Source organism: Rana temporaria, chromosome 7 (assembly GCF_905171775.1).
Source record: "Rana temporaria chromosome 7, aRanTem1.1, whole genome shotgun sequence".
NCBI lineage: Eukaryota > Metazoa > Chordata > Amphibia > Anura > Ranidae > Rana > Rana temporaria.
In genome coordinates this window covers 100637714-100926071 of record NC_053495.1, presented here as the reverse complement: position 1 = coordinate 100926071, position 288358 = coordinate 100637714, and the positions used below count along the sequence as shown (strand labels likewise).

The window sequence follows — 288358 nt, the reverse complement described above, 5'->3', positions numbered from 1 at the left end:
AGAGGCAAGTACCGTATCCTCAGAGTATTTGCGCCCGACGTTGCGCCGGCACAACATAAATTCCTAGGCGTAAGGCGGCGTAATTGAAAGTAGGAAGGAAGTGGGCGTGTTCCATTGAAATGAGCCGTGACCCCATGCAAATGAAGGGCCGAACGGACGGCGCATGCGCCGTGACGCTGACTATGTTCAGCGCCTCTCTGCGCATGCTCAGAACTAGGCCCAGCGTAATCAGTGAGATATGAACTAGGCCCGGCGTAATTAGTGAGATACGCCCAGGGCATAAATACGCCCAGACATGCGCCTGTCCAGTGCAAAAGTACATCCGTTTGTTTCCCCCCCCCTGAAGCAAGGTACTTTTGTTCTTTTCTTTGTAGCTGTTTGATTTAGAGCCATGTCTGCTCCAGCAGCTCAGAAGAAGAGAAATCTAAATTTTACCACACAGGAGAAGGCGATCATTATCAGGGCCATGGCCGAGTATGATACATTTCTTCATGGAGCATAGAGTGCAAATACCACCCAGGCCAGGAGGAGGGTTATCCTGGCACTGATTGCTGCAGATGTCAATGCGTTGGGGAGTGAGGTCAGATCCCCCAATGACATAAAAAAAAAAAAATGACCTGCGGCGCCTGGTCAAAGGTAAGCTGGCCAGGATGAGCACTCATGCCAGGGGCACTGGAGGGGGACCAGCAACTACCGAGATGCTCACTGCTGAGGAGCAGGTGGTTGCCCAGTGCCTCCACAGGCATCAAGTGGATGGAGTGGAGGGCTTTGACTTCATTGCGGATGCCTTGAGGACAGGTAAGTGTGTTTTATCTCCTATCTGGTGTGTAGCATGTGTGGGGTGGAAGGGAACATGTGACAAGTGTGTGGATCCTCCAACATGTGAATGTTTTGTGTCATCCACAGATGTGCAGGAGGGTGCTGGGCCATCTGGTCAGTCCACACCATCCCCCGGACATCAGGCTGAGTCAGACCACCTGGCAAGCCAGGAGTCCTCTGTGGAAGGGAGTGGCCACACCTCTCCTCAGAAGGTGGTTGAGGAGGAGGAGGTGATGAGTGGGAATGAGGTGAGGCTCCATTTGGAGGAGTCTTCCCCTATGGCTGGCACCAGTCAGCTCTCCATCAGGGGTAGCCCCTCCCGATCCTCCTCCAACAGGGCTTCCCCCCCAAGGGTCTCCCCTTCTCCAAGGCCCCAAGCCACTTCAGGACCCAGGAAGGTGGCTAGGGGGTGTCAGATGTTCTCCCTGAACACCTCAGGAGGGACCAGGCCTGCCAGACCCGCCATATGGGTGAGGTTGCCATTAGTATGGACCACATGGCCCAAAGCATGGCCTCCGTGAAGGAAGCTGTGGAGGAGTTGGGCTGCAATTCCTCAGCTGTGGTCACCTGCCTGGCTGATCTGCAGGCCACCACAGCAGGCCTGGGTGAGGAGTTCCACGCCCTGACAAAGGCTGTCAGGGACAACACGGCAGCCATCCAGGCGGGGGTGCGGCTGCAGGCGGACACCAATGCGGTCCTCACCCGAATCGCCCTGGCGTTGGAGGGCAGACCGCCAGGCATGGAGAGACCAGGGGATGCTCCTCCTCCTGGTCCCCCCCCCATCAGTCTTCCATGAGAGGCAGCACGTTAATATTTTTAGGATTTTTTTCTGTTCGACTTAGGTTATGAGTGTTTTATGTTTATTTTTGGAATATACTCACTCACTGCAGGCTACAGTGTGACTGGTGTTTGAATGTGGGGGTGACATTCCTGCCGGAAAAGGGGTGTCACCCTTGGTCGTCGGGGAGAAGTGATCCCCAGGACCAGGGAGAAGTGATCCCCAGGTCCGTGTGAATGGTGTATGAATGTACAACAACATAATTGGAGCCTTGTCGTGGCGTTGCTGCTCCCAAGTCCTGAATGGTGGACTTGGGCTAATCCAATGTGATGTGGATGTGGGGTGTGTGCTAGGGACCACAGTAGTGTGCATGCATGCATTCTCCTTGTCCATGATGAATGTGTGTGTTTAGCGTAGCCCGCGTCGGGCGCACGTACGTTCGTGGATCGCCGTATCTCCCTCATTTGCATATTTGAATAGCAAAACAATGGTGCGTCCAGCGTATATTTGCGCCCACGATGCGTCGGCGCAGAAAAATTACGTTGGGCGGAAAAAACTATTTTTCAGGCGTATCTCGTTTTGTGGATACAGCGCATAGTTACACTGGTGTATATATACACTTACGCCGCGCATCTCGAGATACGCCGGCGTAAGTGCTTTGTGGATCAGCCTCTATCTATCTATCTATCTATCTATCTATCTATCTATCTATCTATCTATCTATCTATCTATCTATCTATCTATCTATCTATCCTTACACAGTAAGTAGGTGTTTGAACTTTATCATTATTTGTACCTGCACAGGGGTCCTTTAATGAATAGTTCTATTATGGATAGACCTCCAATCCACAGGTGCCAAGTTGACACTATGGAAAGCTCATTTAATGCCAGAAACATTGACACATGTGGATCACAGTGTAATTCAAATTCAACACTTGCAGCATGCTTGATAAATGGCTTCCACAGTCTTGTTCTCATCTGACATTTTTTTGAAAGTTATTATTCACACTGTATTTCATTTTAGTTTATTTATAATTTGCCCAAAATGTTCACAAAAGGAGAAAAACTAGTTTGGTTGTTGCTGTTGCTCAGCTCTAGTCCTAAACTCCTGAATATAGGTAAAGATTTTGAAATCTAATTAAAGGGACTATTTATCATTTGAAGGGAAAACAACTATAAAATTCACAACTAGATGACAATCTTATTTAAAATTATTTGATTTATCATTTTAAATAAGAAAAATAGTATGCTGCATGATAAATATGAATGTTTTACTTTAGCAAGATTTTAAAATGAATCTAGTAGAAAAACAAAAACAGTCTACTTGTCACAAAGTGTCCTTTCAAATGAGCTTGTGTAATGATAGACTAAATAAATATGGGGTAATTAGTTGCTCAATTTTTGTAAGCCTATGCAACGTGTTTCTTTTGCTCATCTTCTCTAAAACTTCCAGAGACGATTAATACAAGCAGAAATAGACTGAAGGGATTTGTAAAACCAAACAGCACTTCAGTAGAGGACATATTGTTGTGAAATAAATTGAAAATGATTTGCCTCATTCCCATTATAAAAGGACAACTGCACCTTTGTTTTAAAAATCAATACTGTAATGAGCCTAACACAGTTATTAAATAAGGAATAAAAATACTATACTTTTTTCCACAATAATTTGTTTCTATTGTCTTCTTAACCTAACCTAATGCCTTGCTAAAATCAACCAAAATACTACCGGAAGTGGCCGTTTACATCGCTAACCAACCATGCAATCTACTGTGGGAGAACGAGTGCACAGGAAGTACTCTACAAGTCTCAACACTCAGTGCAGCTGAGGAAACTCATCCCCATTCTTGCAATATACGTTTCAAACAATGATTTGTCCCTGTCCTTGTGCCTTTCTGTTTAGTAAATCAATCCCATTGCCAAGTTGGTTAGTTGCCTAATTGGTTATTTTAAAAATGCATCAAAATATATGTTAATAAAGGGGAAATTCAGTTTATATCTGCTAAGGAAGTCCTGTACCTGGGACGATACGCGTTTGGGGGGTTCGCAGTGATGTCAGGACAGCCACCCACCTGGTTTTATTTCTTGTATGCTTCCACTCCATGCACTAGGACATAGTGCTATGTTTGTGAGTAATTTTACAATAAATTTGTGTTGCTTTTTTCTATATGGAGAGCACTATGGGTCAGATTCACAAAGCACTTACGCCAACGTATATCAAGTTACACCGACGTAAGTGCAAATGTGCGCCGTTGTATCTGCGCGCAAGACCCACAAACAGAGATGCGCCTAAAAATAAGCTTCACCCTGCCGACGTAACTTGCTTACGCCGGCCTAGAGTGGGCGCACATTTAGGCTGGGCGCATAGTGCCGCTCCCATTGATTAGCTATTCAAACATGCAAATGAGGTAAATACGGCGATTCACGAACCTGCATGCGCCCGACGCATGCTACGTGAGGTGCGCGTAAGTTGTACGTCCGGCGTAAAGTTATGCCCCATAAAGGAGGTGCAACCTAGCAGCAGACATGCAAAGGTCTGCACCAAGGAACACAAGCCAGCGCATTTTACGTTGGACGTGTGTCTGGCTGGGCGTAGGTTACATTCACGGCGTACGCAGTGATCCGGCGTATCTTAGGCAGTTGTTCCGATGTGGTTGTGAGCAGGCGCAGGGGGATGCGTCCACGTTACGGCGCATGTGCAGTTCGTTATAAGTACTTGTCTGGCACTCGGCCCATCATTTGAATGGGGCCACGCCTCATTTGCATGGGTCACGCCCACCTACGCCGGCCTGTGCCTTTGATACCCACGCCACACTGGCGCAACGTTGGGAGCACTGGCTTTCTGAATTCCATGCTTGCCTCTCTGCGCTGCGTCGGCGTAGCGTACATGGGTTACTCTACGGCGGCGTAATGTGCACCATGCTCTCTGTGGATCTGGGCCTTTGTGTTTTCTTTTTACCCTTTCCATGATTACACTTCATTTGTGAGCATTGTTTGGAGGCCATCCATCGTCTGGGGACTTCGATTCCATGTGAATATTTGATCTTACCATTACCCCTGTGCAAGGGAAAAGCACGATTGACCTGCTGTTCACTCAAAGGTCCATACGTTCAGGTGAGCGGTTTGCACTTCTGGTGGAGGAGAGACATTTGTTTGGATTTATGGTGATTGATTTCAGCACTCCATTCACTATCCAAGGTATCCTGCTTCCTTTGTGGTTCTTCTGCTGTGCTTTGGACTGATATATTTCATTCATTTTTATTGCATTTATTTATTTATTTTTGAGCGCTGCACTGCTCTTTTTACATATCCCATTGTTTAACATAATGCAAAATCCATATTACCACCAGCTGCTTTTTCCTCTGTTGAAGCCATCACCAAAATGCCCAGGTGTTGGCTGATGTTGGAAAAAAGTGCAGTGACATCATGCCTGTAGAGGCAGGGCCAGCGCTAGCGCAAGGCAACATGGGCACTTGCCTTACGGCGCTTGCCAGCACCGCCAGGGCGAAAAATTAGCCCACCGATCGTAGAGTGTGTCTGTGTGGGCTGCCACTGCGGGTGGCGCTGACCTGTGCAGTGAGTCACTCTGTCAGACAGTCTCAGTGTGTGACAGACAGTCTCACTGTCTATGTCGTCCTTGGCTACACGGCACGGTGCCTACGTCCTACGTCAGTGAGTGACGTAAGTGGCCCCGCCCCTGGTTCCCCTGCCCGCTCAGCTCAGCCGCAAATAGGGGAGGAGCGAGGGCTGCAGGAGGCGGAGCAACGGATGGACCGGATCCGCACCAGCAGGCAGTGCAGCCTGCGGCATCATCCTGGAGGCGACGGTGACGGCAACCTGTTGAGGGACTCGGGATGGAAGCCGCCCGGTGCACAGATTGGTCAGAAACAGGTAAGGGGGACCAACCTGTTTTAAAGTTTCCTGTAAAAAAAATGGCACACTGTACTGCTGGGATTTGTAGTCCTCTGTAACTGCTGGTATTCTGCATTGCGTTTTATATAATGTATTGGTGGGATTTGTTGTTCCTCTATAGCTGCTGGTATTCTCCATTGCGTTGTATAATGTATTATTACTGGGATTTGTAGTTCCTCTATAACTGGTGTGTGTGGATCAAGTCCAATTGCGACAAAACGTTGGGAGGCGGCGTGCTGACGTCACCGCGTACCTTTCACCCGATACGGGCTGTGATTCCAAAGCTGGCCGGCTTTTATGTGCTCGTTTTTATCTACTTCATGTAAGTGTGTTTGCATTTACTTTCTCTATTAAACATAAGGATTTTACACTATGTGAGCCTTTGTTTTCTTGCATACCTGTGGATGTTCCTATGGGAAGTTTCTGGCTTAGTGAGGACTTACTCTGATAAGGATTCCAATGCTGTGGCTGCCTATGTGATATCATTCCAGTACCTCTTATCATGCTGTGTGAGATCTCTTATAATCTGGAGATCAATTCCATCCGGTAAGAGGCCCTTTTTAACCTTGGTGGAGGATCTTTCCTTTAAAGCACTTTTCTTGTGGATTTCGTTGGTGCACCTGGGAGATTACGTTTATGAATTTGCCTGTGTGGCGGGACTATCTACATTGATTTGAACTTTTTTCACCATTCACTGTTACTTTTAGCGCGATCTCCTTCCCTTTTCATTTGTCTTTGTGTAGTATAACACTTTTGATTGCAGCTTCACCTATTTTTGCTAAAATAAGCACAATATTTTCTTTGTATGATCATTTATGAGGGTAAAGCGCACTTCTACAATAACTCCAAGAAAGCTATGGCCTGGCTCAATGATTGATACAGAGTTCTTAATGAATAAAGAGGAGGAGACAATATCCTCACATGTAGTGAACATGTGGATACTTGATAGTCTGATAGGGTGCCACGTCCTAATATATATGAGAAGAGGGGAAAAACTAGGGGCAAGTTTTTTATGGACTTTTCAGGCACAGTATGCTGGTAAGAATACAGTCGTACAAAGAGGAATTCTCTAAAATTAAATTTAATTGAACATGAAAATACAGTTCATATGTTAAAAACTTGACGTTCCAAAAGGAACTAACTAACAAACTAGCTAGACATTGCAACAGGCCTCCAAAACGTGACAGGAAATAGTCAGATAATAATCAAAACAAAAATAGTAGTATGGCGTTTCAAGAAATATTTCATATGATTTTTGAAACGCCATACTATTTTTGTTTTGAATATTATCTGACTATTTCCTGTCACGTTTTGGAGGCCTCTTGCAATGTCTAGCTAGTTTGTTAGTCAGTTCCTTTTGGAACGTCAAGTTTTTAACATATGAACTGTATTTTCATGTTCAATTAAATTTAATTTTAGAGAATTCCTCTTTGTACGATACAGAGTTCTTCCTAAGCACAGGGCTGCCTAATATCTGTGGTCCTAGGCCCCTGCATTCTCCTCTATGTTTGCCTTGAACTGATTATGGATATGTCCATCCTTCCATTTTGGAGAACTCGTTTACCTTGACTGCACTGTCTGATATGGATTTTCATGAAGGTATGGTACGCCTCCCTGCAATAGGCCTGAAATCTATTACCCTGACACCTTTAATCCTAATAGACTTAGTGTTACATAGTATGCGGCCACGTTGCTGAAGAGGTCCTCCCAGGTAATCACCCTGTCAGTGCCATCTCGTAGTCCCGTGAGTACCTAAAAGAGAACCAGTGTTGCCAGGTATCGTGGAAGCTCTCGGCCGATCCCCTGTCCTGAGCCAGGGTATCTTCCATCTCACAGACCTCAGTGACTCTGTGGAGCCAGTCTGAGATGGTCGGAACCTTTGCTGAGTTCCAGTGTAGGGGTATTAGGGATTTGGCTGCGTTTAAGAGGTGTATTGTCAGGGACTTCTTATATCGTGTCAGCGAGAAGGAGGACAAGTGTAGTAAGCTGCAGGCGGCGTTTAAGACTAGTTTGGTTTCTGTAATTTGTTTAATTAGGCGATGTGTCTTTTCCCAGAAGGCAGAGATCGAGGGGCAGCTCCACCAGATGTGGAGTAATGTGCCTCTCTCCGTCTGGCATCTCCAGCATGTGTCTGGCCTCTGCGGGTTCCATTTATGGAGCCTGTCTGGGGTGTGATACCAACGCGTTAGGAGCTTGTAACTCGTTTCTTGGAGTTTGGTGCTGATTGAGCATTTGTGTGCGAGGGTGCAGGCATGCCTCCACTGTTTCCCTGAGATTTCCATCCCGAGGTCCTCCGCCCACCTTTCCCTGTGTCCAGTCGTCTCCGCATCTCCAGTATGCTGTAGCCAGTAGTATGTCACTGAGGTAGTCTTGTCTAGGGGGGACTGCGAGCTGCAGACAGACTCCAGGTCAGTCAGAGGTCTAATGAGGTCTCGTGTGTCCCCGAGTTTGCTGAAGTAGCTGCGGAGTTGAAAGTAGGTCCACAATTTCATATTGGGGAGGTTGTGTTCGGACTTAAGAGCTGACCAGTCTCTGAGTTTGTCCCCCACAAAACACTCGCCTGCTAACAAAGGGGCATTCGTGGGAGCCCTCCTGAGAGTCGGATTACACATGCCCGGGACAAAGTCGGGGCTGTCCGCCAAGGGCGTAAGGGGGCCAGGTGAGGTGGAGATCTCCCTCCGTCCTGCGAGAGTGTGAAAAACTTCTAATGTAGCACCTGTGACGGGGTGCCTACGTAGAGATCGGGGGTATGCATTTCTTGCAATCCACGGGGAAAATTTAAGGGGGATCGGACAGAGCTCTGTTTCCAAAGCTACCCAGGCCTTCGTAGACCCATGGCAGTGCCAGTCAATGATCCTGGCAAGGTGTGTCGCAGCGTGGTATTTTTTAAAGTCAGGGAGACCCAGCCCGCCCAACTCTTTAGGTTTCATCAGGGTGGTCAATTTAATTCTGGGTTTCTTACGGTTCCATAGAAATCTGAGCAGGAGTGCATTTAGGGAAGTGAAGAATCGGCGAGGAATCTGAACCGGTAGGGTACGCATTAGGTAGAGAAACCGCGGGAGTATAACCATTTTAATAATGGATGCCCGGCCAAACCAGGAAAAGTTTCCTTTGTCCCACTGGGTAAGGTCCTGTTCACAGTTTTTAAGGAGGGGTGGGAAGTTTCTTTCAAAAGTGTCTCAAAGTCGAGGTGTAAGCCATGTTCCCAGATATTTAAGGGCCCCTGGGTCCCAGCGGAATGAGGAGTGGGCTTTGGTCATCTCTAACAGTCTATCCGGTAATGAGATATTTAGTGCCTCTGATTTTGTGTAGTTGATTTTCAGGTTTGACACATAGCCATAGTGTGAAAATTCTTTCAGTAGATTGGGAAGTGCAATGTGTGGGCCTGTTAAGAAAAAAAGGAGGTCATCGGCGTACGCCGCTACCTTGAACTCGTTCTCCCCAATCCTGAATCCCGTCACCGCATCATTAAGTTTCACTGTCCTAATAAAGGGTTTGAGTGACAGGATGAACAGCAAGGGTGATAGCGGACATCCCTGTTTTGTGCCGTTTTTTATCTTTACTTTTTTTGAGAGGGTGCCGTTGATTCGCAGTTGTGCCGACGGGTCTTGGTACAGTGCTGCTATCCACGACAGCATGTGCGGCCCCAAGCCCACCCTTACGCACACCGCCATCATAAAATCCCAGGCCACCCGATCGAAGGCCTTCTCCGCGTCAGTGGACAGGAGAAGGCCCTCGATTTTCCGATCCCTCGCCGCCTGTATGAGCAGAAGTGCCTTGGTGACATTATCCTTGGCCTCTCGACCAGGCATGAAGCCCACCTGTTCCAATCCTATCAGCCCTGGAAGGAGTGGTCTCAGTCTTGTGGCCAGGATTTTCGCAAATAATTTTACGTCCAAATTCAGTAAGGAGATAGGGCGGTAACTCGCACAGTCTGCGGGATCCTTGCCTGACTATGGAATAACCGTAATGTGCGCGGATAAAAAATCTGGGGTGACCTGTCTATGTGAGGACAACGAGTTCAAGGCGTCTCTAAGTGGTCCAGTGAGTTGACTGGAAAAAGTCTTAAAGTATATAGCCGAGTATCCATCCGGGCCTGGGCTTTTCCCGGATTTCAGCTGTTTGATGGCCTGAGTAATTTCCAGGGCCGTGATCGGCTCCTCAAGTAGGGACGTGTCAGTGTTTGAAAGGACAGGGAGGCCACTGTTTGTGATGTAATCATGAATGATCTGCGTCCTGTCTCCAGTCATGTGTTGTTGTCTGTGTTGCGGGGGGAGGGAATAGAGCTTGGAATAAAAGCTGTGGAAATGATCTGCGATCGCGTCTGTCGTCACGTCAAAGCCCCCATCTGCTCTTTTGATTTTTTTGATGTGGTTAGCCGACGAAATCTCGCGTAAGGCCCTTGCTAGGAACCTGCCTGCTTTATTCCCCGATTCGTAATACAGTTTCTTCTTAAAAAATAGCATGCGCTTAGCCGTGGAGTCCAGTAAATGTTGCAGTTCTCGCCGCGCTTCAAGTAACCGCGTTGCGGAATCAGTGGAGAGGGATTGTTTATGTAACGTTTCTAATGTGTTGATTTGGTTAGTTAGCTTTTGGATTACAGCCTCCCTTTCCCGTTTCCGACGTGAGCCCAGTCCCATCAGAATTCCCCTCATGGAGCATTTATGGGCCTCCCACACAGAGAGTGGGTCCGATTCCGGGGTCGCATTGAGTCTGAAGAACTCCGTCAGGCTGTCAGTCAGGGTAGGTAGTGCCGAAGGGTCTGTCAGGAGAGAGGCATTGAGCCTCCAGGATGGCTGCCTTCGTGTGGGGTTCGCTAGGTCCATGGAAATTGCTGTGGGCGCGTGGTCCGAAAAGGACTGGATGCCTATGTGGGCCCCTGTCACCCTCCCAAGGTCTCGTTGAGACACAAGGATATAATCTAGTCTCGCGTATCTAGAGTGTGGGGTGGAGAAGTGCGTAAAGTCCCTACCGTCCGGGTGGAGGAAGCGCCACGTATCCGTTAGTTGTAGGGATTGGAGTAGTAGTTTGATGGCTTTGAGTATTCTATAGGAAATACATGTCTTCCCATTGGAGGTGTCCGCTAGGGGGTTCAGTGGTACGTTGAAGTCACCCCCCAGTATTATACAACCCTTGGCGAAGCCACGGAGCTCACGAACCACAGCCTGACAGAATGACTTATGTGCCCTGTTAGGGAAGTATACATTTGCAAGAGTTAGTGGGGTCTCCCCATACGTTCCTCTTATAAAGAGGAATCTACCCCCTGGGTCACTCAACTGTTCTAAGACCTCAAACGGAGCCTCCCTACTCACCAAGATAGTCAACCCCTTTTGACCTGGAGTCATTGTTTGTTGCATGGAATGCCTTGGGGAAATATGTACTGGAGAGCCTGTGAATGTGATGGGTCTTGAAGTGAGTCTCTTGCAAAAAAGCAAAATGGGGCCTACCTTTTTTAAGTTCCCTTAGTAGGGAGGTGCGGCGTTCGGGGATGTTGAGACCCCTCATGTTGTGGGAGATCACGAGGGGGGTGCTACTCAATGAGGAGTAGGCCATGGTGGAGAGTTCAAACGTAGGAGGTGGCGGGGACCTGGGACTCGACCTGTGAGGACACAACAAAGGTAGTTATTCAGCAACGCGACCGCAGCAAGCAGTAAGATGACAGGGGATAAGCAGGCGTTAGCACCAAGTCCAGAGGGTGTTGGTAGGGGTGGGGACGGGGTTGGGGAACCAATTAGGGAGGAAGAGGGTAAGAAGATTAGCGGAAGAGAGAAAAGGAAAACGTGGAAGAAAATGGAGCAATAGGAATATAGGAGGTGGATCTCCCCCCGGGGGCAAAAATGGATGCCCCCAGCGGAGAGCCTCACCTACACAAAGTGGTGCACCCGGTGTCTTAGAGGACACGGAGTGCCTGTGGGGTATAAGGGAGGCGACGGCAGCTAAGCCACAACCCCTCAATACCTCTGTTTAGTGTAAAATTAGTAACACAAGGTATAATAAAACCAACAGGGTAAAGTACACGCACAGCCCTACTGGCTGGATGTTGAAAGGAAGCAAAATTAAAGTTTTACACCCGACCAGGATAAAAACAAAAAAATAAGATAGCGGGCAACTAGTGAGATTAAGGTAATTAAATTAAAGTAAAGTAAAGGGCCCATTCAGAGTGAGCACGTATAAGCAAACAGCAAACTCTAAACTGTATGCTATAAGCTGCATGCTATATGCTATAAACCATATAAACCATATATCCCCCTCCACAATTCCCCCACCCCCAAAGCGAAGTATCGAGGTACATGTCAAAGGAACAGCCTATATGCTAGTATACTTGACCCTGCCAGTATGTCAGTCCATTAGAGAGGATCTTTCGATTCCTAAAAGGAGAGAATAAGTGTAAGGTCATCAGGTGGCGATTAGCAAAATAGTCCTCGGGCAGTGTCTGCCGTGTGCCACTCATAGAGGCCTTAATAAGCTGCGTTCATAAGCAGGGACAATGAGCCTCGTCCAGGGCAGGGGATAAGCTGGTGATGAAAAAAAAAAGAGAAGGGGGGGATCATCCTCCGTGTGCATACAAAGTTCGCCAACCAAGTTTTGTTGTCAGGAAGCTGTAAGTATTCCGTGAGTTGACTTATGGCATCAGGCAGGGTGACCTAGGCTGGGATACGTCTGCAGGGAAGTATCGGATCAGGTTCCACGGTTCTCGAGTGAGGCAACCTTTAATCCAGGAGGGAGTGTCAGCGGGGTTTGGGAACTGGGGGAAGGGGATGGGGGAACGGGCTCACTCAGTACTCATGGGGCTTAAGAAATAAAGTCACTCACCCCCGAATTCTCTTAGGGCCTCAGCGTGGCGATTCGGAGTGCCAGCTTTCGATCCTCCTCCTCGGCTATGTTTAGCCTTTTTTGCGAGCCTCTTGTCCAGTGTGGATTGCGGGGATTCAGGAGGGCTACGATCAGGGAGGGGGTGCAGGAACTCTGAGTACCAATCAGGCAGAGCAGTCGGGCCGAGGCCCAGAGCTTCACAGAACTCAGGTAGGTCCGCAGGTACTCTGAGGGCGTGTTGGTGGCCATTGAGGGTCACATTCAGGGCGAAAGGAAAGCGCCAGGTGTACCTGATGTCCTTATCCCTCAGTTTGTCCAGAAGAGGCCTTAGCGCTCTCCTATTGTAACGCTATTGGCGTTATGTTGAGCAAAACGAGCGCAGCCTCACCTGTTACAGAGAGCTGCGCTCATCTCCCTGTCTCTGCAACGTCACTCCCTGTGCGCCGCGGCTTGCGTTCCACGCTGGAACGCGGAAGCGCGCCCCAGCGAGTTTCCTGGTTTCCCGCGTCGCACGGGCTATTTAAACGTGCAGCGATGACGGCAGGGTGTTCCGCTATTTTGTTGGACCCCTGCCGTCACCTGGGACCTTCTGCCTCACGCCACGATCTGCTGCCAAGCACCCCTGATGCCTCTGAAGCTCAGTTTATGAGCCTCATTACCGGATCCTCACCACCTTACAGGAACTGGACTTCCCCCTTGCTACAGCGCTCCCAGCAAATCCTGCAAACTTCAGGAATTCCCTGCAAACAGCATCTCCATTACTCAGAGTCCATACACCTACTCCAGGATTCAATCCAATCTTCTACAAATGCAGATTGCAACAGAACCGCAAGTATTCCTATATGAGCATAACATTACTAAGTTAATTCCTGCAGTACTCATCTATAGACTGTGTGCTTATTAACCCTTATGCTGCATACTTGTGACACTAACTCTAACAACAGGATACCTTTAACATTGCTGCTGCTTCTCTTGCTATTGCAAACCATAGACATTGCTGCTGCTTCTCTTGCTATTGCAAACCATAGACATTGCTGCTGTTTTTCTTACTATTGCAGACCATAGACCTTTCTATTGCTTCCACACACACATATGATAGCTTATGCAGTAATAAGCTTTGTTATACATTGTGATTCTCATATAGAGGTTGTGATGAATAAAACCCTAAACTCTTTGATCATATAAAAGAGTGAAGTAGTGGTTATATCTGAGAAACCTCCGCATTTGAGATCCTACTTCAATCAAATTAATCGCAGGAGTTTTACATAATAGCGGAACCTAAAATGGATCCAGCGGAGATTGCAAACCACTTAGTGGGACTGTCACAACGTGTGGACACACTTACTGTTAATCTGAATGACCTGCGCTTAGAAAATGAGGCCCTTAGGGATCAAAATTTTACTCAAGCCAGGGAACGCCCGGAACCTAAAGTCTGTCACCTTCATTGACGGATCCGAATCCTCCTTCGGTCCAGTACTGTCTCAAACTGCCCCATTATTAGTTACTTGTGATAATACACATATGGAGAATTTGGTGTTTGACATCATCCCATCACCCTTATTCCCAGTCGTTCTAGGGTTACCATGGTTACACATCCATCAACCAACCTTTCATTGGTCCAAAACTTCACTTTGTTTAGATTCCCCCTACTGTAAAAACATGTGCTATCCCACACATAACTCTCTTTTAAATAATGTAAACGCTGATGGGGTTCCGTCTTATTTAATGGACTTCTCTGATGTCTTCAGCAAAATCAATGCCGAGACACTTCCACCCAATAGAATTTATGATTGTCCTATTGACCTGATTCCAGAAGCTCCTATTCCCACTGCAAGAATTTACCCACTATCACAGCCTGAACTGGGTTATCTTAAGGAATACCTGGATGATAATCTTAGAAAGGGGTTCATTAGACCCTCTACCTCCCCAGCTAGTGCTGCAATATTTTTTGTTAAAAAAAAGGACGGATCTCTTAGACCCGTAATCGACTATCGTTCACTGAATAATATTACGATAAAAAATCGTTACCCATTGCCACTAATTCCAGAACTAATAGAAAGACTGCAAACCTCCAAAATTTTCACCAAGCTAGATCTCAGGGGTGCTTACAATTTAATCAGAATACGTCCAGGCGACGAGTGGAAAACTGCCTTTAAAACCCGTTACGGGTTATTCGAGTGCTTAGTAATGCCGTTTGGCTTGTCAAATGCACCTGCAACCTTTCAACGTTTTATTAATGACATTTTCCGAGATTTACTGGACGTTTGTGTTGTAGTCTATCTGGACGATATTTTAATTTATTCTGACACCTTTGAAGAACATACTAAGCATGTCAGATGGGTTTTAGGCAGGCTCAGAACACATTGCCTCTACGTTAAACTCGAAAAATGTGTCTTTAGTCAGACCAGTGTTTCTTTCCTTGGGTACCAAATCACCCCGGAAGGAATACAGATGGATGATTCAAAGGTTGATTGTATTCTCTCCTGGCCAGTTCCCCAATCTAGGAAGGCCTTGCAGCGCTTCCTTGGCTTTTCAAATTATTACCGTAAATTCATCAAAAACTTCTCGCAGATTGTGAAGCCTCTGAATGCTTTAACAAGTAAAAATGCACCTTTCAAATGGACAAATGAGGCACAAGTAGCGTTTGAGACACTCAAACAATCCTATACTACAGCTCCAATCCTCCAGCTACCTAACCCCTCATTCTTCTTCATTTTAGAAGTTGATGCATCACATTTCGCATTAGGCGCGGTACTCTCGCAACAACAAAATGTGTCTGAACCTTTACATCCAGTGGCTTTTTATTCCAGAACCTTAACCAGTGCAGAAAGGAATTACCCAATTGGAGAAAAAGAACTCCTAGCAATTAGAGATGCTCTGGCCAATTGGAGACACCTTCTTGAAGGGTCCACTCACCCAATCACCATTTTGACAGATCATCGAAATTTGCAACACCTAAAGGCCTGCAAGACCTTGTCTGCCCGTCAGGTGAGATGGAGCTTGTTCTTTGATCGATTTGATTTCCAGATCTCCTATAGACCAGGCACGCAAAACTTAAAAGCAGACTCCTTATCCCGCATGAATGAGGATCGCTTTACCGAGTTACCACCTCATTCTATCATTCCTGATAACCGATTCATAGGAATAACTACTTCTTTTAAACAGTTACTCTCTCAATCCATATCCACAGATGCTTCTGAACTTCCTAATGGTGTTACGAAACAACCAGATGGATTATACACCTATAAAGAGAAATTATATGTTCCTCCTGATTTACGGTTATTGTTACTTAAACAATTACATGATTCTCCTTTGGCTGGTCATCCCGGAATCACCAAGACAATACATCTTGTTAAAAGACACTATTGGTGGCCCCATTTAACTAAAATGGTTCAAGAATATGTCTCTTCCTGCGAGATTTGTGCTAGCAACAAACCTTCTAGGCAACCACCTTTTGGTCTTCTTACCTCCATTCCAATACCCAACAGACCATGGGAGGTTGTATCAATGGACTTTATAGTTGAGCTTCCCCGATCGAATGGGGCTAATACCATCATGGTCACTGTAGACCTATTCACTAAAATGGCACACTTTGTTCCCTTAAAAAATCTTCCAACCTCACTAGAGACAGCAACAGCCTTCATAAACAATGTTCTAAAACTACATGGGTTACCTGCTCAGATTATTTCTGATCGAGGATCTCAATTCGTTTCCAAGTTTTGGAAGGCTTTATGTAAGACATTAAAAATTGATCATAGGATGTCCACTGCGTATCACCCCCAAACGAATGGGCAGACAGAGCGCATTAATCAGATCTTAGAGCAATATTTGCGCTGTTACTGCACTCACCTCCAGGATGACTGGTTTCAACTGCTTCCCCATGCAGAATTTGCATACAATAATTCAACCAGTTCTTCGTCACTATTCTCACCATTTTTTGCCAACTATGGGTTTCACCCAAACAGTTTACCAACTTCATTCCTTTCTAACGAAGTACCTGCAGTTGACGATTATCTCACCACTCTAAAAAACACAATTCCAATCATACGGTCGAACCTAGAAGCTGCGCAAACACGACAAAAACGTAATTATGACCTTCATAGATCAGTACCTCCTTCTTACAACGTTGGTGATCTAGTTTGGCTTTCTACCAGAAATCTACGTCTAAATTTACCATCGAAAAAGTTGGGTCGTCAGTTCATAGGTCCATATCCTATCTCTCAAGTGATTAACCCTAATGCAGTAAAACTACATTTACCCCTTGATTGGAAGATACATCCAGTTTTTCATGTCTCTCTCATTAAACCGTATGTACCCAATCCATTTCCCAATAGGACTGCACGACCTCCTCCACCAGTTGAAATTCTGGGTGAAACAGAATATGAAGTAGAAAAGATTCTGGACTCTAGAAAAAGAGGTTCTGACACCCAATATTTAATACGTTGGAAAGGGTACTCCCAACTTGAAGATTCTTGGGAAAATTCTTCTAACATTCATGCTCCTCGTCTAATTAGACAATTCCATCAGAGATACCCCACTCGTCCTTCACCTATTACTGGAACTGGTGGTGCCCCATTGAGGAGGGGAGTATGTAACGCTATTGGCGTTATGTTGAGCAAAACGAGCGCAGCCTCACCTGTTACAGAGAGCTGCGCTCATCTCCCTGTCTCTGCAACGTCACTCCCTGTGCGCCGCGGCTTGCGTTCCACGCTGGAACGCGGAAGCGCGCCCCAGCGAGTTTCCTGGTTTCCCGCGTCGCACGGGCTATTTAAACGTGCAGCGATGACGGCAGGGTGTTCCGCTATTTTGTTGGACCCCTGCCGTCACCTGGGACCTTCTGCCTCACGCCACGATCTGCTGCCAAGCACCCCTGATGCCTCTGAAGCTCAGTTTATGAGCCTCATTACCGGATCCTCACCACCTTACAGGAACTGGACTTCCCCCTTGCTACAGCGCTCCCAGCAAATCCTGCAAACTTCAGGAATTCCCTGCAAACAGCATCTCCATTACTCAGAGTCCATACACCTACTCCAGGATTCAATCCAATCTTCTACAAACGCAGATTGCAACAGAACCGCAAGTATTCCTATATGAGCATAACATTACTAAGTTAATTCCTGCAGTACTCATCTATAGACTGTGTGCTTATTAACCCTTATGCTGCATACTTGTGACACTAACTCTAACAACAGGATACCTTTAACATTGCTGCTGCTTCTCTTGCTATTGCAAACCATAGACATTGCTGCTGCTTCTCTTGCTATTGCAAACCATAGACATTGCTGCTGTTTTTCTTACTATTGCAGACCATAGACCTTTCTATTGCTTCCACACACACATATGATAGCTTATGCAGTAATAAGCTTTGTTATACATTGTGATTCTCATATAGAGGTTGTGATGAATAAAACCCTAAACTCTTTGATCATATAAAAGAGTGAAGTAGTGGTTATATCTGAGAAACCTCCGCATTTGAGATCCTACTTCAATCAAATTAATCGCAGGAGTTTTACACCTATTTCTCAAAGTAATGGGGGACAGGTCCTGGAAGAGCAGGATGTTGGCTCCATTAAAAACGAGGTGGTCATTCCTCCGGGCCTTGCGCATAATGTCCTCCTTGAGCCCAAAACTTTCAAGACAACATATTATATCCCTCGGCGGGGCAGTATCAGGGCCTCTAGGCCTGAGAGCCCTGTGTGCCCTCACAAAGGTGATCTCTGTATCTTCCTGCCGTTCTAGGAGGGTATTGAAGACACTGCGCAGGGTAGTAACAATTTGGGCTCTGGTATCCCCCTCACCCGTATATTACACCTCCTACCTCTATTGTCGAGGTCCTCCAGGTGGCGATTCATGTCTATGAAGTGGTGTGCATGGATCGTTGTTGTCTTTTCAACTTTCTGGATAGCTCTATCCCTGCGTTTCCCAGCCGTCTCCGTGGCGGCCATCTTTTCGTTCAGCACAAGCATACTGGTCTTAAGATCAGTTATGGCCGCTGAAAATGCAGCTTTAATATCTGCCGCGATGACAGACATGTCTGCGGCTGTGAGGGGACGGTCTGCTCCGGATCTGTTTTTGGGCGAACTCTCCGAGGCCGATTGGGAGTCGTCGCTGTATTCCTCCTCGTGGCGACTCAGCGCCATCTTGGGCCCAGGCACGGCGCCGCATGGCGCCGCGGCTCGTCGCCCTTGGTTTAAAGAGTTCTTCTATGTTCTTGGCCGAATAGGACACGGAGCCGCGGCGTGGGCGAGATTGTGGGGTGGTGTGGAGTTTTTTGCCCGGCATCTGGAAGCTGGTGGTCGGGTGAAAAGCTGCCAGAGGCTGAGCGTGTTGAGGAGCTCCCTCAATGTGCGACCATTCTCGCCGCGTGCCAAGCCACGCCCCCTTTTTCTTTCTTTTCTGTGTTTCTTTTTGCACTTTTTGACTCCTATATTTTTTCTCAGGTTGCTGCCTATGGCGGACTATTCATTTTTTTTATTATTTCATTGCTGGCTCATGATGTCCTGATACCGGATCCATGCACTTTTTTTACTCATGTGCATGTATGTGCTTCAGGTGGCGCGGCCTGTCCGGTCATTTATATTGTTGTATGCATGTTACTTTGTGCTTATTTATTACTGTATGTTTTACAATGGCAAAGCACCTAAGGATAGTCTTCTGGAATACTAGAGGTCTGAATGCACCCCAGAAGAGATCCCTGGTCTTTTCAGTATAAAAAAAATGTCGCCCGCACATCATCTCCCTCCAAGAGACTTACAGGCTCTAAAACAAGGGCCCTAAAACACCCGTGGTTGCTTAAAGCCTTGTACACACGATAGGTTAACCAGAGGACAACGGTCTGAAGGACCGTTGTCCTAGGTTAACCGATGAAGCTGACTGATGGCCTGTCACGTCTACACACTATAGGTTAAATAACCGATCGTGTCAGAACGCGGTGACGTAAAACACAAAGACGTGCTGAAAAAAACAAAGTCCAATGCTTCCAAGCATGTGTCGACTTGATTCTGAGCATGCGTGGATTTTTAACCGATGGTTGTGCCTATTAACGATTGGTTTTAACCTATCAGTTACCAATCCATAGGTTAATTTTAAAGCAAGTTGTCTTTTTTTAACCTATGGTTAAATAACCTATGGGGCCCAAACACGATCGGTTTTGACTGATGAAAACGGTCCTTCAGACCGTTGTCCTCTGGTTAACCTATCGTGTGTACGAGGCCTAACTCCTATTATGCAGGGAGAATGCAGGTCAGGCATCACAAACTATTGGAGGGATAATCTGGGAAAAGTAGACCCTTCCACTGAATGGGACGCGTTAAAGACAACTCTGAGGGGCACTTTAGGTCCGTCACATCTTGCGCAAAAATAATTGGATGCTTACAGAAGAACTTGAGACGTACTTGCTGAGTCTGCTTATGCCTCTAACTCTGCCTCCGACACGAGGGAGGCATGGTTACAGAGCCGCAAGGAGTATGAATTCCGTTTGTTAGATCTCACGCAAAAACGCATGTTGCATGCCACACAAAAAACATTTTAACATGGTAATAAAGCCGGACGTCTCTTGGCATATCTGACTAGACCTGACCATTTTCCCATTTCCATCTCACATATCCTTACTGCTCAAGGTACCATCAGTGACAACCCAGGGGATATCCTAAACTCCTTTCTATGCTTTTACAAAGACATGTATACCTCTAGGATTGACTACGATGACTCCCAATTGAATGACTACTTGGCTGACATATCTCTCCCCTCCTTGTCAATGGAGGGGCGTGATGTACTGGATGCACCTATCTTGGTTAAGGAAATTGCTGCAGCCATTTCACAAATGCCTGCACATAAGAATCCGGGCTTAGACGGTTTCCCGACTGAATGGTATTCACAATTTAAAGACCTTTTGTGCCCCTTTCTTTTGCGAATCTATAACAAAGCTCTAGATGTAGGGATCTTCCCCCCAATGATGTGAGAGGCTTTGATTGTACTTCTATTAAAACCCCGTAAGAACCCACTTAAATGTGAATCTTACCGTCAAATTTCTCTTATTAATGTGGACGTTAAGATTCTGGCCAAAATATTGGCAAACTGTTTGAACACTGTAGTCACATCCTTGGTCAATAGTGACCAAAGGGGCTTTATCCCCGGCAGGTCCACCAGAATGAATATCCGCACCCTGTTTCACAACCTGCAATATCCACATGACTGTCCTCCCACTCGTGCTATTGTGTCTTTGGCACTTGCAAGGCATTCGACAGTGTGGAATGGCCATATCTGTTTTGGGTGTTTCAGATGTATGGCTTTGGCCCCCGTGTTGTAGCATGGATAAAACTCCTTTACGCCTCCCCGGTAGCTCGGGTGTGGGTCAATTCCTCTATCACTGGCCCCTTTCCGAATAACTAGGGGCACAGGACAGGGATGCCCGTTGTCGCCCCTCCTTTTTGTCCTTGCCATGGAGCCTCTTGCGGTTTGCATTTGCTCCTCCCCCTCGATTAAAGGACTTCCAATTGCTAATATAGAGGAGCGCATTTCACTTTATGCGGATGACAAATTGGTGTATCTGGCTGATACTAATAAATCACTTCAGGCCCTGTTGGTGGAGATTAATACCTTTGGAGACTATTCTGGCTTCCGGGTGAATTGGGATAAGTCTTTTCCTCCTAGACGTGGCTGAGCCTCCCCTGATTCACCCGGATTCCAAACTTCAAGTGGTATCCTCCTTTAGGTACCTTGGGTTTCTGGTGCAGACCCCTTTATCTTCATATGTCGCCAATAACTTAGATCCTCTATTGGTCCGCCTTCAGGAGCAGACCAAGCAGTGGATATATCTGCCTCTGGATCTTATGGGGAGGGCCAACATCCTCAAAATGATCTACCTACCGAGACTACTCCATATCCTTGCCAATTCCCCTTGCAAAATACCTAAATCTATTTTTAAACGCATAGATTCAATATGTACTACTTTCCTGTGGAAAGGGGGCTCCCCCAAGGTGGCACTTGAAACACTTCGGCTGCCAGCGCACTTGGCATGCCTGGCCTTTCCCAACTTCTTTCTATATTATTTGGCATCCCAGTTGGTGCACATCCACGATTAGCTGTGCCCGGTTCTGGCCAATGCCTGTACCTCCACGGAGGGAGCCATTGCATCTTCTTTGGAAACCCTACATAATATTATCTACAGAGGCCGGGTCCCCAATCGCCCCGAAACCTCCCTACTTGGCACGTCCCTTTCCTCTTTCCGTTATATTGTCACAAAAGTATCCAGGCATACCTGGCTGAAATCTCCCAACAACCCCCTGTGGTTTAACCCTAATCTGCAGGAACTATACTCCCTTCCTGATCCCAATCGCTGGTACTCCAGGGGGGTTAAATATTTATACCACCTGTACAATGCTCAGGACTAAATCTTTTTCTTAGCTACGTTTAGACTTCGATCTACCAAGATCATACCTATTTTATTACTACCAGCTCAGGCACGCTATTCGTTCCCAGTTTGGCTCCCTGGATGATGCCACTGACCTGCCCCCGTTGGAAAAACTGCTCAGACAGCCAGATCCCACTAAACTTGTCTCCACCTATTATGCAGCCCTAATGACTGACTTTAACCCCAGGTTTCACAAAGTTCAGGTAAAATGGACCTTTTTGGACATCTTCCTGGTAGATGAGGACTGGTCAGAATTTAGTGATACGTATAAAACCTATGTTAGTGCTTCCCGGGACCGCATCATACAGGTCAAAATTTTTCATCAAACCCACCTCACTCCGGCTAGGTTACACAAGATGGGTCTCCTGCCCTCGGCTGCCTGCTTCCGCAGATGTGGCCAAGAGGCCGATTTCTTACACTGCTTCTGGTCATGCCCGGTAGTCTGGGACTTCTGAGAAGAAGTGGGTGCTTTTATCTCATTGGCGCTAGGCCTCCCAAACATAATCCACCCCAAGAACTGCCTATTAGGCATTTTTGGCGAATTACACCTATCATCACATGCCAAGAGACTGCTCCGTATACACTTCTTCTATGTTAAAAAAGCTATTTTACTGTCCTGGAAGGGCGCACAGACCTCTCTGAAATCCCACTGTATAAACTTACTTTTGAACTCTGGAAACGGAACAAAACCTTCCACAAAATTTGGGGTAGATGGTTGGCTAGTCTGCTAACCCTCTCCCAGAACTGATTGTACTGCTCTTGCTTGACCATTGATGGGCAGTGCCTCAGGGATCTCTAATGTCTGGACCTCTGCTTTTGCTATATCCCGGTATTATACCTGAGCCTTTTACCACTGTGCCTACTTTATATTTTGCACTGATGTCAGTTTATTTTTCTATAGAAAAGGGAAAAAATTGTGCTACCCCTTAACCAAGTGAAAACTTAAATTAAAAAAATCACTAAATTAAGAATGTCAAAGGAACAAAATCAGTAATATATAGATATGTAACCAATAACTTATGATATCATAACAAGTGTATCACCATTAAATGAATAAATGATGACAAAAACATTGGTTGCCATTCAAATATCACATGCCAAACAATAACCATATACCAGTAGTAATGTGTTACTAAAATAAAAATTGACATCAAATTCAGTGTATACAGTATGAATACTATATTGAAAAAAAAGTTCATTTAAGGAATGGTCTGTTAGGGATATCCTGTACATGCACAAATTTGTCGACTCCACATCTTTCATTCCATTCCCGACATTATGTGAATCATATGGTATACCACAATCGGAATTATTCAGATACCTCCAAATAAAAAACATTTTTTATGCCTCTAATAACTTCTTCACCTTTGTGAAGTTTTGAAAATATTTGTAAAAAAGATCCGCATGCTAGGGGTACAATATCTGCTTTTTATTCTCAATCACTAATACAATTCAATATGGATAAACTATCATATGTCCGAAAATGGGAGGAGGATCTAGAAACTAAATTAAAAGCCTCTGATTGGAATCAAATATGGTATAACACAAAAACAGCCTCCCCAAATGTACTAGCGATGGAGGCAAATTATAAAGTGCTAACAAGATGGTACTTAGTACCGGATAGGGTAGCAAAATATGTGCAAAATTATTCTGCGCAATGTTTTAGGGGATGTTCTGATACATATCATCATATTTGGTGGTCGTGTCCGAAGGCGCTGACGTTTTGGACAGAGATTTTTAATATAGCAAGTATATTGACAAAAAAGAAAATTCCTTTAGACCTCAAAACAGCATTGCTCAACTTGAAACCTGATAATATAACACATATGCATTTTAACCACTTGACACCCGCACGCCGTCATATGACGTCCAAAACGGGGACCTGTTATCCTGGGTGGACGTCATATGACGTGATGGGCTTTGCGGGGGGGATATCTCAATGATGCCTGCACCCGGAGGCATCATTGAGATATCATTTTTTAGCGGCGGCGATCCTGCGCACCGTAAGAACGATCATAGCGGCGGTTCCGCCGCTAGATCGTTCTTACAGGCGGCGGGAGGGGACATCCCCCCCCTCCCGCCGCCATCCGGTGCTTCTCCGGGCTCTCCCGTCCCACCGGGGGCCCGGAGAGATGATCGCCGTCCGCCGGATGTTTGCCATAGAGAAGACTGGTGACCATCTGGTCACCAGTCATCTCTATGACCGTCGGAGGCCCGGACGCGATGTGATGACGTCACGCCCGGGTCCCCGTAAGTAAACAAACCGCAATTGCGGCTAGTTTGAATGAGATCTGTGAATTTTTTTCACGATCTCATTCTTTCCAGCCTGCAGGAGAGATGTGGGGTCTTATTGACCCCGCATCTCTCCTTAAAGAGGACCTGTCACACACATTCCTATTACAAGGGATGTTTACATTCCTTGTAATAGGAATAAAAGCGATTGAAAAAAAAAAGTGTAAAAAAAAGTGTAAAAAATAAAGAAATAAGTAAAATAAATAAAAAAAAATAATAATAAAAAAATTAAAATGCCCCTGTCCCCGGTAGCTCGCGCTCAGAAGCGTACGCACACGTAAGTCCCACCCACGTATGTAAACGTCGTTCAAACCACACATGTGAGGTGTCGCCGCGTGCGTTAGAGCGTGTGCAACAATTCTAGCACTAGACCTCCTCTGTAACTCTAAACTGGCAACCTGTAAAAATTTTAAAGTGTCGCCTATGGAGATTTTAAAGTAACGAAGTTTGGCGCCATTCCATGAGTGTACGCAATTTTAAAGCGTGACATGTTAGGTATCTAGTTACTCGGCGTAACCTCATCTTTCATATTTTACCAAAAAATTGGGCTAACGTTACTGTTTTGTTATTTTTTAATTTATGAAACCATTTTTTTTACAAAAAAAAGCAGTTTAAAAAATTATTGCGCAAATACGGTGCAAGATAAAAAGTTGCAATGACCGCCATTTTATTCCCTAGGGTGTCTGCTAAAAAACATATATAATGTTTGGGGGTTCTGAGTAATTTTCTAGCAAAAGAATGATGATTTGTACATGTAGGAAAGAAGTGCCAGAATAGGCCCGGGAAGGAGGTGGGTTTTAAAGCCCGGTATTGAAGTGGTTAAACAGCTATTGCAGCTCTTCACAGCAGCAAAGCAGACTTTAGCAAAGGCCTGGAAATCTCCTAATCTGATAGTGAACAAAGTGAAAGAAAGGATGAATAACTCTATGACCTATGCTAAAATGACGGCAATAGATACGGACACGATCACCAAGTTTGAGAGAATATGGAAACCTTGGATTACATATGCAATGCCAATATCCTTTAATAATGAAGTACTTATGCCATGGTAGCCTAAGCATTACAATTACCTACTGTACTTTTTAGCCAGTGGCAGTGGAACTCGGCCTAGTCCTGCAGACTCCTTTATTTAACCCCCCCTTTTTTTTTATTATTTCTTTCTGTTTTTTGATTCACTATTATATTTTCAAAACTCTCGTTATTAGCATGATATTTATTTGTACTAGACGAAATTCTAAATTAGGAATTTATTAATACAACACGTTATTGTAATGCAAGTCGCTTTATAGCTTCTTGCATATATGTTATTAACTTTTTTTTTTTCAAATATTGTATCAGTTAAATCTTCATTGGATAGTATACTCTTGTATATGCGCAAAGGAGTTTCTCCCTTATGTATTGTATTGGTTATATGTTACTTGTAATTTTACATAATAAAGATATTTTGACAAGGAAAAATAAGCAAAATGATAGTCCATAAGTGCTATGTCAATGAATGCTGTACACCCGTGCTCTGTGCCAGGATCCAAAATCTATGGAAAAACGTGTCCAAACAAAAGTGATGAATCCTCCACCAGTGAGTAATAATGGCTCCTTACCGACTTGCCATGATCCCTTATGGCAGGGGATCGTTAAGCGCATGTAACAAAGGATCTCACTCTCACTATGTAGCTCAGGCAGACTCAATCTTTGAAACAGTGGATCTCATCCAGCGAAAGTTGCAAATCACCAGGATAAGTACCCAACATGCAAAAGATAATGACACCTCCACATAGCGCATTAAAAGTCTGAAAATGTATTAGAAAAATTTTGTATTGTACTAACAACATTGCAGGAAAATAATGCCTTTAATCTGGTGTGCCGGCCGGTACACAAATTCCAGACACCCGTCCTGCTGGGGGATCGTATTGAAGCTATAGGTGACGACAGCGCACCGCCCGGGCGGAGCGGTGCGCTGTCGTCACCTCTAGCTTCAATATGATCCCCCAGCAGGAGGGGTGTCTGGAATTACATCTGCCACATCATAGAGGATAATGGAGGGTCCATATGGGTCTGCCTGAAAAACTGACAGATGGACACGATTAATCCATCTGTGAAAGAGCCTTACTGTAAACAAGCAATTCCATATGCAGAAGTCTAACCTTCTTGTAATTAGAGTGGGGTTAAACCCAAAACCAAAAATGTCATATATTGTGCCCCCATTGTGGATAAATGAGCACAGGGGCACAGCAGAATTTTCAGTCGGTGGGGAGTGTTTAACTGTTTGCCAACCATCGCACGGCTATATATGTCCGCAGCATGGAACGGACAGGCAGAAGGACGTATATATACGTCCCCATTAAGAGCGCGGCATCGTGGACACGCGCGCGGGTTGCTCAGACTCGATTGCCGCGGGGATACACGCGATTGTCTCACGGTGAGGAAGAACGGGGAGATGCTCATGTAAACAAGCAACTCCCCACTCCAATGACAGTGATCACTGCTTCCTGTAATCGAAAGCGGTGATCACTGTCTTGTCACATGTAGCCCATCCCCCCTATAGTAAGAATCACTCACTAGGGCACACTTAACCCCTACAGCGCCACCTAGTGGTTAACCCCTTCACTGCCAGTGTCATTTTCACAGTATTCAGTGCATTTTTGTTGCACTGATCGCTGTAAAAAAGTCAATGGTTACAAAAAATGTGTCAAAAGTGTCCGATGTGTCCGCCATAATGTCGCAGTCACGATAAAAATCGTTGATCGCCGCCATTACTAGTAAAAAAATAATAATAAATGCTTATTGTAATTTTACCAAAAATATGTAGAAGAATACGTATCGGCCTAAACTGAGGGAAAAAAATATATATATTTTTGGGAATATGTATATTGCATTTTATTTCAAAGGGGTCGCTCTATTTTTGTTTATAGCGCAAAAAATAAAAACGGCAGATGTAATCAAATACCACCAAAAGAAAGCTCTATTTGTGGGGGAAAAAAGACGTAAATTTTGTTTGGGATCCATGTTGCACGACCGCACAATTGTAAGTTAAAGAGATGCAGTGCCTAATCGCAAAAAGTGTCCCGGTCATTTGGCTGCATAATGGTCCAGGGTTTAAGTGGTTAATGTACTAGGTACACTAACAAAGTCTCAAGCTCACACTTAATAATCAGTCACAGCAAACAGTTTTTTTCCTTTTAAGATAAAGTTTTTACAAGAATAAATAAAAGCTGATCATTATAAGCACCGCTGTCAGTGGTAAAGGGTTTGTCTGATCCCTGTGAGGCCTCGTACACACCACAGGACATGTCCGATGAAAACGGTCCGCGGACCGTTTTCATCGGACATGTCTGCTCGGAGATTTCGGTCTGATGGCTGTACACACCATCAAACCAAAATCCCCGCGGACAGAGAACGCGGTGACGTAGACGACACCGACGTTCTCTATCGCGCGAGTTCAATGATTCCACGCATGCGTCTAATCAATTCGACGCATGCGCGTGATTTCGGTCCGCTGGTTAGACGCACTAACCAGCATGCTAAGAAACATTTGTCCGCTGGAAATCTGTCCGCTAGCCTGTACAGCCTGTACACACGATCGGATCTGTCCTCTGAAACTGGTCCGCGGACCAGTTTCAGCGGACATGTCCGGTCGTGTGTACGAGGCCTGAGGCTCCATACATCACTAGTTTTCCTGCAGATATTCTCTTCAGGTTTACCAAAACCTTGTAGTACAAGGGCCTGCCCGATTGCATACAAATTGAAACTCCTGAGGTTTGACCTCATATTAGATGGTTTTGGTAAACCTGAAGAGAAAACCTGCTGGAAAACTGATAGTGTGTATGGGGCTTAACTGATACATCTGGAAGAGAGCTTGTTCTCTTGAAAAATGATATAAATAGAAAAAAGAAAGCCTAAAAAAAAAAAAAACGATTGCAGCCATAACATCTAATCATTGGTAAGCTGCAATTTAATAAATGTTTGATTTTGCATTTAAAACGACTTTAAAGTAAACTATTTTGCACAAAGTTCAGTATTTAGACCATTTACAGTATGTATTTTTACAAGTTGATCATACATCCCCTTAATTACTGTACCTCTTCTCAAAATCATTTCAGACTGATTAAACCTAATTTAGATGTCCAATCAAACAGTCAGCACATAAGGTAGAAACTTTATTTCACTATATAGTATGCTGTCATCTGCAAACACAGGATTTGATTTTTTAAATCCAAACAAGTGTATAAACAAATAAATACAGAATTCGAGGATACACCATTTAAGACCTTAAAGAGTAAGGTCCCTTTCACACGTGCGGACCGTATGTCCGCTTTTTCATCCATCCGTTTGCGGATGAAAAAGGGACATACATTGGTCCCTATGTGATTGCGGGTGTCAGCGGATGAACTTTTCGCTGACACCCGTAATCGTCGGCCTCTGCAAAGATCTGATTTTACAGACGGAAGAAAACCCTATTTTTTGTTCCGTCTGCTGAGCGGATCGGATGAACATGGACATATGGTCTGTGTTCATCCGATCCGCCCATAGGGGAGAGCGGAGAAAAGACAGGGCGGTCCCTGCACAGTGTGCGGGGACCTCCCTTTCATCCGCCAGCTCAGCGGGGATCAACGGAGCGATCCCCGCTGAGCTTACGGAGCATACGGAGGCAGATCATTACTGATCCTCCCCATGTGAAAGAGGCCTAACACCACTTTTGTGGAGAAAAAAAAAATCCCCTCTGAGTGATCTATGTACATTGCAAGGATTTTAATAAACTTTGTTGCAAATTCCTACCTTTTGTTATTCTGAAGAAATAGCTGTTTGTCTGTGCGCCCATGACATTTTCGTTAGTGATCAGCTGCTAGACTTTCAGGGCTCTGATGAAGAAGGTTACAGGGTCTGCATCGCTTTAGATGTAATTACCCCTTTGGGAGTATCTGACCAAAACTGACATTTTTGTTGCAGAGGATGACCAAAATCTGGTTTGCATTTTAGTTCAGCCTTCTAGAAAAATCAGTAAGCCAATCACACAAGCAGGGAATGACATTGCTGGTTCCATATCTGTACCATCTATGTAAAGAATGCCTCCAGGTAGTATTGCATTGAATTTTACAGAAAATGACAGCGCTGCAGATTGAAAAGGAAAGGTAATTTTTAACCACTTCAATACCGGCCCATCGTCATATGACGTCCACAGATTCGATCTCCCATCCTGGGTGGACGTCATATGACGTACTGGGCTTTGCGGGGGGATATCTGAATGATGCCTGCAGCTAGAAGCATCATTCAGATATCCATGTCTTCAGCCGGCGATCCTGAGCACCATAAGAACGATCATAGTGGTGGTTCCGCCGCTTAATCGTTCTTAAAGGCGGCGGGAGGGGACATCCCCCCCCTCCCGCCACCATCCGGTGCTTCTCCGGGCTCTCCCGTGCCATCGGGGGCCCAGAGAAGGAATCGTCTGGCGCAGGCAGGAAGCATAGAGATGACTGGTTACCAGATGGTCACCAGTCATCTCTATGACCGTCGGAGGCCCGGGCGTGAAGTGATGACCTTATGCCCCGGTACCCGTAAGTAAACAAAGCCGCGATTGCAGCTAGTGAGCAACACTGATCATGAGTTCATGAGATAAGTGAAAAAAAAATCACCGATCTCATGCTTTCCAGCCTGGAGCAGAGATGTGGGGTCTTATTGACCTTGCATCTCTCCATAAAGAGGACGTGTCACACACATTTCCTATTACAAGGGATGTTTACATTCCTTGTAATAGGAATAAAAGTGATAAATAAAAATAAAAAAATATTCCCTAGGGTGTCTGCTAAAAAACACATATATAATGTTTGGGGGTTCTGCGTAATTTTCTAGCAAAAGAATGATGATTTGTAGGAGAGAAGTACCAAAATAGGCCCGGTATTGAGGTGTGTATAAAAGCCCTGTATTGAAGTGGTTAATAATGTAATGTTACAATATGACTTGTGTTGCAATTCTTTATATTATGTTTTGTTTTTTTTCCAATGTTTTGTTTTTCCCCATGAAAGTGCAGTTACCCTTTAAACAAACCTTCTGCATGTATGGCCTTTAAAATAGTTTGTTATCTGTTTGCCGACAAAATTATGTAAGCCTATACACCATTACTTAACATTAAAGCGGGGGTTCACCCAAAAACACATTTTTAACATTACATTCAGCCGAGTTGTCATAATGACAATCGACTGTGTTTTTTTTTTTTCCCCGTACATACTCTGCAATAATTGGATTGGAGCAAGACTAATATGGTGCCAATATTTAAAAAGGGATCAAGGTCTTCATCCAGTAAATACAAGCCTGTATGTTTCATTTCTGTATTAGAAAAGGTATTTGGGAGTTCAAAAAAAAGAACACATACAAGAGTTTTGCCAGAAAACACTTTCATAAGCAATAGCTAGCATGGATTTATGAAAGACTGAACTATTTTATTTTTATGTGAAAGTAAGAAATAAAAGGAAACACCAAAGTACTTGTTTTTTATGTGGAATTGGGCAGACAAAGGGGTGGCTGAGGGTATAATATACATGGACTTTGCTAAACCATACAGCACGTCACGAGTTGCCGAAAGAAGCCGAACGTCGGTGCGTCTCTATGCGGCGCCTGCGCACCGACGTTCGGCTTCTTTTGGCAACTGGTGACGCGCAGTATGCGACGGTCGGAAGCCTGTCAATCAATTAGGAACGCCCAGTCCCGCAGAAGACATACCTGGAAGCGGCGGTGAAAATACAGTATGTACGGAAAAAAAACAGCCGATTGTCATTAGGACAACTCGGCTGAATGTAATGTTAAAAATTTATTTTTTGGGTGAAACTCCGCTTTAACAGCATGTGGAAAACCGTGACAAATGGTTTAGCAAAGTCCATGTATATAATACCCTCAGCCACCCCTTTGTCTGCCCAATTCCACATAAAAAACAAGTACTTTGGTGTTTCATTTCTTTCTTACTTTCACATAAAAATAAAATAGTTCAGTCTTTCATAAATCCATGCTAGCTATTGCTTATGAAAGTGTTTTCTGGCAAAACTCTTGTATGTGTTCTTTTTTTGAACTCCCAAATACCTTTTCTAATACAGAAATGAAAAAAACAGGCTTGTATTTACTGGATGAAGACCTTGATCCCTTTTTAAATATTGGCACCATATTAGTCTTGCTCCAATCCTTTGGTAACAAGCCAATTATTGCAGAGCCTCTAAAGATGGAGTTGATTTACTAAAGGCAAATAGGATATGCACTTTGCAATTGATTTTACTTGCATAGTTAACAGCCCTTTTGCTTTTTGTAATTCAAACCCAAAGCACCATAATGCAAGCTATGATTAACAAACAATATATCAAATGTAAAAGAAATATCTCACAGCTGACCTTCCAGCATCAGTGAACATCCTGAACTTGTCACAGTAAAAAAAAAAAAAGGAGCCAGCAGCAGAATTTCGAACATGTAGAACAAAAGCAGCTTTTAGACAAAAGCATCAAACAAGCCAAAACCAAACAATGTAACAAATTCAACATTGAAGATTCCTCCTGTAATAAATGTGTAGCACCCTGATTTTTAGGCAGGGTTGCTCCTAAATGTACCTGCCATGTCTCATTGTTAGGGATCAGTTGAGTTCACCCTTAGTCTGAAATTGCTGAATCTATCTTGCATTACACCCACTATGCCTTACAACCCACTCTATATGGAAGGATGTCAGCAGCTCTTGGCTCTGGAGGTTCTCATTAGACTAAAGGAAGCCTGGGATCTTGTTACAGATGTAATAGATGTTTGCACCAAGATGTGGGGTCCTACAGCAAAATAAGCTTTTCTCACAGCAACTGAAGTGTACTCAGCCTAAAGCTGGCCATAGGCAGTTAGATTTTTATTTGAAAGTTTGTACAGATACTCAGAACATTTTTTCACCATACATTCTTGTAAAATGTCACTAGTATTTTGCACAAAAGGTTAAAGTCAGGTTCTTTGAGGCCTTGTACACACGACCGAACATGTCCGCTGAAACTGGTCCGTCGGACCAGTTTCTGCGGACATGTTCGGTCGTGTGTAGGGCCGACCGGACAGTTTCCCGGCCTAGCGGACAGGTTTCCATCGGACAAAAGTTTCTTAGCCTGTCCGTCGGACAAAGTGATTCGACGCATGCGTGGAAGCATTGAACTTCCTGGTGCGCGCACATCGCGGCGTCATTGTCACCACCACGTCACCGCGTATTCTGTCCGCGGGGAATTTGGTCTGATGGTGTGTACACACATCAGACCAAATGATCCCAGCGGACATGTCCAATGAAAACGGTCCCCTGCATGTGTAATTTCCTTTTCTAAACGGATATATGAAGGAGATTGTTGGGTCTCATGGTCTTCTAGCAAATCCAGCAATGTTAGCATGGGAGAACTGTTGTACTGTAATGTTGGTCAGCACCCCCTCATGGCCCCCTCATGAGAATTGTAGTCTGAAACATGAACATCAATCACAGAATTGGACATATGGACCTTTACAATACAGTTCCCATAGGACATTGAGGTGGAAGGGGAGTGATGCAACAGTTTTTACTAGACTGCACTTCTTTTTTGCAGTGTGGGAGCTGAGGTATGTACTATGGTCCTGGTGTACCACACCCATGCTGCACACCTTTACCAACCCTATACCACATTACACTGAACCACATCTGATCCACATCTACCTTGCACCTGTGCTGAGGCAATACTGTGCCTATACTATATGCAGGTTAACTGGGACAGTCATTATGTGTACCAACACTCTTAAAGGTCCCCAACTATTCATTTATAGTGGAAAAGTATAGAACCTCTGTCATGGGGAAAAAAAATCTCCAAAAGTAACACAAAGCTTATTTTTGAGTCAAGATGGCTAGAATCCTTGTAAGCTTTTAAACGTCTGTGTATCAGTTTGCTTCCTGTCTAGGGAGTCTCTTCTCACTATAACTGAAAGTGAGAAAAAATCTTTTCAAGAGAGTCCTGTCGAGCTATACAACCAGGATTCTAACCTTTCTCAATTTTATCTCGATTTTATTTTTTTAGCTGGACACTTTAATTTGCATATTTAATATATCAAGTAGGCTTAGACTGGCCATAAGCAAAATATTTTTTTGTCCCACTCGACAAATGTTTGAGATATGATATCCAATACTCTCAGCAGACTTAGGACAAAAAATAATTCTGTGTTTGACAAGACTCAATAAAACCAAGGAGATGCAGAAAGAATGGTAACAAATGTCAAATTGCAAACACTCATTTCTATTTAAAAGGGAAGTATGGGTTTGTTTTTGTTTTTTTGCTTTTTTTTTGTATTATACTTACCTAGGTGGATGCAGCATCGATCAGATGCTGCATCTGTTCCCCGCCGGCTCTAACACTGAGAACCAAGTAATAAAACACCACTGATCGCTTGGTTCTCAGAGCTCCATGAGAAGAGAGCTGGTGGCACCGGACATTGCTATAGGGGTTGCATCACCGAAGGTACATATTTTCATACTTGGTGGACGTGTCCAATAGTACAGAAATTCTGGGATAAGATTTTCAAGATGGTAAATGCGGTGACTAAATTGAGAATACTTCCAGACCCTAAATTGGCACTACTGAATTTAAAGCCCATCAATCTAACACACACGCACTTCAAGCTACTAGCACAACTCTTTACGGCAGCCAAACAAACCATAGCAAAAGCTTGGAAAACTCCAATTTTATCAACGACGGAAACAAAAAATAGAATGAATATTGCTATGACGCACGCCAAAATGGAAGCGTTAGAAACGGACACGATCGCCAACTTTGAAAAAATATGGAACCCTTGGATACAATATGCTATACCAGAAAATTTTAATAAAGGTGTAATGATGCCATGGTAGCTTTCCTATACAAAAATAACCGTTGTACATTTCATGCTTTGACGACGGATCCTAGCCCATCCCTGCAGACTTCCTTACCTGACCCCCCCCATTTTCCTTCCTTTTCTTCCCTTCTTCCTTTTCCTGATCTGATACTGCATAAGGTAGTACCCTCTTGTATCTACCGTTAACTTTGAAAAGGTAGCACATTTTAGAAATTTAAAGTTGATAGGTAGTAAGGTTACATTAAATAAGGACATATTATCTTTGATATATTATCCACTAGCCACTAGGACAAGTTGTAAGGATTACATATTTGGCTATGTTAACTACTTAAACTCTTCCTGCGGTAGTACACAGAACATGGCTAAAATATTCCCGTTTATTGTTGTTTAAGAAAGATGATACTGTTAGTCAATCTTATGTTATAATAACCACCTGATTACTGTAACGAATGTATGCTTCATGTACAATTTATGCTTGCATTTAATAAAGATATTCTTGACAAGGAGAAGAGAGCTGGTGACTGTCAGTGGCCTTCGCTGTATTGTGTACTTTGGTGTAAGGAGAGGAGGAGGAAGAGAGGAGGGGTTCCATTTTCCACTCTTCTGTTTTGGACCTCGCTTATTTCTTGATTTTATTTTTATTTTCAGGATGGAATGCAATGTAAATTGATTTTTCTTTATTTGTTTTGCTGTGTGGTTTGCATTTATGAATATGAAATAGAAAATACTTGGTGAAACAATGTGATATTGTGAAGTGATGTAAATGCAGATCTATGAAACAATAAAAATGTATTTAAAGAAAATATTTATATATATATATAAATATTTGGTTGGACATGCACTTTGGCAAAGCTTTTTTTCAGTGGGAAATCATGGGAACGCAGTTCTCGCACCTCCAGCACTGAATGTATGCAATGGCAAGGGGTGTTGGGGTGTTCTGGAGGGTCCATTGATGCTGGCTCCTGGGGAATCTAATGTTGCTGGGGGTTCTATTGTTTAGGGAGACGTCTATTGTTGCTTGGGGGGGGGGGTGGTCAATTGTTGCTGGAAGAAATCAAATGTTGAGGGAGGGATCTATTGTTGTTGGAGGGTCTAATAATGCTGTCTGCAGGGATTTATTGTTGCTGGGGTGGACTATTGTTTACGGAGGTGGCCTATTGTTGCTGGGGGGAGATAGTGGATTCCCCTTTGGTGGTGTGGTCATTTATTAATATATATGTTTTTTTATTTAAAAAAATGGCCACACTAGGATTAGTATTGAGTGGAGGAACTTTAGTCAACTGTATTTAAAGAAAGACATTAGGTTTTATACAGGTGTTTCTACTTCCTCTAGAAGTTTGTCCAGATCAATTTGGTCTATTAGGTCATCTGAACTGAATATTTTTGCTGTGCATGCTCCTTTAAGCTAGTGCATTGTTGGTTCACTTACCTTTTCCTTCAATTTCCCTTCTAAATGTCTTTTTTCTTTGTCTGAATATCTCACTTCCTGTATCTCCTCAGTAAGCTTGCCCCAATCATCCTAGCTGTTCTGGCTGGGGGTTAGTCAGCCAGAACAGTTTACTGAGGAGGAACAGGAAGTGAGAAATTCAGACAAAGAAAACAAAGAAAAAAAACATTTAGAAGGGAAATCGAAGGAAAAGGTAAGTGAACCAACAAAGCATTAGCTTAAAGGAACCTATTTAGAAAATAAAACACAAACCTTTAGAGTCGGTTCACACTAGGGCGACACGACTTCCAGCACGACTTTCAGAAGCAACTCCAACACGACTTGAGCATGAACCACAGGGCGATCTGGGGAGATTTACAACACAACTTGAAGTCGTCTCCAGGACAGGAGACATTCCAGTGGCCAATAAAACAACAGTCAGCTCTAGGGGAGGGAGGGGGAGGGAGAGGTTTGCCTGAGAAATGTATGTTATCTTCCTGGAAAGTAGCTTCAGTTAAGACAGTGATCCGACTTCTGAGGCGACTTCCATTGAAATCAATGGGTACAAATCGCCTACAAGTCAGATTGAAGTAGTACAGGAACCTTTTCTGAAGTCAGATCGCCTTGAGTCATGTGTATTAACACTGCTCCCATTCACTTCCATTGTTTTTCTCTACAGCACGACTTGGGACGACTTGAGGCGACATGAAGTCGGATGGCAAGTCGCCCCAGTGTGAACCGGCTCTTACAACCCCTTTAATATAAATTATGTCAATATTTATAAATTATTTGTTTAGCTTTTGTTTTCACAGGTCTTCTACCTTGATTATCTATTCCCTTTGGCAGCGGTGGCTTTTTTCTCTTCAGCTTCCTGGCATGGCAAGGGGAAGGAGGCTTTCCTTTTCCTCTTTCTTTATACCTCCATCATGGTTTTGGTCTCGATCACCTCCGACTACTGGGGGGGTGCTTTGTCGTGCTGGCGGCATCCAATGGCCACTTTTGGGTTGTGGTCTTGCTCTGTTGATACTGTGCATACATGTGACATCACTGTGGCATGAAGTGGCGGCAACAGGTCTTACGTCCCAGGATCTCGAGGAGGCCATGTAAAGCATATAATTGGGCATCCTATGCTTGCTGGTCTGAGGGATGTGGGGTGGTCCCCTGCACCTGACATAAATCCCCTTTGGTAATTAAGCCAACTGTTACTGTGCTATGAAATACACAATTGCAAGGGTTTCACTGTGGTGTAGATTAGCACAAGTGTTACACCTCGCTAAAATCAGACATGTGATTCAGGTAAGTGCCTAACTACCTGCATTTTATTCACTCTTTTGGTGCCTATTTCCCTCCTAATCATTTCCTCTAAATAGCTCTGTAATGACACCCCCAGTATGAAAGGTGTTAAAGTCGTTTAGGACATTTTATTCCCGAACACAAAGGCAGCTACTGAACACTCCAAGCAGCTGAACAAGAAACATATACGAATAATTCTCCCCCAAATACGAGACAGGGCTCTGTGTTGAGGGTCAAACAGGGATCAGACTTTATTGAAAATAATACAAGTCTTATATACAGTAAAAAGAGGAGGTGCTCATATTACTCTGAAAATACACCTGTGACCAGACCTAATTAACATGAGCTAATTTACTAATCCCTTTAAGCAGCCTGGTCATTATGATGATAAATCAGGATTTCACTACAGGTCAGATTTGATGTCACCGAGCTTCACACAGTAGATGACACATTATCAAGGGTTTAAACACAGGACTCCTTCATACAATTGCAGGAATAATTTGCCCAGACAACAATGGCTGAAAGAGAAGTCACACTAGACTCATTTACATTATAGAAGACAACAGACAGACAGGTGGCTGGAGGTGATGACATTAGCATCTCCTTACAGTATATATCCTGACAGTATGAACCAGTCACTCTTTCTAATATGGCATATACAGGGTTCCCAGAGTCTGTGTGTTTTGGGGGGACATAGACTTGAATCCAAAGTAACATTACTTCAAGGTGCCCAGGCATACACCTCGCAAAAAGTATTGTTCCCTTAAAATCCATGGCCAATAATCGGAAGGCAAGAGGCTAGCATTCAGTCCTCGCCAAAAGCCTCTGTCCCAGCTAGGTCTGTCACAGGCTCATACAGATTTAAAAATTTGCAATTTTCAGCTGGTGCACATACAATTTTCCAAGGGTATACAATTCATATATACACCTCAAGCTCTAAATAAGAAAAAAGTGAACATTCTTCCTTTTTGACCATGAGATCTCCCCTGGAATACTCATGTTGGCTATTTTGAAGGTACTTTATAACTCATAGAATCAAATAATGTTTTATGGGTGTTGAATTTGCAGACATGCTTATTATATATATTTGTGTGCATTGAACTTATTGGTGCATGCATTGAACCTTTCCTACTATGAAGAGTCCTCTCGTATACATAAATATTTATCTAAGGCCTCGTACAGATGAGCAAACATGTACGATGAAACCGGTCCGCCGGACCGTTTTCACCGTACATATCTGCCCGGGGATTTCTGTATGATGGCTGTACTCACCATCTGAAATCTGTACAGACGACCGAACATGTCCAACGGGCAGGATTCCAGCGGGCATGTTTTAAAACATGTTCAGAAATATTTGCCCGCTGGAAAAAGGCCCGGCGGGCAAATGTACGCTGGAATCCTGTCCGCTCGGGCCTACACACGACCGAACATGTCTGCTGACCAGTTTCAGCAGACATGTTCGGTCGTGTGTACGGGGCCTTACAGGTGACATGTCACTGCGAGACAGACAATCCATACTTGCACACACTCTTAAAGGAACCCAGCCTAATTTTCTATGGTTAGAATAATAATACCATGGAACAATGTATACCTATAACCCAGTGTATGGCCTCATAGAATGAATCACATGTTTGCTCTCAGTGTATATACTTACCTTTTTAAATGCAATTGCCTATTGCCCTCCTGCATCACATATCCACGTGGCCTCTTGCAGGCCCCAAGCAACCCATATTCAGGAGCAGACCGGGGGGGGGACAACGGGGCAATAGCTCCAGAGAAAATATTGCTGACTCTGATGCTGAGCGCTACCGAGAATTCAGAGCCACGATTGGGATAACACACAGCCATTCTCAGCATTAGGTACTACCCACACACATCGGGACTGCACTCTCCACCCCCTGTACCTCTCCCAGCAGTTTCAGCCTCTCTCCTGCAAGCTGCTGATTGAGTGGGAGGGAAAGGGATGTGCCTGACCCCCGAGACCACGCCCACCTGAAAGAGGGAGGTGTGAGCAGCTGAGCAGAGGGAGCTGAGTGACTGTGAACTTCCTGGAGGTAAGCTCAGCTAGCAGTACGTCGTGGATTCGTTTACAGGCTCCTCTATGCTGAGTCTGCTGAGTTACTGCAGCTTAGCATAGAGGAGCTGTTAGCTGACAAATGAGATTGCTCATTAAAGCATTGTGTGTGCCCCCTGGTGTGTGACCTCCTTATCCTCCCAGTGTATGCCCTCCTGACTCCCCCACCAATGTGTCCCTTTCTGACCCCCGAGTGTGTACCCTCCCAACCCCTCCCCCAGTGTATGCCCTCCTGACCTCCCCGGTGTGTGCCCTCCTGACCCCATCCTGTGCCGTCCTGACCTCGCTGGTGTGTGCTCTCTTAACCTCCCTGGTGTGTGCCCTCCTGATCCCCCCCCCAGTTCTGTAAAAGCTAGTGACTCAGATGGGATCTCCCAGTGCGGCCGCAGTATCATTCCCACCTCCTCCTGGACCCTGGATCTCTGCATTGGACAATTATGACATCCGTCATAGGAGCTGGGTTCGGGCGGTGGGAATTTTTGTACGTCACTCAGCCGCGCTGGCAGTAGATCATTCCCTGTTACCGTGGCTTGGGACCCAGGGCTTTTTTGTGGGGGGTCTTTACTGAGGGGTTGGACTGTGAAAGAGGGCTGTATGGGGGCTCAGGGCTGTGGGAAAAATCTGGACTGGGCATTTATTGGGGCTGTTGGTTGAGATTTGTACTGTGGGTATTATGGGCTTGGGGGTGAGGTTATTTGAAGATAATTCCTTTTTTATAAATTCTTTCTTTTTTACAATTTTCACATTCACATTATAATTTTCCACATTCTTATACCATCTTATTATACCAAACTAAGTATTATCATCTTATATCTTCTTATCTCCTAATTGGTCCATTAGTTGAATGTGAATTGTCTTTTCCTTCTTTGCCTCCAGCTCCTTCTTTAAAATGACCCCCGCCCTGTGTAGTGGCCTGTGCATTACACACTCCTGAGCCCTGCACTCTCTGTGTCATGCTCTTTTCATACCTGTACTATGTGCGTTATGCACTTCTGAGAGTGTACTGTATGTGTACTGTGGCTTAGACTATATTAAACCATTGTCATTTAAGCCCCTCCCACTGTTGTCATTTAAGCCCCTCCCACTGTTACTTCAGATTGGCCACACTCACAGTTTTATACAGTGTGCATTAAATGCATCAATTTATTATTTTGGCTATTTTCCTGTGTGTGTGTTTGTGTGTGTGTATCTGTGGCAGTGTTTCCAACCTACCAGATTGAAATTTACTGGCACAACACCCGTAATTTACTTGCCCAGCCACGTTTTTACTGGCATTTCACAAAAGGTACTAAATTACATTTCAGTATTTAGGCTACAAACAAGTATGCTAGGCAAATAGCAATGTCATTTAAGGTAGATATTAAGGTAAAAAAAAACATATTTTTGTTATTTTCGATATAATAAGGGCAAATTATTTAGTCACATCACCCCCTGCCTCCATCCCCCTCTGCCACCAACACCCCCTGCCTTCACCCCCCTCTGCGGTGCCACAATCTCCCGCTGCCTCCAATCTCCCCCAGGCCCCCTGCCTCCAATCACCCCCTACTGCCATCGTCCCCTGCCTCCATCCCCCTCTGCGGTGCCACCAATACCCCCTGCCTCCAATCACCCCCTGCCACTAACACCCCCTGCCTCCAATCTCCAACTATGCCACTGATTAAGCCACTGAGTATCAGTCTCTTGCCTACAGTCACAGGCTGGGGAGGACCCACAACAACCTGGGCTCAGAGGAAGGGGGAGAAAATATGTTGGCCATCAGACTGAGGACATCAAGCAGCAGAAAAAAGTACTGCGGTGGAAATCTCTGGATTGAAGCTCAATATTGCAGCAAAAGTTGAGATTGTCCTTTTATCTTTTGATGGGCTATTCATTTTTATCTTGGCTGAAGCTTTAATTATTACTCATCATGGGCTGGAAATGATTTCCTCCTGCATGTAGGATAATCATTTCTACGAATGAGCTCTTGTGTGCAGCCAGGCACACCCAATAAACAGCAAAGCACACGATGTGCTGTGGATAGTAATGGTAATTACTCGATGTACTGACTGAAGCCAGTATAGAAATGCCATCTTCCCAGCATAAATCATCTTTAGAACAAAAGTAAAAATGATTTCCCTATACAAATTTGTGTATGTGCCAGCCGCTTGCCGAGTTTCTGACCATAACTGCTTAAACAATATTGATAGGTTACATACACAATATAAAAAGACTAAAAACACAAAGCATGAAACAATTATTATTTGCATATATGATTTTATTATGGTTACTGCTCCAGAATATGCTGGTAAATGTATGACCATCCTGTTCTGTTCAAAATTGAAATCATAACCTTTCTCTATTAATTTGTATTACCTCTGCAACTTTTAAATGATAATCTGCTTTTTCATTTCCAATGAGGGTCCATTCACACTGTTCATGACCAGTGTAGTCCAGAGGTACCCAGGCTACCTCTTACTGCTATACTACTTGTACTCCGACGCCCATTTCTTACCATCCTAAAATTATGAGACCACACGTTAATTTGGAGTAAAATGGCCATAACAGCCTATTTTATTAACACAATATAAATAAATAACTCCAATATAAAATATAACAAAAATATAACATCTGTAAACAACTTGTTTAAACCCAGTCTGTTGGTCTTTGACGGCACCCCAAACTCCAACATATATACCACCAATACACTGCGGGCCTTTATATCATGATAGGCCTTTAGCCGTATAATCAGCTCTGAGACAACCCCCGTCCCGCAGTGCAACCATTACAGTATTCCATCAACCTTTCAGCTGGAATACACCAGAGGGGCACATACTACCGATGAGCCCCCCACCCCTTTCCATCACATCTGTTTACTGCCACCATCAAAGACCAACAAAAACACAGCCAATCTTCAGCTGCTATGACAACCATCTTCCAACGCTCCTGAAAGAAAGAAAATACACAAACACACACACCAACAACATATAGGGAGGGCGGGTGGTAAAACTTCCTCCTCCTTTCTCTTCCACAGCTTACTGTTTCCCTGCCTGGTCCCCCTCTCTCTTAAATAATTCAGCATTTAACCTATTAACCCTTGTGTTGTCTCCCCTAAAACACACTGTCATGCCCGGCCCTGCACTACCACTACTTTGTTTTTTCCTTTCCAGGCCTCACTCAATTAATTAACTGAAATGCACAGCTACATACAAGAAAATAGGGCAGGCTGCATTTTAAGGCCAGGCAGCATAACACATGGAACATTGTGCATTGTTTTCCATTGCAATTGTGTTCTGCTGAACTGTGTTATTTTCCAATGTACATGCATTTTGGAGCTGTGTTAGTGCCATTCACAATGACTAACACTGCACAGAATCAATGCATGTGCCCGCATGTTGTGACAACATGCTTCATCACAATGCAATTGTGTTAAAAGCTCATATGGTGTGACAGTTCATATGTGCATTGGATGGCCATTAAAGCCTAACTTTCTTGCGTTAAGTAGATAAAGCTGATTCCCAAACAAATATAGAAAATACAAATTTAATGCAGTTGTGTATTTCAATCTCCTTCAGTCTCCTCCCGTATCACTAATTTATTAACAGATATATCAGTCTGGATGTCACATCACTTCCTCAAACTTTATCCGGTGCCTACACCGCCACCGGATAAAATGGCCACTCACCAGATGGACCCAGAAATCTGCCTTTGGTTCATATGGATAACCACTCCCTCTCTCAGGTTTATCAGCAATCACTCCCAATGCTTTGGCTGTAGTCTCGTTCTATATCCACTCATGCAACATATAAAAGACTATCATGGTGTAGTATATCAAAGAATTTATTATGATTAAAACATATATAGTTATCTCACTCCCATGTAAAAGTGCCTGGGAGCCGGCACTGAGCTAATCCAGCCATAAATAGGAGTATACAAATGTCCTGGTCCCCACGTGTGATGCCTCAATGGCAATGGTCCCGCAGCCTCTATGCATTTCGCAACTTAATGCATCATCAGGAGCTTCCTGATGACGCATTAAGTTGCGAAATGCATAGAGACTGCGGCACAATTGACAGCTCGTCATGTCCAGTCTGAGTATAACGAGGCTGGGAACGCAGGCGACAAAGTGAGGCATCACACGTGCGGACCATGACATACTCGTACATTTGTATACTCCTATTTACGGCTGGATTAGCTCAGTGCGGGCTCCCAGGCACTTTTACATGTGAGTGGGATAACTATATATGTTTTAATCATAATAAATTCTTTGATATACTACACCATGATAGTCTTTTATATGTTACATGAGTGGATATAGAACGAGACTACAGACAAAGCATTGAGAGTGATTGCTGATAAACCTGAGAGATGGAGTGGTTGTCCATATGAACCAAAGGCAGATTTCTAGGTCCATCTGGTGAGTGGCCATTTTATCCGGTGACGGTGTAGGCACTATTTGCGGTGAAGGAGGAAACATAGCTGGGCATCACTGCAAGAAATTATTTATTAAGGACTTTCTTGGCACATATACATATATATTTTTTTATTTATTTTTAATTTTTTTATATATATTTTTTTTGTATATAACACATTTTTCTTGCTTTCTTGGGGCACATTCAATATGTGGATTGTAATAGTAGCATATTTTAAATATTTTTGGATTTATTTCAATTTTTTTTGATGGATTGAGAAATTCGTATGTTATAGTTTGGCACAGGGCACTGTATTGGTATTTATTGCACACTATTTGTTGATTGTTTGCACATTAATTAATAATCATAGACACGTGTATATACTTTTTTTTTTGTTATACAAATATAAGTTAGCGCAATTCACTTCACAAATACACAAACCTAAATCCAACCTTTGAGGATGCACTTTTATTGCAGCAAGACTTATTAATAAGAATATTGACACTATCTTGGCACCGGTAACACACACATTTTTTTCTAAATTGGTACTTAGTTAAAGGAGAACCCGACTCATGAATAAAAAATGTATTAAAAGAAGGGGGCCTAATATAGACATATTGAGACAATAGATTCACAGGGCAAACAGGAGAGCTACTAGAAGCAAATAGATTAACCCAGTTACCTACGCCCATTTGATCAGTTTTTGACCGACGAGATTTTTTTTTACCATTTTATCTGAAATAATAACATCAGAAGCCTGAATAAAACGAAATTCTGACACCCTAAGGGCTGCAAAAAATGTTAATGAAAACACTGCACGAAAAAGTATGGCTTCAAAATTGGAAAAACAAACCTGAGCAGTGACTGAACAAAGATCCTTTAAAATAGAGGGGGTAAGGGGTGAACGCCGATCTTTATGAAAGTTATTTTTCTTATAACCCTTTAAAGCCAAATGGACAGAAAAGAATTGCAGACAAGATGGTAGACCACGGAGTTTGTGAAAGAATGACACACCAGACAAGGTTTTTTGTACATAAGAACCATGAATAATTTTTTTCAAATACAATTTTTAGAAAGAGTAAAATCAAAGTCTCAGAAAATGAACCAGCAGGTTCTTGGATAGTATTCAAAAAAGAGAGCCACAACAACCAGGCCAATCGATATCCAACCAAGGTTGAATGCGCCACTGAGTTCTTGATATAATCAGAAATGGGTTTTAAATCAGCTCCCATAAATTTGGTGGGCATCGTATTCCTACTGGATGTGCATTCGGGCAGATCTGAAAAAATCGATCCATCAGAAAGCGACATAGAGAGTCTGCCATATCATTGTCCTTACCTGCCACATGGATCCCCTTCAACCAAATATTCATATTTAAACACTGGAAAACCATGGGGCTGATTTACCAAGCCTTTACTCCATGACTCATGGAGTAAAAGCAGGAGTAGCAGCCGTTTTGCCATTTACTAAAGAAATACGCTGCTAGTGCAGTGTATTTCCCTAGTTACTAATGTGCTCCGTGCGCCCAGGAGAGGGTGCATTGTGCACCAGTACAGACCTGGCGCACGGCACATTAAACTGTAAATTGCGGGGGTTTGGGCGGGAGTTTATTAGGGGGGGAGGTGGGGGGATGCAGGGGAAGTGAAGTGACATGTGTTTTGAAGTGTTTGGCGGGCCGAATTGAAAGGGAAAGTGTTTTTTGAAAACAGATCCCCGTACGCTTGCACAGTGCGCCTGAACCTCGGGAGGTTCATTTGCATACTGGGCATGCGCAGAGAGAAAAGTCAGGGATTCCCGTGCGCCTTGTCAGTACGCCGTGAAAATCTTGGTAAATACCAAGCGGCGTACCCGTGAATGCGCTGCGTGACGCGGCGCACGGGAATCTCCGAGCTGTTTTCAGCCCTGAAGGGGAACTCCGCGCCAAATTTCAAACTTGAAATCGGCGCGGGTCCCCCTCCAGGGCTACATTAGGCTCTTAGGCTTGGTCCGGAACGTGAGGGGTTAAACCCGCGCCGATTCGGCGCGGGGGTCCCCCCCAGATCCAAACCAAGCCCTCATCCCAAGCATGCAGTCTGGCCCGGACAGGAATGGGGGCGGGGACGAGCGAGCGGCCCCCCCCCTCCTGAGCCGTACCAGACCGCATGCCCTCAACATGGGGGAGTGTGTGCTGTGGGGGAGGGGGGCACTGCCCCCCCACCCCACAGCACTCTTGCCCCCATGTCGATAGGGACAAGAGCCTCTTCCCGACAACCCTTGCCATTGGTTGTCGGGGTATGCGGGCGGGGCTAATCGGAATCTGCGAGCTCCCTTTAATAAGGGGGCCCCCAGATGCCGGACCCCCACCCTATGTGAATGAGTATGGGGTACATCGTACCTCTACCCATTCACATGGGGGAAATGTAAAGTAAAATAAAACACCACACACAATAAAATATTTTATTAATCTGCTCCGGAGCCCCCCCTTTCTTCTTTAGCTCTCTTAGAAGGGGGGGTTTCTTCTCTCCCGATCTTCTGCCGGGACCCTGGGCTTCGGTGATTTCTGCCGGGGGAGGGCGCCATCCCTCGGTCCTCTCCGGAGCCTTCCGCCGGATGCCCCCACCCCATTTAAGCTCTTTTTCATTAGGGAGGGGCATCCGGACTTCGGGGTCTTCTGCCGGGGGATGGCGCCTATCCCCCGGTCTTTCCGGTGCCTTCCGCCAGGGTTCCGGTCTTCCTGGTCTTCTGCCGGGGGTGCGCCAACTCCCCGGTCTTTTCTCTGCTCCCTCTTCTGCCTGGCTCCCCCGCGGAGCCAGGGCTTTCTTCCGTCTTCTTTCTTCTCTCTTCCTTCTTCTGCCTGTCTCCTCCGGGAGCACAGGGCTTGTCTGCGCTGTCCTCTCCCTTCTCTTCCATTGGATGTTGACACGACGAGGTTCCGCGCTGACATGCCGTGTCAGCGCCGTGCATGGACTTATATAGGGCAATGCCACCATGTGACCTCAACCCATGTGACATCACATTCCCTGGGCATGATGGGAATGTGATGTCACATGGGTTGAGGTCACATGGTGGCATTGCCCTATATAAGTCCATGCCCACTGCTCAGACGGCATTCCAGCGCCGGACCTCGTCGTGTCAACATCGAATGGAAGAGAAGGGAGAAGACAGCGGAGACAAGCCCTGTGCTCCGCGGAGGAGACAGGCAGAAGCGGAAGGCATCGCAGAAGCCCGGAGAGTGGCGCCCTCCGGCGGAAGACACCGTACAAGCCCGGGACCCTCCCCCAAAGGCAGGAGCCTCCCTGGTGAAGGGGGTCCCGGTGAATTACGTCGCTGAAGACGGGGGTGGGGTGCCAGTGCACCCCCCCCGCAGAAACCGTCGTGGAAGCCCGGGACCCTCCCCCAAAGGCAGGAGCCTCCCTGGTGAAGGGGGTCCCGGTGAATTACGTCGCTGAAGACGGGGGTGGGGTGCCAGTGCACCCCCCCCGCAGAAACCGTCGTGGAAGCCCGGGACCCTCCCCCAAAGGCAGGAGCCTCCCTGGTGAAGGGGGTCCCGGTGAATTACGTCGCTGAAGACGGGGGTGGGGTGCCAGTGCACCCCCCCGCAGAAACCGTCGTGGAAGCCCGGGACCCTCCCCCAAAGGCAGGAGCCTCCCTGGTGAAGGGGGTCCCGGTGAATTACGTCGCTGAAGACGGGGGTGGGGTGCCAGTGCACCCCCCCCCCCGCAGAAACCGTCGTAGTAGCCCGGGACCCTCCCCCAAAGGCAGGAGCCTCACTGGTGAAGGGGGTTCCGGCAGAAGATGGCGAAGCCCGGGGCCTAATGGGGTGGTGGTGGGGGGCCCCGGCAGAAGACCCCCGGCTGACTAATAAATTAATTTATTCATGTGTGGTGTATTATTTTTTTCCATTTTTTTCCCCAGGTGAATGGGTAGGGGTACAATGTACCCCCATACTCATTCACATAGGGTGGGGGGGCCGGAATCTGGGGACCCCTTTATTAAAGGGGTCTCTCAGATTCTGATAAGCCCTCCGCCCGCATACCCCGACAACCAACGGCCAGGGTTGTCGGGAAGAGGCTCTTGTCCCTATCGACATGGGGACAAGAGTGCTTTGGGTTGGGGGGGCAGTGCCCCCCTCCCCCACAGCACACACTCCCCCATGTTGAGGGCATGTGGTCTGGTACGGCTCAGGAGGGAGGGGGGCGCTCGCTCGTCCCCACCCCCATTCCTGTCTGACCAGACTGCGTGCCTGGGATAATGGCTTGGTTTGGATCTTGGGGGGGACCCCACGCTATTTTTTTTGCGCGGGTTTAACCCCTTATGTTCCAGACCAAGCCTAAGAGCCTGGTATGCACCTGGAGGGAACCCACCTTATTTTTTTTTCGGGGGTCTGGAGTTCCCCTTCATGAACAGCGATCTGTCATTTACACATGTCAGTCCCCCCCCCCCTACAGTTAGAACACACCCAGGGAACATATTTAACCCCTCCCTCGCACCTAGTGTTAACCCCTTCCCTGCCAGTGGCATTTTTTGAGTAAGCAATGCATTTTTTACAGCACTGATCGCTAGAAAAATGCCAATGGTTCCAAAAAAGTGTTCGATGTGTCCGCCATAATGTCGCAGTACCGATAAAAATCGCTGATCGCCCCAATAACTAGTTAAAACAACAAAAAAAAAAAATTTGTAGACGCTATAACTTTTGCAAAAACCAAACACTAAACGCTATTTGCGATTTTTTGGAACCAAAAAGATGTAGAATACGTATCGCCCTAAACTGAGGGGTTTTTTAGTTTTTTCAATATATATTTTTGGGGATATTTATTATAGCAAAAAGTAAAAATAATTTTTACATATGTGGGCGGGACTTACGCAAGTCCCGCCCACATATATAAACATCGTTCAAACCACACATGTGAGGTATTGACGCGTGCGTTAGAGCGAGAGCAATACTTTTACCACTAGACCTTCTTTGTAACTATAAACTGGTAACCTGGAAAAAAAAGAAAAAGGTCGCCTATGGGGATATTCACGGAATTCATTTTGGCCCCATTGCAGGAGTGTTTCCAATAGTAAAGCGTGACATGTAAGGTATCTATTTACTCAGTGTAACATCATCTTTCACATTATCCCCAAAAATTGGGCTCACTTTTGTGTTTTGTTAATTTTTAACCACTTGAGCCCGGACCATATTTCTGGTCAATGACCGGGCAAGTTTTTGTGATTCGGCACGGCGTCGCTTTAACTGACAATTGCGCAGTCGTGCGACGTGGCTCCCAAACAAAATTGGCAACCTTTTTTTTCACACAAATAGATTATTAAATGTGCGTGTTTACTTCTGTCTTTTACACCTCCCCTTCAGGCTGGAAAGCATCAGATCAGGGGAAACAAAAAAAAAAAAGCTCTCATTCCATTGCAGCTTGGTTCCTACATGTGTGATGAACTGAGCATGCTCAAACACTTAGAAAAAAATTATCCTTTCTTTTTAAAAGGTGAAAAACACTCATTGGATGCTCATAGAGCGTGGTTTGGATTAATTGCAGGTGTGCCCAATTACAAGCTCACCCAAACTAGAGACTGCAATTTGGTCATGTGATTTCAATTGCTTCATTACTAGCACTGTTATAAAAAGCTTGGATCGATCAGTCCTCAGCTGCCCTCAGAAGGGGCAGGCTGGCAGAAATGCTGTTGCTAAACACAAATGTGGTTTGTTGCATGGGTTTTGTTTTATTTTGCCAATGGTTTTGGTTTATTTTTAAATGATGTTCACTTTGATGTATTTGTCTATGTGGCCTTATTTTATGAAAAATGTGTAAAGCTATGGTTAATTAGAATTTTGAAATGTATTTTTGTTTGTGTTTGTTTGTTTGTCTTTTTTTGCTTTCCTTGTTTTGTTGACCAATAAAAATTACTTTAAAATTGTTAAGTTTGTCTTTTGTTACTTTTTCATGCTACATATGTTGACAGCTGCAGCTGAACTAGGTTTGGACCTAACAAATTATGTGTGATTTTTGTCTAAGCTTCTTTCCTGGTGTGTAATCATGAAATGTTTGCCATGTTTATTCTCCCTGACTTTAAAGACAAAAACTGGTAAGTATTTTATTTATTCTGCAGTGGTCCTCAGCCCTCAAGTACCCCCGACAGGACATGTTTTGGGGATTTCTCTTATCAAGAATTGCTGTCCAGACTATTTTAAAGCACATGTGCAAGATGAAGGAAAACCTGCAAACATGGCCTGTGGGGGGGGTTTGCTATTGGTGGACAGGCTTGACGTGCTGATTTACAGCACTGTGCTTAAATCTAGCGCAAGGCAATCCTATTCAAATTGTGGGTGTTTGAGGGAAGCCAAGTGAGTGTTAGAACCCCTGCTTTGTGTTTTTTTATTTTTGTGTTGAGCTTTGTGTCCCTTTTCTTAAAATTGGCTTCACTTCCTGTCACACAGCTGAACAGGAAGTGAGGTTAAAACCCTACCAGTGTCATTTCTTGGGGACACCGGTCAATCTAACTAGTGTCCCCATTAAGCAAATTGCACTCCAGCACTGCTGTGTACACCCCAAATCATGGGTCTTCAAACTACGGCCCTCCAGTTGTTCAGGAACTACAATTCCCATCATGCCTAGTCATGTCTGTGAATGTCAGTGCATTACAAGGCCTCATGGGATGTGTAGTTCTACAACAGCTGGAGGGCCGTAGTTTTAGGATCCCTGCCCCAAATGATTATTTAGTTTGGGGTTTAGTAAAGGCAAAGCCACTCTGCAGTACAAGCATAGTTGCTGAAAATCAGAGAGGAAGCACTGATGGTTTTAACATCCAATCCTGTAGAAGCAAAGTTGTTTTGTTTTCTTCCTTGCTTTGCACTTGTAGGAGTGGATTTGCCTTTAGTAAATGGACCCCAAAGTCCAAGATCCCTAATAATTTGGGGTGTACACAGCAAAATGCTAGAGTGCAATTTACATAATGGGAAACTATTTAGATTGATCTCTGTGTCCACAAGAAAATATATTAGTAAGGTTTTACCCTCACTTCCTGTTTGGCTATGTGACAGGAAGTGAATGAATTAGAAAGGGTGAAGACACCTCACAAATGTTGTCACTATCAGGGGTGCAGACATCCCCAAAAAAATGAGCAGATCATACTTATTTGCAAATTAATAATTTTTTAGTTAACATTGGGTGGGGTGCTCTAACACACACATTCCTACATGTTAGCAACGCTCTATCCTGGCCTATTGGCATGGTTATATTTTCTTAGGGCTCTCAATAAAACTCTATGAAATTTGTGCTTAAACTAGAACCAGGGGCGGACTGACAACTCATGGGGCCCCTGGGCAATAGAAGATTATGGGGCCCCTCTGGCTTACAGATGACCACCACGCCAGGAGGTAGTGCAGAGGCGGGCAGCTAAAATCTTGGGATATTCACATTAAAAGCATGTCATTTTCGGACATATCAGGGACAGATCTAAAAAAAACACAGATTTTTACATACTGTCCCTGGTTTTACTGAGCCTGGCAACCCGGATGGGGCCCCCTAGTGGCATGGGGCCCTCGGGCAGTGCCCGAGTGACTCAATGGTCAGTCCGCCCCTGACAAGAACTATAATCAACAAGTTTTATTTTCTTTCATTTTGGATAGAGTGAGGGAGGGTTATAGGCCCTGTCAGTTTATTTTGTATTATCTGTGTCCAATTGGGGAGATTTGCCTTCACTTCCTGCCCCATAGCCAAACAGGAAGTGAGAGAAAAACTATGCAAATTAACCACTTCCCGCCCAGCCTATGGCCGATTTACGTCCGGGAAGTGGTTACACAATCCTGACAGGACGTCCTGCAGGATTTCATGCCGCACGCGCCTGTGGGGGCACGCAGCGCGGAGATCGGTGATGCGGGGTGTCAGTCTGACACCCTGCATCTCCGATCTCGGTAAAGAGTCTCTCACGGAGACGGAGACTCTTTACCACGTGATCAGCCGTGTCCAATCACGGCTGATCACGATGTAAACAGGAAGAGCCATCGATGGCTCTTCCTCACTCGCGTCTTACAGACGCGAGTATAGGAGAGCCGATCGGCGGCTCTCCTGACAGGGGGCGTTCGCGCTGATTGTTTATCAGCGCAGCCCCCCCTCGGATCACCACACTGGACCACCAGGGATGCCCACCCTGGACCACCAGGGTGTGCAAAAACAAAAAAAATATAGAACAAAAAAACAAAAAGCATTAAAAAATAAGAAAAAAGATGCCAATCAGTGCCCACAAATGGGCACTGACTGGGAAAAGCAGTGCCACCCCACAGTGCCCATCCATGCACAGTGCCCACCTATCAGTGCCCACCTGTGCCACCCATAAGTATCCATCAGTGCCACCCATAAGTGCCGCCCATAAGTATCCATCAGTGCCACCCATAAGTGCCGCCCATCTGTGCCGCCCATGAGTGCCCATCAGTGCCGCCTATGAGTGCCCATCAGTGCCGCCTATGAGTGCCCATCAGTGCCGCATAGCAGCGCCGCCAATCAATGCCACCTCATCTGTGCCGTCAGTACTACCTCATCGATGTCCATCAGTGCCATCTCATCGGTGCCCATCAGTGCCGCCATATCAGTGCCCGTAATTGAAAGAGAAAAACTTATTTACAAAAAAATTAACCTAAAAAAAGAAAAAGGTTTTTTTGTTTCAAAATTTGCAGTCTTTTTTTAGTTGTTGCGCAAAAAAAAAAACGCAGAGGTGATCAAATAACAACAAAAGAAAGCTCTATTTGTGGGGAAAAAAGGACGCCAATTTTGTTTGGGTACAGTGTTGTATGACCGCGCAATTGCCATTCAAAGTGCGACAGTGTTGAAAGCTGAAAATTGGCTTGGGCGGGAAGGTGCGTAAGTGCCTGGTATGGAAGTGGTTAAGGGAATCCAGTGCCCCCCCAGAACTAGTGTGTGGGTCCCCTGAAAATTACTGGGCGGGGTTATACAAAAACAGGGTGTGACCTTGACAGGAAGGGGTGGGTCATTTTTCTATTAGGAGGTGCAGATATGTAGTCAGGCCTAGGGCAGAACCAAACCTTAATATACTACTGCATATTAGGGCTTATTTAGACCGGAACCGATTTACAGCGTGTTTTTATATTGTGGGAGGAAACCCACGCAGGCACAGGGAGAACATGCAAACTCCATGCAGATGCTGTCACGGGCGGGATTCGAACCAACGACTCTTTTGCTGCTAGGTCAAAGTGCTATACACTACACCACTGTGGTGAACGAACATGATTGCAGCTGAAAGCATGAGATCTTTTTTTTTTTTTTTTCAATACCATGCTTTCCAGCCTTATTGACCCCGCCTCTCTCCATAAAGAGGACCTGTCACACACTAGTCCTATTACAAGGGATGTTTACATTCCTTGTAATAGGAAGAAAACTGATCATTTTTTTTTTATTTTTTTATTTCAGTGTAAAACATTATAAAACTAAATAAAAATAAATAAGAAAACCCCAAAAAAAAAATTTAAAGCGCCCCGTCGCGACGAGCTCGCGCACAGAAGCAAACGCATACGCGAGTAGCGCCCGCATATGAAAACAATATTCAAACCACACAAGTGAGGTATCGCCGCGATCGTTAGAGTGAGAGCAATAATTCTAGCCCTAGACCTACTCTGCAACTCAAAAAATGCAACCTGTAGAATTTTTTAAACGTCGCCTATCGAGTTTTTTAAAGGGTAAAAGTTTGACGCCATGCCACGAGCGGGCGCAATTTTTAAGCGTGACATGTTGGGTATCATTTTACTCGGCGTAACATTATCTTTCACAATATAGAAAAAAATTGGGCAAAATGTATTGTTGTCTTATTTTTTAATTCAAAAAACATTGATTTTTATCCAAAAAAAAGTGCGCTTGTAAGACCGCTGCGCAAATACGGTGTGACAAAAAGTATTGCAATGACTGCCATTTTATTCCCTAGGATGTCTGTTAAAAAAAAATATATAATGTTTGGGGGTTCTGATTAATTTTCTAGCCAAAAAATTGTGATTTTCACATGAAGGAGAGAAGTGCCAGAATTAACCCGGTGGGCAAGTGGTTAAAGTACTCATGGCTATAAAGAATAGAGTCATTGCTCATTAAAAAAAAAAAAAAAAAAAGGGGTTCCCTCCAAATTAAATTACCAGGCCCTTCAGGTCTGGAATGGATATTAAGGGGAACCCCGCCGTAAAAACCAAAAAAAAAAAAGACGTGCGGTTCCCGGCAAATATCCATTCCAGACCCTTCAGGTCTGGTGTGGATTTTAAGGGGAACTCCACCCCAAATTGAAAAAAAAAATGGCGTGGAGTCCCCCTAAAAATCCACACCAGACCCTTATCCGAGCACGTTGACCTGGCCGGCCGCAGAAAAGAGGGGGGGACAGAGTGCGGCCCCCCCCCTCTCCTGAACCGCACCAGGCCACATGCCCTCAACATGGGGAGGATGTCCCCATGTTGATGGGGACAAGGGTCTCATCCCCACAACCCTTGCCCGGTGGTTGTGGGGGTATGCGGGCGGGAGGTTTATCAGAATCTGGAAGACCCCTTTAACAAAGGGGACCCCCAGATCCTGACCCCCCCCCTGTGTGAAATGGTAATGGGGTACATTGTACCTCTACCATTTCACCCCAAAAAAATGTCAAAGTGTTAAAAATGACAGTAGCCGGTTTTTGACAAATCTTTTAATAAAATCTTCTTTTCTTCTTTCCTTCGGGCTTCTTCCGCTGCTTCTTTCTTCTAGTCCACATCTTGCCCGACGTCTTCTTCTATCTTCTCCGTCCGTCCTTCCGCCTTCTGGTCCCGCATCTTGCCCGTTGTCTTCTCCGTCCGCCTCCTCGTCCGCATCTTGGGTCTTCTGCGGTCTTCTTCTCGGTCCGCCGCCTTCTCGTCCCCTGCGTTTGAATTTGATTTGGCCGCCGTTTTCCCGCTCCTGGGACCCGCCCCCCTCTGACGCCACAAGTAAACTCCTTAGAAGGTCATGTGCGTCAGAGGGGGGCGGGGTCGCAGAGCGTCACACAGCGGGGGAATTCAATTTCAATCGCGCCGCCCGGAGAAGAAGTTCCCGCCGTGTCACACTCATGTGACCCCGCCCCCCTCTGACGCACATGACCTTCTAAGGAGTTTACTTGTGGCGTCAGAGGGGGGCGGGTCCCAGGAGCGGGAAAACGGCGGCCAAATCAAATTCAAACGCAGGGGACGAGAAGGCGGCGGACCGAGAAGAAGACCGCAGAAGACCCAAGATGCGGACGAGGAGGCGGACGGAGAAGACAACGGGCAAGATGCGGGACCAGAAGGCGGAAGGACGGACGGAGAAGATAGAAGAAGACGTCGGGCAAGATGTGGACTAGAAGAAAGAAGCAGCGGAAGAAGCCCGAAGGAAAGAAGAAAAGAAGATTTTATTAAAAGATTTGTCAAAAACCGGCTACTGTCATTTTTAACACTTTGACATTTTTTTGGGGTGAAATGGTAGAGGTACAATGTACCCCATTACCATTTCACACAGGGGGGGGGTCAGGATCTGGGGGTCCCCTTTGTTAAAGGGGTCTTCCAGATTCTGATAAACCTCCCGCCCGCATACCCCCACAACCACCGGGCAAGGGTTGTGGGGATGAGACCCTTGTCCCCATCAACATGGGGACATCCTCCCCATGTTGAGGGCATGTGGCCTGGTGCGGTTCAGGAGAGGGGGGGGGCCGCACTCTGTCCCCCCCTCTTTTCTGCGGCCGGCCAGGTCAACGTGCTCGGATAAGGGTCTGGTGTGGATTTTTAGGGGGACTCCACGCCATTTTTTTTTTCAATTTGGGGTGGAGTTCCCCTTAAAATCCACACCAGACCTGAAGGGTCTGGAATGGATATTTGCCGGGAACCGCACGTCTTTTTTTTTTTTGGTTTTTACGGCGGGGTTCCCCTTAATATCCATTCCAGACCTGAAGGGCCTGGTAATTTAATTTGGGGGAACCCCTACACATTTTTTTGTTTGTTTTATGAATGAATCCCTTTAGAATTGTCAGAGCCGACAATTCATTATAGCCGCGTGTGAATTTTTAAATGACTTTTTTCCTTCTGAATGTCACTTTGTGCAGGGGGAGTTCTAAGTGCGGGAAAAATGCGCTATTTCACATGCTGACATTACACCCCCCCTAGGTACGAAATTTAAAGGAATATTTCACTTTTATTGTTTCACTTTAAGAATTATTAATTTCACTGCTCCCGAAAAAACGGCCGTTTTAAAAAATAAAAAAAGCATTGATACATGTTCCCTGGGGCAGGACTGAGGTCCCCAAACACTTTTTAGGACAAAACTTGCAGATTAGCCTTTAAAATGAACACTTTTGATTTCTCCCATAGACTTCTATAGGGAGTTCGGCGCGGCTTTACATATTAGTTTCAATGCGCCGGCTGCTACGCTGGTTCATGCGCCGAATTAAGCCTCCACCCGGAGTACTAATTAATGCATGAACCAGCGCAGCGCACATAGCTTAGTAAATCAGGCCCCATGTGTCCTAGCAGGACAATAACAGGTGGAGATTTTGGTGTCAAACAATTTATTGCGAACATAACTCCCTTGTTATCAGTCCTAACTAGGATGCGTTTATTTCTAAAAGAATCACCCCATATTTCCAAAGCTACAATAATGGGAAATAATTCCAAAAGAACAATATTTTTCAAAAAACCTTTAGATTTCCAACTTGGATTCCATTTATCAGCACACCACTGTGATTGCCAAATAGCAGCAAAACCACAGGACCCGGCTGTGTCAGTAAACAGAAAAAAATCCTTATCTAGAATGAATTTTTCCTGCCATACAGATTTTCCATTAAAGTAAGATAAGAATTGCAACCAGACCAAAAGATCCATCCTCATATCATGGGTAACCCTAATGTGTGAAAACGGGGATTTTAAACCAGAAGTGGAAAGGTATAATCTCCTGGAAAACACCTTCCCAACTGGCATGATCCTGGATGCAAAGGCCAATAAGCCCATCATTGACTGCATCTCTTTTAAGCATACTTTTTTCTTTCGAATAATACCTAGAAGTAGGGATCTGAGCTTAATTATTTTCTCTTCAGGTAACCTAAATTCCATTAAATGTGAATCAATGGTAATACCCAAAAAATCGAGACAAGTCGAGGGCCATGCCATCTTCTCGATAGCAAGAGGAATACCGAATTGGCTACAAATGTTAAATAAGCAATCTAGTAGACGTGAACAATCAGGAGAATCAGAAGGACCTAAAAATAAAAAAAATCATCTAAATAATGAATAATACATTTTGAACCAGATACAGAACTAACAACCCATTCTAAAAAGAGGAAAAATACTCAAAATAATAAGGATAATGAACAACCCATGGGTAAACACTTACCGTATCAAAATAAAAATTACCAGCAAAGCTAAAACCTAAAGAGTTGAAACAAACCGGATTAATGGGAAGAAGGCGAAACGCAGAATTTATATCTGCTTTAGCCCCTTTACCTAAAAGTCTAAGTTTTAATAATGCATTCTCAAAAGAAGCATACGAAACTTATGAAAGATTTTAATCAATTTGGTCATTGAGAGACTGACCCTTGGGGAATGAGAGGTGACGAATTAACCTAAAATAATTTTCTTCCTTTTTAGGTACAATACCCAAAGGGGAAATTATAAAATCCTTAAAAAGGGGGGGGGGGAACTAAAAGGTCCGGCAACCCTACCCTCCAAAACCTCTTTGGAAATCTTTGCGGAAACTAGATCAGGATACTGATCAACTGATTTCAGATTGTTCACTATAGCACAACCCGACCCAGAAAAGGAAGGTAAAATAAAACCGTCCCTAAAGCCCTCCAGGAGCAACCGGCCCCCCGACTGGTCTGGAAACATTCTGAACCACTAGAGCATATCTTGATATTTCACCGGCGTGCATGCTTTTTGAAAGAGCTCCGGGTTGTTAGTTAGTTGAAGACATTCTTTTAAAACATTTGGAAATGGGGTGCGTTCCGGAACAAAATGCACATTCGTGACAATACCTGCAAGAATTGGGCCATTTACATTGACCATCGTTGAAGTTGAAACATATGATGGCGACCAGATACCAACGACTGAATCCTGAATCTGAGATGTACTTCTGGCTGAATGTAAGTCTTTTACCAATGTAGATAACATTTCAACAATAGCAGTCAAAGCAGGTGTGTTGGATAACTCACCAGCGGCCTGTGTACTTGCACCCTGAGTCTGGAAAGCAACAGCCTCCTCGGTTCCCATCAAAGGAGCTGATCCTGCATTTGAAAAGCCCACCGACCTCATACTGACCTCAAGTCGCGTTGTATGCTGCCATGGTGATTCAGCCTCACGTTGAGAACGGCGTGCATCTTGCATAGGAATATCTCCCACAGCTCCGCCTCCGCTCTCGTGCCTGCCTCTCACAGCAGCTCCAGACGTACTTTTCTTCGTTCCAGCTCGCGCCTATGTTCTTGCCGAGGTCCCCGCTGCTCTTGCCGGCGTGACGCTGCCTCCTTGAGGTGGACAAACAGATCTTCCGACCGATGCAGCTCTCGGAGGTGACGGGGAGAATCTTTAAGACAGGCCCTGCCTTCTCTTCGTTGCTGCACTCCCCTTCTCGGATGTGATGCTGCTGTTTCTCCCTCGACACAGGACTTGCTCTGGCGGCAGGATTCCTTCCTCTTCCGGGCAAGCCATGGACACCTCGATGGGAAGCTCCACCGCTGATGATCTGCGTTCCACCGCAGGGAAACCGGAGTCAACCGCAGACGTTGTAGCTCCCACCCGAGCTTCTTGACACGAAGCCCGAGGTAGGTCCAGGCATTGGCGTAAAATGAAGGATGGATGGCCGCACTCCAAACCAAACAGGTTGTCTTTATTTAAACGAACAGCAAAAACATACCAGATCACAGCAACAGAAACAGGAGGATAACCGACGTTTCGCACTGACTTAGTGCTTATTCATGGCAGCAGCCCCAGACCCCAGATGATGCAAACTATTGCGAAACGCGTCGGGACTCTGCTGCTGCCATGCGCAACCTTTTATTGATGCCCTTTGCTTTCATCAGAACTGTAAGTGTTTTTAACCGTTAATAAATTTCATTCATATTACGGTATTACACTATGCGACCTCGTTTTCTTTTATTTGCCTTGGATACGGTCTGATTTCTTGGGAGTTACCATCAAGACGTTGTCACTCCCCCTGCTCTGGTTTAAAGTGATGCTTTCAAGCCATCGTTTCCTCTGTGTATCCAGATCCGATTGATGTGGTTCCACCAACTCACATACAGTCTATATTGACCCTCCAGGCGTATGCTTATTAGGGTTCAATATTTCCGGTAAGCCTCCCCTCCCGGTGGTGGTTACTTCCTCACATATTTATCCATTTATTTTCACCGTGGTGTTCCTAATCGTCCATCATAGGAGATCATTTACTGGCGGTGTATGTTTTCAGCAACTCACTGCTTTTTTTGATAAATTACACATGGACCTTTTATTTTATTTTGTTTACATTGTTATACGATTCACTTTGTTATAACATTTCCAACATCATCATTTTCTAGCGCCACTTAATTGTTTTTGTATGTTTTCGCACTTTCTCGTTTCACTAGATTGTTTGTGGCAGCTTTTTCACTCAGATAGCGCAGATTTATACTTGTTTTTTTGTACAGTGCAGACACCCCCTTCAGTGCACCCCCGTTCAGTACCTCAGATCTTGGCGGCACATGATGCACAGCAGGTCCCCTCCCCCTGTTTACACATAAACTAAGAGGAGGGGGAGGCGGCTTCACTATGCTGTTCGGCTGTGCCTGTGTGACATCCGGGATCACACAGACAGCCCATGGCCTTGAGAGGAGGGGATGGTATGTGCACCAGTGTCACCCTGAACCCCCCGTACACCCCCTCCCCCTTGCATCCAATTCAGCAGCGATCACTGCAGAACCCGCTGCGATTGCCTAAACCCACGGCGCTGCCACTGCGGGTGTAGTGCAATCGCGAAGGGTCTAGTCCTGCAAAGGGAACGGCGTTCCTGCTGTGAAAAAAAGTGCAGGGACGCTGTTCCCACGCGTTCACGCAGGACTTGAGCCCTGGTTAAGTTTATCAGTACAAGAGATGAAACTTACATTGAATGAAGTGTCCCTTGTGTTGGTACTTGCTCTGTTTATTTTCAATCTTCTGGTGTTGCCATGGATAATACAAGCTGCTTGTACCCACCCTTACTTTCTTTCTCTGTCAATAAATGCTATACTGTTGCTTCCTGCAAAGAAAACCATTCTATTAAAGAAGGAGACTGATCTTTCATCCATCTGTCTGTCCTCCATTCTAACAAGGATTGTGGTGTCCCTCTTGGCTTTTTAAGCAGAAGTCTATGAACCACAAAAATGGCTGGACAGAATTGCAAGAACTTTACAAATAGGACAGTTCCCATATGTGTATTTAAAATTTGTATTTAAATTAGAACTATAGGCAAAACCTTTTTATTTTGTAGAAAGCAAGGGAGGGTTATAACACCTATCAGATTTTTTTTTACCATCTGTGTCCCATTGTGGATATTTCCTTTCACTTCCTGTCCCATAGCCAAACAGGAAGTGAGAGGAAAAACCTGCAAATTAAGGAAATTATTTGGGGACCCCTAGGCCCCCTAGGCTACTAGAACTAGTGTCCCCTCTATTACCTTTTGAGCGGCAACCCAAAACTTGGGATTTTCTTTTACTTTCACTTTAAATAATAATGGCAAACAGGACCTCTTGCACACTGCAGCTTGAAAAAGCTTAGTACAGTTTATTTTTTATTTTTACTGAGCTAAATTACAGCCCATTAATTGTTATGTGCCTATGCACACAGGCGCATAAACAAGAGCCGTGCATGCTTCAGTAAAAAAATATATAGAATAATCTGTATTTTTGGTCAGTAATTTACGCCTCTTGAGCGCATAAACGATCAAATGCATATTTACATATTGTGCAGAACAAAAGCATGAGAATACGTTTTCGTGCGTGTGCGTGAATTTGCGCAGAAATGCACGCAAATATATACAAAAAGATACATATGAAAAAGTAGATGCTCGAACAGGAGTATTGTGTGCAAGAGGCCTAACGGGGGGCACTGACAGCAATAAAAACTGACAGGTGTTCTACGCCCTCTGCACTAAATCTAAAATCAAAAATAATGTTTTGCCTTTACTTATACTTTAAATGTTTGCCTTAATTTTAGTTTTAACCACTTCCATACCGGGCTGTTATACACACATCCCTACCAGGCCTATTCTGGCACTTCTCTCCTACATGTACAAATCATATTTTTTTTGCTAGAAAATTACGCAGAACCCCCAAACATTATATATGTTTTTTTAGCAGACACCCTAGGGAATAAAACGACGGTCATTGAAACGTTTTATCTTGCACAGTATTTACGCAATAATTTTTCAAATGCCTTTTTTTCTTCTGCATGCGAGCTACTGGGGACAGGGGCGTTAAAAAAAAAATTGTATTTCTTTTTTTTTTTTACATATTTATTTATTTTTTTACACTTTTTATTTTATTTTATTTTTTTTATTATCACTTTTATTCCTATTACAAGGAATGTAAACATCCCTTGTAATAGGAATGTGTGTGACAGGTACTCTTTGAGGAGAGATGCTGGGTCAATAAGACCCCACATCTCTCCTCCAGGCTGGAAAAAATTCACCGATCTCATGCTTGCTGTTGCTTAGCAGCCGCAATTGCGGCTTTGTTTACTTACGGGGACCCGGGCGTGACGTCATCACATCGCGCCCGGGTCCTCCGACAGTCATAGAGATGACTGGTGACCATCTGGTCACCAGTCATCTCTACGCTTCCTGCCAGCGCCGGACGATTCGTTCTCCGGGCCCCCGATGGCACGGGAGAGCCCGGAGAAGCACCGGATGGCGGCGGGAGGGGGGGGATGTCCCCTCCCGCCGCCTGTAAGAACGATCTAGCAGTGGAACTGCCGCTATGATCATTCTTACATTGTGCAGAATCGCCGGCACAAGAGAAGGATATCTGAATGATGCCTCTAGCTGCAGGCATCATTCAGATATCCACCCGCAAAGCCCAGGACGTCATATGACGTCCACCCGGATCGTTAGAGGTCCTTTGTGGACGTCATTTTACAATGGGCTGGTATGGAAGTGGTTAAAGGGGTTGTAAAGGTCCGTTTTTTATTTTCTAAATAGGTTACTTTAAGCTAGTGCATGGTTGGTTCACTTCCCTTTTCCTTTGATTTCCCTTCTAAATGTTTTTTTTCTTTGTTTTCTTTGTCTGCATTTCTCACTTCCTCTTCCTCCTCAGTAAGGTGTTCAATAAGCTGTTCTAAATGACGCTCGGATGATGGTGGAAAGCTTACTGAGGAGAAACAGGAAGTGGAAAATTCTAACAAAGAAAAAAAACATTTAGAAGGGAAATCGAAGGAAAAGGTTAGTGAACCAACAATGCACTAGCTTAAAGGAAACTTGTTGTTTTGCTACATGCATAAGAAGTAAATGTGAACACTGTCTGGATATGTTTTATATTACAAAATATCACAAGTAAATATTTTCTTTTGAATACCAATATATCTTTAGACAGAATTCTATATACCTAAACAATTATATAATACACAGTTTTTTCATTTTAATCTTTAAAAAAAATATATATACATTTTTCATTGTTTTTATACATTTACAGTAGTTACAAAAAATGTCTTCGTATTGTTATCATCTACGCACCTATTTTTTATTTTAATTGTATCCTACCATAATCATGCTACAATCTAACAGACTGGAAATTTCAGAAATTCTTGTTAATATATATCCAAAAGCTAAAAAAAAAACAAATACACAGCTTCATCATTTTATTGTTATCCTACCATAATCATGCTACCATCTAACAGATTGGAAATTTCACATACTTTAAATTTGTTTTATAAATGAAGTACTTCAATTCCTCACACATTTACCTAGTGTACAAGCTTACTCAATGTGATTCACAATATTGCTCAATTCTAGTCACTTAGCTTAATTTTCCAGCAGTTGTGGAAAGTCAAATTTCATTAAATGAGTGGACAACACCCACTTTCCACTTCTTTTTTTTCTATGACTGGTACTGAAAAAGATGCAACATTTTCAGCACTATATAAACTTAGAATTTCTCTCCCCAACCAAATTTCCTGAACATCTCCCCTTCAAGGTGAGTGATAGAAATGTATCTGTAATTTTTACAAATCTATATGTATTTTCCTTACAAAAAAGTGTCATATCAGTGGAAAATCATACTTGCATCTCAATTATCTGGCTGTAATGGACGAAGAAAAAAGGATGATCATGAGGATTTTAGTATGTTAGGAATAACTGTCTTACATTGAATTCAACAGGACATTAAGTGTCAATATATTTGTGATAAATTGAGAATATCATTAATATTATTATTACTACTTTCAATTCATTATTTAAAAATGTATTATTATTTTATCTACCATACAGGTATAATTGCCAAGATACTTTTACCCTGGAATCGAGGATGCTTAACCCTCAGCTTTTGCTCTGTTTTACACTCTACTTCTCTGTGGTATCTGCTCAAAGTAAGATATCATTTATTTGCTAAGTTCAGGACTGCAGTAATCAATAATCAACATTGCATGTATTTATTTATTTACTTAAGTAGTGAAAAATATATTAAATGTAACATTGACTATACTGTGGAGACCTTTGAGAAAAGAGTTATAAGTATGTAATGTTAGCCATATAATACAGATGTATTCATTTAAATACCTTGCTTATTAATTGTTATAGTATCTATATATAAACCATTAGTATGTTTGGATATCAGTATCTTTAAAGGCTATAACAAATGCTAAAACATTTGTTATAATGTTATAACTGACTTGGTAAAATGTAAAACATTGATATGTTGTAAACGTATAAAACATGTTAACTATTATAGGCTTACGCTGCTGCTGGTAGGAGCAGTTGGGCGTTTTTTTCAGCTGCCCCTGAGCTTTCCTCCATGTTATCCTATCAGTACATGTACACAGGGTCGTTTATAGTCGTTTCTAGGCAGTTGAGCTTAGAAGCATTTTTTGGAAAGCAAACAAAATGCGTTCAGGAAGGATGCATTTAAAATGTTGAACACCTGTAACAGCTTGTAAACGTGTGTGACCGAGGAAACTCGTGTTTATGCGCTTTTCATTTACAGGCGTTTTGAATTTTTGACTATTTAAAAAAAAACACTTCTAAATGCAAACGTGGCTAAACGCGGCTAAACTGACATTTTTATCTGTTGGTTACTATCTGTCAAGTTAAATCATTCAGGCGAGGTTGTAATACGTCCCGTGTACACGAAGCCTTAAGCTATTCGTTAAACACAGACTCTATCACTGAACTATCCCTGGAATTCATAAAGACAGATTTTGTGAAAGTGGCTCTCATATATTCTAAAAGTGGTGAAGAATCTGCCAAATTCATATACCTGTCTAGAACTTCTGTCTGAGACAGTTTTTCTCTCTGTACACCAAAAGAGAGTTGGTCTTAATTAGCTTCACTTTTACATTTGGCGTTTTCACAATGTAAAAGTGGATTTTTGTTAGAACTACCTGAATTTGGCGCACGAGCCGATGTCAGAACCAAAAGTGTTGCAAATTCTTCATGAATTTGGTGCAAAACATTAACAAGCGGTATGAATGCCAGAAAAGTGGCGCAGAAAGTAGCTTTATTGCTTTCCCCCCCAATGTTTTCCTAAAACCCTTTAATGAGGTTAAAGGGAAACTGGTATTTCTTATGTGTCATTAACCTGTTTAGATATTTCGATATTCTGCGTTGCCAACCTTGTATTATAGGCTTCATTCATAAGGCTTTACACAACGTACCTTTATATTCAGTCATGTGACTATGTTTAAAGAAAAACTACAGTAAAAATCTTTTTTTTCTTTAAAAAAAATGAACTTAAATGTAATGAGGTGTATGCCACCTAATGGATCACTGTCCTTTCTTGACTATCTTTTGTTCATGTCAGATACACTTTGGGAGAGATTTAATAAAACTGGTGCACACAAAATCTGGTACAGCTGTGCATAGTAACCAATCAGCTTCTAACTTCAGCTTGTTCAATTAGGCTTTGACAATATAACCTGGAAGCTGATTGGTTACTATGCACAGCTGCACAAGATTCTGCATGCACCAGTTCAAGGCTCTATTCACACGTATGTGATTTGTCATGCGACTTTGGCCATCAAAGTTGCATGACAAAATGCATACCATTATTTTCAATGGCACCTGTTCAAATCACTGCGACTTAAAGTTGCAGTGACTTTGAAAAGGTGCCTGCAATACTTTGGTGCAACTTTTAATGTGACTTTGATCCATAGAATGTAAAATCGAATCAAAATGGTACCAAAAGGCGCTCCAAAGTCGCACTGGAAATCGTGTGACTTTGGAGAAGCTAATATAAAAGGAGCCATAGTAAATCGTCCCCATTGTATATTGTGAATGGTCCAGGGCAGAGGAGGGGCTTCTCTATAAGAGTGCTGTAGCTCTCTTGCTGCAGAGCTTGACAAATAGCAAAAGTTACACTCTCCAGCATAAATGAAATTGTATATAAGTCAAGAAAGGGCAGCAATCTAAGAAGTGGCATACATCTCAGTTGACTATTTGTTATCCAGAAGATTAATGAAAATTTGGACAGAAAGTAACTGTCACTCTTTTGAAAAAATGTGTTTATCCTGGAATTTCAGGTTTATGAAGTAAGTATCATGCGTATATCTAAACCCAGGAACAAATAATTAACATACTTCAGTGCCACTTACCAGTTCTTGGATGTGGTGGCTGCATTTATTTTTTTTACATTATTTGCAAATACAGAAAATAAATGTTGCCTTCTTAGCTATTTTCTTTAACTACTTAAAGACAGGAAAATGTCCCCCCTTAATGACCAGGGTTTCTTTTGGTGGTAATTGATCACTTCTGCGGTTTTTATTTTTTGCGCAATAAAAAAAAGCGTCAATTTCTAAAAAACAACTATATTTTTTACTTTTTGCTATAATAAATATCCAAAAAATGTATAAAAACAAATTTCTTCTCAAATCAGTTTTAAATACGCTTAAATTATATGTGAATTTGTAAAAGTCTATATTTCACTAGAGCCCATTTATTTCTGCATTTCAAATTTGTATATTATATAACATATCCAGCTTCAGGGTATTCAGCCTGAGCTACATATATTATATAAGTACAAAAAACTGTGCTAGAACATTTTGGTAAAAAAAAAAGGAAATAATTGTAGCCTGTAATACATAAGTTGTGCCGGTTCAATAAGCTATATTTAGTAAATGCATAAAAAATTCACAATGTTCAGTAAGAACTAATAACTAAACCAATCGTGTGCTGGTGGCAAAGGTAAGTGCAAACATAAGTCATTAGTATGTATTAGGCATGCAGGTATGTGGCAGTTTTACTAGCAGATTATATATTCAAATGTTTGTTCTTATAAATATAGACTCTAGAGTATGTCAAGTTCTTATCCACACATGGGCATTTATTTTTAAAGCATTGTGCTACAAAGCACTATGAGATACCTGCGATGGAAGCAGCCATTTTCTGCATCCAATGGCATACATTATAACTGTGGCAAAAAATATTGAAATTATTACGATTTACTGTGTTACTTGGAAATAGTGGGCAACCCAAGAGTAGGAATGAGCCGGACTGCCCTGGGTTCAATTTGAGCAAAAGAAGTTAAACTGCCAAACCCCATTGAAATCAATGGAACCAAATCTGTCAATTGCCCATTTTTTGGGCTAATAGGTCAAAAAATAGCACAGGGGTTGGCACTGCCCTGGGGAACATGTAAAAAAAATGCATTTCCTTTGGTCAGGAGCAGTGATTTTTTTTAATTTCTAAAGTGAAGGGGCACGTGTCTGTAATGTAACAATGTGCTGCAGAAGCACTGACATTTACAAAGGAAAGAAGTGTTTAAAATTGCTGGCAAATGACATTGGGCCAGATCCAGAGAGAATTACATCCGTGCAGCGTATCAGATATACGCTACGCCGCCGTACCTCACCTGGCGGAATTTCGAATCCTCAACGGTTTCGCGCCGTAAGTTACGGTGGCGTAGTGTATTTCTGGCGGCGGAATTCAAATCGGCGATTAGGGGGCGTGATTCATTTAAATGAAGCGTGTCCCCGCGCCGAATGAACTGCGCATGCGTCGTCCCGAAATTTCCCGCCGTGCATTGCGCTAAATTACGTCGTTAGGACGTCATTTTTTTAACTTAGATGTGAGTTACGTCCATCCCTATTCACGGACGACTTACGCAAAAAAAATAAAAATTTTGACGCGGGAATGACGGCCATACTTAGCAAGTCTATCTATACGCCTCAAAATACCAGCTTTAACTATACGCCGGAAAAAGCCGACTACAGACGACGTTAGAAAATGCGACGGCCGCGCGTACGTTTGTGGATCGTCGTAAATTGCTAATTTGCATACCCGACACGGAAAACGATGCAAACTCCACCCAGCGGGCGCTGAAGTATTGCATCTAAGATCCGAAGGCGTACAAAGCCGTATGCCTGTCGGATCTTACCCAGATGCCGTCGTATCTTGGTTTGAGGATTCAAACTAAAGATACAACGCGGGAAATTTGAAAGTACGCCGGCGTATCAGTAGATACGCCGGCGTACTTGCTCTGTGGATCTGCCCCATTTTATTTACAGCTTCTATGTTTAAAAATAAAAGCAGCACACAAACCCCTCCAAGGGCCTGCTAAGTATTTTGGGGAAGCTTTAGAGTTTTTTTTTTTTTTTATAGAATCTGGAAATGAATGCCATTTGCCATCAATTTAAACTATATAATATTTTCTTTTTGAGTCTAAACTGCCATGCCTCTGAAAAGCAATCCATGTTTACAGTATATTGATTTTCATAGGCATTTGCCAGGAAATGAGGAGGCATCCATCTGACAGCCCCAAAGAGAACAGCGGGCTGTGTCTGCTCCGCACCAGTGGAGCGGACAGGGACCTGTCATCCACCTGCTCAGTGGGGATCAGTGGAGCCACCCCTGCTGACTGGGTGGATCCGCTGCCAGCGTCCGCACCATGTGAAAGGGGCTTAAGAACATAGATAGCAAAATGAAACCTGACAAGGATTTTAACTTGTCCCTATTGCATTCAAAATTAAAAAAGAAAAGGTTTCTAGAGCCAGACAAATTAGAATGATACAAAAATTGACAGTAGGTATTCTGTTATTTTTCCTAGTCCCATTTTCATACAGTACACAATATTGAGTGCCTGTGAGGCAACTGCCATATCAGTGGGGACCAAGCTGTCACCAGGCAAAAGCTTGGGGGGACATTTTTGGGTGGAAGGGTGAGGGCTTTTGGGAACTTTAATCACGCTACGGTGTCTTGTTGGAAATAAATGTATTTGGACGCTCATAGCTATCAGTTTGGTGGTCCTTTTTTCCTACACATCTTGGATCTTAACTAAAACACCTTCTTCATGTTAGATAGCTGCCTAATCTGAGTCACGGTGCTCTACATCACAGGCTCCACTTTGCAATATGAGATATATTTGACTTTTGGATTAAGTACCTCCCACCAATCTCCTCAACTGCTTACTGTAATATGATATTTATATAGATACCTGTTTGAACATTTCCACTTAGAAATACAGTGTATGTAATGTAAAAGATGGTTGGCTTTGTTGTACTTTGTCAAATAATATGTTACTTTCATGTCACTTGTTAAAGGGTAAGTTCACCTTTGTACACTTTTTTTTCTAAATTCCAGCTCCCAAATGCACCAATATAGCATGCATGTACTTTTTTTGCAAAAATATCAAAAGCTTTCCATTAAATCTACAGTCACTTACTTTTCTTGTCCTAATCCACGTTTCCAGACGTTTCCATTAGTAATGTCTTCTTCCTGATCAGACTTTAGTTCATGACAAAGGAAGAATTTGACCAGCTGATCTCATTAGCACACACCCTGCATTCCCAGCTGAATGTTTTTTAACCACTTGTTTACTGGGCACATATACCCCCTTCCTGCACAGGCAAAATTTCAGCTTTCGGCACTGCATCACTTTAAATGAAAATTGCGCAGTCATGCGACGTGACTCGCAAACAAAATTGATGTCCTTTTTTCCCACAAATAGAGCTTTCTTTTGGTGGTATTTGATCACCTCTGCAGGGTTTTTTTTGCGATATAAACAAAAAAATTGCGACAATTTTGAAAAAAACACAGTATTTTTTACTTTTTGCTATAATAAATATCCCAATTTAAAAAATATATATATTTTCTCAGTTTAGGCCGATACGTATTCTTCTACATATTTTGGGAGAAAAAAACGCAATACGCGTATAGTGATTGGTTTGTGCAAAAGTTATAGAGTCTACAAAATAGGGGATAGAACTCTGACATTTTTTTTTTATTATTTTTTTTTTATTAGTAATGATCTGCGATTTTTGTCAGGACTGCATTATTATGGCGGACACATCGTACACTTTTGACACATTTTTGGGACCATTCACATTTAAACAGCGAACAGTGCTATAAATATGCACTGATTACTGTATAAATGTGACTGGCAGGGAAGGGGTTAACACTAGGGGGCAAGGAAGGGGTTAAATGTGTTCCCTACTAGTGATTCTAACTGTGAGGGAGGGGACTGACTGGGGGAGGTGACCGATCTGTGTCCCTATGTACAAGGGACACAGCATTGGTCTCCTCTCCCTGACAGGACATGGATCTCTGTGTTTACACACAGAGATCCACGTCCCTGCTCTGTCACTGCCGATCGCGGTTAACTGGAGAACATCGCGACTGCCAGGCACGTGCATCGGCATCTCAGTGATGTGCCGGGCACACGAGAATGCTGCCGGAGGACCCGAGGCCATTAAAAGACGGCCTCCAGGAATTTTAGAGCCACGTTGTGGCCGTCTTTTTACTATGGCCCGGTCTGAAGAGGTTAAATAAAATGCAATCAATAAGTGATCACCCTTCTCACTAAATGCACAATCATTTTACCTAGTGTATGGCCATCTTTAACCACTTCCATACCAGGCACTTACGCAGCTTCCCGCCCAAGCAAATTTTCAGCTTTCAGCACTGTCGCACTTTGAATGGCAATTGCGCGGTCATGCTACACTGTACCCAAACAAAATTGGCATCCTTTTTTCCCCACAAATAGAGCTTTCTTTTGGTGGTATTTGATCACCTCTGCGATTTTTTTTGTTGCGCAACAACTAAAAAAAGACTGAAAATTTGGAAAAAAAATTACGTTTTTATTTTTTTCTGTTAATTTTTTTGTAAATAAGTTTTCTCTTTCAATTATGGGCACTGATATGGCGGCACTAATGGGCACCGATGAGATGGCACTGATGGACATCGATGAGGTAGTACTGACGGGCACAGATGAGGTGGCACTGATTGGCGGCGCTGGTATGCGACACTGATGGGCACTCATAGGCGGCACTGATGGGCACACATAGGCGGCACTGATGGGCACACATAGGCGGCACTGATGGGCACACATAGGTGGCACTGATGGGCACACATAGGCGGCACTGATGGGCACACATAGGCGGCACTGATGGGCACTCATGGGCGGCAATGGGCACTCATAGGCGGCACAGATGGGCACTCATGGGTGGCACTTATGGGTGGCACTGATGGATACTTATGGGTGGCACAGATGGGCACTGATAGGTGGGCACTGGGCATGGATGGGCACTGTGGGGTGACACTGATGGACACTGTGGGGTGGCACTGATGGACACTGGGGTGGCACTGATGGACACTGTGGGGCAGCACTGATTTTGCCAGGTTGCCAGTCAGTGCCCATTTGTGGGCACTGATTGGCATCTTTTTTTGAATGCTTTTTTTTTTCTTTGACTTTTTTTTTTTTTTGCAGGTTTTTTTTTTTATTTGCCCACCCTGGTGGTCCAGGGTGGGCATCCCTGGTGGTCTAGTGTGGCGATCCGAGGGGGGGCTGCGCTGATAAACAATCAGCGCGAACCCCCCCTGTCAGGAGAGCCGCCGATCGGCTCTCCTCTACTCGCGTCTGTCAGACGCGAGTGAGGAAGAGCCATCAACGGCTCTTCCTGTTTACATCGTGATCAGCCGTGATTGGACACGGCTGATCACGTGGTAAAGAGTCTCCGCCGGAGGCTCTTTACCGAGATCGGAGATGCAGGGTGTCAGACTGACACCCCGCATCACCGATCGCCGCGATGCGCGCCCGCGCGGCATGAAATCCTGCAGGACGTTCTAGAACGTCCTGTCAGGATTTCATAACCACTTCCCGGATGTAAATCGGCTATAGGCCGGGCGGGAAGTGGTTATACAAGTAAATACTGCAGAATGGAGTGGACAGAAACATTCAGCTGTCAAGCTCCATTCACAACTCTGCATAGTGGGAACTCACATTCCCACAATTTTTTTTTTTTTTTAGCAAAGGGGGAGGCGTTTTGGAACATTTTCACTCATCACACATAGGGAAGCCCATCCACCTGAATGGGCTGCCCTACACACAGCAATCGCCCCAAAGAAGCCTCAGAACTGTTTTTTTAGTGGATCTCGATGCGTTTCTTACTGCGATTGTTGTTGCCGCACATTTCTGAAATGCAAGGTAAATGCAAGGTACAGATGTGAATAGAGCCTGATTGTTCATGTGTTACTGCACCAATTTCACTTTCAGGCCCCATTCACATCTAGCATAGTGGGAGCTCACATTTTGTGTCTTGTTTTTCCTGTGATGTGCATAGGGCAGCCTATTGATTTAAATTGGCTGCACTACATGTGGTTAATGGGACACTTCAGCATTATGTGGTTTGCATGTTTTTTATTGTGCATTTTGCAGCATTTGCCTCTCATTTTTTCAAATGGCAAAATGTGTGTTTTGTTCTGTGTTTGGTGAGCCGTGAAACAGTTAATAACACTGAAAGCGCAACTAGTAATTTTAGGTGTATAAACATGGCCGTACACTATGCAATCTGATTGTATATTGTGTATTTAGTGAGAAAGGTGATAACTGATAGATTGCATTTAATTTAATAAACATGCACCTGGGAATGGGTAGGTGGATGATGCAGAGTGTGTGCTAACGAGGTCAGCTGGTCAACTCTTTCCTGTGTGACCTAAAGTCTGATCAGGAAGAAGACATTACTAATGGAAACGTCTGGAAACGTGGATTAGGACAAGATTAGGATTAGGACAAGAAAAGTAAGTGACTGTAGTTAATGGAAAGCTTTGATATTTTTGCAAAAAAAGTACACAAATTCTATATTGGTGCATTTAGAAAAAAAAATTGAAATAATAAAAAAAAAGTGTACAAAGTTGAATTTAGCTTTTAATCTCTATAAAATGCCATTAGCTTCAGGCTGGGTTCACACTACTACACTACTTTCATCCTACTTTGCTCTGCTACATTGGTCCTACATTTATCCTACATTGGTCCTACATCCATCCTACTTTCATGAACAGGATACTACTTTGGTCCGACTTCAATGATATTCAATGGGCCTGAAGTAGGATCAATGTAGGACCAAAAGTAGTACAGGGAGCATTTTCAAAGTCGGACCGACTTGTGTAGGACCAGTTAAGACAGCTCTCAAAATGGAAACATTGATTTTTACACGTCATGCTACATGAGGCTCCCAATGTAGGACCGTTTGTCGGACAAGTGTGAACCCAGCCTCAAAGTGACCCTGCCACTATTTGAACAAGACTGAAAGGCTAATTCACACCACCTGTGTTTGGCTGACTTGGTCAGCACGGTCCCGATGCATTGACAAGGCAAAAAACGATTCATTTTCTTAAATGTCAATTACTTACTGTGTGAATAAAACAATGAGGTAGGCAGCATTTTACCACATTGCAGCAGGTGATGACACACTGCCGCATGTGGAAGATATAAAAGGTAAGTACTTAAAAAAAGCAAAACGCACTGCAATGCTAATCAAAAATGCATGTCAGCACATAAACACAGATGCTATGTGGTATGAACAGTCTCTAAAGAAAATGTCCTTGCAAAGTCAAACTATTACTTTGTTAACTGTTACTTAACTTAACTTAACTTTAACAAAGAGGCCCTCCAGATCCCGACCCCCCCTTTGTGAATTGGTAAGGGGTACATTGTACCCCTACCATTTCACAAAAAAAGTGTAATTTAAAAAAAGAAAACACACAGACACAGCTTGGGACAAGTCTTTTATAAAAAAAAAAAAAAAAAAGAGATTCCAGTGATGTAATCCAATAAATCCATCCTCGATCTCCAGCGATGTAATCCAATTCTCGTTCTCCAGCGATGGATGATTGAGCTGTCAGGCTGGTGCCGTGTCATTGGTCGGGTGCCTTCGGTGGAGGCAGGATCCTGTGCGTGTGCCTCGCTGGAGTCACGGAGAGTCACGGAGATCATCCATCGCTGGAGAACGAAAATTGGATTAAATCGCTGGAGATTGAGGATGGATTTATTGGATTACATCGCTGGAATCTCTTTTTTATTTTATTTTTTATTTTTAATAAAAGATTGTCCCAAGATGTGTCTGTGTGTTTTTTAAAAAAAATTACACTTTTTTTGTCAAATGGTAGGGGTACAATGTACCCCTTACCAATTCACATGGGGGGCGGGATCTGGAGGCCCCCTTTGTTAAAGGGGGCTTCCAGATTGCGATAAGCTCCCCGCACGCAGGCCCCTACAACCACCGGGCAAGGGTTGTGGGGATGAGGCCCTTTTCCCCATCAACATGGGGACATCCTCCCCATGTTGAGGGCATGTGGCCTGGTACGGTTCCGGAGGGGGGGTGCTCTCTCATCCCCCCTCTTTTCCTCTTTTTTCCATATTAACTTTTAAAATTAGCACTTTTGATTTTTCATGTTCGTAGCTTATAGACTTTAACAGTGTTTGCGTGTTCGAACACATTTTTTGCCTGTTCGCATGTTCTGGTGCGAACCGAACGGGGAGGTGTTCGGCTCATCCCTACACTCAGCCCACCCACACACCTGTACGCACTGAGCTCCCTTATACCTGTATGCACACAGCCCCCCATACCTGTAGGCTCTCAGCCCACCCACACACCTGTACACACTCAGCCCCCTCATACGTGCACGCACTCAGCCCACCCACAAACCTGTACGCACTCAGCCCCCTCATACCTGTATGCACTCAACCCACCCACACACCTGTACGCAATTATCCCCCTCATACCTTCACGCACTCAGCCCACCCACAAACCTGTACGCACTCAGCCCCCTCATACCTGTATGCACTCAACCCACCCACACACCTGTACGCAATTATCCCCCTCATACCTGTGCGCACTCAGCCCAACCACACACCTGTACACACTCAGCCTGTATGTACTTAGCCCACCCACACACCAGTACACACTCAGCCCCCTTATACCTGTACGCACTCAGCCCACCCACACACCTGTATGCACTCAGCCCCCTCATACCTGTATGCACTCAGCCCACCCACACACCTTTACTCACTCAGCCTCCCTCATACCTGTACGCACTCAGCCCACCCACACACCTGTAAGCACTTAGCCCCCTCATACCTGTGCACACTTAGCCCCCTCATACCTGTACGCAATCAGCCCACCAAAACACCAGTACTCACTCAGCCTCCCTCATACCTGTGCGCAGTCAGCCCACACACACACACTTGCATGCACTCAGCCCCCGTCATACCTGTACGCACTAAGCCCACCCACACACCTGTACGCACTCAGCCCCCCTCAGACCTGTACGCACTCAGCTGCCCCCTCACACCTGTACACACTCAGCTGTCCCCCCTCACACCTGTAGACACTCAGCTGCCTCCCTTTACACCTGTACACACTCAGCTGCCCCCTCACACCTGTACACACTCAGCTGTCCCCCCTCACACCTGTATACACTCGGCTGCCTGCCTCCACTAGGCCCCCCCACACACGCAAATCTGTAAACACACACATCTCTCCCCCTGTACACAAACAGCCTCCTCCCTTTACTTGTACTCCCAGCCCCCACTTGTAAGGTGGTCTTCCTTGTCCCAGGTCTTGATTCCACAAGTCTCTGTGAAAATACAGAAAAGGCAGCAACACGGGGGTCACACATACATGAAGCAGCCAAAGGTGGCAGTATAGAGCTCGATGTGAGCTCAATTGAAAGAGCAGCCGACTTGCACGAACACAGAGAGCCAGCACAGCTACAGAGATAGGGCACCTCTTGCACCGTCACTTCCTTGTTCTGGCTCTGATAGCAGGCCTTACACCCCCAATGTGTGGCACACGTGGTGTACCCCCCCCTGTAAGTACGCCACTGCCCCCAAGGAATTTCCTTAATTTGCAGGGATTTTTTCTCACTTCCTATTTGGCTATGGGACAGAAAGTAAATGTAAATCTCCACAATGGGACACAGATGACGAAAAAAATCTGACGGGTATATAACCTTCCCTTGCTCTACTTAAAATGCAAAAAAGTAGTTTTGCTTATGCAGTGCCTTGAAAAAGTATTCAAACCCCTTGAAATTGTCCACATTTTGTCATGTTACAACCAAAGACATAAATGTATTTTATTGGGATTTTATGTGATAGACCAACACAAGTTGGCACATAATTATGAAGTGGAAGGAAAATGATAAATGGTTTTTAACATTTTGTACAAATAATCTGAAAAGTGTGCCTTGCATTTGTATTCAGCCCCCTTTACTCTGATACCCCTAACTAAAATCTAGTGGAACCATTTACCCTCCGTAATTAGTAAATAGAGTCCACCTGTGTGTAATTTAATCTCAGTATAATTACAGCTGTTCTGTAAAGCCTTCAGAGGTTTGTTAGAGAACCTTAGTGAACAAACAGCATCATGAAGGCCAAGAAACACACCAGACAGGTCAGGGATAAAGTTGTGGAGAAGTTTAACCTCTTCCCGTCCATGTTATAGCCGAGTGACGGCTACAGCGCGGGCCTTAATTGCCAGGAGGGCATTAATAGACATCCTCCTATGCATGAGCTGCCTGTGCACCCCCTGCATGGCGCGCATGGCACACTCTGTTATTACAGAGTTAATGATTCCAGCCCCTTACCACAGACAATGACAGCTGATCACACAATGTAAACAGAAGATCAGTAATCAGCTCCCACTCACCCCCCCCCCCCCCCCCCGCCAGCGTAAGAGGAAAAAAAAGCTGATCACTGGCTTCTGACAGGGGGAGGCAATGCTGCTTTGAATACATTTTGAAGGCACTGTAGTTCTACTTTAATATTATGTGGATGGTAATGTAGCGCTACGTGTGAGCCAAAAAGCAATGGCTGTATACACCTGATGGGGTGTGACCATATATTGTGACACAAAGGATGTAATGGCAAAAATTGCACCACAACAAAATGTGAAATTAAAATCAATAAAGTGAACAATATAAACAACATTGTAATGTAGTGTCCATAAACAATAAAAGGATGAAGATGTCATGAGATGGTGAGGAACTTCCCAACAGAAATCTTCAAATATGAGGTGGAATACATATGCGCTTACCGCAACTGTTGGACCCAAATGTCGTACGACAGTGGATCGATCGAGCTTGGAATGTCCCACAGAGATGTCACCGGAAGTCCAGAAGGAAATGGAGTCTACCAGGTAGTCAGATGTCGTCAATCCCAGGAAAGGGCAGAAAGACCAGATGTTCATCGGCCACCGACTACTTCAATACTGAAGATCCTAGTAAACCTTGGGTATGGCAATCATAAAAGATTCTCCAAGCATCCAAACACGATCTGGTTCAGGTAAGTGTGAACCCTGGCATTTGTACTGGAAACCAACTGGAGAAGGCTCCAAAAAACCTTATCTTGCACAAATTCATGTAAAGAGAAGAAAAAAATGGGGGCTCCAATGGTGTAGGTCATAAAGAGGTTTTAATGAAAAAAACAATATACATAATAAAATATAAAAAAAGGTGATCACAATTCATAAGTATTAAAAGCAGAATGGGGAGCAAAATGCATGGCCCATGCATTTTGCTCCCCATATTGCTTTTAATACTTATGAATTGTGATCACTTTTTTTTTATTTTTTATATTTTATTATGTATATTTTTTTTCATTAAAACCTCTTTATGACCTACAGCATTGGAGCCCCCATTTTTTTTCTTCTCTTTTCATGACTTTGTGGAAGATAAGGTTTTTTTGAGCCTTCTCCAGTTGGTTTCCAGTACCCATGCCAGGGTTCTCACTTACCTGAACCAGATCGTGTTTGGATGCTTGGAGGATCTTTTATGATTGCCATACCCAAGGTTTACTAGGATCTTCAGTATTGGAGTAGTCAGTGGCCGATGAACATCTGGTCTTCCTGCCCTTTCCTGGGTTGACGACATCTGACTACCTAGGAGGTAGACTCCATTTCCTTCTGGACTTACGGTGACATCTCTGTGGGACATTCCAAGCTCGATCGATCCACTGTTGTACGACATTTGGGTCCAACAGTTGCGGTAAGCGCATATGTATTCCACCTTATATTTGAAGATTTCTGTTGGGAAGTTCCTCACCATCTCATGACATCTTCATCGTTTTATTGTTTATGGACACTACATTACATTGTTGTTTATATTGTTCACTTTATTGATTTTAATTTCACATTTTGTTGTGGTGCAATTTTTGCCATTACATCCTTTGTGTCACAATATATGGTCACACCCCATTAGGTGTATACAGCCATTACTTTTTGGCTCACACAAAGCGCTACATTATCATCCACATTTGTCTGAGTTTTGTCATATTCCTGTGTAGCTGCTTCACTCCCGTTCAGGGTTCATTCTTTGTTACACTTATTTTTGTTTTTTGGTAGCGCACATATTTTTTCCCTTTACATTGTACTTTAATATAAACCATCTTGGTATTTTTTTTAATCTAAGACAATTTTCTCAATTTTAATTATGATATAAGGACACAGACTATGTGAATGACAAGTTATGGTGGCAATTATTGTTTAATGTCCTAATATTCTGAGGGTTTTATGTACATATGATTTTTGTATGTATCTGGGTAAAATGATTACATAGCTAAGCTGCAACATAATTGCAACATAATTACATATGATTTGTGGACGAATAAAAGACGTAATAGTGTTTAATTTGACTGTAATCTGGTCCAAATTATCTGGATTTTGGCCAGGAATGAAATAGTTCAACCAGTCTTGCATCTCCTGTGTGCCATGCATGTTCAAATGACTACCAAAGTACACAGTGGTGGGGGGTTACTAAAACTGGTGCACTCAGAATCTGGTACAGCTATGCATAGTAACCAATCAGTATCAAGGTTTTATTGGCAAAGCTTATTTGAACAAACTGAAGTTGTAAACTGATTGCACAGCTACACCAGATTCTATGTGTGCCAGTTTTAGTAAATCTCCCCCAGAGTTTACACAGCCACTCTATCCCTTCTACTGCTGCTCCCTCCAAAGCTTTTACTGCAATACTTGGCTGTCAAAGCTGGCACTTCTCAGTGCTGTGGATCTGTCATTTAGTAACGGAGGTGTGACAGGTGTACATGTCCGGTCATAGGGCCAGATTCTCAGTGGATATAAGACGGCATATCTCCAGTCAAGCCGGTCGTATCTATGCGCCTGATTCTTAGAATCAGTTACGCATAGATATCTATTAGATCCGACAGGCGTAAGTCTTTTACGCCGTCGGATCGTAACTGCATATTTACGCTGGCCACTAGGGGCGTGTACGCTAATTTACGCGTCAAAATATGTAAATCAGCTAGATACGCAAATTCACGAACGTACACCCGTATAGTTACCCCTGCTATATGGTGGCGTAAGTGCGGTGTACCAATGTTAAGTATGGCCGTCGTTCCCGCGTCGAAATTTGAAAAAGTTACGTTGTTTGCGTAAGTCATCCGTGAATGGGGATGGACGTCATTTACGTTCACGTCGAAAACCAATGACGTCCTTGTGGCGTACTTTGGAGCAATGCACACTGGGAAATTCCATGAACGGCGCATGATGTCAATCACGTCAGGTCAAGCCTGATTTACATAACACACGCCCACCTCTTCACAATTTGAATTAGTCTGGCTTACGCCGGCCTATTTATGCTACGCCGCCGCAACTTTTTTTGAGAATACGGCACTTGCCTGTAAGAGTTGCGGAGGCGTAACGTAAATAGGATACGTTACGCCCGCACAAAGTTGCGCCATTCTACGTGAATCTACCCCATAGTATTTAAAAAGTATTTACATTGCTGAACGTATTTTAAATAAAAAAAAAATTCTATGGAGTGTGTGTGTGTTTACATTTATTACATTTATTTTTTGTGAGAATGAGTAATTAAGGATACTAATGTACAGTACCTGGTAGGGGGTGGATATCTGGGGGCCCTTTATTATAAAGGGGGCTTTCAGGCTCCCTTATAAGTCCCTAATAACTGTCACATCCATTCTGGGAGTACTGGATGTGAAGAAGAGGTCCTCGCCCTTCAACATCTGGACAAGTACAGCATTTTTTTAATGCAATGAATAAAAAACTGTAGTTTCTCTCCCAGCTTAAGAACCCTAGGTCACATGGGGCCAGATTCACAGAAAAAGTACGCCGGAGTATCTGCTGATACTCCGGCGTACTTTCAAATTTGCCACGTCGTATCTTTATTTGTAATTCACAAACAAAGATACGACGACTTTTGGCTAAGATCCGACAGGCGTACGGCTTTGTACGCCTTCGGATCGTAGGTGTAATTCTCCGGCGGCCGCTGGGTGGAGTTTGCGTCGTTTTCCAGCGTCGGGTATGCACATTAGCTGTTTACGACGATCCACGAAGGTACGCGCGTTCGTCGCATTCTCTTACGTCGTCGCTAGTCGGTTTTTCCCGTTGCAAACTTAAGCCTGTTATTTCATGGCTTAGATTTAGACCAGCCATGTTAAAGTATGGCCGTCGTTCCCACGTCGAATTAAATTTTTAATTTTTTTGCGTAAGACGTCCGGGAATACGAAAGTACGTTACGCACGTCGCCGTTCAAAAAACACGTCGGGGCGCCGTAATTTCGCGCAAAGCACAGCGGGAAATTTCCAAACGGAGCATGCGCAGAACGTTCGGCACGGGAACGCGCCTAATTTAAATGGTACACGCCCCATTTGAATTAGGCGGGCTTGCGCCGGACGGCTTTACGCTACGCCGCCGAAAGTTTGCACGCAAGTGCTTTGTGAATCAAGCACATACGCTGGAAACTTGCGGCGGCGTAACGTAAACGGGATACGATACGCCGCCGCAAATCTACATGAATCTGGCCCATGGTCTCTGGCTATCGGTCATTATCTCCTGTTTTCAGTCAACAGTCAAATAAATGGATTGAAAAGGCCATCACTATACACACAAATGTCCCAGGGAGAGAAAGTTAAAAAATAAACACAAGAAAAATTGTATTTCTAGCATATTACCAAACATCCTCAAGTTAAATAATTAGATGCTCAAATCATATGCTGTTTAATTTTTCATTGTGAAATTGAAAAGATAGAGTATAACATTTGGGTTGTTAGTAAAATTCTATTTTTTTTTTATTTCAGATACTTACATTTTTCACTTTTACAGTAATAGGTAATTTCTTCTGTTTAATTGTAGGTGAAGGAAGCTGTGTTGGGAGATGTGGTCAAGGGTATTTTCGTGGGGATCCATGCCATTGTGATTATACCTGCATGACTTATATGGAATGTTGTCTAGACTACAAGACAGTTTGCACAACAGGTAACCAATGAGGTTAATCAGGAACTTTACCCATAACAGTTTGATAACAATTAATGTTCTTTAACACAAGAACATAAACTCCACATTAATAATTATGCTTCCAAAATTAGTGTGTGCTATAAATTGCCTCCAGCATTGCTCCTGTTTCCTCTTGTTGGAGGCCACCATTTTGTTGAAGCCCAGAGCAGTCATTCCTTATTGGAAACTCTCCCCTTCTCCTTGGTCACAAAAACTATATGTCACATTCTTCACCTTAAATGTGTACATTTACAGCCTTGATTGTATGTTTTGGCTTAGTTAGAGAGGAATATCAGGGACATAAAAAAGGATGCTATTCCAGTAAGTTTAACTATTTTGTGTTTACCTGGCAGCAGAGTTTGTCCTGTCACCTCTCCTGCTTTTCTTTTCTTCCTCCCTAATTTGTGTTTCCTCCACACAGTCTGTGCCATTCCTATTTCTTCCTTCTTCAGCAAAAGTAAAGCCAGCGATAGATGGATCGAATATGGTTCAGCAGGGACTGCCAGAGAGAGACTCAACCTATCTATGGGCAGTTTGGTTGTACTAAAATCGATCCATCGGTCATCTTTAGTACAGCCAGCCTGCCTGATTGTTTAAATGTGATCACTGCTGATGGCTATAGCCTGCTGGTGAGGAAGGCTGCAGGCTGTAGTCTTCCAACAGAACACAATAATGTTGCTGGAGGGATTCCCCAATCCATACTGACTGTGTTGATGTGGGAATTTAGTGATTTTCTTTCCTTCTTAAATCTAAAAACTGTTTGCAGGTTGGCCTCTAGTGACTCATATTTTAGGCACAGTGCTGAAAACAGAGTGCAACTGAGCATGTGCAGAGCAGGATGAGACAGAGCATTACTGGATTTTAAACAGTATAGGCACTAAATTTTATTTCTTTACATAGCAATACCTGCAAAAGGGGCCAGCCTAAAGTGATCTATCAGGACTTAATTTTATGACGAAAGTTCCACTTTAAGAAGATAATAGCTCTCAAAATGCAACTCAGAAGCTTGGTTTATGTGCTGAGACAGCTAACGTATTTGTCAATGCAGAATATTATGTTTGCCATACACAAGGTGCATGCTGCATGGCCAACTAGCCGATGTAACAAAGATTGTTTTTTCCATATAACAATCCTTTTGTGTAAGGAGTTTATACAAAACAATAAAGCAATTTCTGGGTTATTAATTTACTTAGCAATGCAAATAATGCAAACATTAGCCATATTTACTTTTGTCTTCCAATCATTTTCAAGACAAACTCCTGTTAATGTTTTTTTTTAATTTCCCTACACTTTAGACACTTTAAATGTAAGCACCACCCAGAAAAAATATAACCTAAACTAAGGCTTTAAAAGTTCATTCCCAGTGAATATACATTCATGAGTACCAATCATTGCCTCAGAGATTACTTAAACACTGGCTACAGAAATTGTACAATTTTCACAATAAATATAATCAAAAAGTAAACAAAATAATTACCAAGAACGTTGATTTATATTGTTATTTACATACTTTCAAGTTTTATAAAGGTCCAAAAATGCTGCTTCTGGTACTGCAACTTTCAACTAAAACAGTAAAAGATCTCAAACTGATGTTTAAATGCTATTTATACATAAAGGAAATACTGATACATGCACATTTGCCATGTTTTATTGCTTTAGAAATGCTGCAAGTATATACAAATATCTGTTAACCTACTAGCTATGTTAACTCTAAAAGTTGAATAAAAAGCTGGCTTAGACTCTACTCCTCAATTATTAATATAACACATATTTGAAAAAATGCTTACTTACAAAAACAGACCCGTACCACCATATAACACATATTCAATCTAGAATGCAATTTCTATTACAAAACTAATTTCCAGGTTGTGGAGTGCCTATAAAATATTATCATGACCTTGCAGTAATACTTTCATGTGCAATAAGAGTTGATTGCATATACAAAGGGATGGCATATACCTTTGGGACCTGGAACATATACATTGCACTATTTGTCATAATTAACAAGATCCCATGCCCTGACAACTGCAATTGGAGATACTCTTACAGCAACAAATATATTTTTCTTACAGCAACAAGAGTATAATAACTGGGGTTAAAAAAAAAAAACATTCTGGCAAACATGTAAACATTATTCAGTTATGCTTAAATATAAGTATAAATTGTAGATATTTTATTGTAATTACTGCATAAAAAGTCTTGTGCCCCCACCATATGTGATACACTGTTGGTGCTGCTGGAGGACTACAGGTAGGTCCATTTGAACTACAGTTAGGTCCAGTGTAAGCAAGTCAATGCCTAACAGACAGCTTGGATATTACTTATTATGTTCAACCTCTGAACAGCAGGTTTTCTAGGCTGTTGGATTCAGTTTTTGTGACTGCCATTTATATTTTATACAAGGTTTGAATAAAAAGTAATGCCTACATGCAATTACTTGTGACTAGCTGTAAATATATTATTTGCATAAATACAGAGATAATTCTCAAAATGTGCCCTTTAATTATCTATATCATGTTACTACATAGTCCCCAGATAACTGTGTAAATTTTTGCAAAAATATGAAGCCAATACAGTAGTCCATGTCCCAACAACATTCTTAGCTTCTAAACTGAATTGTATGCATTTCAGTTTTCAGTGCTGAGAATGTTTGGACAGACAATTACTCGGTCATACAGCACTGTGCCCAAATGAATTTTGTATCATTTTATTGTGGTATTTAATCCCCACTGGGTTTTCTACATCTTTTTACAATATAATAGAAAAGAAAAAAACAAAAATGTTTAAAAAACTATTTCCGTATTTTCTGTTATAAAACACTGCAAATAAATACTTGTTCTTCATGGCAAACGGGATAAAAACACAACAAAAAAACAAAGTATATAATCTTGAGCCTGTGTGAAAGTTAGAGTCAACAAAATTTAGAATATACAATTAAAATGTATCAACCCTGATGTTCTCTGTGCCATAACACTTCTTGAGGCCAGGACAGTTAAAAAACAAAAACAAAATGACCCTATTCTCAAAATTAGGTAGTAAGAGACCATGTCATGCATTTTTTAATTTCTAATTTGCTATAGTTTTTAGATTTTGTTTCACAAAGTAACACACAGCATAAGCATAATACAATTGCACCACAAAACACATTCTACTACTCCTAATGTATGTAGAAACCACAATGTGTTTTTTTGCAGCCAAGCCTCATATACAAGAATTCCCTGAGTATGTATCAAATATTTGGAGGCCCTGAGGCCACGTTTTGGAAAAATACCCCTCCAATGTATTTTAAGAGAAATTATTCGTTTTTTGAAGATCACATTTATTGCCACAAGTTTTTAGAAAATCAATTTTTTATACTTTTTTAAAAATTTTATATGATTAGGACACTGGTACAAAATTTCACTGGTATTGGTGCTGGTGGCAATCAGGACACTGGTTCTGGACCAGTTTCTTTTTGCTCAATGGGGCTTCCAGTTTCTGCTTAGTGGACCCCTACAATAACTGAGCCAGAGTTAAGGGGAAGTGGCCCCTGTCCTCATCAACATGGTAACAAGTTCTTTTGCCAGGGGGAGGGGAAGAAGGTGCCTGCCTAATGTTGAGGGCATCTGGCCTAGTATGGTTCAGGAGGAGGTGGCCACACACTTATCCCCCCTTTCCTGACCTGCCAGGCTGTATGCTGGAATGCTGTGGATTTTTTGGGGAGCACCCATAATTTCATATTTTTTTATGAGGTTGCCTGTTGCGATTGAAGCAACATAGTTTGCTGTCAGGAAATCAATCACAGAATGTTTTTTAAGTCATACTTATGTGGAATTAGTACAGGGTTCTGATTTACAGAGAGTAGCAAAATATATTCACCATAATAATCTACCACCAACAAAGGAGAACCTGCAAAACATTTCCATACTTGTCGCCTATAAGTGCTGCCATCTGTTGACAAAAGACCATAGTGGAGACATTACGTTTCATTCAAACCTCATGTATTAAACATCTCAGAGAAAAAAAAAACATCAGAAAACTTTTTTTTGGATAGAATAAAGAAGGTTTGGAATCTCTGTCAGGTTTTTTATTGTTTTGTCTGGTGAATATGGTCAGTTGTCGCCATACTGAGTTTTATTCCTTACCCAATATATTCAAAATTAAAAAAAAAGGCTTAGCTATAAATACATTTTACCAGAGCTTGAATACCACTGATGAGTGGCTATTTTAGAAGTATTGATGGCCCAACAAAAAATGGTGGATGAATTTGAAAATGATTTTCTGACTCTATGCATTTTACACAGAGGGCTCATGCCAAGGACGATGCCATGAGGGTTTTATTAGAGGACAGACATGTGATTGTGATTCGAGCTGTGTAGGCTATGGAAAATGCTGCCCGGACTATGAAGAACATTGCGCGAGTAAGTAATTCATACATCTTTTTTGTTTTAATAGTAGGAAATATTTGTGTACATCTTTATGAAATGAACTGGTATAAAAATACATTATGCCCAAATATTTCCAATCTTGTATGGGAATTTAGGCCAAAGCTTGAAAACAGATAAGTTCACAACAGGCATGAACAGCAGGGCAAGTCCACATAACCTGCTAATTTTAGAGCTTTCTTAAAGGAAACATCTTGCCATGCTTATCTACCAAATAGAATTTCAGTCGTGTTGTATTCCAACAAATAAAACAAGTAGAACGTTATATATATATATATATATATATATATATATATATATATATATATATATATATATATATATATATATAAAACCTCATTAACCTCCAGGAGTGGATGTGCTGTCCACGCAAAGGGTACTTCACAGAAAACCAGAATATAAAGAATAAGGGTAAACTGGAGAAGGTATCTTGGGATGGTAATCTGCTAAGCACAACATGTGGGCATGGCTGAACCAAATGAGTAGCCTCCTTTGACAAATATAGATGTCCCACCTTGATTTGGCTCAGCCTCTTCCCAAGAGTTTTGGCGGACAGAACTTCTTTGCCTGTTACCAGTCACAGTCAACCTTCATTGGTCATCCCTCTTAACTATATATATATGTGTGTGTGTGTGTGATTTTCACAACAAGATTTTGCATATATATTGCAAAATATAAGAATATATATATATATATATATATATATATATATATATATATATATATATATATATATATATATATATATATATATATATATATTCTTACTCTACATGTCTATATATGCGAAATCTTGTTGTGACAATCACCACCATCCACACAAACTGTTTACCTCCAGATTTGATCAACTGAATAGTAAGGTCTAATATTGCCTTGCCCTTTAAATTGGACTGATATTGTTTCTTTCCCCAGATGTATCACTCTCTGCACCAACCATCAGTACGTCCTCCAGCTACATCTACTCAGAGAAAACAGAACAACTCTCAATGTGTAATAAGTCTTAAAACATTCCCCCTTTATTGAAACAATATAAAATAGCACTCACAAATATAGTACATTAAAATCCGGTGCACATAGAATAATAGTGTCTATATTACATGCATTGCATCATCAGCATCAGTAGTATGTTAAACAGTTCTTTTGTGGTTCTGCCTGGATGTGATGACATGAAAACATTTTTTAAACTTACTGATAGAAATGGATATGTTCCCAATACCAGCTGCCACCATCATCCTTGGTTTGTTATCTCAAAATGTCAATTATTAAGGATTAGAAGGAATTGTACATAGATAAGAGATTATGACATACAGGCAAAAACGATTGGAGACAAATTTGTTGATAAGGGGTATGATAGAAATGACATAAGGAAACAGATTAAAGAGATAGGGAAAGTGGATATGAATGAATTATTAAAACATAGGAATAAAGATACACTGGATATTGACTTCTCCCTCTAGTATATTAGACTATAACAGGCAGTACAAAAACAATAGGAAACATTAACAGCAGAAAAAAGTTCATATTATTAATCACCAGGAGAGAATATGAAATAAAAGCTTGCATAATGTTTGATACAAAATAAGTAGTCTATTGCATACAATGCCCTTGCGGCTGGCAGTATATTGGATTCACAAAAAGAAAACTTTCTAGAAAAATGCAAGAATATGTCTACAATGTCGCTATAGGTTATAAAAAACATTTTCTATCCAAACTCTTTAGAGAGGTCCACAATAAAGGCCTCAAAGGATTAATGCTCTGGGACATTGAGAAATATCATAGCTACTGGAAGGGGTCTAATAAAATTCAGGCATTGAACCAAAAAGTGACAAGATGGATTTATAAAATAAAACCTTGGTTCCAAATAGTCTGAATGTGGATTTTGAATGTAATTGTTTCATTGAGGAAATTTGAGGGCCACTTGGCATCACCACGTACAGGCCGAACCAGAAATTAGCTGTTTAACATACTATCAATGCTGATGTTTCTTTTTAAGGTGGCAATAATCTATGTGCACTGGATTTTAGTGCACAATATTTGTGAGTTCTATTTTACATTGTTTCAATAAAGGGGAATGTTTTAAGACTTATTACACTATGAGACCTGTTCTGTGTTCTCTGAGTAGATGTGGCTGCAGGAGGTACTGACGGTTGGTACAGAGCGTAATATATCTGGTGAAAGCAAGAATATCAGTCCCATTAGAAGGGCACTTTTCAGTTGGTCAAATGTAGAGGTAAGTAATTTGTGCAGATGGTGGTGGAGCACTTTACTGGTGGTGATTGTCACAACAAGAGTCTGCATATATAGGCACATGGAGAAAGAAGATTGTGGTGCATAACATATGGTCACATTGACTCTTGATACACTGAGAGTCACACACATTCTGTTAAGCTCATATGTGTGGCGTTTGCAGTGAGCACAGGGTATCACATCTGTGAAGCTAATTTAAAGTCACTGAGATTTTTGCCCATACAGAAGAATTTATTTCGACTGGTGTGGGACTATTTAACACAGCTGGTTCATGGATAGATCTTATGTTGAGGACTTTTTGAACTATTTGCAAAGGGGACTTTATATGCGTTATATCTTTTTTTATATGTTTATGTATGCATATTTGATTTATTATAAGGTACATATTATTATAGTGAAAGCAAGGCATGTCTTTGATATTATGATCTGTGGTGTGTATTATACTACACATATGCCTGCTGCAGCTTAATTGGAGATTTTATGTATAGCCAGTTGCACTGTATATTTTTTTTCTGTTTAAGTTGATATGGTCACATTGGAAATCATTTATATGTGGCGATATATGATTTATTGATCTATGAAATGTCAGCACTGACTGTGTTGTTGTGTTTTTTTTTATGTCACACAGAGACTAATATGTTATGAGTAGATATGTGTTTTATATTTATTTTTATTTGTGAAATAGGAAAGTTGTGCTACACTTTTTCATGTTTATATTTCTGTTGATGTGGGAACACATGCCAGTGTTCAGCTGCAACATCATAAGATTATAGCATCAGTAAATATATAGAGAGGGAGGTGGATTATTTATTGGATTTTTTTGGGGTAGAGTTGAGTCCATTTATTTCATAATATTCAGACAGAGTTCGCTAAACAGCATAATCACTATGCCAATATAACTTAGAATAGAATCCTGTACCAATGGATTGGAATTAACTCATGAAGTCAGCGACAAACAGTGCATATATGCATTAACTGCAATGTGAATAATAATACTATAATTAGTCTAGAGCACAGGTGTCAAACACAAGATCCGCAGGCCAAGTCTGGCCCTCCAGGCCAATTCATGTGGCCCTTGCACCTCTCTTGCAGCTGCAGGAGAGCTCCATCCCTCCTCTGGCCCTCTTCCAGACCCTTAATTTCTGCTTTCAAGCAATGTACCCAGTTTCTTCGTAGCAGCAGCATAAGGAAAGGGAGGTGCACCGTAATGTAAGGGAGAGTGGGGGACTCAACTTCTGATGGTGGGGTGGTGCTTGACATCTAATATATGAGGAGGGGATGTGCTGCACATCTAATCTTACAGATACAATCAACCCTTTTTAGGACAATCATAATTCTGATGCGGTCCACAGTGAAATTGATTTTGACACCCCTGGTCTAGCGTGAACTCTAGTAGAATGGCCAAGATCTAGTGCAATGTCCCCTAAGAGTTACCTCTTAGCATAAGTAATAGGTGAAGGTTTCTGTGTAGCAGCTGTAAAGGGACAGTCTTTAGTCCTAACTTAGTCCTAACTTTTCAGCCAGCTAACATTGTGGCATAGTTGTACCATTGGTGGACCTGAAAATAGTCCCAGTCAAGCCTGCAGGCAGCAATATGACTACTAGACGGGTGTATGGTCAGTTATTAAAGGGCTCAGTTTCTCTAGAAGCATATAGTAAATCTCCACTGCAGCAGCTCACCAGTGATATTGCAGTTCACCATCTGATCACACAGAAATTATTACACACTATGTTCTGCAGCCAGGTGACTCAGGTGACTCTGGCTGCAACACACTTGGGCTCAGCACTCCAGATCCTGCTCAGGCTGCCATTATGCAGTAGTGGTGGTGCACACTGAACAGTGACATGCTCCTTCATGGCAAGAACAAGCTGTGTCATCTAGACATGTGCATTCGTTTTCGTTAGAATGCATTTTCGTCCGAAAATCAGGTTTTTTCGTTATCGTTTTAACAAACGATAACGAAAGTGCAAGAAACGAAAACCGAAAGATCCGACATAAAAAATGCTTTATTTTCGTTTTCGTTGCGGTAAAAATTCGATATAGAGAGATTCGACATTATAGGGAAAAGATTCGACATCATAGAGAAAAGATTTGACATTATAGAAATAATAGATTCAACATTACAGAGAATAGATTTCGATTTATGAGAAAATAGATTCGACATTATAGAGAATAGATTTGACATTATTACTAGTCATACAACATTAGAATTCTTGTAGGCGGAATATTCGAACGGAAATGTACGATTTGACGTAAAGATTCAACGTTCCGTCGAATATTTATTGCCCATTCACCAGAAACCAACAAAGATTTGACGTTCCGGCGAATATTCTTTTGACCATTCGACAGAAACCAAGTATTATTGGATTTTCGGACAAAAGCTATTCCCCAACGAAAAACGAAATGAATCAAAACGATTTTCGGGAGTAACTAAATAAATTTATTTTCCAAGTGAAATGCACCTCAAAAGCTCCTTATTACAGTAGACTCTCTTCCTCCTGGACTACAATTTCCACAGTGCATGTTCCCTGAAACAGTCTATTGAACTCTTTCTGCTCAGCAGCTCCCTCCTCTTGTTAAAATAGTTGTTTACCAGTTCAGAACTGCAGGGCAGAAGCTACAGAGAGCAGTTGCAGCCAGTGTTTCTCTCACTTTACATTCTTAGCTAAGCACATGGTTACACATTATTTATTGTAAATTATTTATCATTTTTAAAAACTGTCATTTGCAATAAAATTCACTTTTAATACTAACTTAGGTCTTTGTTATGGTGATTGTGTTAAAATTATTGTCTTGTGATTTTTTTTTTAAACTATTCACTTCAGGTAATTTTACTTCTAAAAAATGAAATAATAACACCTTAGTAACAGTTAATGTTTTTTCCCTAAGAACCAGTTCAGAGGCAGTCACCCCCTCGTCCATCACCACAGCTTCCAGATCCTGATCCAAGAGATAATTCTCCAAAACCTAGCATGAAACCAGAGGAAAGGGTACCAGAACCTGCACCAGAAGGTAGAGGAAAGAATAATAAATGACTTTATTTGAAAAATAGGTAGAACATTCACTGAAATTAATCCGTTAAGGTTTTCCTATGATTATAATTTATGGTTTGTATTTTAAAATGAGCACATTCTACTGGCTACTCTTTATTGTGTTGCACATAATTGGAAAAATTCAATCTGGCCCCTTTCAGACCCATGGTTTTAGGTGGCACATATTAAAAGGTCTGTTTTACTGGCCAGTCCTTTAAAATGCATGAATGTATGGCAGTTTGTACGTTTCATTATGGTGTCAATGTGCCATTCATTTAGAATGGCACCTTAATGCACAATTATAGTAGCACACAATGCATTTGGACTGTCACTGTCCTTGGACTGTGCTGCCAATGTCCTAGAACTGTGCTGCCCATCAATGTACTGTGGCGTGCTGCATTAGGCAAAAATATGCCACAGAATTTTTTGTATCTGTTCAATAAGTGCTTTTCAATAAAATATGTGTTGATCCGGCCAGAAATCCAGTGAACTGAAAACATCCTGTACACCTTGCCTCTGTTAAGCTGTTAGCTGTGTTTTCTATATTATGGAGAAAAGAGGTGGAGGAGGTGTTCTGTAATTGTAAATTGGAACTTTAAGCAGGAAAGAAAAAAACATTTGGCAAACAGGCAGGATTTTAATGCGGAAGAGAGCTCCATTACCTGCCTGTATACCTTGTGCACACAGCTCAGTGGACACATTTTGACAATGCCAAGATAAAGGAACTCTTGTGCATGCGTGGGGGTGATGTCATCTCAGCTGAACCAATAAAAAATGGGCAAGGATCGGTACCAAGCCGATCTAACCAAAGGTGGCAGCAGCTGGCGAGGAGAAAACTAATGCAGCCACTACATCAAAGGGCTGATAAGCTGCAATGTGCAACATTTTTGTTAGGTATACTTTAGTGTACATGCATTCTTAACCTAATGCTTTCTTGTAAAAGGAAGGTACAACAATAGTAAGAATCTTTCTTGTACAGTATATGCTGATAAGGGGATATGATGTTAACCAGGATAGATATTATTAAAGTGTATCTAAAGCAAAAACTGTTTTTCAAGTTCATCTTGTATGGAGTGGTAAGGGTTAGACCTTCTGTAGGTTTTTATTGCATCCTGTGCCCCCACTAGAGTGATCCATGCTCTCTGTTTGTTCTGGTCAACATTGGGACTGAAAGTGATACAGAATCTAAAGTTTTGATTTATCACTAGAACAGGAAAGCTAGGAAATCTTCCAGTGTAGACACTTATTTCTGGTGGAAACTGATTGTGTTGGAGAGATCTCCTGTAACTTGATGTTGTGTTGTGTCTCCTTTATGTAATGGCACTCTAATACAGGAGGTGTGTTACTGGCTAGATCACCAGGTGAAAACAGTAAGGGAAAAAGCATAAACAAAGAAACAAATGCAGCTACCACATTTAATGATGTGCAAATAGCAATATATAAAAAAAATAGTTTTGGGTTTAATACACAACTATTTCATACTATGCCTAACACTGATAAAAAAGTTTTGGCTTTAGATATAACTAAATCAGATTTCAAAAGTCTGAACTAAGAAATATTAATACCGTATTCATTTTCTTTAGGAACACTATTGTGCTCAGCTATAACGAATATCATTGTAACAAGTAAATGTTAAATGATGGCATTCCTTATAGCAACCAGAGCAGCCAAGGCTATGCATATGTTGTTTGAAATTCTAACTATGCCATTCCTCATTTTGGATTATGTTGTTTGCATGTTTTTTTAAGAGGCTATTCATGGGCCCTCCCTACCAGTTCTGCCTGGCTCTGGCAGTGCCAGAGCCAGGCAGCAGCAGGAGACGCCCCCACTTCTGGCAATGTGCAAGGGTGCATCCAGGCCCGCAGCCTCTACAGATTATACTGGCAGAACCTGTCTCTCCCAGATATCACTGTAGTACACAGCCATCAGCTATGTATCTCAACTGTTGACAGCACTGATTACATCAGCAGAGCAACACACTTAAGGGTCTATTTATAAGAATTTATTTCGAGAAATGTCACAAGCGCTCACCCAGCCATCACAAATTCTGACTGTATTTTGCTTAATATGTTGATTTACTATGATCATCAGTTCCGCCTTGTGATTATAAAGTGGTATTTTCCTGATTAAGGTATTCCATGAGAAAAAACATACTATGGCCACTAGATGGAGCTGGTGATCACAGGAAAACAAAATTTTATGCAAAATATAGCTAGAATCTGTGAAAGCTGGGTAAATGCCTGTAACATTTGCCCAACATTTTTTTATTTTTTATATAAAAAGACCCCTATGTGTAACAAGCAGGGCTGGACTGTCGGTTTGACACCAAGCGCCTACTCTTCATTTATTTAAGAATGAAAGCGTTGTTTATTGCTATGTATGTGTAAACTGTAAGAAAAAAGAAAGGAAAAAAAGAAAGCAGCCCATTAATCACTTTTGTGAAAAAAAATACATATGTGTATATAGGCACATATATATTGCTGCGCTGATCCTATAAATTTGTGTAAAAATAAATATAAATACAGCAGCAGTTTACGTAAATAAATATACCCGCAGTGACCCTTGGACATATATAAAAAATCATACAAATCAAATCAATATACCATGTAATATATATATAACAGTGCACACCAAAAAAAAACAAGTGCCCCAAAATTCAAATGAGTACAAAACTCAATAAGTGAAAATATATAAAAAGTCTGTTGCTCTTCAGAGAAAATCGTATGCAAATTCAGTGTTGAATAAACCAGAAGCTAGTGAATCTTCCACCCGGTGTGCCACCGCCACCTATTTCCAAAATGCACACTCACCATACCAAACTATAGTAATCGCCTATAGGGACAACCAGCACACTGTTTCCCAGGTTATAATGGGCTTTTCCTTTCTTTGCAGCTCCCTCACTGCACTCCTTTCCCAATGGGGTGAAATGTTTCTCTTAAAACAGAAGGACTCGATATAGTGTAGTATGCTCAGATAATGTTACTTTATTAAAACCATTAAAATTGCACTCACATTGTTTTGTGCCTGTCCGACCGGCACGAGTCTTTCCAGCGTTACATATCTCCACTAACGTTCTGTGCTATCCGCCGGCGTGCGCTCCACGCCTTGGTTCCTAAGCGGTTCAGCATCAGGAGATACATATTCTTCTACCTTTTCTTTTGCTCCACGCCAACAGTGCTCTCAATCAGGTTCCCTCCTGAGTCTCCAAACCAGAGCCTCATGCGGATGTAGCTCCATCGTTTGCGTCACTCGGCTCCAATCGACGGAGCTACATCCGCATGAGGAGATCGCCGCACTGAGCTGTATCTAAGGCTGTCTGTGTCCAGGGATTCGTGAGTGTGGTTTCTTCATTGTAGTCCACGATCTCTGTTTTTGGCCATACTGCACTATGAGCTTTCTCCTGTGTTTTCTTCTCTCCCCTTTCTTCTCATGAGTTGGTCTTCTGGAACAGCAAGTGGCAGTACTAGACTGGGGTAGGAGGTACGGTGAAGTACTGAGCACACCACAGGAGCTCTCTATTATTGAGCCAGTCTACATGCCTAAACTGTGAATTGTTCATTGCTGCCCTTATCGTTTTTTTTTTTTTCACTTTTACAGTGTTCTTTGGCACTAGTTTTTTGATTTGGAACACTTTCACATTGTTATATTATAACACTTGCAGTGTTTATATACATACACATGTGTACTGTTTAACAGCAAAGGTTGATTGTAGCGCATCTATTTATCATATCATTATGTATTATTTATGTAGAAATTTAGCTCATAATTTTTTCTTTAATTGTTGTGAATCGGTTTTAATAATTTTGTATGCTATTTTTTAAATACATGCTGGATTGGCGCTGTATGGTAACCATGTATTATTTATCTGAGGCCTCGTACACACGACCGTTTTCCTCGACAGAATCCATCAAGAAACTTGGTGGCAGAGATTTTTTGCAGAGGAAAACGGTTGTGTGTTTGTTTTTCATCGAGGAAAGTGTCGAGCGACTCAAAGAGGAAAAAAGAGAACAAGTTCTATTTTTCCTCGACAGGAGTCTCAATTTCCTCGTCGTGCTCCTCGTCGGGCTGGTTTTCGACGAGAAACACGTTCATGTGAATGCTAAGAAACCTGCGCATGCTCAGAATAAAGTATGAGACGGGAGCGCACCTTCGGTAAAAGTAGAGTTTGTAATGGAGATAGCACATTTGTCACGCTGTAACAGTCTGAAAAGTGCAAATTGTCTCTTACCAAACTTTTACTTAACACGCAGTAACATGAGATTAGCAAAAGCAGCCCCAAGGGTTGTGCCAGTGGAATAGAACTTCCCCTGCCGTTGTATGTGTTCTACGTCACCGCGTTTGAGAACACGCGTTTGGTCTTGACAGTGTGTACGCAAAGAAAGCTTGTCAAGTTTCTCCACAAGCCTGACAAGGAACTCGTCAAGGAAAACGATGTTTAATTTACGACGAGTTCCTTGGTCGTGTGTACGAGGCTTAAGAATTTAGGGCCAGATCCACAGCCAGGCGGCGCAACTTAACTTTTCCCATTTAAGTTATACCGCCGCAAATTTCCCAAGTTAGTGCCCGATCCACAAAGCACTTACCTGGAAATTTGCAGCAGTGTAACTTAAATCCGTCCGGCGCAAAGCGTGCCTAATCTAATGGGGCGAGTCCCATTTAAATTAGGCGCGCTCCTGCGCCAGATGTACTGCGCATGCTCCCGACATTATTTTCCCGACGTGCTTTGCGCGGATTTACGTTCGTGCGGGTTTTGAGAATCGCGACGGGCGTAAAAAAAAAAAAAAAGAGTTGCGGCGGGAATTATTTTTTTTATTTTTTTAAATGACAGCGACGCGGGATAGACGGGTCTACTTTTACAAGGTGTAAACAGTTTACACTTTGTAAAAGCAGCCCTAATTTTGCGACGGCAAACTAATACTTATCTCCGTAAGTGCTAATTTGCATACCCGACGCTGGATTTCGACGAGAAATGCCCTCAGCAGCGGCTGCGGTACTGCATCATAAGATCCAACAGTGTAAGTCCCTTACACATGTCGGATCTTCTGCCTATCTAAGAGAAACTGAATCTGTGGATCAGTTCCATAGATAGAAACAGGGATACGACGGCGTATCAGTAGATACGCCGGCGTATCCCTTTTGTGGATCAGGCCCTTAGTGTATTCATTTTTGTTTAATTGATATGAATCAGTTTTAATTTTTTTTTTTTGGGGGGGGGGGGGTATGTACATCACTGTGGCACCTAATAAGTCCCAGTTCATGACAATATATTGTTTTGATGAAATTATGTAGTTTAGGGGCATTATGTGGGAGGCAATACATTAACTGGTTATTTTACCTAAAAAACAGACAGTGGGCATAGTATGGCAAATACATTGATGTTACAAATATCGTCATGCATTTAGTATCATTATATCTGATTTTTACAAAGTAAAATTACAAATGATCTTGTTCATACCAATGCAGATGAAATTCAGAGAGATGAAGCAGTGCCAAAAAAAAGAAAAAAATCTCTGCCCATAAACAAAAAAGGTAAAGTCCCTGGATTGGCTTTATTTTCTGTTACGAGATGTAAAAAAAAAAGAAAGACATCTGCAAAATAAAGCTTAAAATGTAGTCAGTATAACATTTCAGCACATACCAATGGCAATAGGCAGTGCCTTCTTTACTTCTGCTACAAAGCTGGTATACTGTGTATACTATATCATTTTTTTTTATTCATTTTTTAAATGGACAAAGAGAAACAACCTGTTTTTTTTTTTGTTTTTTTTAACTCATAGCAAATCTAGAATTTACAGAAGGAAAAACACACATAGTGAATGTATAATATTTTATATGTAGTTTTTATTTGTCTATTGCATTCAGGGCAGAAACATTACAATTTGTAAACATATTTTAGTCATTTTATTTGAAGTACTGCAGATAAATATTTTTATTAATTTAATTTTCTGCCAGCAGCCAGCAGGCAGAGCTCGAAAAAACTCTACCGCATTCGAAAACAAATCTACCGAATTCGAAAAAAATTATCAAATTTGAAATAATGCTACCACATTTAAACAAAACTATATATAACCATTTCCTGAAATTCGAAATTTGTATAGAATGAAATCGAATTTGAATAGAAAAGATTAAAACAGAATCGAAAATACTAGAAAAGAAAAGCATAGAAAAACAATAGAACAGAATAGAAAAAAATATATTCTATTCTAATCTTTTCTATTCAAATTCATTCTGTACCAAATTCGGATTTCGGAATATGGTATATATATATATAAAAATTATATTCTGTTCTATTGTTTTTTTCTATTCTAGTCTATTCTATTAGAATTCGATTTTATTCTATTTATTTATATTTATATTTTTATATATTTATTTACATAACCATTTTCAGAAATTCTAATTATGAAATTCTAATTACGTATAGAATGAATTAGAATAAAATAATAGAAATTAATAGAAAATAATAGCATAGAAAAACAATAGAACGTAATAGAAAAAAATATAATATATATTATATTTTATTCTATTCTGTTCTATTGTTTTTCTATGCTATTCTTTTCTATTCTAATCTTTTCTATTCAAATTTGATTTTACTCTATATGAAATTCGAATTTCAGAATAGGTTTTATATATATATATATATATACGTGTATATATATATATATATATATATATATATATATATATATATATATATATATATATATATATATATATATATATATATATATATATATATTACATTATATTTTTTTATGATCTTCCGAAATTCGAATTTCGTATAGAATGAATTCACATTCAAATAGAAAAGATTAGAATAAAATAGAAAATAATAGAAAAGAATAGAATAGAAAAATAGAACAGCATATATATATATATAAAACCATTTTCCAAAATTCTAATTTTGTATAGAATGAACTTGAATTTGAATAGAAAAGAATAGACTAGAAAAACAATAGAACAAAATAAGATACAATATATGTTATATTATATTCTAATCTGTTCTATTGTTTTTCTAGTTTCTTCTTTTCTATTCTAATCTATTCTAATCTTTTCTATTCTAATTCAAAATCATTCTATACATCAGACAATGGTTATATAAATAAATATTAGGGTTAGGGTTAAAAGAAGATTAGAATAGAAATAGAAAATAATAAACTAGAAAAACAATAGAACAGAATAGAATAAAATATATTTCTATTCGAATTCAAATTCATTCTATACAACATTCGAATTTCGGAAAATGGTTTTATATATATATATATATATGTATATATTCGGAAAATGGTTATATATTATATATATATATATATATTTTTTTTTTCTGTTCTGTTCTAGTGTTTTTCTATTATTTTCTATTCAAATTCATTCTATACAAAATTCGAACTTCTGAAGCCATCTTCCGAAATTTGAATTTGATTTAGAATATATAAATATACATATAATATTTCTATGCCATTCTTTTCTATAATTTCTTTTCTATTCTTTTCTATTCTTTTTATTCTATTCTGTTCTATTGTTTTTCTAGTTTATTAACGTTTCTATTATTTTCTATTCTATTCTAATCTTTTCTATTCCAATTCGATTTCATTCTATATGAAATTCGAATTTTGGAAAATGGTTATATGTAAAAAATAATCGAATGTGGTAGTTTTTTCTAATTTAGTAGATTTTTTTCAAATGCTGTAGTTTTTTCTAATTCGGTAGATTTTTTTCAAATGCGGTAGAATTTTTTCAAATGCAGTAGATTTTTTTTAATCAAATTTAATTTTTCAAATTTGATCGACTTTTTAGGAATTCGGTCAACATTTTTTCAAATTCTAATATGAAACTAATCTTTTCTAATCTTTTCTCTTCAAAGTCGATTTCATTCAATAAGAAATTCGAATTTCGTATAAAATGAATTCAAATTCGAATAGAAAAGATTAGAATGGAAAAGAAAAGAAAAACAAGAGAATAGAATAAAATATAATATATTTTATAATTGGTTCTATTCTGTTCTATTGTTTTTCTATTCTTTTATATTTTAGTTTCCATAAATTTTAATTATTTTCTAATCTATTCTAGAATTCAAATTTTACTATTCGAATTTCGGAAGACTGTCATGTTCTATTTTATTACATTTTATTAACTTATTTTCTATTCTTTTTGATTCTATTGCTTTATTGTTTTATATTCTATTTTATCGTAGTTTTTAGAAAATCGATTTCTATTTTTTCAAATTCAATTCGAATTTGTTTTCAAATTCGATTCAAATTCGATTCAAATTCAAATTTCTTTCGCGTTTTTTCGAATTTGTTTAAATTCGTTAATTTTGTAATTCGGAAATTCGGATGCATACGAATTTCCGAATAATGAAAAATTTGTCTGAATTTAAATTCGTAACAAAACAAAATGCACATGTCTATGGCATATATGGCAGCTTCACCAAAGAGCACCATAATATATATAAATGTATTATTATAATATGCTATGGTGGCAAAACTTTTACCGGTAATTTATTATTTTAAATTCTTGCAATTCAATCTACTTCGTGATATTTAACTTAGGAACAGAAAACAGTGCTTGACCTTGATGATTTTTTTTTTTTTAATTCCCGGTTAAGCAATCATTTTGATATAAAGACAAAACAATAGTTTATGGCATTTACATTTGCTTATAGACCAGCCAAAGACAAGTACAAAACTTTCACAATCTCCTCCTAAAAAAACATCAAAACGAAGCCCAAGAAGAACAAGGAAGAAGATTAGTAGGAATTTAAGCACTGAAGAAGATGACACAGAAGGTAATTTTTCAGTGATGGCATTCACTGGTCTTCACAGAAGAGATGCCATCTAGAATATTGATTGAAAACAACTTACAGTTTGTGGTAGCAAAACAGAACATACAGTATCTACACCCCCCAAGTCAGTACACCCCTCATATTTTTGTAAATATTTTATTATATCTTTTCATGTGACAACACTGAAGAAATGACACTTTGCTACAATGTAAATTAGCAAGTGCACAGCTTGTATAACAATGTAAATTTGCTGTCCCCTCAAAATAACTCAGCACCAGGGATGGACTGGTCATAGGGACTACTGGGAGTTTCCCGGTGGGCCGATGGCTCAGTGGGCCGTTTTTTAAAACAGAGATGCTGCTTGGAGGACTTTTTTTAACGCCCTGGCAGCACCCCAGTGTGAAAGCACTCAGGCTTTCACACTGGGACTGCAGCGGAAGCGTTTTTCAGTCACTTTACAGGCGCTATTTTTAGCCCAAAAGCGCCTAAAAAATGCCTCAGTGTAAAAAGGAGTCCTACACTTACCCCCTCTCTTTTACACTCACTCTCTTTTTCTTACACTCACCCCCTTTCCCTCAACCCTCCCTCTCTTTCTCTCTCATTCCCCTCTCTCTCACCCTCTCATGATATACAATAATGGATGTAGGGGCCTTTTGGTGGATGTGCAGCATTTTATTGAATTGAACTGGGCCGGTCTGGATGAAGCCCAGGGCCAAATTTTTGTCCCAGTCCAGCCCTGCTCAGCACACAACCATTAATGTCTAAACCGCTGGCAACAAGAGTAAGTACACCTATAAGTGAAAATAACCAAATTGGACCCAGACTGTCAATATTTTTTGTGGCCATCATTATTTTCCAGAACTGCCTTAACCCTCTTGGGCATGGAGTATACCAGAGCTTCACAGGTAGCCACTGGAGTCCTCTTCCACTCCTCCATGACAACATCATGGAGCTGGTGGATGTTAGAGACCTTGCGCTCCTCCACCTTCCATTTGAGGATGCCCCACAGATGCTCAATAAGGATAAGGTCTGAAGACATACTTGGCCAGTCCATCACCTTTACCCTCAGCTTCTTTAGAAAGGCAGTGGTCATCTTGGAGGTGTGTTTGGGGTCATTATCATGTTGGGACCGTACCAGACCACATGCCCTCAACATGGGGAGGATGTCTCCATGTTGATTGGGACAAGGGCATCATCCCCACAACCCTTGCCCGGTGGCTGTGGGGGTCTGCGGGCCCCCCATTGCATCAGAGGGGGCGAGGTCACCCACGCATGTGACAGGTGGCCCTGCCTGCGGCTATTTAAGAGCTGTCAAGGCCGGTCTTGTGTCATTCGGCGGGCGTCTCCCATGGAGGCGGAATCGATCGTGGCGGCGTGTATCATCAAGTCGTGGAAGGCTTACATCACTGAAATAATTTTTTTTTTTATTAAAGGATTTGTCCAAGCTGTGTGTGTGTGTGTGTTTTTTTTTTTTTGTCACTTTTTGGGTGAAATGGTAGGGGTACAATGTACCCGTTACCAATTCACATAGGGGGGCCGGGATCTGGGGGTCCCCTTTGTTAAAGGGGGCTTACAGATTCCGATAAGCCCCCCGCGGTGGAACCCCATGCCATTTTTATTAAACATTTTGGCATGGGTTTCCCCTTAAAATCTGGTATAGATTGTGAGGGGGACCCCTACGCTATTTAAAAAAAATTGATGCAGGGTTTCCCCTAATATCCGTACCAGACCTGAATTTGGGGGGACCCCATGCATTTTTTTTTTCATTTTGGTTCGGTGATCCCCTTAATATTCATACCAGACCCAAGGGCCTAGTAACGGACTGGGGGGGGAACCCATGCCATTTTTTTCAATTACTTTTATCTGTATTGCTGGGACCTGACAATTCATTATAGCCGCAAGTAGTTTAAATGACTTTTTTTTCCTTTAAAAATGTAATTTTGTGCAGGGACTGTCCTAAACACTGAATATTTCACTATTATTGTTTCACTCTAAGCATTATTAAAATCCCTCTCCCAAAAAAACTGCCGTTTTTAAAACTTTTTTTGCATTGATACATGTCCCCTGGGGCAGGACCCAGGTCCCCAAACACTTTTTATGATAATACCATGTATATAAGCCTTTAAAATGAGCACTTTTGATTTTTCATGTTAGTGTCCCATAGACTTTAACGGGGTTCCGCGGCTTTCAAATTTTCCCCGAACTCAGCATATTGTTCGGTGTTCCCCAACAAACAAAGTTTGTCCCAAACTTATGCTCGGGCCGAACCGTTCGCCCATCCCTAGTCTTGGCCACCATACTGCAGTTCAGTTTCAGGGTCTTGGAAATCTTCTTATAGCCTAGGCCATCTTTATATAGAGCAACATTCTTTTTTTCAGATCCCCAGAGAGTTCTTTGAGGTGCCATGTTGAACTTCCTGTGACTAGTATGAGAGAGTGAGACAAAGACCGAGACCTAAACACTAAAGAGTCACATGACACCGGGAGTCAAAATGGCTAATTGGGCCCAATTTGGACATTTTCACTTAGGGGTGTACTCACTTTTGTGTGTTGAGTTATTTTGAGGATAGAGAAAATCTACACTGTTTTACAAGCTGTACACTCACTACTTTACATTGTAGCAAAGTGTCATTTCTTCAGTGTTGTCACATGAAAAGATAGAATAAAATATTTACTAAAATGTAAGGGATGTACTCACTTTTGTGAGAAATTGTATATAGGAATTAAATCCTGGAGTTTTGGATGATAATTAGTCTGACAAATATGTTTTATTCATTCAAGGGTGAAGAGTAGACATATTGTTCTTATAAAGATACAGGGCCAGATTTACAGATATCTGCGGCGGCGTAATGTATCGTCTTTACATTACACCGCCGCAAGTTTTCAGCGCAAGTGCCTGATTCACCAAGCACTTGCGTGTAAACTTACGGCGGTGTAACGTAAAGCCGTCCGGCGCAAGCCCGCCTAATTCAAATGGGGCGTGTACCATTTAAATAACGTTCTGCGCATGCTCCGTGTAAAAATTTCCCGACGTGCTTTGCGCGAAATTACGGCCCCCTAAAAAATGTGAAATTCGACGCGGGAACGAAGGCCATACTTTAACATGGCTGTTCTAAATGTAAGCCATGAAACAGCAGGCTTATGTTTGCGACGGGAAAAACCGACTAGAGACGACGTAAGAGATTGCGACAAACGCGCGTATCTTCGTGGATCGCCGTAATCAGCTAATTTGCATACCCGACGCTGGAAAACGATGCGAACTCCACCCAGCGGCCGCCGGAAAATGACACCTAAGATCCGAAGGCGTACGAAGCCGTACGCCTGTCGAATCTTAGCCAAAAGCCGTCGTATCTTTGTTTGTGAATTACAAATAAAGATACGACGCGGCAAATTTGAAAGTACGCCGGAGTATCAGTAGATACTCCGGCGTACTTTTTTTGTGAATCTGGCCCACAGTTAGGGTGAAATTATGCTCTCTGCTCTCTAGTTTGTAATACTAATTGTTACTGGATAACTAATATTGTATGCTGATATGTATATGTCTCCTCCCCAAATTCTTGCTTTCTAAAACATCTTTAATGATATTTTTAGCATGTGTGATTATTATTTATATTTCTAAAACACTTTTCTCCCTGTCCTTATGGACCTTGCTTTGTGCACTGGTCCAAACCGTTTGGTGGAGGGGGGATTATGGTTTGGGGTTGTTTTTTAGGGGTCGGGCTTGGCCCTTTAGTTCCAGTGAAGGGAACTCTTAAGGTGTCAGTATACCAAGACATTTTGGACAATTTCATGCTCCCAACTTTGTGAGAACAGTTTGGGATGGCCCCTTCCTGTTCCAACATGACTGCGTACCAGTGCACAAAGCAAGGTCCATGAAGACATGGATGAGCAAGTCTGAGGTGGAGGAACTTGACTGGCCTGCTTCAACCCAATAGAATACCTTTGGGACAAATTAGAGTGAAAACTGTGAGCCAGGCCTTCTCATCCAACATCATTGCCTGACCTCACAAATGCGCTTCTGGAAGAATGACCAGACATTCCCATAGGCACACTCCTAAACCTTGTGGATGGCCTTCCCAGAAGAGTTGAAGCTGTTATAGCTGCAAAGGGTCAGCCAACTCAATATTGAACCTTACAGACCAAGACTGGGATGCCATTTAAGTTCATGTGCAGGCGTCTCAATAATTTGGGTAATATAGTGTATATATACGTAAATATATACATACATCTAATTTAAATAATGTTTATAATTTGTTGATTTGATGTCTTTGCACTAATAGCCCTTCATTGTCTTAATAAAACAGTGTTCAGACCACAACCACATGAAAAAGCGAGGCACGTCTGCTCTCTCTTTCTGTTAGTGGCTGCGTGTTTTGGTCAGGTCACACAAAGTTGAATGGCTGACAAAGCCTTCCTCTTCTTCATCCTCGCAGAGCAGCCCTTTTTCTTCAACTGCTGAAAATGCATCCTCTACTATATCCTGCTCCTTTCCTGCCAATCTTTCCATGGTCCCACAAACTGGCATAGAGAAGTCAGTGGAATTTTTTCAGCACATGATGACTCATTTGTGGGTGGTGGATGTGCAAGAATTCAATAATACCATATGTTGAGGAAAAGAACACCAAGAACATAAAGAGAGGGGGCATCAAGCAGACAGCAGCAATTGATGTTCCTGCAGATGCAACTTACTGCCAAGTGGGCATTATACATGGGTGCCAGATATTGGAGATTAGCAGGTTGAGGGAGAGGCAGAACAACAGCAAAGGGGGTATTTTGTCCAGGGGCAGCTTGCAGAGGACTGTAGGGAGCAGCTTTTGTATTCCGCTGGCACTGCCCCACAGGCCAATATTATCCTCAGGGCTGCTCCGGAGTTCTGCAGTCTTTTTTTTTTCCATCACACATCTGCTGCCAACAGTATAATTTTTGTCTGTAGCCTTTGCCTGTAGAATATCAGCCCAGGTAAAACTACCAGCTGTTTGGGACTACATGCATAAGGAGACTAATGACAAAAGTAGATGAGAGCAGAACTGCAATATAACCCATCAACTTTACAAGACCCACATTCAATCCTCCCTAGCTTTAAATGTCAAACTGCAATTCAGGATTTAACCTGAAGCAAACATTAGAAATTTGACAGCTAAACAGCAACTGCAGTTGTTGCTGACACATCAAAAGTTATTCCTAAAAAGGACTGTTAGGTCTCTCAACTGTGAACACAAAATGTAGACCAGGGCTTAAAATTTCAACTCCTGAGCTACTAGACAGGCCTCAAAGGTTACTCGCCACCAGTTGCCCCTCCCCTAAACACGCCCTCATAAATTATCTCATGAAATTACACTTAATTTTTTTAAAACTTAATTCTGCAAAAACATTTAACAACAACTTTATCCCCCCCAGTGCAGCCTGCTTCCCCACCAGTGCAGCCTGCGCTCTTTCCCCCAGTGCAGCCTGCGCTCTTCCCCCCAGTGCAGCCTTCTCCCCCCAGTGCAGCCTGCTCCCCCCAAATGCAGCCTGCGTCCCCTCAGTGCAGCCTGCATCCCCCCAGTGCAGCCTACGCCCCCCAGTGCAGTCTGCTTCCCCCCAGTGCAGCCTGCACTGACCCCCCAGTGCACACTGTGACCCCCCAGTGCCAACTGTGTTCCCCATTGCAGACTGTGTTCCCACATGCAGACTGTGTCCCCCCAGTTCAGCCTGTGCCCCCCCAGTTCAGCCTGTGTCCCTCCCAGTGCCTACTGTGACCCCCACCCTAGTGCCAACTGTGTTCCCCCATTGCAGACTGTGTTCCCCCCCATGCAGACTGTGTCCCCGTGCAGCCTACCTGAGCAGGTGAAGAGAGAGGGGATCCGCTGCCTGGTTGATTACATCGCTGGGGAACATAACGGCTTTCATTTCAATTGCTGTGTTCCCTGCCGTCATATACAGCCCCTCCCCACCCTGTCCGGGGAACTTTGATAAACCGATCACCCGTCCAATCCTGGGAAGGGTGATCTGTCTATCAAAGTTCCCCAGACAAAGGGGAGGGGCTGTATATGACAGCGGGCGGAGGGGAACACGCAGCTATTTAAATGAAAGCTGTTATGTTCCCCAGCCCTTTAATCAACCAGGCAGCGGCGGTGGCTCCCTTACCATCCAGGCTAATGGCATTTCTCGCCCCCCCCCCCGGCAGCCCACACTCGCCAGCCTTTAAAATCCACTCGCAAAATGCAAAGCAGGCGAGTGGAATTTTCGAGGGCTGGTGTAGACCACCACACTGCAATCCACAGTATTTTTGTACAATATAGAACTCTATAGCAACTAGCTCTCTCTACACAGACTGTCAGTTGGGATGAGTCAAATTGCCCTCTGTTCAGTTCAAACGGGGTTCGGCGAACTGCAAATAGGTTTGGATGCCAAACCTGAACCCATTAAAATCAATGCATGCCGAATCTGTCAAATTAAAAATGCCAATTTTCATGGCTAATAAGCAAAGGGTTTTCAAAAAATACCATGGGGGTGCGGCGCTGACCTGGAGAACATATGTCAATGCAAAAAATCTTTAAAAATTTCATGCAAGCACTGATGTTTTAAATGCGTAAAGTGAAATATAAAAAATGCCCAATTATTTTTCCTTATGAATGGGGTGCATCTCTGTCTCTGCATCTCGGCCGTAACTTAACTTTTGCCATTTAAGTTACACCGCCGCAAAATCTCTACCTAAGTGCCTGATCCACAAAGCACTTACCTAGAAATTTTCAGGGGTGTAACTTAAATCCGTCCGGCGCAAGGCGTGCCTAATCTAATGGGGCGAGTCCCATTTAAATTAGGCACGCTCCCGCGCCGGACGTACTGCGCATGCTCCCGACGTTATTTTCCCGACGTGCTTTGCGCGGATTTACGTTGCGCCGGGTTTTGAGAATCGCGACGGGCGTAAAAAAAAAAGAGTTGCGGCGGGAAATAAAAAAAAAAAAAAAAAAAATGACAGCGACGCGGGATAGAAGGGTATACTTTTACAAGGTGTAAACAGTTTACACTTTGTAAAAGCAGCCCTAATTTTGCGACGGCAAACTAATACTTACGGAGAAAAAACGAAGCGTAAAAGCTTCGTGGATCTCCGTAAGTGCTAATTTGCATACTTGACGCTGGATTTCGACGAGAAATGCCCCCAGCGGCGGCTGCGGTACTGCATCCTAAGATCCGACAGTGTAAGTCCCTTACACATGTCGGATCTTCTGCCTATCTATGAGAAACTGATTCTGTGGATCAGTTCCATAGATAGAAACAGGGATACGACGGCATATCAGTAGATACGCCGGCGTATCCCTTTTGTGGATCAGGCCCACAGACATTTACAAGTTAAATAGTGTTTTAAATTGCCAGCAAATTCCAATTTATTGCAGACTTGAAAATAAAAAACAGCACACTAATCTCTTCACGGGTCTGCCATGTATTTTGGAGGACCTTTTGTAAGGGTCTGTGTGATATTTATTTTTTTGTTTTGTTATTTTGCTTTTTTTTTTAGTTGGCTAAGAAATTGAATTTGCTGGCAATTTAACCACTTCCCGTCCACGCTATAGCCGAATGACGGCTACAGAGCGGACCTACTTTTCCTACTTTTCCGGTCAATAGACGTCATCCCCTTCGCGCACTCCATCACTCAGACTCGGGTGATCACAGATCCGAGTAAGGGGCCGCTCCCTGCCCCTTACCACGTGATCAGCTGTCAGCCAATGACAGCTGATTACGTGATGTAAACAAAGTTCGACAATCGTTTTTTTTTTCTCCTCCTTTCTCCGATCACCGGCTTAGGTGCAAGGGACATCGGTCCCGAAGAGGAAGGAGGCACATCTCCCTCATGTGTGCCAATCTAAACCCCCTGCCAGTGCCACCTGCCAGTGCCCACAGTGCCCACAAGTGCCGCCTATCAATGCCCACAAGTGCCACCTATCAATGCCCACCACCATTGGTGCCAATCAGTGCCTCATCAGTGCCACCTAGCAATGCTGCATATCAGTGCCCAGTATTTCCACCCATCAGTGCCCATTATTGCCACCCATCAGTGCCCATCACTGCCACCCATCAGTGCCCATCATTGCCAGATATCAGTGCCACCTATCAATGCCACCTATTAGTGCCACTTCTCAGTGCCCACCAGTGCCACCTATCAGTACCCACCAGTGCCACCTTATCAGTGCCCATCAGTGCAGACCATTGGTGCCTATCAGTGCAGCCCATCAGTGCCCATCAGTGCCCATCCGTGCAGCCTCATGAGCGTACATCAATAAAGGAGAAACATTACTTGTTTGCAAAATGTTATAACAAAATGTAGTCTTTTTTTTTTAACAAAAAATAAAAACAGCAGAGGTAATCAAATACCACCAAAAGAAAGCTCTATTTGTGGGAAAAAAAATTGATAAAAATTTGGGTACAGTGTTATATGACCGCGCAATTGTCATTCAAAGCTGAAAGCTGAAAATTGGTCTGGGCAGGAGGGGGATTTTAGTGCCCAGTAAGCAAGTGGTTAAACTATACAATTTTTTTTTTTGTAAATGTTGCTTTGCTGTAACACATTCTACACCAAGAAGAAGAAAACAATTGTGTGAGTCCCTTCAAAATTCATACTAGGCCCTTCTAAATCTGGTATGAATTTTTAAGGGGGTACGCCATGCAACAAAAACAAAAAAATGCACGATGTCCCCCTAAAAATCCATACCAGACCCTTAGTACATGCATGCGGTCTGGCAAGGAAAGGGAAGGTAACAAGCATGCCCCATCCCAAATATATCAAGAAACATGCCCTTAATGTGGGATTGCCCTGGAAAAGTGCCTTGTCCCTATGTTGATGATGAAAGGTCCATTGGATGACAACTGTTATATATACAAGGGGCAGGGTCTCCTGGGTGACTTCATTGGCCATATACAAACATGACAATATATGGTCAATGATGTCACTGGGACCCATGACATTATTGACCTAATATGGTTGTGTCCATATATTATCAATGATGACACTCAGAAGACCCCAGCCTTTGCTCCTTGTTGTAAAGGACTCAGCAGTGCGTGCATCTGTCCTTACCAGTCATTAACAGCGGGAAGCTGGCATGTGTAATAACAGAATTAATACTGCTATGGTGTATGACATTGAGTTCCTGACACATGGGTAAATGTTTAAACATTTGTCTGTATGCCAGAACAGCCAAATCATTGGGACAAGGTTCCTTGTAAGGGAGGACAATCTTAGCCCAATGTAATGGGTTGGGCTCAGGTTAATCAAACATTATTCCCCAACCCTTAACAAAATATACATTTCACTAATAATTACTCCACCTTATTATACTGTTGTGCTTAAAAAAAAATGGCAAGAAGAGTAGATCACAAAGACAGCAGAGTGAATCACAGAGGTGGGACACACTCATGGCACTCTTTCAGCTGAGTTAAAAGATTTGGCTTACTATAAACATCAGGTTCCCTTGCATGCTAGGTTTGTTATTAGAAAGCCAAGCATGCTCTGCAAACCTATTGCAATAAAGGCAAATAAATGTGTATTTTTTAAATAATGCAGTTACACATACTGTAATTATGAAAAACATAAAGCCTCAAATTATATATTTATAAGGTATACAATTGGCTTCTTGCCCGGCATAGTGTGACAATAAATAATCATACTGCATACTGCATACTGATAATCATACTGCACTCATAACCATGGCCATACCTTGCCAATCTTCTGAGATTCAGACATTTCACACATCTCTAGCTATGACAGCACAAATATATTGTTAGCATTTTGTGAACCAGAATAAAGCTAAAAAAATAATAGCTAATATTTAAAGCGGGGGTTCACCCGCACATAACACTTTTTCCCCTTAGATTCCTGCTCGTTTTGTCTAGGGGAATCGGCTAGTTGTTTTAAAATATGAGCAGTACTTACCGTTTACGAGATGCATCTTCTCCGCCGCTTCCGGGTATGGGCTGCGGGACTGGGCGTTCCTATTTTGATTGACAGTCTTCCGAGAAGCTTCCGACGGTCGCATCCATCGCGTCACGATTTTCCGAAAGAAGCCGAACGTCGGTGCGCAGGCGCAGTATAGAGCCGCACCGACGTTCGGCTTCTTTCGGCTACTAGTGACGCGATGGATGCGACCGTCGGAAGCCTCTCGGAAGACTGTCAATCAAGAAGGAACGCCCGCTCCCGAAGACCCATACCCGGAAGCGACGGAGAAGATGCATCTCGAAAACGGTAAGTACGGCTCATATTTTAAAACAACTAGCCGATTCCCCTAGACAAAACGAGCAGGAATCTAAGGGGAAAAGATAAAAAAAAACAACATTGGGTGAACTCCCGCTTTAAGGTCACTGTCAATTGTCTCCTGGTATGGACAGCATGAATCAAGTCTTGAAGGATCTCAGGAAACTTCTGGGTTAAATCCCACACAGATACATACTTATATACTGTATAAGTGTATATACTTACCTTATGTCAAGTAACACTAAAGTGCTTCTACAACCAAAATGTGTATGAAAGTACACTCTAACCCCAGCATAGCAAGATCCAGCACTCTTTGATTCCTGTCTGCTCACTATGCTCTAATACAGCAATACAGCTTGAACTGTGACATACCTTGGCATGTCACCAGACAATAAATGAGCAGCAGCACTCTGCTTTTTTTAGTATGTTCTTTGTGATAGATGTCAACATTAGGCTTTTCAGCAGAGCTTGATTGGCTTGGAGTGTTGCCCCTTCCATCTTCCAGTAAGTGCTTCTGTATATGGGATTACAAAAGGCTAATATCAAGACAGATTCAGGTGCTTCTGCCAGCTTAATGTAAAAAAAATAAATAATGTTTTTTACAAATAAATCCATTACTGATTCAGATTAAGGCTTTTTCTATCTGCTTGTAGCTCAGCTTTGAAAATGCTTATTTACAAACTCTCGTCACCCGATAATTCCTATGCTTGTGAAATGTTTATAATTATATTTCATAATCTTTTAAACGTCTCCTTATTATTTTGGTATGCCACAGTAAAACCATGTATTACAATTACTCATTATCAAAATTAAGTAATATTACTCAAACTGAGTTAGTACTAAAAACCTGAATTATTAAATTTACATTTGCTTGTAGACCCTTCACAGGAAAACCAAAACTCATCCCCTAGGAGGTCAGCAAAGAAGAGATATAGGAAAGTAATATTGCCAGAAGAGGATGAAGAAGGTATCTTTTCTGTGAGGACATTTGATGGTCTGCCTAGGCAACTACCATTGCAATGTCACCAGAAACTAGGATAATATATCATAGGTGGTATTTTTATAGGACAAACGATAATAGCCATTTCTTTATTCTGAAATGCCAGAATGTCCAAGCAATCAGATTACTTGCTATATTAATAGCACATCAAATCAACAATTTTATCTTACAGTGTTGCATCCGTCACACAATCACATTACTCAGAACTGTCCATCTTTATGTATGTCAGCAAAGATTCCAAGGGTTTTCCACAACACTTTCACCCCTTGTTTTCAGACAATATTAAGTCATTGCATTAGGTCTCCCTAAAAATCCATACCAGACCCTTAGTACATGCATCCGATCTGGCAAGGAAAGGAAAGGTAACAAGCATCCCAAATATATCAAGAAACATGCCCTTAATGTGGGATTCCCCTGGCAAAGTGCCTTGTCCCTATGTTGCTGATGAAAGGTCACTGTTACACTGAGTACACAATTCATCCTGTTCATAAACCCCACAGTGGGGTTGATTACTAAAGGCAAATAGACTGTTCCTTTTGCAAGGGAAGTTGCACTTTGCAAGGGAATTTGGCCCAGAGCTTAGTGAATGAGGCTAATCTTTACCAATTCAAAGCCTATTATGTTTAAAGGCAGATAAGTAGATAAGCAATCAGATAGACAGTGCACAAACAACCTCCATTTTCATAGTCTTACATTAATTTGTATGGTATAGCCACTGTGCATGTCTATATTGGATTGTACAATCTAATAGACACCAAAGTCAGTGTCTATGGTCTATAGTCAGCCACCAGTACACTCAGTTATGTAACAGACTTGGTCCAACACATCCCATCCCTCTCCACAAAACAAGAATATGGAAGGACAATTATGCTGACCTTCATTTTCAAAGTCATACTTTCATTTTCCTGTTACAGTAATATTTATGTCTTAATATGCAGCTCTGTTATCAGATTTATTCTATAGATATAGCAAAGGCTAACAGGAACAGCAATAGCTGCTGTTATTATATTGCCTAAAATAAAATGATATGCCTTATAAAAATATCTCCATTTTTTGTAAAGACATTTGAGGTGCAAATTCAGTATGGTTGACTGTTTTGCTCCACCCTGTTGATTCTCAGATGTTCACTTTAATCTAGATCCCTTTGAGGGAAATGCTCCAGCTTCACGTCCTAATAAAAAATCCCCCAAAAAGGACAAAAAGAATCCAGTATATTCTACACCTAAAAAACCAAAGAAGAAGAAGAGGATTATATATGAATATGAAGACGAACCAGAAGGTATTTAGTAAATAGGACATGTTTGGCTGCATACATACTGCACCCAAACTACATAGATCTGAGTCATACATAACCTGACTTAGATCTTTGTGACTGAATTTCACAATTTGTGAATATTTTCGATTCCAGTCAATCAATATTTTTTTTTTTTCAAAGTTAGCCTGAAGGAAAACCACATTTGAGGCAAAGTATGCTGAGTTATTATAGTCGGTTGTTAGAACATTTACACCAGAAGGGACCCGTCACCCTAATATAGATTTTGTGGAGTAAAACAATTATCGATTCAAACATTCCAGTAATGTGCATGTCTGTAGGTTTTTTCCCTCAGTTATTTTTTTAAAGGCAACAGTTAATCCGAACTGCGGGAAAATACCTAAATACACAGATAAAGCACATATAAGAGAATTGATTTATCTGCCTACTGATTTTTTTATTTTTGTCCATCCCTTCTTGAGGTTTGCACATTTGCCAGCTCAGTTATGTAACAGACCTTGTACAGCACACCCTATCCTTTTTTGTAAAACAAGTCTGTGGGGGGGGACAATTGTGCTGATCCTGGTAAAATAATATGTTAAAGAAATTTCAAGAAAAAAAAGTTGTCACAAAGCATGACATGCAAATAGTACAAGATTATGAAGAGAGAGAGTTTACATTGGATGTAAAGTGATATTATGAAGAAAAAAAGCCAACTTGCACCGTGGAAGAGCAGGAAAACGTAACTCTTTTAGCTAGATTCAGATAGAGTTAGGCCGGCGTATCAGTAGATATGCCGACCTAACTCAGAATCTGCGCCGTCCTAAGTTTAAGTGTATTCATAAACTGAGATACACTTAAACCTAGCTAAGATACGACAGCCTGCACCGTCGTATCTTAGGGTGCAATATTTAGGCTGGCCGCTAGGTGGCGCTTGCGTTGAGTTCGCTGTAGAATATGTAAATGACTAGATACGCCTATTCACGAACGTACATGCGCCCGTCGCAGTAAAGATACGCCGTTTACGTAAGGCGATTTAAGGCGTAAAGTTATTCCATCAAATAGCTGGACTAGTCAATGTTATCTATGGCCGTGGTTCCCGCGTCGAAATTTGAAAATTTTACGTTGTTTGCGTAAGTCGTCCGTGAATAGGGCTGGACGTAATTTACGTTCACTTCGAAACCAATACGTCCTTGCAGTGTACTTTGGCGCAATGCACACTGGGATATGTACACGGACGTCAGGTCACCCCCCATTAACATAAAACACGCCCCCTCAGCCTAATTTGAATTAGGCGCGCTTACACCGGCCCCATTTACGCTACGCCACCGTAAGTTAGGAGGCAAGTACTTTGTGAATACAGTACTTGCCTCTTTGACTTAAGGTGGCGTAGCGTAAATACGGTACGCTACGCCGCCTTAAAGATGCGGTGCTCTACATGAATCTAGCTATTTAAATACTGCCTAAATGAAGTTCTCATTTGCCTTTTTATATATAAACTGGGACATAATATGGAGCAACCTATAGCAACTAATCAGGAGTATTTCCCATATTTCTAAACAACTGAAAAAAACTAATCATTGGTTACTAATTTTACAGCCAGTATCTGCACTTTACTCTTTGGTACATATAAGTTTCTACATGTGAAACAGGCAAGCTTTACCTAACGTGTTTTATAATAACTTCTTGCTATGAAAAATTATCTATAACAATTTACAATTTGCAGGTACAGCTTATGAAAAATATGTGACATGTCTAAAATAGGCATATATACTTAAATAATATGCATAATAATTATTATTGTTTTGGTTTATTGTAGACCCCAATGAGAGAGCCTCGTCACGCTCACAATCAAAGAATAAAAAAAACCTTAAAGGAAAGTCTCCTAAAAACCCCAAAAAGAAAAAGAGTGATACACTTGTTGAGTCAGAAGAAGAAACTGAAGGTATTACAGATGAATCTATAATAATAATAATTATAAAGATTATTATTATTATTGTTGTCACCAACAATTATCACTGCAAAGTATAGTGAAGCAAAGAGAAGGGCATGGAAGGCTATAACATGAAAACACACATATAAAAAAATACAACATTTGCAAATACGTTGGTAACAACTTTAATTAAATCTATGTCCAAAGATCTTAAATTCTGTAAGTATTAAGCATAGACACCAGGAGTAAAGGAGAGGATATTTTAAAACGGAAACAAGCCCTCATTTAATAATCTGAATTTCAAAATGTGGCTAAAGTTGACTGTACAAAAAATCAATACTAATAATTGTTTCGTACATGAGGTAACAAGGGTAATAGTGAGTGTCCATTTATCCAGGACGCAGTAGTGACATGATGGTTGGTATTATTTTTCAGTATTTTAGACCCCAAAGAGAGACCCTCTTCAAGATTACCAGCAAAGGGTAAAATAAATCCTCAAGGAAAGTCCCCCAAAAAGAAAAAGAGTGAGACACTTGTTGAGTCAGAAGAAGAAATTGAAGGTATTATAGTTAAATCTACAATAAAAATAATATTTACAAGGATAATTATTATTATTATTGTCACCAACAATTCTCACAGCAAAGTGTGGAGAAACAGTGAACAGGGCATATAAGGCTTTAACGTCAAAGCTTACAAGTATAAAAATGAAAACACATGCAAATACATTAGTTACAAGCACAGCAAGTAAATTGGCAAGAGTGTTGTTTCTGCTGAGACTCCAGGGAATGATATCTCTTCAGTGGAGTAGTGTTCAGACTGGCAGGCAGCAGGGGAGGTAAGTATTTACTTGCTTCTTTTACAGGAAAACGTTTGCTAGTATTTCTTGTTTATTGACAGTGCAGGTTGTCTGCTGTTCATATGCAGCAATCACTGCAGCAATTCTGTCAACAAGCCTTTGATAAAGCGGAAATACCCTTCAATATACAGCTAAATATGTACAGTGTATCTTTGGATAAGACTGTCCATACACATACAGTATATGTGAAATGTATTATCTTATAATAAAAAAAATTGAGCTTAAGTATTTTTAAGATAATGAATAAGTTAAAATATTTTCTTTCTTTATTTTAAAGAATCAGAAGACAATGTATCCTCATCTTCATTCTCTTCATCATCTTCTTCATCGAGTGTTAAAGGAAGCAAAAAAAGCAAGAAATTATCAAGGAAAAATCAAATGAAAAAGAAACCACAAGATGAGGATGATATTCTTGATCCAGACAATCCAGGTACTGTAATAAAATATAAAAGGCTATAGAGGGATTTGCATTTTTATTTTGAAATGTCAACACAAAGAGATATTTTTTTTCCCCTCACAATTTATATCCACTTTTCCATGTATACCCAGTAGGTGTTTCATCTCCTCCTATTGTAAATACAGTATGGCACAAGCTTATCTCTAGTTAGTCAGGAAATCAGATCTCTTGTGATATCATCATTAGAGTTGAGCGAACCTGAACTGTAAAGTTCGGGTTCGGTACGGACTTTGGGTTTTTCCTGAACCCGGACCCAAACCCGAATAATTGGAAAAAGTTCGGGTCCGGGTTCGGAGTTCGGGAAAACAAAAATGCCCCTTTAGGTCTGGTATGGATATTAAGGGAAACCCCGCCGTCAATTTAAAAAAAAATGACATGCGGTTCCCCCTAAATATCCAAATATCCATAACCAGACCCTTCAGGTCTGGTGTGGATTTTAAGGGGAACTCCACCCCAAATTAAAAAAAAAATGGCGTGGAGTTCCCCCGTAAAATCCACACCGTTATCCGAGCACGTTGACCTGGCCGGCTGCAGAAAAGAGGGGGGGACAGAGTGCGGCCCCCCCTCTCCTGAACCGCACCAGGCCACATGCCCTCAACATGGGGAGGATGTCCCCATGTTGATGGGGACAAGGGTCTCATCCCCACAACCCTTGCCCGGTGGTTGTGGGGGTATGCGGGCGGGAGGCTTATCAGAATCTGGTAGACCCCTTTAACAAAGGGGACCCTCAGATCCTGACCCCCCCTCTGTGTGAAATGGTAATGGGGTACACTGTACCCCTACCATTTCACGAAGGAAGTGAAAATAGTAGTTGTCTGAAAAAAAACCCACACACACCGTTGAACAAAATACTTTATTAATTAAACCAAATAAAAATCCAGCGGTGAAAATAGACGATCCATGCTGCTCCCTGATCCATCGTTGTCTTGTATCCAGCGGCGAGTTAGTTCTCCATCGACGGGTGTATGGGTGTTCTCGCCCACGATTGGTCCAGCGATGAGCAGATCCGTCCATTCAGAGCACAGCTCCGCGAATGACGCTCCGGAGCTTGACGTTTCTTTTATAGGGGAGGCGGGCCACGCGTCACGTGACCCCGCCCCCCTCTGACGCACACTGTGCTACGTCACTGGGAAAGCCCTATTCCTTACTAAGGAAAAGAAAAGGGAAGAGAGAGCGCCCCTCCTCCTGAACCGTACCAGGCCACATGCCCTCAACATGGGGAGGATGTCACTATGTTGATGGGGACAAGGGCCTCATCCCCACAACCCTTTCCCAGTGGTTGTGGGGGTCTGTGGACGGGGGGCTTATCAGAATCTGGAAGCCCCCTTTAACAAAGGAGATGTAATCCATTCTCGAGCGAGGATATGGCGAGGATACGGAGGGAAAAAAAAACTTGATCCTGCTTCCATGGGAGGGTTTCCCGTTGTGTCAGAGGGGGTGGGGTCACCCGTACATGTCACTGGGTAACCCCAGCGTTTCCCCGTTGAGTCAGAGGGGGCAGAGTCACCCGTGCATGTGATGGGTGGCCCCGCTCTCAGCTATTAACAGCTGTCACGGCGAGAGCGCGTCATTCGGCAGGTGCCTGCCATGGAGAAAGGGATCGTGACGACGTTGTTGTTTTTTCTCAATATCCTCCGCAGAGAGGATTTACATGGAATGTTGAGGGCATGTGGCCTGGTACGGTTCGGGGGGCGCTCTCTTATCCCCCCTCTTTTCCTGCAGCCTGCCAGGTTGGGTGCTCGGATAAGGGTCTGATATGGATTTTTGGGGGTAACCCCACACCAATTTTCTTTTTATTTTGGCACAGGGTATCCATACCAGACCCCACGCAATTTTTTTTTATTTTTGTTCAGGGTTCCCCTTAATATTCATACCAGACCTAAAGACTTTTTATCTGTATTGCTGGGACCCGACAATTCATTATAGCCGTGAGTAGTTTTAGATTACTTTTTTTCCTTTAGAAATGTAATTTTGTGCAGGAACTGTTCTAAACACGGGAAACATGCACCACTTTACAGGCATACTATAGACACCCCCAGGTACGAAATTTAAATGAATATTTCACTTGTATTGTTTCACTTTAAGCATTATTAAAATAACTGCTTACGAAAAAACTTCAGTATTTAAAACTTTTGTTTGCATTGATACATGTCCCTGTTCGGCAAGTTCTGGTGCAAACCGAACTGGGGGGTGTTTTTGCCCATCCTTAGTGTGAACCAGGGCTAAACCTCATTTGTCATGTAGTTGCCCACTCTATTACTTTTTTCCGGTCTTTCTGTAAAATTCTACATCCTGATGTGAAGTTATTGCCCTGCAAATTTTTGTGTCATCTGCAAAAACTGAGATTGAGCTATTTATCCCATCCTCTATATCATTTATGAATAAATTGAATATAATGGGTCCCAAGACAGAACCTTGGAGTACCCACTTACCACTGCAGACCAGTCTGAGTACACGTTATGTGTCACAACCCTTTGGACACGCCCCTGTTGTTTTATACCCAAGAATAAACCTTATGGTCCATGTCTGCAGACCTCAGCTTGTAGATTAAGCGCTTATGGAGAACTGTATCAAATGCTTTTGTAAGATCCTGATACTAAATCCACAGGCTTTCCCCTGTCTAGATGGTAGCTCACTTCCTCTTAGAATGTTAGCAGATTGGTCTGGCAAGAATGAAGTCTTCTGTTGTTCTTATATTCCTATTTGTCACAGTCGAAAAACGATATCAAATTTTTTTGCATTCTGCAGCTGTCTTTATTTCTATGAACAGCTTTTCGGAAACTCTCCCCCCCCCCTCCGGTGTCACATTTGGCACCTTTCAGGGGGGAGGGGGGAGCAGATACCTGTTTAATACAGGTATTTGCTCCCACTTCTGGGCATAGATAGCTGCATTATCTGTGGCTATCTACGGCACGTCCGGCGCCTCCTCTGCCCCCACCGCTGTCTTCTAGGAGACACATAGGTCCCTGAAGACAGCAAGGACCATTCGGATCGGGCAGAGCGACTCGCGCATGCGCAGTAGTGAACCAGGAAGTGAAGCTGCAAGACTTCACTTCCTGATTCCCTTATAGAAGATGGCGGTGGCAGCACCCGAGAGCCGAGGGAGAGATCGGTTTCGGGTGCCGACATTGCGGGCGCCCTGGACAGGTAAGTGTCCTTATTTTAAAAGTCAGCAGCTGCAGTATTTGTAAAAAAAATATTTGGTGGACCTCCGCTTTAAAGGGGTTGTAAAGGTACATTTTTTTTCCCTAAACAACTTATTTTGCCTTAGTGAAGTCCTCCTTCACTTACCTCATTCTTTACATTCATTAGACTGAATGGGACTTCAGCTTAAAGGGGTTGTAAAGGTACAATTTTTTTTCTTAAACAGCTTCCTTTACCTTAGTGCAGTCCTCCTTCACTTAACTCATCCTTTGATTTTGCTTTTAAATGTCCTTATTTCTTCTGATAAATCCTCACTTCCTATTCTTCTGTCTGTAACTTCTGCTTCCCCCCTTCCTTGGACTACATGAGAGTCAGGATGCTCTCTATGTTGCAGATAGAGAAAGAAGCTGTGTGTTAGGGGGTGTCCTGACTCTTCCAGCGTGCGCTTGTACTCGCGCATCTTGCGTTCACACTCCAGTGAGGGGATTAAGGACGGTACATTGTCCTTGTGACGGGGATCCAGCAGCGTGGCCACCCAGTAATCAGCACCTGTTATAATGTGCGAAACATGCCGGTCGTTGCGGAGACACTGCAGCATGTAATTGCTCATGTGTGCCAGGCTGCCCAGAGGCAATGAAAAGCTGTCCTCTGTGGGAGGTGTATCATTTGTGTCCTCTGTATCCCCCCAGCCACGCACCAGTAATGGCCATGAGCTGGTCTGGATGCCATCCTGCTGTGAACATGGTTCCTCCTCCTCCTCCATGTCTTCCTCCTCCACATCCTCCACCGCGTCATCCTCCAGAACTGTGCCCTTGCTGGACAATTGTGTACCTGGCCTTTGTTGGTGCATGAACCCAACCTCGGAGCCACTTGTGAATGACTGCCCTGAAAGCCTTGGAAATGATCCCGATTCCTCCTCCTCCTCCTCCTGTGCCACATCCTCTTTCATCATCGCCCGTAGCGTTTTTTCAAGGAGGCATAGAACTGGGATAGTCACGCTGAGAGCGGCGTCATCGGCACTGGCCATGTTGGTGGAGTACTCAAAACAGCGCAACAAGGCACACCGGTTTCGCATGGAGGCCCAGTTATTGGTGGTAAAGTGGTTCTGTTCCGCAGAGCGACTCACGCATGCGTGCTGCAGCTGGAACTCCACTATCGCCTGCTGCTGCTCGCACAGTCTGGCCAGCATATGAGGCGGTGAGCGGGAAGTCCGAAGTTATGCTGCAGCGCTGCCAGGCGAGCAGCAGCAGGGTGAGAACGCCGAAAGTGCGCACAGATGGCCCGCACTTTCTGCAGCAGCTGTGGCATATCGGGGTACGTTTTCAGGAAACTCTGCACCACCAAATTCAGCACATGCGCCAGGCAAGGGATGTGCGTCAAACCGGCTAGGCCCAGAGCTGCTACGAGATTTCGCCCGTTATCGCACACCACCAGGCCCGGCTTGAGGCTCACTGACGCCAACCACTCATCGGTCTGTTGTTCCATGTCCCTCCACAACTCCTGCGCGGTGTGTGGTTTTTCCCCCAAATGAAAGTTTTGAAACTGCCTGCTGGCGTTTACCCATGGCTGTGCTGAAGTTGGTGGTGAATTTGTTACGCTGACTGAATGAGGAGGCGGTAGAGGATGAGGAAGCGGAGTAGAAGGAGTTAGGAACAGGAGGCAAACTGAAGCGCCCTGCAATCCTCGGTGGTGGAAGGACATGCGCCAAACTGCTGTCCGCCTCAGGCCCAGCCGCCACTACATTTACCCAGTGCGCTGTTAGGGAGATATAACGTCCCTGACCGTGCTTACTGGTCCACGTATCCATAGTTAGGTGGACCTTGGCACAGATGGCGTTGCGCAGTGCACACCTGATTTTGTCCCCCACTTGGTTGTGCAGGGAAGGGATGGCTCGCCTGGAAAAGTAGTGGCGGCTGGGCACGACATACTGTGGGACAGCCAATGCCATCAGGCTTTTTTTTTTTTTTTTTTTTTTTGCCACTTCAGACTTCACCACAGCGAGAGACTTGCTCATGATTTTATTCATAATTCCGTCTCTACATCTGGTTTAGCATCATTTGTGGTGCATTTCTTATGCCAATTTTTATACTTGTTAATTTTATTTTATTTATTTGTTTGTTTTTGTATTATCATCTTTTTTTTTTTTTTTTTTTTTTTTTTTTTTTCACCGTTTAAAACTCACTCTTTTATAGTAAGTACGGAATTTTTAAAAGGTTTTATCTGCGTGACAAAGAAATACCCAGCACCCCATCTCCCCCCTCCCCAACTAAATCCCCCCCTCCCCCCCTACCCACCCCCTCCCTTGACCATCCCACGACTCCACTATAAGAACTCCTTCCCTCAATTGAAAAATGCGTTCCTATTCCTCTCTCAGGTTTTCTGCGAACCTCCAGGACTTTTTAAATTCCAACCAGGGTACCCATATATCCTTTTCCCCTTCCTTGTGTTTATAGCTCCCGTATTTTAATTTCTCTCTCCTATAAGTGTCCTCTACGGAGTCGATCCACTCCCACATTTGCGGACTTTTCGCGTCTCTCCATTTAATGGGGATCAATCGTTTCGCTGCGTTCAATAAATGAGGGGTCAGTGAACCCTTGTACTCCTTCTCTGGAATCTCCCCCCCATGAAAGAGAACTACCCATGGGTTATCTTCCACTTCTTTTTTTGTTATTATCTTTATCAGGGCCAAGATTTTTTTCCAATAAGCTTTAATTTTCAGGCAGTCCCACCATAGGTGTGCCATTGTTCCTCTTGACTCACATCCTCTCCAACATTTCTCTGACTCTCCCCCTCTGAATTTTGCCATTTTATCTGGGGTGGCGTACCACCTCGTCAAACATTTGAAGTTCATCTCGGCAGTTCTTACATCTACTGCCGAGGTGTGAGTCATTTTCAGGATTCTTCCTATGGTCGTTTTCCCCCTTGGGACCCCTAAGTCCGTTTCCCAATTTTGGATGTATTTTAGCGTGTCCAACTCTTCCGTTTTCTGCAAGTAATTATAGATTTTAGATATATTTCCTTTTGAGCTTTCGATACTACACAATTGTTCCAATAAGGTGTAATCCTCTTGTGACCTCAAAGGGTGTGGTAGGCGCTTGACGAATGACACTAACTGCAAGTATCTCCACTCGTCGAGCGCCCTTATTCCAATCCTATATTTAATATCGTGAAGTGTCCTAATTTTGCCATCTAGTGTTATATCTTTTAACTGTGTTCTATTTGTGATCCAATTTCCCCCTACTTTTTTTGTCCCTGGAATAAAGTATTCATTTTCTTTTAAATCAATAAAGGGTGAATTGAATTCTGTTTTTAATTGTTTGTGAAGTCTATCCCAGATCCTCCATGCATTATGAGTTATTGTGTGTGTTAAGGTGTGTAAGGATCTGTGTTGTGGTGGATTCCAAATTAATCTCCCTAACTGTGCCCTCGCTAATGTGCATTCGATATTTATCCATCTTTTGTCCTGGGATTCTTTAGCCCATTCTATAACCCTTGTGAGAACCGAAGCATTATAATACAATCTGATGTCGGGTACAGCTAAGCCTCCCTTTTTCTTGGCCCGTTTTAGAATTTGAGCAGACACCCTGTGTTTTTTATTATTCCAGATGTAGTTCATTATGAGGGAGTTAATTATTTTAATAAATGACGGTGGAAGGTATATTGGGACCATTTGGAACTTGTATAGGATTTTTGGGATGAGAACCATTTTCACTACATTTATCCTCCCGAACCACGAAATAGGTCTATTGAATATGTTTTTAATTTCCCTTTTTATTTCGTTGAGCAGGGGGATAAAATTTATTCTATATATTTTCTTGATGGTATTTGCCAGTTTTATTCCCAAGTATTTTATTTCTTTTTGCCATTTAAAATTATATTTCTTCCGCAGATATTGTTCTTCTTCTTTAAGAATATTGATATTTAGGATCTCCGTCTTTTCTGTATTCATTTTGAAGTTTGACACCTCACCATATTGTTTTAAAGTAGCTATTAACTTCGGGAGAGTAACTCTTGGGCTACTTATATAAAACAAAATGTCGTCTGCGAAGGCGGATAATTTGTGCTCATCTTCTCCAACCTCTATTCCATATATTTCTGGATTTTGTCGGACCATTGCCAGCAGGGGTTCCAATGATAAGACAAAAAGAAGAGGGGACAGGGGACAGCCCTGCCTGGTTCCATTTCTCATCTCGAAGGGTGCGGATAAAGATCCATTGATCTTGATCCTAGCGCATGGGTGGAAATAGAGCGTTTTGATCCATTTGATCATCCTTGGGCCAATTCCTATACATTCTAGTGTTTGTATCAGGAACCCCCAGTCTACCCTGTCAAACGCTTTTTCAGCGTCTACTGACAGGAATAGACCAGGGGTTCCTCTTTCTTTGATCTGCTCCATGAGAAGAAGTGCCCTGACCCCATTGTCCTTTCCCTCCCTCCCAGGTATGAAACCAACCTGGTCTGGGTGGACAATGGCAGTCATCACCCCCTTCATTCGTTCGGCCAAAATTTTTGCATACAGTTTGGTATCTGCATTCAGGAGTGAGATAGGTCGGAACCCTGAACAGTTCGTATTGTCCTTTCCCTCTTTTTTAATGACAGTGATCGTAGCTGTTAATGCCTCTCTACTCATCTCATAGTCTCGCCCCAACCCATTGAAATATTGACATAGTCTAGGGACTAAAATAGTACTAAACCTTTGTATGTAGGCCGACGTAAAGCCGTCTGGTCCCGGGCTTTTCCCATTGGGAGTATTTTTTAAGACCTCACTTATCTCCTGTTCAGAAATACGTTCCTCCATTCTTTCCATCTCAAATTCTTCTATCCTCGGTAGATTAGTTTGCCGTAATACTTCCCTGATCTTATCCTGTTTTTCGGCAGGGTCCCTGATCTTCTGTTGGACATTGTATAATTTTTCGTAATAGCTTCTGAAGGATTCTGCTATTTTATTTGTCGCGTATACTAAGTCCCCATCCCCATTCCTGATTTTTTCGATAAAATTCCTGGTTTTCTTTTTTCTTACCATTCTGGCCAAGTTTTTACTAGGTTTATTTCCCCAGACATATCTTTCACTCTCTATCCTGTCTATGAAATTCTTGGTTTCTTGCCCGGCCAGGGCTTTATATTCATCCCTTGTTAAAGTTAACTTGCGGAGAGTTTCCCTCTTTTGGCCCTGTAATTTATGTTCCTGTTCCAGCCTATATATCTCCTCTTTTAGTGTTTTTAATTTACTCCTTCTTATTTTATTTTTCTTTGCCCCTTCTGCAATAAATATCCCTCTTATATACGCTTTGTGGGCATCCCACAGAGTTGCTCCTGTGATTCCCTCCTTGTCATTCTCCCGAAAATACCATTCCAATTCTTTCTGTACTCTCTCGACCACAACCTCGTCTCTCAACAGACTTTCATCCAATCTCCATTCAGGTAGAATGCGTTTTTGTATGGATGTGCTTATTTTCATGGTTATAGGGGCGTGGTCTGATAGCGTTATGATTTCACAACTTGCTTCGACCACCCTCTCCAAAAGTCTATGATCTACGAGGACGTAGTCGATCCTCGAGTACGTCCCATGCACAGGGGAAAAAAACGTATAGTCTCGTGTCTTGGGGTTAAGGATTCGCCAGACATCCACCATTTGGTTTTGTATCATTTGTTTTTTCAGTAGCTTAAGGTGCTCACCGTTATTCCCCTGAGCATGGGACGTACTATCGAGGCTCGGGCACATACAGAAGTTAAAGTCCCCCATCAGCACCACATGTCCCTCTTCAAAATTTTTTAATTTTCTGAGGATTTTACTCATATATTTAGCCGAATTCACGTTGGGTGCATACACATTTGCCAGAGTGTAGTCCTCCTCTCCTAGTTTTATTTTCAAAAACAAGAATCTCCCCTCCGGATCATTCAATCTGTCCACCAGTGTGTATCTAACTCCTCTTGCAAATCCTATAGCAACCCCCCGAGATCTCGATGAGACTGTATCTCCATAATACCATACGGGATATTCAGATGAAAACAGCTTTATATTGGACTCTAAGGTAATGTGGGTCTCTTGTAGGTAGGCAATGTCTACTTTATACTGCGTAAGTTCGGCAAGAATTTTATGTCTCTTAATATGGGAGTTTAATCCTTTTACATTATATGATAAGAACTTAATATCTGTCATTTATCTCTCTTTTTTTTTTTTTTTCTTTGAGTTTGAAAAGAATTCTTGTGGAGTCGTTCAGATGGTCCCCCTCCCATTACCCTCCCTTCCCCCACCTCCCTTGTCCCCCCCCTCCCAATTCCCCATCCCCCCCTCCCCTCCCTGGCCCACTATTGGCCTGGGAGCCGCTGGTAGAAGACTCGTCATCTTCGTCCTCGGCTCCTCTTTCGTGGTGGTGCTCGATGCACTCCATTGACTCCTCCTCCCTCTCCCTCCCCCCCCGATCAGCCCCCTGATATTCTAGGCTAACCCATGCCCCACTAGCCCACCCACTCCGGTAAATCTGGGACTGTCAAGTCCATTTTTAAGCAGAAGTCTTTGAGTTCCTCCGGGAACCTAAGTCGTGCAGTTTTACCCCCCTTTATGCCTATAAGGCACGCCGGAAAACCCCAATGATATTTTATGTTTTGTGCCCGCATCAGCTCTAAGAGGGGTTTCAGGTGTCTTCTCCTTTCTAGCGTTTCTTTCGACAAATCAGAAAATATCTGTAGTTCAGTCTCTCTATATTTCAGGGGGGGTTTCCCCCTAAGCCGTCCCCAAATTTCTGCTCTATCGATATAGTTCCTGAAACGTACTACTACATCCCTAGGACCAGATCTTTCTGTTTGTTGGGGGTTCCCGACTCTGTGAACTCTATCGATCTTGAGGGGCTTGGCTTCTACTGATCTCTCCAGTAGGGGATTAAAAATTGTATTCATGATATCTCTGAGATCTTCATCCCTATCTTCTACCACCGATCTGATTCTGAGGTTCTGTCGCCTGTTGCGGTTCTCCTGGTCCTCGATCCTATATGCAGTCAATCGCTGATTTTCGGTCAGGGCCTTTACTTGCTTTTTCAGGGAGTTAATTTCCTGGTCCTGTTCTTCTATTCTCCTTTCCGTCTCGACCACTCTTTCGCGCAGTCCTCCGAGATCTATTCTTACCTTGTTAATTTCTGTCTTTATAATATTTTCCATGACGTTTTCCATCCTCTGCAACATTGCGCTCATCTCTGCCTTTGTAGGGGGATGTGTATCTTGGGCTAGCTCCTCTGCAATTGTTTGCTCTTGTTCGCTTTCTAGTGTCGTTTCACTTCTAGAGCTCTCCGCACTATCTACCCCTTTCTTTTTATCGCTCTTCTTCTTTTCAGTCTTCTTTGCGAGTCCTGGACTTTTAAGGGTCCCTTCTTGAGTCATATATTGCTGAATGGAGCTATTCCCCGAATTATTCTTAGTTGGTTTAGTAGTACCGCCTCTCGTAGCTTTATTCATTTTATTGGAGGGTCTTATTCTCTTCCCCAATTTGAAAGCAGCAACAAGAGAGAGGTCCGTAAATGGGGGCCTATGAAAGGGGGGACCCCAGTGCGGAGGTGTCACCGCTGCCAGTCTACCCCTTTTCCCATTCAGGTTTTATCTGTACCGATCACTCAATAACTATTATGGTCAATCCTGCCGTATCTTCCCGCTTATCCTCTTATACTGGGTGTGCCAGTGGTGTAGTTTAGGGGTATTTTCCTCCTTGCTCTGGAATGTCCACCAAATCAAGTGGTAGACTGCTATAGGCTAGCCACCTTGTCCATAACCATTATACCCCCGCCCAGAGTCTCTACACTGGGTTATGCTCCCCTACAGTCCTGTGGAATTTTATACTATGGCCACACAATGTATGAGGGTTTTGCACTCCTTAGTCAGTTCAAGGCTTCACACCCTTTTATCTCTCTTCCTCTTTGGTCACTGCGTTACATCGCGGTCCAGACTAACTTATACAGACTCCCAGGATCAATGCAAATAATTGCATTATGCCACAGCCCCTAATCCTTATCAGTACTCCCAAGATCAAAGGAAATGTTTGCATATTATCACAGTTCCCTAAGACAAGGCACATATTGCATTATGTTGCAGTCCAGGTTAAGTCTCAGTTCTCTCAAAGTTAAGACCGGTAGTATAAATATTTCGGGGGGGACATAAAGACAGGGGAGCTATTAATATTTTATTTCCCTGTCTCCTGTTCTAGGGCACTGTCTTAAACGCAGGAATTTTACCAGCCTTATACCCGCCTCTCTCAGTCACCTGTAGGATTTTCACAGATGATGTCCAAAAAGCTTAAGTATTTATGGCCCCCCTTTGTAGCATATGAGTTCCTCCTCCTCAGGCCTCTCAATCTCCGGTGCCTAGTTCACAGGTTCTGCCCGGGATCTCTGCCTAGCGTCCGTCCCTTGGGCTGCCTATCCAGGGGGACTAACTAATTAGAATCCTCTTGCGCATCTGTCAATTACAGTTCCCTTTTCAAAATATAACAGAAGGTGATAGTTATGCCATTAGTATGACTAGCTTCATTAATTTTCACGGCAGATCCTTCATTACAGCAGAACTACAAATAATATGTCCATTGCTTCATTACATTTCACAGCTGATCCTTCCTTACAGCAGAACTAAAAATACTATGTCCATTGACCATATGTTTCTGTCGATCTCCCCAGAAGCTCTTTCAAATTATACCTCACGAATGGGATTTAGCTGATTACGCAGTTCCTTCACACCAAACCAGACAAGTTATGAAAGGGGGGGGGGGTATCCCCGGGGGGGAGGGGGGGATCGGGAAGGCACCCGACCCAACTCGGCTCTACTGAGCGTCTCACCCAACCTCAGGACCCACGCATTGAGCCCGCCTTGCTGCTCCGACTTCTTCTGCTGCTCTCTTCCTCCTCGTATGCAGCAGCTGTGCCTGAGCCCGCGGGATCGCCGCTGTCACCACCTGTTCACCAGCGTCCCAGGTGCGTCCTGGGTCTCGGGTCCTGACTTGGCAAGGATCGTATTTTGCGGGGTTACGTCTCCGGGTCCGGTCTTCAGGATGTCAGCCTCTCACGCTGTCATCCTCCGGACGGCTGCTGGTATCTTCGGATCCCCGCCGCTCGCTGCCTCGCGCCATGGAGTGCTCCGGCACCTCCCACCCTCACCACGTCACGTCCTTCACGTCCGCATCACCTAGCCATCAGGCTTTTAAAACTCTGCGTCTCCACCAGACGGAATGACAGCATTTCAAAGGCCAGTAATTTTGAAATGCTGGCATTCAGGGCCAGGGATCGCGGGTGGGTAGAGGGGTACTTCCTCTTACGCTCCAGTGTTTGGGAGATGGAGAGCTGAATGCTTCAATGGGACATTGTGGAGATGTTTGGTGACCCAGGTGGTAGTGTTGCTTGCCGGTCCTCTAATTGAGGGGTGGCAGGTGGCACTGTCACTACAGAGGTGGATGAAGAGGCAGAGAGGCCCGAGACTGATGCAGAAGAGGAAGCAGGAGAAGCCAGAGACCTTTCTTGGTTTTTGAGGTGTCTACTCCACTGCAGCACGTGCTTTGCACTTAGATGCCTGGTCATGCAGGTTGTGCTCAGGTTGAGAACGTTTATGCCTCGCTTCAGGCTCTGATTGCACAACGTGCAAACCACGCGTGTCTTGTCATCAGCACATTGTGTGAAGAACTGCCACGCTAGGGGACTCCTTGGACCTGGCTTTGGTGTGCTTGGTCCCTTGCTGCGTTGGGCAGTAGCAGGCGTACTGTCTAGGGGACGGACGCTCTGCTTTGGCACCCTGCTCTCTCTTCTGCTGTGCTGGTGGCTCTGTGCGACCACCGCCTCTTCCTCCGAACTACACGGGTCACCTGCATGAGGTTGATTCCATGTTGGGTCGAGGACCTCATCATCCTCCACATCATCTTCCACCCAGTCTTCACCACTGCCCTCCTTGTCGGTCTGCACAATTGCAAAAGCACCAGTTGGCAACTGTGTTTCATCATCATCCAAGACGTGCTGTGATGGTCCCCCCATGTACTCATCTTGAAATTTAAGTGGTTTGGCATTGGTGCACTCAATCTCTTCCCCTTCTGGGGCTGGGCTAGGTGGATGGCCCTGGGTACACATGCTAACAGACTCATCAAAAAGAAGAAGAGACTGCTGCATGCTTTGGGGCTCAGACTGCTTGGCTGATTTGCAAGGGGGTGAGGTGAAAGACTGATGGTGGACATCGACTGCAGGCGCCAACTCTGAGCTTTCAGCACAAGACTGGTTGGAAAACAATGTGAAGGAACTGGAGGCACTGTCAGCAACCCAATCTACAACCGCCTGTTCTGCTCCTGGCCTCAACATTCGTAGAGCTGGATTAGGCCCAACCAAATACCACTGCAGGCTCTGTCGGCTACTCGCACCTGAGAAAGGTGTTTCACTTGTGCGTGTTGCTGGCACAGATCGACCACGTCCTCTCCCTGTAACAGGAGCTCCACCAGCAGCACCACGACAGCGGCCACGTCCCTTATTTGACATTTTCCTCATATTTCTCAAATTTAGGATCTTGCCCTCATTTTGAGAAATTTTAAATACAAAAATAGTGTAATATGGTGAAATAGGCAGAGATTCACCTATATATTTCTCTACCTATAGCAAGAAGCAGAAACCCAGCCCTAAACAATGTACTGCACAGACAGTATATCACAGGGGAAAGGTAGAGTGCTGGTGAAATAGGCAGAGATTCACCTATATATTTCTCTACCTATAGCAAGAAGCAGGAACCCAGTCCTAAACAATGTACTGCACAGACAGTATATCACAGGGGACATGTAGAGTGCTGGTGAAATAGGCAGAGATTCACCTATATATTTCTCTACCTATAGCAAGAAGCAGGAACCCAGCCCTAAACAATGTACTGCACAGACAGTATATCACAGGGGACAGGTAGAGTGCTGGTGAAATAGGCAGAGATTCACCTATGTATTTCTCTACCTATAGCAAGAAGCAGGAACCCAGCCCTAAACAATGTACTGCACAGACAGTATATCACAGGGGACAGGTAGAGTGCTGGTGAAATAGGCAGAGATCCACCTATACATTTCTCTACCTATAGCAAGAAGCAGGAACCCAGCCCTAAACAATGTACTGCACAGACAGTATATCACAGGGGACAGGTAGAGTGCTGGTAAAATTTGCAGAGATTCACCTATATATTTCTCTACCTATAGCAACAAGCAGGAACCTACCTCTAAACAATGTACTGCACAAACAGTATATCACAGGGGACAGGTGCAGTGCTGTTGAAATATACAGAGTCACCTATAGATTGCTGTCCCTATAGGAACATTTCTGGAACCTGTCCCTGAACTATGTACTGGACACACACAGTATATCACAGGTGCACAGGTGGTGACAGGTGCAGTGCTGTTGAAATATACAGAGTCACCTATAGATTGCTGTCCCTATAGGAACATTTCTGGAACCTGTCCCTGAACTATGTACTGGACACACACAGTGTATGACAGGTGCACAAGTGGTGGCAGGTGCAGTTGAAATATACAGAGTCACCTATAGATTGATGTCCCTATAGGAACATTTCTGGAACCTGTCCCTGAACTATGTACTGGACACACACAGTATATCACAGGTGCACAGGTGGTGGTAGGTGCAGTGCTGTTGAAATATACAGAGTCACCTATAGATTGCTGTCCCTATAGGAACATTTCTGGAACCTGTCCCTGAACTTTGTACTGGACACACACAGTATATCACAGGTGCACAGGTGGTGGTAGGTGCAGTGCTGTTGAAATATACAGAGTCACCTATAGATTGCTGTCCCTCTAGCTGAACAAAATTCCTAAACTATATGAAACACAGCAGATGTCACAGGAATAAAGAGTGCTTGTTTAGATTTCTGAAGCAGGATACACCTCTCTGACACTGTCCCTCAATCAACAACAGCAGCCTGTCCCTTCCATAGCTACAACACAGTGACGAGCCATAAACCATAAGATGATGCAGATCTCAAAGAAAAAATAAGTGTGCTTGTTTAGGTTTCTGAAGCAGGATACACCTCTCTGACACTGTCCCTCAATCAACAACAGCAGCCTGTCCCTTCCATAGCTACAACACAGTGACGAGCCATAAACCATAAGATGATGCAGATCTCAAAGAAAAAAAAAGTGTGCTTGTTTAGATTTCTGAAGCAGGATACACCTCTCTGACACTGTCCCTAAGCAGCAGCAGCAGCAGCCTCTCCCTATCATAACTAAAGCAGAGTGACGAGCCATAAACCATAGGATGATGCAGATCTCAAAGAAATAAAGTGTGCTTGTTTAGATTTCCGAAGCAGGATACACCTCTCTGACACTGTCCCTAAGCAGCAGCAGCCTCTCCCTATCATAACTAAAGCAGAGTGACGATCTGTGCTGTGTGCCTCGATATAATAATATAGAGGCTGGTCACATGCTGGGTCACATGCTGCACTGGCCAATCACAGCCATGCCATAAGTAGGCATGGCTGTGATCAGTTCCCAGTCACAGTAGTAAAACAAATGGCGATTGGCTGCCGTGCAGCGCGCCAAAACATACCCGAACTCCGAACCCGAACCCAAACCTTTTCCAATTATTCGGGTTCGGGAGCAAAAAAAAAACAAAGTCTGTACCGAACCCGAACTTTACAGTTCGGGTTCGCTCAACCCTATTTGTGACACTTTCCAAACTTTGGTACTGTTTAAGTTACATATCGCTTTCCAGGTTCAGAGCCACGGCCCAGCCTCCACTGCACCTAGTCTCAAAGAACTCACACAGAGAGTAAGGCCAGGTGGGCTGAAGCACCACAAACTACTTCACAGTTGGCATAGTTATGCAAGTCTCAATTTTTACCACCATCACCATCTGGCATTAAGATTGTTAAGGCAGAGTTAACTAAGTACTGATGTCTTCCACTTAGTGAAGTGTTGTGCATTATCTCTCTGTATACTTTATCCCACCTTTTCAGCCTAGAAGCAGCAATGTCCTGTTATAGCTTCTGTTTCTCTGATACCTTGTGGATCATCCAGTGTCTGGTCTCGTTCCATTGTCTGCCTGTATTGACTCGGCCACCTCTGTCTCTTTGTCTGATCTTCATCAGCACCAGCTGCTTGAGTTTGTGTGTACAATAGGCTTTTCCTCACTTTGGGCATAGTTGTTCGGCAATGCGCGGTGCAGCATGTCTTTACAAAGATACACAGAGGACAGTCACAATGCAACAGATAACCTTAGCCTTACTCCTCTATTGCTAATGGCAGCAACTTCCCAGGTTTCCCAGAAGGAACTAACAATTAATTCATACAATTGATGCTTACCTGCAATGGTTCTAAGGTCACTCTGATGCATTCTATCACTGAATCCACTACTACTAAGTAAGCCTGAGACCAGTCACCCTGTACAAGGAGAGAGAGCATCAGTGAACAGTCTTTATTATAGCTTCTGCACAGAGGTAACGTTTCACACTGAGTTATTACATAGTTCTTGAAGAAATACACAAAGGGCATTAGGATTAAAGAAAGAATATACATGTCTTTTGTATTTGAATGATATTTGCTTATCCCGGAGTTCAGCTTTAAGAGTACTCCCTTTTTATTATTCTTTAATTATATATCATCACTTTACAAATGAATCCACTATAACATAGCGACCAAGTATATATACTTGCAAAACAATATAATCTGGTAACAGCAGACTTCGAACAATGTGATGAATCAATAAGTGTTAATTATAAGCAAAGACTTATTAATAAAACACAATGGCCCGGAATCAGATACAATTGCGTATCTATCGGTGGGCGTAACGTATCTCAGATACGTTACGCCGTCGTAACTTAGGGCGCAAGTTCTGTATTCAGAAAGAACTTGCGCCCTAAGTTAAGGCGGCGTAGCGTATGTGGTCTGGCGTAAGCCCACGGAATTCAAATTCTCCATGCAGTGGGCATGTTGTATGGTAATGAAGGCTGACCCCACGTAAATGATGTTTTTGGCTAACGGCGCATGCGCCGTCCATGAACGTATCCCAGTGCGCATGTTTCAAATTAACCCGCAAAAAGCCAATGCTTTCAACGTGAACGTAAATTACGCCCAGCCCTATTCGCGAACGACTAACGCAAACAACGTAATTGACGGAAAATTTGACGCTGGCCCGACGTCCATAATTAACATAGGATACACCTCATATAGCAGGGGTAACTTTACGCCGGAAAAAGCCTAACGTAAACGACATAAAAAAATGCGCAGGGCGGACGTACGTTTCTGAATCGGCGAATCTACCTAATTTGCATATTCCTCGAGTAAATCTACGGAAGCGCCACCTTGCGGCCAGCGTAAATATGCAGCCTAAGATTTGACGGTGTAAGAGACTTACGCCGGTCGGATCTTAGGGAAATCTATGCGTAACTGATTCTACGAATCAGGCGCATAGATACGACCCCGCACACTCAGAGTTACGACGGCGTATCCGGAGATACGCTGTCTTAACTCCTATCTGAATCCGGGCCTGTGACTGTAAAGTATAAAAGGTTAATGCAAATGAATATATCGGCATATCAGTACGTCCGGCGCGGGAGCGCGCCTAATTTCAATAGTACCCGCCCCATTTAAATTGGACCGCCTTGCGCCGGACCTGTTTAATTTCCAGGTAAGTGCTTTGTGGATCGGGCACTAAATCGGAAATATTGGTGTAACCGGTGTAACGTAAACCGGTTACGTAAACTTGCGCCCGCTGTAAGTGAATCTGGCCCTAAGTGTGCTGAAAAGAACTGGAAAAAGGGTAATATAAATCAACGTGAGTTGTAAATATAGGAGTAGAAGTACAAACTGAGTTCAACTGCCTAAGAGAATTGTAGCTATTCTGCTGGGGTGGGGGAAAGGGGATTGGGGCACATATGCTTTTGCAGCATTAAGTACATGTATGGTAGGTGAAGACTTGCATTTAGTAAAAGGTCTCTCAGTCAGGTGAAGCAGGCATGTTGCAGGGTTTTGGTGCAAGACAACAGAAGCGAGATTTTTAATCATAGTGAGCACATCCTTCCAAAATGGTTGGATGTTTGGACATTGCCAGAAAATATGGAGCATAGTACCTGTCTCATTTTCACATCTCCATGTGTTTGGGACTTGATGGTTTATTTTATGCAGCAGAGCGAGTACCTCGTACAGGTACTCACTTTATAAGGGTAGACGCATCTTTGAATCTATCCTGGACTAAGTCTTTCCTGATGTCTCTGGTGGTTGGAGTGCGCAACTTCTTCAATGCAGAAGGTCTTTAGATGAGGTGGAACAACCAAGTTTTTTCTCTGCTTCTACAGCTTCTACAGCAGTAACCTTGTCCTCAGCCTCTTTTTCTCAGCCCCAAGCATACGAGTACATCTCCCCTTTTCCTTTTTTCAATTATTGGTGTTTATCTTAGCATTTTCAATGTTTGGGTTTTCCCCCGTAGCACCACTCTAAATTTTAGCTCTAGCATTTGTATTTAACTTCTTCTTCTGGTGTTCTTTGACCCCATTGTGTTTTTCCCATAATTTATTGGGCTTTTTAACATTTTAGAATCCTACACTGATGTATGTTAGCCTACCTATCTCCATACTCTTCTGTGCTGTGGAGTTTTTTTTCCCCATTATTTGGCTTGCACACCTAAAGGTGCTTGACACTCTTCAAGCCCCATGCCTCAGAGATTTTGTGAAAACATTGTCAGGAACCTGTTTTCACTACTTCCTTACACCAGATTTTTTGTATACTCCAGTAGTCTTTATTTCCTTCATATACTGTTCCAATGTGGTTATATTCCACCAGGTGGACAAACACGTCTTTATTTCCTACTACTGTAATTTCCTCCAATTTCGTTGCTCCTCTTGGTGGATTGCCTTACATATTTTCAGTGAAAAGTGCCCTTCGAGGTCACAGGTTGCGCTTCTCTGTATAATTAGGCCTTATGTATGCTTGCTCAAACAACTGAGACATGAGGGTTGGCGGTTTGGGTTAAATACAGTAGGGGCTGGCTTAACATTGTTTGCTTTGCCAGTGTCCAGACCTCCTGTAGGTTAACAATATTGTCTACAACGTCCAAAACGTACTACAGTGTTGTGTCCCCCAATGAATTTCAACAAACAGATTTTAAGTATGAAAATCTTACTTTTTTTGTGTTGGATAGAGTATGATGTAGTTAGATCCGTTCCCAAGTTTTATTGCTGTCTATGTCCCAACTGGTGAGATTGATTCCTGTATTTGTCCTGGTGACCTTTGCTACTGAGACAGAAAGTGAAGATACATACATCATTTTGGATTTGTCACCAGAGCAAGAATTAACACCTGTTCCTCTCAAAAATATTTGTATTCTTAATGTGGATGTTAGCCCCAATTATAGAACATTTCGTTTTCTATAGCAATGTGTAGCATAAACAATTGTAAATACTTGTAAAATGTTTGTTTTAATCTTTTTTTGCATTATTGGATCTCAGTGCTACTGATCCTCTGCAGCCTGCTTGTTGCTACTTCCTGTTGATTTATGCTAAAACTGTTTGTGTTTACTGCACCAAATGCAATGGTTTACATCTATAAACTCCATCTTCACAAAAATGTATAATTACAGGAAAAAAAATAAAACCTAAAGATAAAGATGGTGAACCAAATAAACCTAAATCTCCAAAGACTAGAGAAGGTGATGATGATCCCGATAAGCCCGAAATCCCTCCAAAAGGTATGAAATGCAATATCATCTAAAAATGTTTTATTTTTCTAGATCAAAGCCTTTGTAAAATTTGTTTGTACGTCTGCACATTCTCAGGGGGTAGTTTTAATGATGGATGCATGTGTCGCCATATTCCACACATGCAGAGATATTTGTGTTGGTTGTCACTAGATTATATGCCTGTTTTATGAAATCCCTCCTAAGGTGTTTCATTCTTTTTGTGATTGATCATCAATTTTCATATATATATATATATATATATATATATATATATATATATATATATATATATATATATATATATATATATATATATATATATATATATATATATATATATATATATATATATATATATATATATACCATGGTTTGTAGTCTCCATAACTTTCACACAGACTAAATAATATACACGTTCTGACTGACCATTTCTTAAAGGGTCACTAAAGGAAAAAAACATTTTTGCTGAAATGATTGTTTACAGGGTATAGAGACATAAAAGTTAACTGATTCCTTTAAAAAATGATTAAAAATAGATTAAATTCAATCATATAATGTACCTGCAGTTTCACTTTCGTTTTTAAACTGGTTTCATGTTTCTGTGAAGTAAAGAGACCCACAGAACAAAAACAAACAAATCCAGGTCAGTGTTTTATTTTAAAATTAATCTGATTGGTTCTGAGGAGTTTTAGACACACAGCTTGGACCACAGTGAAAAGCTGCCATGAGATTTTTCATAAGGAGCCAGACAAGCAGGAAGTGTGGAGATCACAGCAGAATTACAGCAACTTCAAAGCAAAAACGAACAATGAGGACATGAAACCAGTACTGCAGTAAGGTAAAGGAAGCTATTTAGCTAAAAAAAAATTCCTTTAGTGATCCTTTAAGGCCCTAAATTGTCAGGTCACTACAAATACCGAATTACCACTTTTTGAAAAATAGACAGTGCAAGATATTTAATAAGAGGCATTCTGAATTTTTTGAGTTGTGATTTTTTTGCCACTATTCTTTGGAAAATGATGAAAGTAAATAAGAAAAAGAATTCCACAAAGTTATCAGTTTAGTTATCATTTTAACAATTTTTTTCTCACACACAACATAGGTATACTTAGAATGACACCCCAAAACACATACACGTTTTGCTACTCCTCCTGAGTATGGAAAATGCAGAAAAAAGTGAAAATGTATTTTTTTTGCACAAAGTTGTCAATTATTAATATAATTTCAGCACTGGTGTGGTGGTGACCAGGAACACTGTTGATGGCATACACTGGTCTTGTGACACTGGGACTGGTGTCACAGTGATCAGGGAAATGGTTTCTGGTTTTACTGGCTGTTGTAACGCTGGCACTGGTGTGGCAGTGATCAGGAACATTGTTACTGGCTTACACTGGTCTGGTGACACTGGAACTTATGTGGCAATGATCAGAAACACGGGCACCTCCCCCCATATTTAAAAAAATGGCCCTTTAAAAAGATAGAAAAAAGGTCCTTACGTGCACTGTGTTCGGGTGCCGGACACAGTGCTCTATAGGAAGCGCCACATCTATGCAATCACAAGATTGCAGATGAGGCGCTTCATTTTCAGGCTTTAAAGACGCCCTGCGGCGCATTCCATTGCGCCGATCAGCTTCCGCCCAGTGCCGTAGTATGTATTACTACGTCCGGGTACTTCCGGCTTTTACTGTGCCAGTGTGCCCAAGTGGAGGAAGCATGAGGAGCGGACTCCTCCACTGCCGCTGCTGCCTGATGCCCACTGAAAGAGACACAGCAGGAGGACAGGACACCACAGCCCAGTAAGTACCGGACCTCCTGCAGAGAATGGGGGGGTGCTATAAGTGTGTCCTGAGCCTCATTAGTCCAGAAGGGAGCCTTGCACCTGCAGGAGAGGAGAGCCGGCTGTTCTGCCTTCTAAATCGTGTTTAACCCCTGCAGCGCTGCTGGCTTTCTTCCTCCCAGCTGCTATGCAGGGGATCAATGCTACATACCTTTAGTTAGAAGCTGTGCCATGCTGGTTTTGTTCTCAGGCTGTGTCCTGATTTTGGAACAGCAGGGACATAAACTATTTACACTGCCTGCCGGGTCCTGAAACTTCCCTTCCCCTCCCCCTGTGATTGGCAATGTTATCTCTTGCAAGGAGGAAAGATGGAGGTAAGAAGTTCTCTGCCTGCTTTTCCCTGAGTCCTGAGCTCTGCTGACCTCCACACTGTGCTTTGTGTGTCCTATATGCTGCATGTTGTAGTGCTACTGCTGGAAGTAGGTGAGTGGGGGAATGAAGCTGCAGAAAAGTTCAGGATTCAAAAAGGGGAGAATGTGCCAGGAGCCAGCCTTGTACTGCAGGTAGATCCTGGCTACCACTGCAAGTCTGGAGCTAGGGGACAGTGAATACACCTGGAGGTGGGGGGGAGGAATTGCTGTCAGTGTGTCCTGTGACCCCCGAGGTGGGGGGTGCTATCAGTGTGCCTCGATCCCCGCTGGGGGAGAAATTGCCGTCAGTGCGTCCTGCGATTCCCAAGGTGGGGGGTGCTATCAGTGTACCTCGATCCCCGCTGGGGGGGAGGAATTGCTGTCAGTGTGTCATGCAAGCCCCGAGCCAGTGTGCTGCGATCCAGCGGTTGCTGTTATCGTATCCTCCACCAGTATGGGGGTGCTGACAGTGTGCTGTGAAATCGGTATATGTAATACTGCTGATCTATATACCCTTTATGTGATGCTGCTGATCTATATACTCTTATCTGATGCTGCTGATCTATATATGCTTTATATGATGCTGCTGATCTATATACCCTTTATGTGATGCTGCTGATCTATATACTCTTATCTGATGCTGCTGATCTATATATGCTTTATATGATGCTGCTGATCTATATACCCTTTATGTGATGCTGCTAATCTATATACCCTTTATGTGATGCTGCTGATCTATATACTCCTTATGTGATGCTTCTGATCTATATACCCCTTATGTGATGCTTCTGATCTATATACCCCTTATGTGATGCTGCTTATCTATATACAGTATCTGTAATGCTGACCTATACACCCTGATCTGTGAAGCTGAGCTGTGTACTCTTGACACTATATGGGTGGAAGCAAGTGGAATACAGGGGACAGAGTGGGTTGGTTCTATAAGGGGTGGGGCTTCTGAGAAATGGTAAGGTGTCAAAAAGGAAGGTGAAACTGAGAGTGGTGTGGTGGTGTGACCAGAAACACTGTTGAGGGCAACACTGGTCTGGTGAGACTATGACTGGTGTGGTAGTAATCAGGAAAAACTGTTACTGGCATAAACTTTTCTGGTAACACTGGGACTGGTGTGACAGCAATTAGGAATACTGTTGATGGCTTACACTGGTCTAATGAAACTGGGACTGGTATGGTGGCAATCTTGAAAACTGCTGATGTTGTTCACTGGTGTGGTGATACTGAGACTGGTGTGGCGGCAATCTGGAACACTGTTGCTGGCTTACACTGGTCTGGTGACACTGCAACTGGTGCAGCAGTGATCATTAACCCTGTTGCTGGCTGCAAAGGTCTGGCAACACTGTGACAAGTGCAGTGGTGATTGGAGATACTGTGACTGGTGTAGCAGTGATTGGGGACACTATGACTGGCTGCACTGGTCTGTTGACGATGCACGGCTGTAACAGGGATCAGAAACAATGACCTGCTGCACTGATGCAGTGATATCTGAGCAGGCAGCCATTATACATGATCACTGTCACAGCAGTACACTATCACCATATTGACACCCATTGCCGGGCCGTTCATTAAGGGCGCACGGGCACCGCCCCCCCCCCCATCCATGCGTCTGGCCACTTGTCAGATGCCGAACGCATGAATTCTAATGGGGGGGTGTTTTTTTGAAGCACTGATTAGAGCCAAAGGCTTAAATAGGCTTCAAAATAGTGTGGGCTCGGGGCACAGAGAATATGCTCACAGCCCACCCAGGTGTGTTACAATAGCGAATGAATATTCTTAATTCTAACACTGATCCTCCTCCCGGCCAATCAGGCATTGTTACTATGGTGACATTGTACTGCTGCTGCTATTGATTGGCTGCTGCACTGGATTTCAGTGTCATCAGTGCAGCCAGTCAGTTTCTCTGATCACCAGACAGACCAGTTCAAATAAACCATAGTGACATAGCACTGCTCAAGGGGATGTGATCGTGTTAATTACAGTGCTTATCACTGTAATGATCACTTTGAATGGCCCATAGACTGCATTATGTGTGTTTACAAGTGTTATCACTGTGCCCTGATCTTTAATCTGTGATCACAGTGCTCACATCCACAAGCAGTGTATGTTGGAATCTCTCACCCAGCTGTTTATGTGCAGTAGTTGGATGGGAATTAGTCACAAAAAATCAAATAATGAAAAATGTTGTCGTTTTTCTTTATCTTGTTTCTTTACCTTTATCTTGTTTTGGATGACAAAACGATTAGCTTTGTTCTGGAAAACATTGATTTACATCCTACAATATATGCAGTATGTACTTACAGCCTTCAGTTTCAAAAACATTTTTGTTTGGTGTTTATAATTGTTTAATATAAAAAATATGTATTTTAGGATTTGTATTTCTCTCTAATCAAAAATAATTTAAAAAAATAATATATATGTTTCTATATATGTGTGTGTGTGTGTGTGTGTAAGGCATTGCAATTTAAGCTATACATGTTATTGGCTAACTTAAGTTAATAAAGATGCAAGCTTTTGGGATGACTTAGATCCCTTTGTCAGGCTGTATATATTTTCTTGCATCTTTAATAACGTAAGTTGGTCAATAACATGTACTGTATCACTTATGCCTCGTACTCACGATCAAATTTTCCATTGGAAAAACCTTGGATGTTTTTTCCGACAGAATTCCGCTCAAGCTTGTCTTGCATACACACGGTCACACAAAGGTTCTCTGAACTTTCGACCGTCAAGAACATGCGACGTACAACACTATGACAAGCCCAGAATTGTTTCCGAGCATGCGTCAGAATTTTGCAAGTCGGAATTGCTACAGATGATTGGAATTTCCTATTGGAATTTTTTCCATCGGAAAATTTGAGAACCAGCTGTCAGATTTTTGTTGGTGGAAATTCCGACAGGAAAAGTCCGATGGAGCCTACACACGGTCGGAATTTCCAACCAAAAGATCACATCAGACTTTTCTTGTTGGCAATTCTGACCATGTGTACGGAGCATTACATTAAAATTAAAATTAATTAACACATTTAAAATAAATACATATATACCGTATTTTCCGGCGTATAAGACGACTTTTTGGATGCAAAAAAATGCATCCAAAGTCGGGGGTCGTCTTATACGCCGGGTACGGTCTCCGTGCAGCTGCGATCGTCATAATTTCAAAGCTGCGCGCCGTCTTCTCAGCACGTCCTCGCTGTCCTGTGATTGGCGGAACAGAAATCTTCCCAGCAGCGCCTCTGTTCTGTTTTCCGCCTATCACGGATGCCTTCTCATCCTCGGACGAGATGAGAAGGCATCCGTGATTGGCGGATCATAGAACAGAGGCGCTACTGGGAAAATGTGTGTTCTGCCAATCACAGGACACGCTGAGAAGACGGCGCGCGGCTTTGAAATCATGGACGCTCGCAGCAGACGGAGACTGTCACCGGCCTGCAAAACGTGAGTGATGGCACAGTGGGGGGGGGGAAAGTGGGGGCATGCAATGTGATGGCACTGTGGGGGAATGCAATGTGATGGCACTGTGGGGGCATGCAATGTGATGGCACTGTGGGGGCATGCAATGTGATGGCACTGTGGGGGCATGCAATGTGATGGCACTGTGGGGGAAAGTAATGTGATGGCACTGTGGGGGCATTTAATGTGATGGCACAGTGGGGGCATGTAATGGCACAGTGGGGGCATGTAATGGCACAGTGGGGGCATGTAATGGCACAGTGGGGCTTGAAAAAAAGGGGGTAGTCTTATACAGTGAGTATATCCCAAAACCAAAAATTTTCCTGGAAAATTAGGGGGTCGTCTTATACGCCGGGTCGTCTTATATGCCGGAAAATACGGTATATACTGTATATGTATATATATATATATATATATATATATATATATATATATATATAGTCATTAAAAAATAATTATAAAAAAATAAAATGATGAAAACTTCTGTAGTTTTTCTTTATCTTGTTTTGAGTGACAAAACTTTTAGTGTTGTACTGAAAACTGACATACTGAAAATTAATTTCAGAGCCAAATCAGAGAAATCCTAATGATAAAGGTGACAAACCGAAAAAAAACAGAGGCCCAACATCTAAGGAAAGAGATGATGATGCTGAAGGGCCAGACAAAAATCCTAAAGGTGTAAAAATTAAACTTACATTTGCAAACTTACAAATGTAAACTTACAGTTTTTGTTTTAAATACCATACATCTTTATATACGTTTGGATACAAACATTGTGAGTTCATAAAGGGTGCACATTATAAGGATAACAAGGACATGTTTACCCTGAAACATTAAGCAATGTTTGTATTTTCTTTTGTAACATAATAAAATGTGAACATTCTAGTTAACTTTTGTCATAGAAAAAGTACATTTTTGCATTTATGTAGCAAAGTATTTATGGATAACTCATTAAATTATGGAACACATTCAAATGCACGCTGTGTGTGGTATGTACTTACAGACCCAAAACATTTTTTGCCTAGTGTTGATAATTGTTCAATATAAACAGTACCTTTTTTGCAGCATTTGCATTTCTGTTTAATCAGATGAATTAGAAAAAAATACTATTTGGCTAACTTGGGCTAACTTAAAGTGATTGCAAACGTTTGTCTTTATTTTCTTTTGTTTTAAATAATAAACATGTTATACTTACCTACTTGGTGCAATGGTTTTGCACAGAGCAAACCCAAATCTCCTCTTCTGGGTTCCGCCACCGTAGCTCATTTCTCCACCTCTCCTGCGAGTGCCCCCATAGGAAGATCATTCTTATGAGAGCACTTGTGCACGCTCAATCACGCGCCACGCTACCTGCATCTATAGACACAGACAGTGTGGCTCGGCTTGCATCCACTCCCTCGCCTCTGGATTTGATTGCTCCCGCTGCTATCAATCTGCCCAGTAAGGAGGGAGAGAGAAGAGAGAAGAGGGAGCATCTGCTTTCAGGTGCAGTGCTGGATTGAGATCAGACTCAGGTAGTTATAAGGGGGGATTAACGACACGGAAGTTTTTTTTTTACCTTAATGGAGAGAATGCATTAAGTTAAAAAACCTTAAAGGGGTTGTAAACCCTCATATTTTTCACCTTACTGCATCCTATGCAGTAAGGTGAAAAAACCTCTGTCACTGACCCATTTTTCTCACCTGAGCCCGTTTGTTCCCACGCCTGAGAGGTGCACACCCTCTCTGGCCAGGCTCTCGGCTCTTGATTGGATAGATTGATAGCAGCACAGCTATTGGCTCCTGATGCTGTCAATCAAACACAATGACTTGGGCACCAGGGGGTGAGTCAGGGCCGAGTCTGGCATCCTGTGTCTATGGATGCAAATGCTGGACTCAGGAGCGTGCTCACATGGTAACCCCCAGGGAGAGTGCTGTACCGCATCAGCATTATGATTGTTCTCAAAAGGGCCGGTTGTATCTGTAAGATTAGATGTCCAGCGCATCCCATCGCCTTACATTAGATGTCAAGAGCCACCTTATCATCAGAAGTTAAGTTCCCCACTCTCCCTTACATCACAGTGCACCCCCCTTTCCTTATGCTGCTGATGGGAAGAAGCTGGATGCATTGCTTGAAAGCAGAAAGTAGGGGTCTGGAGGAGGACCAGAGGTGGGCTGGAGCTCTCCGGCAGCTGCAGGAGACGTGCGAGGCCCACATGGCCCACAAGGCCTTGTGTTCGACATCTATGTCCTAGGGGGTTTCCCAATGTGGGGAGGAGCCGCAAGCATTGTTGGTGGTCCCCAGAAAATGAGGATCGAGGCCACTCTGTGCAAAACGAACTACACAGTGGAGGTAAGTATGATATGTTTTTTTTTTTTTTTTTAAACTAGGGTTTACAACCCCTTTAAGGCTTTAGAACCAATTTAAGTTAAGACAGGTTTAAACTTTTGGGATGACTTTTGTCAGGTTTTATACATTTACTTTCATCTTTACTAACGTAAATTAGCCAAAAACATGTATTGGTTAGGTGATTGTAAATGCTCACTTTTTTTAATTAAAATAACAAACATGGTATACATACCTGCTCCTTTCAATGTTTTTTCACTGATCAGCCTCCTCTTCTTGGGTCCCCCACTGATGCTCCTAACTCCTCTCCCCACACCATGTGTTCCTATAGCAACCCAAATGCTTTTGGGGCACTTGTGCAGGCTTGCTCCCAAGCTCTGCTTTGTTTTTAATAAAAAAAACATTGTGAACATTTTTGTAGTTTTTCTGTATCTTGTTTTGAGTGCCAAATTATTAGTGTTGTGCTCACATCACTGAAAACTAACATACTGAAAATTAATTTCAGAGCCAAATCAGAGAAATCCTAATGGTAAAGGTGACAAACCAAAAGAACCCAGAGGCCCAACATCGAAGGAAAGAGGAGATGATGCTGAAGGGCGAGACAAAAATTCCAAAGGTGTAAAAATCAAACTTACATTTGTAAACTTACAAATGTAAACTTACATTTGTTTTTAAGTTTGAACAAAGGGTTAAAAGTGCCTGTGTTGTGGCGCTGCCAAATTGCTTTGCAGAAGCTTTGGCAGCACTGCCCATTAATTTCAATGGGCAGGGCATTTTGGGTGCGGTGTATACATCACTCCCAAACTGTCCCAAAGATGCTGCTTGCAGGACTTTTTCTAATGTCCCGCAAGCGCAACGCCCTAGTGTGAAAGCACTAGGGCTTTCACACTGGGGTGGCATGGGAGTCTTTTTTCAGGCACTTTATAGGCGCTATGTTTAGTGCTAAAACACCTGAAAAACATCTTCAGTGTGAAAGGGGTCTTAATTACAAACTTAAAAAACACATATATATATATATATATATATATATATATATATATATATATATATATATATACACACACACTGTATTGCCAAAAGTATTGGGATACCTGCCATTACACGCACATTAACTTTAATGCATTCCAGTCTTAGTCCAAAGTCCATAAAGACATGGATGAGCGAGTTTGGGGTGGAGGAGCTTGGCTGTACTGCACAGAGTCCTGACCTCACCCTGATAGAACCCCTTTGGGATGAATTGGAGCGGAGATTGCGAGCCAGGCTTTCTCATCCATCATCAGTGCCTAACCTCACAAATGTGCTTCTGAAAGAATGGTCAAACATTCCCATAGACACACTCCTAAACCTTGTGGACAGCCTTCCCAGAAGAGTAGAAGCGGTTATAGCTGCAAAGTTTGTCAACTCAATATTAAATACTACGGCACTAAGACTAATGCCATTAAAGTTCATGCGCGTGTAAAGGCAGGCGTCCAAATACTTTTGACAATATAGTGTACATCAATAGTTATTACAATTGTTTAATTTAAAAAAATAAAATAAAAAATAAAACTTCTGTAGTTTTTCTGATCTTGTTTTGAGTAATAAAATTATTAGTGTTGTGCTCACATCACTGAAAACCAACATCCTGAAAATGAATTTCAGAGCCAAATCAGAGAAATCCTAATGATAAAGGTGACAAACCGAAAGAACCCAGAGGCCCAACATCTAAGGAAAGAGGAGATGATGTTGAAGGGCGAGACAAAAATCCCAAAGGTGTAAAAACTAAATTTACATTTGTAAACTTACAAATGTAAACTTTCATTTGATTTTAAGGTTGAATATTTTTTTATTTCATTATATTTACATATATTTTTTATATACATTTATATATACACATTGTGCGTTCATAAAGGGGGCACTATATAATGATAAGAGGGGCATGTTTACTCTAAAACATTAGAGCAATGTTTGTATTTTCTTAAACTTATATTTTGCATGTTTTATTATTGTACATTGAGTAACATAAGAAAATCTGAGCTTTAGGCTCCTTTAACATTAATGTGTGTCTCTAAAGTAATTTTTAAATTCTTTTGACCAAAGTCGTATCCAAAGTCGGACCAAAGTAGTGCAGGAACTTTTTCTGAAGTTAGTGTCAGTAGGAATGGCTCTCATAGAAATACATTCGATTTCACATGTCCTGCGACTTGGGCTTTTACAGGTCAGATCCCAAGTCACAGAAGTGTGAAAGGAGCTGTTGTTATAGAAAAAAAATGAAATTTAGCATTTATGCAGCAATATATTTATGGATACCTCATTCATTTCTGGAACATACTCATATGCATGCTGTATGTGGTACAGTATGTATTAACAGCCTTCAGTTTCAAAAACATTTTTGCTTGTTTATAATTATACTATATAAACCATACAGGTTTTGTTTTTTAGTATTTGTATTTCTTTCTAATTAGATATTTTAGAAAAAACGTTTATAAATGTTACCCTTTATGGCCTAAATTAAAGTAATTGTAAGCCTCTGTTTTTTTTTTTTTCTTTGTTTTAAATAATGAACATGGTATACTTACCTGCTCTGTGCAATGGGGTCCGCCTCTGGGGTCCACTTCTGGGGTCCCTCAATGGAGCTCCTGGTTCCACCTCTTCCGTGAATGCCCCTATAGTAAGATGCTCCCTATAGGAGCAATTGTGAAGGCTTGATACCAAGCCACACTGTCTGTACCCATAGACACTGAAAGGGTGGCTTGGCCTCGCATCCACTCCCTCGCCACTGGATTTGATTGACAGCAGAAAGTTTCTTACGTTAATGCAGAGAATACATTAAAGGGGTGTTCCAGCCTTTTTTTAAGTTTATTAAAAGTCAGCAGCTACAAAAAGTATAGCTGCTGGCTTTTAATAAACAGACACTTACCTGCTCCATGGTTCCAGCGATGCGTCAGCCGGGGCTCCGCTCTTTGCCCCCCTCGCCAGCCGGCGTCTTCATTCCTAGTGTGGGCACCCGGCAGTGACAGCTTTCGGCTTCATGGCCGGGCACCCACTGTGCATGCGCGAGCGGCACTGTGCATGCGCGAGCAGCGTGGCGCCGTCGCATTGGACAGGCGCTCGCCTACAGGGAGGGGCTGCAATAAGGCGATTAAGCTAATCGCCTTACCAGCCCCTCGGCGGAAGGAGGAAGTGGGACAGGAAGTCCCACTCCTCCTGACCCCCCCACTACCCCCCCAAAAAAATTACATGCCAAATGTGGCATGTAAGGGGGGAAGGAGTGGATTAAGCGGAAGTTCCATTTTTAGGCGGAACTCCGCTTTAAGTAAAAAAAAACTTAAGGCTTTAGAACCACATATTTTCTTAAGTTATTAAAGATACAAGCTTTTGGGATACCTTAGATCCCTTTGATAGGTTTTATACATTTTTTTGCATCTTTACTAATGTACTGTAGGTTAGCCAATAATGTGTATTACTTAAGGAGATTGTAATTGCTCAGTTTTCTTTTAATTAAAATAATAAACACACCTGCTCTGTGCAACGGTTTTGCACAGAGCAGTCTTCTCGGATCCCCCACTGATACTCCTGGCTTCTCTCCCTCCACTTGGGCAGGCTCACTCCCAAGCTCCACTCTGTGTCCATTGACACAGAGTGCAGCCTAGCCTTGCCCCTGCTTCCTCCTCTCTGGCTGTTAATGACATCGGCAGGAGCCAATTGCTCCCACTGCTGTCTCTGAGCCAATTAGGAGGGAGAGAGCAGAGAGAGCCATCGCTCTTGTGCACATTGCTGAATCGAGATCAGGCTGGGGGGGGGGGGGGGAACTGCATGCAGCAGGTTGTTTACCTTAAAATGGAAGTTCAGGCAAACCCTAACTGTTGCTTAACCTGCTCTATGCTATATTCTAAACCTAATCTATCTAACCCTGTAAAGCAAAAATCGCTATACTTACCTATCCTGCAGCCAATCCAGTCCAGTCCCAGCATCAGCTGTCAGCAACGGCTTCAGTGGGCAGGCAGGTGCAGGAGAGGCAGCCAACAATGGATGCCCCATAGTAAGTCTATGACTGACATCACCTCCCAGACATTTCACAGCCGTTGTCGGTCCTCTTCTGCACACACAATCCGCCACTCGAAACTGGACTGGATCGGCAGCAATTTTTTTTACAGGGTTAGATAAATTAAGTTTAGAAAGTAGCAGAGAGTAGATTTAGAGTTAGTTCCTTTTTGCCTGGAATCTTTAATAATGAAGAGAATGCATTATGGTAAACAACCTTCTGCCTTTAGAACTACTTTAAATTATAAACTTAAAAGAAAAAAAAATATATATATATATATATATATATATATATATATATATATATATATATATATATATATATATATATATATATATATATATATATATATATATACACGGTATATCAATAGTTATCACAATTGTTTCATTTAAGAATATATATATATAAAATTATGAAAACTTCTTTAGTTTTTCTATATCTTGTTTTGAGTTCCAAAACTATTAGTGTTATGCTCATATCACTGAAAGCTAACATACTGAAAACTAATTTCAGAGCCAAATCAGAGAAATCCTAATGATAAAGGTGACAAACCAAAAGAACCCAGAGGCCCAACATCTAAGGAAAGAGGAGATGATGGCGAGGGGCGAGACAAAAATCCCAAAGGTGTAAAAACTAAACTTACATTTGTAAACTTACAAATGTAAACTTACATTTGTTTTTAAGCTTGAATATATATATATATATATATATATATATATATATATATATATGTATATATATATTCTTTTTTATATACATATATACATTTTTTATATACATTTAGATTTAGAAACAATTTGAGTTCATAAAGGGGCACAATAAGGATAAGGGGGGCATGTTTACCCTGAAACATTACAATTTTCTTAAACTTATTTGTAGCATTTGTTTTATTATAGTACATAATATAACAAAATGTGAGCTTTAGGCTCCCTTTACACTAGTGTGTCTCCAAAGTTGCACGATTTCCAGTGCGACTTTGGAGTGTGACTTTGATGCAACTTTTTGTACAACTTTGATCTGACTTTCCATTCTTTGGACCAAAGTTGCATCAAAAGTCGGACAGAAGTAGTGCAGGAAACCTTTTCTGTATTTGCAGTGATAGTGTCAGTAGGAACGGCTCTCATAGAAATACATTGAATTTCACATGTCCTGCGACTTGGTGACTTGGGATTTTACAAGTCAGATCCTAAGTCCCAGAAGTGTAAAAGCTTTATAGTTAACTGTTGTTACAGAAAAAAGGTAAATTTTGCCTTTATGCAGCAAAGTATTTATGGATAACTCAATTAATTCTGGAAAACTCATATGCGTGCTGTATGTGATATTTACTTACAGCCCTCAAAAACATTTTTGCTTAGTGTATATATTTGTTCTATATAAACAGTAGCTTTTCTTAGCATTTGTATTCCTTTTTATTCAGATAAATTTGAAAAACAATTTTAAGTGTTAACCTTTATGGCCTAAATTAAAGTGATTGCAAGCCTTTGGTTTTTCTTTCTTCTATGTTTTAAATAATTAACGTGTTCTACTTACCTGCTCTGTGCAATGGTTTTGCACAGAGCAAACCTAAACCTCCTCTTCTGGGGTTCCCCAGAGGAGTCAATATTGCTTAAGGTGATTGCAAATGCTCAAATTTGTATTAAATTAAAAGAACAAACATAGTGTACTTACCTGCTCTGTGAACCATTTTTGCACAGATCAGCCTCCTCTTCTTGGGTGCCCCACTGATGCTCCTGGCTCCTCTCCCCCACTGAGTACCCCCATAGCAAGCTGCTTGCTTTTGGGAAAATGTGTGGGCTCACTCCCAAGTTCCGCTCTGCGTGTCCATTGACACACAGAGCACAGCTCAGCCCTGTCCCTGCTCACCCCTCCCTGGCTGTTATTGACATCAGCAGGGGTGAATGGCTCCCACTGCTGTCTCTGAGCCAAATAGGAGGAAAAGAGCTGAGAGGGCCACTGCACTCATGCACATCACTGGATCATGATCAGGCTCAGGTAAGTATAAGGAGGACACTTACTATAGTTATTAGATAGGTATTACAATAGTTATTACAATTATTTAATTTAGAAAAAAATAAATAGAATAATTAAAACTTCTGTAGATTTATTATATCTTGTTTTGAGTGCCAAAACTATTAATGTTGTGCTCACATCACTGAAAACTACAATACTGAAAAATAATTTCAGAGCCAAATCAGAAAAATCCTAATGATAAAGGTGACAAACCAAAAGAACCCAGAAGCCCAACATCTAAGGAAATAGGAGATGATGGCGAGGGGCGAGACAAAAATCCCAAAGGTGTGAAGATACTATTTGCTTTTAAAGTTTAATATATTTTTATTTCCATTTTTAAAACATTAATGTATAAACAGTGTGGGTACTTAAAGAGGGGCACATTATAAGGGTAAAGTAGTTTGTTTAACTTAAAATATTAGAGAAAAGTTTGTATTTTTCTTATAGAACATTGGGTAACAGAATACAATACCTTGAATGTAGTTACTCAACTTATAGAATCCTGAATAATATGGTTTATGCGAGTATTATGTTAACTGTTTTTATAAAAAGAAAAGTACATTTTATATTTATGCAGCAATATCATATATTTGACTGTACATGTCAGAAACCTAATAGCTGCAATGATTTTTATTATTGCCAGATCAAGATGACAAAGATGGAAAACCCAAAAAGCCCAAAGTAAAAAATGGTGATGACCCTGAAGATCCAGACTCACTTCCAAAAGGTATTTCTTTCATATGGTTTAAAAACAGGTAGAGATCATTTTAGGGCTTGTGTGTGTGGGCATTTGTTTGCATTAGTGCTTCTTTTCTAACCAATGAAAAAGCAGCCTAAAGCGGCATTAAACAAATGAATATATTGCAGGTTACCAATTCTTAGATGTGTTGGCTGCATTATTGTTATATCTTTCGACTTTTTCCATTTATTTCACTCATTTTCTTTCCTTTATTTTCACTCAGTGATCTGGCTAATTATGTACTTCCTGACTTAGTGTGCTTCTACTCTTGATAGAAGAACAAGAGACATCTTTAGAAATTTAGAGACTCTCTCTTGATTTTATTGCTGTCTTTCCCTGAAGTTTGGGTTTAAAGAGACTACACAATCCCGCATCAGGCTTCCAAACTTAACTGTCATGGTTGAAATCCAGCCCGTTCTGAGAGGAAAAACTCCAACGCATCTAGGTAGCGTTGGAGCTTACCAGTAAGGCCCCATACACACCATAGAATCTATCCGCAGATAAATCCCATCAAATGGGTTTCTGCGGATAGATCCTATGGTGTGTACACGCCAGCGGATCTTTATCCGCAGATAAATCTCCCCTGGGATGGATTTCCAGCAGATGGATATTTGCTGACATGCTCAACAAATCCATCTGCTGGAATCCATTCCAACGGATGGATCCGCTCATCTGTACAGACTTACCGGATCCATCCGTCCAAAGGGATTCCCCGCACGCGTCGTAATGATTTGACGCATGCGTGGAATTCCTTATATGACAGCGTCGCGCCCGTCGCCGCGTCATAATAGCGGCGACGGCGCGACACGTCATCTGCAGAGGATTTCAGCGCGGATTTCAATGCGATGGTGTGTACACGCCATCGCATAGAAATCTTCTGAAATCCTCGAGAGGATTTATCCGCGGATACGGTCCGCTGGACCGTATCTGCGGATAAATCCTCTCGTGTGTATGGGGACTTAGCCTTGCTCCCATCCCCCACACATGCCTTTCAAGATGATAAGCTGCCTCACCAATAGAGATGGGCTGAACATCCCCCTGTTTGGTTTGAAGCAGAACTCCCGAACAGGGGAAAAGTTCTAACCCAAACGGTGAACCCCATTGAAGTTTATGTTTTTTTTTAAACAATCGTTTCAAAGGGTGCAGTGATTTTAACCGCTAAAGCCTCGGCCCATTTTGTAGCTAAAGGACCAGGCCCCTTTTTGCGATTCGGCACTGCGTCGCTTTAACTGTCAATTGCGTGGTTGTGCGTTGTGGCTCCCAAACAAAATTGATGTCCTTTTTTTCCCCACATATAGAGCTTTCTTTTGATGGTATTTGATCACCTCTGCGGTTTTTATTTATTGCGCTATAAACAAAATAAAGCGACAATTTAAAAAAAAAAAATTATATTTTTTACTTTTAGCTATAATAAATATCCCCCAAAAATATATGTATACAATTTTTTTTTTCCTCAGTTTAGGCCGATACGTATTCTTCTACATATTTTTGGTAAAAAATCGCAATATGGGTTTATTGATTGGTTTGCGCAAAAGTTATAGCGTCTACAAAATAGGGGATGGTTAAATGACATTTTTATTAATATTTTTTTTTAGCATGCTAAGAAACATGTCCGCTGGGACGCTGTTCGGCGGACATGTCTGCTGGTTAGTACGTCTAACCAGCGGACAGAAATCCCACGCATGCGTCGAATTGATTCGACGCATGCGTGGAAGCATTGAACTCGCGCGATAGAGAACGTCGGTGTTGTCTACATCACCGCGTTCTCTGTTCGCGCGGATTTCGATTTGATGGTGTGTACAGCCATCAGACCGAAATCTCCCAGCGGACATGTCCGATGAAAACGGTCCGGCGGGGCTTAAGGCCTCGTACTCACGACCAAACATGTCTGCTGAAACTGGTCCGCGGACCAGTTTCAGCGGACATGTTCGTTCGTGTGTAGGCAGTAACGTACAGAATTCCAGCAAACAATCGTCGGCCAGACCGTTTTCCAACGAACAACTGTTTCCTGGTCTTGCTTTAAAACAGTCTGCTGGAATCGTGTCCGTCAGACATGTTCGGTCGTCTGTACACAAAAGCAGCGTACAAAAACCCCGCGCATGCTCAGTCCAAATGAGGAGACGGGAGCGCTCGTTCAGGTAAAACTCGCGTTTCTTTGGGATATGGCACATTCGTCATTAGAAACCTTTTATTCTAGCAAGAGAACAATGTCTTAAAAAGGCGCACTAAACCACATTTTAAAGCCTCGTTTTCTTAATTCTTCTCTTGCTAGAATAACCCCGTTCTCTTGCTGATGCAATTTCAATAGAGTTGTCCCATACTGAAATGTCACATTTCTTGCTTGTGATGTAATCCTTTAATAATGTTTTCTATGCCAGACGTGTGTTTTGGTTGGTGGTCCTCCATAATTTAGAGTAGTCATTTTTGTAAAGGAATGTGCATTTTTTTTATTTTTTTTTTGTTTCTAGTTATGTCACCATTTAAACAATTTTTTTTTTACATGTTTTTTTAAATTAATTTTTTTTTTTGGTGTTTCATTAGAGAATATTAAACCATGTTGGCACACCAAATGTCCCCCCCCCCCCCCCAAGGAGTGTGTCCTTTGTAAATTACCCATTGTATATTTATTAAAGGTTTGCTGCCTAATAATCCCCACAGTATATCAAACAATAGGCATGTTTTCAAATGAAAGCAAAAGGCCTTTTATTCAGGCAAATGTCATCACAAAAAATAAAAAGAACGGCAGCACTAGAATAGATAGCAAACTATATGCAAACTTGCATTTCCAACATGGTGAAGGATAAACTTCCAAGCCTCAGGAGCCAAACACAAAAATATGAAGCAGCAGCACACAAACAAAGGAACCCAAACTGTGGTAGTACAAACAAGATGTCCTTTATGTGGAAGGAAATGGAAGGCAGAAAATCAACGTTTCCTCCTCTTTCCAGCCTTCCCTCCAGGCAGCCTTCCAGCGGATCGAACACGGGGTCTTGCAGGTGGGGTTGATGTGGCAGCAGGAGGATGGTGTTCCGCAAGCCGGGCTGGATCACATAGCCCAGTGTCTGGGGTCAGCAGGCCCCTCTGCATCCACCAAAGGACCTGGTTCATCAGGGCCTTTGCCAGTCTTCTCTGGTCCTCCTCCCCTTCATTTAAATCATGGGCCAATGAGGCACTGAAGGCCTCTGTGGGGTTGAGGGGGGCCCTCATGATGGCGCTTGCCTCCTGGATCATGCGGAGGCTTGCCTCCTCCACAGGCCTCAACTGCCTCCTTCGGCCTGATGGCCTCACCTGGGGGGGAGAAGACTGGCTGGTGGTGGTTCTCCTGGCCGGGTGGACCTGCTGCAGGCCACTGGGCCCAGCCTCCTCCTGGCTGCCACTGACCCCGGCCTCCTCCTGGCTGCCACTGACCCCGGCCTCCTCCTGGCTGCCACTGACCCCGGCCTCCTCCTGGCTGACAGACACCTGAGGATCTGCCACCTCCTGGCTGATCTCTTCTTCCTGTGTGGAAAAAAAAGGAATTTTTTTACAATTTCGCTAAATAAAACCACACTCATTTTCATGTTTTTCGTTTAGTATTTTCTGTTCATTATTACTTGAATACACTCTACTTCTGACCCCTGCAGTTGTCATCCCTGACACCTATTTGTCTGTACACCTTTTTGTTTGCTTTTTCCCAGCTTGGTTTTTTTTTTACAATATCTAATCATTAATCCACCAAGAATTATTTACGCCATAAATATAGAGGAAACTACTATACCTCCTCATCGAAGGGTGGCAGATCTGCATCTCTGTCAGCCAGGCCCTCTTCCTCCGACTCTGCAGGGCTGTGGTCATCTGGGGAATGTCCGCTGGAAGGTAGCATGGAGGAAAGGTTGGAAGAAAGACTGGACATCGTTTTCCTGCCTTCCATTTCGTCCCGCAAAAAAGCCATCTGTTTATAATACCACAGTTTGGGTTCCTTTGCTTGTCTTGCTGCTGCTCCCGATTTTTGGCTTTTATTAGCTTTGTATGCTCTCCTGTATGTGCTTCTGAGGTTGGCAAGTTTATCCTTCACCATGTTGGCAGTGCATCCTGGCACCCAAGTTTGCATATAATTTGCTAGCTCTTCTAGTGCTGCCGCTCGTACCTCTTTATTGCAATATAAAGAGTGCTTTGAATTCCACAGGATGGGCGTGTCCTGGTATTTTTGAAGTAAGGCCTCTATAGATTCCTTGCTTTGTAGGAGGTCCATTGTAATTTTTCCCAAATTATATTTCTTTTTGAGTCTAGATTACAAAAACATAAACCACAGAAAAATAAATATTCCAAAGGATCAGCGTTGACCTTGATCTAATATGTGTCTTCAAATTTATTACCTATATCTAATTACAAACACAGTCTCTCTTGTTTAAACAATGATTGGCAGCTCGGCCGCATTGCTTGTACCAAACATTGATTTGCTAGATGCAGAGCCATTGTTCACATTGCAGTAAATATTTTAAATATATAAAATTAAACAATGCTTACAAATGACAGTTTTCATCTAGGCACTCTTTCATGTGTAAATCTCATGCCCCTGACAATGGATGACATAAAAGACACTTCCTAATGACCTCTGTACAACCAACACTTGAACAATACTTTGCCTGATCTGAATACACCATTCAAAAACTTGTCAATGAGGTACAGCATTGTTCACATCTCTATTTTGTGAGGTGTCCAAAAGCATTTGGATACCAAAATAACATTGTGGTACCCCATAGACAGAATAGCTTAAAAAGGGTGCAACCAACAGCCCAAACCCCCATCCCATGTGTCTACATTTTCAAGGCCTCTGCTGATCACATTTTTAATTTCCTTACCTTCCTGTCTCTCGCTCCTCGTTTCTCACGCTCGCCTAATTACCGCGTAAGATGCGTAATCACGGCGTAAACCTTTTAAACACTCCGCGTATTTATGAAACCCCGCCCTCGTCACCTTTGCGAGGCCCCTAATCAATGAGTTTAGGAAATATGGCGTTAACTGTGTATGTTCTGGATGCGCTCGAAGATTCTCCGCGTAACCGACGTAAACACGTTGTTTGCATTCTCTACACTCCGCGTATGTATTAAACGCCGCCCTCTTCTCCGCCCATGGCGTAAGAATTCATCTTTTCCACGCCCATAATCTCTGTGGGAAAGGAAAGATGGCGATGTCACACGAGCGGGCACGATGCTCTCATGCCACAAGTGAAGGGACAGAGGCAGGGACGTCCCGATCAAGGAAAAGAAGATATAAAGCCACTAATATGCGGTTCCAGGAAATGGTGGAGTTAGTTTACATCATGCGAAAGAAGGACTATGATGGTGAATTAGGGCCATACAAGACCCCTAACCGCCGAAAGGGCACATATTATGGACAAGGTGGCGAGGAGAATGCAGAGGATGTTTGGGATCACCAGGTCCAAGGAACAGCTGAGGAAACGATGGTCAGACTTAAAATTGAGGGAGCCACATCAGATGAAGAAAATACTTAAAATTCTGCGTAAAAGTAAGTAAATATATATTGGGGTTGGGGGGGGGGGGGGTGATTGTCTGCAATAATGTGTTGCCATGTATATTTCACCATCTGCCTCCTTGGCCTGCTTGTAATTTTAAAGACATGTTGTCATTTATTTTTTAGGACATAAATAACTACATATTTACAAACAGTGTTCTTAGTAAACAACGTAACATCACATAGTTTATCAGAAAGGCTCGGTTATTCCAGGAACAACACACCTGGACATGGCTCACTGGCCAAAAACTTTGTTTGTAAACATTGTGTAAAAGCTAGTTCTAGAAAAAAAAAGTATGAGAATGGGAAAGGCAAACAGGATACATTCTAAAAACAGTGGTACTAAAGCAGATGTTTTCACATCTGCAATGCAGAGCACCTGTGTCTCCACAAATAAAAAATGGGTTTTGGTAGGGTCTCCCAGAAATACAGTTTAGGGGGGACATCCATGTGTGTCACTTTGCTAAAAAGGGGCAGGATCAGAGCTTGCCATATAGAAGTAATTGCTAAATGTAGGTTTGGTGAAAGATAAAAGTAACTAAATGAAAGCATCTTCTAAGCAATGTGTGCGATTTATGCTCTCCAATATCTGTGTGCTGATGAGTCTACATTTTTTTTGTTTTATTTCAGGGGAAAGAAGTCGCCAGCATTTGGAGGAGGCAGAGAGGGCCAGACAAGGCCAAAATCTGCCATCTCAACATGTGGAGGAGGAGGAGGATGTGGAAGGAGAAGAGGATGTGGAAGGAGAAGAGGATGTGGAAGGAGAAGAGGATGTGGAAGGAGAAGAGGATGTGGAAGGAGAAGAGGATGTGGAAGGAGAAGAGGATGTGGAAGGAGAGGAGGATGTGGAAGGAGAAGAGGATGTGGAAGGAGAGGAGGAAGGAAGAAAGGAGGAAGGAAGAGAGGAGGAAGAAGTAATTTTGGACTTAGAAGTCATAGCAGATGAAGGGCAAGTGGCGGAAGAACAATTTGGCGAATTGAAAGAAGGTGGATTGATGGATGAAGGAGGAGTCCAAGATGATGGGGAAGTGGTGGAAGAAGGAGGAGTGATTGAAGATGATGGGGAGGTGGTGGAAGAAGGAGGAGTGATAGAAGATGTCGAAGAGGTGGAAAGGAGAAGCCCATCAGGTCAGTGTCACCCTAGCTTGATTCAAAAAAACATATGTAGATAGGCCTCATCGAAAAATAATGTTGTAAATGCCTTTTTTTTTGTTGGTTTTAGGGGAGGAGGATGGTGTGCCAATATTTTCACGTGCAAGTGCTGCTATAATTATTCAGCAGGTAATGGAGTGCAGCACTGAAATGCACAATATGCGTGAAAGGATGTTTCTCATGGAACAGAATGTAACAAATGTGCTTTTGGAATGCAGCACGGAAATGGACAATATGCGGCAAAGAATGATGGTCATCGAATCTAATTTTAAGAACATTATTGACATGATGGGCCGTGTCAAAGACTGAAACACCCCCCGCCCATCCCCCGCCCCCACAAACATTTTTACAGTTTGAATAATGAATACGCCAAAATTTGAAGATACACACACAGTGTGCCAACATGTGCTATCTGCCATCACAGAATATCTAATGTCTGTGCTTTGTGGGTCCAACCCCCTCCTCCATCCTCAAGTAGTTGAGAGGAAGGGTTTGCTCCCACAAAACACAGACATTGATCACCCATGATGTCAGATAGCACATGTGGCCATTTGTCTGTTGAACCAATGACATTTGGCGAGTTTGCACTGAATGTGTGTATCTTCCAATTTTGGCGTGTTCCAGTGTGAAAGCACACCATGACTGACTGCTGTTGTGAGTTTTTATATTTTTGGAATAGGATTTTGTTACTTTTTGACCATGTTGAACATTTTGGGATACTATAAAGTTTAGACCATAAAGAATAAACAACGGTAAAAAATTTAAAATATATATATATAGAATTATAAATCTCTCTAATCACTGAATTTAGTGAAGTAGAGATTTGACTCCAAATTCTCACCTAAAAATTTAGTTTTAGAAAAACACACCAAAAACAAAAAAAATGTTAAAAAAATTATTGTTTTTTGTGCATAAAAAATATGCCCAAAAAAAAAATTAAGGCGCTAAACACCCCACCAAATATAATCTATATATATATATATATATATGTAAACAATAAATCTAACTATATTTGATAAAAAAAAAAGTGAACTTGTTAATAAATGTATAATCTGCATAATATTTTTGGTTGAATTACCTGAAAAAAAAAAAAAAAAAAAAAAAAATTTTTTTGACTCCTAAGTACAAAAGCAGGGAGTAATGAAAAAAATATAAAATAATTTTTGGGGTCATGAACAAGCAAAAATTAAAATACTTGACCTCAAAATTTACAAATGGAGTTGCTTATTATTTCTAGACTCAATACCCTGTTTGTAGATGAGTGAATACTGTGCAAAATGTGGTTAGTTACTAAAAGTGGAGAAATCAATTATGCATTACAATTGAAGAAGTTAGTTAGAGAACCAGGAAGACAGAGAAAAAGAGAAAAAGCATTAATGACAAACAACTGTATAAAGTCCAATGGTCTAATTATTTATTATTTGAGAGAATATTCCTTTCTTTGGGGGCCGAATTAGAAAGAAATATGATCTGGCATAGCAATGGCCCCCCGACCCATGAAGTACTCAACATATTTGTCGCGTACCTCACGAGCTGATTGGGGGGCCAAGCCAGCGCGACCAGTGTCCAGCCCGGGAAGGGGATCTGAGGGTAGTCTTGCCTCAGAACCGATGTCGGGTAGGTACGTCTGGGAGTGCCTGCGTAAAAAGTTGTGCAAAATGCAGCAGGCAAATACAACGGTGTCCAATTTATATTCCGCCAGATGTATCGATGTCCTGAACAGGCGGAACCGGTTGGTGAGTATCCCAAAGGCATTCTCGACTACCCTCCGAGCCCTGGCCAACCGAAAATTAAACACACTCCTCTCTGAGGTGAGGGTCCTCTGGGGAAAAGGCCGCATGAGGTGAGGACCAAGCCCGAAAGCCTCGTCCGCTAGGAACACAAACGGAAGTCCTTCCACATTATCTTCATCTGGTGGCAATGCCAGACCACCAGCTTGGAGACGATCATAGAAATCAGTCCGTGCGAACACTCCCCCATCAGACATCCGGCCGTTCTTCCCCACGTCCACATATAGAAACTCATACTGTGCCGACACCACCGCCATCAACACAATACTATGATAACCCTTGTAATTATAATAGTAGGACCCCGAGCGGGGTGGGGGCACAATGCGGACGTGTTTCCCATCTATTGCTCCACCGCAGTTTGGAAAATCACACCGCTGGGCAAATTGGGAAGCCACAGACTGCCATTCCTGTGGTGTGGAGGGTAGCTGTGGGGACAAACAAAAAAAGAGATTTAGTACTTTGTAACAAAAACATCCTACAAGCATCCTTGTGACAGTTCACAGTATTAAAATTGCATTAGAAAAATGTGCATGGAGAATTTGGGAAATGAAATATATAGGGCCACTTCATTAAGAGACTCCACAGCCCTCTGATGGGGACAATAAAAGTTTGAAGGGGGGGGGGGGGGGACACAAAAACCAAAAAGTCCTGTTTGAAAAAATGGCAAGGTGGGTTTGTCCCTAGGATAGCATGCTGGACAGGTTAATATTGGGTAAGGGACAAATATGCAGGTAGGCCAAGAATAAAACATGTAAAGCTGATATCAACATGCATAGGGAGAAAAGGTAACGTTAGTTAAACACACAGCATATCTGGGAAAATAAAAATAAAGTTAGTTGGCCACATTATTAGAGCCAGGAAACTTACCTTAATATACTCCTCATGCATAACTTTGATGATGGCAGCACACGTGTCCGGTATGATGACCCCAAGCGCCTGCGGAGAGATGCCTGTCGAGAACTTGAGGTCCTGCAGGCTCCTCCCAGTCGCCAGGTACCGCAACGTGGCAATAAGCCTCTGCTCGGCCGTGATGGCTTGGCGCATCACAGTGTCCTGCCTCGTGATATAGGGGGACAGAAGATCCAGCAGACGGTTGAATACGGGGTCCGTCATGCGGAGAAAATTCCTAAAGTCATTAGGATTATTCTCCTGGAGTTCCCTAAGCAGAGGCATATGTGAGAACTGGTCACGCTGGCGCAACCAATTCTTGGTCCAGAAACGCCTCCGCCCCCTGTTTCTGGCCAAAGTACTGGACAAATGAACATATCCAGCAGCCATCCCATAAACAGCACCAACTCGCGAAAATTGACGCTGCTGCTCCATCATGGCTTCAAACCGGCCGGCTGGTCAGTCAAGAACACACTGAAACAGAAAGCACTCGCAAATCCAGCACTACCTGCGACAAACGCGTGACAAACAGATACGAGCGCACAGGATGCAACTGCTAAAGCAGAAACAACCTGCTTGCCTATAGCCGAATGACAACTACGTTACCGCAAGCACACGCACTGAACCCGTGAATACACGCTGTCAAAGCCTGGAGACCGAGAAGCGCGAATCAGCTCTAACCAAACCTTCACTAACACGAGCAAACCCGTAACTAGCAAAAGAGGAACAGAGGGCGGCGCCATTAACTTTGGTCTTCCCCTTTATAGTGACGTCGTACGTAGTTTACGTGCACGCGTTCCGGTACGACGGGAATTTGGTCCGCTGGTGTGTACACGCCAGCGGAACAAAACACAAATCAGCCTTGTACGCCGGAAACTGTCGGGCAGACAGTTTCCAGCGCACAGATCCGGTCGTGAGTACAAGGCCTGAGAGTTTCAATTTGTATGCAATCAGGCAGGCCCTTGCACTACATGGTTTTGGTAAACCTGAAGAGAAAAACCTGCAGGAAAACTGATAGTGTGTATGATGCTTCAGAGGGGAAAAATGCCATCTACATTGATAGTCAGTGGTAGGAATATCCCTTGGGAATGTAGGCTATACAAGGTTAATAACATAATAAATAATAGACCAAACCAAGACCATCAAAGATGGTGATAAATTGGCCGTGGCACCTTTATTGGTATAATCTATAATACAAACATTAAGTATATTTAAATAATTATCTTTATTAAAATAACAATAAATACATATTTAATTTCAAATATATTTTTTCAAATCTTTCAAAAAATTCTCACTCAGTCATGAGACTCAAGTGATTGCCATAAATAAAATATCAACCAAGTCCCCCCTTGATTCAAGGGTGACAGACCACATAAAAGGTGCTGCGACAAGGGTGGGGGGGATGGGGAGCTCTTACCTGTAAGGTAAGATTTTTTGTGCCCTGACCCTCACACCTGTGGGCTTTATATACCCCTCTACAGCACGTGTATGAGTCATCAGTACACGTGTTTTTCCCGCCTGAACTCACATGTACTTCCCGCTCAAAAACACGTGCAAATCCCACCTAAAATCAAGTTTTCTTACCTCAAAAAACATGTGTTCCCTGAATCCCTATTTAAAACTCTATAACCTAGATTTTTTTTTTTTAATTATCTAATTCTTGTGATAGCCACAATCCCATGTAGTGGGCACTAATGATGCCCCCTTTTTCATTGAAATTGGTGGTCAGTGGAAAGATTATCAGACATCTACAAATATTCAGAGTGTATTGCTTAGTTGCAATCCAATCTAAAGTCCATTAGATAGCTGTTGTATCTTCCAGGGGTACCTAGATCACACTAATGCATGAACAGAACTATAGTTCCTTTAACAGATAAAACAGTTTTTATATAGTATGTAGTTCAAGTGTGTATGTAGCAATTTGCTTGCAAAAAAATGCTTGGACCTTGTGATGAAACATAAATACATATAGGTATAAAGTAAAAACTGTTTTCCAAATATATATATTCATTTTTCTTAAATAACATAATGAATATAGTTACGCTTACGTTAAAACGACAACAATTGAGATTTTTAGCTTCTGCTTAAAAATCTTCTCCGTTTGACTTTAATGAGATCAAGGAATGTATATTTTAACTATTGCACTGCATTTTTCACCAGAGAGATTGCCAAAATCTCCCAAAGATGAAGATGATAAACCCCAAAAAACAAAGACATCTAAGGTCATTGAAAACACAGAAGAAGAAACAGAACAGGATGAAAGTAAGAACATAATATTCTGTTGAAATGAAAAACTTTCAACTGACAAAATTATGTAAGCCTACAACGGAATCAAAAGCTAGGCATCCTCTGGGGTTTGCACATGGCAATGCACCTGTGCAGGGCATTTATATTGAACTTTTTAAAAAAAGCTTTTTTTTGTGCGTTTTACATGCGTTGCAATTGAACTTTAGGTAATGAGTGTTCATCAGCATGTGGCCAAGTAAACACCAAGGGCCAGATTCACAAAAGGGATACGACGGCGTATCTGCTGATACGCCGTCGTATCCCTGTTTCTATCTATGCGACTGATTCATAGAATCAGTTACGCATAGATATCCCTAAGATCCGACAGGTGTAATAGTTTTACACTGTCGGATCTTAGGATGCAGTACCGCGGCCGCCGCTGGGGGGATTTTGCGTCGTAAACCAGCGTCGGGTATGCAAATTAGCAGTAAGGGCGATCCACGAAATTGTTTCCCGTCGTTACGTCACCGCAAGTGTTAGTTAGCCGTCGCAAAGATAGGGCTGCTTTTACAAGGTGTAAAGGGTAAAAGTATACCTGTCTTTCCCGCGTCGCTTTCAAATTTTTTTTAAATATTTTTTTTTTACTCGTCGCGATTCACAAAACGTTGGCGCGTCGTAACTTCGCGCAAAGCATGTTGGGAAATTTGCGACTGGAGCATGCGCAGTACGTCCGGCGCGGGAGCGCGCCTAATTTAAATGGGACTCGCCCCATTCGATTGGGCACGCCTTGCGCCGGACGGGTTTAGGATACACCACCGCAAATTTCCAGGTAAGTGCTTTGTGGATCGGGCACTAACTTGGAAAAATTGCGGCGGTGTAACTTAAACCAGTTACGTTACGCTGCGCCCGGGCTATGTGAATCTGGCCCCAAGTTCCTTAAGCGCTAAAAGTTTATTACACTATAAAGGTGAACAACCACTGCAGAAGTCTGTAGAAAGCTGTAGGGTATTGAGAAGGATGCTGCATTCTTCTCAATATCCTACAGTTTTTTACAGACTTCTGCAGGGGCTATTCACCTTTATAGTGCAATAAACTTGTTTTTATTTTAGTCATTGATCTATATGTACTTTCTGACTTTACCCATAGAGCGCTGCCGTTTTGATATGTGGCCAAGTGCCCATGCAACCTTCTATATGTTGGCAAGACTATTAGGCCATTGAGATGGAGAGTCTTGGAACATATTGGCAATATAGCCCTCAAAAATAATAAACTGATACCATATCACTTGTGAGCATGCATGCAGGAGGCAGATGAATTTATAAAAAAAGGATTGGCACATAGGGAAGATGCCATTTTTTTTTTCATTTGAGCACATGCACACACACACACACACACTGATTGTTATTTTACCCCTGATCATGCCACATGGGGCGCAGTGAATGATGTTGGGTGCACTTATTAAGTTTTGCGCTTCTTTATTATGATTTTTATTATTGGAGAGCTACCTTGACCTTATAAAACATTGAGATAGAGCCATTTAGGTGCTTGACTAGAAAATACCGAATTTGTGAAAAATGTATTATGGGGGGCTATTCAGGCTGCTAGTGTGGTGGGATGCTCAGCCTTTAGGGGCAGTCACTGACACTGAATATGCATGATTTTTATGGCAGCCTGAATAAAAATAAGGATGGTGATTCTCTGTTACACTGGTTACATTAAGTGAGAATTTCTCATTAGGAAGGGGAGCAGCACTTTATTATTAGCCGATCTAATATTAGATACAGTGCCTTAAAAAAGTATTCAGACCCCCTTAACATGTTGTCATGTTACAACCAAATGTATTTTATTGGGATTTTTTTGTGATAGACCAATAGATAATTGTGAAGTGGAAGGAAAATAATAAATGGTTTTCAATTTTTTTTTTTACAAATAAATATGTGAAAAGTGTGAGGTGCATTTGTATTCAGCCCCCCAAGTTAATACTTTGTAGAACCACCTTTCACTGCAATTACAGCTGCAAGTCTTTTAGGGTATGTCTCTACCAGCTTTGAACATCTAGAGAGTGACATGTTTGCCCATTCTTCTTTGTAAAATAGCTCAAGCTCTGTCAGATTGGATGGAGTGCATCTGTGAACAGCAATTTTCAAGTCTTTTCAAGTATGGCACGCATGCACCTTAGACATCGGTGCTGTCATTTTTGCAAATAGCTCCTAAACCGTGTTGGTTTAGGAGATATTTGTTGCACATACAGGTAAGCCTTATGCCCCGTACACACCATCACTTTATGTGATGAAAAAAAATGACGTTTTTAAAAACGTCACTTTAATTGACCGTATGTGGGGGAAAACGTCGTTTTATGTCTTCTAAAAAACGACCAAAAAAAATTGAAGCATGCTTCAATTTTATGTGTCGTTTTTCAAAACGTCAACTTTTACTTCACAGAAATTGACCGTGTGTAGCAAAAACGTCGTTTAAAACGACGTTTTTTCATCCGCGCATGCCCAGAAGCTACTTATGAAGCGAGCTTCAATGGAAAAACGTGGTGAACGTAACCTCGCTTTGCTAGAACATTGTGAGAAAAACGATGGTGTGTAGGCAACTTCGTCTTTGAAAATTGAAGTTTCAAAAACGTCATTTTTTACTTCACAGAAAATGTCGTTTTTTTTCATCACATAAAGTGATGGTGTGTACGGGGCATAAATCTAGGCTTACCTGTAGGTATAAGTGGTCTGTAAGGGTTTACAACCACTTTAATGTAGTATCACTCCATCCGCTAGCAGATGTAACTGTCAGACTGCATCTTAAACTTTAAGAAGAGGTTAAGTTTTTTTTGTTTATTTTTATTTGAATGACCAGTGCATTCTGCATCTCAGACTTGTACACTAGACCTCACTGTAGTGTCAGGAGTATACTTGTAAAAAACAGCCTGGTGCATTTTGTGTCTAATGCCTCGTACACACAACCATTTTTATCGGCAAGAAAAAAACATTGTTTTTCTCTACGTGATTCCTCTCCAGCCTGACTAGCATACACACGTTCATGTAAAAAAAACGTACGACCAAAGCGCGGTGACGTACAACGCGTATGACGGGACTATAAAGGGGAAGTTCCTTTCAAATGGCGCCACCCTTTGGGCTATTTTTGGGCTGCATACTTGATTTTGAGCATGCGCATTTTTTTCTCCTCGGAAAAGCATACGCAAGACCATTTTTCGCGATGGGAAAAAGACTGACGTGAAACACGACAAGAAAAAAGAGAGCTGGTTTCAATTTTTGGCGGGCAGTTTTTTCGTCAAGAAAACTGCTAGGGAGCATACACATGAACAATATAAAAAATGGTGTGTACAAGGCATAAGACTTACACACTTCTTACCACATGGCAGGTTTATTTGGAATACTGGCAACAGAAAAGGTAGACATTTTGCTGCACTTTTCAGAAGATTATTGTTTTTCATTGTCTTTTATTGCAAAGGGTTTGCTGTACTGCAAGCACCTCACAATAAAGTGTTGGGTAATTTTGTACATCAAAGAAGAAGATACTATTGCCTATTATGGAAATGTTCTTTTAGTGGCGTCATATTTGATTGACTGCCAAATAAAAATAAATGACTTTTTATGTGAATATGAAAATGATTTATCGCTCCTGTAAAATCGACATAGATCTTTTAAGTAAATAAATAAATAAGTAAATCTCTGTGCATTCAAAAGTGTCCAGAAATATTAAAGTGCAAATGCTGAAGCTTCAAAAAATAAATAAATAAATAAATAAGTGAATAAATAAAGAAGGTCCAAGATGACAGACAGTCTCTAAGCCAGGTGAGTCTGGACAGGTGAACTTCTGTAACTCTATTTTCTTCCCTCTAGCAGTTAGTGGTCTATCCTCATAGGTAATGTAGTACCCTTACCTGCAGGGTGCTATATATATGCATATAGTTAGGACTCCACAATGAATATTCTTGCGTCCCCGACTGTGGATCACTCCTACTGCTCCGGCTGTTGGATCTCTCCAGGCTCCATGGTCCTCAGTGCGGGTGGAATGGGGACAGGGGGAGAGGAAAAAATGCCTCGGATAGTGTAATAAGTTTAAGCTTGCGCGTGTTTATTGTAGCAAAAAAATTGATAAATAGAGCAAAGCAAGCAAAGCAGGGATGCGCGCATGCAGTGTTGTATTTTTAAAACTCCCGGGGACGCGGCGTTCTATATACCGCCTGACGTCCAGTGGCCTCCGGCTTGTGTGGATGTAAATCTCGGTCTGACCGAGATTTACATCCACACAAGCCGGAGGCCACTGGACGTCAGGCGGTATATAGAACGCCGCGTCCCCGGGAGTTTTAAAAATACAACACTGCATGCGCGCATCCCTGCTTTGCTTGCTTTGCTCTATTTATCAATTTTTTTGCTACAATAAACACGCGCAAGCTTAAACTTATTACACTATCCGAGGCATTTTTTCCTCTCCCCCTGTCCCCATTCCACCCGCACTGAGGACCATGGAGCCTGGAGAGATCCAACAGCCGGAGCAGTAGGAGTGATCCACAGTCGGGGACGCAAGAATATTCATTGTGGAGTCCTAACTATATGCATATATATAGCACCCTGCAGGTAAGGGTACTACATTACCTATGAGGATAGACCACTAACTGCTAGAGGGAAGAAAATAGAGTTACAGAAGTTCACCTGTCCAGACTCACCTGGCTTAGAGACTGTCTGTCATCTTGGACCTTCTTTATTTATTCACTTATTTATTTATTTATTTATTTTTTGAAGCTTCAGCATTTGCACTTTAATATTTCTGGACACTTTTGAATGCACAGAGATTTACTTATTTATTTATTTATTTATTTATACCATTCCATGTTCACATCCTTGTGTTTAATTTTGGGTTCACCTTTTCCCAGTTGATAATTTTTCACATATCACAGTGCAGTCATTTATTATATTTGTGCACGTATTATTGGAATCATCCTCTGTTATGGTCACGATCACACATTTGAAGCGCTTATCACTTGTTTATAGATATTTGATTTTTTTGTGTTATGTGAACACTCTTAGATATAGCTGCATCAGATTTCTATTTATGATCACCTACTTTATTATCATCACTGTATACTCGCAGTAGCGCATTGAAAACTTTATCACTTTTTATAGATCTTTTAAGGTAGATTGAGGGTTGAGACAATAATTAAGGTAAATGTATTGCCCTTTTGTACAGAAACAGATTCATAAAGTTACAGGGTATGCACAATCACATAAATGTAATATTGTTTATTTTAGATAATGAAGAGAACACATCCTTTAATAGCCTAAAAAATACAAGGAAACGTTCACCTGCAAATGCAAACAAGAGACCAAAGAAGCCAAATTCAAGAGAAAATGCAGATGGTAAAAATAACAGAGATACAACAAACATCCAGAGAACCTTGGTCTACCCATATACTATTATCTTATTGTCATTTTTGTACCTATTTGTAATAGGGGAAACTGATAATATGTAATTGTTATTGGGATCTGTTTGTTTGTATCGCAAATACACATATTACTGCTTTAATATTGAATACTTTAAGAGCTAGATTCATCACAGCTTTATCATATATGTGTGTCTAATTAGCAGATGGAAATGGTAATAATTATTGTTTGTTCTATTATTAATTATTTAATTATGTTTCTGTTTCAAACAAGATTCACCTCGGAAACCCTTGCCATCTGACAAAAGGAAAAAGAATCCCACTGATAATAAACCAAATAAGAAGAAAAAAGTAAATCCAGAGGACGATGCAGATGATGGTAGGTAAACACCTTTGTTTTGAAAGTAAACTTACATCTTTATAGCATTATCTTAGAGTATATCATTTTAATTGTTGTACCAAATAAAATAAAAATAAACATAAGGTTACTGTAAGAAAGTACAGTCATGCAAATCTTTACCTTATACCCTTGAGGTAAGAACTGCTGGTTTAAAACATTAGCAACTGTACCCCTTCTTGTGTACATCTGTTTAAGGCTTGTTTATTGATAAACAGCAACGTACTTGGGGGGCTGGAGAGGGAAGTCTGCCCTGGGTGCAGCCAAAAGCACTAACCTTGTAGTAATATTTCAGGTAGCCTCCTACAGGGATGGACTGACCATTGGGACTACAGGGAGTTTCCCGGTGGGTCGATGGCTCAATGGGCCTGCATCAGTGACAGCAGACCGCCGCCCCCCTCCGCTCCTCTGTCTCTCCCTTCCCGCAGCGCTCACCTCCTCTCCCTCCCCGCAGCGCTCACCTGGGGGAAACAGAGAAGCAGGGGGAGGACCAGAGGGGACGACAGAGGAGCATGGGGAAGTGGACAGACAGCTGACTCAACAGCATGGCCTGGGAGTTTCTCACTTCTGCCTAATCATGTCCCATAAGGGGGGGCACCAAACTGATTATTTTCCCCGGGTGAAATCAGGTCTAGCTTCCTCACTGGTACTGCCTATAAAAGTACCAGTACCAGCTGCTCTACTCTAATAAAGTAGAATGGCTAGTGGCTAGTGAAGGGGGAGAGGGGGCTTAGGTGGCCTGGGGGGGGGGGGGGGCGCTAGATGTCCGGTCGCCATTGGAGAGACCTGTCAAAATGGGCCAGTCTGGATGAAGTCCAGGTCCAAATTTTTGTCCCAGTCCAGCCCTGGCCTCCTACAGAGTTCAGATACAGCAGTGCAAACTGTGGGATTGATTTACTAAAGGCAAATAGACTAGAAGCTCTACTGATTTCTATCATCCAATGTACCAGCAAAAATTATGTTTTTTTATTTTCCTTGCATGTGATTGGGTATTTTTTTGAAAAGTTTTGGAGAAACTGCACTTGTACAGTGCAGTCTATTGACATTTAGCAAATTAACCCTTTTGTATTTTTGCGTATCTCTTTCTGGCTCCTTCGTGACTCTGATGTGTTATAAGACAAACCTAAAGCTTAAAAGGACTCTGGCTGGATCTCTGGTGAATTGTAAAGAGATATTTTTTGCTGAGGGGAGATTTTTTACTGGGGGACAGGTGCTGGGATTTTTGGCTGTATATTGTCTAATTATCTGTTTATTGTGTGCATATTGTCACAATTGCCAATTTTTTGCCTGCATATAGTCAGGGTCGCCCATTTGTTGACCGCATATTGTCACATACAGTTGTCGGTTTGTTTCTGAATATTGTCACAATTGCTTGTTTTTCAAAATGGGGTTGATTTACTAAAACTAGAGAGTGCAAAATCTGGTGCAGCTCTGCATAGAAACCAATCAGCTTTCAGTTTTTTTGTCAAATTGAACAAGTTGAAGTTATAAGCTGTTTGGCTACCATGCACAGCTACACCAGATTTTGAACTCTCCATATTGTCACTTTGCACTTTGTGGTCCACATGATGTCATGATTACAAAATTGTTGTCTCCAACTCCAAGTATGTAAATCACTGATGCCACTTGGGAGGCTGGCTTCTGTGTAACAGGGAATTGTGGCTCCTAAACTCATCCCACTGTAGTAATTATCCCCAAAAAAACAGGTCCATGATACTGTCTGCTTGATCATAGATTTATTGTCAAAGTAAAGGACACAAACAGTCAGACATCAAAACAGAAATTTTGATTTTCCATAAGGTTTAATATCCACCCACATGCCACGTGATTAGCCACTTAAGGACCAGCTGCCGCAGTTATACTGTGGCAATGTGTCTCGATCAGTGTGAATAGAAGAAAAGCCAATAACCAGCACTTCCTGGTTACGATGTGATCAGCTGTGATTGTACACAGCTGATCACATGGTAAAGAGCCTACAGGCTCTTTATCGAGATCAGAGATGCGGTGTGTCGGAGTGACACACCACACCACTGATCACATACGAGCGGCTTATCCTGCTGGACATTATATAATGCCCAGTCAGGATAATGAAAACACGGCCTGACCGTCATTCTGCTATAAGTTGGGTGGGATGTGGTTTCTGGCTATAAAGTAGTAGATTTTCAAGACAAATGTACATACAAATATTTATATTAACAGTCAGATGAAAATTCTTTGTTCAATTGATGACTGAATGATTGTCACTCAAAATCACTTCAAATTTCATTTGTTTTTAAAATGAGATTTTGGGATTAATGTAATTTCCTGAATAAAAACAACACATACCGTTATGGTACTGTGGTCAAAAATGGATGTTGATTTGACCACATTAATCAGTTGAAAATTGAACGGAAGCTCTAGAAACCCAAAAACAATTAGCAAAATTCTACCAGTATATAGCCAGTATATAGCCAGCGTAGCCTGAAAAAACGATTTCAACCATCACATCTAAGGACTGGTAAGCTGCAATAGATTATGTTTATGTTTTTAAGTTTACAGTGATGCAAGATATAAATATACCCATAAAACACATACATATAAATATGTAAACATAGGAAAAGCATACAGTAAGTCATCTAAAAATAACTACTACATGTAAAGAATAATTACCATAGTGAGGCTTTGAAGAGGGAGTTAAAAAAGACAGTTAATAATATAAAGAAATACCCTATTCAGAATATTAATTAATATTAATTAATACACATCCCTCCTACAAAGCCTCAAAAAGTCCATATAAACACATATATAGTTGCTGAAGTAAAGATATTCAGGTACACATGGTACATATACAGTGTCTTTATACAAACCAAAATGGCTTCAACTCACACAAGGAAAGCTTATAGTGTAAAACATCACATAGAAATTGATCTTACCAACATAGTGCATAGATAGCAAATGTAAAATCCAGATTATCAGTGAGCTCATACTGTACATATATAGTATACCAGAATACCACCAAAATAAAGTGCTGCACCTGTGCACAATTAAACTGCTCTTGCACTGGTGCCCACAAATAGAAAGAATATCTGCCCTGTATCTGATGCGCTGGTTACATCATTTCTGGTGGAAGGTGCGGCTGCTCCCAATAGTATTATGCATGTGATCCAATGTGAAACACACTAGCAGGCATGACAACGTCATTGCTCTAACGATACTCTCCTACTCTCCTGCACATGCCCAGAAGGGTTTATCAGGAAAACACAGAGGAGGGAGAAAACAATGTGGGAAGACCACAAAATCTGACAACCTGGATAGAAAGAAGAAAAAAGGAAATAACACAATATAAAGACAATATTATCACAGACACAAACAAAATAAATACTTATAGTAAAAATCAACATTTAAGAGATAATATCATACATACCTATTAAGACACTGTTTATAAACTACAAAAAGATCCACCGCTACAACCATAAAAATTAACACATACAAAGGTCAGAAAAAATTTACAAAATAAATACTCAAATATAGAAAAGTAAGAAGAACCACAAATAAACCATATCACACATAGCTATTACAACTATAAATATTTTATAGAAAGCAATTAAAGAGGGAAGGGGAGCATATAAGGAAAAAGTCGATGTAGCATCATAAGGCAATAGTTGTAATTGTTAGATAAGGATAAAAATCTCCACTTTTACGATAAAAAGTTAAATATTATATAGGCAAAATAGGCCACTATATACATATATAGTAGACATGTGCATACTGAAATATTTTGGTTCGGAGTTTAGTTTTCGTCTGAAAAATACATTTATTTAGTTACTCCCGCAATTTGTTTTTATTTATTTTGTTTCATTAAAAAATGCATTAGTCTGAAAATCCGAATGAATTAAGGTTAAATCTGTCATTGAAGGCTTATCGTGCTTAATCTTCTTAAAACATTCGACAGAGCAGATAAACTGTACAACGCCGCAATCGTACATTTCCAATCGAATGTTCCACCTACAATCTATAGAAGGATTCTAATGTATGACACTAGTAATAATCATATTTATAAATTATTATTACTAGTCAACCAACATTCAAATTCTTTTATAGCCTATGGGCCGAGCATTTGACCGGAAATGTACAGTACGATTGCGGCGTCGTACAGTTTAGCTGCTTGTCGAATCTTAGAACTTTCGACAGACACCATAAGCCTTCAATGACAGATTCAACGTTTGTATGTTTTTCGCTGCTTTGTCGAATCTTCGTCGTTCATGTCGAATGGTCTACCCCTACCCCCCGTTGTTCACTGTCTCTATGTATATAAAATATAATGTCGAAAAGTTTCTCTTTATGTCAAATCTTTCCTCTCTATGTAGAATAATCTTGGACTAATAGAGTTCCTCTCACATTCGACCACAGGTTCGATAGACACAGATGCTATTGTCAGCGTCATGTTGAATCTCCTATGTATTTTGAACTGTTGTAGCAACGAAAACTAAAATAAAGCATATAGGATCTTTTGGATTTCGGATTCTGCTCGTTCGTTTTCATTTGTTAAAACGATAATGAAAATATCCGAAATTCAGACGAAAATACATTCGGACGAAAACGAATGCACATGTCTACTATATAGTTTGTAGAAAGAGATCCTTGTCCCTATCAACATAGAATAACCTCTCCATGTTAAGGGCATGTGGCATGGTATGGTTCGGGGGCATATGTTCACTGCCCCTCTGTTTCCTGGCTAGCCAGGCTGCATGGTCATATAAGGGTTTAGTTTGGCCATTATGCTATATACATATTTTTTTGGGGGTGTTTTGGGTTCCCCCTTAAAATACATAAAAGATAAGGGTCTGGTATGGATTTTGGAAGGAACCCCACATTGGTTGTTTTATTTTTGTGAGGGATCCCCTCAACAACCATACCAGACCCTTATCCTGCATAAGGGTCTGGTATAGATTTTGAGGGAGATTCCCATGCTGCTTTGTTTTACAAACATAAGACAGCTGGCATGGAAATATAATTTAGCAGCAGTAGATTTTTTTCCATAAAAATCTTTTGCTGAAGTACCTGTCACCGGCTTGACACTTCAAGTGCAGGTTTAAGGCATTCCCCAGCATGTTGTTTGAAATAAATTGTGTATTTTAATGTTGCCCTGTTATAGAACCTGCTCCCCTAAACAGCATTTTCGAAAATGTTTCTGTCCCCATGACAGGACCCAGCTTACAATGCTTGCAAGTTGGCATTGAAAAAGGCCAGAAAAACAAAAACAAAATGTGGCTCCTATAGATATAAATTTGGTTTTTGGTACTATGTTTAGGGTTTGTGGATTCCAGGCTGAGTGATTACATATTGAAGGTGCGTTTTTAAATGTAGTACATGGAAGATAATAAAAAAGCTTGATAACCCTTAGAACCCCCAAGAGGACCCAGCCCCTTCCACCCCTTCCCCATCCCCTCTATACTTTCTACACTACTCTCTACCTTTTCTCTTTTCTTTGGTAATCCATATTCTAACTTGTCCCTTCTCCTCTATGGTTCACCCGAGCCTCTATGCATACCACATCCTTCTGTGCTTGCTCCATGTACTGGTTTTATGGGGGGGGGTGGCTTCCCCAGTCCCCCCCCCCTGCCAGGAGAAGTTAATGGCCTGGCAGGAGGGATTCCCGCATCATCACTATCTGTGTTGATAGGAGAATCAAGCTAAATTGGCTCCATGTGGCCGGTCTTACACAGGAGTCCTGGTGTCCAAAGTTACTGTACATCATTATTCATCAATAGTATATTTAATTAAATAGACAGACACATATGCACAAATGTAATTGAGGTCCACCATGTAAAGCAAAATTTTAAAGTACACGTAAATTTGCTAAAGCATTCATAAAATACTTTCGCCTTATTTTACCATTTGGTGAATTTCAGAACCGCTAACCTTCTTTAGCCTCTTTGCAGACAAAACCTCCTTACATGCTGGTGTTATAACCTGATCTTTCTTCTACCAGAATCCCCAAAACCAGGAAAAGGGAAAAACCCAAAAAAGAAACCTTCACCAAAAGATACAGTGAAAAGAAAAAAGAAGGTTGACTCAGAAGAAGAAAGACAAGGTACAGTGACTAAAATGTGCCATTATTTGTGGAATTGTATTTTCTGTGATACAGAGATATACTAGTAATACTAGGTTCTCTACAACAGTTCTCTACACTAAAAACCCAGTTATGCTGTCCAGCAAGAGACACGATTGGCTGTATTTAATTACCAATAATATAGCAGGCAAATAGTTCTAATATGTGAATTTCAGGTATGTATTTAGCTGTTTGCCTGGGGCTTACATTTGAGGAAGAAACATTCAGGCTATTTTTTTTAAAACAAAGCTTACCAGCTCATTATTTTGGATAGATACTGGTAGGGTGAGTCACTTTCTAGTTTGTCAAAATTCCTGAACATCCGCAAGGTTGTAAATTCTAAGAATAACATTTTCACAAATCTTGCAGTAATGCCCTATGACAAAACTGCACTGTATTAACTGATTAAAGATCCTTGTGTATGAGGCATATCCAAGAAACATAATCTATCTCAGACCTTGAGCATACCCTCGTATGAACAGGGTTTCTTCCTAACTGTCACACCAAATCTTCCAGTTTAATCAGCTTCATAGGAGGATAGTATTCTGTTTTTGATGAACAACTAACGTATAAACAAAGTCTGAAAACAGTGTTTGCAGGCTTCATTTAAAATATACGGTGGATCTATTTTTGTCATACTGTCTTACAAAAATTTTTTAATGCAACCTGCAAAAAAATAGTATTACTGTGGAAAAAAAGTTAATACAAATTATAAAATTATGATTCTGGTACAAAGCACTGCAAAGTTATTTACAAAAAGAATAAAGCTTTTTTTTTTCAATTCTGACAATAAAACTATCTAATGAAAAAAACAAATAAAAACAAAGAACGTTTCAATATTATTGTTTTTAAGAATAGAAATAAGCAAAAAAAAAAATTATCAGGAAAACAACAGTCGGAAGAATTAGGGGATTAATTAGGGCTCATTAGTGTAAACTAACATAATTTATTTTGAGAGAAAAAAACAGAGCATTTTTCTTTAGTATTTGTCAGTTTGCTTTTACTGGCCCTGCAGCTCAACCATTTGATCTGCAGATTAATGAATCAGAAAATGGAAAATTGTTATCCTTACCTTCGGTAATTTTCCTTTCCTGGCCTGTCCTCACGTCAGCACATCATGGGTTAATCCCTCCTTTGGTCCACCAGTACCACCTTCTTTTAGCTAATAAGTAGGGGGCCCCTCCTCCCAGTCCTTGTTCCACTACTTTGGCGGACGACAGACTATAGGGAGGGAAAGGCTGTGCTGACGTGAGGACAGGCCAGGAAAGGAAAATTACCGAAGGTAAGGATAACAATTTTCCATTTTCCTGGCCAGTCCTCCCGTCAGCACATCATGGGATTTGATTTAGCACCTTAGGGCGGGAATATATATAAGACTCGGACGACAACTATAAATGCTGCTTAAGTAATATATTTATTGTTTTTTTTTTGTTTTTTTTTCATTTTGTCTGAAATGGTGCCGATACCACAGCGTTTCCGAACCTAGACGCCTTAGATGACGTTACGTCTAGACTGTAATGCGTAGCGAAGGTCCTGCAGGAACTCCAACTAGCCGTCTTGCAAATTTCTTCAACCGGAATCTTGGCAAATGCTGCCCAAGAGGCTGCCACCCCTCTGGTAGAATGAGCTCTAGTTGCCTGTGGAGGCGTCAGCCCCTGTTTCTCGTATGTGAGCTTTATTACTTTGGTGATCCAGGTTGAGATTATTCTTGTTGAAGCTGCTTGTCCTCTTTTAGGTCCCGATGGTAGGACAAAAAGGGAATCCGTTTTGCGTACTTGTTGAGAACGGTGTAGGTAAATTGAGAAAAGGTTGACCATGTCCAGAGGTCTAAGGTCAAGTTCTTCTTCCTGCCTAGGAGGTAATGTAAAGCTGGGTAGCACTGCCTCCCAGTTAAGGTGGAATCTTGAAACTACCTTGGGTGTTGCTATTGGTGAAGGCCTCAGAATTACTTTGTCCGGAAGAATGATGCAGTACGGTTCTTTACTGGACAGGGCCGCTAGCTCCGAAACCCTCCGTGCCGATGTTACGGCGGTGAGAAAAACCAACTTGAGTGTTAGAAACCAGAATGGACAAGATTCTGTCGGTACAAAAGGATGTAGAAGCAACGCTTTTAGCACTGTGCCTAAGTCCCATGCCGGGAACAGACACTTTCTTGGAGGATTTATTTTCAAGGTTGCCTTTAAAAATTGTTTTACTAGTGGTTCTTCTGCCCATCTATGCCCTTTAAAACACGACAAGGCTGATATTTGTACTTTCAACGTACTATACGCCAAGCCTTTGTTTAAAGCTGGTTGCAAAAAGTCCAGTACCTGTGCCACACTCGGATTCAGTGAGGAGAAATTTTCTTGCAATGCAAAGGTTGTAAACCTTGCCCAGACCCTGTTGTAGGTGATGTTGGTTGAGGTCTTTCTAGACTTTAACAGTGTAGAAATTACTTCCTTTGAGATGCCTTGTGCCTGGAGTCTGGTTGATTCAGCAGCCAGGCCGTCAGTTGCAACCTGTTCAGGTTGGGGTGTACCCATTGGCGCTGCCATAGGAGGTCCCTCCTTAGCGGTAGCCGTATCGGGGGGGCCGACACCATGTGTAGGAGTAGAGGGAACCACGGCCTCTGCGGCCAAAAGGGAAGAATTATTATTGTCTGGACCTTCTCCGTCGCAATTTTTAACAAAGTTCTCATTGCTAGCGGCACCGGCGGGAAAACATAAACTAGGGGAAAATCCCATGGAATGGAGAATGCATCCTGAGTCAAGGACCTGTTGCAACGGAACCTGGAGACAAATTGAGTTGCCTTTGCATTGGCTCGAGTCGCCATCAGATCCACCGAGGGTGTCCCCCACTCGGAAAATATTGGTTCTAGGAACTTCCAGTTCAAGGCCCATTCGTTCTTGTCGGGGAAGTCCCGACTCAGATGATCCGCGATGGAATTCTGGCTGCCCGGAATATAAGCTGCTGTTAGGGCTTCCAGGTGTGTTTCGGCCCAAACAAATATCTTGGTTGCCACCTGCAGAAGTGGCAAGCTCTTGGTTCCGCCCTGTCTGGCTATATATGCCACTGCTGTCTTGTTGTCCAACATTAGTTTGACTCGAGCACCCTGTATCAGTTTCTCGAACGCCCGTAGGGCCATGTATGCTGCTTGCAGCTCCAAGAGGTTGGAGTGTCGGGATTCTGCTTTGCTCCAAAGCCCCTGCACCTGCCTGCCGAGGCAGTGAGCACCCCAGCCCCGGAGACTGGCATCCGAAGTTATCAGAACCCAGTCCCCGGGGCTGAGGGGCATGCCCCGCGACAGGTTCTCTGATGACTTCCACCAGGCTAGGTTCTGTCGAATCCCACTCGGAATGAGGATCCTTTGGTGGAGAGAGGTACCATCCCATTGGTTCAGGAAGGTTGTCTGGAAGGCTCTTGTGTGGAACCTTGCCCAAGGGATGGCTGGGCTTGCTGCAGTGAACATCCCGAGTAGGGTCATACAGTCTCTCGCCGTTAGCGATGACGATCTCATCACGCTGCCAACGCAAGCTACCAACTCTGCCTTCTTTCGTTCGGGTAGAAGGACCAGGCCTCTGTTTGTATTGAAGACCAGTCCCAGATATTCCAGCTGTTGTGAGGGAATTAATTGACTCTTTTGTTTGTTGATGATCCAGCCAAACCTTGATAGGATTTTCAGAACCATTTCGCGTTGACCCGCAAGTTCTTTGCTTGAACGTGCCACTACCAAAATGTCGTCTAGGTAGTGAAAAATCTTTATGCCCTTCAGGCGAATGATGGCAATCACTGCTAGCAAGATTTTGGAAAATATTCGTGGGGCTGTGCTGATGCCGAAGGGCAGACACCGGAATTGAAAGTGGTCTTCCCCCACCAGGAATCTTAGATATTTTTGATGTCTTTTGCTGATTGGGACGTGCAGATATGCATCCGTTAGATCGACTGATATCAGCCAGTCTCCTGGTTGCAACACAGAGATGATTGTAAATACGGATTCCATCTTGAATGTCTTGGGCTCTATGAAGTGGTTTAAAACCCTCAGGTCCAAAACTGGTCTGAGATCTCCTGATGCTTTGGGAACTAGAAAGATTGGAGAATATACCCCTTTTCCTTGTTGACATGGGGGTACCGGCGAGATTGCCTTCTTTCGCTGCAAGCCGGTTAAATATTCTTGTAAGCAGTTCCGTTTTTTCTGATCTGTTGGCCATTCTGTATGGACCACCGTATTGGGTGGTTTCTGCTGAAAAGATATTTTGTAACCGTATCTGATTGTCTTGCGGACCCATTGGTCCCTGACTTCTTCCGCCCATACTCCCCAGAAGGACATTAATCTGGCGCCCACCTGGACAGGACAGGCGGATATCCCGTCAAAAAGACTTCTCGGGTTTCTTTGCGGTCTGCGCCGCTCTAGACTTTACCTTCCGCAAAAACGAATTTTGTGGGTTTTTCCAGTAGGGTCTTGTATATTCCCATCCTGGCCTGTATGCCCTGGCGTCATACGCCCTTTTGTACTCTGGCTGGGCTGGCCGAGTGGCCTGCTGTCTCTTCCTGGGTCTCTGTGGCATTAGACCCGATTTTCCCCCTGTAGCCCGACTGATAGCTTCTTCTAGGGTCTTTCCGAACAGCACCTTGCCGTTAAACGGAATATTGCAGAGACTGAGTTTGGAGGTGCTGTCTGCGCTCCAATGCCGCAACCAAAGAGCCCTCTTTGCCGTCACTGCAAAAGCCATGATCTTTGCAAGTAGCTTTGTCAAGTCCATAGAGGCTTCTGCTATGAAATCGGCAGCAAGATCGAAATCCTCCATTGTTTGTATGAGTGCTTCTGAGCCTGTCTCTGCTTTAAGGGCTGCTTGGGTTCTCGTGGTCCAGACCTTGAGTGCCCTGGAGACTGAAGTTAGGGCAATGGCCAGGCGACACGCTGCACCTGCGGCTGAGTATACCTTTTTCAGATCTGTGTCTGCACGTCTATCCATTGGATCTCTAAAGGTCGTGGAATCCTGCAAAGGCAGCGCGACCTGTCTGGCCAAGCGCTGTAAGGCCGCATCTATGCCCAATGGTGAGTCCCAAAGGTCTGCCTCTGGAGTTTTAAAAGGGTACAACCTTGAGAAACGATTTTGAACGTTTGCCCTTCTTTCTGGCCTTTCCCATTCTTCCTCGAACCATTCTCGGATTTCTGGTAAGAGGGGGAAGGTAACCCCTTGTCTCTTACGGCTAGGAAAAAATCTTTTAATTTTTTCAGGCGGCTGAACATCCTGATCCCAGTCAATGGCCTCTCTTATGGCTGTGACAAATGATTCAATATATTGAAAATCAAATAAATACTCTGAGGGCTCTTCAGAGTCCGATGAGCCTGGTGATAGCGTCTCCCGAGTAGGTGAATCGTCTCGTCCTGGCTGATTGACGCTACTAACTTTGGGCCTTGATCTAGGTGTTTTGGTAGCTGAGGCTGCCTGAATACCCTCTGCTACTGCGTCTTGGATATAGTCTTTAATTCTTTTTGCCTCTGCTTCCCGGTCTGTAGCCATATCTTTAATGCAGCTGGCGCAAAGAAGCTTGCCAGGTTCGGATGGAGCCGAACATGCCCAACAAAGACCATCGTCTGGGCGGGGTCTTGACCCATCTTGCTCTGCTACAGTCGCAGAGTGACTGGATTTGCGTGCTGGGCTGGAATGGGACTTATGCGTTGCCCGAGAGCCAGACGCCTGCGGAGATTTTGAGCGGTGGCGGGACTTCTTTCTCCGTTCATGTCTTATTTTAGGGCTTCTGCTCCTAAAAAGACAACCAAGAAAAACTACTTTTAGCTCTTGGTGCGCACTCTTTTAAACTGTGGCCCCCGTTGACCCCTCCTACCTGTCCGGAGATCTTGGTGCATTCTGGGGCTGTTGTGAGCTCATGCTGTATAAAAAATCAGGACAGGAACATCAGACAGAGTCCCTAATAAATATATGTATCTATATATATATATATATATATATATATATATATATATATATATATATATATATATATATATATATATATATATATTATATAAATATAATTTTATTTATTATTATTATTTTTTTTTTTTTTTTAAACCTATACACCTATCTATCTACATATCCTTACATATCTGTCTCAAATACCTCTATATACACATATATGTACACTAACAAAAAAATAAATAAATATATATATATATACTATTTTTTTTTTTTTTTTTCTAAAACAACACTGCCCCTTTAATAGGTATTTTTACCTTAGATCAACAAAGAAAGTGATTCAGGGTGGCAGCAGGTAGTTAGGACGATTGTTGAATACTCTGTCAGATAAGGTGAGAAAGAAAAACATCCTCTTTAAAAAGAACAGCCCAGCGCTGCAATGCTGACACAATCTCTCTCATCTCCTCCCTAGCAGGAGGCTTACCTCACACTTCCTTCTCCAGAGCAGTAGCAGACCGCACTGAGCTTTCTGCCATTGCCAGATTATATAGTACTCTGAGACCCGCCCCCCGGCACGCCTCCGGCACCGCCCCCTGTGACATCATCGCTGCCTGACAGAAGGTGGAGGGAGGGGGGGCGGCGCGCTCCTAAGGAGTGCAGATTCAGAGCAGGAAGAGAGCACACATGCTACAGCAAATGGAAGAGACACACCACAGCCCCCAATCATAAAGTAAGCTCTTCTTAAGCTATAATGCCCGCAGCTCATGCACCTGAGCGTCCAGGGTCATAAAGGTTCATACCTTTACTACTTCTGGACCTTCCAACCCGAGGAGAGGCTGAACCTGGGTGGGATTGGTTCGGTAGGGGGGTAATATCCTCTTCATTTTGTAGTTTCTGGAAGAGTCTTCTAGTGGTCTGGTCGTCCGACCAAAAAAAAGGAACAAGGACTGGGAGGAGGGGCCCCCTACTTATTAGCTAAAAGAAGGTGGTACTGGTGGACCAAAGGAGGGATTAACCCATGATGTGCTGACGGGAGGACTGGCCAGGAAAAGATATAAAAGTAACAGTGTTACTTTGTATCTCTCTATTTTGTCTGAACAGTTTTGGCAAACACTGAGTCATACAGTCTTTTTTTATTACAGCAAAAGCTGCTAGAGCTTATGTGTTGCAGGGCAACACATCTTTTTTATAAAATTGTGGGTTTGCTGGCAAGTGGGAAGGGGGAGTGGCAGTGGGCTTAATGGACTGAACTGGACATGTGTACTTTGATGACTTTGATGACTTTTTATGGGCATGTGTAGCAGTGTCCTCAACTTGTTATGAGGTATATACGTGTATGGTCCATGAGGGGTAATTGATAGCATATTAAGCCTCATATTAGTGACAGAGGTTTTCACTAGCTAACACTTGATCTTTCCTGTGCTTCCCACTCAGTTGCCCTTGTCCAACCCTGAAAAGGCTTCATGTCAGATGGTGCTAGAGCTAACACAGGATTGATAATGAGTTTCAAACATTCATAACAAGAACCCATTTAGTTATTTAGGTTATATTAACATTAACTAGTAAAATATGGTGTTGCTTACCACTGAACAAATACATGTGAACAACAACAAACTGGAAACTGCTCAGCTTAAAGAAAAGGTTGGCTGGAGGTTTTTAAAAGTAAGAACCTCTAGGTGTCAAATTATTATTATTATTTTTATTATTATACAGGATTTATATAGTGAAAACAGTTTGAGCAGCACTTTACATCAGGGTAGCTAGTTCCATTAATTCTCAAGTGCTCTGAAGACCTACATACACTTTACATATTTCCGTTCTTTTATTGTTGTATCAATATTTATTGGTAATAATATTGTGTCTGTTTTTATTAGAAACAGTGAGTGAGTTTTCAAGTTCTTCCCAGTCTTCATCATCACATAGTAGAAGCAAATCGATCCGGAGGAAGACAGGAAAAAACAAAAAAAACCTTAAAGAAAAAAAGAAATTTCCTGGTAAGAATTTTTTTTCTTTTTCTTTACTTTGCCTTAGTACAAAAATACAATGGATTTGTTGGGGAAGATTAACTAAAACTCAAGCACTCGGAATCTGATGCAGCTGTGCATGGTAGCCAATTAACCTCTTACTTAAGCTTGTTCAATAAAGCTGTGACAATAAAACCTGGAAGCTGATTGGTTTCTATTCAGAGCTGCACCAGATTTTGCACTCTCCAGTTTTAATAAATCTCCCCCATTGCTACCAAAACACAAATTCATAACGTGCAAGACATGCACACATTGCTAACAAAGATGTATTAGCTGACTTATAGCATAATAATAACAAAATCAAGTTCAACCTGTACTAAAAGAAAATTTTGCATTTTTTTTTAAGAAGAAGAAGAACCTGAAGACCCCTTAATGCCACCAAAGAAAAAGCATCCTCTCCCAACTCCTGTTTACACTACTCCAGATGAGGGCTCTGGAGATGGTAGTGGAATGGACTTTTTACAAACAACCATATTGTCAACAACTAAATGGCTTAATACAACCACAAACATGGCAACTACAGTGGGAACAAAAATAACAGAAGGAACATTAAAGCCTTCAATAAACCCACAGACAGACAGCATTAACGGATCTTCATCCAAAACAACAACCAATATTCCCATTCCTGAGTCAACAGAAAAACAATCTGCAGGAAGTTCAGCCACAACAGTTCTCTACGCTCAAAGTTCAACACACAAGGAGAAAACCAAAGAACCGGACACAACAACGGGTACTACACCTCAACAAAGTAAGAACAACATAAGCATTACTGTGAATGATATGGATATATCTGTTACTTTATTAACCAGTACTCCAGCAGCAACCTTCAACAAGGAAAGCACAAAGCCTGCACATAACTATGAATCTACTATAGAGCAGCAAGACATGGAAACCAAAGCAAAAAGTACACAAGATTCATTGAATAATCCAGTTAACATGGATATGACCACACCATATCCTGGAACAAATAATGGAGAGAAGGTAGAAATTGATATAGGAAACACAGTGAAATCGGGAACAAATAGCAAAGTGACAACGGTGACCATAAGCCCATCACACTTTGATACAGATGAAAAACTGAATAAGGAAATGATAACCTACAGTTCTACAACTAAAAAAACAACTGAACAACCACCAGCAAGCACAGATCAAATATTGCTCCTAACTTCTCACCAAAGCAATGGAGTATTTAGTGAATCAATTTTCAAAACTACAAAAAATGCATATGTAAATGAAGCATCCTTTGCTACTGGAAGTACTGAAAAGGCTTATTCACTTCATGATGAAGCTGATAATGTGAACACAATTTTTCCAGCAGGCACTGCTAAAGTGGAAACTAATAATGAATCTAAAACCACTGTACCCTTCAGTGATAAGCAGACTGTTTCTGTAGATACAACCAGTGTTGGTACTGATTCTGCCAGTACCACACAGCTAGCACAAACTTCTATAATAATGGCAACAGATACAAATTCAAAGGATAGTTACAGCATATCTTTCAGAACAGAAGCAAAGGCATTTGGTATAACAACTGAAACCCCTAAGATAGACCAAGCAGTAAGCACTTTGCATACTACACAGGCACCTCTAAAAGATTCAACAAATACACCTAGATCAATGGATACCACTAAAAAGGAAACTATTCCTCAGTCAACAACAGTGACAGAGGTCACAAACACTAAAGAGGAACGTTTACCAACCACAGATGACAACAGAAATGTTTTTAGGATTTTAACTACTGCTTTCACAAACCTTGTATATTCTACAACTCCAGGAGAGGACAAATCAGTACCAAATATATTTGCAATACAACAAACTAGTGCAAAAATGGACACAATATATGCAACACTGACAGAGAAACAACATTCAACTCATATAACACTAACAGAACAAACTACAACACTGAGTACTCCGTCCCTGCAACCCACCAATGAGCAAAGTACACAGCAGCCACCAGACACAACACTTATTAAGGAAAGTAGTTCAAAATCAATTAAAAATGTAGCTTTCACTGAGAAAATACCTTACACAGTCACAACCAGCAGTACACATAAATCCTCCTCTGAAAGTGAGACATCAACTTTGAGACAGACGCCTGACACTCTGCATATGACAACAGATGACTTACTGATAAAAAAAGAAACGAATACAGAACATTTGGATATTTCATCTGTTACTACCAAAGATAAAATAAGAGAATGGCAGACCACAGATAATACAAATAAAGTGTCTTCTACATCCACTATTCAAGAAAATTTGACAACATTGAAGGAAATTACAGAAAGTAAAAGTGAAAATCCTGTCTCTAGTATATCTGTACAAAATACAAGGGAGACCACAGAAGCAACTGACAAAGTCCAGTCTCCAACAACTGCTGAAGGAAAGCTATTGTCAGCAATACCCAGCGATGCCACAGAAAGAAACAACCAAAACATAGTAACACAAATTAATAAAATCAGTACTGATACACCAACTGAAGTGAATAGTGTAATGGTTGCTACAGAAAAAGCCTCAAATAATGCAGATTACGTAGCTGTGCCAGGAGAAACAGTAAATGAACTTTTGCCTAATTCTACATCTAGTACCACATCCATAGAAAGTACTACAGATAAATTGCAAACAACACTGCAACCCAAAGTGGAAATGACTAAGGTGTTGCCTGTTAATGAAGTTACTGATGTTAAAGAAGCAACTACTAAATTTTCGCAAGCAACATTGTACACTACATTGTCTATTGACCATAAAACAGATTTGTCAACAGGAGAATCAAATGATGTAACAAATGCCATAAGCACAGCTGAAATAATTAAAGAACATACTGATCCAGCAAAGCCCAATGGCATAACAACCCAACAGTCTGCTGAAAAGAAACACGCAGTCAGTCAAACAACAATGTACAGGCTAGACCTACAAACCTCACAAATACAGAGTACAACCTTGCCCTTGAATATGACCTCAGATAGTAAAACTGGTTTAAATCCAGTGACAGCTGAAATGCTCACAAATCCTAGTTTAATAACTACCGACAGTTCACAAAAATCTGTTTTAACCAGTGAGACTTCCACTTCTAGGCAGACCATAAACTTACCCGAAACATCACAGATGCCAACAACCTACCATTCTGATATGTCCTCTACCACTGCAATAGACATTCTAAAAGCAAGGCATACCACAGAAAATATAAACGCAGATCAGTTTCCATCAACTATTCAAGGAAAACTGTTAACATCAAAAGACATTACAGAAAGTGAGATAATTAAGACAGTAACACCAACTTCTAAAATAAGCACTGACGTTCCATCAGGAAAAGAATTTACAGAACGTGAGATATATAATACAGTAACACCTACTGCTAAAATGACCACTGAAGTACCAGTAGAAAAAGAAGTTACAGAAAATCAGATATATAACACAGTAATGCCTACGACTAAAATGAGCACTGAAGTACCAGTAGAAAAAGAAAAAGTTACTGAAAATGAGATATATAACACAGTAATGCCTACGACTAAAATGAGCACTGAAGTACCAGCACAAAAAGAAAAAGTTACCGAAAATGAGATGTATAATACAGTAATGCCTACTACTAAAATGAGCACTGAAGTACCAGTAAAAAAAAAAGTTACAGAAAATGAGATATATAACACAATAATGCCTACTACTAAAACAAGCACTGCAGGACCAGCACAAAAAGAAAAAGTTACTGAAAATGAGATATATAACACAATAATGCCTACCACTAAAATGAGCACTGAAGTACCAGTAGAAAATGAAAAAGTTACAGAAAATGAGATATATAACACAGTAATGCCTACTACTAAAATGAGCACTGAAGTACCAGCACAAAAAGAAAAAGTTACCGAAAATGAGATATACAATACAGTAATGCCTACTACTAAAATGAGCACTGAAGTACCAGTAGAAAAAGTTACAGAAAATGAGATATATAACACAGTAATGCCTACTACTAAAACAAGCACTGAAGTACCAGCACAAAAAGAAAAAGTTACTGAAAATGAGATATATAACACAATAATGCCTACCACTAAAATGAGCACTGAAGTACCAGTAGAAAAAGAAGTTACAGAAAATGAGATATATAACACAGTAATGCCTACTACTAAAATGAGCACTGAAGTACCAGCACAAAAAGAAAAAGTTACCGAAAATGAGATATATAATACAGTAATGCCTGCTACTAAAATGAGCACTGAAGTACCAGTAGAAAAAGTTACAGAAAACGAGATATATAACACAGTAATGCCTACTACTGAAATGAGCACTGACGTACCAGTAGAAAAAGAAAAAGTTACAGAAAATGAGATATATAATACAGTAACGCCTAAAACTAAAATGAGCACTGAAGTACCAGTAGAAAAGGAAGTTACAGAAAATGAGATATTTAACACAGTAATGCCTACTACTAAAATGAGCACTGAAGTACCAGTAGAAAAAGACAAAGTTACAGAAAATGAGATATATAACACAGTAATGCCTACTACTAAAATGAGCACTGAAGTACCAGTAGAAAAAGAATTTACAGAAAATGGGATATATAACACAGTAATGCCTACTACTAAAATGAGCACTGAAGTACCAGTAGAAAAAGACAAAGTTACAGAAAATGAGATATATAACACAGTAATGCCTACGACTAAAATGAGCACTGAAGTACCAGTAGAAAAGGAAGTTACAGAAAATGAGATATATAACACAGTAATGCCTACTGCTAAAATGAGAACTGAAGTACCAGTAGAAAAAGAAATTACAGAAAATGGGATATATAACACAGTAACACCTACTACTAAAATGAGCACTGAAGTACCAGTAGAAAAAGACAAAGTTACAGAAAATGAGATATATAACACAGTAATGCCTACGACTAAAATGAGCACTGAAGTACCAGTAGAAAAGGAAGTTACAGAAAATGAGATATATAACACAGTAATGCCTACTGCTAAAATGAGAACTGAAGTACCAGTAGAAAAAGAAAAAGTTACAGAAAATAAGATATATAATAAAGTAACATCTACTACTAAAATGAGCACTGAAGTACCAGTAGAAAAAAAAGAAGTTACAGAAAATGAGATATATAATACGCCTACTACTAAAATGAGCACTGAAGTACCAGTAGAAAAAGAAGTTACTGAGAATGAGATATATAACAAAGTAACACCTACTACTAAAATGAGCACTGAAGTACCAGTAGAAAAAGAAGAAGTTACAGAAAATGAGATACATAACAAAGTAACACCTACTACTAAAATGAGCACTGAAGTACCAGTAGAAAGTAGTACAATTTTTGTAGCTAAAGAGACCGCTACACATAATATAGATTCTATAGCTGTCACAAAGGAAACATCAGGTATGACATCTGTAAAGGCTAAAACCGAAAAACAGCAAACAACACTATTGCCCAAAGAGTGGAGTACACAGGTCACAGCAGTTAAAGGAGATGATAATGCTACAAGTGCTGTTACATTGTTTCCAGTCAGTTACTACACTACATTGTCTGATGGCCATAAAAAAAGCTTAGGTACAACAGGGCCAGATAGCAGTGTACTAAATACCACTGACACAGCTGATATAACCAAGGAACAAACTATTCCACCACATAAGAACCCTACACAAAGCATATATATTACTTCAACAGCACCAGACATCTCCCTGGCAACTGCCATAACAAAAAGAGACATTTTGTCCACATACCATGTAGAAATTAATGAGATTACATCAACAGAAAACCGCCATACACCCAACATAACCACTAAATATTTATCTTCAGAAAAGCAAACTACAGAGAGAGGAATCACAAATGATTATACAACAACAAGCACTACCTCTTTGCAAACTACAGAAAACCAACGTACACAACACACCATTATTACTATTGTGAATACAGTTGCCTCAGAACCAATAGCAACTAGTACCACAGAATACAAAACAAGTTCTCATACAGTATATACTGATTTACCAATATTAAACTCAACTAGTATAACAGCAAGATCTAGCCAGACTGCAAACATAGCAGAAACATTACATACAACAACTAGTGACTCAGTCAGAAGAGAAACAGATTCTACTACATCTTCCCTCACTACTACAGAGGTACCACATGTTAGGCCTACCACAAAAAACATGAACATAGACAAGGAAAGTGAAGAAAACATTGCTACAACAATCAGCACTGCTGTACCAGTTATTTATAATACTTTTATGACTGCTAGTGAAAGAGCAAATTCCATAATTTTAACAACAGATACATTTATGGAGGATTTGTCTAATTTTACATCTAAAACAACATCTTCAAAGGCTACTACAGGTACAGACCAAAAAAAATCCACAATTGTGTCTGAAGAATTAAGTGCTTTAGCATCAACAGTTACTAAAGTTACAACTACAGCCATTACATCAACCAATTACCACACCACATTGTCTGCTAATCATAAAACAAGCATTGGTTTGGTAACAGAAGAGGCAAATACTTTGAAAGATTTAGACATAACTGATATAAGCAAGGAAAACACCACTACTCCAAATATATCACCTATAGAAACAGAAAAATACATATTCAATACAAGCTCTCTGCCCACTGATGATCAAATTTCTACTGTGACTATTCCAATATCTGTAATCAGCAAGACTAGTGTTAGATCTCCTGATAATGATAAACAACAGACCACTTATTTTAGTGAGAAAACACCGCTAGAACACACTTCTATAATAATGACAACATATACAAATTCACAAGATAGTCAAAACACACCATTCACAACAGAAGCAAAGGCTAATGCATTAAGTATAACACCTGAAAACCCTCAGATAAGCCAAACAGGAGGCACTTTGCACACAACACAGACACATCTAAAAGAGTCAACAAATATACCTAGATCAATGGATACCACTGAAAAGGAAAATATTCCTCAGTCAACAACAGTGACAGAGGTCACATCCATTAAAGAGGAACATTTACCAACCACAGATGACAATAGAAATAATGTTGGCATATTAATTAATACTTTCACAAACCTTCCATATTCCACAACTCCAGGAATAAACAAATCAGTCTCAGATATGTTTACAATAGAACAAAGTAGTGCAAACATGGACACAATGTATGCAACACTGACCGAGAAACAACATTCAAGTCATATAACACTGACAGACCAAACTACAACACTGAGCATGCCATCACTGCAACCCACCAAAGAGCAAGGTACACAGCAGCCCCCAGGCACTACACATATTAAGGAAAGTAGCTCAAAAGCAATTAAAACTGTAGCTTCCACTAAGAAAACAGAAATACCTCACCCAGTCACAACCAGCAGTGCACACAAATCCTCGTCCTCAAGTGAGACATCAACATTGAGACAGACACCTGACACTCTGCATATGACAACAGATGATTTACTGATAAAAAAAGAAACAGATGCAGAACATGCCGATATATCATCTGTCACTACCATAGAAAAAATAAAAGTATGGCAGACCATAGATGAGCACACTTCTAATGTGGCTATTCCAATATCTGTAATCAGCAATATTACTAATAGATTTACTGATAATGATACACAACATACCACTTCTTTTAATGATCTCATAAGCAGAACCCCAGATACAAAATCACAAGGACCATCCGTAGCAATGGAAAGTATGACAGCTCAGTCAACACATGATTTAAAGGCTACTGATGCTGATCATAAGAACACTGGCATCACCATGATAGTTGAAAAAGAAACCACTGTAGCTACTGAAAATACTAGTGATTCCTTTACTACTGTATTGGATAAAAATCCCATGGCTGACCAGTCATCTGCCATGACAAGAAATCCAGAAATAAATTTCCCAGTGAAAACAGATGGCTACAAACCCTTATCAACAGGTCCCAAGAGTGAAGGAGAAAGTGTTACTCCATTCACAATAAAGCCAAGCACTGCAGAAGTAGACAAGAAAAGATTTTCTGTGCCTACGACAAACACAATTACACCAGGTTCCTCAGCTTTTAAAATGTTACATAAAATTCAGACAACTGTTGAAGCAACAGATGTTTCTAGTCATAACATTTTATCTGTTTTGCCTACAATGAGACCAAAAAATATGTCTACAGGAAAGACAGATGCTGGGGATGCCCAAGTAACAAGTGAAAGTATTGAAAGTCCATCATTTCCTACAAAGGGCCACTTATCTAAGATTATTTTTGGCGCAGGAACAAGCAGAATGTCTACAACCATAAAAGAGAACGTGAGTGGACAATCCACATTCACAACTTTACAAAACACTGTAAGTCCAAAGCATTCACCATATTTTCACACCGTGGCTGTAGTAAGTGAAATTACCGAAGTAAGTGGCTCCAGTGCACAAGGTTTAGATACAATTAATACTAACCAGCATGCCAATGTAAATGTAACAAGCACTCCCCCTTTAATCAAAAGCAGTATCACAAAAAGTAAGCACATGAACGATGTCATAGAAAGTGAAATAAATAATTTACATGAACCTTCTTTTAATTTTACAGTGAGCACATTGAAAACACCCCAGGATCAAAGTACTGCAGATTCTAATGCTAAGCATACAACTCCAAAATTAGAGGGAACTGCAGTTACAACTCCAAGATTAGAGGGAACTGCAGTTACAACTCCCGGATTAGAGGGAACTGCAGTTACAACTTCAAGATTAGAGGGAACTGCAGTTACAACTTCAAGATTAGAGGGAACTGCAGTTACAACTTCAAGATTAGAAGGAACTGCAGTTACAACTCCTGGATTAAAGGGAACTGCAGTTACAACTTCAAGATTAGATGGAAGTGCAGTTACAACTCCAGGATTAGAGGGAACTGCAGTTCAACATAAGAGCACTCCAAAGGGCCCAACAAAACACACACCTGGAAGTGGTTTGACAACTACTTCATCTCATTCTTCTCCTGGAAAAGACAGCGGAACATCTCCAAAGACTCAAACTATGGATCGCTCAACAAATAAAATGGATGAATATTCCACCACTGCTCCTTTCACCACAAGGAATCCAAACGAAAGTAAATCACAAACTAGCACAAACCCTACTACAAGACATGCTGATGATATTATAACTAAAGACACAGCAGAAACAACAACAACTGGTCAATCTGTTAAACTGACAACTAGACAACCAGACATGGATCAGACTACTAAGCAACCGGGGCAAAGGCCTATACCAGGTGAAGGTTCAAGTTATGAAGCAACAACCAAACAATCGCCAAATGCAAAAACAACATCCATACCTAGGCGTACCACAACAGCACCAAACCAGAAAGATTCCTTTACAACTATGCCTATTAACAAGGATGACATTGAAACAAATAAAACCACCACACCTCATACAATTCACCCACATCATATTTGTAATTTGCTTAAGGATGAAGCAATTAGTTTGAGAATACCCGAGAGTGACTTGAAGCTTATTACAGAAATATGTGCTGAGATGCAACAACAGTATCCTAATATAAATATACCATCATTACAAACAAGACAACCAAATATAGATAAGAGAAAGATTCATCCTGAATACCCATTATCTGAAGGGACACCAAATTTCTGGTATCAACCACCAGGATCAAAACTTATTCAGATCATAGAGGAAATATACAGGAGAATATATATTTCACCAACAACAAATTTAACAGGAATACCTGGCCAGGACAACCATAGGTCAACAGCATGGCTATTGCTGATAAACAAAATCAAGCGTGCCATTGGTAAGTAGACGGATTCAAACAAACAAGTTCTATAAAATAATTGCACTTTTATGATCTTATATACTTACCCTACCTTATTTTTGTACAAAATTACCACAGCTGGTTGTTAGGCCTCGTACACACGACCGTTTTCCTCAACAAAATCCATCAAGAAACTTTTTTGCTGAGGAAAACGGTTGTGTGTATGTTTTTCGTTGAGAAAACTGTCATGAATCTCGATGAGAAAAAAAGAGAACAAGTTCTCTTTTTTCTAGTCGGGAGTCTCAATTTCCTCGTCGTGTTTCTCATCGGGCTGGTTTACGACGAGAAACACGTTTGTGTGTATGCTTAGAAACCCGCACATGCTCAGAATAAAGTATGAGATGGGAGCACGCCTTCGGTAAAAGTAGCGTTTGTAATGGAGATAGCACATTTGTCACGCTGTAACAGACTGAAAAGCGCAAATCGTCTCTCACCAAACTTTTAGTTAACACGCGATTCGGCACTGCATCAATTTAACAGACAATTATGCGGTCGTATGATGTTGCACACAAACAAAATTTACATAATTTTTTTACACAAATAGAGCTTTATTTTGGTGGTATTTGATCATGTCTGTGGTTTTTATTTTTTGCGCTATAAATAAAAAAAGAGCGACAATTTTGAAAAAAAGCAACATTTTTTACTTTTTGCTATAATAAATATCCCCCAAAAAATATATATAAATATATATATAAAAAAAAAAAACACAAATTTTACCCTCAGTTTAAGCCAATATGTATTCTTCTACATATTTTTGGTAAAAAAAATCACAATAAGCGTATATTGATTGGTTTGCGAAAAAGTTATAGCGTCTACAAAATAGGAGATATATTTATGGCATCTTTTTATTAGTAATGGCAACGATCTGCGATTTTTATCATGACTGCGACATTATGGCAGACACATCGGACACTTTTGATGCTATTTTGGGACCATTGACATTCATACAGCGATCAGTGCTATAAAAATGCTTTGATTACTGTGTAAACTCACTAAATTATTTGTACAATATATGTCACACCATTTTCTGTAAACTGTAGACTTTAGTGCATGAACTACCAGAAAGACAACAGGTGTTGAAATCCTACAACCAACAAGTCTCAAGCCTCGTACACACGGCCGAGGAACTCGACGTGCCAAACACATCGAGTTCCTCGGCCAGTTCAGCACTGAAGCCGCCGAGGAGCTCGGCGGGACGAGAGCTCCCATAGAACAACGAGGAAATAGAGAACATGTTCTCTATTTCCTCGCCGAGCTCCTCGTCGGCTTCCTCGGCCGAAAGTGTACACACGGCCGGGTTTCTCGGCAGAATTCAGCCAGAAACTCGGTCGGAAGCTGAATTCTGCCGAGGAAACTGGTCGTGTGTACGGGGCCTTACCTTAACTATGATTTTTGAGTCAAAGTCATTTAGATCATACATCTTTTTCATTGTAATACTTAGCGAAGCAGCTGAACATCTTAACTATACCTGCATGTTTTAGGCTTTGAGTTACAGTTACATGTCAATTAGGCCATTTGAACTAATGAGCAGGCTTTCATAATAATTATTCCTTTCAATTGATATTGCTACATAAATTGTGAATCATCCACGGTATTGCTAAAACTATACATGTTTTACCATAGACCCTCAGATGAATTTGTGCGTTGGACCACCAGCGGATGGAATGACTACTCTTCAGAATGGATCCATGGTGGTATTTCGAGGTAGGATGATTTATTTTGTTTGCTTAGGGGTAGACATGGTGTAGAGTTCTTGGAGCTATGAGTGGAAATAAACCTTTAAGTTATGAAATAGAACCAAAATTTAGCTAGTAAACCACTGTTGTATTTTACCCTGCTGGTGGATAATACACAATAGACAGCAATATGCCCACAGGTATAAAAAAAAAAAAAAATATTAAAAATAATTTGTACCTGTGCTATAATCCAACAGTCCCGGATATACATTTGGCTACTGTGAAATAAAATAGCAATACACACAGTCACAAACCTTGCACTTTTTTTATTTTGAATGAAATTGATCATCTATATAAAACAGTATCTCACATTTTTGTAAATACAGTATTTTATTAAATCTTTTCATGTGACAACACTGAAGAAATTACACTTTTCTACAATGTAAAGTATTGAGTGTAAAGCTTGTATAACAGTGTAAATTTGCTGTCTCCTCAAAATAACTCGACACAGCCAATAATGTCTAAACCGCTGATAACAAAAGTGAGTACACCCATAAGTGAAAATGTCCAAATTGGGCCCAAAGTGTCTATATTTTGTGTGGCCATCATTATTTTCCAGCACTGCCTTAACCCTCTTGGGTATAGAGTTTAATGGTTGCCACTGGAGTCCTCTTCCACTCCTCCATGACGACATCACGGAGCTGGTGTATGTTAGAGACCTTGCGCTCCTCCACCTTCCATTTGAGGATGCCCCACAGATGCTCAATAGGGTTTAGGTCTGGAGACATGCTTGGCTAGTCGATCACCTTTAACCTCAGCTTCTTTAGCAAGGCAGTGGTTGTCTTGGAGGTGTGTTTGGGGTCATTATGTTGGAAACCTTCCCTGCGGCCCAGTCTCCCCCAGGGAGGAGATCATGCTCTGCTTCAGTATGCCACAGTACATTTTGGCATTCATGGTTTCCCTCTTTGAACTGTAGCTCACATTCAGCCCCAGACCATGACACTCCGACCATCATGCTTGACTGTAGGCAAGATACACTTGTCTTTGCACTCCTCAACTGGTTGCTGCCACACACGCTTGGTATCATCTGAACCAAATACGTTTATCTTGGTCTCATCAGACCACAGGACATGGTAATTTGTGTGCTTAGTCTGCTTGTCTTCAGCAAACTGTTTGTGGACTTTCTTGTGCATCATCTTTATAAGAGGCTTCCTTCTGGGATGACAGCTATGCAGACCAATTTGATGCAGTGTGCGACGTATGGTCTGAACACTGACCCAACACCCCTTTAACCTCTGCAGCAATACTGACAGCACTTATATGTCTATTTTTCAAAGACAACCTCTGTATATGATGCTGAGCACATGCACTCAACCTATTTGGTCCACCATAGCGAGGCCTGTTCTGAGTGGAACCTGTACTGTTAAACCACTGTATGGTCTTGGCCACCATGCTACAGCTCAGTTTGAGGGTCTTGGCAATCTGCTTATAGCCTAGGCCATCCATATGTAGAGCAACAATTCTTTTTTTCAGATCCTCAGAGAGTTTTTTGCTATGAGGTGCAATGTTGAACTTCCAGTGAGCAGTATGAGAGAGTGAGAGCGATTACACCAAATTTAACACACATGCCCCCCCATTCACATCTGAGACCTTGTAATACTAACAAATCACATGACACTGGGGAGGGAAAATGGCTAATTGGTTCCCAATTTGGACATTTTCACTTAGGGGTGTACTCACTTTTGTTGCAAGCGGTTTAGATATTAATGGTTGTGTGTTGAATTATTTTGAGGGGACAGCAAATTTACACTGTATTCATAAGAGCTGTACACTCATTACTTTACATTGTAGAAAAGTGTAATTTCTTCAGTGTTTTCACATAAAAAGATATAATAAAATATTTACAAAAATGTAAGGGGTATACTCACTTTTGTGAGATACTGTAGCTTGTTTTAAGAAGGAAATGTTTTAATTATTAGAGGAGGATCCACTTCCTATCATTTGTCTTATGAGGTATAATATGATTTGTTAACAGAAAATATATTATGTTTAAATTAAAAAGTTATATTATATAACACACTTTTATAGCAGTTAATGTTCTTGCTGGTGGCAAAATTAGAGTGGGAAACCAAAATGTGCAAAAAGGAACATCTGATATTATATACACCTCTCTTCTTCAGATCATCATTAGAAAATTGGATGCAGACATTCCTTGTGCTACTTTATTAAAATCGTTTAAAAAAAATCTTTAAAAACACACTCACATTTCTCTGTGCTAGCTCCCAGGGTAATACAGTAAAAACTTTTGGAGAGAACTGCACCACTTCCTGTACCAATCATGTGAGCGCCCTCTACATAATGATGTCACAATGCTCCAACTCCGCCCAATTTGTTTTGTCCTATCGACTTTGTCACGGGAAAAGAAGCAGGCTTTATTGCTTTTGTGACGACAATCCAACTTTTTTGTTCAAATCTAAAATGCCTCCTGCCATAAGAATGTTGATCAACCTTGCAGCAGAGAACTAGGAATGTGCATCTGTGGGTGTTTGTAGTTTTCAGACTCACCAAAAAAAAATATCATATTTAGTTATCGTTAAGTTAACTGACACGTACCAAGACTGACAATTTTAGACTAATTTTTGGGACCCTGTAGCCACAGTGCCCTCATTCTTTCCCCCAGCTATCCTCAAACTTAACATAAAAACTCTTGAAATAGAAATATTTTCCAGGAGAAATTGTTGTACTGAGCATTGTAGAGCAGTTGGTCACATGGCCTCTGTCAAAGGTAGAAAAGTAATAATGTTTAGTTATAGCTAGCCAATGGCTGAAAACACAGTGCCAAGTGCTGGTCACATGACTGGTAAAGATCACTTTGAACTCTATGAAAAGCTCCCTGCTGCACTCGCCAGCTTTTGAAGACATGCTTGATTTTCCCTTGACTGCTAAATTTACACACAAAAAATACTGTGGCAGCTATACAGGGTGAAATCAAAAGAAAAAGGTTAACATGTTTTTTTAGTGTTCTCTCCTTTACTCTGCTGCTCTAGGCACTGGCATGTGAGTGTATCATAGATTTATTGCACTAATTATCATTTACACTTAGTCCAACTCCAGCCAAAACCTTTTTTTTTGTTGTTTTTCAGTTAAGGGGTGTTAGTGCATCTGTAAGTTTTTATTGCTGTCAGTATTTCCACTGGGGAGATTTACTGGGTGTTTAGGTCCTCCTACCCTGCCTAGTGATGACCCATTCATATCTGGATCCAGAAAACAGTGACACACCTGATACTGTGTAAATGGGCTTTACTGGAAAAGCAAAACTCCCTGTAAAGGAAGCTTGAGGTAAGCACTTCAGAACTGTAAGGCCTCGTACACACGACCGAGAACTCTCGTCGTAAATGAAACGTCGTTTTCCTTGACGAGTTTCTTGTCAGGCTTGTCGAGAATCTTGTCAAGCTTTCTTTGCATACACACTGTCAAGACAAAATCTCGTCGTTCTCAAACGCGGTGACATACAACACGTAAGACGGCACTATAAAGGGGAAGTTTGATTCCACTGGCGCCACCCTTGGGGCTGCTTTTACTAATCTCATGTTACTGCGTGTTAAGTAAAAGTTTGGTGAGAGACGATTCGTGATTTTCAGTCTGTTACAGTGTGACGAATGTGCTATCTCCATTACAAACGCTACTTTTACCGAAGGTGCGCTCCCGTCTTATACTTTATTCTGAGCATGCGCGCGTTTCTAAGCATACACACGAACGTGTTTCTCGTCGTAAACCAGCCCGTAGAGAAACACGATGAGGAAATTGAGATCCACGACAGTTTTCTCGGCGAAAAACATACACTCGACTATTTTCCTCGACAAAAAGCTCTGCCAGCACTTTTCTTGATGGATTTTGTCGAGGAAAACGGTCATGTGTACGAGGCCCACGTGGTAGAACAGTCTCAACTACTTCCACAGAGAATGTCAAACAAACATACCCTAGTCAAAAGACTCATAGGCTCAGCCCTATATTTCTTTGTCATTAAAGCTTTCTCTGGAAAGATTCCATGTAGACAGGAGATAAAGAATACACAATTCCTTATCAGAGATCCTTAGCACTCTAACTATTGAGTAGTCATATGCACTTGTGGGATCAAATCTATGTATAGCCAAAAGCAGGGACAGCTTCATACACCAATCAATATCTCAGACCATAAAAAATATAAAGAGAGGACCAACCCTTATAGAGTGGTAAATTAGTAGAAAAGACTTTTATATAAATGAGAAGTATAGCCAAAGCTCTTTTGACTATACTTCTCCTATGGATCACAAGAGCGTAGTTAGTTCTGCACACCTGTGACCCATTTTCAGCTGACTAAAAGCCTGCTGTCAGCTGACATCACAGACACTGGTCCAGGCCCTGAAAATATCCCGACCATATGGTTGCAATCCGCGCAGAACCCTTGACCCCAATCTGCCTATTGAGCTGTTGAGAACCTGGGTCAGCGGCTCCTGCCCCTTCACAGCCCAGAGATCCAGTGAGCACTGGAGGGGCAGAGCAAGGAGCCGATGGCTAACAGTTACCAGCTCCCAGCAGGCTGAGAGCCGAGCGATCAGTTGTGTTTGATTGCTCAGTTTTCAGTCTTAGAAGCGGCGGATTACAGCTAATCTACAGCTAACTAATTATCTACTATCCCTCTTTCTACTAATTTGTTTTAATTCTGTTTTTAACTTTTTTACCTATTATTCTTTTACATTATACTGTATATACTTAATATACTTTTAATATTTTAAAGTGTAACTAAAGTTCAAAGTTTTTTTTTTACATTTTGGACAGAGTGGAGATGAATTAGAACACCTGTTAGTAATTTATTGCTGCTTGTGCCCCCATTAGGGAGATTCACCCGCTCTATTTGTCCCGTTTACTGTTATCATCAAAACTGAAAGTAAAAGAAAATTTTTGGGTTGTCCCCAGAACAGTGATATATGTGAAATCTTCCAATGGGGACACTAGATAGATTTTTATCTACAGTAAAGCCTCATACACAAGGGCCAAATGTTGAGAGACATTGGCCTGTTCTAAAAAAAATGTCCGACATTCAGCCCATGTGTATGCCACCCTGTCCGACAGAAGCCAGAAGTTTGGTCGGCTTCTGTCAGATGAGCATGCTCCCAATCAGCGCTCTCAGCCAATGGTGGAGAACGCGTACACACGGTCGGAATTTCCGACAACAAATGTTAGATGTGAGCTTTTGGTCGGATTTTCCGACCGTGTGTAGGCTCCATCGGACATTTGCTGTCGGAATTTCCGACAACAAATGCTTGAGAGCTGGTTCTCAATTTTTCCGACAACAAAAGTTCTTGTCTGAAATTCCGATCGTCTGTATGCAATTCCGACGCACAAAAATCCTATGCATGCTCGGAATCATTGAATTTCATTTTTCTCGGCTCGTTATAGTGTTGTACGTGACCGCGTTCCTGACATTCGGAATTTCCAAATCCACGGTTTTGTTGTCGGAATGTCCGATCGTGTGTACGCAGCAATAGTGTGTACCAGGCTTAACACTGTTTTATTAACCTAACACTGATCCCTGTAGTGTTGCCTTGTTTGTCCTAAAAAAGACAATACATGTACTCTGTTATCTCAGATAATCACAAAATTACCACCAAACAAACGGGCTCATAGCAGTAAAGTAAAAACTGCCGGGGTCCATAAAAGGCGGTAGGGGAAATTAAGTGATTAAAATGAAATACTGAAGCGCATTATGGTAACACAAATACTTTGGGTTTTTACAGGTCATTACTTTTGGACACTTAATCAGGGTGGAGCAACAGAAATGCCTCGTAAAATTAGTGAAGTATGGGGAATTCCATCTCCAATTGACACAGTATTTACAAGATGTAATTGTGGTGGCAAGACATTCTTTTTTAAGGTATGAAATCATATTGTACAAATGTAATTAGTATTTTAATTACAATTATTATCCAATAGAAATATACTGTATGCCACTTAAATGTCTACGAATTCTGCCATTAAATAATCATACTTTGGTTGCAGTAGGCTACAGTGGCAGCTGGTGCTCCAATTTTTTTTGGGGTGGGGCGCAAACAAACGAAAAAACAAAACAGTTGCAGCTTCACTGTGCCCATCAAACGCAGCTACTATGCCCATCAATTGCAACCACTGTGCCCATCAAATGCAGCCACTGTGCCCATCAAATGCAGCAACTGTGCTATGCCATCAAACGCAGCCACTGTCATTATTTATCGCCACTGTGCCCATCAATTGTCACCACTGTGCCATGCCATCAAATGCAGCCACTGTGCCCATCAATTGTCACCACTGTGCCATCAATTGTCACCACTGTGCCATCAATTGTTACCACTGTGCCATCAATTGTTACCACTGTGCCATCAATTGTCACCACTGTGCCCAGCAATTGTCATCACTATGCCATGCCATTAAACGCAGCCACTGTGCCATCAATTGTCACCACTGTGTCATCAATTGTCACCACTGTGCCATGCCAAACTAAGCCACTGTGCCATCAATTGTTACCACTGTGCCCATCAATTGTTACCACTGTGTCATCAATTGTTACCACTGTGCCCATCAATTGTTACCACTGTGCCATCAATTGTTACCACTGTGCCCAGCAATTGGTACCACTGTGCCCAGCAATTGTCACCACTGTGCCCAGCAATTGTCACCACTGTGCCCCGCAATTGTCGCCACTGTGCCCAGTAAAATGCTGGCTGCCACTGTGACCTGGCACTTACCTTTCTGGGGTCAGCCGTGCTTCTACCACCCTTCGATGTCTTCTCCCGCCCTCGGTGACGCTTCAGCCAATCAGGTTACCGCTAACCAGAACCGGTGAACCTGATTGGCTGAGACACCTGTCACTCTTATCCAAGGAACGCACCCCCCGTGTGTCCAGAGGATAATCATCTGGAAGACGACTACAGTCTGAGGCCATAGGCCGTTGGCTCTGATAGGCACTTCCACAGCTGCCGTTATTCAGATGGCCGGCGCTCATCAGGGGGCCGGCCATCTGAATATTCGGCAGCAATACATAGATTCATGCAATGCATGAATCTATGTATATTGTGATCAGTGGCGTGTGCGGGAGCCAGAGGGGGCGGCGCTCCCTCGCCCTCTATGCACGCACCGCCACTGCTAGGCTAAATGTACTATAGAAATAATATTGTATGTGATAATCACAATAATAGGTGTTTTTTTTTTCAGCGCTCAATGCTAAACATATTGATTGCCATAGCTTTGTGAATTCAACCTAATAGATGTATTATCTCGCTAATGTTCTTTAACACTTAAAAAAAAAAAAAGATCAGGTAATATGCAGAATAGATCTCTATTTGCATTGAGAAAAGTAGTTCTATTTGCTAGATTGTACCTCTCATTCCAATTATCATTGTAATTATTGGAGAATGGAGGTTAAAAGCAGCCTTTATAGTGTGTACCAGCCAATATTTGTATGCAACCAGTGTATGCTTACCAACTTCAATGAAAAAAAAAAAGTCCCCTCCACCCAAAATAATTGAGCACAGATTAGGGGGGCATGCTTACCCCCTAGGCATAAATTGCCCCTCCTCCCAGTTCAAAACCCCCCTGCTGAAATACCCTATCCAAGCACAAATCCTCTCCCCCAAACCCCAGCATTTCCCCTCCTAGCACAATCACCCCTCCCCTCCCTAATCCCCTCCTCCCAGCACAAATCCTCTTTCCTTCATTCCCCTCCAACACAAATCTCTCCAAATTACCACCCCTAGCATACCACCACAAATGTGCCCTCCTCAAAAAAATCATACCCCCTGAATACCCCCTCCCAGCACAAATACAAAAAAATAAAAAAATAAAATGTACTTTCTCCAGCAGTAGAAATAAAACACATCCTACAGTCAGTCAGTATATCTTGGGGGTAGAATATATATATATCTTTGTGTTTACAATTTTTGCAAGCTGCAAGAAAATAATACAAATACTTTCATTCAAAGGGTCCACGCTACTGGCGCTTTACTAATGATGCTATGGACAAAGGATACCCTAAAGAAATTATCAAAGGGTTTGGAGGACTTGGGGGTAAAGTAACTGCTGTACTTTCAGTGTCTGGAATTAAAACAAGACCGGAGTCTGTCTATTTCTTTAAACCAGGTAAACAATTAAAAAATGCATGGCTGTATTGGTCACATAGTTTGATCCTCATATATCAGTTTATTCAGCATCCCAGTTAACATTGCTTAACGTGGAAGTAAACCCTCCTATCATTTACAGCCAAGGAAGCTGCCATCTTGGCCTCAGTTTGATCTACAACTGCCATGATGCTGCACATGTGATCAGTTATGACACCAGCCATTTGATGATTTGACAGTTTGGTTGAGAGCGCAACCAATGGGAGTGTTACATTCCCGGCATGTGCCGGAAATGTAACTGTTTTTTTAAACAGCTAAATGAATGGGTTTACTTCTGCTTTAACTGAATCATAGCTTGCTTTGACCTGTCATGCACTGCTGAGGTTTGTCCTGATTATGATTGGGCTCCTGTATTTTCCAAACTTCACCAAATCAATGAAATACAAAGCTAAACAAATATACATAGCAGTACTTTCCCTGGAAATTACAGAAGGTAAATAAATAATGTATGTACTTCAAAAGTTAATAATGAGCAGGGTCAAACTTTGCCTTCACAACAGCTTTAACCTTGGAGCGCTGTCATATGACTACTGACGTATGCGTCATGAATAAGATCGAAATCTACTTTGCACTCTTCTTTTTAGAATTTTCCATAAAGGTTGTACATAAGTGCTGGGAATTCCTCAAACATAGACATGGATGACTATTATGCATACCCTAACATGTCTAAAAGATAGCAACAGACCTTGAGTGTTAACGTGGACTCATTGGCCATTATACCGATTCAAATCTCTAGGAAAGCTCTATTTAGGCAGCAATTAGCGACTATCTTGTAAAATGTCTGCGTATCTGTGTCAGGAATCTTCAGTTTGTGACCCCTGCCAATGATTTTGTAAATGACTTGTCAATGCTGTCATTTATTAACAGATACACAAATGGCCATTCGCTTCAAAGTGTTGCAGCTTTTTTAACCACTTTCACCCAGATGTATACCATAAAAAGACCAAACAGGGAAATACAACCTACTAATATAACTGAGAATCAATAAATATAACTGACAATAGGTTGCTTTCTTTCATTCAATATTTTTTGCACTTGAAGTATGAGTGAAAATGTCACAAAACTGTTGGTCAGTATTATAGCTGAGACATGGGCTAGTACAGAGGTATTGAATAAGGAGACCAAACAACAATTTGATACAACATTTTTATTTAACTTTGGTAAAATTGGCCACGGTGTCATCCATAAAATGTGGGGGCGGGGTTACAAAAATTTTCTCAATAAATAAATTAAATTACAAAAGGCCAAATTGGCTAAACTTAAAACTTTAAAATCAAATTAATTTCTGTCCATCCAGCAAAAGCTGGACGACTACTCCCCCCATACAGACGACCCCATGACTTATTATGACAAACTGACAGGTAAGGGTGGGCGGGCGGGCGATGCTGCTTGTCAGGAGATGTGACTGAGCAAATCGCCTCAGCCTCTCCCTTATATAGGCTCGTCCAGTGCGGGTTTTACCTCACGCGAACGGACCTATCAGAGAAGGGGGCTGCCGCAGCTGACCAATCAGAGGCTGTTACTACCCCAGAGCGCGGCAGCCCACTTCTCCCTCTGCTCTATCCCATGCAGGCTCAGCATACTGCCGTAGCCTCACATGGGCTAGTACAGAGGTATTGAATAAGGAGACCAAACAACAATTTGATACAACATTTTTATTTAACTTTGGTAAAATTGGCCACGGTGTCATCCATAAAATGTGGGGGCGGGGTTACAAAAATTTTCTCAATAAATAAATTAAATTACAAAAGGCCAAATTGGCTAAACTTAAAACTTTAAAATCAAATTAATTTCTGTCCATCCAGCAAAAGCTGGACGACTACTCCCCACCGGCCGGGGCCAACCGCGAAGCTGTTGGCCGAGGCCCCCCACCACCGTGGCTGATTCGATCATGGACTGGATACCCATATTAAAAATGTCCAGGCCAATGCCTGACAGATGAATTTGGTCAACCCGAAACAACCCAGGCAAAAAACCCTCTAACTCGGAATGACGAAAGGAAGAGCCACCAATTGAAGGCATAAAACTATGAATCGTCCTATTTAGCCGTCTGCGGATTCTATCCACGTAGAAAAGGGTGCCGTGCGGCGACCATAACAGCCTGGGAACCATCTCAGAATATACTAACACTGAACCTGGGAACATTTGAGTTATGGAATAGAGATCCCTTTTCATTTCACATAACAAGTCCCATGTGTTGAATTTACCCAAGTCATTAGCCCCCACGTGGATAACTATCACTTGGGGTTGAGGCCAGACAGAAGACAAATAAGCTAGGTGGTCTTTTAAATTGCGCCACCGCATACCTCTAACACCTGACCATAAAATTAAAAATAAATCAGGATCAAGCCCCAGGTTAGCAGAGTATGATCTGGATCCGGAGTGCTTGTAAGCCCAGAACACGTAGGAGTGACCTATGACCCAAGCGATATTCCTGGATAAATCTGAAAGAGAATCATAAAGTTAGAAGACTGGGACGAACATATAACTTATATCTATTGCTGCCCCACCTGCCCACTTTTTTAACCTTACTCTCTGAAAAACCTATAGAATCAGCTGTGGTGGCAGCGCCAATTCGGAAAGAATGGGAAGAAAATTGGTACCCAGATAAATTCAAGCGCTTCAAACAGGAGGCCAAAACAGCTGAGAACTGGTACCTAGTTAGAGAGGACAAGTCTTCATGAATAAAAAAAAAAAATCGTTACTCAATGGTCTGACCAAAAGATAATTACGAACATGAAACACGGGACAGATAGCCTCATTAGGAGAACTGGATAAAGAAAACCACTGGCCAACCTGAGAGGACTTTGATCTGGACAAAAACAGACGGACAGAACCGACGTCAAACTGAACATGAGAAAAACGGAGAAATGAAAAAGCGTTTCTATTTGCTGCAGTAAACTCACCTAACCGAAGGGCTCCAAAGAATGCTATAGAGAAAGCAGCCTTAAAAAGCAAAGATTCGAAATTGGATGAGCAGACATCTTGAAGGATCTGAAGAAGATCGATCAAAATGGGGATAGATATGGGACGCCTATTATCTAAAGAGGGCCTAGACTTTTTGAGGCCCTTCAAAACCTGGGTGACCTGAAAGAAAGAGGTAAGAGCAGGAAGGCCTGCAAACTTAAGGAAAAAAGAAACTCCAGCCAATATTTTACCTATGGAAGCCGGGGACAGATTAGACTGAATGAGAAAGGACAAAAAAGACAAAGCCACGTAAGAAGACACATCTAGTGGATCCAAACCCAATGGTTGACAGAAAGAGCACCATTTGTGCCATGAAAGCCTATAATCCCTCCAGGTGTTTTCCGCTACTGAAGCCTTGAGATTCCGGAATATTATTCCCAAATTAAGCCCCAGAGGAAGTCTGGGCAAGGGGTGCCATGTTGATCCGCTGATGGCGCCAACTCTCGGAATCTCTTGAACTGTGAACGAGATAAAGAATCTGCTATGTTATTTTCTTTACCTGCAATATGCTCAGCTCTCAACCATATATTACAGTTCATACAATGAAGTACAAGGAAACGCAATAACCTCAGAACGGGATCAGACTTAGAGGACAGAGTATTGATGGCAAAAAAGACACCTTTATTATCCGTATGAACTAAGATTCTACGATTCCTAAAGATGTCTTCCCACACAACCACCGACACAATCACTGGAAAGAGCTCCAACAGAACTAGATTTTGAAGTATCTCCTTCTGGAGCCAATCAGGGTGCCAGGACTGGGCGCACCAGCGCCCATCCAAGAAAGCCCCGAACCCAGCAGAGCCAGCTGCATCGGTGAAGAATTCCAACTGAGAACTATTAATAAAGTCCATTTGCCAGGCCGAGGAACCATTAAACTCATTTAAAAAGCATCCCAAATTCCTAGATCATCCTTGATGCTTTTTGAAATTCGGAAATGAGCGTAAGGGTTCACCATACCTTTTATGGCTAACGAGAACCTGCGCGAAAATACCCTCGCCATAGGGATGACTCTGGCTGCAAAAGCAAAAAGACCCAGCAAAGATTGTGCCTCCTTTAAGCACACCTTCTTACTGACAAGAAAGGTTGCAATCATAGACTTCATTTTATGTATCTTCTGTTGTGGCAATCTGAATTCCATTCGTTCGGAGTCAACCGTGATCCCCAAAAATTCAATAACTGTCGTGGGAAAAACTGTTTTCTCCTGGGCCAGAGGCACGCCAAAGTCATGACAAACGTCAAAGAAAACCTGTAAAGCTTCCATACACACTGATGACCCCCGGGGACCTAAAAACAAGAAGTCATCTAGATAATGTAGGATAAGGCCTTGAGGGATAACGACTGACACGACCCAATGTAAGAAGGAGGAAAAAGCCTCGAAATAAAAGCATGACATAGAAAACCCCATTGGCATGCATTTATCAAAATAATATTTATTCAAAAATTGAAAACCCAAAGAATTGAAGCCTTGTGGATGCACGGGAAGAAGGCGGAAAGCCGACTTAATATCAGCCTTTGCTAGCACAGCCCCTTGCCCTGCTTGCCTCAAAAGACACAAAGCCTCATCAAATGAGGCGTAGCAGACTGGAGCCTCCACAGAGGCAACTTCGTCATTGAGTGACGAATGCGGTGGGTAAGATAGGTGGTGGATCAGTCTGAACGCACCCAGCTCTTTCTTGGGTACGATGCCCAAAGGGGACAACCGGAAATTAGAGAATGGCGGGTCATTAAAGGGGCCAGCCACCCTACCCTCAGACAATTCTTTGCAAATTTTCTCAAGCACTAAGTTAGAGTGCATGGATACCGATAGTAAATTTTTAACTGGTGTACACCCTGAACCAGTAAAGGATGGCACTAAGAAACCATTGGCAAAACCTTCAGTTAGCAGAGCCGCCATCCTGTGGTCTGGATAGCGCTCGAGCCATGGGCGCATTCTTGCCAGGCTCACCGGAGTCGGGGCCTTTCCCATGTGTGTCCTTGGGTCCTGAATGAGAGGAACTAGCGGCAGCTTTACGAAAACATCTGCTCGCCGCGTGAGTACCGCCACAATAAGAACACTCATGTTTGTATCTACAATTCAATAAGAATTTACATTGACCCTCATTGAATGCAAAGCATACACCCTTCCTGACTGGACTCTGACCATTTGAAGCGGGGCGAGGGGTGAACTGGGGCCTAGGTGGCAGCATAAGGTTTAACCATAAACCAACGTCCTTAGCCCCCCAATGCAGCGATGGGTGCACAGCTAGTTTTTGACGGAAATTCTCGTCATATGAGAACCATGCGGAGCCGCCAAAGTGGCGAAAGGCCTCCGCAATAATATCCAGGTGTTGGAATAAACCTGAGCACTTCCCCGGGAAGCGTTCTCCCATAACTGCTGAATAGATACAGAACGCTTGCAGCCAGTTTTGAAATGTCTTAGGAACCGCTCTCCTCCTATCTTCCTCTGTTCTTTCGCTGGACTGCCTGTCAGATTTAGCCAAAAACTCCTTAGAAGCAGGGAGAAGTGATAATATATCGAGATATTCACCCCTCCAAATTTTTTCTTTGACTGACTTAGACAGATGAAAACCCAGCGGGGATAAACTGCAAGGGAGGGGTTCCTTAAAGGAAGACTCGCTGACCATAGCAGCCGAGGATCTGAGGGGTAAAGTATTATTAACAGCAGGACACCTCACACTCGATCTGACAGTAACATCCTTATTTAGCAGAGAGGGATGACCAGCCTCATGCCACACCACACCAACCTCCTCCATATCAATAGCATTATCGCTATTTCCAGCACCAGTCTCCTGTGCACTCTGACTTACTGTGCATGCCTGAGTACTCAGACTCTCACCTGGTTGCACATACATATTTACATTTTGTGAGGTAAAATCCGCATCATGTATACCTTTGAACTGCTGCACAATGACAGACAAAGATTCAATTAGACTAGAAAATGCAGATAACTGGTTAACATTACTGAAAACAACTTCAGGTAAAACATGCTCACCCAAGTCCCCAGGAGGGGGGGAAGAGGCAGCGCTGCTCCCTTGCTGGCAAGAAGCACCTCTTGTTGCAGCTCCCTCAGCTTGAGGAGCTAAATTATTGGTCTTACATTTCTTTTTTCTTCCAGGCTGTTTCCTGGGGGCGCCCACGCTCATCTCTGGTACTGCAGCTGGGCTGACAGATAAAACAGAGCCACTCTCCTCAGACAGGCAACGCTTCAGCCACTCTTCACCTCCCCTGCTCTCCGCCTTCTCTAGGAGTCTACATAAGAGCTCCTCACGGCTGTCCTGCACAGCGCGCTTCATCCTGAGAGAGAGGGAGAGGCGGGCGATGCTGCCTGTCAGGAGATGTGACTGAGCAAATCGCCTCAGCCTCTCCCTTATATAGGCTCGTCCAGTGCGGGTTTTACCTCACGCGAACGGACCTATCAGAGAAGGGGGCTGCCGCAGCTGACCAATCAGAGGCTGTTACTACCCCAGAGCGCGGCAGCCCACTTCTCCCTCTGCTCTATCCCATGCAGGCTCAGCATACTGCCGTAGCCTCACATTCTGCTAATCAGCAGTTGGCCTAATAAGGTTTACCTTTGCAGCTACGTTAAAGTTGGAGTTTATTTACCTCAATGTCAAACACCCTTTTTAAAATTGTTCATTAATAAAATTGTTGGGACTTTATACGAGACAACAACTAAACCGTGAATACATTTGAATCAATTTTACATTATCATGTGTGCAAACAATCATGTCTATATGCAATTTTGGGCTACATTTAATACATTTTAAAATATATATTATTTACTATGCAGGAACACTTATGTGTGTGTATACATTTATATGTATTTATTATGTTATAACTTATTTATTACATGTTATTTACTGTCCCACATGCATCCATGTGCACCATTAAATAGTGTTTACTAATTGATTCATGATTCATTGATTTGGTTCTGGTGTTGTGCTTCATATAAAGTCCCCCCATTCCCCCATTCCCCTCTTTTTTCTTTTTAAAATTGTTTTCATTTTATTTTTGTCCAACCCTTGTCCTTGAAAATGCAATGTAACAACAACGTAATCAAAGAGAACTCTGGGAACACAGGTTAGGCAATAAAAGATTGTCTGAGTAAATTACAAGTCAATATACATTGACGTATTCCTTTGTGTACTCCTCTTTTTTTTAAGCAGGTGTAGCAATGAGGTCTTGTCATTTGTAAGGGAAATACTTTGAGACCACAGCTTTAGCAGAAGTTTCATACTGACCACACATATAACAATTTTCAAATGGTTTCCTCCACTTTGCATCTATTGGGAATCCCACATAGTGTTATCATTAGTAGTAGTTGTAATGTTACTATTAATAGTAATTTATATTTCTTTTGATCACAAGTGCCACAAACTAAGCAACCTACTACCCACACATTTATTCAACCAGCAGAATTCTGTTGATTTTAAAGCTAACAATTGGTAATAGAGTGACAGCTACTCAAATAGAAAAATAAAAAAATGACAAGGAAAAAAATATAGTTCAGTTGAAAGTGATCATATTTTTTCCCCAAGTTTCATTGGTGGCAATTTTGATACCATCTCCTTGCAGTTAAATCCAACTTTCTTATACTTGCTTTCTGATTTTGGAAATGAAAGTTTGATCATCAACACATGTTTAGTATGTCCAGCTTTATAGAACAGGCTTGAAGCTTGAGTCAACACAGAACTGATTATTTTGTTTTGAGTATTTTTTTATGGTTTCAGCAACCAACCTTTCGAAAAAAATAATAATCTCAAACACTATATAAGTATGATATAGATTTGCTTGATTTGAGTTGCATCTTACACATTCAGTACATGGTGTTGATGCACGTCATGAGCCCGCTTGCTCTGAGTCTACAGAAAATGCAATTAACATTATGTAGTTGATTTACTAAAGGCAAATAAGCTGTTCACTTTGCAAGGGAATTTTCATTAGTGAATGAGTGCTGACTTCCATCATTCAGTAATGTGCAAGAAAATATAAAATTCTTGCATGCAAGTGATTAGTCTATACGCCTTTCGTAAATTAACCACTTTTTATTATTACAAGTCCTGGTTAAGTTGTCTTTTGTTTTGATTTAACTGCATCAAAGAAAATTAACCATGAGAGAAACATTGAAGCCTCCTTTATTGACCTTTAGTTGCCTGGCTGCCATGCTCTTTGTTTAATACTTTACATCTGACAATTATACAGACTAGGTATGCTGAGTTATCTGATGTAGGCAATGACCCCCCCCCCCCACACACACACACATTTTTCTCATAACAGGTTTGCTTTTCAATTGAAGTGGACCACAATATTTTCCCGTACCGATTGTGCATTCTATGTTACATTGCTTTTAATTATTTTGAGTATGATTTTGAAATAACTGTTTTATAGGTGGAAATGTTCAAAAATATACATTCCGTCAAGAACAGACCAAACGGTGCACCAAAAAGAAACAGCCTAGTGTAAATTATCCTATATACTCCCAGAGGGTTCAGACTGTGAAGTTCCGCTTTCCACGAGACATTGTGAGACATCGCATAGAGATACGCCGTACTTTCACTAATATACCACAACCTTTAGGTAATTGCCACTATCAAGCTATATTCATTAATATTATATTGTGTAAGGTGCTTTATATTTAGAAATATAATTCTGTAGCTAATAATTTAGTAGTAACTTCCAAACACAAATAAGAGCATTTAAGGTTTCAATTTAGGTTGCTTTTACTGAAATGATAAACTTTTTTAAAGCTCAAAAAGAAGGGACGTTTCAGAAGTGTTTACAGCTTTACCATTTTCCACCCTCCTGCCCACTGTGGCCTTTTAACCGGGTTATAAGGTGGGTAGGCGGGATGGATATCCGGATTACTTGACCACTGTGATTGGCTGTCACAGTGGCCACATGATCGTGAGCCCATCCCGTCACCTCCTGATCATAAGTAGAGATAGTTCAGTTACTGTCCTTGGAACTTGCAATGAGCCACCAAGCATGTATGTTTGCAGCATGTGAGTGCTTAGGCCCACCCTCCTTGCCCCGTTATATGAGTGTCATGTACTATTCAAGAGATCAAAATGCCTATAAACATTGGATGATTGTAATTTGAGCATATGTTCAGGAGCTTGTGCAAGCTTGTCCAGACTCACTGTACCAAATAATCTTGAGGTAAACTCAGTTTGATAGTACAGAAATCTATCTCTGCTAAATGCTGTTGTTGCTTTAAGAAAAGACTGTCAAGGGAGCTGTATGTACACATTTTTTACATTTTTAAAAAAAATAATATTTTTACTTTTTGCTATAATAAATATCCCCCAAAAATATATAAAAAAAAATGTTTTTCCTCAGTTTAGGCCGAAATCGCAATAAGCGTTTATTGATTGGTTTGCGCAAAAGTTATAGCGTTTACAAAATAGGGGGTAGTTTTATGGCATTTTTATTAATATAGTTTTTTAATAGTAATGGCGGCGATCAGTGATTTTTTTTTGGTACTGCGACATTATGGCGGACACTTTGGACACTTTTGACACATTTTTGGGACCATTGGCATTTTTATAGTGACCAGTGCTATAAAAATGCATTGATTACTATAAAAATGCCACTGGCAGGGAAGGGGTTAACACTATGGGGCGGGGAAGGCGTTAAGTATGTTCCCTGGGTGTGTTCTAACTGTAGGGGGGGTGGACTCACTAGGGGAAATGACTGATCGCTGTTCATACATTGTATGAACAGACAGTCAGGTATTTCTCCCCTGACAGGACCGGGAGCTGTGTGTTTATACACACAGCTCAAGGTTCTCGCTCTGTAACGAGCGATCGTGGGTGCCCGGCGGTGATCGCGACTGCCGGGCATGCGCGCGGGAGTCAGGAGCGAGCAGGGGACGCACACGCGCCCCTAGTGGCCGCTTTGCCTGCCAACGTAGAGCTACGTAGAACTGCGGCGGCTGATCGGCAACCAGTTAAATAAGCTTTCAGCTGCTTTGCTGAATCTTTTAAAGTAAACTTTAGATCTAGTTAGGGGATGTTCAATATGGATCTAAATGAGAGCTGGCTAAAGACAAAGTGATACTAAATACACACTGTACAATGTACATTGTCCCCTCTATTTCTGTATATGGATGATGGCACTTTAATTATTTTAATAGAAATAAAAAACATCTAAGTACCTTTTTCCTATTTGATATACAGCCGGCACATGAGCTAGATATTTCCCAGCCTGTTTGCAGGGAAACATAAGCAGAAGGAGCTTCTAGTCCTCTGCTACGGGTCACAGGTTAAAAAAAAAACAGCCCTTGCAATACAGAGTAAAAAAAAAAATTAATATCAATAAACTGTTTTAAATTGTCATACAAATATATATTTGAAATTAAATCTTTATTATTTTTGGTAATAACATGGTGTCGGCAGATTTCTGCCAGTCACAGGCTGTTTCTCGCCCCTCCAGCTTATGTCTTAGAATAAGAGGGAGGTGAAGCTTCCATTAATTTACATATAATATCCTGTGCATGTTGAGTTTTACTGGCTAGAGGGCATGGAGTAGGAGGAAGGCAGTGGGCTGTCATTTAGCACATGTGAGACTCTATAGTCACATGGGCTGCTCAGATGTGATAGGGAGAAAATGCTCAGCATAAAAACTCACTGAAGACTAAGCATGTGTCGAGTTACCACCACAGCTGCAAAATCCCTAGTTAAATTGGGGACATGAACAGAAAGATGAGATAAAGAGTAGTAATATGAACCAGGTTTTTTGCAGAATACAAAAAACAAAGCTCATAGGGCCAGATTCATGTAGAGCGGGCGCAATTTTACGTAACCGGTTTACGTTACACCGCCGCAATTTTTCCGATTTAGTGCCCGATCCACAAAGCACTTACCTGGAAATTTGCAGCGGTGTATCGTAAACAGGTCCGGCGCAAGGTGGCCCAATTCAAATGGGGCGGGTACCATTTAAATTAGGCGCGCTCCCGCGCCGGACGTACTGCGCATGCTCCCGTCGCAAATTTCCTGACGTGCTTTGCGCGAAATTACGACGCGCCGACGTTTTGTGAATCGCGACGTGAAAAAAGAGTTACGCCAGGAAAATTAAAAAATTTAAAAATAATTCAAAAGTGACGCGGGAAAGACAGGCATACTTTAACATGGTGGAGTACTTTTACACCATGTTAAAGGTGCACTATCTTTGCGACGGAAATCTAACACTCGCGACGACGTAACGACGGGAAAAAGCTTTGTGGATCGCCGTAACTCCTAATTTGCATACCCGACGCTGGTTTACGACGCAAACTCCCCCCAGCGGCGGCCGCGATACTGCATCTTAAGATCCGACAGTGTAAGTCCATTACTCCTGTCGGATCTTCTGCCTATCTATGCGTAACTGATTCTCTGAATCAGTCGCATAGTTAGAAACAGAGATACGACGGCGTATCAGGAGATATGCCGTCGTATCTCTTTTGTGAATCTGGCCCTCAGTGACTGAGTGAGTTTAAACAGCATGTAATACAGAATTTACTGATAGTTTTTATGATGTGGGTTTAGTGGCACATTCAATTCCCATTTAGATCTGTGTTTAACATACTCAAGCTGAAGCTGAAAATTGCTCTAAAAATGCCAACAAAGCTGTCCAAATGCTGGCTTGCTGCACACAATGCTCACGATACAGGTAAATGCTCATATACAGTAAATTAGGCCATTGACCTCCTGATTGCAGACTGATTTTTGTCTCTGTCTGGATGAGGTAATTAGTATAGCCATCATACAAAAAGTACCTTTGATAGTAATATGCATTGTTTCTCTATTAGTTGTGTACAGAAGTGTATTATAGGGTGGCCATAACTAAGCAGATATCTCCTTAAGAACTGTGGGAAGAAAGACAACTGTCACTATGTTTTTGCTACTCAGTTGACATTTTCAATTAGAAATGTCTTCATTTTATCAATTTTAAATGAGAGAATGATCTGTTTCTTTGCAGAAAGGTTTTAAAACTTGATACATTTGTGTAGAAATAACAAGAGTTTCTGATGCTTAGAAGTGCTTGTTATGAACCACCAGGTTATTCCTATACAGGTAATTCTTTCCCCAAGCATCACATGCAGCGGAAGGTTGGGCTGTTCATGACCACCTTTAGTAGGAGGGTGCTCTACTGTATGCCTATTGGAGCAAAAGTAGCACATTTTACAGGTCAGGAAAAGGTAAGCCACAAAGAGGACCTAGAGAGGACTACAGTGTCAAATTAGAGTGCTAGGAAGCCCCAACATGCAGGATCCACCACACAAACTTCCAAAATGCCATGCAGCAACATGTCTTAACACGGCTGTCACAGTGGAATCCATGAGCATGTTGGCTGTGATAACCTGCCCTCAATGGCCGCACTGGACAGGCTCCAAGATTAGCAAAGTTTCCTTTGGGACTACCAGCAGCTGTTGATTGAAGAAAATCTCTTAAAAAGATCTTAAAAAAGCAGAGCTGAGAAAAGACATCTATCCTTCTAAGGCCCCGTACACACGACCGAGTTTCTCGGCAGAATTCAGCCAGAAACTCGATCGGAGCTGTATTCTGCCGAGAAACCCAGTCGTGTGTACACTTTTGGCCGAGGAAGCCGACGAGGAACTCGTCGAGCCAAATAGAGAACATGTTCTCTATTTTCTCGTTAGTCAATGGGGAAACTTGGCTCGCCGAGATCCTCGGCGGCTTCACAAGGAACTCGACGAGCAAAACGATGTGTTTTGCTCGTCGAGTTTCTTGGACGTGTGTACGGGGCCTAAGAACACTAAGAAAAACTGAGCATAGTATATGTCAGAGGGGTTATAGATCCTGGGGCTGGCCTACAGTTTGTTTCTGCAGGCAGCAGTCAAAACATATAACTTCAAGAATCTTGTGCTACTAAATCGACGATAGAGGAAAAAAAAAGGAATTGTTAAGTAATCAAATCATTTTGCAATTGACTGACCACCCTGTACTATACAACCTACCATAAGCAAGGTATCTCACTACTTTGAGACAAAGGAACAACTTTGTGCTTGCAGTAAAAGGTAATCAAAAGAGTGCATCTGTTCTTTTGATGGTAAGATGGGTACATGTATACGATGTTGGCTCCTGTACTTTGATTGCATTTGTTAATGTTTTCTACATTCAGGAATCCTTCACAAAGAACGTTCAGTTCGCTCAACTTGGAGAGGTATCCCTAGCAACATTGTCTCTGCTGTATCACTACCTAATCCCCAAAAGCAAGATGGATTTGATTATTTTGTCTTTACTAAAGGTAAGTTTCTATAGACACATGGAGCAAAAACAAACACAAAAACAAGAAACATGGTACCCTCTGCAATATATAGTGTTCAGAAATGCATGGAAAGTACATAACACAAATTTCCATTTGCTATATCTCTAATTAGAGACTCAATCAGGTTGCTTTGGTTCATGAAAACCACAACTCAGAAAAACTGAGACATTTAATGTCCAGCAATTTTACCAAATCATATTCAGTCTTGGACATTTGAATAGACTATTGTTTCTCTGTTGCAGATGGGGTGGCCATCATCCCTTTAATACTGTACAAACTTTGCAAAAAGCCTCTCTTGGATCTCTCTGACGTGAAGAGATATTTTCTATACACTTTGGGCCAGATTCAGAAAGATCGGCGTAATTTTCGGCGGGCGTAGCGCATCTCATAAGCGCTACGCCGACGTAACTTAGAGAGGCGAGTACAGTATTCAGAAAGAACTTGAGCCCTAAGTTACGGCGGTGTAGCGTAAATGGGCCGGCGTAAGCCCGCTTAATTCAAATTATCAAGGCAGTGGGCGTGTTCTATTGAAATGAGCCGTGACCCCATGCAAATGAGGGGCCGAACGAACGGCGCATGCGCCGTCCGTGGACGTATACCAGTGCGCATGCTCAGAAATCACGTCGGATAGAATGTCTCAGATATGTCAAACACTGCCTATGATGTGAACGTAACTTACGCACAGCCCTATTCGCGTACGCCTTACGTAAACAACGTAAATTTCTACGGGTTTTCCGACGTCCATACGTTAACATGACTTACCCCTGCTTTATAAGGGGTAAACTTACGCTGGTCGTACGCCTTTACGTAAACAGCGTATATTAATACGCCGGGCGCAAGTACGTTTCTGAATCAGCCTATCTAGCTCATTTGCATATTCTACACGTAAATCTACGGAAGCGCCCCTAGCGGCCAGCGTAAATATGCACCCAAGAAACGACAGCGTAAGAGACTTACGTCAGTCGTATCTTGGACAAATTCTGGTTCTTTGAATCACGTGCATAGATACGACGCCTCACATTCGGACTTACGATGGCGTATCTGGGGATACGCCATTGTAAGTTCTTTGTGAATCTGGGCCTTTAAATCTAAACCCCGGCAGATATTAAAATAAAAAATAAATCTATTTATTTATTTTAGATCAATGATTTAGCATCCATATCTACATCTGTCTTCATATAACCCTTGAATAATGTCCAGCACAAAAGGTCATAGACTCAGAGATAGAGTCAGCACTTTGAGTCAACCAGATGCTTGCAAAGTATTATCAGGCCTCGTACACACGACTGAGTTTCTCGGCAAAAATCAGCAAGAAACTTGCTGGGAGATATTTTTTTGCCGAGGAAACCGGTCGTGTGTACATTTTCGTTGAGGAAACTGTCGAGAAACTTGACGAGCCAAAAAGAGAGCAAGTTCTCTATTTCCTCGACGGGAATGGAGAAACTTGCCTTGTCGAGTTCCTCGACAGCCTAACAAGGAACTCGACGAGGAAAACTATGTGTTTCACCCGTCGAGTTCCTCGGTCGTGTGTACGAGGCGTCAGGAAGGACAAGCACAGGGATGACCTTATCAGTGTGCTGCCAATCCCTTATGCGTTTTCAGAAAGGGGCAGGTCCAGAACCAAGCTGTATTGCTTAACTGCAGTGCAGTTTGCAGATGGTTGCAGCACTAAATTATGGATATCTGGCAAAGGTGCCTACATCATAATATTAATGTGTCACAGGATAAGCACCGGATATATTATTGTACAAGCCAGTTGGTATTTTTTATTGGAACATGTGTTCAAATAAAAGCATACATGTTTCCGGTTTCTCTTCATCAGGTATAAAAGAAGATATCATAGAAAGTATAATTATTACTGATTCCATTTTATGTTATCTTTAGGGGACCCCTTTAAACTCCCAAAATACACTGTTTTTGATGTGAACATTTCTTTTAGTAAAAATTTACTTCTGGACCTTACAATGTGTGTGCCACTTTCCTCACCATACACCATTTCATGAGATACTGTATATGCTGTTATAAATGTGCTGCTCCTGGATATCAGCTTAGAAGAGAAAACATACCCTTTGACCTCCAGTCCTGAGCTCTAGGTCTTACTAAAACAGCTATTAGAAACAAGGGTGCAGTGCCCAACACTTCCGATTCGTGGACCACAAGATTGGCGGACCAGGTTTCCAACTGTACATGTACTGTATATATACATTTTAACTATGCATTTTGCCAAGGGTTTTCTTTATGGTATGGCAATTAAATTATGACAATCTAATAGTGAAAACAAATGAAAACAATTTGGTAATTTCTAAGAAGTATTATACATTAAAAAGTCATGTTCAGATCAATGCTTTTTCTTTACAGACAAATATTACAACATCAACATGTCAAGCAAAGTTGCCATGAAACCCCCAGCTGAGGCTGAGCAGAAAACAACAAAGGACTTTTACAAGTGCAAAGAATGAAAGGAAGATACCAAGTTGTAAATTTGAATTAAACATTTTTGAAGGATCACTATATGGTATTAATTTGCTTCAACCCTAAAGTTTAGACTACTTGTTATGAATGCAAGACTGGTATGCATCTATGTTTGTTCTCCAGCAGATGACTATTGTGAAAAAAACATTGTCCACTCAAGTTAAATAATAAAAGTTCAATAAGCTTAGTAAATGAAGTGAAACTGTTATTACTTTGATTATTCAGTCTCGTGCAAGGGATATTTAAAATCCAGAACAGGATTTTTTCATGCAGAGATTTGGATGATAGAAGTGAACACTGCTTTACTGTGATAGGCTAAGTGACTTTACACTTTGGCAAGAGTCTCTGCTTCTTAAGTAAAACAATCCCAGTGTTGTTTTAGCTTTTAGCTCATTCAGTCTAGGCAAAACATTGCCACAAGTATATATAACACAACACAGCAGTAGGAATTTGAAACAGCAGTATACAATGCCAATAGGCTTTATTAAGACCAACTAAGTGATGTAATTTTTTTGGCTGCCTGGATCAAAACAGCACTACCGGAAGGTAATAAAAAAGCAGAACTACAGTACAATTTTTTTATTTCTGTCTGTAGATGAATGTTTGAGGGAAGGGGAAATTTATAGGAGCATATTTGCCAGTAAATGTATTGACCAAATGTGAGTGACCAAATCAGAAAAGTACGGTACATGTATTTAAACACAAGTTTGTTTCTTATAAAAATGTTAATAAATTATATTTGAATGTGTTTGGTTTTTTGTCAATTACTATAAAAACTGAAAACACTGTAATATATATATAAAATATATTTAGAAGACTTTGTAAAATCGAGTGTACCGATCTTGTTATACTGAAATCCATGCAGATTTTAGTAAAACAAGATTTGTATCTTTTGCCACAGTACCCTGAATCTCTGTATCAGCATTGAGGCTCTCAGCAAGCATGAGAGAGGTAGGCATGCAATTAGAAGCTTAGTTCACCTACAGGACTGTCTAGCTGCAACCGACTCTTGGTGCCAAAAAGGAAAGTACCACTTATTTCCATAATTGGCAAATAGCATGTACATGTATATTAAAATAAGGGAGTCCTGTTTTTTTTTTTTTTTTTTAATAAACAACATTTTGTTGGATATTGAAGAAAAAACAGAATGTCAACCATAAACATTTGTCAACAACTTGAAAGGTATAGAGAAAGGTGCAGAGAAATGTGGCCTAATATTGCACTTCCGGCGCCAGGGAACAAGGTAACACCTTAACACTAGTTCACGGAATATATAGATACTTCATTTTAACTTGAAAGGTACATTAATTTTATGGCACGTGTCATAGTGCTAAATTATAATTTTACGGTATTAGCAGTTTACAAAAAACGCTTATGAAGGAGCACAGAGAATGGAAGGTGGTTTTGGTAATTGGAATGCAAATTTACATCTCAGTGAAATCCTTCTTGTTTATTAATTTACCATAAAAAAACAGTAACCTACTGAAACATGGGGTCAATAAGATTCAATTAAACCATGTATAAGTTTCAAGGAGAGGCAATTCTTTTATGACCCAAGAATTCAAGATTTTTTGGGAATTTAGGCATGGTATAATTTTGTATAGCTGTTGGTTCTCAAAAACACTATTTGAGATACCTTGGCTTTGGCATCTGTGAACAGGTCGGAAGCATTTCTCCAGGATTAGGCTACCACTCTTTTTACCACCTTGAAAATCTGACCTTTTGGGTACTGGGCTTTGCAGATGGAGCTTTCTGGGTCAGTTATTCTCAGGCCACTATTCAATTTCGGAACAGTCGTATAACATGTGCAGAACAGAAAAATGTATTTTGTTTAGTTTCTGATAGATTTGTTATATTACTAATTTCATTTTGTTGATTCATTTTGGAATTAGTTAAGTTTCAGTTTATTTTTTTGTTAAATTGCATTTAGTTTATTAACGATTCGAATGCGGATCAGTCTAAAACTTATCGGCCAATTAGAATTCTGAGTGAAGAATAGCTGGTTCTTAAACAGCGGGCCGTTAAGCTGTCTACTGTATCCTTAAAAATCAATGACTCATCAGCTGTCAGAATGCTGGTGTCCTGTCGATATGAGTCCCCCGTTGGATAATGCCTGGGCTGGACTGCACAGGTTCAAACAGAGCCGACAAAATCTGAGAGGATGAACAGCTGCTCTTCAGCTGTACACGGTGCCTGCGCAATCAATGCACCGCATGCTCCCGGTTTCTCTGGGCAGGTTATTCATTAAATAGAACAAGGGGCGGATACATACAAAAGAGGCCACATGATGGGCAGTGCTTTTCTCAAAGGGGCGGATGTATGGTTATTCATTCAACACAACAAGGGGAAGAGGCAAAGACGTGTAGTTTATTGAAAAAAGTACTGCTCAATAATACATCTGCCCCCTTGAGAAAAGCACTTCCTATCATGTGACCTCTTCTGTATGCATCTGCCCCTAGTTGTATTCAATGAATAATCCTCCCCGAGCATCGGGAGCGTGCGGCTGCATGTGGCATGTTGATTGCGCAGGCGCTGTGTACAGTTGAAGAACAGCTGTTCATCCTTTGAGATTTTTGCCGACTCTGTTTGCGCAAGCGCTGCGCAGTCCAGCCCGGACATTATCCGATGGGGGACCCATCTCGTCAGAACACTGGCAATATAAAATCCCCCACCAAAAAAGCACCAAAATGTTTTAAAAAATAGCAAAATCCGTACCAGACACTTATCCGAGAATGCAGCCCGGCAGGTCAGGAACCATACCAGGCCACATGCCCTCAAATGGCTCTGCCCCAACCCCACCCCAAAGCACCTTGTCCCCATGTTGATCGGGACAAGGGCCTCTTCCCCACAACCCTGGTTTTAGGCTGTGGTTGTGGGGGTCTGCAGGTGGGGAGCTTATTGGAATCTGGAATCCTTTAGCAAAGGGCCCCCAGATATTGACCCCCTATGTGAATGAGTATTTGGTACATAGTACCCCTACCTATTCACCAAAAAAGTGTAAAAAGTGAATAAAGACAGTACTTTCATTTCTGACAATTCCTCTATTAAAAATAAAAAAAATGTCCCCCAGTGTAGATCTATCCACAATCATACCACACCGCCAGACCTGAAAAAAAAAACCCTCTGGTCTTGTCAACTGCCTGCTCTTTTTTCCGACATTTCTTAAATAGTTTAAGGACGGCATCACCTGATGACATTAGCGTGTGATCCCACCTCCTTGCGACTTCACCGACCCATCCTGCCCCAGGCGGTGACAAAAATGTGTTCGAATTTGTATTCGGACCAAAACCAACTGCATGTGTCTAAGTATAATTTTTAGTATAATGCAGTCTCTTTTAGTTCCATGTGGAAGTATACCTTGGGTAAGCTATTCTAGTTCTCTTAATATGGCTTTTTCCAGTTCAATATATACTGTGTCAGTTGGCTGCAGTGCAGTCTTCAGTCACAGCAGTGGTAACCCTAATTCCACATCAAACATCCCAAATCCAACCCCTTAATCTCACACATGCAGCCAACACCACATCAGATTTTTTTTAAAACTGACAGTTTTATTGGTTTTCAAAATTTTCCAACAGAAAAAAGTACAAAAAGGCAGTATAAGGCAACATCTGATCGATTGAGTGTAATTCAGATGTTCTGTATCACGACACAGTCTAGACTGCCAGAGTGCGTGTTGGCGAAAAGAGGAAAAGGGAAATGTAGTGAGAAGGATAGGAAGAGTCTAGAAAATGAAAAAGAGCGGAAATAGAGAGATAGAGAGTAGTGGGGGAGACCGCATTGGATTTTAATGGCCAGGTTGGCCCTTTCATTAACAAAATTACATTCCAATATTGTAAAAATACATAATCAAGTATAATTTTTAAATCAAGCATGGGATAATGATCTTTGAAGGTGCATAAGACAGAAACTACATCACTAACAGTATTGCTTCTGTGGCCCACTCTGTTACCTGCTATGCCCCCAGCTCACCACACACTGCCTCCAGGACAATAACATAACCTGATACAGAATCTACTACTTACCTACATCCCATACCACCAACCACAGTACCAGATGATGCCACAGGATGCTGTACCTTAGATGGGTCCCACACACATAAATGTCTTCAATTATCCTCAATAATTCATCATAGCACCTCAAGAGACCTTATGTGTTTGAATGCACCTCTACACCATCATGACTGTTTGTATTCTGTCCTGCATTCATAGAAACCACATATATTTCCTGAGTTTAACTCCATCCCTTCTAAGGTATAATATGTGTTCCGCACTCCCTGTGCCAAACCAGTAAACTGAAATTAGAACTATGCACCTCCCCAGCTCTTGGTTGATTTTAATGACAGCCTTATTTATCGTGTTCACAAAACGAGCCACGCACCAGATTACAAGCTGCCATATTGGATTACATGATAATGGTACCCAGAAAATATACCTGTAATCGCAACACATCAAATTTAATGTCTCTAGTTATCTCCCACATTTACTGCACACATACATAATTTCCAGGCAACATGTAAGACCAGAATGTTAGGTAGTCCATCAAGCTGGGAGTAGTGATGAATTTCTGGTAACATACAGCTCCAGATCATCCTGGGTATGACTATCCACCTTACATTTGCCTCCCTTTGCAGCTCTCCCAGCTGGCTGCCATTGGACCAGTAAATGTAAGGTTGACCTTTTATCCAAATTAAACACGGTTCCAGTGCCAACAATCAGAACTTGTTCTACTGAAACTGGGATAAAGAATCAACCATCGTTATAGAATAACCAGGTATGTGGACATGATGCCATGGCTGCATCTAAGGAAATTTATAGCACTGCACACAGCTAAGAGTCAAGTGCATCATTCACTGAGCCCTCTTTTGGGAAGGAAAAGTATTGAATGAGCTGAAATGTGTTTGTTTAGGGACCTCGTCCAAAGAAGAAACTACCAACTTATGGAAGGCACTCGAAGGCCTTCCTATCTGGCCCAAGTCAATTTCTCTTTGCAACTTTGATGAAACTACCTTGGGGTGTTGCAACACAGATCCTAACTTGCATGGGACAGGAGGAGTGTCTACTAAGTTACAGAGGATATGAAAATCTTCTGCGAAACCTGACTCCAAAAACTGAGGAACTTTCCAATCTGGGTATTTGTTAAACTACCAACAGTACTTTTGTTGTAGTTGATTGTCCCAAGGTGGAGGCACCACTGCTCGTATTTGTGTAAAGAAGGTTGCATTTTACTCTTGCACTTCTGCTTCCACAATAATAATACTTTATTCATTAATATTACCAACACACTTTACACCACAAGTATGCAGTGATGTGCTGCAAACAAAAAGCAGATTGTGTAAGTAACAAATGTTCAACAATTCGAACCTCATCCCCAAATATTTGTGGTGATCTGTGCTCTGGACTATGTTAACTTATCAATTTGTTATTTGGAGAAAACCCATATTTGGTCCATCCTCATGATCTCTGCATACCAGGATCTCCTGGGCCACGGCGGAGCTACTAGGATTACTGGCTTCCCTTACTCCTGCGAACAAGCAGCTGAACTGGAGGGAATGCATAAATCTGTGAAAACTGATCCCAAGGGGTCCCTTTTTCTTGGCACAAAGCTGTCCAACCTCTTGTTGAATCTGGATGCCAACAGATCTACGTCAGGGGTACTCAATCTCTGGCATTTGGCCAGAAAAACATCGGGATGTAGGGACCAATCTCCCGGGAACAACTGTTGGCGGCTCAAGAAATCCGCCTGCCAAGTCAGAATATGGTTCGCCTTCCTCTGGGCTGTGTGAATTCTGGTGCCCCCTTGGTGATTGATATAGACCACTGCTATGGCATTGTTGGACTGTAGACACCTGAGGCCCCGTACACACGGTCAGACAAAACCGATAAGAATGGACCGACGTTCAGTTTCATTGGTCCAAACCGACCGTGTGTATAACCCATCGGTCTGTTTTCCTTTGGTCCAAAATTTTAAAACATGCTTCAAAACCGAATCGATGGACTGCTGCCCGATCGGTCTAAACCGATGGTTAGTACAGAAAAGCATCGGTTCAAAACCCACGCATGTTTAGAATCAAGTCGACGCATGCTTGGAAGCATTGAACTTCGTTTTTTTCCAGCACGTCGTTGTGTTTGACGTCACCGTGTTCTGACCCGATCGGATTTTGAACTGATGGTGTGTACACACATCAGACCATCAGGCCACTTCAGCGGTGAACCGATGGAAATGGCCCGTCGGACCATTCTCATCGGTTTTGTCCGACCATGTGTTAGTGCCTTAGACACTAGCGTTAACATAAAACACCACCAGGAATGCTCAGATATGAAAACTGCTCACCAGATGGACATGACCTCTTTAATGAAAAAGACGGTCTAGTGCACTGTAGGGAAATCCTATTAGAAACCCTTAGTTAATATATGAAATCTCTGTACTGTGTCCTCCCCTCCTCCAAAATATCTCATACGGAAACAAAAGGACAATCCATAACGCAATACTGTTTTTTTATTTAGAAATAATACAAACAAAAGGCGGGGTGCTTGCTTACATCCATGGGTGCCTTAGCCTGGCATTGAGGATAGCCTGCAAGAATTGCGATTTGAGAGCTGCTCACCCCCAAAAAAATTATTGGATTTCATAAGACAATAAGGAAGGGTTCAACATTAGCAGCTTGTCCATATAAGTTCATATATTGTGGTAATGATACTACTTTTAATAACATTGTTTTTATTCCATAGTTACATTTCACAGTGCTTTTTTCTTACATTACATTTACTGTTTTATACTGAGTTTGCACCAACAGCCAGTGTTCTTCTTTTACCAATAAGTCCTTTAGGGACATCTAGTGGTTGTCAACCTATAGTACTAGTCAGCATTCATTACAATTTTATTTGTGTTCCATCTTCTCCCCACTCCCCACTCCCTGCATAGTAATTTTTTTCCAGTGGAATGTTGTTGGGGGGATGCAATGGCTCTTTCCTACAGAGCCTGAAATGGACACTTTTCCTTGGAGTTGTGAGCTTTTCTCCTCCCTTTTCAGCTTCCAATGTTCATATTGTCCTGGATAACAGGCAAAGAGCGGTATTCATAAATTGTTTAGGATGTAAAGAGATTACAGCTTTCTGCCTTTCCTGCAGCCCAGTCAATGCTGTCCCTTGTAATCACATGGTTTGAGAGAACAATAGCCGGTGTTTACTTTCTGTGGCATTGTTCTGGCTGTGCAGCACCTTAAAGCCGGGTACACACAGGACAAATGTTGGAAGACATCGGCAGTTAGAAAAAAATTGGCAACATTCGGCCCTTGTGTATGTCAGTCTGTCGGACATGCCCCCCCTTTCAGAACACAACAGCTCAGTGGGGGAAGATTTCTGCACTAATGTCGGATCATTAGTACAGCATCTCTGACCTGAGCTGACAGTTTTTATTTTTGATGCAACCCAGCTGTCCCATCTTTGATAACCTGCATTTCAGGCAGTATATGGTTTTGGCATCCTACATTCATTCCTACCCTTGACAGTTATCTTAATCTGCATTACCTCCTTCATCTGATGGTACCACAGTGGAGCTTGAGAATTTTTGTTCAGCACAGACTGATGGTACTGATGGGGAAATTCAGCTTCTGATATACTATTGATCACATTTTCTCATTTTGAATCGCTTCTCCACTCTGTAACAGTTTAATAATAGGACACATGCCTGTCTATGAATCCAGCTCTATCCTCACCCGGGGTTAGTACTTCACTAGCTTTTGGGGTTCCCTACGCCAGGATCTTAACTGTGGACAGCCGGTTGTGCTGCTTGTGATTTCACAGCCGGGTGCCCACTGTGCATGTGCGAGGCCCGCTGTGCTTAGTGAATGGTCCCACAGTCTTCTGGGACCTGTGACGTGTTCCAGAAGACTGCAAGGAGTGGGGGAGAGGTACCTCTCAAAACGAGGTACCTGCTCCCTCCCAAAACAAAACAAAAATACATGCCAAGTTAGGTAGAAGAGGGAGAAGAGGACTTAAAGCTGAACTTTCCCTTTTGGATGAAGCTCTGCTTTAAATGTAACCATTGTTTTTTGTTTATTCAATGTGGTAGTGTTTTGTGCAATCTGGTGCGCTCTCTTTTTTATTGTATTCAAAACAAGGGAGAAACCCGGGAGAGCTTCTGCTCTAGTTCACATCGCTGGATTGGGATCAGGCTCAGGTGAGTATAAGAGGGGGCTGAGAGGGGAGCTGCACACTGAAGGTTTCTTTAATTCAGCCTATAGAGAAGAACGCTTGCACGTTTACCATGAGCATTCAATAGCTAGCAGAATGGCTAATAATTCCACCTGTAAGCAATTGATTTAATGATTCTGAATAGGGATACCCTACCTATCAAACCAAACTCCTGAACAAGCGCATGTTAAATTCACCAACAAATGGTGGCATTGTAATCTGGAGTACCTATATTGGGACCCTCCAAAATCAGACTCAAACAGGGTGGTATCTTGCAACAAAACAGTGAAGGAAAATGCTTTAGGATGAGACCTAAGTACGGAGAGCCAGTGGTGTATTTAGGTTTTGTGCTGCCCTAGGCCTGACTAAATTCATGCACCCCCTAATTTAAATACGACCCAGCCTTCCTGTCAAAGCCACACCCCTTCCTATTTAAAGACCCGCCCTATCATCTGTAAATCACACCCCTTCCAGACCCTCGCCCCCTCCATCTCCCCCTACCAGCAAAAATACTCCCCTTTAGCACAAATCCTCACCCAAATATAACCCCTTCCAGTGAAAATCCCCCTTCTCAGCACAAACCCTTGCCTTAACCTCCCCTTTCCCAGCACAAATCCTTACCCATCTCCCCCTCCCAGCATAAATCCCCCCTCCCATCACAAATCCTTCCCTTCCTAGCATAAATTACATCTCTCTGCACAAATCCTCCCCCATCACAAATCCTCCCCATCTCCCCCTTCCAGCATAAATCCTCACGTTCAGAAAAAAATCCCCCCTCATCTCAAACCTGTGCCTCCTTCTCTCCCCTCCCAGTACACCCCCAGCTCTTTCTCCTGTTCTGTAAGAGCAGTCTCCTATGCTGGGACTTGTAGTGCACTCTGGGGCTGAGATATGGCAGCCTCCTATGCTGGGACTTGTAGTGCACTCTGGGGGGCTGAGATATGGCAGCCTCCTATGCTGGGACTTTTAGTGCACTCTGGGGGGCTGAGATATGGCAGCCCCCTATGCTGGGACTTGTAGTGCACTCTGGGGGGGCTGAGCTATGGCAGCCTCCTATGCTGGGACTTGTAGTCCACTCTGGGGGGCTGAGATATGGCAGCCTCCTATGCTGGGACTTGTAGTGCCCTAGACTACAGGGGATGGAAGAATGGCAGCCCACTCTGCCGGGACTTGTAGTGCCCTCAGTGGTGGAATGAGGATTCCTCAGTCCCCCCACAGTCTAAGGCACTACAAGTCCCAGCATAGGAGGCTGCCATATGTCAACCCCCCCAGAGTGCACTGCAGATCCCAGCATAGAAGGCTGCCATATCTCAGCCCCCACAGTGCACTACAAGTCCCAGAAAACGGGGCTGCCATATTTCAGCCCCCACAGTGCACTACAAGTCCCAGAAAATGGGTCTGCCATATTTCAGCCCCCACAGTGCACTACAAGTCCCAGCAAAAGGGGGATGCCATATCTCAGCCCCCGCAGTGCACTACAAGTCCCAGCAAAACGGGGCTGCCATATTTCAGCCCCCACAGTGCACTACAAGTCCCAGCAAAACGGGGCTGCCATATCTCAGCCCCCACAGTGCACTACAAGTCCCAGCAAAAACGGGGCTGCCATATCTCAGCCCCCACAGTGCACTACAAGTCCCATCAAAACGGGGCTGCCATATTTCAGCCCCCACAGTGCACCACAAGTCCCATCAAAATGGGGCTGCCATATTTCAGCCCCCACAGTGCACCACAAGTCCCAGCAAAAACGGGGCACTACAAGTCCCAGCAAAAACGGGGCACTACAAGTCCCAGCAAAAATGGGCTGCCACCAGTCCTCCAAACACAAAACAATGAGACTGCACAGCCTTCCACCTACTTCCATACACTCACTCCTTGGCTGCCATACACTCGGGCTCCCCACTCTCCCCTTACAACGATGTCCTCCTACCTGAGTCTGGGCTGGATGTCACTCTGGCTTACTGGGTTTTGAGGATGGATCACTTGCCAGAGCTTGCACAGTACGCAATTGAGCTACTGGCTTGTCCTGCATCCAGCGTTCTTTCAGAACGCACATTCAGTACTGCTGGAGGCTCTGTAACCGATCACAGGGTGCGCCTCTCCACCGACTCTGTTGATCGACTGACCTTCATAAAAATGAATCAGGCTTGTATCACCACCAGCTACCAAGCACCTGATGCTGATGTAACTGAATATTTTTTTGGGGAATGTCAGATCCATTTAAGACTGCTTATGCTGATGCTGACTGACTATCCTGTTATGCTGAGTGACTATCCTTTTCCTCCTCAATGATCATGCTGATAGCTTGTAAGAACATTTTTGGTTCTGGGCACCGTCCAGGGGTGTGTAATTAAAATTTTTGATGCAATACTTTGCAGTGGGCTCATTGCTGCGCTCCAACTAGAGTATCTGTGAGGGGTTGCAGTGTTGTGGCACCAGCACCAGTGCCTAAGGCCCAATTTTTCCTGCCCCTGTTTAACAGGGGTGTGTAATTACAATTTTTGATGCAATACTTTGCAGCGGGCTCATTGCTGCGCTCCAACTAGAGGAACTGTGAGGGGTTGCAGAGTTGTGGCACCAGCACCAGTGCCTAAGGCCCAATTTTTCTGCCCCTGTTCAACAGGGGCATGTAATTACAATTCTTGATCTAATATTTCACAGCAGGGTGTTCCAGCGCCCACCAAGACTAACTGTGAGGGCTTACAGTGTTGTGGTAACACCAACACCTCGGGCCCAAATTTATGCAGAGTATATACGGCAGGCCCCTACTTTCAAACATCCAACTTACAAACGACTCCTACTTGCAAACGGAAGGAGACAACAGGAAGTGAGAGGAAATCTACACCTAGGAAGGGAAATTCTCTTCTGTAAAAGGTGTCTCCTGTCCACTGATGCTTTATCACGATCTTTGTTTCACAAAAAACATTTTTTTTTTCAAAAATTCATTTGTCATTGGGACAGAAAGTGAGGTGCAATCTTCTGAACAGATGCACACAGACAGCAAAACAAATGTTACAGGGGTGATAACCCTTCTCTATGTTTTCAGAAAAGCTTAAAAAACGATTTTATGGCTGAAGCTACACTTTAAAGAAGTACCAGTTGAAAATTACAAACAGATTCTACTTAACAACAAACCTGCAGTCCCTGTCTTGTTTGCACCGCCTGTATACTGCTGTTCAAAGTATATAGGGCCAAAGGGGCTTGTAATGACCTGGGGGAGGGGGGCGGGGAAACCCATGCTATTTTTCTCAGTGATTTTCATCCATATTGCAGGGACCAAACATTACATTAAAGCCGCAAGCAATCTTAAATTACTTTTTTCTTATAGTAATCTCATTTTGTGCAGAGACAGTTCTAAACACGTGCCACTACTATAGACACCCAGCAGGTACGATATTTAAAGGAATTTTTAATTTTTTCTTTCACTTTAAGCATCATTAAAATCGCTGCTCCAGGAAAAACAACCGTTTTTAAAACTTTTTTTTCCATTGATACATGTTCCCTGGGACAAGACCCGGGTTCTCAAACTCGTTTTCCAACAATAACTTGCATATTAGGCTTTAAAATTAGCACTTTTGAATTCGAACGCTTGAGTCCCATTGACATCAATGGGGTTCTAAATGTTCGCGTGAACGTTCGGTCTGTTCAAAGGTTCTGGTGTGAACGGGGGGAGGTGTTCAGATCCGTATTATTGAGGGACTTGAAAGTGCTATATAGTGCCCTCTAGTGGCTATCAACCTCTCTTGTTTTTTGGTATATTAGTGATTTATATATACCATCATACACCACATAGTTTTTGATTTATATCAATATATATCACATAGTTTTGTGTGTTTTGTAATTCAAATATTTGTTTTACATGGTTTAGAGGTAGCGCGAATTATATTTTTCACTGTTTGTTTTTTGTATCTATTGTTTACATGGTAATCGCAGCTCTCGGATTGAATAGACTGTGATTTCATTGCAGTTTTTCTTTCTCTCTATCTTGTTTGTCTAGTATTTAGCGCAGTTTCTTTCCAATTTTCTATTTACTCGTGATACCTAGATACAGGGGCGGACTGACAACTCATGGGGCCCCTGGGTAATAGAAGATTATGGGGCCCCCAGGCTTACATATTGCCGCCATGCCAGGAGTAGGGATGAGCCGAACACCCCCCTGTTCGGTTCGCACCAGAACTTGCGAACACACCAAATGTTCGTGTGAACTTTAGAACCCCCATTAAAGTCTATGGGACTCGAACATTTGAAATCTAAAGTGCTATTTTTAAAGGCTAATATGCAATTTATTGTCCTAAAAAGTGTTTGGGGACCTGGGTCCTGTCCCAGGGGACATGTATCAATGCAAAAAAAAGTTTTAAAAACTGCTGTTTTTTCGGGAGCAGTGAATTTAATAATGCTAAAAGTGAAACAATAAAAGTGAAATATTACTTTAAATTTCGTACCTAGGGGGGGGTGTAAAGTTAGCATGTGAAATAGCGCATGTTTCCCGTACATAGAACTGTCCCTGCACAAAGTGTCATTTCTGAAAGGATAAAAAGTCTTTTAAAACCGGCTTTGCGGCTATAATGAATTGTCGGCTCTGGAAATTCAGAGCGAATTCATTCATAAAAAAAAAAATAGCGTGGGGGTCCCCCCAAATTCTATTACCAGGCCCTTCAGGTCTGGAATGGATATTAAGGGGAACCCCGCCGTCAATTTAAAAAAAAAATGGCGTGGAGTTCCCCCAAAAATCCACACCAGACCCCTTATCCGAGCACGTTAACCTGGCCGGCCGCAGAAAAGAGGGGGGGACAGAGTGCGGCCCCCCCTTTCCTGAACCGTACCAGGCCACATGCCCTCAACATGGGGAGGATGTCCCCATGTTGATGGGGACAAGGGCCTCATCCCCACAACCCTTGCCCGGTGGTTGTGGGGGTCTGCGGGCGGGGGGCTTATCAGGGGGCTTATCAGAATCTGGAAGACCCCTTTAACAAAGGGGACCCCCAGATACTGGCCCCCCCTATGTGAATTGGCAATGGGGTACATTGTACCCCTACCATTTCACAAAGCAAGTGTAAATAGTTAAAAAAAACACATACACCGTAGAAAAAAATCCTTTATTAATAAAAAAAAAATAAAAAAAATCCAGCGGTGATTTCTTATATATTTCTTATATAGGGGAGGCGGGGCCACCCGTCACGTGACCCCTCACCCTCTGACGCACCCTCTGCTACGTCACTGGGGAAGCCCAGTCTTCCCCCTTGCTGGGCTTCCCCCCCAGTGACGTAGCAGAGGGTGCATCAGTGGGGGGGGGGTCACGTGACAAGTGGCCCCGCCTCCCCTATATAAGAAATGTCACAGCTTCAGCCGCTCATTCGCTGGGCTGTGTCCAGCGGTGAGAGGAGGTCGGCGATGCTGCGCTCTGGATGGATGGATCTTCTCATCGCTGGACCGGAGAGGAGATCACCTGTCACTGGATACAGACAACGTTGGAGCAGGAAGCCGGGAACGAGTGCCACCGCTGGATTTTTTTCCTTTTTTTTTTATTAATAAGGGACTTTTTTCTACGGTGTGTGTCTTTTTTTAACTATTTACACTTGCTTCGTGAAATGGTAGGGGTACAATGTACCCCATTACCAGTTCACATGGGGGGGCCAGGATCTGGGGGTCCCCTTTGTTAAAGGGGTCTTCCAGATTCTGATAAGCCCCCCGCCCGCAGACCCTCACAACCACCGGGCAAGGGTTGTGGGGATGAGGCCCTTGTCCCCATCAATATGGGGACATCCTCCCCATGTTGAGGGCATGTGGCCTGGTACGGTTCAGGAGAGGGGGGAGCCGCACTTTGTCCCCACTCTTTTCTGCGGCCGGCCAGGTTAACGTGCTCGGATAAGGGGTCTGCTGTGAATTTTTGGGGGAACTCCACGCCATTTAAAAAAAAAAAAAATTTAAATCCACACTAGACCTGAAGGGTCTGGAATGGATATTTGGGGGGAACCCCACATCATTTTTTTTTAAATTGATGGCAGGGTTCCCCTTAATATCCATTCCAGACCTGAAGGGCCTGGTAATGGAATTTGGGGGGACCCCACGCTATTTTTTTTTATGAATGAATTCGCTCTGAATTGCCAGAGCCGACAATTCATTATAGCCGCAAAGCCGGTTTTAAAAGACTGTTTTTCCTTTCAGAAATTACACTTTGTGCATGGACAGTTCTATGTACGGGAAACATCTTTTTCACATGCTAACTTTACACCCCCCCCCATGGTACGAAATTTAACCACTTGAGATCCGCGCTATAGACGAAATACATCCGCAGCGCGGCTCTCAAGTGCCAAGTGGCCGTTTAAAAACGGCCTTTTATGTGCATTACCCGCGCGCGCCGACGCATCGCCGAAGACCCGATGCGTGTACCTGGCGGCCGCGATGTCCGCCGGGTACACGCGATCGTCGGTGACACGGTAGGTGACAGCAGGAACGTGGAGCTCTGTGTTTAAACACAGAGCTCCACGTGCTGTCAGAGGAGAGGAGACCGATCTGTGTCTCTTGTACATAGAGACACAGCATCGGTCCCCTCCCCCAGTCACCCCCCTCCCCCCACACAGTTATAACACACCCAGGCTACACAGTTAACCCCTTCCTCACCCCCTAGTGTTAACCCCTTCACTGCCAGTCACATTTATACAGTAATTCGTGCATTTTTATAGCACTGATCGCTGTATAAATGTGAATGGCGCCAAATTTGTGTCAAAAGTGTCCGATACGTCCGCCGCAATATCCCAGTCCCAATAAAAATCGCAGATCGCCGCCATTACTAGTAAAAAAAAAAAAAATAATAAAAAAAATCATAATTCTGTTCCCCATTTTGTAGGCGCTATAACTTTTGCGCAAACCAGTCGCTTATTGCGATATATTTTTTTTTTTTTACAAAAATACGTCGAAAAATACGTATCGGCCTTAACTGAGAAAAAAAATAGTTTTTTAAAAAAAAATTGGGATATTTATTATAGCAACAAGTAAAAAAAATATATATTTTTTTTAAATTGTTGCTCTTTTTTTGTTTATAGCGCAAAAAATAAAAACCGCAGAGGTGATCAAATACCACCAAAAGAAAGCTCTATTTGTGGGGAAAAAAGGACGCCAATTTTGTTTGGGAGCCACGTCGCACGACCGCGCAATTGTCAGTTAAAGCGACGCAGTGCCGGACGCTGAGATTTCGCCTGGGAACGAAGGGGGTTTATGTGCCCAGTAAGCAAGTGGTTAATGGAATATTTCACTTTTATTGTTTCACTTTTAGCATTATTAAATTCACTGCTCCCGAAAAAAAGGCAAAAAACTTTTTTTGCATTGATACATGTCCCCTGGGACAGGACCCAGGCCCCTAAACACTTTTTAGGACAATAACTTGCATATTAGCCTTTAAAATTAACACTTTAGATTTATCCCATAGACTTTAACAGGGTGTTCCGTGGCTTTTCAAATTTGCCGGGAACACCCCTAATTGTTCGTTGTTCGCCGAACAGGCGAACAGGCAATGTTCGAGTCGAACTTGAGTTCGACTCAAACTCGAAGCTCATCCCTAGCCAGGAGTAAGTAACAAACAAAACAACATATAGAGTACAGCAGCCAGGATGAGCGGCACGATCACACCAGGGTCCTTCCTTACATCAAAGTCCCAACATTCTCCCTATACATCACAGTCCGCAGAGTCCTACCTTATGGCAGAGCCCCCCCAGTGTATCACCTTCTATCAGTGTCCCCTTACACACACCTTTGCACCTTAGTGCTTCGTGTTGCAGGAAGCTGGCAGGAAAAGGCCTTTAAATTAGAAAAGAAAATAATCCACTTGTTGCAGGCTCTGAACTGAGCAAGTGAGTCGTAGAGCCAGCGGAATAGTGAACTGCTGTGGTTGGTCTCAGATCGGGCAGTGGGGCATGTGAATAAAAGCCATGCTTGATGTGTGCAAGGATATCGCCGCACAGGTGTGTACCCAGACCTTCCCTGCTGCCTGATCCGTGGCCGAGCTCAGCAATTCACTATTCAGATGCCTCTGAATTGTTGGATGAACTTCTGTTTAGCGGCAGTAGGCACAAATGAAGCATACAGTATACATACAGTACACAAACATTATACATATATATACACATAGACACCAGTGGCGGCTGGTGCTCAAATGTTTTGGGGGTCTGCAGCCACTGTGCCCATCAAGCACAGCTATCAAGCGCAGCAACTGTGCCCATCAAGCGCAGCCACTGTACCCATAAATTGCGCCACTGTGCCCATCAAATGCTGCCACTGTACCCATCAATTGTTGCCAGTGTGCCCATCAATTGCTGCCAGTGTGCCCATCAATTGCTGCTACTGTGCTCCATCAAATGCTGCCAGTGTGCCCATCAATTGCCACTACTGTGCCCATCAAAAGCTGTCAGCGTGCATCCCTCTGCCTGCCCGGCATTTACCTGTTTCGCAGCAGGTCAGCGGCGGTGTCCTGCACGTCCGCAATGTCTTCTTCCGTCCTCTCTATCACAGCACCTGACTTTTCAGCCAATCAGGTGATAGGTAACAGACCCGAGAACTTGATTGGCTGAGAGGCGGTTTAGTGTTAGGAAAGCGAAGGAATGGCGAATGGCATGGCGCCCGCTGTTCACCTTTTTGGGCGCCTATTAGAGCCTACGGCTCTAATCGGGTGCTTCCAAAAACCACCCCCGCCCCACCATACTGTATACACTGTGGCAGAGCAAGGCTCTGTCCCAATGAAGATGGGATTAAAGTGGACACAATGGCCCGGATTCGAGATATGCTGCGTAAGTGCAAATATGCGCCGTCGTATCTGTGCGCTGTGCCCACAAAGCAAGATACGCCTGAAAATAGGCTTCTTCCGACCGACGTAACTTGCCTACGCCGGCGTATCTTGGGCGCATATTTACGCTGGAGGCATATGGGAATTTCGATACCAATATGCAAATGAGGGAAATACGGCGATTCACGAACGTAGTTGCGCCCGGCGGATCAGATATGCGGTTTGCGTAAGTCGTACGTCCGGCGTAAAGTTATTCCTCATATAGGAGGCGCAAGTCATGCAAAGGTATGGACCAGGGAACACAGCCGTCGTATTTTACGTCGTTTACGTAGTACGTGAATAGGGCTGGGCGTAGGTTACGTTCACGTCGTAGGCAGTGATTCGACGTATATTAGGGAGTAGTTTCAACGTGATTCTGAGCATGCGCACTGGGATACGTCCACGGGACGGCGCATGCGCTGTTCGTTCGGCCCATCATTTGCATGGGGTCACGCTTCATTTAAATGGATCACGCCTACTTCCACCTACTTTGAATTAGGCTGGCTTACGTCTACGAATTTATGTTACGCCGGTGCAACATTGGGAGCATTTGCTTTGTGAATTTCATGCTTGCCTCTCTGCGTTGCGTCGGCGTAGTGTAAAAGAGATACGCTACGGCGGCATATATATGCGCCGATGTATGTGAATCCGGCCAAAGTCTGCATATCGGCTGAGTGCAGAGCTGCAGAGCTTAAATTTTAAAACAGAGAAAACTGCTCTGGCAGTTTTCTCAGATTTATTTATCTCTACAAGGGGCTCTGTGGCTTGGAGATTCCTCAGAGATATGGGTGGGATGGGATCTCCAACCCTGTGTCCAGATCTTATAGATAGCCTGCAGGGTGTGTGCCCAGGTGCACACAGCTCATATAATGAAGGGCTGGTGAGAGTTAGAAGTGAGAGGAAGGTGGAGTTGGAGCAGTGGCTGCTTGTGAGCGTCTCTGTGTGAAGATAGATGCTGTGTGCATCCAAGAAGCTCAAAGCTGTGTGCGTTAAGGGTTTCAAGCTGTGTGCGACCAAGAAGCCAGAAGCTGCGTGCATTGATGGGCTTGAAGCTGTGTGCATTTAAGGAGCCCAAAGACTGTACGCATCCAAGACTGTTGGACTGGAAGATCTGGTGGTTTGAGGTACCAGTGCTGTTGAAGAGTAGCCAGGTGGGCTAGTATTTTCAGTTACTTTCTGAACAACGTTTAAACCCCTGCGTGGGACTCCTGAGTGGACTTTTGTTTTGTTTGTTTTTATTTAATAAACGTGGGCTACCAGGCCCTTAACAATATATGCCTGTTTGGTGTGGACTCACTACACAAAAATGCATCTACCACGAGAGCTAACAACCCCAAATGTCACAACACATAGACACACAGGCCCAGATTCTCATATATCGGCGCATCCTTTTGCGGGCGTAGCGCATCCAAGATGCGCTACGCCGTCCTAACTTAGAGAGGTAAGCTGCGTATTCCCGAAGCACCGGCGTTCAAATTTGTGCCGGCGTAGTGCAAATTCGTGGGCGTATGTGGGCGTAAGTGAAAGTAGGAAGGAAGTGGGCGTGATACATTTAAATGAACCGTGACCTTATGCAAATGATGGTCTGAACGGATGGCGCATGCGCCGTCACGTGACCGGGTGTCCCCCGCCCCTATGCGCATGCGCACAACGCGATTGGCGAGTTGCTCCGACCAAGTGCATAAATACGCCCAGACATGCGCCCATCGTGTGCAAAAGTACACCTGTTAGTTTACTGTTGGTGGTGAGCTTACTTTTGCAGTGCTTTGCCATGTCTGTTGAGCGTACAAGGAGCAGGAAAAATAATTTCTCTCCTGATGAGAGGGCCATCATTCTCGCAGGCATGGAGAGGCACTATGACCGCCTCCATGGGTCCAGGAGTAAAACTACAAGCAAGGGGCGAAGGGATGAGATCCTGCAGAGGATAACGGATCAAGTGAATGCTGTGGGCAATGAGGCGAGGAGGCCCCATCATATAGGCAAAAAAATAAATGATCTTAGGAGGAGGGTCAAGGACAAGATGGCCCTCATGGCGAGGCATGCCAGGGGCACTGGTGGGGGACCTGCCTTAAGGATCCGTCTGACACCAGATGAGGAGGTAGTTGCCCGGTGCCTTACCAGGGTGCAAGTTGAGGGAATGCCGGGCTATGATTCTGTTCATCCGCCCTTGAGGACAGGTAAGTGTTTATTTCAACTATCTGGTGTGTAGCATGTGTGGGGGGGGGAAGGGAATATGTGTGTGGGTCCACCAACATGTGAATGTTTTGTGTCATCCACAGGTGTCCAGGATGAAGCTGGCCTGTCTCGTGCCCCTGCCCGTCCCACACCATCCCCTGATGCTGATGTCCCTGCCCGTCCCACACCATCCCCTGATGCTGATGTCCCTGCCCGTCCCACACCATCTTCATCTGATGAAGATGCCCCTGACCCCCAGGGAAGGCAAGCGGCATTGGTGGAGGAGAGTAGTGGCCACGCCTCCATTGAGGAGGTTCTGCAGGATTCGGAGCATTTGGGGGAGGAGGTGTCACTGTCCCTTTTCATGGAGGATTTGGGAAGCTTGGGTGGTCCATCCCGGACCTCAAGCCCACGATCCTCCATCTCCAACCCAGCCACTCCCTCTGTCTCCATCCCCAACCCACCCCCTCCATCTAATCCCTCCCCCTATGCCAGGCCTGAAGCCTCTCGTGGACCAAGGAGGTCAACGCCGAGAACCAGGGGGGTACCCGAGTTCCTGTCTGTGACCCTGACCACTGCGCAGGAAAACCAGACCCGCCTTATAGGTGCGATGGGCCAGGACTTCACTCGAGTGGCTGACAGCCTTGGGGAGAGGGGACATGTCACTGATGTGATTCAGGACATTGCAGGCAACACCACTGCAATTATCACCTGTTTGCGGGATCTCGAAACCACCACAGCAAGCCTGGTGAAAGAGGTGCAGACCCTAAATGAGTCCGTCCAGGGGCACACAGCTGCCATTGTTGGTGTTCAAACCAAGACCGATAAGGATGAGGATAGCGGTGGCATTAGAGGGCAGGCCTCCTGCCCCGGTGGATGCTCCTCTGCCTGATGCAACCCCCCCCTACTCAACCAGGCAGTTGAGGAGCCGGGGCCGGGGCCGTGGCCGAAGGCAGGCCAATTAGTTATTTTTTCTTTATGATTATTGCTCGGGTAAAGAGTTATTTTCTTTATTTTTCTAAGTATTGCTCTGGTAAAGAGTATTTTAATTTATTGTTGACAAATGCACACGGTGAGGCGTGCAGAATAGTGTGACTGGTGTGAGAATGGGGGTGGGGTTGACACTCCTGCCAGCAAAGGGGTGTCACCCTCTGCCGTGTGAAAGGTGTATGAATGTACAGTATCATAATTGGAGCCTTGGCGCGGCGTTACTGCTCCCTAAAACCATGTGGTTTGATTGGGTCTAATCCAATTCGATGTGCATGTGGGGGGTGTGTGCTAGGGACCACAGTGGTGTGCACGCGTGCATTCACATTGTGCCATTTTTAATGTGTGTGTTTAACGTTCAAAGAGACGTTCAACGAGGCATCTCCTGATTGCTGATCCCTCAGCAGACGGGGTACCCTCAGGCAGGGGGGGATTGTCGGGTTGGGGGCTCAGGTCATCACGTAGTTCAATCTCCAGGCCCTTTCTCACTGCGAAGTTGTGCAGAATGCAACATGCCCCGATGATCTGGCACACAAAGTCTGGGGAATACAACAGGGTCCCCCCAGACTTATCCAGGCATCTGAAACGGGACTTCAGTTGGCCAAAGGTTCGTTCCACCACTGCACGGGTACTTATGTGTGCAGCATTGTAGTTTTCCTCTCCTGGGGTTTGGGGGTTCCGGAATGGGGTCATTAGATGAGGTCCAAGTGCATATGCCGAGTCACCTGGAAGGGAAAAGACAGGAGGATGTTAGTCATGCATGTGTCCCTCGTAATGTCTGCGTCATGGGGGGGACAGTCATACCTGACACCCATGTCACTCACCAACCAGCCAGCCGTCCCCATACACGTTCTGGTCAAACTCCATTGGGATGTCGCTTTGGCGGTAGATGAAGCTGTCATGACAGGATCCGGGGTGTTTGGCACGGACGTGCCATATGAGGCCATGGGCATCCACGATCACCTGGACATTGATAGAATGCCAGAGCTTCCTATTGCGGAATAGGTGCTCTGTGTCACAGGGGGGCTGTAGTGCCACATGGGTGCAATCAATGGCCCCGATGGTGCGTGGGAATCCTGCAATTCTGACAAAATCTGCCCTTGCCTTATTCCGCTGGACCTCCTGGGTGGGTCTGACGATTTGGTTGGACATGTGTCTCAGGATTGCGGGGACAACCTGGTGCATACATCTGCTCATGCTGGTTTGTGACATCCCAGCCACACCTCCACTTGTGCGCTGAAAAGATCCAGTGGCCAGGAAATGGAGTGTTGCCAGGACCTTGATCAGTGGCTGCACTGCATGTGAGCGGTGTGTTGGGCTGGTGAGGTCATCCTGCAGGATTGTGGTTATTTCCTGGATGGCTTGAGTATTAAATCTGAAGAGGCGATACACCTCTGCTTCCCCGATGGCCAAGACGTCTAATGGCGTTCGGTAAAAACGCTGCCGTGCCCTCCTCCTTCTCCTTCTCATTCTAAGCGCCTGGGCGCACACTAGTTGTGCTATGACCATGCCGGCCCCTGGCATGTTGGCATACAGAAGTCTTGTCCTGCAAGTGTGGTTGCTCAGCTCGTCCGTAAGGGTGCTGCTAAAGCTGCTCTCCAGCTGACCTGCACACGTCTGGTGCAAAGTTGCCCCTGCTTTTATGAGGGGCACGTTTACACCGGACGAACAGCTTACGCGCACCGCTCGTAGCCTGCGTCGGGCGGTCGTACGTTCGGGAATCTCCATATATCCCTCATTTGCATATTTGATTATGAAATCAATGGGAGCGCTGGGCGTTCTCGGCGTAAATGTGCGCCTACTCTACGCCGGCGTACAAACGTTGCGCCGATCGGAACAAGCCTAATTTCTGGCGGACCTGGTTCTGTGGGTACGGCGCACCGATACGACGGCGCATCTGTACAGTTACGCCGCGCATATCAAGGTGCCCCGGCGTAACGCCTTTGAGAATCTGGGCCACAGTATACACATAGACACACCGTATACATATATACACATAGACACACAGTATACATATAGACACACAGTATACATATAGACACACAGGGCCAGATCCACAAAAAGGATACGCCGGCGTATCTACTGATACGCCGTCGTATCCCTGTTTCTATCTATGCGACTGATTCACAGAATCAGTTACGCATAGATATTCCTAAGATTCGGCAGGTGTAATAGTTTTACACTGTCGGATCTTAGGATGCAGTACCTCGGCCGCCGCTGGGGGCATTTCTCGTCGAAATGCCGCGTAGGGTATGCAAATTAGCACTTACGGAGATCCACAAAGCGGTTTCCCTTCGTGAAGTCTCAAGTTGTTAGTTTGCAAACGCAAAATTAGGGCTACTTTTACAAAGTGTAAAGTTAGTACACCATGTAAAAGTAGACCCTTCTTTCCCGCGACGCTGTCAATTCACAAAACTCGGAGTAACGTAATTTCGTGCAATGCACGTCGGGAAAATCGCGTCGGGAGCATGCGCAGTACGTCCGGCGTGGGAGCGCACCTAATTTAAATGGGACTCGCCCCATTAGATTGGGCCCACCTTGCGCCGGACGAATTTAAGTTACACCGCTGAAAATTTCTAGGTAAGTGCTTTGTGGATCGGGCACTTAGGTAGAGATTTTGCGGCGGTGTAACTTAAATAGGAAGATTTAAGTTAAGCCCGCTCGTTGTGGATCTGGCCCACAGTATACATATATACACATAGACACACAGTATACACATAGATACATAGACACACAGGGGCTGATTTACCAAGCCTTTGCTCCATGACTCATGGAGCAAAGCCAGGCGTAGCAGCCGTTTTGTCATTTACTAAAGAAATACGCTGCCAGTGCAGTGTATTTCTTTATTTACTATAATGCCTAGTACGTCCAGGAGAGGGCGCATGGTGCGCCTGTATAGACCTGGCGTACGGCATTTAGGAATGTAAATAGAAGGGGTTTGGGCAGGAGTTTATTAGGGGGAGATGTGAGGTGAAGTGGGGAGGTGTAGTGACATGTTTTTGTTTAAGTTTCCCGGGCCGAATTGAAAGTGAAAGTGTTTTTTTTGTGAAATCGAGCGCCGTACGCCGCAAGTAGGAATAAACCTCCAGGAGGTTTATTTGCATACTGCGCATGCGTGCGGGGCTAATACGTCCTTTTGCGCACGCCGACTCACTACGCTGGGAAAATCTTGGTAAATCCCAAGCAGCGTAGCTGTGATTGCACAGCTTGAGTCGGCGCACGTAAAAAACGGCCTGTTTTCAGCTTGCGCTGACCATGAAGGGGAACTCCGCGCCAAATTTCAAACAAAAAACTGGCGCAAGTTCCCCTCCAGGTGCATACCAGGCTCTTAGGCTTGGTCTGTAACGTAACGGGTTAAACCCGCGACGAAAAACAGCGTGGGGGTTTCCTCCAGATCCAGACCAAGCACGCAGTCTGGCCGGACAGGAATGGGGGTGGGGACGAGCGAGCGCCCCCCTCCTGAGCCGTACCAGACCGCATGCCCTCAACATGGGGGAGTGTGTGCTTTGGGGAGGGGGACACTGCCCCCCCCCACCCCAAAGCACTCTTGTCCCCATGTCGATAGGGACAAGAGCCTCTTCCCGACAACCCTAGCCGTTGGTTGTCGGGGTATGCGGGCAGGGGATTATCGGAATCTGCGAGCCCCCTTTAATAAGGGGGCCCCCAGATGCCGGCCCCCCACCCTATGTGAATGAGTATGGGGTAAATCGTACCCGGCAGAAGTCGACAAAGCCCGGATGCCCCCCTAATGTAAAAGAGCTTAAAGGGGTTGGGGGGCCCCAACGGAAGGCACCGGAGAAGACTGGGGGATGGTGCCCTCCCCCGGCAGAAATCGGCGAAGGCCAGGGCCCCGGCGGAAGAGAGAAGACACCCTACCTTCTAAAAGAGCTTAAAGAAGAAAGGTGGGGCCCCGGAGCTGACTAATAAATTATTTTAAAAATCTGTGTGGTGTGTTTTTTTTACTTTACATTTCCCCCCCAGGTGAATGGGTAGGGGTACGATGTACCCCATACTCATTCACATAGGGTGGGAGGCCGGCATCTGGGGGCCCCCTTATTAAAGGGGTCTCCCAGATTCCGATAAGCCCCCGCCCGCTTACCCCGACAACCAACGGCTAGGGTTGTCGGGAAGAGGCTCTTGTCTCTATCGACATGGGGACAAGAGTGCTTTGGGGCGGGGGGGCAGTGCCCCCTCCCCCAAAGCACACACTCCCCCATGTTGAGGGCATGCGGTCTGGTATGGCTTAGGAGGGGGGGCACTCGCTCGTCCCCACCCCATTCCTGTCCGGCCAGACGGCGTGCTTGGGATAAGGGCTTGGTCTGGATCTGGGGGGAACCCCACGCTGTTTTTCGGCGCGGGTTTAACCCCTTACGTTTCAGACCAAGCCTAAGAGCCTGGTATGCTCCTGAAGGGGAACCCACATTTTTTTTTATTTGGTCTGGAGTTCCCCTTCATGAACAGCGATCTGTCATTTACCCATGTCAGTCTCACCCCCCTTCAGTTAGAACACACCCAGGGAACATAATTAACCCCTCCCTTGCCCCTAGTGTTAACCCCTTCCCTGCCAGGGGCATTTTTATAGTAAGCAATGCATTTTTATAGCACTGAACGCTATAAAAATGCCAATGGTCCCAAAAAAGTGTCTGATGTGTCGCCATAATGTCGCAGTACCAATAAAAATCGCTGATCGCCGCCATAACTAGTAAAGAAAAATATTAATAAAAATGCCAAAAAAATAACCCCTAATTTGTAGACGCTATAACTTTTGCGCAAACCAATTAATAAACGCTTATTGCGATTTTTTGGAACCAAAAAGATGTAGAAGGATACGTATCGGACTAAACTGAGGAAAAAAAACGTTTTTTTTATATATTTTTGGGGATATTTATTATAGCAAAAAGTCAAAAATATTCTTTATTTTTTAAAATTGTCGCTCTATTTTTGTTTATAGCTCCAAAAAAAAAAAAAAACGCAGAGGTGATCACATACCACCAAAAGAAAGCTCTCTATGTGGCAAAAAAAAGGTCGCCAATTTTGTTTGGGAGCCACGTCGCACGACCAGGCAATTGTCAGTTAAAGCGACGCAGTGCCGAATCACAAAAACTGGCTCGGTCATTGACCAGCAATATGGTCCGGGGCTCAAGTGGTTAAAAAATAACAAAACAGTAAACCAATTTGTTGTGATAATGTGAAAGATGATGTTACACCGAGTAAATAGAAACCTAACTTGTCACGCTTTTATATTGCACACACTCATGGAATGACGCCAAACTTCAGGACTTTAAAATATCCATAGGCGACACTCTTTTTTTTACAGGTTACCAGTTTAGAGTTACAGAGGAGGTCTAGTGCTAAAAGTATTTCTCTTGCTCTAATGCACGCGTCAATACCTCACATGTGTGGTTTGAACTGTGTTTATATATGTGGGTGGGACTTACATGCGTGTTCGCTTTTGAGCGCGAGCTACTAGGGACAGGGGCCTTTTAATTATTATTATTATTTTTTTTTACGTAATAATTCAATAAGACCTCCCCTTCAGGCTGGAAAGCATGAGTTCAGGGGGAAAAAAAACACAGATCTCATCCTTTCAGCCGCGATTGCAGCTTTGCTTATGTTTCTGCATGTCTGCTGAACTGAGCATGCTCAGGCACTTAGAAATTTTGATGTTGCTTTTTGTGGGTGAAAATCACTTGGATGTCTCTGAGCATGCACCCAATGAGGAGACTGAACTTTCTCCATGTGTTTTTAATTGCTTCATCAGCACACATGTTATATAAAGCGTGTTAAGACCCGTTGTCAGCTGCCCTGAGAGAGGGCAGGTTGTGGGGCTGGCAAGAATGTCTTTGCTAAACAGATATGTTTTTGAGCAAGGTTTTTTTTAGCAATGTATGTTTTTTTAATGATGTTCACTTTGATTTATTTGTCTATGGTGCATTATTTTGCTAAAGTTTTCTCAAGATGTTTTGACTAATGTTTCAATCCTGTCTGTGGGTCTATCCTGTTATTTCCAAAGCATAAACCATATGCTGTTTACTGTCTCAAATGTATATTTTTAGTTTTTATGTTTGTGTTTTTATGTTTAATTTTTTTTTTTTTTTTGCTTTCCTTGTTTTGTTGACCAATAAAATTATTTTCAAATTTTGAAGTTTGTTTGTTTTTTGTTACTTTTTCATGCTACAGATTTTGACAGCTGCAGCTGAAATAGTTTTGGCCTAAACAATCAGGTGTAAGTATTTCCTTTTTACTGCAGTGGTCCTCAAGTACCCCTGACAGGACATGTTTTGTGGATTTATCTTATCAAGAATTGCTGTCCAGACTGTCTTTTAAAGCACATGTGCAAGATGAAGGAAAACCTGCAAACATGGCCTGTTGGGGGGGGGGGGGGTGTATTGGCGGACAGGCTTGAAGTGCTGATTTACAGCACTGTGCTTAAATCTAGCGCAAGGCAATCCTATTCTAATTGTGGCTGTTTGAGGGAAGCCAAGTGAGTGTTAGAACCCCTGCTTGTGTTTTTTTTTGGGTTGAGCTTTGTGTCCCTGTTCTTAAAATTGGCTTCACTTCCTGTCACACAGCTGAACAGGAAGTGAGGTTAAAACCCTACCAATGTATTTTCTTGGGGACACAGGTCAATCTAACTAGTGTCCCCATTAAGCAAATTGCACTCCAGCACTGTTGTGTACACCCCAAATTATTATTTAGTTTGGGATTTAGTAAAGGCAAAGCCACTCTGCAGTACAAGCGTAGTCGCTGAAAATCAGAGGGGAAGCACTGATGGTTTTAACATCCAATCCTGTAGAAAGCAATGTTTTTTTGTTTTCTTCCTTGCTTGTCCACTTGTAGTGCAAAGTGGATTTGCCTTTAGTAAATGGACCCCAAAGTCCAAGATCCCTAATAATTTGGGGTGTACACAGCAAAATACTAGAGTGCAATTTACATAATGGGAAACTATTTAGATTGATCTGTGTCCCCAAGAAAAGACATTAGTAAGGTTTTACCCTCACTTCCTGTTTGGCTATGTGACAGGAAGTGAATGAATTTGAATTAGAAAGGGTGAAGACACCTCACAAATGTTGTCACTATCAGGGGTGCAGACATCCCAAAAAATGAGCAGATGATACTTATTTGCAAATTAATAATTTTTTATTTAACATTGGGTGGTGTTTGTGGAGGGCCCTAACACACACATTCATACATATTAGCAACGCTGTATACTGGCCTATTGGCATGGTTATATTTTCTTAGTCCTCTCAATAAAAGTAGAACTATAATCAATACTTTTTTTCTTTCATTTTGGATAGAGTGAGGAAGGGTTATAGGCCCTGTCAGTTTATTTTGTACCATCCCTGTCCAATTGGGGATATTTGCCTTCACTTTCTGCCCCATAGCCAAACAGGAAGTGAGAGAAAAACTATGCAAATTAAGGGAATCCAGTGCCCCCCTCCCCCCCAGAACTAGTGTGTGTGTGTGTGTGTGTGTGTCCCCCCCCCACCCCTGAACATTTCTGGGCATGTCCTAAAAAACAGGGTGTGGCCTTGACAGGAAGGGGTGGGTCATTTTTCTATTAGGAGGTGCAGAAGTTTAGTCAGACCTATGGCAGCACAAAACCTAAATATACTACTGCATATTAGGGCTTATTTAGACAGGATCCGATTTACAGCATGTTTTTATATTGTGGAAGGAAACCCACGCAGGCACAGGGAGAACATGCAAACTCCAGGCAGATGGTATCACGGGCAGGATTCGAACCAGCGACCCTTTTTGCTGCTAGGTGAAAGTACTATCCACTACACCACTGTGCTGAACGAACATGATCGCGGCTCAAAGGATGAGATCAGTATTTTTTTTTCTGATCTCATGCTTTCTAGCCTGGAGGACAGATGTGGGGTCTTATTGACCCTGCCTCTCTCCATAAAGAGGACCTGTCACACACTAGTCCTATTACAAGGGATGTTTACATTCCTTGTAATAGGAATAAAAGTGATCCAAAATAAAATAAAAAGGGACAAAAAAGTGCAAAAAGATAAATATTACGTAAAAAAAAAAAAAAAAAATTAAAACGCCCCTGTCCCTAGTAGCTCGCACTCAGAAGCGAACATGCATGTAAGTCCCGCCCACATATGTAAACACTGTTCAAACCACACATGTGAGGTATTGACGCGTGCGTTAGAGCGAGAGCAATAATTCTAGTCCTAGACCTCCTCTGTAACTCTGAACTGGTAACCTCTAAAAAAAATTAAGCAAGGCTATGGAGATTGTTAAGTCCCGAAGTTTGGCGCCATTCCATGAGTGTGTGCAATATTAAATCGTGACAAGTTAGGTATCTATTTACTCGGTGTAACATCATCTTTCACATTATCCCTAAAAATTGGGCTAACTTTACTGCTTTGTTATTTTTTAATTAATGAAACCGTTTTTTTTTTGGGCCAAAAAAAAGGCGTTAGAAAAATTATTGCGCAAATACCGTTGGAAACAAAATAAAAAATGACCGCCACTTTATTCCCTAGGGTGTCTGCTAAAAAAATATATATAATGTTTGGGGGTCCTGAGTAGAGTTAAGCGAATCCGAACTGTAAAGTTCGGGTTCGGTACGGACTTTGGGTTTTTCCCGAACCCGGACCCAAACCCGAATAATTGGAAAAAGTTCGGGTCCGGGCAAGGGTTGTGGGGATGAGACCCTTGTCCCCATAAACATGGGGACATCCTCCCCATGTTGAGGGCATGTTGCCTGGTGCGGTTCAGGAGGGGGGGGCCGCACTCGGTCCCCCCCTCTTTTCTGCGGCCGGCCAGGTCAACCTTTCTTCGGATAACGGGTCTGGTTATGGATATTTAGGGGGGGAACCGCACGTCATTTTTTTTTTTTAATTGACGGTGGGGTTCCCCTTAATATCCATACCAGACCTGAAGGGTCTGGTTATGGATATTTAGGGGGAACCACACGTAATTTTTTTTTAAATTGACGGCGGGGCTCCCCTTAATATTCATACCAGACCTAAAGGGTCTGGTTATTGAATTTGCGGGGACCTCCGCACATTTTTTTTTCTAAAAGTCCATGTCCCATTGACTACAAAGGGGTTCAGGGTTCGGGTTCGGGTTCTGGTTCCCGTACCTGAACTTTTTTTTTAAAGTTCGGGTTCGGACCCGAACCCAAACATCCAGGTGTCCGCTCAACTCTAGTCCTGAGTAATTTCCCAGGAACAAAATAGAATTTTTACATGAAGGAGAGAAGTGCCAGAATAGGTGCGGTATGAAAGTGGTTAAAGTGAAACAATAAAAGTGAAAAATTCCTTTAAATTTCATACAGGGGGGGGAGGGGGGTATAACATGCCTGTGAAGCGCATGTCATTTCTGAAGTGAAAAAAAAAAGTAATATAAAAGTATTCATGGCTATAAAGAATACAGTCATTGCTAAAAAAAAAAAAACGTGGGGGTCTCCCCAAATTCAATTACCAGGCCCTTCAGGTCTGGTATGGATATTAAGGGGAACCCCGCCGTCCAAAAAAAAAATGACGTGGGGGGTCCCCCCAAGTATCCATACCAGGCCCTTCAGGTCTGGTATGGATTTTAAGGGGAACTCCACCCCAAATAAAAAAAAATGGCGTGCAGTCCCCCCAAAAATCCACACCAGACCCTTATCCGAGCACGTTAACCTGGCCGGCCACAGAAAAGAGGGGGGACAGAGTGCGCCCCCCCCCCCTCCTGAACCGTACCAGGCCACATGCCCTCAACATGGGGAGGATGTCCCCATGTTGATGGGGACAAGGGCCTCATCCCCACAACCCTTGCCCGGTGGTTGTGGAGGTCTGCAGGCGGGGGGCTTATCAGAATCTGGAAGACCCCTTTAACAAAGGGGACCCCCAGATCCTGCCCCCCCTGTGTAAAATGGTAATGGGGTACATTGTACCTCTACCATTTCACCCAAAAAAAGTGACAAAAATGTGAAAAATGACAGTAGCCGGTTTTTGACAAATCTTTTATTAATATCTTCTTTCCGCGCTTCTTGAGTTAACAGGCATTTCGAGTCGATTTTTTCTCTACAATGCCAATATCTGACCTTCAGCCAGGTCTGCTTTGCGTGCTTGTACATCAATCAACAATATCCTGTTTGCTATTTATGTGCTGTTTGGATTAAAGTAGAAAGGTTTCAAAACTGGAACTTGTATTTGAGTGTGGGTGTTAAATCTTCTATAAGCAAGCATTTGTGTTCCTGTGGGTTTTGTATAAACTGTGCTTTTGGCTTGCATAACACAGCTGCTACAAACTTTTTCCTTCAAAAGAGGATTTACTTTATACTGTAAACTTATGTTGAAAAGCTGAAGTTGAAAAATGTTATGGTGAAAAATATGTGGGCACCGTTCCAATTCAGAGCTTCTAACCTTGTGACAACAGTTTAGGGGAAACCCTTTGCTGTTCCAGCTTGGCTGTGACCCTGTACACAAAAACCCAGGCCCAAAACCTCCACCCTACTATAAACCTTTAAGATAAATTTGAATGCAGATTGCCATGTCTTTTCATTTGACATCAGTACCTGACCTTAAAAATGCTCTTATAGGCTATATAGGCAGATGAGTGGAAGCTGTTAAAGTGGAGTTCCACCCAAAAGGGGAACTTCTGCTTTCAATGCCCCCCCCTCCCCCAGTGTAACATTTTGCACCTTTCAGGGGGAACAGGGACCCGTTTTTGACAGCTTCCCTTCCCCACTTCTGGGAGATGGGCCCCCCTCCTTCCCCCACCGCCAGGCCAAATAGAAAGTGCAGCCGAAAGGCTTCACTGCCTGGTTCCCCAACAGGAATGGCGGCGGCGGCACCTGGGAGTGGATCCGAAGATCAGCTGGGGTGCAGACATTGTGGGCTCCCTGGACAGGTAAGTGTCCTAATATTAGGGTGACTAGACATCCCCAGTTTCAGGGGACAGTCCCCTGATTGAGGACACTGTCCCCGGACCAAGTCTGTCCCTGGTTTTGTCCCCAGATTGGATTTAATAGGGGGCAGGGGCAATTTCAAAGACAGTCAGTGCAGAATTAAAATAAAAAAATTTGAATTACACACCTCCCGATCCGCGTGCCTACTAGCATAGGGGGGTTGTATTTTTCCCATTATCTGTGCCCCTTTCTGATGATCATGTGCTGGTCGGAGCAGAGGGAATATTTCTTCAGTTTCGGGCGCATGCCGATTCAGCTTCGCTCGCATGTTCCTCTGCTTTGGCTCAAATCCTGGCCAGCCGCCTGCCTCCTTAACTCCTTGCCTTCCCTGGTGGAGTGATCTTCCTCTGCTCTTCCTCCGCTCCCCATCCAGTAGTAGCCGGGCCCGAAGCGTGAGACTTGAGAGGCTGTGACGCGGGCGGCGACGGGCAGAGAGTCGCTGATTGTTGCCATTACTGGTAAAGAAAAAATATGTCCCGGATTTCATTTAAAAAATCTGGTACCCTTACCTAATATTAAAAGTCATCAGCTACAGTATTTGTAGCTACTGACTTTAAATTGTTTACGCCCAGGCTGGACCTCCTGTTTAAATCTGCAAAAGGAGGGGGATTCGGCTGGGGACTGCATTAGAATGCTCATGGTTTTGGGTTGAAATGTCCAGCAATATCCTTATAAGTGTGACAGTCAGGTGTCCAAAAACATTCTTGGAAAAAATGTGTAAAAAAAAATGTGTAAAAAGGTAAGAAAATTACCAGTGTAGACAGTAATTAAAGCCCCAAACTTTTTTTCATTTAGTGCGATAAAGAGTTATAAACATTGGTGGGACAATTTCCCCCCCACTTTCTGTTCTGATGACGGAGTGTCACACAGACAGGATGGGGAACCTTTACAACTGGGCAAAGACCAGAACAACTGTTTAGCAGAGTTTGGGGAAAATGTGATCATGCTAGTTTGTTATTGTTGTGCCTTCCTGTCCAGATGACACATTCCTCTTGCCGTTGCTTGTCTTGGGAAAATATTCACAGCCAATTTAAGCTGCAGCTATGAAGCAGCCGTTTCCTTCATAGCTGTTGTCAGGTCACGGCAGGAGGGAAGTGGAACAAGCCTCTTAACTAGGGTTGGAAAGCAGAAACGTGGAACAACCTACTACATGTATTGTACATGTTAAGATTATAGATCTTCTTTAATCTTACAGATTCTTCCCTAAGGCTCCATTCACACTAATGCTTTTTTTTATGCATTTTGCATTTTGCAGAAATGCTGGGACATTTTTTAACATGGTTTCCTATGGAACATGTTCACATCAATGCTTTTTTGTGCCTCTGCGTTTTTGGAAAGGGTCAGGGACTTTTTTTCCTGCAAAAAGCAGCGTTTTGCATGCAATAGAATTCAATGGACCTGCATCCAAAACGCAAGTACTGCGATTTTGCCGCGATTTGCGTTTTTTTTTTAACCTGTCTATAGCTGGTTGTTAAAGGAAATGTAAAACAATAAAAATTACTGGCAAAAAGAAAAAAAAACAAGCGCACATCGTGGTAAAATCGCAGTAAAACCGCGGTAAAAACGCACGTCAAAAAACGCAGCAAGCACCGCAAAAAGCATTGCAAAAACGCTCAAAAGCAACATGCATAGGTGTGAATCGAGCCTTATTGTGTATGCTGCTTTACAGGTCACTGACAAAGAAAGCTGGTACCTGGCTGTTTGATGAGCAGTTTACTGGGGAGACAGAGAAAGAAGTTCTGATTTCCTTTTTATGGCAGAAATATATTTTTAAGGGTCAGTTCACAGCAGACGCAATTCCGTTCAGTTCCGTGTGCTTTTTTTCTGCACAAAATGCATGCACAGTCTTTTCCATGTATTCCAATGGCTCTAGTTGGCTCTAGTTCACACCAGGCAATCAGTTTCCGGTCAGTTTCTGCACCTAAAAACTGTCCGGAATATTCTCAATTAATCAACTTTCCATAGAGATGCAGAGAGAGGTGTTGATTAGATGACATTAGAATCACTTTCTGCACGAATACACTCTGAATGAAGGGTGATGCCCTTCAGGGGACGGTGCCACACACGATGCCCTTTAATGTGATTGTAAAGTTATTAATTTTTTGAATAACTAACATGTCATACTTACCTGCTCTGTATAATGATTTTGCACAGAACAGCCCTGATTCTTCTCTTCTGGGGTCCCCGCTAGCGTTCTGGGCTGCTTCTCTTCTATGCATGCAACCATAGGAAGCCGCTTCCTCTAATGGCACACATGTGGGCTCAATCCCGAGCTGACAATGGAAGGTTTTTTAACTTAATGCAGAGAATGCATTAACAACTAAGTGCACCTTTTCGGGCAGAATTTTTTTTTTATAATAAATGGAAGCCTTTCTTCTCTGCCCCAACCATCCCCAAGTGTTTTTCTTTTACTTACCTCATCTATAACAGCTTTGAGTTTTCATCGTCTATTTCAGTTTAAAAAAAATGCTTTTTTCTTTTATCACTTCCTGTATATTTTGTGACTCACATTCCCACATGTGTTTTTTTTTGGGGGGGGGGAGCATTTTGGAGTGTTTACGCTCATTACGCCTGGGGCAACCCATTAATTTGCATGGGCAGCCCTATGCGCGACAATCGCCCCAAAGAAGCTCTAGAACTTTTTGGACGGGAGCATGGTGCATTTTTTATCGTGTTTTTGGTGCATTTGCAGTGTATTTGTAGCAAGGCAGACACATGCCTGATACCCATACTTGAGGTGCCATTAACATTTTAGGGCAATGCAAGTGCGATATGCGTTTTCCATGCGTTCGGAAACATGCAGATGTGAATGGAGTCGCGTTGATCTTGTGTAAACACATACATTTCACATTCAGCCCATGTTTCATTTTAGGTGTATAAAGGTGGCCATACATACACTATACAATCTGATTGTACAATCTCTACACAATTTCTTTTAAATTTACTAAAACGATATAATAGGGAAGACACACCAATCCAATCCAATCACTCGGTATCCAATCAGGCAGGCCATTGCACTACATATTTATTAGTAGATCTAAAGGAGATTGTATAACCAGATTGTATAGTGTATGGTGAGCTTTACAGAATTCCAGGACACACTTTTCCTGTTTTCAATTCTACAGCTCTGCTCCACATAGGCTGTGATCGCTCAGCTTACGCACATTCTGATAAATTAACAATCTGTGCAAGATAAAGGTAAGGTAGAAAAAAATGATTGCTGATTGCATTGGAAAAACATACACCTGCAGAGGTGGGTGGAAAGGCAGGTGCAGGGTATATGTTAACCGCTTCAGCCTCTGACCATTTTGGTGGTCAAAGACAAGGCCACTTTTTGCGATTCGGCAGTGCGTCACTTTAACTGACAATTGCGCATTCGTGCGATGTGGCTCCCAAACAAAATTGATGTCCTTTTTTTCCCACAAATAGAGCTTTCTTTTGGTGGTATCACCTCTGCGATTTAATTTTTTTGTGCGATAAACAAAAAAAGCGACAATTTTGAAAAAAAAATAATATTTGATATCTTCAGGAATTTTCTTAAGATTGTCTGACCTCATTTTTCGGCAGCTCTTGGCTTTGGTGTCCCCCTATATCACCAGGCAGGACATCGTTATGCGGGAAGCCATCACTGCTGAGCAGAGGCTAGTTGCTACGTTGCGCTACCTGGCAACAGGGAGAAGCCTGCAGGACCTCAAGTTCTCGACAGGCATCTCCCCCTAGGCTCTGGGCCTCATAATCCTAGACACCTGTTCTGCTATAATCCAAGTCCTGCAGGAGGACTGTATTAAGGTAATTTTTGTCCTTTAACCTCACATTCTTTGTATTTAATGCTTGCTAATGTATTGTATTTTTTTAATCAGTCCCTAATTAACATGATTGTAATATGCTGTTAATGTCCCCTTTGTCCCCATGCATGCTGTAAGCTTTTAATGCTTCTTTTTTGGCCTACATGCATATTTCCAATAGCCAACCTCTCCAGCATTCTATCCTGGGCCCAAACACACCTAGCCTAGTCACTTCCCAATGTATTTTGATGCTCCATTGTAGTGCTTGACCCTCTGTGGTGTCTGCCAATTATGATTTTCTTTTTGTGGATGTGGGGAAAATGGACAGATGTCTGACGGCGGAGTGTTTGCCCAGATGGAGTTCGCCCAACGGCTCCAATCAGATGACCTGGCATGGCCACCTGCAGCAGAGAATGAAGAGTGACTACCATTTGTGTTCATCGCAGATGAGGCGTTTGCGCTGGGTCCCCACCTGATGAGGCCTTTTCCCCAAAGGACCTTCACCCCTGAGAGGAGGGTGTTTAATTGCAGGCTGGCCAGAGCCAGAAGGGTGGTTGAAAATGCCTTTGGCATCATGGCCAGCCATTTCTGCTTCTTTCTGACCTCCATAAATCTGGCGGAGTACAAGTGGAATCATGTTGTGATGTGCTGTTGCATTCTACATAACTTTTTAAAGAAAAATTCCAACAATTATTTAGCTTCCATTGGGCCTAAGGCCACTCTACAATCTGAAATGGCATTGCCGGCCCAGGAAGCTGGCCATACAGGCTTGGCCCCCCAAAGCGGCCGTGATGTCCTTCAACAATATGTTGAGTATTTTATGGGTAGGGGGGCCATTGCAATGCCTGATGAGGTTTGAATAAAAATGTTTAATAAAAATATATTTTCTAATGAAAACATCTGTTTTTTTTTTTCTTTGGGTTTCTTTTATCTTTCTCCTAGGTTCTCCTGGTGCACTTGTAGTGCCATGTGTATTTTCCTTTACTAAATATCCATCATTGTCAGTGTAAACACCCCAAATATTTATTTGGTATTTTAGGCAACATTGATATAAAAAGCCACACATTGTTGAGTATCAAATATTTTTTATTATCTCCTCAAACGCCATGTTTGTGGCCTTGTATCTGGTGTGTGGTTCCGCCTGGTTTTGCTCATCGGTTGAGGTTGCCACTTGCCGAGTGTCCGCCATGTTGTCTTGCACTAGACGACCGAGAAGGGGTGGGTAAAGTACTAGAACGAACGTCAGGGGCAGGGAAAACGTGCAGAGATTCACGCATTCGCAGTGTATATAACGGTAATCCGCATGGGTCAAAACGACGTTTAGTGGGTGGAAGAAGGCGGAAGCAACGAACGTGTAGAACGAGGGTACGTGACATTTTTTTTACTTTACTGATTAGTGGGTGAGTTTGTGGCCTATATATGGTGAGAACAATTATTAGTAGAGGCTTGACTGACATTAGCTTTTTTGTATTGATTTTGACTTGCAGAAATCATGCAGGTCTTTAAGGATCATGCCTTCATGACCGAGTTTCTGCAGAGATGGAAGGATCTGCCAATTTTATGGCAGACAAAAAGTAATCTCAATAAAAACAAGGAAGCCAGGAATGAAGCACTGGAGAGCCTGCTTGCATTTGTGAAAACACAGATCCCCACAGCAACTATCAAGGATTTCAATAAAAAAATTGGGACCATTAGGGGCACATATCGTTCTGAACGAATGAAAGTAATAAAATCTATGAGGTCAGGAGCATCCGCAGATCAGATCTACAAGCCAAATCTGTGGTACTTTAGCCAACTCCATTTCCTGGATGATGATCTGGAGTCAAGAGAATCCCTTTCAACCCTTCCCCCCAGAAGTAGATCCAGCCTTCCCTGCAGCCAACCCTCCAGCCTTCCCTGCAGCCAAGATCAGCCATCTTCGGAGGAACAACCAGAGTTCCTGGAGGAGCCTGATTGTCCCACATGGAGCCAGATATTGTAATTTGCTAAAGATTTTTTGTACTAAAAGTATAATGAGGTCAAATAGAAGTTACTAGTGCTCAAAATTTAAGGATTGAACAAAAAGTGTTGGACATATCAATACACAGTAGTGGCCAAAAATGATGGGGACAAGAATGAAAAATACAGGGGTCAGAATGATTGTCTTTAATATTTCTTAGCATTCAATTTGCAACTGTCATGAGGTGAAAAATGTGTGTGTGATAGATGAAGACCAAAATTTAACTATGTACCTTTTTTATACACAGACAGAGCAAAGCCAGGATGAGGGGGGAGAAAATTTGAGCCAGGAGGAGGCAGGCCCCAGTGGGACACAGGAGAAGGCAGGCCCCCTGTGGGACACAGGAGGAGGCAGGCCCCCCGTGGGACACAGGAGGAGGCACGGCGGAACACCAGGTCGCAGATACCTCCTCTCTGCACTCCAGCAAAAAGGGCCAGGAGGCTTATGCAGATGGAGGAGGAGACATAGACCCTAATTAGGGAGGCTACTGAGGCCCTCAGAGAGCCCCCCACTGCTGCAGAGGGATTTGCTGCCCTTATTGCTAACAAGCTGCCAACTATGGAGATGGGCCAGCGTCCTTGGTGAGAAACGCTAGTTTTAAAAGCTGTCAACATGGCCATGATGGGGAAGCTGGATGATTATACAGACATTGTGCAGATCGCTCCTCCAGTTCCTGCTTCTGCTCCTGCTCCTGTTCCTGCTCTTTTTCCAGCTCCTGCTCCTGTTCCTGCTCCTGCCACAAGCTCTCCTCAAGGGACACAGCCTCCGAAGACTCGGTTATCGAAGGCTGCAGGGAAGACTGCAGGGAATGCTAAAACGAAAACCAAAAAATGAAGATATATGTGCTTCTCATGGTCCCAATTTTAAATTCCCAAAAATTAGGAAGTGACACTAACCTCCTTGTGGATAAATAATACTAAACAATAATGTTGTTGTGGTAACTTGACACACTCCAAAAAAAATGGAAAGCAGTCTAAAATATTATCAAATTAATAACCAAAAAAGATCTCTATTAAAAGATTGAAAATATTATGAATTTTTTTTATAGGGAGATCTGGCTTCCAAAAAAATCAATATTACAGGCATACCCCACTTTTAAGTACACAATGGGGTTTATTTACTAAAGCTGGAAAGCGCTAAATCCGCCTCACGTCTGCAAAGAAACCAATGGGCTTCTAACCCCAGCTTGTTCAATTAAGCTTTGGTAATAAAACCTTGGCGCTCATTGTTTTCTATGCAGAAGTGAACCCCGAAGGAGCTGCTGGTTTGTTTTGGGTGGCACTCTGTGACTCCGCTGTCTAGGGTAGTTAATGAGAGCTGTAGTAATGGAATGTCTTTTTCTTGTGCTTTTATTTACCCAACAAGGTAAAATGGATGAACTTGGTGAAGAGTAGAGGAATAGCAGAAATGGAGAACACAGATTCAGGTGTATGCAAAAGGGAAACAGTTCTGCTTTCAACAACAAACTTTCACTTCGCCACTCCAGCCGAAGTGGGTATAGCGCACCTGGACAGGCCTCTCTCACAAGCCTGGCAGCCAGAATGATACTCAAACTTGGGGTTAAGTCTCTGCCACAGACCCACCCAATGGTTGCAGAAAATAGTGGTCCGTAGTCCCTTTAACTGGACTTATGACCTGGATGTCCTTCAGGTAGTTTATATTAGGTTACCGACTGACAGGCGACCAACATCCAGTCTCTCAGTGTCCGGTTCTCCTGGTCCCCGATGGATGGTCGGGCCCCTATTGGAACACCAGCCTCTCTTGGCACTCCTCAGGCAGACTCTCCACCGAACAGCTTCCTCCAACAGGATGAACAGCCCAGGACCTCTATAGGTGGGGACCCAGTCGATTACTGAATCCCAAGCGGCAGATCAAATGCTCCGGGCCAACTTGGTCCCGAAGCCAGGATCTCCACATAGCACATGCACCCCGGCCCGGAAGGCCATTTGCCGGGGCGCCATGGAATGGCCACACGAGGAGAAGACCCAGGAAGATGGCATCTGCCCCATAAATACCCCTCCCCAGCATGCACAGCGAGGAAGCCTCCTCCCGATAGTCTGCTGGGGAAAAGTATCCAGACCTTGACCCCACTGCTGCCACCTGCCGACCTGGGGTGGACCTGCACCCCAGGAACAACAGCATGATCCCACAGCACAGCCAAGCTGGGACAGAAGCTACAAATTTTAACTAATTAACAATGGTCAGAGCCACTTAACTCTCTGACCCCCTCTAAATTTCAATAGCACCGGTTCTGAAAAGTAACCAGGCGCTACACGTACTTAAAAGTGGGGTATGCCTGTATTCATGAGATAACAATAAATAATAAAGAAACACGCTTGTTATAACTATGTGAGAATATCAGCAGCAAAAGATTTGGATTAGTGTAGCATTAAAAAGAAGAAAAGAATGCGCTGCATTAAACGATGCAATAATTTACAACATGACAAATGTGCTATCTCCATTACGAACGGTAGTTTTACCAGAACGAGCGCTCCAGTCTCATAACTTGCTTCTGAGCATGCACAGTTTTTTCACGTTGTTAAAGCGTACACACGACCGTGAAAAACAACGTGAAAATTTAGAGCTTGTTCTACATTTTTCATGCCCATTTTTCACGTCGAGTAAAATGCTCTGGAGCCTACGCACCATCGTTTTTAATGAAGATTTAAAAAAATGCCTTTTTTCACATCGTGAAAAAACGGTCGTATGTATGCGGCATTAGGTCCTCCATCTTTTGGTCATTGAACTTGGAAGACTGAGGGCATCTTGTAGTGACGTAGTGAGAAGTACTACTTTGGTTGCTTTATCTGTGAATGAGGAATTGTTTACATCTGCTTTTTATGTGCAAATGTAAGTGAAACGTGGTGGTTTATTTTTTTGATAAATCTCATGATCTACAGTGTTCTCAATCTCTACTGTGCTCTAATTTGCTTTGTAAAAATCAAACCTAACTGTCCCACTGTAGCCTTGGCTGGGCTATTACTGGCAAACCAGAGGCCATTTGGCTACCAGAAATAAAGAGGGGAAGGTCTACATTTCAAACTGGAGCTTATACAGGGCCAAATCCTCACTCCCTTGTGACAATGAAGGATGCAGGATCACATGGGAGAACAGAGGAGTGAGTGATATTCTCCCTACACATGTAAGTACAGGGTATTTCCCTTTTCTTGCAGCAATCGGGTGACTGATGAGGAAGATGACAATGAAAGTGACACCAAATGAATTATATACAGCCACTACTTAACCACTTCAGCCCCTGAAGGATTTGCCCCTTTCCTGACCAGGCCATTTTTTTGCGATATGGCACTGCGTCGCTTTAACTGACAATTGCGTGGTAGTGCAACATTGAACCCAAACAAAATGTATGTACTTTTTTCCCATAAATAGAGCTTTCTTTTGGTGGTATTTGATCACCTCTGCAGTTTTTGTTTTTTGTGCTATAAACAAAAAAAGAGCAACAATTTAGAAAAAAAACACAAATATCCCCCTCCCCCCCAGGAAAAAAATAATAATAATAATAAAAAAAAAATCATCAGTTTAGGCTGATATGTACTCTTCTACATATTTTTGTTAAAAAAAAATCTCAATAAGCGTATATTGATCGGTTTGCGCAAAAGTTATAGTATCTACAAAATAGGGGATAGATTTATGGCATTTTTATTATTATTATTATGTTAAGTAATGACGGTGATCTGCGATTATTATCGGGACAGAGACATTGCAGCAGACAAATTTTACACTTTTGTAACTTTTTTGGGACCATGGATATTTATACAGCGATCAGTGCTATAACTAGCCACTGATACAGTATAAATGTCACTGGCAGGGAAGGGGTTAACCCTGGGGGGGATCAAGGGGTTAAATGTGTTCCCTATGTGTGTTCTAACTGTGGGGGGAAATGAGGCTGACTAGAGGAGGAGAGAGATCGTTGTTCCTACTTGCTATGAACACACAATCTCTCTCCTCTTCCCTGACAGAACTGGGATTTGTGTGTTTACACACACTGATCCCGGTTCTCGCTCTGTCACGAGCAAACAAAGGTGCCTTGTGGTCATTGCGCCTACCGGGCACGCGCCATCAGCTCTGGTGACTAGGGATGAGCTTCGAGTTCGAGTCGAACTCATGTTCGACTCGAACATTGCCTGTTCGCCTATTCGGCGAACAACGAACAATTAGGGGTGTTCGCGGCAAATTCGAAAAGCCGCGGAACACCCTGTTAAAGTCTATGGGAGAAAACTAAAGTGTTCATTTTAAAGGCTAATATGCAATTTATTGTCCTAAAAAGTGTTTGGGGACCTGGGTCCTGTTCCAGGAAACATGTATCAATGCAAAAAAAAGTTTTAAAAATGGCTGTTTTTTCAGGAGCAGTGAATTTAATAATGCTAAAAGTGAAACAATAAAAGTGTAATATTACTTTAAATTTCGTACCTAGGGGGGGTGTAAAGTCAGCATGTGAAAACGCGCATGTTTCCCGTACATAGAACCGTACATAGAACATTTATGAAAGAAAAAAAGGCATTTAAAACCGGCTTTGCGGCTCTAATGAATTGTGGGCTCTGCCAATTACAGAGATGATTCATTCATAAAAAATAAGAATAAAAAAGCTGGGGGTCCCCCCAAATTCCATTAACAGGCCCTTCAGGTCTGATATGGATATTAAGGGGAACCCCGCCGTCAATTTAAAAAAAAATGGAGTGGAGTTCCCCCAAAAATCCACACCAGACCCTTATCCGAGCACGTTAACCTGGCCGGCCGCAGAAAAGAGGGGGGGGACAGAGTGCGCCCCCCCTCTCCTGAACCGCACCAGGCCACATGCCCTCAACATGGGGAGGATGTCCCCATGTTGATGGGGACAAGGGCCTCATCCTCACAACCCTTGAATCCACTCTCGGCCTGGCCCCCCACTCCAACGTTGTCTTCTATCCAGCGATGGATGATCTCTCCAGCGACGAGTGATCAGCGGCCCGGTCCAGCGATGAGAAGATCCATCCATCCAGAGCGCAGCAGGCGAGCTCCTCTCTCCGCTGGACACAGCCCAGCGGAATGACGTACGAGGGTGCGTCAGAGGGGGCGGGGTCACGTGACGGGTGTCCGCTTCCCCTATATAAGAAATGTCAAAGCTCCAGCGCGTCATTCCGCTGGGCTGTGTCCAGCGGAGAGTGGAGCTCGCCTGCTGCGCTCTGGATGGATGGATCTTCTCATCGCTGGACCGGACCGATGATCACCCGTCGCTGAAGAGATCATCTGTCGCTGGATAGAAGACAACGTTGGAGCGGGGGGCCGGGCCGAGAGTGGATTCACATCGCTGTATTTTATTATTTTTTTTATTAATAAAGGATTTTTTTCTACGGTGTCTGTGTGTTTTTTTTAACTATTTACACTTCCTTCGTGAAATGGTAGAGGTACAGTGTACCCCATTACCAATTCACATAGGGGGGGCAGGATCTGGGGGTCCCCTTTGTTAAAGGGGTCTTCCAGATTCTGATAAGCCCCCCGCCCGCAGACCCCCACAACCACCGGGCAAGGGTTGTGGAGATGAGGCCCTTGTCCCCATCAACATGGGGACATTCTCCCCATGTTGAGGGCATGTGGCCTGGTGCAAAACAGGAGAGGGGGGCCGCACTCTGGCCCCCCCTCTTTTCTGCGGCCGGCCAGGTTAACGTGCTCGAATAAGGGTCTGGTGTGGATTTTTGGGGGAACTCCACGCCATTTTTTTTTATTTGGGGGGGAGTTCCCCTTAAAATCCACACCAGACCTGAAGGGTCTGGTATGGATATTTGGGGGGAATCCCACGTAATTTTTTTTTAAATTGACGGCGGGGTTCCCCTTAATATCCATATCAGACCTGAAGGGCCTGTTAATGGAATTTGGGGGGACCCCCAGCTTATTATTTTTATTTTTTTTGAATGAATCATCTCTGTAATTGCCAGAGCCGACAATTCATTAGAGCCGCAAAGCCGGTTTTACATGCCTTTTTTTCTTTCAGAAATTACACTTTGTGCAGGGACAGTTCTATGTACGGGAAACATGCGCTTTTTCACATGCTGACTTTAAACCCCCCCAGGTACGAAATTTAAAGTAATATTACACTTTTATTGTTTCACTTTTAGCATTATTAAATTCACTGCTCCTGAAAAAACGGCCGTTTTTAAAACTTTTTTTTGCATTGATACATGTTTCCTGGGACAGGTCCCAGGTCCCCAAACACTTTTTAGGACAATAACTTGCATATTAGCCTTTAAAATTAACACTTTAGATTTCAAATGTTCGAGTCCCATAGACTTTAACGGGGTTCTAAAGTTCACACGAACATTTAGTGTATTCGCAAGTTCTGATGCGAACCGAACAGGCGGGTGTTCGGCTCATCCTTACTGGTGACATACTGCGGGTGGGAGTGCCCTCATTGGCTATTGTAGCACTCTTATTAGACAGGGAAATGGTAGTTGTTCAGGCTTAGCCCTGAAGTCAGGGAAGTTGGTCCCCAATAACAAAGTATAAGTGGATTGGTAGGCATCATGAGACGTCTTCTCTAAGAAAGAACTTTTGTTTTAAAAGGTTGAAATGGCTTTCAGTCACCCTTTACTGAAAGACATATAGAACTGCCTTGAACAGTGGCTGCCCTTTGTTAACCCCCTTCTAAAAATTCTAGGTACCTGGCTATTTCTTAATTTGTTTGAGTAACTGACATGAAACAAGTATTAGTATCAGGAAAGTCAGCACTCCTGATCTGCATAGATGTTACAGACAGGGCCGATCCGCCCTATAGGCTCAGTATGCAAGCCGCTTAGGGCCCCGCAGAGCTGCGGAGGGCCCCCGAAATTACTAGAGGCTGCTTGCTGTGAGGGCACCCAGAAAAATGGAGGGGCCAGGGGTGCCGATGAGGGACCCAAGAAGAGGAGGATTCAAGCTGCTTTGTGCAAAACCACAACACAGAGCAGGTAAGTATAACATGTCATTGTTTATAAAAAAAAAAACAAGACTTTAATATTACTTTAAAGTTAGCTGTGTGTAGTAAAGTATATGCAATAGAACATTTTTATTTTATTAAAATTAGCATACTGAGGTTTGTACTGTCTGTTACATATTCGCTTTTGGCACAGTCATTAAAGCATTTGACCCTTTAAGCCCCTCCCATTGTTCATGCAATCTGACCACACCCACAGTTTTGGCGTGGTGTGGCTATATTGCCAAATACCATTTTTCTCGGGTGCAAAAAAATGTCCAGCCCCGGGTGCCAGATGTGCTAGCTACGCCACTGCCCTGGACGCACTTCTGAACAAGTCCCTTGGAAATCCTCCTGAGGCTATGACATAATTATGCAGGAATGTTATTTCACTGTCTTTTACATAAACCAGATTAAGAAAAAATATAGTTAGCTTTAGTAGACCTTCAGTTTCTTGTGGAACACACAGTTAACATAATTTGAATTCTGTCTAACACAGCTGTAAACTATTTACAATTAACTACCAAGTTTACTTCTCAAAGTAAACCCCATTTGGGGGAAAAAAAGCATTTTGGTAAACACTCTCATGGTAAAGTTTATAGATATACCAAGCCGTGGTCTTTTGAAATACAGTATTTATATAATATCCAGACGAGACATTGTAAATCTTATATCCACACACAGCCTTCGTGCTTTGCATGTTTTCCCAAAATGCTTACATTATTTTGTTTGTCGCACATATTTGTAACTCTGAACTTTATGTCTTTTACAATTTTATTCGGTAGATAATGTATACATTTATGAATGAGTAGCAGTCCCCTGACTAAGTCCACTAATATTCACTTTAAGCAAATAAAAGTCAGTCATAGTTGTAATGAAATAAATGACTCCTAGTTTCCAGATGCTATCCTCCTATCTATATTACTACTGATTCTGATTTAGGGGCACTCCGTCTTGCTGACATTCTCATAGGATGCAGTCTGCACAGTGACAAGATGTTCATGATGAATATTTTTGCATTTGGCCTCTAGATTGCACTAAGTATCATAATTTGTTATGATACTTAGCGCCATCCAGTGCCCAAATGCAGCATTTTAATTTGAAAGCAAAGAAAAGCATTTATAAAGCCCAGGAGATACGCTAATAACATTTTATTTTGCCCCATTTGCATAGACAAGTGTGCATGCATTTTCAATGGGTGATATGCAATGCAATTTATTTATTTTTGTTATAAAAACAACCTTTTTTCCCTGGTTCATGCCAGTATGACTTGTCATGCAACTCGACAGTACAAAGTCGCATCAGAAGTCGCACCCCATTTGGGGCAATGGAACTGTTAAAATATCACAGATATCAGCAAGACACAGATGAAATCGCACTGATCGGCAGCTTTGAAATCACGCTGATGTAGCGCAATTTCAAAGCTGCACTGGTGTGAACCACGGCTTAGGCTGGATTCACACTTATGCAGTTTTGGAGCTTTTTGCATTTTGCAGATTTGCACTACAGCCTAATTAATATGGTTTCCTATGGAACGCGTTCTGTAGTGCAGATCTGCAAAATGCAAAAAGCACTAAAAATGCATAGATGTGAATACAGCCTTATGCCGCATACACACAATCATTTTTCAGCATGTAAAAAACAACGTTTTTCAGCATGTAGAAAAAACAACGTTTTTTCCAACTTCATCATTAAAACGACGTTGCCCACATACGGTAGTTTTAAAAAAATGCTCTAGCAAAGCGGGGTGAAGTACAACACGTACATCGGCACTATAAAGGGGAAGTTCCATTCGGATGACGTCACCCTTTAGCTGATTTTGTGTTAGTAAAAGACGATTCACGCTTTTCTGTCTGTTACAGCGTGATAAATGTGCTTACTCCATTACGAACGGTAGTTCGTCTCATAACTTGCTTCTGAGCATGCGCAGGTTTTTAACGTCGTTTTAGCCCACACACAATCATTTTTTTGACAACCAGAAAAACTACATTTTCTTTTTTTTTGTCGTTTTTCAGAACCCGAAAAATTATGTGAAGCCCACACACGATCATTTTAAATTACATTTTTTAAAAAAGATTGTTTTTTACATGCCGAAAAATGATCGTGTGTACGCGGCATTAGAGTGGTTATATATACTTGTAGCCAGTGGTCTAAGTTGATATGAAATATTCAAACTATGCTTGCTGTATGGGGCTAAATAGGAGGTAATATTTGATATGTTTAATGCCGCGTACACACGGTAGTTTTTTGTCTTGTAAAAATATGACGTATTTTCTCATGAAAAAAAACAAAGTTTTTCAAACTTCATTTTAAAAAACGACGTTGCCTACACACCATCGTTTTTTCAAAATGCTCTAGCAAAGCGCGGTTACGTGCAGCACGTACGTCAGCACTCTGTTCCATTCAAGCTTGTGTCATAACATGCTTCTGAGCATGCGCGGGTTTAAAAACGTCATTTTAAACATCGTTTTAGCCCACACACGATCATTTTAAAAGACACAAAAAACAATATTTTGAAAAATGACATAAAAAATTGAAGCATGTTCAAATTTTTTTTTGCTTGTTTTTCAGAAGACAAAAAATTATGTTTTGCCCACACACGATCATTTTAAATGACGTTTTTTAAAACGTTGTTTTATTTCATCACAAAAAACGTGTGTACGCGGCATCAAAAGCAGATATGCTCAATAGCTAAATTGTTTAGCATGCTGGAGAAAATGGTAGTAAATGGTAGTAAGCACTGTTTGCATGCATGGGAGACAGCTTCCCACCTTATGCTTTAATTTCTTGTCGCTAAAAGGAACACAAATTTAAAGCCATAAACAAAATCCATAAACAAAAGTAGAAAATGCAGTTGAAAAACAAGGAATAACAAACATTTAGCTACAGCTTTTCAGTTAAAAAGCTATTTAGGGATAACTGCAAATTTTAATCTGTGATTTGTCCCTTATATAGTCTATAACTTTTTTGGCTCTGCAGTTTGGTGCTATGAACCAAAATAATTCAAATTGTAAAAGTTTACATAAAATGAGCAAAAATAAAAAAAACAATTCTAAGGTAAGAAAGGAATGGAGGAGTTGGGAAAAATGTGCACCCTTCTCTGTGTTCCTGTCAAACATGTCTGTGTGGTTGAGTCTGCACAGCTGATGCATACCCATTCCCTGAATGACAAACCCTTCAAAACCTCAGTCTTCCTGTCCCCATCCTTGTCCCACTTTCCACCATGGCAGGCCGTAATTTTCTTAGAACCTTCCCTTTCAGGCCTTTGTTGAAATAAAGCCATAAGAAGTCCTGTTTGCAGTTTATGAGAAGCCATGTGGGGGACACGGCAAACATGTGGAAGAATGTGCTCTGATCAGATGTGAACAAAATTGTACTTTTTGGCCTAAAAACAAAATGCTATGTGTGGCGGAAAACTAACACCGCACTTCACCCTGATGCCCATGCCCACATGAAACGTGGTGGTGACAGCATCATGTTGTGGGGATGCTCTTCTTCAGCAGAGACAGGGAAGCTGGTCAGAGTTGATGGGAAGATAGATGGAGCCAAATACAGGGCAATCTTAGAAGAAAACCTGTTAGAATTTGCAAAAGACTTGAGACTGAGGCGGAGGTTCACCTTCCAGCAGTACAACGGCCCTAAACATACAACCAGAGCTACAAAGGAATGGTTTAGATCAAAACATATTCATGTGTTAGAATGGCCCAGTCAAAGTCCAGACCTAAATCCAATTTAGAATCTGTGGAAAGACTTGAAAATTGCTATTTTCCAGAACAGCCGAGTAGGAGGTTCCTGGCCGCTGTGCATTCTGGCCGGGAAAGAGTTTTTTTTTGGGCAGAGCCATGTGCAGAATAAGTTTGCCATTGTCCCTAGCAACCAACTGCAACTCATTAATTTCATCACGGCACCGTGGGGATTATGAACTGTAACCTCAAGTAAAGCCCTTGAGACTGTTTCCAAAGTGCTGCACTATTTACTGGAGAAGAATCCAAGAGTCTCTGGTAAAGAGTGTTCCTGTCACTTCCTTCAGGAAGACAAATCACATTTCTGACTGCATGAGCTGTGGGTGGAGTGAGAGAAGCTCGGGAGCTACGTGATCAGAAGAGCAAGTTGGAGGAGTTACTGCCTGCTGCCACGTAAGACGCCCTGTGTGTGTCTGACGCTCAAGAGAGAAAGTTTGCTGTTACCACATGGAAGTTCAGAGCCCATTCATGGCTGAATTTTCTCTTGTGCAAACTGCAGTCGGGTCCAAGATGTTTCCTGATGGCACCGCTGCAAGTGCTATGCTATCTGGAACCCTGCTAAACTAAACCGGCATCCGCCTGAAGCCTCATAGTCGTTTTGTGCTGTATACTGTTATACTGAGACCATAAAGCGCTGGGTATGTTATGCCACATGTTTGGAGGACTGGCTGTACACCTCCAACCGTTTGTTCGTTGCCTGCACTGCGGGAGTACCTGTTTGTTTTAGAACACCCTACCAAGCCACCCCGCGCCTACAAGGTTGATTGGATCACAGGTGTTGCTACAGTAGAGGCTGCTGCTTTGTGCTCCTGCTGGGATCCTCAGTATAACAACCTACACCCATCGCCCCTGCTATTGTTCCTAACGAGCCATCAGCAGACATTGCTACTGTGCCCTCTGCACCTGTTCAGAAGAAGGTGGGCTATGTAAAGGCAGCATGCGGCTGCGGTTGAGGCCTACCCCAGAGACCACCAGAACCAAAACCAGAGGAAGGCGTCACTCCTGAAAAATTCACGTCAGGAACTGGTGAGGAATCTGGGACAAGCATTTTAATTTGGGTTAATGTGTAAATATATGCCTGCAGAAGAATTAAAGGATTCTGAGCTGGATTCCTTGTCTGACCTATCTGGTGATGATGAACTGTTTGAATCTATGTCACAAGAACTGTTGTTTGCTATTAGTGAGGATGTTGCTTCTACCTTCACTTTACCAGATTGGGCAGCTCTAGACTTTGGGGAGACATCAGCTAGTATGGAAATGCCAAAACTAGTGAGCCTCTGTGTAAAGTTATCAGTCCAGCTGAAACAAAAAAGTTGTCTGCTAAAGTCTCTGAATCCTTGTGTGCTTCCTGGATTAGGGAATACCAGAGCCTTGCCAAAACTTGCTCGCTTACAAAGAGTGCTTAACAAAAGAGTTGCTACAGAATATGGCCTGCAATTTCCATATGTTCCTTTAGAGACTATATGCAAGAAATTGAATCAAAGCGAGAGGAGTGGTACCGTAAAGCTATCTGGGACCACTTGTCTGTACCTAAGCCTTTCAGAAAAGCTGGCTATTCATCTGTCATGGATGAGCGTTATGACAGATGCATGCTTTAATGGAATTATGGCCAGCACATCTATTCTGACAAAGTGGTCATCTGCAGACCTGGAAAAGAAGATGTTGTTTATTATGTTACTACTGTGGATAAACAAGGGAAGCCAGTTACTTTGCCAGATCCTCGTTTCTACTGTAACCATTTAAAGGGACTGTCATAGTTCCACTGGCAAATATGAGTTTCTGCTCTGAAATAACAGTTTGTTTCTGTTTAAAGCTCAAGAGGAGTTTTCAGTCTTTGAACAAGGACTAAGAAAAGTTCATTACTCTAAAAGGAGTACAGATAGTTGTAAGTTTAGAGAACTATCTCTTTATTACAAAATGCAAAGTATTCTACTTAATACCATTCAGTATTCTCTACATTTTCTAGAGGTGTCAGTGTTTTAATATCCATGAGGATACAATTATCCTGCAGACAGACATTGATTGATCCCCAGGGTAGATATGTCCTATTGGTATGCTACTTATTTACCACTGCATGTATATAAGGATCAGTGTATGTTCCGCCACCATATTATTCAAAGATATTCCAGAGGATTAGTATATTTTTGGATGAATATCCTGGTATCCCAATAATTATAATGGAGTATTTTAACCACTTGCCCACCAGGTTAATTCTGGCACTTCTCTCCTTCATGTGAAAATCACAATTTTTTTGCTAGAAAATTAATCAGAACCCCCAAACATTATATATATTTTTTTTAGCAGACATCCTAGGGAATAAAATGGCAGTCATTGCAATACTTTTTGTCACACCGTATTTGCGCAGCGGTCTTACAAGCGCACTTTTTTTGGATAAAAATCACTTTTTTGAATTAAAAAATAAGACAACAATACATTTTGCCCATTTTTTTATATATTGTGAAAGATAATGTTACGCCGAGTAAAATGATACCCAACATGTCACGCTTAAAAATTGCGCCCGCTCGTGGCATGGCGTCAAACTTTTACCCTTAAAAATCTCGATAGGCGACGTTTAAAAAATTCTACAGGTTGCATTTTTTGAGTTGCAGAGTAGGTCTAGGGCTAGAATTATTGCTCTCACTCTAACGATCGCGGCGATACCTCACTTGTGTGGTTTGAATACCGTTTTCATATGCGGGCGCTACTTGCGTATGCGTTTGCTTCTGCGCGCGAGCTCGTCGGGACGGGGCGCTTTAAAAATTTTTTTTTTGGTTTTCTTATTTATTTTTATTTAGTTTTATAATTTTTTACACTGAAAAAAAAATTGATCACTTTTATTCCTATTACAAGGAATGTAAACATCCCTTGTAATAGAAAAAAGCATGACAGGTCCTCTTAAATATGAGATCTGGGGTCAAAAAGACCTCAGATCTCATAATTAGACTTAAATGCAAAAAAAAAAAAAAAAAAAAGTCATTTTTTCAAATGACAAAAAAAAAAATGTTTCTTTAAGAGGCTGGGCGGGACTGACGTTTTGACGTCACTTCCGCCCAGCAGAGCTATGAGGACGGGTGAAGGAGATTTCTCCTTCAGTCCCGTCCCCGCTCAGCTGCCGGACACATCCGATCCCCTCCGCCGCTACCGACGGCTCCGGTAAGCGGCGGAGGGCGCGGGAGAGCGGCGGGAGGGGGGGCCCCTCTCCCGCCACCGATAACGGCGATCTCGCGGCGAATCCGCCGCGGAGACCGCCGTTATCGTGTACACCACCGCCCCCTGAAAAGATGAATATCTCGGTTGTGGCAGCAGCTGCTGCCGTTATCGAGATATTCAACTTTAAAAAGAGGACGTCTTTTTGACATGGGGCGGTGGTCAAGAGGTTAATAATGTTTGTGATGCAAATATGGATCACTACCGGACGGGTCCAAAATCGGAACCCCCTTTGCGAGACACCTGCAGGAAATAGGTCTGTGTGATATGTGGTGCCTTCTTAATCCTGGAATACATGCTTATACTTCAACCTATGGTACTTTATCTGGGATTGATTTGGCTCTGGGCATGGAACTAACTCTTCCTTTGGTATCCAATATAGTGTCTGGCAAGGGGGATATCGGATCATAAATAAAATGAAACCACGCACTAAAAGTTACTGGCATATGAATGCCTCATGGTTACAGGTTTTAGGCCAGGGGGAACCCATGCGACAATTGTTTACGGATTTTTTTATTGATAATGCAAACTCAACAACCTCACAGTTGGTATGGGACACTATGAAGGCATTTCTAAGAGGGTTACTAATACAGGCTATGAGAAGATTTAAAAAGAAAAGCAGAGAATGGGAAACTCTTTTGGCTTTAGAAGTACGACAAAAAGAATTTCAGTATGTTCAGAACCCTACGCCTGGAAATCAATCTATTTGGAAGGATATACAACTTTTATATAAAAGAACAGCTATGGAAAAAGCTGAAAGGGATCAATTCCATGTAATAAGTAAGTATTTTGAGGGGGGAGAAAGAAATGGGAAAATGTAAGCAGTAATTGTTAAATCACAGATTAAGTCTAATTTTAATTCCCGTATATGTACACCAACTGGGAATATTTCACATAATCAATAGGATATATTGTCCTCTTTTAACTACCATACTTTTTTTTAAAGGAATTATACCAGAGTAAGGCTATTTACCACTTGAAGGAACTCAGACATTTCCTGAATCCCCTGACAACACCATCTATTTTCAGAGAGGAAAGAGAATACCTTGATGCACCTCTAACATTAGAACAATTAAATAGGGCAGTTTTGGATTCCCCTAATGGGAAAGATCCTTGTTTAGATGGTTTACCATCAGAAATGTATACAAATTATGGAGACATTTTGTTGCCAGAACTGTTGAAAGTGTTGAATCATGCACATGCATCATTTAAGCTTCTGGAATCTATGAATAATGCTTGTATTATAGTACTACCCAAGCCAGATAAGGATAATCTATTGCCAGAGTACTATCGCCCAATTTCATTGTTAAATTCTGATGCTAATATTCTGGCAAGGGTCTTTGCACCTAGATTAAATCAAGTCATACACAAGTTGATACATTTGGATCAATCAGGCTTCATACCAGGAAGATCCACAACAACAAATTTGAGAAGGTTATTTCTCCAATTTACAGGTACCATCAGACAATGTGAGAAAAAAAGCTATTCTCTCCCTAGATGCAGTCAAAGCATTCAACTGCGTCGAGTGGACATATTTATGGGAGGTTCTAAAGAATTTTGGGTTGGGTAGAGGTTTCGTAAAGTGGATTTGATTAATGTATTCAGCTCCACGAGCATGTATACAGATAAATGGCTCATTATTAGAATATTTCTCTCTGTCCAGTGGTACTAGGCAGGGGTACCCACTATCACCGATACTATTTGCATTGGCTATAGGACCACTGGCAATAGCAATTAGACAAACAACCACTGTCATGGGATTTGAGAGAGGAGGAAGAGCGGACAAAATTTCCTTGTATGCAGATGATGCTCTTCAAAATACAGGATGTTAAATCCTTTAAATACCTGGGAATACAGGTTTCCTCTAACATAAGGGAATACACAGTGCCTTGCAAAAGTATTCACCCCCCCCCCACCCCCCTTGGCTTTTTACCTATTTTGTTACTTTACAGCCTTTAGTTCAATGTTTTTTTAATCTAAAAAATATGTGATGGATCAGAACACAATATTCTAAGTTGGTGAATTAAAATTAGAAAAATATATGTAGCGAGGTATCGCCTTTCTTATGTGATTAAAAGACTACCATCTGTTTATCCAGAAGGATCTCAGCTCCCTCCGGCGGCCAAGTTGGGTTATAGCCACCTTCTATTTACTTTCACACTGGTACAGCAAGGAATGTTAGGAAAATTAGTACAGGGAGAAAGAGACTCCATTGCCCTGGTTTATTCATAGACTATGATACCCATAGAACAACTGTACAACCCCAGAATGCTTTGCTTTCCGCACAGCCTGCTGGGGGAGGTAATTTAGGGAGAGGACGTGTTTGGCGCGCTCTCTGGACTGCCTCTTTAACCCAGGAGGACACCTGTGCGAGGGGCCTCCCCGGAAATCTAGGCCATAGTTTGAGGCCTTTCCACACCCGGGCGGATCGCCATCCAGAGACAGAGAAAGGATCCCTGACAGAGTGATCGGACGGTGTCCCAGTTCAAGGGTGACCTGTGGGAGGACCGGAGACTGTCATCCCGAAGAACAGTGTGTTGGAGTTCGTAGACGGAGTGTTCCTGGAAGGACAAGGCCTGATCTGATTGGGTGAGACGGGCACCTGCCCAAGCATACTAACTGCATTGCATTGGGTATCTTCCGCCAGTTTATTCCCTTTTCAGATTACAAATTACTTTGTTACGTGCCAACGCGGAAGTGCACTAACTGTTGTGTTAATTTGTATTGAGGTTTGGTCTGGCCCACCAAACCATATTAGTGAAGTGTATTATCTAAAGACTGCCTGTTAGGTATAGTATACCGTTGATATTCATCTACATATCCTTTAACTGGTACTGTAATTGGTTCTATTAGATTGTACAGTGCTGTTATATGAGAGAGCTGGGTGAGGCTCTGCAAGAGGTGCTTCAGTGTGGTTATCTTACTGAAGGGATCCCTTTGTTGTGTACTTATACAGGTCCACATAGCTATTAATATTTAATTTGCACTTATCTGTTACCATAAATTCTGACTCTTGCAGGGCTCTGCAAGAAGTCCACTATTGTTTTACCTTTGTCTCTTTTGTTTTTATCTTACTAAGTAAAGAGTTACACTGGTTAAGCTGAATCTGTGTGCAGTTCCTCTGTCATCCTACGGGATCACTACAACTCAGGGTAAACATTTGTGTACATAATTTACTGTGGTGTGCCAAGGTATTGTGTTTCCTAGCAGTTATTAGGGTTTACAATTCCCATTGATACCAGTTGTGTCAAGGGAGGGTTCGAGTCAGTTTTAGGGGTTGATGGCCAGAGCGTAGACCCCCAAAAAAAATACAGCAGCTCATTCGGGGGTAGTGCTACATATACGTAAAACAATTTTTCAGAAATAATAAACTGATAATTGGCATGTGCGTATGTATTAATCCCTTTTGTTATGAAGCCCATAAAAAGCTCTGGTGCAACCAGTTACCTTCAGAAGTCACATAATTAGTGAAATGATGTCCACCTGTCTAATCTAAGTGTAACATGATGATCTGTCATTACATATACACACCTTTTTGAAAGGCCCCAGGGGCTGCAACACCTAAGCAAGAGGCACCACTAACCAAAAACTGCCATGAAGACCAAGGAACTCTCCAAAGTAAGGGACAATGTTGTTGAGAAGTACAAGTCAAGGTTAGATTATACAAATTATCCAAATCTTTGATCCCTAGGACCACCATCAAATCTATCATAACCAAGTGGAAAGAACATGGCACAACAGCAATCCTGCCAAGAGACGGCTACACACCAAAACCCATGGATCAGGCAAGTAGGGCATTAATCAGAGAGGCAGCACAGAGACTTATGGTAACCCTGGATAAGCTGCAGAGTTCCACAGCAGAGACTGGAGTATCTGTACATAGAACGGCAATAAGCCGTACTCTCCATAGAGTTGGGCTTTATGGCAGAGTGGCCAGAAGAAAGCCATTACTTTCAGCAAAAAACAAAATAGCACATTTTGAGTTTGCGAAAAGGCACGTGGGAGACCCCCAAAATGTATGGAGGAAGGTGCTCTGGTCTGATGAGACTAAAACTGAACTTTTTGGCCATCAAAGAAAACGCTATGTCTGGTGCAAACACAACATATGACATCACCCAAAGAAAACTATCTTTAGCAGTCGGGACTGGGAAACTGGTCAGAGTTGAGGGAAAGATCGATGCTGCTAAATACAGGGATATTCTTGAGCAAAACCTGTACCACTCTGTGTGTGATTTGAGGCTAGGACAGAGGTTCACCTTCCAGCAGGACAATGACCCCAAACACACTGCTAAAGCAACACTTGAGTGGTTTAAGGGGAAACATGTAAATGTGTTGCAATGACCTGGTCAAAGCCCAGACCTCAATCCAATAGAAAATATGTGGTCAGACGCAAAGATTACTGTTCACAAGCGCAAACCATCTAACTTGAAGGAGCTGGAGCAGTTTTGCAAGAAGGAATAGGTAAAATTTCAGTGGTAAGATATGGAAAGCTCATAGAGCCGTGATAGCCCCAAAAGGTGGCTCTACAAAGTATTGACTTTAGGGGGGTGAAAAGTTATACACAATTAGCCGGATTCAGTAATACTTACGATGGCGTATCAGTAGATACGCCGTCGTAAGTCCGAATCCGCGCCGTCGTATCTTTAAGCGTATTCTCAAACTGAGATACACTTCTCTGTTGCTGAGATACGACCGGCGTAAGTCTCCTACGCCGTCGTATCTTAGCTGCATATATACGCTGGCCGCTAGGGGCGTGTACGTTGATTTACACCTAGAATATGTAAATGAGCAAGATACGCCTATTCACGAACGTACTTGCGCCCGATACGCTGTTTACGTAAGGAGTTTTTCAGGCGTAAAAATAAACCACCAAAAAGATGGCGCAGCCCATGCAAGGTATGGACGTCGGAAGTGCCGTCAAATTTTACGTTTGCGTAAGCGTACGTGAATAGGGCTGGGCGTAGGTTACATTCACGTCGAAAGCAAGGAGTATTTGTGACGTGATTCTGAGCATGTGCGTGCATGCGCCGTACAAACGGCCCTCATTTACATGGGGTCACGATTCAACACGCCCCCTACCTGCCTACTTTGAATTAGGCGGGGTTACGCCGGGCCATTTGCGCTACGCTGACATAACTTAGGAGGCAAGTGCTTTGTGAATACAGTACTTGCCTCACTATGTTACGTCGGCGTAGTGCAAATGGGATGTGCTACGCCGGCATAAAGATACACCGCCGTACGTGAATCTAGCTAATTGACTTTTTCTGTTATTTTGTCCTATTTGTTGTTTGCTTAAAAAAAAATTCAAAGTTGTGGACATGATCTGTAAATTAAATTATGCAAATCCTCAAACAATCCTGAAACAATGATAATTCTAGGTTGTGAGGCAACAAAACACAAAAAATGCCAAGAGGGTGAATACTTTTGCAAGGCACTGTATAAAGTATAGCCTTGTCCCTCATTTAAACTTAATTAAAATGTTTTGGGCCCCACAGTTACTTTATGTTCTACATAACTCACCAATCGGGATACCACTTAAATGGTTTAAATAATAGATTCCCTGTTTCGAACCTTGCTATGGAAAGGGCAAAATGCTAGAATTAAGCTAACTACGCTACAACTCTCTAAAATGTACTTTTTAGCAGCACGGCTCCAACAGGTTGCAGGATGGGGTGTGAGCGAATGGACGGATCCTATCCAATCTATACTTCTGAGTAGATCTTCACAATTTCATTTGATAGCTCAATTAGAATTAGGTAATTTTTCTTATGCGTCACAGGAATCTACCCTGGGACGTATACATAATGTATAGCAGGAAATGAGACATATTATGCAATATAGTAATATTTCAGTCTATTCTCCCCTATGGGAAAATAAAAACTATGAGGAAGTGGGCAGAATAAAAAGGTTTGGAATATGGAGAGAAAGGAGGATAAAATATATTGCACAGCTTTATACAGTTAATAAATTAAAAACATTTCAAGATTTGCAGAAAAAATACTTAAAGTGGTTGTATACCCGCTGACACTTTTTTTTTTGGTACACGTGTAAGGAAAACGGCATAATGAGCTAGCTCATTATGAAATACTTACCTTAGAATGAGGCGTCGGTATCTCAGCCGGTCCACGCTGAGGGAGATGACATTTTGCCTCGGCGTGTGTTCCGGGTATCGCGGCTCCAGCGCTGTGAGTGGCTCGGACCGCGATGTCGTCACTCCCCTGATGTGCATTGCAAGGGAAATATCTCCTAGAGATATTCTTTTTACCTACAGGTAAGCCTTGTTATAGGCTTACCTGTAGGTAAAAGTAAAACAATTTACTATACAACCACTTTAATGCCCTCCCACACCTTTTATCAATATCTAGAACTGCACCATGCTCTACAGAGTCAATTTAAAGATAACAAAGTTAAGATACAAAATATGACACTTATGGATTTTCTTGTAAAGATACAGGTTAAGAGGGGTCTTATTTCCACTCTCTATGGCCATTTGACTGAACAATCACAGAAGGTAAACAGCTGTTTAGCTAGAAGGGGATGGAAAAAAAACCTTGGACAAATGACAGATGAAACATGGCAGTGTATACTGGAACATGTACAGTCTGTATCCATCTCTCCACAGCAATGCTTAACCCAATTATATATAATATATAGAGCTTATAGGACACCAGCTAAATTATACAGATGGGGGAGGCGGTATACGTCGGAATGCCCGAGATGTTCAACAGCATCTGCTGATCTAATGCATATGCTTTGGAAATGCCCTAAACTGTTCAGGTATTGGCAAAATGTGGTAGAGACTATTAATCAGGCGAATCAAACAAAGGTAAAGGTAGATCTAAGAATGCGCTTATCGGGCCAATTAGATAAAGAATAAGACACTCTAGTAACTAGGATACCTATTAATAGGATGCTATTTATAGCACAGAAACTGAATAAAATGGATATCCTCCAAAACTCTGATATACAAGGAATGGCGAATACAGGTAAATGATGCATTGTTAAAGGAATGGCAGATGTATAAGAACAGGGGTTTAGCAAATAAATTTAATGAAATGTGGGAACCATGGTTGATGCTACCAGGGCTGACACAATTTATTTTGGGATCAGATGGAAATATAAAGTATAGATAGATTGATAGAGCACAACACTGATTAAATATAAATAGCCTGGCCCATTCCTTTTTCCGGGACTTGGATGGCTGCGTTGGCTCTTTTCTTTGGCGGGGTTCGACCCCTCGGCTGGCCAGGTCCACCCTTCAGCTACCTGTGAGTTTTGGAGGGTTGGCGCTGCCCAACCTGATGGGTTACTATTGGGCTGCTGTATTGGTCACGGTTCGGTGGTGGTTTGAGCAGTCCAGGGCCAATGCAGCGGTCTGCTTGGAGGCGGCTATCGTGGGGTCCCTTACCGAACTTAGCAACCTGGTTTACCGGGGTCCGTCCGGATACCCCATGTTGCCGGGCCCGTCTAAGACTACATTGAAGGTGTGGGGGGTGGCTAGGTGTCGCTTTCAATCCCCGGGTAGATGGTCCCCATTTACCCCACTGTGGGGGAATCCTAACCTCGGGCACTTTCGTACCATACCGGACCCGCAGCTGTGGGCCCGGCTGGGTATTAAGCTCCTGAGGGATATTGTTGACGGTGGGTCCCTCCTCCCCTTTTCGACCTTGTCCAGTCGTTTTGGTCTGGCGCCCTGGATGCTGTTCCGCTACCATCAGTTGCGGCATGCTTTTAGGGCCCAGTTCCCTACGCCCCCCTATCCTCCAGGCTGACCTGGTTGAGGACTTACTGGCTCAGAGCTCCCTGAAAAAGGCGATGTCCACTCTGTATTTGACGATTCTTAGCAAAGATTCCCCTAAAATAGATGCCTTGTGGCGCAAATGGGAGGTGGACGTCCCTACCTTAGACAGAGAGGCGTGGGAGGAATGCTTTGAAGATGGGTATAAGCTGGTGATCTCCTCTAGGGATAAATTGTTGCAGGCTAAGTTCATACATAGGGTATACTTCACCCCTCAGAGACTGCATGGAATATATCCGCACCGCTCTCCCAACTGTCCACGCTGCTGCACCTCAGAGGGTACATATATGCACATGTTCTGGACCTGTTCTAGGCTGTCGGACTTCTGGTCCGCTGTTTTTGAGACTGTTAATGTTCGTCTCCACCTGAGTCTTCCGGTTTCCCCAGAGCTGGCGCTCCTGGGGGTGCAGGACGACGAGCAGAGACCTTGTTATACCAAACTGTTGATGTCTTTATTATTTTTCTATGCAAAAAAGGTGATTCTGTTGAAGTGGACCTCTAGGGCCCCTCCTACGGTGGGTGCGTGGATGGATGCAGTCAATGCTGTCCTCCCCCTGTATAAAATGACTTATATGAACAGGGGCTGCCCATGGAAGTTCGAGCGGGTTTGGGGGCCGTGGATAAATCCTCTATGATCTTGACTGGTTGGTGCCCTGTTGCCTTGCTGGTTCTTCCCCCCCGCCTCCCCCCTCTCCCCCCTCTCCCCCCACCTTCCCCGCCCCCCCCATCATCCCCCCCCCCTCCCCCACCTCCCCCCTCCTCTCCCCCCCTGCTTCCCCCTTCCCTTCTCCTGGGCCACTTCACTGTTACTTCTTATGACTGATATGCTTACCTGTACTGTGTTTTAAGTTCTGACCTACAATTGGTTATTCTACATGCGTTGATTTCTGTGTTTCACCCTGTGTTTTGTACCCTGTGCTATACCACTTGTGCCTTCAATAAAGACCAACCTTGTTGTTAAAAAAAATATATATAAATAGCCATTAGCTACCGAGTCCCTCTAAAGAAAATGGTTTAAAGAGATTTCCTATAACAGGAAGGATTGTGGGACATTAATTGTAGCATAATGGACGGATCTATTATAAGAATGTAAAGGCCTGGTCAAACCTCAATCATTAAAGCCACAACGACAAACGACAAATTTCATTTATATATCAAAAATTTATTTTTACAAAAAAATATATATATATATATATATAAAAAGAAAGTATAAAATAAACAATATCTACTTTTTACACATGTCATGGTTCCAGTAATCCATATCCTTAGTCTGCTTGTCTTCAGCAAACTGTTTGCAGGCTTTCTTGTGCATTATCTTTAGAAGAGGCTTCCTTCTGGGACGACAGACATGCAGACCAATTTGATGCAGTGTGCGGCGTATGGTCTGAGCACTGACAGGCTGACCCCCCACCCCTTCAACCTCTGCAGCAATGCTGGCAGCACTCATACTATTCATCTCATTCCCAAAGACAACCTCTGTATATGACGCTGAGCACGTGTACTCAACTACTTTGTTGGTCGACCATGCGTCGAGGCCTGTTCTGAGTGGAAGCTGTCCTGTTAAACTGCTATATGGTCTTGGTCACCATGCCGCAGCTCAGTTTCCGGTTCTTGGCAATCTTCTTATAGCCTAGGCCATCTTTATGTAGAGCAACAGTTCTTTTTTTCAGATACTTAGAAAGGAGGTGCCATGTTGAACTTTCAGTTTTCAGTATGAGGGAGTGAGAGCGATAACACCAAATTTGACACACCTGCTCCCCATTCACACCTGAGACCTTGTAACACTAAGTCGTTTGAGTCACATGACACCGGGGAGGGAAAATGGCTAATTTGGCCCAATTTAAACATTTTCACTTAGGGGTGTACTCACTTTTGTTGCCAGCGGTTTAAACATTAATGGCTGTGTGTTGGGTTATTTTGAGGGGACAGCTAATTTACACTGTTATACAAGCTGTACACTCACTATATTACATTGTAGCAAAGTGTCATTCCTTCAGTGTTGTCACATGAAAATATATAATAAAATATTTACAAAAATGTGAGGGGTGTACTAACTTTTGTGAGATACTGTATGTCAATATCAGATGAGTTCATTATATGTTTAATGCATTTTTATAGCCAGATTCAGGTAGGGCAGCGTAACTTTCAGTCGGCGTAGCGTATCGTATTTACGCTACGCCGCCTTAAGTCAGAGAGGCAAGTGCTGTATTCACAAAGCACTTGTCTCCTAAGTTACGGCGGCGTAGCGTAAATGGGGCCCGCGTAAGCGCGCCTAATTCAAATGAGGATGAAAGGGCGTGTTTTATGTAAATAGGTGGTGACCCGACGTGATTGACGTTTTTTACGAACGGCGAATGCGCCGTCCGTGTACATATACCAGTGTGCATTGCTCCAAAGTACGCCGCAAGGACGTATTGGTTTCGAAGTGAACGTAAATTACGTCCAGCCCCATTCACGGACGACTTACGCAAACGGTGTAAAATTTTCAAATTTCGACGCGGGAACGACGGCCATACTTAACATTGGCTACGCCACCTAGGGGGCAGCTTTATCTTTTTACGCCGGCGTACCTCTTACGAAAACGGCGTATCTTTACTGCAACGAGCGCACGTACGTTTGTGAATCGGCGTATCTAGTCATTTGCATATTCTACGCCGAACTCAACGGAAGCGCCACCTAGCGGCCAGCGTAAATATTGCACCCTAGGATACGACGGCGTAGGAGACTTACGCCGCTCGTATCTTAGCCTAATTTAAGCGTATCTGGTTTCCAGAATACGCTTAAATTTAGGACGGCATAGATTCAGAGTTACGACAGCGTATCTACTGATACGCCGGCGTAAAGCTTTCTGAATCCAGCTATTAGTGCGTCTCTTATGTGCTTTTTTAACCTATGCTTAGCACAATGATAGCACACTTTTTATTGTTTGGGTGACACCAGGAGTAAGATGAGTACTGTACAGTATGTTGGGATTGGAATAAGCAGGTTGGGGTATAATCGGGGGTTGTCTGAAGGGCCATTCCTGCTGTGGTAAATGGCAGTGCAAATGGTCCACAAAGCTCACTTTCTTACATGCCTTGGCACTTCATTCCATCCTGAATTTTTAATGCAAATATAGATATGTTTTCTTTAGGAGGGGTTGCCTGAGTTAGACATTGCCCCAGCTCTTGTGTGTTAAAAAGCTAACCATACACTGGTCCTATTTTTTATTTGTGTTTCTATAAATCATTTTCTTTTTTTTTTCTCTGACATTGCTTTGGATTTTTTTTATGTAATAAGTGCATATAGGAGTCATATTTGAAAAAAAAAAAAAAACGTTGTATTTATATACAGTGAGGAAACTTTGGGAATCAAGTTCATATTACTTATCTGAAGTTTTACAGACAATTTTTCTTAATAGAAACATGTAAACATATTAAAGACTCCTATACTATTATACTACAGTATATTGCAATACAATTAGTTACAGAGTAGTTGTAAGATGTCCTACAATGTACCAATAGATGGCACTCTTACCATCTGGTACAATGTATGTGACGTTGCAAAATGTTGCAGCTGCTAAAATGTGATTGTGTATATATACTAATCCATATCTAAATAACTTGTTAAAAAGTATAAACACCATTTTTTTAAAAAAGGAAAGAAAAACATTTGTTCAGGGAAACATGTATTAATCTGCTTAGTCAAAATTGCAATATGGACTGCCTCAATTCCATTGAGTATTCCTAATATTTCACAGCTTTAGCTTTTAAGCCAGGCTCAGATCTTTACATGTCACATCTGTACAATTGTGTGCTTTTCCGACACATAGAGAAATGAGCTGCACTGGAGCAGATGTGTGAATAATTCATAATGGCGCCCTCACACATCAGCACCCATGCGCGTTCGGTGAAGCATGATTTTACAAAAGGGTCAGGTTTCCTGCTTTTTTCACAGGTAGGTTGGTCCACTGAAATGAATGGGCTGCTCTACACACAGCACGCAGCATGCACAGATGTGAACCAGAGTTTAAGGAAAATATATTATTCCTGATATCCTGCCTGGACATTTTCATATGATCTAAACATGTTGGGATCTCATGCCGCGTACAAACGATCATTTTTCGGCATGAAAAAAAACGTAATTTAAAATGATCGTGTGTGGGCTACACATCATTTTTCGGCTTCTGAAAAATGACAAAAAAAATTCGACATGCTGCATTTTTTAACGTCGTTTAAAAAAAAATCGTTTTTCGGGTTGTAAAAAATGATCGTGTGTGGGCTAAAACGACGTTTTAAACCCGCGCATGCTCAGAAGCAAGGTTTGAGACGGGAGCGCTCGTTCTAGTAAAACTACCATTCATAATGGAGTAAGCACATTCATCACGCTGTAACAGACAGAAAAGCGCAAATCGTCTTTTACTAACACGGAATCAGCTAAAGCTGCCCAAAGGCGAATAGAACTTCCCCTTTAGAGTGCCGTCGTACGTGTTGTACGTCACCGCGCTTTGTTCATCATTTTTTTTAAACGATGGTGTGTGGGCAACATCGTTTTTAATGATGAAGTTGGAAAAACTTCGTTTTTTGGACATGCTGAAAAACTATGTTTTTTTTAATGCCGAAAAATGATCGTGTGTACGCGGGATCAGTAGGGTGACCACATTTCCAAACTGCCATTTAGGGACACCTTCCCTTCCCAAAAATCAGCTTTTGCTGTAATGAAACACAGCACAGTGATTGGACACAAGAGGCTGGATTTATGATTTCTCCAATCACAAGCAGGGGGCGGGATTGTGCTAATCCAGGCTATCCTAGTCAGGACAAGTACTGTTGGTGAGTAAAGCGGTGATGTGGCAGCCTTTTTTGGGGGCATCAGATTGGCCCTGTGGGGTGGCTGTGTCAGCTTCATTCCGGGACACTGTATTGTCCTGGAATGAATGTGCCCGGGACAGACCTGCAAAATGCGGGACAGTCCCTGGCAATCCAGGACACGTGGTCATCCTAAGGCTGAGCCATTGATTTATTTTGGCACAGGACTGCTTTCGAGGAAACCAGTGCTGAGAAAAAGAGTAAGAAAAAAGGTGTCATTTCTGACCTTCTTCTGAAATTCTTTGTTGCCTGTCTGTTGTTCTGACACACTGGTTTTAGACTTCCTGTCTCAGAACATTTTTCCAAAGTTGAAGCAAAGTCATAATTGTATTGACGCAAGAGGGTTAGTATGATGGCATGACCGAAAAGCAGCTATCATTTTAAAGAGCAGGGAAGTAATGGCGGCCACCATCTTTCTGTTATGAATGATTTATTTTAGATAATATGACAGCTACATGGTCAAATTATGATATTTCAGTGAATATTTTATTTCTGCTTATAGTAAAAGAACAAGATGTTTGTAGACCACATAACCCAATAAGTGACAAAAAATGCACAAAAAGAAGGGATAGCTCATCCTCAAAATTTGTCAAAGTCTGTAGATGTTCAATGTGCAGTTTATTTAACCCCCTCCCTGTCTGCTATCTGTATATTGGGTTACCCCTGAATAAAGGTGGAGGCACATTTATAAATGTCCTTCTATCAAAAGACAGCAGTTGACATTTTGCATGGATTTCCATGATGACTGAGAACCAAGCTCAGTAGTTCACCATACCTACCTTTGGTGCTGGAATCTCTGGACATGTGGATACACCTTACATGTGACATTTATTACTTCTGTCTATGAGGAGGGGAATCTGAAAAGAATGGAAATGTTGTGCAGAAAATAAGTGCTGGGTCTCTGATATAGAGGGATCGAAGCACTGAGAGGATTCATTCTTCTTGGGATCCGTCACACACATGTGATCAACCTCTTTATTAGAGGCTGTGGGTCAGGTAAGCTTATTACCTAAATTTTTTACTGTGGATTCACTTCACGGCTGAAACTTCACGGCTTATTGTAAAAGGCATGAATGCACATGGATACACTGTGTTCATTATCTATTTAATATTTAACATTTGTACTTGATTTATGAACTTATCTTGATTGATTAAACACACTGAACTTTTTATTTATTTATGTGGAAATTGATTTACGTGCACTGAAGGTTTTCTCACAGTAAATTTTTTATCAGCACTGATGGATTTATTTATCATGTATTGATAGAAGGATTGATTTTATTATTGTGGGTGCTGCAATTTATTTACATGCATGTGATGACCATGTCATGTTGGATTGTTTGACTGCATTATAGTTTGCAGGGAGGTTGAGGACCTATATGGCAGGAGTATCTAAGAGTCATGTACCTGGTGGAGATCGAGCAGAGGGGGCTTCTCTTGCACCTCCTGTCCAATGTCCCTGGTAGAGATGACAAGAAGAGTGGAGGATACAGAGTGGCACGAAGGCCGATGTAGTAGATGGCTTCGGCTGGGCCTTGGCAGAGACCTGATGGCTGGAGATCACTGGGCCAGTACTAAAGACATGAACTCCGTGTTGCTGGAACAGCAGGCAGAGGCATAACCGGAACAGAAGCCAGGGGGGTCATCAACAGCCGAGCAGAGTAGGTACCGAGACGTGAGGCAGAGACTAAGTCAGGATACAGGCCAGGTCTGGTACACAGTCAGGCAGCGGGGTACAGGAACATAAGGCAGAAGCAGAGTCAATACAAGCAGAGGTCACAGGTAGGCAGGCAGGGATCCAAGACAGGTACAGATGAAACCGTGTCAAACACAAGGAACAGGAACAGGTCTGGTAACAGGAAACAAGCTGAAAGATCACTCAGCAAGGTGTGGATGTCATTGCCTGGTTTAAATAGGTGCACTGGCGCTAATGCGTGCACGTGCCCACGCATGCACCATTGCATGCCCTTTCTTGTGCACATCCTGGTATGCCCGTGTCTGTGTGCCAATGCGCGCTTGTTACCCGGGTTTCTCCTACACTAGGTTACAAGCCTGACCTGGCGGGGTGAAACATTCAGGGGACGTGGCCTGTATGAATCGAGCGAGGCTGCTTTTACATGCTAAACGGATTGAGCAAGTTATGAGGTGGCAAGGCTATCAGTTGCGCATTTTGTGATTTGCCTTCTTCCTTTTACTGCTGTACATTTTATTAACATACATTCAGCACTTTTATGTCTGTTTTTATGCTGAAACCCCCAAATCTGTCAATGCTAGAATTATTTATCATGTTTTTTCATTATATGTGATGATATAGAAACAAGCTATAACACATTTAAAACAAATAGAATCCTACTAGGAAAATGTTTAAACATATCTCAGCAATTTTTACTCTTCAAAATAATGTGATCAGTAGTGTTGGGCAAGCAGTTCAGGCCAAGCAAAAGTTCAGCCCAAACACCGCCTGTTCATTCGTTCGGTGAACACCCAAATTTGCGGGGTGCTCGGCAGGATGTTCACCCACGGAGCACCCCTTAATGAACTGCGTGCTGCACAGTGCATTCTAACCAAAGCTTTGCCCAATCAGGGCACAGTGAATAGATGTTTGTTAAGGAACAGGCTGGGAAGTCGGCCACAGCGTCCTTAACAACGAATGAGTCATCAGCTATCAATGGGCTTCCCAGCTGACAGCTGAATAAAAAAAAAAGAAGAAGAAAACTGGCAATAAAAAAATGTTTAAAAAAAAGCATAAGGGTCCCCCCAAAGCCCATATCAGACCCTTAGGTCTGAATTTTGAGGGGGGGCCCCATCTTTTTTTTTTTTTAAATGATGTGGGGTCTCCCCCCAAAGCCATCCCTTAAATCTATACCAGACCCTTACCTGAGCATGCAGCCTGGCCGACCAGGAAAGGGAGGGAGACAAGCAAGTGCCCCCCTCCTGAACCATACCAGTCCACATGCCTTTAACATGGGGTGTGCTTTGGAGTGGGGGGCTCTGTCCCCACCACCCCAAAGCACCTTGTCCCCATGTTGATGAGGACAAGGGCCTCTTCCTCACAACCCTGGATTGTGGTTGTGGGGGTCTGCGGCAGGAGGCTTATTGGAATCTGAAAGCCCCCTATGTGAATGAGTATGGGGTACATTGTACCCCTACCCATTCACCAAAAAAGTGTCAAAAAGAAATAAAAACATAGACGTTTTTTGACAATTCCTTGATTAAAAATAAAAAAACAGTGTCTCCCGATGTAGATCCATTGTCAATCACAACATCCACCACCACCGCAGGACCTGAAAATAGAAAGCAAAAAAAAGCTCTGCCCGTGATGAAGTCTAACCTCCGACTGCAGGCTCGCCATTTGACAGTTCTTATATAGGTATGGGGTCACCTGGCAACGTCACCTGGTGGCACCACCCCCTTATGACATCGCCGGCCCAGCATGCACCAGCAATGGGCGTCGTGATTTGTAGATGTATCTACATCAGCGGATATTGTTTTTGTTATTTTTAATGAAGGAATTGACAAACTGTGTGTGTGTTTTTATTTATTTTTTACACTTTTTTGGTGAATGAGTATGGGTACTATGTACCCCATACTCATACTCATTCACATGGGGGGGTGGGATCAGGGGGCCTTCCAAAGCACACCCCTCCCAAAGCACACCCCCATGTTGGGGACATGTGGCCTGGTACGGTTCAGGATGGGGGCGCTTGCTTGCCCCCCCCTTTTCTAGCCTGCCAGGCTGTATGCTCAGATAAGGGTCTGGTATGGATTTTAGGGGGACCCCACACTGTTTTGTTTAACATTTTTCTATTGCCGGCAATGGTATTGTATTGCCAGCAATTTAAATGTCTTTTTTTCTTTATAAATGTCAGTTTTGCAGCAGCTATGCTTCTACCTGCAGCCGGGCTTGGAAGAGCAGGAGCTGGGGGTGCAGCTGATACCTCAGCACTGGCTGATGCCACAGCACCAGCTACACTGGCCTCAATCACCTCCATCCTATTCTGCAACTGCAGCATGGAGGTAGAGAGTGTATTTGGAACCGCATGTATCTGTGTCAAAGAGTTGTGCATCGAAGCATGTTCCGCTCTGGTAGAAGGTAGCAGTTGAGAAGAAGGTGGAAAACACAACCTAAAAAGTTCTGCTTTCCTAGCTGTAGCTGGGAAAGAAATACCCTTGCGACGCAGCTCAGTTACAAGCCTAGGTACAGTCCAACTCCTTAATGAAGGTGAACTTCCACGCTCTGTGCTTATTCACATTTATGCAAACCGATACCATTGAAAACGAATATGAATTCCACTGTCATGCAATTCTGTGTGACACAAGTCACATCTGAAATCTCACTAGTGTGAACATGGCCTTAGACAGCATACTGTCAATGTGACTTATTACATGCAATCTGCAGGCATTGAGATTAGTCTTTGAAAAAAGGTCATTAGAGGTGTTTGTAACCTGCAGAACTAAAAGATTGAATTAAAGTGATATTAAAGGTTCAGGTTTTTATTTTATTTTTTTTAAACAAACATGTCATACTTACCTCCACTGTGCAGTCCATTTTGCACAGAGTGGCCCCGATCTAGCTGTTCTTGGGTCACACGGCAGCTCTCTGGGCTCCTCCCTGCATTAGATAACCCCCTCTGGGAAGCTCTCTCCCAAGGGGGTTATCTTGCGGGCGTGCTCTTGTGTCATACATCATTGGATTTGATTGAGAGCAGTGGGAGATAATTATACATTTATAAGTCATTATCGTGAGCACTCAAATCCCCAGGGGAAAACTCTGTGACAAAAGGCAAGCAAATGGTTTTGGATAACTGTATTGTTCATATAATGTGTGAAAGCATTTTGGGCTATTGCAGTGTCCACAGTATTAAAGTGCTTTTATATACCTGGTGAAGTGACTATTAGAAAATGTATAATCGCATCACCACAGGATGGTACTGCGGTTGCAAGCTTAGAAAAAATGTTCCGCTTCCTATTAATTTGGAATACTAAATGTAGCAAAAACACTGGACTTTATAGGCACTAAAATACACATTATTAAAAGTTAATGGGGTAGATTCAGGTACCTTCGCGCTTTTTTTACGGAGGCGCAGGGCAACGTTTTTGCCCTGTGCCCCCGCAAATTTTCTGCGCTACCCGCGATTCACGGAGCAGCAGCTCCGTAAATTGCGTGGGCGCTCCGGCAAAATGCCGAGCGTAAGCGCGCGCAATTTAAATGATCCCGTAGGGGGCGGGAATCATTTAAATTAGGCGCGTTCCCGCGCCGATCGTAGAGCGCATGCTCCGTCGGGAAACTTTCCCGACGTACATTGCGGCAAATGACGTCGCAAGGACGTCATTTGCTTCAAAGTGAACGTGAATGGCGTCCAGCGCCATTCACGAATCACTTACGCAAACTACATAAAATTCAAATTTCGCGACCCGGGAACGACGGGTATACGTAACATTGGCTGCCCCTGCTAATAGCAGGGGCAGCCTTACGCGAAAACCGCCGTACGCAAACGACGTAAACTGCGTACGCAGGGCTCGTGTAACGTTGTGAATCGGCGTTAGTATACAATTTGCATACTATACGCTGAGCACAACGGGAACGCCACCTAGCGGCCATCGCAAAAATGCAGCCTAAGATATGCGGGCATTAGAGCCTTATGCCACGCATATCTTAGGCTGCAGTCAGCGTAACAAGGTTACTGAATCAGGAGCATTCGTTACGCCGGCGCAAGTAAGCAATTGCGCTGCGTAATGATGGTTATGCAGGCGCAATTGCTCTCTGAATCCGGGCCAATATCTTTATTACAAAAAATAATAATATAGATAAACATTGTTAAAAACAAAGATATTGCTTAGTGAATATAGATTATGCCACCAGTTACACCAAAATAATAATGTTTCCTGAATAGTTAGGAGAATGTCTTGATTCTGACGAATATCAGAAGTCCATCAGGTTAGGTGTAGGCTGGTTAGGGCATACTATAATTGAGCTTTACATGTTGCACGCAAAAGCGCTTCTTCAGGAGTAGGGATGAGCTTTGCGTTCGAGCCGAAGTCACGTTCGACTCGAACTTCGTATGTTCAACCGTTCGTCGAAATATGAACGTTACGGGCCGTTCGTGCCAAATTCGAGTGACGTGTCATGGTCCATAATACACTTCGGCATCGCAGTGCATTGCTGGCTGATGATTGGCCAAGCATGCACTATGACCTGCATGCTTGGCCAATCACAGCTTGCAAAAAACGGAGAGCCATAATTGGCCAAAGCCAGGGTGGCTTTGGCCAATTATGGCTCAGGGAGTTTAGTACACGCCCCACACTATAAAAGTTTTAACTGCAGGTCGGCCTTGTGTAGTGTGTTGCGGAGGTTAAGACAGAGAAGACAGAGAGAGAGAGAGAGAGAGAGAGAGAGTGTCATTTTTTGTAGGTAGATAGAGCAGGCAGGCTAGTCAGTTAAAGTTACAGTGTGTAGAGGATATATATGTATCCCAGGTGTTGTATATATATTTATACACTGTATAGTTTAGCTATATCCGCTCTTCCTAATTTACTGGCAGGCAGGTGATTGTGCTAGCTGCAGTTTTCTCACGTGGTGTACTGCCTGTGTCCTCTGCAGTGTGCACCTAAAGCTATGTGGTGTGTGTACTGCCTGTGTCCTCTGCAGTGTGCACCTAAAGCTACGTGGTGTGTACTGCCTGTGTCCTCTGCAGTGTGCACCTAAAGCTACATGGTGTGTACTGCCCGTGTCCTCTGCAGTGTTCACCTAAAGCTACGTGGTGTGTGTACTGCCTGTGTCCTCTGCAGTGTGCACCTAAAGCTACGTGGTGTGTGTACTGCCCATGTCCTCTGCAGTGTGCACCTAAAGCTATGTGGTGTGTACTGCCTGTGTCCTCTGCAGTGTGCACCTAAAGCTATGTGGTGTGTACTGCCTGTGTCCTCTGCAGTGTGCACCTAAAGCTACATGGTGTGTGTATTGCCTGTGTCCTCTGCAGTGTGCAGGCCATTAGTATGTCTGGAAGGACAACAAGGAGAGGCAGAGAGTCACGAGACGATAAAAGAGGGCAAGCAGGCTCTGCGTCTAGAGGCAACAGTGGTCGTGGACACGGTGCATCCTCATCAGCACGTGGCCGTGGGACACGCTCATCCTTTTTTTTGGCAGCTGGCCGCGTTGAGCCGCAACATGCCGAATACTTGGTAGAGTGGATGACCAAGCCGTCCTCATCCTCTCTCACCCAGGCTCAGGGTACTTTGTCTGGCAAAGCAGCTGCCAAGGCGACCTCTTCCCTCTGCTCAATGGCATCAGTCACTCCTTCCCTAGCCCCACCATGTCCTCCTGAGGAGTCCCCCTTTGACCACAGTGTTGGGTACATGCTGCATGAGGATGTGCAGCGTTTTGAAGGCTCTGATGATGGTACACAGCTAGAGGAAGGCAGTAACGGTGCCCAAGAAGGACAGCAATCTGGCAGTCATGTTCCCCAAGCTGCAGCATACTGCCAGGTTTTCTACAGTGATAAGGAGGGAGGGGATAATGAGGTCACTGACTCTACATGGGTGCCTGATAGGAGAGAGGAGGAGGAGGAGGAGGAGGAGGAGGCACATCTCCAATGAGGCAGGATGCCCTCCAGGGGCCAGCTTAAGGGCAGCACACCAACTGCATCACAATGCAGAGCTACGCATGTGCAGGGCGCTGCTGTCTCTCAGCGGTATTCCAAAAGTTCTTTAGTGTGGGCCTTTTTTGAGACAAGTGCATCAGATCGCACCGCTGCTATTTGCAACATATGTCTCAAGCGTATCTCGCGTGGCCAAAACATCACCCGCTTGGGCACCACATGCTTGACCAGACATATGTCGACCTGCCATGCAGTTCGTTGGCAAGCGTACCTCAAAGACCCACACCAAAGAACAAAGCGGACCTCCCCTTGCTCCTCATCAGCTGGGATCTCCAACCCCACAATACCCTCAGTCCTCTCTAAAGCCTGCACTGATAGGACTAAAGGTGTAGAATTAGGTGTGTCACAGCCAAGTACTTGCGGGCAATCTACTATCGGTACACCGATGGCAAATTGTACCAGGCAAATTTCCCTGCCACAGCTGCTGCAGCGCCAAAAGAAGTTCTCTCCCAGACATCCACATGCCCAGCGGTTGAATGCTAGTTTAGTTAAATTGCTAGCACTTGAACTGCTGCCTTTTTAGTTGGTAGATTCTGCCCCCTTCTGTGAGTTTGTGGAATGTGCGGTTCCTCAGTGGCAAGTTCCCAAACGCCACTTTTTCTCACGGAAGGCGATTCCGGCTCTCTACCGGCATGTGAAAGGCAATGTCTATGCATCGCTGGACAGGGCAGTCAGTGGTAAGGTGCATATTACCGCTAAATCATGGTCCAGCAGGCATGGAGAGGGACGTTACCTATCTTTCATGGTGCATTAGGTGACTCTGCTGGCAGCTGGGAAGGACGCAGGACAAGGTACAGTAGTGTTGGAGGTTGTTCCGCCACCACACCTCCAAAATGCTACTACTGGTTGTGACACACCTCTCTCCTCCACCCCCTCCTCTTCTTCTTCCTCTGTGGCCTCTTCCTGTGCTGATGTGTCCTCGGAACCAGCGGTGCTCCGTAGGCGTTCAAGGGGCTACGCAGGTACGCAGGCAAAGAGATGCCATGCGGTGCTTGAGCTGGTGTGCTTGGAGGACAGGAGCCACACTGGGCCATAGGTTCTGTCAGCTTTGCAGGGGCAGGCTCAGAGGTGGTTGATGCCACACCAGCTTAAGCCAGGAATGGTGGTTTGCGACAATTGCACCAACCTCCTCTCCGCCCTGCGACAGGGACAACTGACCCATGTGCCCTGTTTTGCTCATGTCCTTAACTTGGTGGTGCAGCGGTTCCTGGGCAGGTACCCGGGCTTACAGGATGTCCTGAAGCAGGCCAGAAAAGTCTGTGTGCATTTCTGATGGTTATATAATGCCAGTGCTCAGCTGGCAGACCTCAAAAAGGTGGAACTCTACGTTTGCCATGCTGCAGCAGCTGCACACGCAGCAGAGGGCCATCAATCAGTATATGTGCCAATATGGCAGCAGGACAGGGTCAGGGGAGCTTGTTTTTTTCCCCATGCTAGTGGGCCATGATCAGGGATGCATGCACTGTCCTGTCACCATTTGAGGAGGCCACGAGGATGGTGAGCAGTGACAGTGCATGCATCAGTGAGACTGTCCCTCCTATTCACCAGTTGGAGCACATGCTGCGTGGAATAATGGACAGGGCCCTTGAGGCAGAACAGAGGGAGGAAGAGGAGGACTTCATTACCTCTCAAGGCCCCCTTTATCCAGACAGTGTTCAAGCTTGCCTGCCTATCACACAGGAAGAGGACGTGTAGGAGGAGGAGGATTGTGTCAGCATGGAGGTGGAGGCTAGCACTCAGCATCAGCAGCAGTCTTCAAGGGATCAATTACAGTCCCAAGGAACCCATGGACTTGTACGTGGCTGGGATGAGGTGGCTGCGGATCATGTCATCCTCAGTGACCCAAAGGACTCCGCACTGAATGCCTCAGCAAACCTACGTTGTATGGCCTCCCTGATCCTGCAAAGCCTGCTGAAGGATCCTTGTATTCGTGCTATCAAGGAGAGGGATCATTACTGGCTGGCAACCCTCCTTAATCCACGTTACAAGAATAAGGTTGCGTACCTTATCTTGCCGGCACAGAGGGAGCAGGGAGGGAGGTTACAAAATCCTGGTCCTGGACAACGTGTTGCTGAGGCTTTGGTCAGTCACAAAAGGA

The 288358-nt window shown here is 42.6% G+C and overlaps 1 protein-coding gene and 1 long non-coding RNA gene across 29 annotated transcripts; one reads left to right on the top strand and one right to left on the bottom strand.

Annotated features, from left to right (window-relative positions):
* Positions 1–62083: 62083 nt before the first annotated feature.
* Positions 62084–215947, top strand: PRG4 (proteoglycan 4). Of its 28 annotated transcripts, none has more exons than XM_040359767.1 (31): positions 62084–62175; positions 62469–62566; positions 79577–79699; positions 84001–84117; positions 89279–89401; positions 94885–94950; positions 98081–98203; positions 109302–109391; positions 110563–110703; positions 112496–112621; positions 113743–113895; positions 133638–133745; positions 139954–139983; positions 142219–142329; positions 143355–143465; positions 146254–146364; positions 147925–148035; positions 148394–148477; positions 159994–160095; positions 165333–165440; positions 165738–165842; positions 171832–171933; positions 179726–179845; positions 180222–180623; positions 188388–189602; positions 191247–191327; positions 197077–197213; positions 199294–199450; positions 207847–208035; positions 212581–212706; positions 215086–215947. In XM_040359767.1, the coding sequence occupies exons 2-31, from the start codon at positions 62506–62508 to the stop codon at positions 215184–215186; spliced, it is 4734 nt and encodes a 1577-aa protein (XP_040215701.1). In that variant the 5' UTR covers positions 62084–62175; positions 62469–62505; the 3' UTR covers positions 215187–215947. The 28 variants fall into 28 exon arrangements, with proteins under 28 accessions (XP_040215701.1, XP_040215697.1, XP_040215696.1 ...); XM_040359763.1 differs by having other exon boundaries at positions 139954–140064; positions 180225–180623; XM_040359762.1 differs by having other exon boundaries at positions 139954–140064.
* LOC120945543 lies at positions 176866–178564 on the bottom strand. The gene is made up of 3 exons (XR_005750596.1): positions 178336–178564; positions 178169–178231; positions 176866–177825 (listed from the first exon to the last, which is right to left on the bottom strand). It is a non-coding gene; the product is annotated as an uncharacterized LOC120945543 (long non-coding RNA).
* Positions 215948–288358: the final 72411 nt, after the last annotated feature.

What these genes read in the sequence shown, in the direction of transcription:
- PRG4 (XM_040359760.1), top strand. Translation starts at nt 180,656, where the DNA reads ATGGATATATCTGTTACTTTATTAACCAGTACTCCAGCAGCAACCTTC. An exon ending in CAAAATCAAGCGTGCCATTG is followed by an intron (nt 189,603 to 191,246) that starts GTAAGTAGACGG and finishes GTTTTACCATAG; the next exon opens with ACCCTCAGATGAATTTGTGC. An exon ending in TTATTTTGTCTTTACTAAAG is followed by an intron (nt 212,707 to 215,085) that starts GTAAGTTTCTAT and finishes TTTTCTTTACAG; the next exon opens with ACAAATATTACAACATCAAC.